Source organism: Cynocephalus volans, chromosome 4, assembly GCF_027409185.1.
Source record: "Cynocephalus volans isolate mCynVol1 chromosome 4, mCynVol1.pri, whole genome shotgun sequence".
NCBI classification, from domain to species: domain Eukaryota; kingdom Metazoa; phylum Chordata; class Mammalia; order Dermoptera; family Cynocephalidae; genus Cynocephalus; species Cynocephalus volans.
Genome location: NC_084463.1, coordinates 78,033,654 through 78,322,011, shown reverse-complemented (window position 1 = coordinate 78,322,011; position 288,358 = coordinate 78,033,654). Strand labels below are relative to the sequence as shown.

Sequence of the window (288,358 nt, the reverse complement as noted above, 5' to 3'; positions counted from 1 at the left end):
AAGAGACAAAGACTCGAATAAATAAAATCAGAATTTAAAGAGGAGATATCACAACTGATACCAAGGAAATTTAAGAAATATATGAGATTATTATGAACAATTATACATCAACAAATTGGACAACTTAGATGAAATGAATAAATTCCTGGAAATATACAAGCCACCAAAGACTGAATCAAAACTAAATTGAAAGCTTGACAATCCCAATAACAATCAAGTAGATAGAATTAGCTATCAAAAATTTTCCAACAAAGAAGATCTATGATGAGATGACTTCACAGGTGAATTCTACCAAGCATTATAGAATTAATAGCAATCCTTTTTAAACTCTTGCAAAAACTGAAAAGAGAGAACATTGCCAAACTTAATTTATGAATCTAGCATCACTTTGATATTAAGGCCACAAGAAAAATACAGGTCAATATCCTGATGAACACAGATGCAAAAATTTTTGACAAAATATTGGCAAATCAAATTCAACAGTACATTAAAAGAATCACACAACATGATCAAGTAGGACTTATTCCTGGGATGCAAGGATGGTTCAACATATCCAAATCAATTAATGTGACACACAACATTAATAGAATGAGGAATAAAAATCATACAGTCATCTCAACAGATTTTTTTTAAAAAACAGCATTTTACAAAATTCAACATTCTTTTATGATAAAAGCCTCAACAAATTAGGTACCAAAGGCACTTATCAAAAATCACAATATAGGCCATAAATGAAAAGCCCACAGCAAACATCATACTCAATGGTGAAATACTAAAAGCTTTTCCTGTGAGATCAGGATCAAGGGAAGAATTTTCATTCATGCCAATTCTATTTAGAGTAGTACTGGAAATCCTATGTGGAGCAAGTAGGCAAGAAAAAAATATAAAAGCCATCCAAAGAAGAAAAAGAGAAGTAAAATTATCTTATTTGCAGATGACATTATCTTATATGTAGAAAACCCTAAAGACTCCACACTGAAAAGAAAAAAAAAAAGAACTATTAACACTAATAAACCGATTAAGTATAGTTGCAGGATGCAAAATCAATATAGAAAATCCAGTTACATTTTTATATAGTCAAAAGTATCTGAAAAGGAAATCAAGAAAACAATTATATAAAATATAAATTCTAGAAAATAATTATATAATAATTACATATAATAAATATATATAAATAAATAATAATAAATAATAAATATATATAATACTATCAAAAAGAAAAAAATACCTAGGAATAAACTAAACTGAGGAGATGAAAGACTTGTACACTGAAATTTTAAAACATTGTTTAAAAAAAATTGAAAAAGACATAAATAAATTAAAAGGATTAAATAAATGTTCATGGATTAAAAGAATTAATATTGTCAAAATATCTATATTACCCAAAGTAATCTACACATTAAATGCAATATCTATCAAAATCCTAATGGCTTTTTTTACAGAAATGGAAAAACCAATTCTAAAATTCATATGAAACTGCAAGAAACTTTGAATAGCCTATGCAATTTTGAGCAAGAAGAATAAAGCAGGAGGCATCATACTTCCTAATATCTAAATACATTACAGAGCTACAGTAATCAAAACAGTGTGGTACTTGCATAAAAACAAACATATCAACAAATGTAAAATAAAGAGTCCAGAAATAAACTCACACATTTACAATAAAGTCATCATCAACGAGAAGGGTAAGAATACACAGTGCAGAAAGATAGTCTATTTAATAAACGGTTTTGAGAAAACTGCATATCCACATGCAAAAGAATAAAATTGGACTAATATCTTACATCATACACACAAATCAACTCAAAATGGGTTAAAGACTTAAACATAAGATCTGAAACTGTAAAACTATTACAAGAAAATATAGGGGAAAACCTCCCTGACCTGGCTGTGGCAATGATTTTTAGATATGATATCAAAAGCATATGAAACAAAAGCAAAAATAGACAAACAGATTATATTAAGTTAAAAAGCTTCTGTACATGCAAGAAAAAAACCAGCAATGAAAACAGAACATAAGAAATGGGAGAAAATATTTGTAAATCATATATCTGATAAAGGGTTAGCATCCAAAATATATAAGGGCATCTACAACTTAACAGCAAAAAAAGAAAAAAATTTCAATTAAAAATTGGCAAAAGACTTGAGTAGACATTTAGAGAAATGTCTAAAGAAGACATTCAAATGGTCAGCAAGGTATATTAAAAAATACATAATATCACTAATCATTAGGGAAATGCAAATCATAACCACAAAGAGATATTAGCTTACACTGGTTAGGATGGCTATTATATTGTTTTTAAGAAGATGTGTTGGTGTGAAGGTGGAAAAAAAGAGAATCACTGTATTCTATGGGAATCTAAATTGGTAGTCATTATGGAAAACAGTATGGAGGTTCCTCAAAAAATTAAGAATAGAACTACTGTATGATCCAGCATTTACACTTCTGGGTATAACCCAAAAGAATTGAAATCAGGGTCTTGAAGAGATATCTGCACTACCATAATCACTGAAGCATTCTTCACAATAGGAAAGACATGGAAACAACCTAAATGGCCATCAATGGATGAGTGAAGAAAGAAAATTATATATACATGTAATGGAATATTATTTAGAAAAAAAAAAAAGACATCCTTCCATCTGTTCCAACATGGATGAACTTAGAGGACATTATGTTTGTGAAATAAGTTAGTCACAGAAAGACAAATATCGCATGATTCCACTTATATGAGGTATCTAAAATGGTAAAACTCTTTGAAGCAGAGTATAATGTTGATTAGCAGGCATGGGGGTGGGGAATTGAGGAGATCTTAGTCAAAGCGTATATTGTCTCAGTTATGCAAGATGAGTAAGTCCTAGAGATCTACTGTACAGTATAGTGCATATAGTTAATAATACTGTATTGTATACCTATAAATTTGTTGAGTGTAGACCTTATGTTAAATAATCTTATCACAAAAAAAAGAGGGAGAGAGGGAAGTTTTTGAGGTCATGGTTATCTTTACAGCATTGTTTATAGTGACAGTTTTACAGGTATATATTTATCTTCAAACTCATCTACATGTGTGCATTAAATATGTACAGCAGTTTTGTATGTCAGTTATAACTCAATAAAAAAATTATAAAACAAACTATTATTAATCATTTATAAAATACCACAATATTTTCTTTTCTTTGCATAAGCATGAAAACTTCCTACATCTCACTTACTCAACTCTGAAATATAAGAGAGAAAGAATAAAGAAAAAACTGTCACCATCCGTCCCCAAGCTGGGGCCCAGAGGCCTCCTTATCCTTGTCTAGCCATGCTTATTATGCTCCAAGACCTGTTGACTCTCTTATAAAAGTTATACAGCTTATTCCCTCATCTCCACTCCAACGTTTATGTTCAAATTCTCATCAAGTTAGCCTGGGGCCACACTCTCCTGATTGCTCCCTTTGTATGATACCATATTACTGCTCCCAAAATTATTTGGAGAAAACCTAAAGATGATTATAACCCCAAAAAAGTGTTTTGTTTAATGTCCCCATACTTGTGAAGTTTCCTGTTTTCCTACTGTTATTGATTTCTGATTATGTTATTCATTCTGACTGTAGTCAGAAAAGATATTTTGTGTGATTTCAGTCTTTTTAAATTATCAAGGTTTGGTTTGGGGTTAACATATGGGTCTAACCCAGGGAGTGTTCCAGGGTAAGAAAAATGTGTATTCTTTTGTTGAGAAAGGTATTCTGTATGTGCCTGTTAGGTCTAATGGCTGTGATTCAAGTCCCCTATTTCTTTATTTGTATCTAGACACTTGTAGGGAAAATAGAATAATTTAGTCAGGCTCCCTCGGCATTTCTTGTAAACAAATTGTGTGTGGGTGGAGTTAGTGCACATGTGTGCCAATGTATCTTTTTAGTTTTGTAGCTATTATGTGTTCTGCAGTTTGTGAAGCAGGCTGGTGGCAGAGAGCTCACGTCTAACAATAGCACCCTGCTGGCAGCTGTTCAGTTTCAGTTTTTCTTTGGACTTTGCCAGTAGCAGTTGAGTTTCTGAGTTTCTCTGTGGACTGCTTAGCTCTAAGACATGTGTGTGCTGAATAAAGATTATTCCTACTTCAACCAAGGCTCCAAGGACCTTTTTGCCAGTTACCTACCTCATAGACCTGCATGTGAAGGGTTTGTGAACGGGCTCGAGGGGTCTGTGAGCTTCAAACCCTAACCCTAGCTCTACAATTGGGATCATCGCTACAACACTCTATCCATTATTAAAAGTGACGTATTGAGGTCTCTAGCCATTAATATATAATTCTATGTTTCCCTTCAATTCTGTCAGTATTGCTTCATATTTTTAAGTCTCTGTTCTTGGTGCATATATGTTGACAACTGTTATATCTTCTTGATCAATTAGTCCTTAAATATGTGATGACCTTTTTCATCTCTTGTAACAACTTTTGACTTAAATTCTATTTTGTTGGATACTAGTATAGACACTCCAGCTGTCTTTTGGTTACTATTTGAATGGGAATCGTTTTCCATTCTTTCACTTCCAACCTATTTTAGATCAAAAGTTAGTCTCTTGTAGACAGCACATACTTGAATCATTTTTTATTCATTCTGCCTGTCTCTTCCTTTTAATTGTGAGCTTACCTGTTTTTTAATTAGTCCAAAAACTCATTTCAAGCACCAAAGCTTTCTTCGATCATTTATTAATTTATTATTAACAAACACATATTAAGATCTTATTAAGTTCTAGGTTCCATCTTAGATGCTGTGGAGAACACAAAGTTGGAAAAATCTTAGACCTTAACACGGAAGAATTCACAATCTGAAAAGTGAGAAAGATATATAAGTAAATAATTATAACACAATGACATGCTCAAAATGTGCTGGAGGGAACCAGATATGGAGAAATCTAGAAAAATTACTCAGGGAAAGTCACATACAAACATACAACTAAGAGTTTTTCAGACCAAGAAGCAGGGAGCTACACTCCAGCCTGAAGGAAGGTCATGTGTAAAGGCACAGTGGTATGAAAGTGCATGGTTTTCTTGGGCATAAGAAAGTGATGTGACTTAAAATAGTGTGTGAGTAGAAATGGACGCTGGAAATCTAGACTGGAGTCAGATACTGACAGACTTTATTTATCTTTATTGGGGCCTTCAATTTGACCTTATATGGATTGGGAGTCAAGAATTTTCTTGCTTTTTCTTTCTTATCTTTATTTCTGTTTCTTGGCTGTATTCTTTTCAGTTTTTCACTGCTCAGTTTCAGTCTTCCTTGATAAGGAATCAAGGAACTGGAATATTTAAGATTTATATTTAGAATGATCACTGGTGTCAGTTGGGTGACAGATCAAATGGGAAGATTAAAAAACTCTGAGACACTAGCTGAAATTCGAACAGAACAGAAAAATTCCCATGTAACATCTATCTAAGCTGTGGATGGGCATGGCACCCAAACCAGACCAATCAGAATCCTTTGCCTGAATTTTTCAGATTGTTGCTTGAAAAGGGAAACCTCTTTTTGCTTCTAGAGATAATGTTTAGGGATTATTTACCTGGTTAAAAGACAATAAACATAAGCTTGAAACTGTGCAGTCAAGTACATAAAAGAATACAGCCAAGAAACAGAGATTAAAAACAATAAAGACAAAGCAAGGAAGTTCTGAAAGCATTTGAGTTCTAGTCTGAGACACCCCCAAAGTCAGCTTGACTCCAGCTGCAAAAGACAGTTTGATTTTGTGAGCTGCTATATTCTCTTTTTCTGCTGAACACCATTCAAGTTGAGTTATTGCCACTTGCATCCAAAAGTATTTATTGAAACAGAAGTTCTGTGTTGTAAATATGCAAAAAGAGAGGAGCAAGGATTTGCACGCACTTACGAGGATAAGTAACCAGAGAAGATTCTGAAGTCAGCATTTTCACACCTACTCCTGTAATAAAGACAAACTACAAAAAGGCAGCTCTTCCATGACTAAAAGATTATGTGAACCAAAGATGGTCTAGATTTCATTAATTCAATGATCGTATGTTCAAGTCTTTTGAGTTTTTCTAATTATCACCATTAAGGAAGTTTTTGTTGAAGAAATGTTATGACAATAAAGAAATAGCTTATTGAAGATCTAGTCCTATTTTGCCAGTTGTTTTTGTTTTTGTTGTTGTTGTTGTTGTTGTTGTTATTGTTGTTTAAATCAGCATTAAACATCCAGAGGAAAGAGTTCCTTGCCATGTCTTGGAAGTGCATACTCTGCTCTTCCCATACCCCTCTAGCTCCACCCCTTAAAAACTAGGTAACCGGTCTAAAATCATGTGAGAAAAAGGGAATGACAAGCAAAATAATTCTTGGGAATTCCCATGAGAAAGAGAGAAGAGAAGAAACAATTCTACTACCCTGTCTTGGTTTGAGTTCTGTACGAGCCATTCAGCAGTGCTGAAATCCCTGTTCCCTGGGCATCTTTCCTATGAGATGAGGTCATCTCAACTGGTTTCAGTTTCTACACCATTCAATATTGACGCTGGTTTTAATAGAACAATTCCCTCAGTGGTGACATAACAGAGACCAGAGAATCAAATTTACCTGCCCAAAATTATGTAATTATTACCAGCAAGCCAGGAATAGAATCCAGACCTTCTAACTCCTCTATCCGTGCTTTATTTTACTACATAGTTCTGTCTCTATCCTGCAGCAAGAGGAAGTCAAAGGACAGGAAAACTCTCAATTGGGGAGTGTTGGTAAAAAGTAAGGAAAACCTTAAACTAGATATACCTTTCATGTCATTATTCTTCAAAAGTTACTGCCAAGGGTCAAGAGATGACAGCAAGGATTAAACAGAATTTTTTGCAGTCTCGTGAATTTTTCACTGGAAGGCCCTGATGGACCCCAGCTCTTTCATCTTCTGGGTATGTTGGCTTTTCTTTTTTTTTTTTTTTTCTTCTCTGCTCAATGTTTATTGTACAACTGCAATGAACAAGGGGATCTTGTATTCAGCTACCTCAATGGCTTCACTGGAGTGAAATAATACTTTCTAATTATAAATAGGGTGCATGTGGGTGATATTCTCTGTTGGCAGAAACCTGTAGCTAAAAGGACTAGACCATAAGGAAGCATTCTCAAACAAGTTTTCCCTCCTCCTCTTTTTTTTTTCACTGCAGAAAGCAGGACTGCTAACCCACCGAGGGGCATGGTCTATGAAATGCTGCTGCCAGGGAGGCACTTGTCCCCTTGAATAAAGCATAGAAAAAGCAGAGGCTTAAAAGTCAGAAATATGAGTTTGAACTCCAGGTATGCTAGAGACAAGGTATTTGACCTGGGAAAAGTCACTCAAATGCCACAAGATTCACTTTTCTCACCTGTAAAAGGGAAATGACAACACATATCATATAACACTTTTGTGAAAATAAGATGATGTACTGTAAGAAAAATATCTATCATTTACTATGCCTGGAATATAGTAGAGATGATCTTCATCTTGCAATGGTGCCACTTAAGAGTATTCAGCTTTACCATGGTGTGAAGACAATATGCCTTAAGTAGAAACCATACTTCGAGTACCTATATGACCATTCTATTTTTCACTTTTAGTACAGTATTCAATAAATTACATGACATATGCAATACTTCATTATAAAAAAAGTTTGTGTTAGATGATTTCGCCCAACTGTAGGCTAATGTAAGTGTTCCAAGTACATTTAAAGTAAGCTATAATGTTTGGTAGGTTAGGTGTATTCAATGCATTTTTGACTTATGATATTTTCAACTGATGATAGGTTTATTGTTGTGTAACCTCACTGTAAGTCAAGAGGTACCTGTATTTACTCAATAAATGGTACTTTTGCTTTCACCTCCTTTAGTTTCAGACCCAGCCCTCCTGACAGACCTGAGTAGGGAACACACCTGAGCTCTAAGCATGTGATATGGAGGATTAACATGGCATGGCCTATGAAGGGCACTCTCCCACTCTTGAGGCCTGGGTTGTTTGAACTGCAGAAGAGAAGCCCCCTCCCCAGCATGGCCTGAGTCCTGAGACAGCTACTTCCTGTTTCTCAGGTGCTGTGACCCACCATGGAAACTCTTTCCTAACCAGACAACCCTTCTCCTGCCCAGGCTCACTTTGTTCAAAGTCCCATTGGACTTGTGAACTGTCTTTGACTCCATTGGAATAGAAGAAATTTTCTTTTGCCAGCTAAATGAAAATTTTCCAATAATAGGGTTGGTAGAGTTTCCCTAATGTCATTGTACACTTTAGTATTTAACTCTAGATTTTCTATTACTCTGTATCTTAACTTTAGGATCTTCAATTCATCTCCTTAATCAGACTGCAAGCTGCTCAGAAGGAAGAAGTGTTTTACATTTTAGTATTCTCACACTGCGCCTAGCATTGTGTATTCAAAAAACATTTTCTGAAGAAATACAAATGGCCAACAGGCATATGAAAAAATGCTCAACATCTCTAATCACCAGAGAAATGCAAATCAAAACCACAGTGAGATATCATCTCACCCCAGTTAGAATGGCTGTTACCAAAAAGACAGAAAATAACAAATGTTGGCGATGATGCAGAGAAAAGGGAACTCTTATACATTGTTGGTGGGACTGTAAATTGGTACAGCCACTATGGAAAACAGTATGGAGACTTTTTCAAACAACTACAAATAGAATTACCATGCAACCCAGCAATCCCACTACTGGGTATATATCCAAAGGAATGGAAATCAACAAGTTGAAGGGACACCTGCACTCCCATGTTTATCACATCTCTATTCACAATAGCCAAGATATGGAACCAACCTAAATGTTCTTCCATGGATAATTGGATAAAGAAAATGTGGTATATATACATGATGGAGTACTAATCAGCCATAAAAAAGGATGAAATTTTGCCATTTGCAGCAATGTGCATGAGCTTGGAGAAAATTATATTAAGTGAAATAAGCCATACACAGAGAGAGAAATACCACGTGTCCTCACTCATGCGGAAACTAAAAAAATACTTGATAACATAGAAATAGAGAGTAAAATAGTGGTTTCTAGAGACTGGTTGGGGAAAGGGGCGGGGAGGATGGGAAGAGGGTGGTCAGTCAATACAAAATATTAGACAGATATGAAGAACGGGGTCTATGGTTTTACAGTAATATAGGGAGACTACAGTTAACTACAAAGTAATGTGTATCTTTGAATAGCTAGTCAGGATGACAGTTGAATGTTCCTAACACAAAAAAGTGACAAATGTTTGAGGTGATGTATGTACTAAGTACTCTGATATGATCATTGCACACAGTATGAATATAGACAAAGATCACATTGTACTCTATAAATATATACAATTATCATGGGTCAATTAAGAAAAATAAATTAAAAAGAGAAATAGTGAGTAGAATAGTGGTTACAAGAGGCAAGGAAAGGGAGGGGGGCTGGGGCAGGTGGTCGACTGATGCAAAGTTATAAAGTTACAAAGTTACAAAGTTACAGTTAGATAGGAAGAATAAGTTCTGGTGCCCTAGGGTGACAATAGCTGATAATATTGTGTTGTATACTTCAAGATAGCCAGAAAAGAGGGTCTTGAATGTTATAAACACAAAGAAATGATAAATGTTTAGGTAATAGATATGCTAAGTATTCTGGTTAGATCATAGTACAATATATGCATGTATTGAAACAATAAACTGTACCCCATAAACATGTACAACAGAAAATAAATAATTTTTTTTTAAAAAGAAAAGAAAAAATAAAACTTCAAATGATATTTTTGAAGAGCTGAAAGAATAAGACAACAACAACAACAACAAAATACTTTCTTACTTCTCTGATAGCCAATTTGGGTAGAGATTACATTCAATCCAAACTAAAAGAATTTATCATATAGTGGGAAAGAATTGGAGATGAAGTTACAAAAATAGGTTTGGCCCAAACAGGTAAGATTGGGTGGACTTTTAACTTATAGGTAATACAGTTGACGTTAAGTTAAATGAGGAGAAACAGGAGCTGATCTTTGCCAATATCTTGGCAGCCTACGTGACTCCCCTCCACAGAAAGCACTTCCTGTCAATGGCCCTGATTTGGTATGAACTGGCCACTGGGCTAGTTACCACTTTATACATGCGCATCTCACCCTTCAGCTCTCTGAGATCAGAACCATGTTCTTTTGATCTTTGTAACCTGAATGTCTAGCACAGTGCTGGCTACATGTTACATGCTCAAAAAATGTTGTAGTTGATGCTGAGTCAGGTATTCAATGTTGAGCTTGAGGTGACATCAAGATGCCCAACAGAGCTTGGAAATAAGACTAGTAAATCAGTTCTAAATGGATATGATCTGTTATCTCCAGAAAACACTTTATAAAACATTATGTTCTGCAAACAAAGATCAGGGACAGGAAAACAAATGACTTAACTCATGGGGAAAAAAATGAGCCCAGTCAATGTCATTATCTTAACTTATTTTTAAAAGAGTATAAATGTGCAGACACAAAGAAATGTGGTTTGACAAAAAGGGTATAATCTAATACTGATAGAGTGAGTGGGGAAACCAAGCAAGACCTGTTCAGTTTCCTCTTGGTCTCTCTGTGCAGCATTCTTTCCTCCCAGCTATGTGGCATAACTTCTAAAATGGGGGTCTTATGATGTACAATCAGACGAGGTCAGTCAGAGAATTTCCCTATGACCAGCTTCAAGACAGAAAGACGGGGGAAGATCATATTTTTAGTTTCTATGGGCTGTCTTTAGGAGAAAAAGGAGCAGGTGAAAGGGGACCAGGACCAGAAGTTGTTCAGAGAGAGACATTCTGTTTTCTGAGGCCTGCTTCTGAGGCCCAAAGCACCCCAACATTATAACAAAAGACTGTTTTTCACTGTTATTACTCTAAAGCTGTTTCAAAGCTTCTTCAGGAACCAAGGACAAAAGCCAAAAGACTTTTAAAAAGTAGACAATGCTTATTGTTTTAGTTACTTAAGAAATAACAAGGATTATGGGAGTTATAAGCCAGAAACCATAGACAAAAACCAAGATATATATAATATCACATACAGTAACTCAGCTTCCTAGGTACTTTAATAGCAAAAACAGGGGGCATGGATGATAATCTTATAAAATTCAGACACTAAAAAGAAATAACCACTTTACAAATGAATAATTCAAATTCTGATTTTCATATTCATCTCCCGTGAGTTCTGCTATCTTGATTAAGCCCCTGAGAGCTGGTCAATTCAGAGGTAATGAGCACATTGAGTTCCTAGTGACACATACTCTTTCCCTCCCCACCAACCAGTGAAGCCTCTCTGGGCAATGAGGCTTCCTCCTCTCTTATTCACATCTGAGTTTCAGCCTTCTCTAACCAAAGTATGGTAATTTTGAGTTTGGCCTAAAACTCTTCTATTATAAGTAGGCAAAGTGACAGGTATTTCCCAGGACCACCACTCTGGTGTACAAGGGGGTCAGAAAATTGGAAGCAGTACTACATAATAATTTTTTTGAGTCAGAATCTGCTCAATGAACATTCAAACCATGTCCTCCCACTCAAAATAAACTATCTCCAGATATCCTACTATCTGTTACCTTCTTCTATGTTCCCACCTGGCTGCTGATGCCAGGTCACCAAGGTTATATCCCCAATGGCACCTGTGATGTCTGGGTGCCAATGCTGTCATACAGAGTATCCATGTCACCTTCACTATGCAATGCTTCCTGCATGTCCATTTTAGACCACGGGGTAATAGTACTTTGCATCCATCTAGCTTCGTACTAAAACTCCCAGCGACAAAGCTTTTATTTCTCTCACTCTTGTATGTTGAATCCCTCAGACTCATCCAAAAATTTCAGTGCTGGGAGCCTGATTGTGTCTTAATCCTCTGGAATCTCTCTGTTTTAGTTAGGATGTAGGCTGAGCTGCTCTTACAAAAAGACCAAATGATGATGATCTAAATAAGATAAAATTTTATTTCTGTCATGAGATAGTCCAGAAGCAAGCAGTTCTGCTATCCCAAACCCCTGGGGTCATATCTGGGTCCCAGGTGGCTGCTCCAGTTTGTACCATTTCTTCATGACTGGGATGGAGGAAAGAGACTGTGTGGTCCCTTTCCTCCTTCCCCTGCAAAGCTTATGCATCCTGACTCAGTATCCAGTCAGGTGGGTTCCTTCCCTAGTAAAATACCACAATAGTTAAAACCCAGCTATTATTTTCTACAGGATGAGAATTCGTCTAGCCTTGGCAGACTCTGGCTGCCTCCACAGTGTATAGTCACTACCTTCTATCCCATCAATTTCTCTTTCCTTAAGCAAGGAGATGCCTGGAAGACCCACCTACTTAAAAGTGCTCAGACTAATCTGAATTAGGCAAATATCCACAGCAACCCCTTAAAAATAAGAACTGGAGAAGGAATATGTAATAAAATATACACTAGGAAATAAAGTTGTTTAATTTATCATTTATTTACACATATAAATATGAATATATGCGAATAAATAAATAATAAATAAAGAGTGCTCTGTGCTCAGCACTGGGGATAAAGGTGAATTAGGCAGGCATGGTGCCTGTGCTAGACATCTTCCATGTCCACTCTCTACCTTTCTCACCCTCCTCTCTGCCAGACGACATCAGTGGGCATCCTTGTCCTCAGGTTCCCAGCAGAAATTGGGAGGGAGAAAGGAGAATGACATAGGGGTACCTGTGACCCTGGCTCCCTTCCTGTGGAGTCAGCCTGGCTGTCTGTGTCCCTCAGTCAAAGGGGACTTCTCCATTCAGGAGGTTCCTCTCTCCAGGTCCAGTGACTGCTCTCTTCTCCCACCCCTTCAGGCCTAGGGTGGCAATGGCCCCACCCTTACTAGCTCTGGGGCACTGAACTACCCCTTATGGTATTTCCATATCCTGCTCCTACCAGTGTAACTGTCCCCAACATTAAGCCCTGCTCAAAGTATCCTTTGATAGTGTGCCATCTTTTCCCTGCCTAATGGAATCTCTGTCCTCAGGGAGCTTACTATCTAATGGGAACAGACAGACAACAAACAAACATATAATTACAAATCGTTTTAAGATCCATGAAGGAAACAAAATGGATAATGTAGAAGAAAATAACAAGTTAAAATCTAATTTAGATAGGATGAAGATGGCATTTAACCCAAGCCATGGAAAATGAGAAGAAGCCAGAAGGAGTGGATTCTGGGCAATAAGGGAAGCACGCACAGAGACCCTGAGATGGGAGAGAGTTGAGTGGGCTCAAGAAGTTAAGGATTTTCAACAAAGGTGCCAAGAACACACATTGCAGAAAGGACCGTCTCGTCAATATATGGTTCTGGGAAAACTGGATATTCACATGCAGAAAAACTAAATTAAACCCTCATCTCATACCATATACAAAAATCAACTCAAAATGGATTAAAGACTTAAATGTGAAACCTGAAACTGTAAAAATACTGGAAGAAAATATAGAGTGAATACCCCATGACCTTGATCTGGGCAAAGAGTTTTTGGATATGACCCCAAAAGCACAGGCAGCAAAAGTAAAAATAGACAAATGGGATTGTACCAAACTAAAAAGCTTTTGCACAGCAAAGGAAGCAATCAATAGGGTGCAGAGATAACCTACTGAATGGAAGAATATATTTGCAACCCATTCATCTGATAAGGGGTGTATTAGTCCATTTCTGTTGCTTATAACAGAAATACCTGAAACTGGCTAATTTTGTAAAGAAACAATATTTTTTGCTTACAGTTTCTGAGGCTGGGAAGTCCAAAGCCCATGGTACACATCTGGTGAGGGCTTTGCTGGTGGCAAATCTACACAGCAATGCAGTGTCTCACGTGATGGATGGCACAGCTAGAGAGAGACTAACCACCTCACTGGCTCTCCTTTTAAAACCATCAGAACCATGCCCATGACCACCATTAAACCATCAGCTCATTACTCAGTGAATGGATCAATCCATTCACTAGGCATGGTCCTCACAATCCAATAACCTCCTAAAGGCCCTGCCTTTCGATTACTGTAATAGGATTTCCCCACCCTATTAACACTGTCACAGTGGAGATTAAGTCTCAACGAGCTTTGGGGGGACATCCAATCCACAGCAAGGGGTTAAATTCAAAACATATAGGGAATGATTTATCCTAAGGTTCAATAGTAAGAAAAAAAATAACCCAATTAAAAAACAGGCAAAGCGGGGCTGGCCAGTTAGTTCAGTTGGGTAGAGTGCAGCCTTGCAACACCAAGGTCAAGGGTTCAGTTCCCAATACATGCCAGCCATCTCCCGCCACCTCACCCCCCCCCAAAAAAAAGGCAAAGCAGTCAGTTCCCCCCCCCAAAAAAAAAATGGGCAAAAGGACCCAAATAGACATTTCTCAAAAGAAAACATACAAATGGCCAATAGGCATATGAAGAAATGCTCAACATCACTACTCATCAAGGAAATGCACATTAAAACCACAGAGATATCACCTCGCACATGTTATAATGGCTATTATAAAAAAGACAAAAGATAAGAAGTGTTGAAAAGGATGTGGAGAAAAGGAACCAACCCTTGCACACTGTTGGTGGGAATGTAAATTAGCACAGCCATTATGGAAAACAGTATGAAGACTCCTCAAAAAGTTAAAAATAGAACTACCATATGATCCAGCAATCCTACTCTGGATATATATTCGAAGGACATAAAATCAATGTATTGAAGTGCTGTCTGCACTCCCATGTTCATTTTCATTGCAGCATTATTCACAATAGCCAAGATATGGAATCAACCTAAGTATCCATCAATGGATGAATGGAATACTCTATTAGTCTGTTTTTCGTTGGTCATAACAGAATACCTGAAACTGGGTAATTTAAAAAGAAACAGTATTTATTTCTTACGGTGTTAAAGGCCGAAAAGTCCAAGGTCCAGGGGGTGCATCTGGTGAGGGCCTCTTCTTGTTGGGAACTCTCTGCAGAGTCCTGAGGCAGCACAGAGAATCACATGGTGAGAGAGCTGAGCAAGAGTGTGTTAATGTGCTTACTTGCTCTCCTTATAAAGCCACCAGTGCCCCTCCTGTGACAACCCACTCATCCATTAACCCATTAATTCATTAATCCATGAATGGATTAATCTATTCAACAGGGCATAGCCTTCATGATTCAATCACCTCCCAAAGGCCCTACCTTTCAGCACTACCACACTGGGGATCAAGTTTCCACATGAGCTTTGGAGGCAACAAACATCCACATCACAGCAAATAGTATTCAGCTTTTAAAAAGAAGAAAATCCTGTCATTTGTGACAACACGGATAAACCTGAAGAACATTATGTTAAATAAAATAAGCCACACACAGAAAGACAAAAACACTACATGATCTCACTTACATGTGAGATCCCAAAAAGTCACTCTCACAGAAACACAGAAAATGGTGATTACCAGAGGCTGGGGGATGCATGGATTGGGGATATATTGGTCAAAGGACACAAAATTTCAGCTAGACAGGAGAAGAAGTTAAAGAGATTGTATGTTATGACTATAGTTACCAACATTATATTATATACTTACTAAAAAATTGCTGAGAGTAGATTTTAAGTGTTCTCACCACAAAAAAAGATAAGTATATGATGTAATGCATATGAAAAATAGCTTGATTTTACTATTTCACACTGTACACATATATCAGAAGGTCATGTTGTTCATCATACATAATACAATTTTAACTTGTCAATTTTTTTAAAAAGCCATGAATAGGAAATTCAAAAGAAATAAAGAGAAATAGTCAATAAACATACGAAAATAAAAGAAAAAAGACCAGTTTGCCAAGTGGTATGAAATAGAGTTGAAGAATTCAGCAGACTTAGAGACAGACTCAAAAACACTTGCTTATAGTGAGTTTTAAAAGGATTTTCTCAGCTCTAAAGATTATATATATGGGTTTTTGTTATCCTTTCCTAATTCCCCAACTATTAACATCTCAGTTTAGTTAATATTTAAGGGCATTTTAAATTGCCATGTGAATCATTATTCTGGTAAAGTAAATAGACATTTAGGGAAATCTTATTTCAGCCTGCACCCAAAATACAGCTTATCCAAACCCCCTGCCCCTCACTACTTTTCCATCTAAAGACATTGTTATTAATTCACATATTCAATTAGCTAAAACCCTCTAATGGCTCTCCTTCCATGGAGATCTGCCTGACTGGAATACATTGTCAGTTAAGTGCCCAGCTCCAGAATGTCATTTAAGAGCCCCACGGAATTTGATATTTTATAAACAACATTTTAAAACTGGTGGCTTTGGATGAGGACTCAGAGGAACTGACTTCTTTCAGTCTTTTCTTAGGAGAAGGCCCTTAGTTTGGGCCTCAATCCCTTCACCCCACATCTGTCTGTTGAAGTGATCGAACTAGACCCCATAGGACCCACCGCAGCTCTGATGGTCTTTGAGGCTGGGCAGTCAATTTCTGTCCTATTGGGAAAGTTTTGATATCCTTAAGATAAGACATTTCATTCTAGACCACTCTGACCCAAGCTTTCAGAATGGTAAGTGTTTTAGTCAGTTTTGTGTTGCTATAACAGAATTACCTGAGACTGGGTAATTTATAAAGGAAAGAGGTTTATTTGGCTTATGATTCTGGGACAGCTGCATCTGCCATGGGCCTCAGACTGCTTCTACTCATGGCAGAAAGTGTCAGGCAGCTGGCAGGTACAAGCAGATCACATGGCAAGAGGAAGCAAGAAAGAGAAAGCAAGAGAGAGAGAAGGTGCCAGGGTCTTTTTAAGCAACAACCTCTCACGGGAATAACAGAGCGAGAACTCACTCATTAATCCCCTCTACCCCAGGGAGAGCATTAATCCATTCATAAGGGATCCGCCCGCATGACCGCAACAGTTTCCAACACTGCCACATTGGAGATCAAATTTCCACATGAGTTTTGGAGGGGACAACATATCCAAACTCCATCAGTAAGCCTCACTCTATCCAATTCACAGTCTGCATTATTTCTTCACCTCTTCTGGTTCCTCACTGGGCAACAGCATAGAGGACTCCTACCCTCAGAAGATACATCTATCACTCGGTCTAGTTTGAGAGTGTTGTGTCATTCATGAATATCAGTTGCTAGCTGTGATGGTTAATTTAACATGTAAACTTGGCTAGGTACACAGTGATATTTGGTCAAACACCAGTCTAAATGTTGTTGTTATGATATTTTTAGGTGAGATTTTAGTTCATTAAGGATTTAAATCAATAAACTTTGAGTAAGACATTACACTTCATAATGTGGTGGGCCTCATCTAATCAGTTGATGGCCTTAAGAATAACAGAGTTCCCCCGAGGAAGAGGGAATTCTGCCTCCAGACTGCCTTTGGACTCAAGCTACAACATCAACTCTTCCTTGGGTCTCCATCTGCCAGTTCACCCTGTGGATTCTGTATTTTCTAGCCTCTACAATGGGGTTAGCTAATTCATTAGGAAGTTGAATTTGAAAACTCTTTTATGAACCGTTCTCTAGGTGTTCAAATCAATTCATCCAAATCAGTAGTGAGGAGACTCATCTTCTCCCAGAGCTGCCACAACTTGGTCATTAGCGCAAGTTGCTTAATCCTCCCAAGCTCCAGACTCCCATTTGTAAAATGAATGTAAAGTGACTATTCTGCTGGTTTTGGAAGATTGGCACAAAGATCATGAAAAAAACAAACATACAAAAGTATTGCATAAATGGTATGATTAAGCGATGGCACTAAGGTAAGCCTTATTACATTTATTGTAACTTGCACACATGTATAATTAGGAAATATTCCACCCACAAAAACACACCCTGTTTCTTAGATTGAGTTAAAGCATACCAATATCTGACTGGAGTAAATGTTTCTCCAGCTAACTGATCGAATATAGAGCACACTGCATTGTGCATTGAGAGAAGAGAAAATCATAAATAGTGATTTTTTAAATAAACTAAGAGCTGGAGTTCACTTTAATAAAATAAGATAAGTAGATATTGTAGATCATTGTTTATCTCCCTCACTTTGGTTCTTTGAAAAATGAATTATGTAAGCTGCCCCAACCCCTGCTGGGAATTTTGTGGACAAATAATTAAAAAGAAGGAAAGAGAAATAAAGGGAGAAAATGAAAGAAATGGTGAAGGGAGGGAAGGAACGAGTTCTCTAACGAGTGATACATGCAACTGCTGATAGGCCTTAAGTGAAAACAAGAAATAGGTTTCTATGGTTAAATAAGTTTGGTAAATAATGAGTTAATAAAATTAAACAAGTTTCTTCAGTACAGAATTTCTCAGAAACTTTAAGATGTTAATATGCACAGTGAAGTGGAAGATGCAACCGTTTGCATTTTCTGAGATTTTCCCATTTTCTCAAAATTCTTTGAAAATGGAATCTCCCTCCACCCCACCATCATCTCACAGGAAGAGCAAAACAGCCTGAAAAGCCTTGGTGTGCTGAGAAAGGTCTTAGACTAGACATCAGGAGTTCTAAGTTCTGGCCCCCTGGCCTATGCTGTTGGCAGATTGCTTTCAATTCTTTTAGCCTCCAAGTTCTGATATATAAATAAGGTGATTGCATCATCTAAGATCTCTAAAGATTCCTTCCAGCTCAAATACCTGTCAGCTCAAATATTCTACAATTCTATAAAAGAAAGTGAACAGAAATATATGACATTTCCTGAGAAGTAACAAAGCACATTTTGGTAAAACAAAAGAGCCCATATTTGTACAACCTGTACAGTCTTTGAAGGCATTTTTACTCAAATCACACAGCCCTGAAAGGCAGCAACATTTATTATGCCCCCTTTACAGCTGAGGAATGCTTCTAACAGGCTTCCCCAACTCAGATAATGCTCCCTTCAAATCCACCCTCCACATGGTGTCAGAGTTTTAGTTTCTAACACTAAAGACTGCCCATATCTATCCCTTTCTCAAAACCCTTCCATGGCTCCCCACTGCTTACCTAATAAAGCCCAAGCACCTTATTGCAGTAGGCAGGACCCTACTGCCTCCCCAGCCTCCTTACCCACTGCCCCTTTCCTCTACTCTATTTTCCAGCAACCCCAGCCCATTTGTGACACATGTGCACCCTCTCTCTGTCTCTCTGTCTCTGTCTCTCTGTCTCTGTCTCTGTCTCTGTCTCTGTCTCTCTCTCTCTTTCTCTCTCTCTCTCTGATGGAAGAGGAAACAGGGGAGAGAGAGAAGTGTCACTGGAAACAGACGCAAAAAGAATTGCAGATTGGGGGAGCTGCTCAGCAGAGTCAGTGAGGCCATGAGGTCCAGAAAGACACGGACTAAAATGCTGTGATAGTTAGGGACACCATTGGCCTCAGGAAGGACAGCTCTGCAGGAATAATGGTGGCAGGAGCTAGAATTCAGCACATGGAGGAATGAAACAGAAGTGAGGGTGGGAACAGCTCGACAGAAAACTCTGTCAAGGAACATGATCTTTAGAGGAAAAGGAACAGTACGGAGGTAGCTTTAAGAAGGAGCCAAGGCAAAAAAAGAGGGTTTTTAGAGTGGGAGGATATAAATTTGGGATCATAGGTTGGTAGGAAAAGACAATAGAGAGGGACACACTGAAGACACAGGCAAGAGAAAAGGTGTCTTGATGAGCAAGCTTATGTACGTCAGCAAGTGTTCTTTGAGCAACCCTACCACACACCCAGACTGGGTGAGGGGCGCGGTCCTGCTCTCCCACAGCACACGGTGCACACCCATCTACAATACTGATTTTTTTTCATCCCACACACTGTAAGCCACTTGGATGAGCTCCCCGTTGCTGCTGTCACGAATTACTACAAACTTAGTGGCTTAAAACCACAAAAACGTATTATCTTACCATTCTGGAGGGCAGAAGTCTAAAATGGGTCTAATGTCTAAAATCAAGGTGTTGGCGAGGCTGTGTTCCTTCTGGAGGCTCTAGAGGAGAATCCATTTCCCTGCCATTTCCAGATTCCTTGCCTTATGGTCCCTTCCTGACATCACTCCGACCTCTGCCTCCACTGCCACATCTCATTCTCTCTGACTCTAACTCTCCTGCTCCCTCTTTCCCTTATAAGGACCCTTATGATTAGTTGGAGCCCACCCAGATAATCTTCCCATCTCAACAGTCCAATTTAACTACATCTGCAAAGTCCATTTTGCTGTGTAAGATGACATATTTACAGGTTTGGTGATCAAAACATGCACATTTTGGGGGCCCAGTCTGTCTAGCACACCCCTCAAGGGCAGGACCACGTCTTGCTCATCCCATATGCTAAATGCCTGGATCATAGTCCATGCTCACTGAATGTCAGCCCCCTTCTCTCTACCCTTTACACAGTGCTTTCATGTATTCTTCATATAGTTTTCACAGCTGTCCTGTTGAGGGTGAAACATTGTTATTCAGGGGAAAGGGCACTAGATTAAAAACAAAAGATCTAGATTCCCAGTCCCAGATTTCCCCATTTTCCAAATGGGAAAACTGAGGCTCAGGCAGGTAAACGACTATGTCATATCCAAGCGGTGAAGCTGGGGTCTGAAGCGCACTCTCTTCCATTTTAGTACACTAATTCGTCAGCCTAAAAACGGGTTGTTTTACTATATTACGGAGGTAGGACAAGAGCCTGATCAGCACCTTCTACTCATGTCAGTTAAGAGGGAGGGATGGATATTTGTAATAGTCTTAGCTTCTCCAAAGGTTATATACATAGATTTACTTCACGAAGAACCCTAAAACAGTTATGCTTTGTTCTCACCGAGTAACTTTCCTTTTACCTCATTTGATTTCACTGTTTATTTCCTAAGGAAAGAATAATCCATGAACTTTGGGACCCTAGAATGCCAAACATAGGCCACACTTCCCTGTATTGTGCTGTTTGTGTAATTCTTGACATTGGCACAAGCCTCGGTCCAGATGAGGCTGTTTTATGTCCTCTCTGGAAATTTCCTCTGGTGCTCAGGCTGCCTGAGGTTTGCTGCATTGGATGACAGATAGTAATTCTGGCTGAAGTTACCATCGCTCTTTCCAGCTCTTTATGGCTTTGAAGACATATGTTCCCAGACCAAACTCCTGCCTCTGCTCCTTTATTCTTTCTTGCAAAATCCCCTTCCACTCACTGCAGATCTACTTTGAAGGTTGAGACTGCCAGGAAATCCACTCAGTGCTATTCCAAGCCAAAAAGTAGGTGAAATTTAAAGCAGGTACTTGAGACAATTTAGTTTTTTATCAATACACATTACTCTAGTCCTCAAATCATTTCCACTTTTGTTTGCCATACTTTTAATAGTACATCCTACTATTAACTCTATTCTACACTGCCTAAAAACTTCAAATATGAAGGTACTCCAAAAAGTTCATGGAAAAATAGAATTAAAAGATATTACAAATCTTTCTATGAACTTTTTGAAGTACCTTCATACTCAGGATAAACTTCAAATATTTTATCGTTGTGATTATCATTTTTATTTTACATTCTCCCCACAAATTTGTCTTTTTTTCTCCTGTATTTCTTGTATCATTTTTCCACTTTTCACTACTTTCTTTCCAATGTTGAAAAAATTTAATTATTTTCTTCATCCCCGTAGTGAATGTCAGTTGTTTTATCTGCCTAACATATCTTTTCTATTTTTCAGGTAACTACTTCTACAGCTCTCAAAAATGAACATGACTCTGGGGAAACCACTAATTACAGTGCCACCTACACACGGCACACACATGACACGCACACACATGCACACACACACACCACTGCCGCCACCACCAACACCATCTGCTACAGGGCTGGGAGAGCGGCCAGGATCAAGCCAGGTACAGCCTGGATATAGCCATGTGATAGGCTACAACCTTAGTTGAGCCAGTCAGAATCTTTCACTGTGATTAATATGCATTGAAGCATGGGGGCGGGGGCGGAAATCCACTCATTCCTCAATGGTCACTAATCTGGCCAAGGCTCTGGAACAATGAATAAATTGTATGAGCTACATTGGCCGTGTTGCATGGAGAAAATCTACCTGCTGTAGGAGAGGAGAGCTGCATCAGGCAAAGAGCAGCAGAGGGAAGAGACGGGCAGAGAGAGAATCCCAGTACCCAGCAGACCCACCCCATTCTTTCTAGTTGCATGAACCAATGAATCCCCTGTTTTCTTCAGTCAATTTTAGTTGGATTTTTGTCACCTGAAATCAAAGAATTCCCATCTGGGAAATGCAAATCAAAACCACATTGAGATACCATCTAACCCCAGTTAGGATGGCTAAAATCCAAAAGACTCTGAACGATAAATGCTGGCGAGGCTGCGGAGAAAAAGGAACTCTCATACATTGTTGGTGGGACTGCAAAATGGTGCAGCCTCTATGGAAAATGGTATGGAGGTTCCTTAAACAATTGCAAATAGATCTACCATACGACCCAGCCATCCCACTGTTGGGAATATACCCAGAGGAATGGAAATCATCAAGTCGAAGGTATACCTGTTCCCCAATGTTCATCGCAGCACTCTTTACAATAGCCAAGAGTTGGAACCAGCCCAAATGCCCATCATCAGATGAGTGGATACGGAAAATGTGGTACATCTACACAATGGAATACTACTCAGCTATAAAAACGAATGAAATACTGCCATTTGCAACAACATGGATGGACCTTGAGAGAATTATATTAAGTGAAACAAGTCAGGCACAGAAAGAGAAATACCACATGTTCTCACTTATTGGAGGGAGCTAAAAATTAATATATAAATTCACACACACACATACACACACACACACAAACCGGGGGGGGGGGGGGAAGAAGATATAACAACCACAATTATTTGAAGTTGATACAACAAGCAAACAGAAAGGACATTGTCGGGGGGGAGGGGGGGAGGGAGAAGGGAGGGAGGTTTTGGTGATGGGAAGCAATAATCAGCTACAATGTATATCGACAAAATAAAATTTAAAAAAAAAAATAAATAAAATAAAATTTTTTTACTCTGAAAAAAAAATAAAAAAAAAAAAAAAAAGAATTCCCATCTAATACCATCCTTTCTCCCAATCCTTCTACTTTTCTCCTGTTATGCCCAGAATGTCTCATATAACTTTACTTTTTTTGTTTACAACTAATTTTAAATTGTAAATCATTTTTAACCACTCAGGATGCCCCAAAATCTATAATGGATATAATAAAACTGCATTTTTCTGGAGCATTAAAAACCCAAAGACATACTCTTTCCCAGGATTGAGTTGGGTCTTCCTGGAAAAATACAGCCTCTAATTCACATCTGTACATTCTGGTGCATAGCATATGTTGAATTCTAAGCACCATTATAATGACTGATGTACAGAAAAGCCCTGGCTGTCCTAACTGGAGCCCCCTGGAGCCATTAGGCTTCTGGAACAGCTCCAGGTTCAAAAATGACTGAAAAGCTTGAACAAAAAAAAAGCAAAAATGTCTCAGTAGTAGAGAAGCAATTTCTGAGAATTCCCAACATCAATGGAGTCACAAATGCTGAGAACCTAAATTCATCCCATGGCTGTGAAATGGAAGAAAAACATTCATTGGATGGCATTACCTATACATCTCATTATCCAAGAAACATGAGTGAAATGACAGGAAATAGAATTTAGAAAGACAGAAAGTAGGAAAAAAAAGGAAGACAGTGAGAAATGCGAATACATGTGGAGACAGAGGTAAAGACGGAGTTGAGCTGTGGTTCCAACACAGTGAGCAGCAGATACTTTGCTACTGTGTAAGAGACTTACCAGGACAAGATAGCTAAGAAGTGTGACTAAGGCGAAGGGAGCCCGAGGAGGGTGCCAGCAGGACAGAGTAGATTTTTACCCACATGTGGTGTGAAAAGAGAAGCCAACAGTCCCCTGTCCTCTAACCCATACTCTTTGAAACATCCATGGACTTCGTCAAAGGCATGGCACCTTGTACATAGTTTAGCAGTCTGTGGGGGTGTTTCTTGTTCACTGCATCAAGGCAAAACTAAGCCTTAACAGTAACTTTGCTAGCACCATATTGTAAACAAAAGTTTCGCGTGTCAGTGAAGCCACTCCTTGATTTAAATTGGTTTTTAAAATTTTTTTATTTATTTTTTTAGATTTGTGCAAAGTGCAAAAATATATATTTTTTAAATAGAATATAAAACATTTGAAACAAAATATATTTGATAATCTTAAAGGAGAAAATGGATTCCATGTACCCAGTTGCTCTAACAAGAACTGCACCTTGTGTGTGTTTGCTTGTTTGGTTGTCTGCACAGCAGCTAGGGGAGGGGAGTATAGCAAAGGTGCTATCGTGGGAAAAAAGTAACTCCCAAAGGTCTGCTGGGAAAGCTAGGCAAGAGGGGCTTTCCCCTCTGGTAGGCTAGGGGCTCCAGGAGCAGCAGTATATAGCAAACACGCTTAAGCTTTTCCTCTGTCCCTTACCTTTGTATTTCCCAAGTCATTGGTCACCTTTGTTAATCACTGAAGCCCATCTGCACTGATGCTTTGTGGAATTAAGGGAGGAGCCCGTGTCCACACTGGGACTAATCAGTTTACAGAAAGCTACAGACACTATGAGAAGTTGGTTACGGGACACCAAGAGGTGCCCAGACCCAGGGAAGTCATCTGGAACAAAATGACCAGCTGAGAAGAGAAGCCACAACCAAGATAGATTTGTGGGACACGTAAGCATTCCTTGGGGCTTCTCAGGAGTATCTGGGGAGGGGTTATAAAAAGATATTGCATTTTCTGTGCATATGGAAAGGATGCTTACGTCATCATTATTGTTATTACTGTTACTATTATTCAGAGTAAGCGTGGTCTTAAAGTCCGGAGAACTTGAGGATGTAAGTTTACATTAAAAGCAAGGGGAACACTGAAAAACGCAGGTAGATCAGGACAATATTATTTATGTACCCTGTGATATTGATGCTCAGAAGAGGCGACAACAACAATTAATCTAAGCATGCAGACGTATATTAAAGATGCATTTTCCACAAATCAAAAAACTGACACTACTTTCTCTATATTTTCAGCCATACAACATCAGAGTTATCCTATTTCTGGTTCAAAGCTCAATGAAAAATCATAATGTTTTATGAATAATTGAAGCTGACTGAATCATGTACATTTTTCTAAAGGCTAATTTTGATGTTTCAAACCAAGGTACAGCATCAGAAGGCTAAATATAGTTGGGGAAAAGAACTATTAAATCATCTCATAAGAAAACCTGCAAGTGGAAGAAGAATATTTTGAAGATGTTTTCACTGTCAATAATGCAGATATTAGAGAAAAAAATAAATTGTATTCACATGAGAAAACATCTCGTACCCCATTAAAGTACATAAAAATTTTCTATCATTAAATGCTGTTATTGTATTAAAATAAGTTATTGCAGGACCATTAGACCTGTGAAAGTGACTGATCACACCTGAAGTGTATGAAGTCATTTTCAAAGTCAGTTGTATGAGTAACAGGCAAGTCCGGAAATATGAAATCCAGAACAAATCTGGGGGCTCTTTTGGAACATGGGGGTGGCAGACACTTTACCTTTTCTTCCAACTATTACAGAACCCACTGATTTCGGCTGAGCTTCTGAGTTCCTGGAATGAAGGTTACAATTCCCACTCACCTTTGTGGTTAGGTACAACCATATGACCAAGTCCTGACCAACAGCATGTAAATGGAAGTGTTGTGCTCAGCTTTGAAAAGTGTCCGAAAAGGGAGAAGGCATGGTTTTCTCCTTTCTTTTCTCCTTTCTGTTGGCTGATGTGGGCAATAACTGAAGATTCAGCAAACATCTTGGACCACACACAATGCCCCTAAGGGACGGCAGAGAAGAAACCTGGAGGAAGCCTGGGTTCCTGACGAATTTATACCACCCCTGGGTGCTGACCTCCAGTTTTTACATAAGATAATGAAATGTTCTAGTTTAAAACATCATACTTGGGTTTTCTACCACAAGACACTGAACCCAATCCTAAAAAAAATAAAAGGAAAAGAAAATCACTGCATCTCTTTCCTGGCTTGGGCTTCGGAGGATGTAGATTTCTAGCAAAGAGATTTTTGGGTGACATATTTAAAAACTGATAATCAACTCATGAAGATAAGCCAGGAACTAGAAAGTTAAAGATCCAGCTCAGTCATTTCTCTATCTTTGGGGCACATGTGGAATGGGAAGATTCTGTAAAACTCTGCAGCAATTATACCTAGTAGACCACACGATTTAGATTCTGCCTAGTTTGGGTTCTTCCACCTCTCCATACTTATTTTCCTATTTTTCTCCTTCAGCAGTTAGCAAAGTTTTGTTTTTGTTTTTGTTTTATTTTGGTTTTGTTTGGGACAAAATTAAAAGAACAAGGACCTCCTGACACTTGCACACCTGTGTAGAGGTGACAGTAGAAATAAGTAAGAAACCCCTAAATGAGTACTTCCGACCCCTACACCTTTCCAGCACAAATATTTTGTAATCCTCTCTTTGCTATCCTAAAATAAAATTGAGCACTAATATATCCTATCTGCACCTATAAATAAAGAAATCAATATAATCTCCAAAAATATTATAAAAGGAAATAAGTTGATAATAATGTTTTTTCCTATGTAAATGCTCAAGTATGATCACACTAGGAAATAAAAATGCCCCCACATTTTCAAAATGTTCCCCAGGAAACTGCTACCCTAAAAGGTGACAAAACTTCAAGATCAGAATAGTGTCTCTTCCTTCTCTACAGGAGCTTCTCCTTCCAGGGACAATTCTGAACTTCTTGATTTTCTTAAGAAATGTAGCATTTTCTTACAGCAATGTTATTTCAAATGTGTTCTACGGTAAGCAAATGTCCTGTTAATAGGTGCTATGATAAAAGAAAATTTATAGTCTAATTGTTTAAGAAACATCAGTTTAACCAATATTGAGTTTTTTTTTTTTTTCTATGACATTTCAGTCTCAAAGATGTCACTGTGCACTGTGAAACTAATTGCCAAGCATTTTTCATCACAGAACCCTTTTTCACTGGAACATGTCTTGGGTCCAGGTTTCCCAGAAGAAAATTAGAAAACACTGCCTTACATCCTTTCAAAGAGCACATTGACATGAAGAAGAGAGGCTTTTTGGAGGATCAGAAAGCCACTGGTGGAAGAGAAACCTTTAATTGATTAATTCATTTTGCAGGTAAGTGCCACATTAGGCTGCCCTGAAAGGTCATGAATTTAGCCGTATTTCACTTGGCTTTCATGAGAGGAAGCCAAATGTGTAAAAACCATCTGACAGCAGAGACTTTTTCAGGAAAGCCCAATTTTAATGCTGCTGGTGGTATTGACACATATTTGAGCTCATATTTCACACCATATGCATCTATAGCCATCTTAACAAGACATCACGGGAATTATCTGTTCATAACGTTGACAACGAAGCATTAGAAAAGGGTATATGCTGTTCAATACCTTTCAAGAGTATGTTTTTCTAGAAGTATTCATAATATTTATTACTTCTGAAGTTCTTATTTTGTATAACGACATTTTTACAATCACTGTTTCCTTTCATCCATACTACCTGCCTATAAGCTATCATTAGTTCCATCTTAAGATAAAGAACCTGCAACTCGGTATAGTTAAATGTCAACATCACAGAAATTTTTAGTTGCAGAACTTGGACACAACCCAGGTCCATTCTGCTGTAAACTCCATGTTTTTTCCACTGCCTCCCTTAAATGAGGGAAAAATTTTAGAACGTTTTCCATTAAAAAAAAAAAATCAGTTACAGCAATTAAAAGTTAACCATTAGCTATCAGGAAAACAGCCATCCACAAATACCCACAGTCACTCATTCCTTGAGGGGGCCATCATCATGGGTTAGTGCACACAGTTTAACTGACAAACCTACTCTGAACTGCTGAAAAGTTTACAAGATCTAAAATATCATCATGTTTTTCTTCCTCCCTCATTGTCACCTGGTTTCAACTTCAAGGTGTGTTCTTTGAAAACCACTTGTTTCCAGTGACTCATTTTGAAATCACTGATCTCATCTTCCTGGTTCTTTGCAAAGCCAGGAAGGGAGATCAACATCACATTGTTTTCACCTTCAAACACACTTGCCCTATAACCGGAAGAATCCAGAACTGTTATTGTTAATTCATTGAATAACATGTTCTTGTTTCATCTTTTCATAAGAGCAAACATCCATTTTGAGAATAGGGCTCCCTGCTTGCCATCTGCTTAATCCACCAGCAATTTTCAACCAACATGTTTGGAAAGGATTCACCTATTCAATCAACACATGTTTAGTGAGCATCTACTTTGTACCAGATACCGTTCTATATTTTGGAAATACAGCAGTTAAAACAGATGAGAGCTTTGTCCTTTGGAGTTTGTACTCTAATGGGAGGAGTAAGATGATAAACATATAAATAAAAATGATCATTCCAGACAATGAAAAGATCTATGAAGGAGCATAAAAGAGGACGGCACAGCAGAGAGACTGGGGTGAAAGATGTCTATAGATTGGGGGCTCAGGGACAGCCTTCCTGAGAAGTAAACATTTGAGCTGAGATCAGAATGGCAATAAGGAGACAGCAATGACATGACTTGGAGGCAGATAATGCCAGGTGGAAAGAAGAGCATTAAGATGAGAACAAAACTGAGGGATTTGAGGAATACAAAGGAGGCAGATACAGCTGGAAAGTGGTAAGGGAAGAGGAAAAGAGTAGATGAGGTCAGAGAGGTTATCAAGGCCCAGAGCCTGTGGCAGAGAATTTGGATTTCATCCCAAGTGCAGTGAAAAAACATTGAAGGATTCTGAGGCTGCTGTTTGGAGAGTTGAATATAGGCTGTCAAAAATGGACCAGAAAGAACAGTTAGGGGTGATTACTGCCGTAGTTTGGGGAAGAAATAACAATGTTTAGACTGGGTAGTTTAGTGAAAATGGGAGTAAGTGAATGTCTTTCAAGACAGAATTGCCAGAATTTGCTGATAAACTGCATGGGAGAAATGAGAATGACTTCCAGAATTTTGCCTAAACAACCGGATTGATACTGGTGACATTTTCTGAACTGGGAAGACTAGGAGAGGCATACATTTGGGGGAGGGAAATCCAGTGAGGTGTTGGACATGTTAACCTTGAGATTCCTTTTAGCCATCCAAATAGAGATGTCAGGTAGGCAGCTGAGTACACAAGAGGTCAGAGGAGGGTATCACAGCCAGAGATATATACAGTATCCATAAGGATACCCCTGAGGGCTGCACTCCTTGTAAAGTGCTACTCCAGCTTTCAAACATAGCCATTTCCATTCCCCATGTATAACTGATCTACTCTTAGAATTAATTCTCCCTGAAAGTATCTAGTTTTCATCCGGTTTCTCTCTAACTGGGGCCTTTCTCAGCTCTCTTCCTTTGTCATCAGTGTCTTCTTGAAATGCAAACAGAACTAATACCCACCGAGGCCAAACTGAATGAACTTGCAAATCTTAAGTAAGGTTACAACTTGCATTCCAAGACAATCTAGATGACTTTTGTAGGATTCTTAAAAAGCATGGCTTCTGACCACCAGTCTGATCTATGGATTCTTTCACCAATCTTCGCCTCTTCACCCCTCCTGACACTCTTTATTTTCCTCTTCCAGGAAAGTTTTCCTTTCTCTTTCCTATAAGGTCTAGATTTCAGACAACAGCCAGCTAATCAACCTCAGATATTTAAAAGATAAGTCATCTCCAGGTATATTTGCTTTTTACCTTGGAGCTTGAAAGAACAAAATAAACTGAAGATCAAATAAATGGCTCCTAGATGCTAGGATTTCAAGTAGAACCTCTCCAGTCTCAATACATGGGCTGGTTTCTTTCCTGTGGCCTGCTCTGTCCATTGTTTTTTCATCTTTTCCATCTTAGATATTCCCTTCCGCAGGAAATTCCGACACATACTACAACATGGATGAACCCGGAGGACATTATGTTAAGTGAAATAAAAACACAAATAGTGTATGATTCCACTTATTCGAGGTATCTAGACTAGTCAAACTCTTAGAAACAGAAAGTAGAATGGTGGTTGCCAGGGCTGGGGAAGGAGGAAATAGAGAATTGTTGTTTAAAGGGTATAGAGTTCCAGTTTTGAAACGTGAGAAAGTTCTGCAGATTGGTTGCACAACAACGTAAATATATTTAACACTACTAAACCGTACATTTAAAAATGAGTAAGATGGTAAATTTTATATTATGTTAAGCCACAATTAAAAATTTTAAATGTTTTAAAGCTAAAAGAGCAAGTCGGAGAGATTTGAAGGACAAAAAGGATTCAACACACTGTGGCTTTGAAGATGGCGGGGTCCACATGATGAGGAATTCAGGTGGCCTCCAGAGGATGGGCTCAGCCAGAAATCAGGACACTAAGTCCCATAAACATAAAGAACTATAAGGAACTTAATTATGCCAATAACCTGAAAGAACTTGGAAATGCATTCTTTCCCAAATCCTCCATGTAAGGGCCAGCCTGACACCTTGATTTTAGCTTTGGGAGACCCCAAGCAAAGAACCCACTTGTGTAAGTTGTCCAAGCTGTCCTTGGAGCAGCAGAGCAACAAAGGGTGCAGAAAGTGTCAGCAAAGACGGGTGGTCAGGAGCACCTTACTCTCCCTTGGCACTTACATGATGTGGAAGGAATCCAGAAGTTCCTGGATGCCTAGTGGAATGTGGACTATAAAGTGCTGGCTGGTGAACGTCCTGAAGGCAAACACAGGCAAAGCCACAGGAATGGAGTTGCTGGGAATCTGAAGCACCAAGGGCCTGATCAACTGGAGACAATGGCTGAGCTCTTCGGGACCCATCATCATGCATCACCCATCCTGAAAGATCATAACCTGAGTTACAACAGCCAGATGCTCAGTAGCAGCTTTAATGTGAATAGAGGCTGGTATCCAAAGACCAGCTAAGACAAGCTTAACTAGAGCACCAAATGCAAGCAAAGGAGGATGATGTGTGTCATTCACCTGTTGACTGCTTCCTGGACACCATTAGTTCATGCAAACCTTCCCCTGCTCCCAGACTACATCCACGCCCTTTGAGAAGGGAGTTAGAACATTCGAAGTGATTGATTTTTTATCCAAAAGAGACAGAGTTACCCTGAAATTGGAAATTTTATGGTTTTCCAACATTGCCAGAAATTCCAGAGCAAGGTTAAATCAGTAACCAAAAAAATGAAAAGTGTATACTTTGGCCCATGTGCATTGTAGGTTATCAAATCTGACCCCTCTGCATTATAACTGAGTATGCATACTGCTATGGGGACTAAGTAGGTCAGTTTTGTTAGGACTGTGGAGTCAGAAAAGGCTTCCCAGATGAGTAACATTTGAGGTGAATTTTGAAGGGCAAACAGGAATTATCCAGCTATGAGGGAGCAAAATTAGATCTCAGGAAATCCAAAAAACATGCATCAAGGGGACAGTGGTAAAATTAAGTATAGCATGTTCAGAGAAAGCAAAATTGTCTGAGAGCAGGACCGAATTTAGGTGCAAAGAGAAATCAGGATGAACAGGTAGATTGCAGGACACCACCTAGGACTGTGACGGTTGTGTCCTGCATGGTCCCCTGAGTAGCTGAGGGCTGTATAAAGCCTGTGCCCTGCTCTCAAAGGGCATGTGCACCCTGCAGCAAAGGAGGATATATCTTGAGGACGTGACCACCCTTCATAATTCCCACAAAAGCTTGGTTCACTTGCTAAACCTTAAATCACCGGGCTTCCTATGCCCCAAGGGGTGCGGGGTGGGGGCGGCCTTCTCAATTTTGCACAAAAACATCACGTGAATTAGCAGGGATCCTTTAAATATGGTCAGATTATGGAAGACCATGCAAGTTACTTTAAAGAATTTGGACTTTAACTAAGAACAATGAGGAACCACTGAAGGTTTCTGAGCAGGAGTGTGACGTGATAAAAGAAATTATTCCAGCAGCAGCTGTAGGCAAGGTAGATAGATTGGAGCCAGGAGATTCAGGAAGTTACTGCAGTTGTCCAGGCATGAAGCAAAAGGGAGATTTGATGGTATCCATGGTAACTGAAAGGGAAAGATATGAAAATTATTTTGATGGCAGAAACAACAAGACTTGATTACTGATTGGATCTGAGTGTATGGAAGAGGCAGCAGTAATAAATGACTCAGGGGTTTTGAGCTTAGGAAGCTATGAGAATAAATCTGAAACGGGGATATTAATCAGGAGGGTTGCTTTGAGAGAGAAAATAGAGAGTTTGGTTTAAGGCATGTTGAATTTCACCTAATGATGGAATGTTTCAGTGGAAATGCTCTCTATACATTAAAGGATAAGACTAGGGCATTCTTTTTTTCTTTTCTTTTTCTTTTTTTTTTTTTTTTTACTATTTTTGTTCTCCATGATTCTGAATGCATCTGAGGCTCTTTTTTTTGAGGATTTTCTTTTTTGGGAATAAATTTACCACTTTCCTTACTTATAGTAATCTGAAAATATGGTCATCATTATCATCATTAACCTTGTCTTCAAGTTAACACAAAGTATTATTCAACACCTATTTGTGTTTGCCACTTTTGTAGACACAGACAGTAACAGATTCCAAGCCCTTGAGAGATTTCCACTCTGAGATAGCCAACATTTACAGGATCAATATAACAAAAACTTAAAGTAGAATAATAATCCTTGAACAATACCTACATAAGATTAAAAGTAGTATTCGCACTCTACACGAGGAAACAAGGTAAGAGGAAAGACACTGTGCTAGATAAGACCAGCGGCAGCAGGATACTAGAAGTTGGAGATAAAAGAAAATTAGCTAGAATTTCTTTTTTTGGACAGGGCTAATTTAAGTCATCATCTCCTTAGGAAAGGAAAATGAATTTGGGATGCTTCTTATATAATAATAATTGTTATTTTCATTGAACACTTTATACCCATAATGTTATCCTCTCCATGGATTCTAGGACTTACACAAGACCGTGTAGCTATTCTGCAGAAAAGCTGGTCCTCCAAGTCAAATTTCAGGTACACCAGATTGAATCACGTGAATAATTATGAGAAAGACCACAGAGGTTCATGAGGAAATTCAGCTACTTTTTTAAAAGATCAGAGTCAGAGTATAAGAACCTAAAAGCATTGTCGTTGAGGGCAGCTTCTTCAGCAGGCCTTCCTTCCTTCCCTGCCTAACACAGAGGCTTTTCTGTACATAAGATCCCAGGAGTATGCTGCTCATCTCTGCCCGAAGAGCACATCACTTCATTCATACATTTCCGTTTGCCTCAGCCACTATGTTCCAGGATTTCACAGGGAGGGAGTTGTTCCTTGCATAGAGCAGTTCTGTGAATCGGTGTGAAAACAGCTACCTGCCATATCATCTCCAGTACACGAAGAGCAAGGTCAACTTTGAGCAATGAGAGAGATAAATGGTGTGTTTTCTGTCTTGCTTTTCCACATTATTAGTTTCCATGATAATTTAACCCTGTGGATCTAAATCTGGGCTTGAAGTTAGGTGGTCTGGTTCATGCTTCTGGCACACTGATGGGTGAGCTGTTTGACTTTTATAACAGGGGTAGCTGCGCTGTTAGAGAGATTTAGTAAAGCCTTGTATGGATGTTGAGATGATTAAAAAGCTCAGCCAAGGTGCTAACAGGCACCTCTCATAGTCAAAGTGCAGTGCTACTGGTAGAGTCCCCATTCACACCTATGGAAAAGTCTGGATTAATTTCAGTGTCTCTGGAAGTTGTAGACATCAAACATTCACTTTTTACTTACATAACATGTTTTCTTCAAGTTTTCTTTAAATTGTTCACTATGCTAAATAGAGGGACTTTTTTTAAAAAAGGATCTTTATCTTTTGCAGCTAGTTCAATGTATGAAAGCTTGATTTCTTTGCTACCCACACAGTTTTCTCTGGGGCCTTAGCCTTACCAGTATTCTATGACTCATTGCTTTACTTCTCATAAATAGATGCTAAATACTGTCTCTGATTCTACTGGAAATGGCAGATAAAAATGTTCAAGAAAAAATCTAACGCAGTTAGATTTGAACAAGGCAATTAACTTCCCACCTTTTTTCTCTCCTTCTCTTTTTTCTTTTGTTTTCTACTCATCACCCTGCTTGTCATAAATAGTGGTTGTCAACCTCTGCCAGATAACTCTGTTCTCTTCATTTCTCACTCCCCACAATATATAGTCTTTTTCTTGGGAGAGGGAAGAGTAGTCTTTGATCCTCCTCTCCCTTTCTCTATTATATTTTATTTGCCCAATTCTCACCCACACTGTATTTTTTCTCTCCTATCTATTCTCTCCGCCCCCTGACTCGGTCAATCAGATGACACTATTGGCCCCCCAAAAAGTTACCTCGTCCTGCCAGAGACCTACTTGAGTTGTCATCTTTCTTGATTGCAAAGATCCCTGAAAATCCTCCAGGGTCAGACTCAAAGAAAATAAAGATAAGCAGGGTAACTCCAAGCCAGGTTTGAGAGCAGAAACTGGAGGCAACAAGAACTACTACATTTCAGTTGGGAAGGTAGCCTAAAGACAGCAGGGGAAAGGAGACAGAGAGCATGCACTAGGCATAGATACCACACTCTTTCCAGAGCTCTGTGTTGGAAGACAGTTTCTCCATGGGACTCTCACTTTCTGCATATCTAGCAAGTAGAGGCACTGATTTCCCACGTTCTGGACTACCTTTTCAAGGGTGTTTGTATAGAATTAGCCTTGGAAGATACAGTATTACCTCAAAGGGCAGGCATGCTTATTGTTCATTGTAATGGATTGGGGTCTCCTAATTTCAGAGTTCCTCTCCTGTCATGAAATCCACTATATGTGCAGGTGTCACCTGGTCTTCTTCACATCCCCCTGTGGAAATTGGGGCTCAGGAAACGGCCACAAGAAAATTCTGATACTTTGCCTATTGGTATTACTCTGAGTAATAAAGTTCTTTGTCTCTGAACCTGGAGTTTTCTGCCAGCATCCGTGAAACTGTAGCAAGCTAATGTGTTTGCTTACAAGTAGGGTAAAATCTCAACCCTTCATAGTTCTTAACAATTTCCAGATATTATTATTTTTTTAGGCTGTCGGTAGGAATATCAGGCAGATAAAAACTTAAGGACAAAACTTTCTTTTCTATCAACATTTTGAAATAAATATGCCTGTACACCTCCCCCCTCCCCTTCAGCTCCTACTGCCATTTAGTCTAATGTACCTTCTTAACCTCAATAATGATGAGCCCTAATGGCCCATTTATTCAGTAGAGTGGATTTCTAAAACCCATTTCCAGATTGCAGTTTGTGTGCCAGGATTACATTTGTTTTTATTAATAGAGAAAGGAGTAGAGCAGCTGACTTTTCAATCACTTAATCAACAAATGCATCCTGAATACCTTCCCACCACTGCATTAAGTGCTGCATAAAGCAGCCTCTGTTCTCCAAGCATTTCAACTTTCTTCACTCCAATACAGCAAAACTTCCATACACACACACACACACACACACACACACACACACACACACACACAACCCTAAACGTTCAAGCCACTCATTCAGGCAGTAACCAGGAGAAGCACTCTTAGAAGAAGACTTAAAAAGTATTCTCTCTAGTCTACCCCTCTTTCAAACAGAAAGGCAACCTCAGAACCCAGACTCAATACTCTTCTGGTTTTTAAAAATCTCTGACCTTCAGGAAACCCAAAGACTAAAGAGTCCAGACCGACCAAGCCAACATCCTTCTGCTACTACTAATTTATAGTAATAATAAAACAAAACATTGCTATCTGTCATTTCCAGTTAATTGAACTCATAATGGTGATTATTTATTGGGGGAAAGAAAGCAATGAGTCACAGTGAAGCTCTAAGATCTGGGAAAGGAGCCATGGAAATACACACACACACATTCACATTAACTTGAATCATGGCATTTTCTAAACAATGGTGCTCAAATGATAAATGCATTTTACAGCTCAACAAAATCGTAGTCTATCACCTGTCTTCAATCCTTCTGAGTCTCTGGGTTCCACAATGTAGTCCAGAATTAATCTCCAAACCAACACAGTACTGACCACTTCAACATTAACCACAGCCTTCAGAAAGAGATTTAGGAAAACTGGTGAAGCCTGGTTACTGGGTAGGGGGAGGATAAGTGTGAAAACTCATTGGGTTCTACTCCCAAGGTACCCAGCAACCAACCATTAAGGTGGTGAAGAGTTTGTAAGAGATAGGATAGCTCCAGGATTTGCATTCTTTCAGTGGGGTTGGGGGAGTCCCAAAAGCTGTTTTGTTTCTTGTGACCTACCCCACCATTCAAGACATTGTTTTTAGAGCGAGGCCTATTTTCTTTGGGCTGCCCTTTAGAAGAAGGGCTACAATCATTCAGCAGAGAGAGAGTATGCCACAGGCCACACTGCTCACTGTCCTGGCCTTGCTCCCACCCTCAGATGAGAAAAGACCCTGTCTAGGTTTACATAACTGTATGGCAAAAAATGGTTAAAGACTTCTATGCACAGCAAAGAGATAGAGAATGAAGCCTAAAGACATTTTTTATAATGGTAAGATTTTTAGGTAGTTATTGATTCAGAAATTGTTCTCAATTAAAAGTCATATTTATGTAATAACTCACACTGACACCAATGAATGCGAGAGTGAAAAAAAGGAAGTGAGGCACAGGAGAAATTTAAGTCATTCCCAGGTGGCCAGTGCCGTGAGATGACTGAAAAAAAGAAAATCTCCAGAAATTTCAACCTGACACAGATCCCAGCATTAGTACTTAGGAAGAGGAGTAATTAGAACTAGAGATACAGCTGATAGAAATGCAGCTTAAGACATGTACTGGAAGCAACTGCAGGCAGAAAGCCTGAGAGTTCTCAAGTAGTTTAAGAGCTCTGAGTCAAGAAGTAACCATTCCAGTACAGACCTTGGGGGGACATGGAACAACATGTCACATAGAAAACAATAAAATCACATCTAAGAATTAGATGGAAGAGGGGAGGGGAGATGAAGACCTATGCATGGACCAGGAAGATATCATTTCCTTTAGGCATTCCTGGATAAATCTTTTACCAGTTCTCTAATAAGTTAAGATAGGAAATACTGAGATTGCGTGATTATATAATATTTGCAGTTGTACATCTTTGTGTGTGGTACAGGGATCGGGGGGTGTATATTTGCTTGTTGACTATTTAGCTGAACCTAGTGCATTCCTTGGTATGGGTTTAATTATTCACAGTTAATCCTTTTTGTTTTATTTATAACATCCAATTTGAACCCCCCCCCCCAAGCAAATAACATGATGAATAATTATCTAGACTGGATCTGCACAATGGAAAATCAAAACCAAGATTCTGATGATCAGAGTAAGCAAACAACATTAGCAATAGCCTTTCCAGAATGTTACTTCAGCAGGATTATTCCTATCTAGACATGCCACACTACATACTGGCATGCACAGGGCTGCAGAAGAGCCCCCAAGAAATCTTGTTGTGGTATATAACTCTCTTCACAGAGAGTGTGATTTGATAGGACTAAATCACCTGCCTACCCCTCCCCCAATCATTTCCTTCATCAGACTGCCTTGTGCCTGAAATTCTTCTCTCCCTTTGTTAAAACAAGCATTGTGTTTAAACAGCAATTAGAGGGAAAGGGGTGGTTAATACTTTTAGCCTTTAGCTTCTACTCAAACACTGATAAGGTCATTTCTTCAGATTAGCTAGCAAGGGATCTTGAATAGAGTGAACATATTTTACAAATCTAAAACTGGGTCAAGTGATCGACCAATTAACAATGTAATTATGAACTTTAAAAAATGTTTAAATCACAACAGTATCAGAAGAGTTGAGATACTAAGTTCCCATAGGCATGAAACAGGGTTGTTTTAATAGAGGAAGAAGAGATCAGGGAAGTAAATCCAGGAGGGATGGAGAGTGTGGGGCCCTCACTGCAGAGAGCATCATGGAATTCACATGAGAATGGGAAGATAGGAAAGGAAAGGGAATCGGCTGTTTCTGAAAAATGAAATGTCACAGGGCTGCCCTAGGTGGCCTTAATGTTCCTACTTAGTCCTCAGGATTTTTGCTGCAATCTTCAGGGGGGAATAAGGCAAAGGAAAAGTGGACAAATATCTTGCTTTCTTGAACATAGAATCTGGAAAGTGTCAGTGTTCAATGCAACATTTCCTGAGTCCCTACTCTGTGCCAACCCCTGAGCCAGGTGCTCTGTCTCCACTGGGCTGTAAGATACAGGTTACCATAGCAACAGGCCAGCAAGAACACCTCATGCCCTACTTATACTGAGCCTTCAATTCTAAACATTTCCAAGGTTCCTCCCAAACAGAAATAGACTTTTATTCACACTTCTGAGAAAGGGCTATAATTACTTATTTATTGCCATAAAGTTTAGCAATATTATGCAAAAACTAAGCACTAGGAAAGAAGGAAACTAGACCTTCCATGGGCATGCAAAGTGTTTTTATCTAAAAGACTACCATCTACGTGACATGTGGGCAGAATATCAAGAGCTCTTAATTCAACTCTCAATTCCTTCTACCTCATGAGCTTTAATAATGTCCTCAGGAAACCGGTTAGAGTGCAGTCCTGTAACACCAAGTTCATAAGTTTAGATCCCCATACTGGCCAGCTACCAAAAAAAAAAAGTCTTTAGGAAATACATTTCCCAGGCCCACCCCTCAAAACATCATGAAAGAGCTAAACAGTCAAAATAAGCAGTAAGTGATACACTCACCAAGGTATGGTAATTCCTTTAACAGTTGGGATGCTTCTAACTTCAGATTTAAGGAAGGGTAGAGTCGTGGTCTGACCTTGGGTAGTCAGGCATTGCTGGCTGTTCCTGCCCTGGTAGAAGAGCGCCACCTACTGTACCTCCCCTACTACTCTTCACACACAGCTTCAAGCATCCCAAATGCCAATGGCCAACTCTAATATTTATAAGCACCAATTGGACAAATGTGTCTTGAACTGTAGGACAAAGGGAGAGGAAGGAAGGGCCAGCTTCAGAGATGGAAAAAGAGGAGCTATTGGAGATTTGGAAGGAGGATTTCAGATTTCTCCTCCCCCCGCAGACTCCTGGTCATAAGGATGCCTTAGGGAAGATCAGACATGGCTTGATTTAAGAGCAGAAGAAACTGACACCAGAACTTCTTTTACCCCCGACCACACATAGAAGTAAGAACAAGAAACAATCAGAAGGAAGGACAGAACAAGCCAGAGAGACAGTGCAAAGAAGATACCAAATAAAAAAATTAAAAAGGTGGGGGAAAAAGCAGAGAAAGCAGAGAAGGAACAAGGCAAAAAACAACAGAATAGACTTTGTTTCCTTTTTACTCCCCCCTCCTTTTAAAACAAAGCTTCCTAATTACTACCTAGTTTTATTACACCACCCAGGCACAACAGTTCACCTTTGGAAATTTCTGACCGGACCTGTTTACTTGTGCTACAATTTTCAGAGCTTAACAGTTTTATGGGTTAGGTGTCCTGGAAGCTGTGGTTCACCGTCAGTGTTCATTTCTGCTAGTGATTTTCTACTGCTTTTGCACATGTCGTCATTTATTAGTTTGTGTTGTTATTTGTTTGCTCCATTGGCTAGTGTTTTGTTACTGGCCAGCTCTGCAGCTGTATGTCCTCTGCTTCCTGATCCACTTCACTGCTCACACTGCCTCATCGATGTCTTTCAGAGTCTACATATCGGGAGACAGATCTAAACAGATCCCTCCCCCCCTGGAGAAGCACCATGGGACAGTGGGGTCTGGCCCCTCCAAATGATTCTTGACGGGGTCAGATAACTAAACTTGTCAAGGATGATGAGGAACAGAATCATCGTAGGTTATCTCATTTAATATTCCTGATAAAATATGGAGTTCAGAGAGGTTAAAGCATTGTCCAAGGTCAAAGAGCAAGTAACAGAATGTGAACCTGTGGATCCCAAAGCCCATTCTCTTTCCCTGTGTTACACTGCATCTAGCATTGCCAATCTAGGCTAACGGCAGGAGAAAAGCTCCCAACTTGTAAGAATTGACAAAACTGCCCACACTACTGAAATTGTTGCATCTCTAGATTTTCTTTTTTGTAAGCAGGTATACTTAAAATTGCATAAGGTAAATGTACTTGTAAACATGGTATAACTACCATGTAAGTATAACTCCCATGTAAGGGCTATGAGATTCTTCACAAACCACCCTATGAAAATCCTGAGACCATCTGAAAACAGACATTTTTTTCTTCTCCTGGGAAGCAGATGGCATCCTCTTTTTTATGCAAAATACACTAAGGCCATGGGGTGCTGCTAAGTACTTAACAACTAGCTCTCTGGTGGGGAAAAGCCCTGACTTGCAGTGTTTGCTGATTTCTGTGGTGTACTTTAAGCTACCAATATGACATCACTGAATGCAGAATTTGGAAAAATTGCACATAATCAGATACTGCGAGCCCAAGCAAGCTGGCTCCACCACACCACAGCACTGAGGTCTGTGCACCCATTACTGAAGTTAGACTACACATGCACATCGAGGAAGAGAGCCTGTAGCAATGTCAGGCAGGATAAGAGTTAACAGAGTCAGTTCTGGAGCCAGAGTGCATGTGTTGCACAGCCTAGCTTTACCATTACTAACTAGGAATTTGGGCACATTATTTAAATATTTTGTGTCTTGATGCAGTCATCTGTAGAATGGGGATAGTAATAACATTGCTTACCATATAAGGTTTTCACAAGAATTAGATGAACTAATATATAAACAGTGTCTATAACCATGCCTGGCACAGAGTGTTTAATAAACATTGTCTGTTATTAAATTTTGCGTGTTTAGTAGTATTATGCTCTCCTAAAGGTCATCTTTGCAATGTCTCAAATAAAGCATAGGAAGAGTTAGAATAACTATCACTATGGGCTCACAATTTCAGTGCTGAGCAAGCTGATAGGCTCAGAGACTCAGCTACCCTACGAGCAACCTCTCTTGTCACCTCCCACTGTTGCAGAGACAGCCATTCCAGCTCTGCAATCAGGAGAATCTAGAAAGGAGAAAAGTTTCACCTTCAGGTAGAGAGCAGAGAACTGTATATTAGCTGGATATACTAGGTCCCAAATTTCATTTGAAATAAAGAGGGAGTGAAACACTTTATGAATATGTGTCCTTCAGCATCCCAGAAAAGTGAGGCCTCCCTAATTTTGGCAGGCACTAAGTTGTGAAGTCCTAGTCAAAGAGAAGGAAAGCAATGAATTAACTAGACACATGACAGGATTAATCAATCTTTCTTTCATTTTCCATCTCTACTTTTTGAAAACACACATGATTATCTTTTCCATTCTGGCTCTATTCCCAATAAATTACTTTTAAGATTTTATTACCTCATGCTTGGAACATTATAATAGCCATCAAAAATAATGTCCCAGATTCCAGTTTTGTTTGTCGGTTCTTTTAAACTTTTCTTTTTCTAACCCAGGCCAGGCACTACTTAAGTCGTGAGGGTCCGGTGGTAAACAATTGGATATAATCCCTGCCCTCAAGGAACTCATGATGCATTGAAAGAGAGATGCAATAAACAAGTCAGCAAATAAATAAACATGATAACTTTGGCTTGTAGTCATTTCTATGGAGGACATAAAGAGGGTGATATGGTAGAAAAGAGAGATCACAGAAAGGCTCTTGGGTAAGGTCTTATTTGAGCTGTGAAAAGGAACCAGTCATTTGAAAATCAGGCAGAAGCATAGTCGAGGCAGAGAACTGAGAGAAGAAAACTCATAGGTAGGAAAGAGCTCAGCGTGTGGCTGGTGCATATTCCCCCTCTTCCAAGCCCCCCTTCAATAACCATTACCCACTCCCCTCTTCGTCTTCCTAAAATGTCCTTTAAAAGTATCTTTTCTTAAGAAGCTGCAATGGCACCACATTTCCTAGCAACTCAACTCCTTGCCATGACTTTTGAAGCCCTGCAAACTCTACTCCAGCCCACATTCCCAGCCTTGTCTGCCACCAGTCCTCTATACCAAGTCTGCGCCAAATTGGATTTCTCACCATCTCCTACCAGGTTTCTCATGGTTTTGCTTGTTCCATTCCCATCACCTTGGCCTCACCACTCAACCAAAACTTATGCATCTTTCAAGGACTAGTTAAGAATGTTTTTCTCTCTTCATGCTTGCTTTCCTTCTGGTCTTTACAGTTCTTCATACCACACATGGTCAAAACCAACCACTTATCATTTAAACAGCCTAGTGATTTGTCTTGTAAGTATTATTATTTAACTCGGGCCTGGTTCCCTAAATAGTCACTTGCTTTGGAGTAGCATCCCCAGCAGATTTTTAAGCTCCTGCAGGACAGCGATGACAGCTGATATTTATTTGTATCATACCACAGCAAGAACAAGGCCTTGGACCTAATAGGCACTTTCTCTTGATCTGATCACTTCTTCTCCATGACTTCTTTAATTGCATTTTGCATAATTCCTCAGAGGAGCTCATCTTTGTGGGAGAACTCTGAATTTAGTTGATAATCACATACCCTGTATTCTCTTAGCCTCACAGCATAGTGGATGGCAGGGTGGGGTGATTATAGCCAAATGTGGGAAGAACTATTGACAAAGCTGAAGTATGAGTTATGTTTTTCTCTGCTTCTAGAGGTTTCTCAACACCCAATAAGCTTGAGCTTAATTTCAATTACTAAGCTGTATTATGGAAATTCTTCAATTTCTTATTTTCATTAATATTCATCAACATGTTAATAGAGGTAGCCAGCTATAAAGCACATATAAAGTTTAAGATTGTATTTCTTTTTATTTTTTATTGAAACATGATTGATTGTATGTATCTGTGGGGTACAGCATTGAATATCAATACTTGTGTGCAATACGTGATCCTTAAATCAGGATAATCACTATATTCATCATTACACAATGTAATAATTTTTCTGTAAAAAATAACAAATAAATAAATGTAAGATTGTACATTTTAGAGAAAAAGAGAACTGAGTTCAATTCCCAACTCCATTACTTATATCCAATGTAAATTTGGGCGTTTCCTGACCTTATCGAATTTTATCCCTCATCTATAAAATAAAGATAACAGTCACCTAATGGGATTCTTTGTCAGGATTTGGTGAATAATTTATGTAAAGCACTTATGAAAGTGCCTAGCAGTAAGGGTTATTGGTGGTAGTATTTATATTCACAAGGCCTAGCAGAGGGCCTGGCCCACAGGAAGTACTCAGTATAAGTTAAAGATAGAATATGTTAAAAATAGAATAGACAAGAATAGGTTCCTGCCATTCCAGACCCTAAAACGGATCTAGCCTGACAAGCAATGGGCATTAGGAATATGTAAAAGGCTTTAGGCCCCAATTCTCAATGAGCAACATTTGTTCAGTTCATGTATGACAACCTGCTCTTCCATCTATCATCTTCTCTTATTTTCTGAACTCTTCTCCCAATTTCCACTTCTGGCTCCTTTTACTTTGATGACCCAGTAGGACATCTCCCTCTAGTCTGACCCTTCTGCTCTTAGACAGCCAGTCATATTCTGGGTCTACACTCTCTCTACTCTGAGTAAAGGTTGTTTCTGCTTTCCATCCTGTCCAGGGAAGCCCTTCTGATCTCACTAATGATGGGAGATAGGTCACAGTTATCCAAATGAGTAACTAGATAACAAAAGCAAAAATATCAGTCATCTACTTAAGAGGTGAATGCACATTTAATTTTGTAATCATATTTTTACTAGTTGCTGGAAAATCAAGCATTCTGCATTTTAACATTGTACATTAGCCTGTCTGCTGTTAGATACTAATGTTCATTATTGTTACTTCAAAAACACAACCTATAATATACATCCTATAAAAGTGATGTGCCAAAAACCCTTGCAATGGAATGATTATTACACTTATATGGAGGATCAAAAAAGTGTGAACTTGTCAAGTTTGTCTTTGGTTTCTTTTAGCACCATCCCCTGGCAAACTGTTTTTGAGATTTACTGCTTTCCCTATTATTTTACTTTCAGCTACTTGTCAATGAATATGCCTCAGGTGTGGACTGACATTGCTTTAAGGTGCTTTAAATGCAAAAAAAATAAGGCTTAAAATCCAATATCTCTCAATGGTATTTGCACTCTTAAAGAAGCCCCAATAAAATGAATCTCTGAGAGTAAGATTTAAGGTGTCTTGACAGAGGTTGAAAACAATTCTCTTCTTGAAATGACATCATTTGTGGGCTCATCTACTCCATCCTCCATGAATGTTAGAGCCCAGACAGAGCAGACAGTAAGCAATAGAAGATGGCACTGAGTATGTAAAATATGTAGCTCTCTTCTTTCACACGACCTCTGAGGTTAGAAGCAGACTTACCAGCTCCCAGCTTTTCCAAGAAGAGTTTTAGAGCAATCAAGAGCAGCTGTGAAAAATCCTCTCATGGTTTGTCTCCTGACACACAGCAGCTTTTCTGTGAAAAGTAACAGCTCCTTTCCCTCAGATAAATCCTGAAAAAGCCATACTGTCCATGAAACCAAAATTGGCCAGTGATTTTTTGAAAGAATATTATTTTGATGCTGACACACTGCACACAGAAAGCAGAAATGTCCCTTTTGGTAGCAGTATGACACATTAAGTCTGGACATAAAGCTATATAATTCAGCCTACTTGATATTATTTCCAGAGGACTAAGGGCACTTAAATCCAGTGAGCTCCGTGTACCTAATAGTCTAATATTATATTTTCCCTATGCCGAGTTCAATACCACAAAACTCACTAACGCATTTTGTCAATGAGCAAAACCAGTTATGGCTTAGAGAAGACTGTGAAGGATAAACAAAGCAAACAGTAAAAAAGACAACAGAATTTTTTTTGTTTTCTTGGGGTTTTTTTTTGAGATATAAAAGTACAATATTGATGACAAAACTAGAAAATTAATGCTTATAATTTTATCTCTCAACTGCATTCCACGTGTACACATATGTATTTTTGCTTTCTAATAGGATAACTATAATGATACTGTACTAAATAATAACAGCTGTTTATCTTTGCACTTTTCGTATGTGCCAAGTCATATTTTGCTGTGAATTTTTTTGCTGGTCATATTTTAATGTGATAATAATGAATAATGAATGTTTTAAATCAGTAACACAATTACAATTGGAAATGTAGGACTTCCTTATTTTTTTGACAGGTTTTTTATTAAAACATAACTGATTATTCATATTCATGGGTAGATATTTGAATATCAATACCTATGTATAATATGTGGTGCTCAAATTAGGATAACTAGTATACTCGTGTTTACAAAATGTAATCAATCTTTATGACTCTTAACCAATTTCTCAATAACCCCATTCTCCCTCCCCGTTTCCCACCTCTAATAACCACAGTTCTGTTCTATTTTTTTTGAAAGATCAGCATATTATTGTGATTGTTGTTTGTTTCTTCCTTTCTTTCTTTTATTCTTTATTTTTTTAGTTCCCACTTATGAGTGAGGACATGTGGTATTTCTCTTTCTGTGCCTGGCTTATTTCACTTAACATAAATTTTCTCTAAATTTATCCATGTTGCTACAAATTGTAGAATCTCATTCTTTTTTGTGGCCAAGTAGTATGGATGTAACTTGACCAAAACAGGAAAGTATCACAAAGAAGGGAAGGGAGTTGTGTTGGATGCTGAGAGCAAGACCTGGGGGGAGACCCTCGTGGAAGGCTAGAGATGACTGTGGCCAGAAAAGAAAGGGACCTGTGTGGAATAATGCAGAAAAAGTCAATCCAGGTATCCGGGGGGGGGGGGGGATTCGAATTATCTTGGGCATCTTTTCCAAACTACATATACCCACCCCACATAGATTTCTGATGGGCCCCCAACGGAAAACGCCCAACTTCTCACCCCACAGAGGCACACTGCTATTGATGGACACAAATTATCAGGTGCATGGAGTGGGGAAAAGGTTGAGAGCCATCAGCAATATGAAAAAAACCACTGGCCTACAAGCAGATGGAAGAAGAATTGAATTTGGGTTCTCACCCACACTAGCTATTTGTTTTGCACAGTTATTTATTTAACTTCTCTCTGCCTCCATTTCCTTGTCTTCCAAAAAAGGGGGAAATAGTAAGGGTTAATTTACAAGTTTAATCTAAACCTGTAATAAGATGTATGTGATTATGGTATTAAATAAATGTTAGAGGAAGCTGAATTACATTGTGCCATTCGTAACTATCTATGGTATTTTAGCAAATAAATATGTCAGACTCCACCCACTGTTTTCATTTTACCTTATTTTCATTTATATCAAATTCCCTTGGATTGTACTAAAAGGATTTCCTGGACTGTATATTTTTAATCAGTTTGTGGAAAGAAGTTTCTCAAAGGAAAGACTCTTTGTTCTTTATCCAAGGGATGATGGGCATAGGGTTTAAGAAGTTAAGAAGAAATACCTTTCTTACAATTTGATTCAACATAAAATTCTCCTTTAGAATTTAACTTCTTTTGTTGGTGTCACTGGCTCAAAGTAAAACTGCTGAATATAAAGATATGATTCCAGTATTAATAGAGCAAAACTATGAAACTGTACCAACATGAATTTTATTCTCGTTGGTACTATCAATGAACTTGAAGTTGGACAAATAATTTTCCCACAGTACAATTTCGACTACTCAAAAACCTAAGAAATGCCACCTGCTCATCAAAAATAAATAATAAATATGACATAATTCCACTGTAGAATAACTACCATATAGCTAGGCTTCTGTAAGTCTGCATACACATTTAGAGATATAGTCTTATTTGGCTCTTTCTTTTTTTTTTTTTTTTTTTTTGTCCTTTTCGTGACCGGCACTCAGCCAGTGAGTGCACCGGCCAGTCCTATATAGGATCTGAACCCGCGGCGGGAGCATGGCTGCGCTCCCAGCACCACACTCTCCCGAGTGCACCACGGGCTCAGCCCTTTGGCTCTTTCAATTTGTATATTCTGACTGAGGTATCATAGTTCACATCACTATATTGACTCCATAAGATTTGTTGTTTGGTGGATCAGATGAGAAGATTGTGATAATATTGACACACTCCTTTCTCTACCTAATGGCTTATCCACCTAACTGAAATTTACTGTTTCCTTTGGGAATCCAAAGTGGCCATTGGTGAAACTGACAAAATAATTCATTTTCTTGGAATTTTGTGACATAATTAATACTCATGTTGGGACCTTCACTACCCCAGAGAAAAGTGAGGTACAGAAAGAAACTGCAAAGAGTACTTAAGACTCACAAGAGATTTTCTCCATTCTCCCCATCACATACATCTTTGCCTTGACTCACTTAAATTCTGAGAAAAGAAGTCAACAGAGCCAGTGAATAAAAGTGCGGGTTCATCACTGATCCTTTAAGTAGAATCGTACCCAGGCTTTCCAAGCTGCATTTCTTCAGCTCTTATGCTGTCATAAGCTGCACTTTCATTTAGCTGAGGCTGAGAATATTAGGCAGAGTTAAGGTGAACATTAGCAAAGACCTCTGGAAACACTCCAGAGAGAATGCTGAAGACATTAGTCACCACAATAACAAACAAAACAGAATTGTTCTAGAGTGTGGATCTTTCACCTCCTTTCCCACTTGTACTTTCACTATGGTAACCAGTATTCAATTTTGGTCCTACGCCATCCATGAAATAATACCAAAGGGAACAGGAACTCAACATTTCCTCCCTTTCATCTTGAAGCTAATCAAGAAAATATGACAAAGTTTCTAATATCCTCTCCTTAAAGATGGTTTAAAATGTAGCTAAATAAAATATCTGAGCATGTTTAAAAATCAGATTATTAATAATAAATAATTAATTTTTAGACCCAGAAAATTTTCCTAAAGAACTTCCTTCTCTGAGATTCTAAAAGAGCAAAATAAATACTCATCATAAATATTCAAGTGCAAAGGGTCATTTATAAAACAGCCATTTTACAGATAAAGAAACTAAGATTCAGGAAGCATAAATGATTTGCCCTGAGATGAAGCTAGTTAACAGAAGAGCAAGTTGTTCCCTACTCTTTATACACAATTCTTGAGTACCCATCATGTCCACTGTACTATCTAAGGGCTGTGAAGGATACAAATCCAAAAACGTCAAGGTTTCTGCTCCCAAGAATATTATTATTAAATAGTTTATACAGAGCAGTCATGATAATCACTATTTATCAAATATTCATTTTATGGGAGAAATTGGATCAATGTCACAGTCACAGACATTATACTCTTTATATGAGTGTTATTTTCCTTAGTTTACAGGTGAGAAAACTAGGTTACAAAATAGTCATGTAATTGTCTCAAATCACACAATTTATTAGAAGCAGAGATCAGATTTGAACCCAGATCTGCCTGATTCTGAGATCTTAGCTCTTAACTACATCATAGGCTATGCTAAAACTGAACTTAACATTTAGCTCCAAAGGCAATGGAAGACACTTCAGCTAAATGTAAATGGAATTTCTGAAAACAAGGTTTATTAACTCTGAAATAATTTACCATAAGAACCTACAAAATTTCATCCCTGTAGGTGGCTTAAAAATGAAAGGATACTGAATTAGAGATTTTATTAAGAGTGAGCCTACCTAATTGCCTAGTAGGAAGTGAAACCAAATGACATCTCAGGCTTTCTTCCATCCTATGAGTTCAAGGGTAAACAGAAACAACCAAAAAATATCACCACCTACAACAGTCTCCTTCTGTGCTTTCCCTTGGATTCAAGCTGGCTGAAAAGTGATAAATACATTGCAAATAAAATAGCTATACAGCGCCCTCGGGAAAATATGCATGAACTAGGAAGCTTTAAGGTGGCTCCAAGGCAATATTGCAGAGTCTTTCACTGTAAAACCTAGTACTGAAGTTTGGGCAAAGGTGTGTGTTTGTGTGCAGTGACTCAGCTTGTGTGGGTGGGAGGCAACCACTGCAGATGGCTGAGAAATATGCTAATGTTGGAGGACCCATGTGATGGTTGGCAACCTGAAAGGGAGGCAGATATTTCCTCAAAAGAAGAATTTTAGAACAAGCTGCTTACTGACCTACTCAGGCTTGGTTCTTTAGCTGTACCTTAGGGTCACACACACGTCAGAACCACTGAGACAACCATGTTCCCCACTCTGTATCCCAAGAAAGAGACAGAACACCAGGAAAGAGCCACCTTGTGATTCATCACAAGGCCCTAGCTAATAAGACATTTCATTTGAAATACACTTTTTTTAGTTTTTAACATGTTTTCGTCTTACAAGTACAAAACTATGCTATCTACCCTAAGTGAATTATTGTGCAGTATATGCATGTATTGAAACAACACACTGTACCCCACAAAAATAAAAATAGATAAAATTTTTTTTTAAAGTAGGAATACAACTACATAGAGGAAAGATGTACTCTGTGCTGCTTCATTTCAGTGAAATAAATTATATTCTGAATTGGCCACACACAAAAAAGATGTTTTCTAGTTCTAAAACACTTACTTCAGGAATGCTGCCTTTGTTCACACGCTGACACTCCTGCAGTGCTCACATCGCTCCTTGTACTTTCTTTTTCATAGAAACCATCCCTTTTATATTTATTTTTTAAATCACTCTTTCCTACTGAAGTACATGCTCGTTTCCTGACAGGGAGCATGACTGCCTTGATAACCACAAAATCCCAAAGGCCCAACACAATGCCAGATCCATAGTAGGCTCTCAGAAACATTTTTTTTTTTCTCAGCACTCCTGAGAATATCTATTAGATATGGTGTTTTTGGTTATTATTTACCCTTCAAGTCATATGATGGAAGAAAGCCTAAGAATATCTATTAGCTACTCTGGAGAGGCAGGGTCTGGATGACTCTTTCACTAGGCTGCTTGAACAAGATTATTCATTCATTCTATTCAACAAACATTTTTTAGTTCATACTATGTGTCTGTCAGGCAGTGCTCTAAGTGATCGGTATACTACAATGAAAAGAACAAGATAGATATCCCCATTCTTGAGGAGCTTGCATGTTATCATAACTACATTTAAAAAGGAAACTGAAGAGTTTCAAGATGGCGGCGGCTGCGGCGGCTGGCGCGGAGTAGCTGAGGTGGAAAAGGTGGCCACTGGGCCTCAGGCAGCCGGGAAACTTGTGGACCTTCCTCTGGCCATCTCTTAAGGGAGGACTGCTGCTGCTGGCCGTTCGTGGGGGCTCAACGCCACTTTGCCCCCGGCAGGAGAGGCTGCCTCATTTACAGGCAACAGCTTTGAAGTGTGGAGCAGGAAAAGAACTGATTCTTAGCTGCAAAAGCGAGTCTCGAAACAGGGAACACGGCGCCAGGGCTGCTGTGGATGCAGCCAGGATCCCGGAGGCTGGGGCCGCACTGAAGGCGGCCAGCTGCCCTATTCAGGATTCGAGGTTTCAGGCCGGCATTAAAGAAGATTCCTGGGAGCGCCCGAGCGGCGCCGCGACTGAACAGCCCGAGGCGGCAGCGCCGAGAACACGGAAGGCAACAAACCAGAGACAGAGCGAGCGCCCGACCTGGCACAGCACTGTGAGTGATCCCTGGCACAGCTCTGTTCGGGGGGTGGATGCCCACGCGGCTCTCGCCTGCACCACCAGGCCACTCATTGCCCCGGTGCTGCCTCCATTTTCCCAGGTGCGGGCAGCTCCGCCCTGCTCGGCCATCACTGAGCCCATTTGCTTGGCCTGGCGCGGGGCTTTCCGGACCCTGCAGCCGGCCTCCTCTCCCACTCCCTCCGCGGTTCTCTGGCGGGGCTGGGGGTGTGGGGCGTCCCGACCAGTGTTGGGAGGGCTAGCAAGTACGGGTGGGCCGACTGTCACTCCACCACACCCTGGACTCCGGCCCCGCTAAACTTCCTGTTACTGGGAGGCAGATACCATCTCTGCGACCACCAGTTTGGAAAAAAGCCTAACGAATTTCTGGTTGGGAATAGTGTGGTAGGAGAGTTCCCAGGTCCGCTTGAACCTGCCGGAGAGCAGGCTGCAGGCGGGCACTAGACTCGGTTTATACCGGGGGGATACAAAGGTGAACAAGACCCGAGAAAGATCTACACAGTGCTACAAAGGCACCCAGAGAGACCGGTCGTCTGTGCCTAGCAGAAACCTGGTAGACTTCCTGGGCAAGGCGGTGCTGAGCAGGGTCTTGAAGGCCCAGCTGATAGACAAGGGGTGCAGAAGACACACCCCAGCCCAGCACAGTGTGCACAGAGGGGGGAGACGTGCGGCCAGGGAGGCGGAGACTCGACAGAAACCATACACCCGGTGGGGTCGCCACTGCACGATCTAACAGCCTGGGCCAGAACACACGGAACGGGGAGAAGTCCTGTACAGAAAGTGAAAGCTCAACAGAGATCACACACCCTGTGGTACGTGATCCACCAGCCCAGCAGAGTACAAGCTGACCAGAAAGGTGGATCCCCGGAGAAGCCCAAGACCCAAGGCAACCACACACACAAGACACTAGAGGCCAACTGAGCAGTCACGGCGGGAGCCATACCAAATTGGCAAACACAGCAACATCCTAGTTAGTTATTAGTCTCAAACCGGTGGACTGTGAAACCCCCTGCCACAATGAATAAACACCAAAAAAAAGACACCAGAAATACAAAAAATCAAGAAAGTACACCACCAAAAGTTAATAAATCTCATACTCTAGATCCTATAGAACAAGAAGCCCTTGAAATAACTGACAAGGAATTTCGAGTGATAATTCTAAGGAAACTGAATGAGATACAAGAAAACTCAGCTAGACATCATGATGAAATGAGGAAAAGTATACAGGATCTGAAAGAGGAAATATACAAGGAAATCAATGTCCTGAAAAAAAATGTAGCAGAACTTGCTGAACTGAAGAAGTTATTCAGCGAAATAAAAAACACAACGGAGAGTTTAACCAGCAGGCTTGTCGAAGTTGAAGAGAGAACCTCTGAACTTGAAGATGGGCTGTTTGAAATAACACAAGCAGACAAAAAGAAAGAAAAAAGAATCAAGGACATGGAAGAAAATCTGAGAGAGATATCAGACAACCTCAAGCGCTCAAATATCCGAGTCATGGGTATTCCAGAAGGGGAGGAAAATGGAGATTCCATTGAAAACATATTCAACAAAATAGTGGCAGAAAACTTCCCAGGTATAGGAAAAATCACAGATCTTCACATCCAGGAAGCTCAACGATCTCCAAACGTATTCAACCCAAAAAGGCCTTCTCCAAGACATGTCATAGTCAAATTGGCAAAACTCAGAGACAAAGAGAGAATCTTAAAAGCTGCAAGAGAGAAGCGTCAAATCACCTATAAGGGAGCCCCAATCAGGTTAACATCAGACTTTTCATCACAAACCCTAAAAGCCAGAAAGGAATGGGATGATATTTTCAAAATACTAAAAGACAAAGATTGCCAGCCAAGAATACTCTACCCTGCAAGGCTATCCTTCCGAAATGAGGGGCAAATAGTATATTTCTCAGACAAACAAAAACTGCGGGAGTTCACTACCACAAGACCACCCTTACAAGAAATCCTCAAGGGAGTACTGGGTTTGGTTCCTGAAAAATAACTACCACTGCCATAAAAACCTAAGAAAAATCTACACCCGCTAGTACAATAAAAATGGCATTCATGAAGAGAAAACAAGCTAACAAAAACACTATCTACAACCTAAGGAACCAACAAACAAAGAAACCAAACAGTAAATCAGAAAGCAAGGAACAAAAGACACCTAAGACAACCAAACAACCAATAAAATGCTAGGAATAAATCAACACCTTTCAATAACAACTCTTAATGTTAAAGGCTTAAATTCCCCAATTAAAAGACACAGACTGGCTGACTGGATCAAAAAGCAGGACCCAACTATATGCTGCCTACAAGAGACCCACCTCACCCATAAAGATTCACACAGACTAAGAGTGAAAGGATGGAAAAAGATTTACCATGCAAACAGAAAAGAAAAACGAGCTGGAGTGGCTATTCTTATATCTGACAAAATAGACTTTAAACTAAAAACCATAAAAAGAGACAATGAGGGACACTACTTAATGATAAAAGGACTGATCCATCAAGAAGACATAACAATCATAAATATGTACGCACCCAATGTTGGAGCAGCCAGATTTATAAAACAAACTCTATTAGACCTAAAGAAGGAAATAGACACTAATACCATAATAGCAGGGGACCTGAACACTCCACTGTCAATATTAGACAGATCATCTAGGCAAAGAATCAGTAGAGAAACACAAGATCTAAACAAGACTCTAGACCAATTGGAATTGGCAGATATCTACAGAACATTCCACCCAACAACCTCAGAATATTCATTCTTCTCATCAGCACATGGATCATTCTCCAGGATAGATCACATATTAGGTCACAAATCAAGTCTCAATAAATTCAAAAAAATTGGAATTATCCCATGTATCTTCTCAGACCACAATGGATTAAAACTAGAAATTAATAACAAACGAAACTCTGGAAACTATACAAACACATGGAAATTAAACAGCATTCTACTTAATGACATATGGGTCCAAGAAGAAATCAAGCAGGAAATCAAAAAGTTTATTGAAACTAATGAAAACAATGATACATCATACCAAAACCTGTGGGATACTGCAAAAGCAGTATTGAGGGGAAAATTTATTGCATTAAATGCTCACTTCAGAAGAATGGAAAGATGGCAAGTAAACAACCTAACACTTCACCTTAAAGAACTAGAAAATCAAGAACAATCCAATCCTAAAGTTAGCAGACGGAAAGAAATCATTAAGATCAGAGCAGAACTGAATGAAATTGAAAACCAAAAAACAATTCAAAAGATCAACGAATCAAAAAGTTGGTTTTTTGAAAAGATAAATAAAATTGACAAACCATTAGCATGGCTAACAAAAAAAAGAAGAGAGAAGACTCAAATAACAAAAATTAGAAATGAAAAAGGCGATATTACAACTGATTCATCTGAAATACAAGGAATCATTCGAGACTACTATAAACAACTATACGCCAACAAATTTGAAAATCTGGAGGAAATGGATAAATTTCTGGACACACACAAGCTCCCAAAACTGAACCGTGAAGACGTAGAAAATTTGAACAGACCAATAACAATAAAGGAGATTGAAGCTGTTATCAGAAGGCTCCCAACAAAGAAAAGCCCAGGACCAGATGGATTCACAGCAGAATTTTACCAAACATTCAAAGAGGAATTGACACCGATTCTTTACAAACTATTCCAAAAGATTGAAACGGACGCAAATCTACCAAACTCATTCTATGAAGCAAACATCATCCTGATACCAAAACCAGGTAAAGATATAACCAAAAAAGAAAACTACAGGCCGATATCCTTGATGAATATAGATGCAAAAATCCTCACTAAAATACTAGCAAACAGAATACAGCAACACATACGAAAAATTATTCATCACGATCAAGTGGGATTCATCCCAGGGATGCAAGGTTGGTTCAACATACGCAAATCAATAAATGTGATACACCATATTAATAAACTCAAACACAAGGACCATATGATCATCTCTATAGATGCTGAAAAAGCATTTGATAAAGTTCAGCACTCATTCATGACAAAGACCCTCTATAAGTTAGGTATAGAGGGAAAGTATCTCAACATAATTAAAGCCATATATGCCAAACCCACTGCCAGTATCATCCTGAATGGGGAAAAGCTGAAAGCTTTTCCTTTAAGAATAGGCACTAGACAAGGATGCCCACTCTCACCACTCCTATTCAACATAGTGTTGGAAGTACTAGCCAGAGCAATCAGAGAAGAGAAGGAAATAAAGGGCATCCAGATTGGAAAAGATGAAGTCAAACTGTCCCTGTTTGCAGATGACATGATCCTATATATCGAACAGCCTAAAACCTCTGCAAAAAAACTGTTGGAATTGATAAATGATTTCAGCACAGTAGCAGGATACAAAATCAACACACAAAAATCAGTAGCATTTCTTTTCTCCAATAGTGAACATGCAGAAGGAGAAATCAAGAAAGCCTGCCCATTTACAATAGCCACCAAAAAAATAAAATACTTAGGAATTGAGTTAACCAAGGAGGTGAAAAATCTCTATAATGAGAACTACAAACCACTGCTGAGAGAAATTAGAGAGGATACAAGAAGATGGAAAGATATTCCATGCTCTTGGATTGGAAGAATCAACATAGTGAAAATGTCCATACTACCCAAAGTGATATACAAATTCAATGCAATCCCCATCAAAATTCCAAAGACATTTTTCTCAGAAATGGAAAAAACTATTCAGACATTTATATGGAACAATAAAAGACCACGAATAGCCAAAGCAATGCTCAGCAAAAAAAATAAAGCTGGAGGCATAACACTACCTGACTTTAAGCTATACTACAAAGCTATAATAACCAAAACAGTATGGTACTGGCATAAAAACAGACACACTGACCAATGGAATAGAATAGAGAATCCAGAAATCAACCCACACACTTACTGCCATCTGATCTTTGACAAAGGCACCAAGCCTATTCACTGGGGAAGGGACTGCCTCTTCAGCAAGTGGTGCTGGGATAACTGGATATTGATATGCAGGAGAATGAAACTAGATCCATACCTCTCACCGTATACTAAAATCAACTCAAAATGGATTAAGGATTTAAATATACACCCTGAGACAATAAAACTTCTTAAAGAAAACATAGGAGAAACACTTCAGGAAATAGGACTGGGCACAGACTTCATGAATACGACCCCAAAAGCACGGGCAACCAAAGGAAAAATAAACAAATGGGATTATATCAAACTAAAAAGCTTCTGCACAGCAAAAGAAACAATTAAAAGAGTTAAAAGACAACCAACAGAGTGGGAGAAAATATTTGCAAAATATACATCTGACAAAGGATTAATATCCAGAATATATAAGGAACTCAAACAACTTTACAAGAAGAAAACAAGCAACCCAATTAAAAAATGGGCAAAAGAGCTAAGTAGGCATTTCTCTAAGGAAGATATCCAAATGGCCAACAGACATATGAAAAAATGCTCAACATCACTCAGCATCCGGGAAATGCAAATCAAAACCACATTGAGATACCATCTAACCCCAGTTAGGATGGCTAAAATCCAAAAGACTATGAATGATAAATGCTGGCGAGGCTGCGGAGAAAAAGGAACTCTCATACATTGTTGGTGGGACTGCAAAATGGTGCAGCCTCTATGGAAAATGGTATGGAGGTTCCTTAAACAATTGCAAATAAATCTACCATACGACCCAGCCATCCCACTGTTGGGAATATACCCAGAGGAATGGAAATCATCAAGTCGAAGGTATACCTGTTCCCCAATGTTCATCGCAGCACTCTTTACAATAGCCAAGAGTTGGAACCAGCCCAAATGCCCATCATCAGATGAGTGGATACGGAAAATGTGGTACATCTACACAATGGAATACTACTCAGCTATAAAAACGAATGAAATACTGCCATTTGCAACAACATGGATGGACCTTGAGAGAATTATATTAAGTGAAACAAGTCAGGCACAGAAAGAGAAATACCACATGTTCTCACTTATTGGAGGGAGCTAAAAATTAATATATAAATTCACACACACACATACACACACACACACACAAACCGGGGGAGGGGGGAAGAAGATATAACAACCACAATTATTTGAAGTTGATACAACAAGCAAACAGAAAGGACATTGTTGGGGGGAGGGGGGGAGGGAGAAGGGAGGGAGGTTTTGGTGATGGGGAGCAATAATCAGCTACAATGTATATCGACAAAATAAAATTAAAAAAAAAAAAAAAAAAAAAAAGGAAACTGAAAAAAAGAAACAGTTATCTGAGTAAAAAAGTCTTTTTTTTTTTTTTTTTTTTTTTTTTGCAGTTTACATAACAGTGCTAAGAATCTCACAAGTTTTCTATCTTAATCATGTAGGGATTATCTCCATAAAACCAGCTTTAACCTGAGTTAAACATAACTTAGTTTTAACCTGAGAAATATAACTTAAAGATGCAGAAATCTATTATGGTAGATGTTGGGCCAGATCACAAACCCCTCTGCCCCGTCCTGTGCAGGTCCTGAATCAGGTAAGCAAAAGAAAAACCGAACAGCCACTGGCAAAGTGGACATGCTTTATTCTTCAGACGCGACGCTCCGCCAACCAGCTGTTCAGAGCTGCTGCCTTCCATACCAAAGAGCACACAACTATGGAGGCAACAAGCCAAGGGGTGCACGGGCACGCACGGGCACTAACACTACTCCTACATCACTTGTTTACAATGGATGTGCTGAATCATACCCAGCTGGACAGGAGGCGAGGGGCCTGAGCAAACCAACTCCACTTTTCTCACAGTAGATATCAAAGCTTACTGTGTACTACTCCACATTCATCTCTGCCTCTCCGTGTGTGATGCTAGAAGCTTCCCAAAAGCTTTAGTGTAAATGCATGTGTCCTATGGTTTCTTGACACCTATCAGGGTTCTGAGTAATGGGCACTAGGTTCTGTTAGGAATAGAAACATCCGGGGCGTGGGAGTGTTCATCTGAAGAAGGGACATGAAACTGATGTCGGAGGTAGGATCTGGAGGCCCAATACTCAGCCTCAACCCACTCCGTCCTTTTACCAGGTTCTTAATTCTGCCACAGAAGAGAATTCAATGGCAGAGTCACAGTAGAAAGTGAGAACAAGTTTAATACAGCAGATAAGAAGTACAGGTTCCACAGAGAGAGTGCAGCATAGCTCCAGATTGAGCAGAGCCCACACCAAGTCCAACACAAAAGTAAGTTTAGTACAGACATCAAGTCTAACACAAAAGCAAGAAAAATACATTTAAAGTTCAGTACAAAGTGCAGGCTGGCTCAAGAGAGTGAGCAGCTTTGCTGAACCTAAGTTAGATACAAAGTAAAGTATACACACCTCAGCCAGCAATGTGCAGTACAATTTGCCTCCAGGAAAGTAAGCAATAACCCCACCTTGGACTGGGATTTGGCTTTTATAGTTTCTCTGTCTAATGAATATTCAATTAAGGGCATGGTTCCTAGTTATATGTACCAGGTATATTCAAGAATATTCTGTGCTTTCTATTGAGCATGCCCGGCCACTGGATTTGCATAAGCTAGTCCCTCATGGTCTCTTGGTGCTAAAAACAGGTTTAACTGGCAACAGTAACTTTCCTCCAGGGCAGAGCTCAGAGGAGGGGGCCTGAGACCTCAGGGTGTGGCTGGAAACCCAGAGGCAGGTCCTAAAACCTAAACCCAGGGAAACTGAGTACTTCCTGTGTCAAAACTAACATGCACTGATCTGTTTGCATGTACTAAGTAATGATTGGCATTTTCACATACATTATTTTATTTAATCTTTACAAAACAAACAATAGACTAAATTGTATGCCCTCCCCCTTTTATTTTCTACCAAATGAGGAAATAAAGAGGTACAGATATACCTTTACATACTTTACATACCAATAGAAAAATGATAGCTTTTTCAATGGTCAGAGATCTTAATCACTAATTAACTTCCAACTAGCAAACTTATGAACTGACCTAAGTGAGTAAATGAATGGTCTCACTAGGGACTAAGAAAATTTGCTGTTCGTAATCTTGTGCCAAAAAAGAAATGGGAATCGTCAGACCAAGGAGAATGGTCATCTACTTTCTATTCAGCCAGGGAAGGTTTTGTAGAAAAGATGGGAACTGGCTACAGTTGACACTATTTAAAGAAATCCTGAGTTTTAAAATTTTCCACTAGCTTTCTTAATGGCATTTTTTTTTTCTGTCCTTAAAGTCACAAACTTTTCTCCAGCTGAAAATACAGCTGTCTCATAGAAACATTACCTAAGAAAATTAATAACAATAAAAACCCCAGAGAAATCAGGGAAGTGGTGATAAGGCTGCTTTATACTTTCCCTTTACCCAGCCGGGAGCTTCCTTCGGGCCTCATTGCTGAGTGCTAAGAGGGCAGAGGAGAGTTTCTAGGGCACATAAGAGAGAGACAGGAAGGTAGAAAGGAGCATACAGAAGAGGGAGCAAAGGGAACTTTAAAAAGGAGAAAGGTCTCCAGCTGGGGCTGGACCAACGAAAAACCAAAGGTCAGTAGAGGGACTTTACCACAATCCCCTCCCATCTCTCCCTGTTCTATACAGAGTTTGCACCACCTGCAGTTCCTATCCCCTTGCCAGCTGCTCTGACTCCCACCCTCCCACCACCTGAAACAACACATGCTCCAAATCGGGAGTTTCTGTGGTATATATAAAGGAGCCTCATTTTACACTGTACTTCATTGATGATTTGAGGGCTTTTAAGCAAAATTTTGTCTCTACAAAATTTTCATCTAGTTTGACTTTTGAACATGCCCAGTTGCAAAAAGTCATCTCTGTTATATAAACACTTTTCTGGGGAGATCTATATCTTTTGAAATACTCTCTAAGGAATCCATAACCACCAAAGGTAAGAACCACTCCTCTTCCCACACCAAAACTCATCTGTCTCATATCTTATTCCCCCAGGAATTTCATGTTCCCTTACTAAATTACTGTGGTTTAACTGATAGATTAATCTGAATTAAATTTTCCATGGCTCCTGCACCACAACAGCACCTATACTTTACACAAGACTTTAGTGCCTAACCCCAAGGGATTAAATAACAGAGAAATTCCAAGCACTTCGGCAGAATCAGGAAGGAAATGCTTGGGTTAGGAATTCAACAGGGTTTTTGGTCTAGGTAAGTGTGTCCTCCTCCTCCAGGAGTGTTCTTGGCACTCTCTTCTAACCCTACTTCCAGCTCTCATGCCACCGCTGGTGAGTGGCAACGTCAGTGGGATATTTTCCTGGCTCTGAGGAATCTTTAGGGGAATACAATAGAAAGGGAAGCTGAAGAGAAGAGACCTGAGAACCTTGAAGCAGAGAAAGGTCTTTGGAGGAGACCTCCCTTGAGACTGCTACCACCCACTCATTTGTTGGAAATAAAATAGAATAAAATCAGAAAATCCTGTATTCCAGCTTTTGAGATTTATTCCGAGTACACAGACCATTGCACGGAAATTACAGATCCCAAAGAGATTCAGCAGGGATTCAAAGTGATTCATACTTTGCCATTAGAAAGTGCCCTTATGAGGAGGCTGGGACCCAGGGCCACCTTCAGCAATTCTGAGTAGGAAGAAATGACACTGGGAGCACCCATTCCAACTGTCACACCAGGAAATCACAAATGTCTAGATGATCAATCTACAGAATCCACTAATTCTGTGCCTTTGGGGAACGTTTTCATTCCATTTTCTGTTGCTTATAACAGAATACCTGAAACTGGGTAATTTATTTCTTACAGTTTGGAGGCTAAGAAGTCCAAGGTCCAGGGGACTCATTGGGTGAGGGCCTTCTTCTTGGTGGGAACTCTCTACAAAGTCCTATGGCAAAGCAGGCAATCACATGACAGGAACAGCCAAAGCACTTTCATGTGCTTTCCTTATAAAGCCACCCCTCCACACCCATGATAACCCATTAACCCATTAATGTATGAATGGATTAATCTATTCATGAGAGCGTAGTCCTCACTACCTAATCACCTCCTAAAGGCCCCATCTTTCAACACTGCCACGTTGGGAATCAAACTTCCACACAAGCTTTGAAGGGGACAGACATTTAGACCATAGCATATATCCAGTTGGGCAACAGGTCTCTTCCCTCCACAAAGCAAAAATCCATGCTCTTCCTATCACTGCAGCATAGATCAGAGCATGCATGGTGCACAGAGATACAGAAAGCTAAATCCAGTATTTTGCAGAGCTTTCATTGTAGCTGAACAATTATAGAAACAGATGGCTAGAGATAAACATCTTTGCACTCAAAACATTGCATCTGAACTTTGGACAATTGCAAGAAGAAATACAGATAATTCTATGTGATTAGATACAAAACCCATGAAAAAAGTAGTCTATCTGCACAGAGAGTCTGGGACATAAATAGTGTGAGGTACAGCAGCATAGACAAATCAGGCCCTGGATAAAGAAGCAAAACAAACATTTTCTTTGGTCACATCTGGCAGAGGGTTTTACCAGTACCTTTGGATGGAGGAATCAGAATTACTACCAGAATAACAGGATTTTTAGTTTGTTAAGTATTAGTATTATTATTGCTATTTTACTTATGCTAACCATAAAGTTCATATAATTTTCATTTATAATATAGATTTGCTAACCATCTATTAATTCTTTTATTTTCTTAATAAAATCCAAGTTAAAGTATTTCTCTAAGTATTGTTATAAAAAAGCATTTCTGGACTGGAATGAAACCTCACTGAAGTTTGCAGTCATGATTCTGGTATCTAGACAAAAAGTCTAGGTAAAGAGCAGATGTTCTTATCTCATCTCTGTGTTTTACAAACAACAAATATAATAGATAAGAGGTATATATCCCCCTCCAGTGTTCCATGGATTTTTTCTATCCTTGTAGGTATTTAAAAAGATATAATCTCACCATCAGGAAATAGAGTTGCCCTTAGCACAAAGCCACCAGGGCTGGGCATAGAATGATTTCCACCTCAGCCTCATAAATGTGACCCCATATCGTGTGGGCTCATGGCTCCCACAATGCCTGGCCTCCCAAAGATCTGCTCATGACCAAAGTACCTGCCTTCGGTTCTAAAATCTCATAACTTTCTTAAAAACACTTCTTGCCAGAGTGAGTTCTTCAAATTCTACCCAGTAAAGTCAGCTCTAATACTGTAAAAGAACAATGGTAAGGGAAAAAAAGGAACAATTGTCACACTGAAGGCCTCAGTGTGATTTCTTGTTCCATCAAACTTCATTGTGACTTTGTCAAGTTACTTTTCTTTCCTGTTCCTCAATTTACTGACTTGGAAAACAAGGTTTTGGTTCAGAAGATGATCAGTAAGTTGTACATTTCCAAGAAGCATGAGTCAGTGGTACCATTTTCTGTGAAAACTTCATTCATTTAAGAGCAGAGAAATACCACTACACACATATTAGAATGGCTAAAATCCAAAACACCAGCCATAGTAACTGCTGGCAAGGATGCAGAGCAACAGAAACTTTCATTCATTGATAGCGGGAATGCAAAATAGCCACCTTAGAAGGAAGTTTGGCAGTTTCTTACAAAACTAATATGGTCTTAAAAGCAATCATACTCTTGGGTTTTTACTCCACTGATTTCAAAACTTATGTCCACCCAAAAGCCTATATCTGAATGTTTATAGAAGCTCTATTCATAATTCCCAAAAACTGGAAGCAATCAAGTGAATGTATAAACAAACCTTGCTACATCCATAAGATGGAATATTATTCAGTGATTAAAAAGGAATAAGCTATCAAGCCACAAAGACATGGATGACTCTTAAATGCATATTGCTAATTGAAAACAGCCAGCCAAAAAAAGCTGCATAATGTGTAATCCCCATTATATGACATTCTGGAAAAGGCAAAACTCCAGAGATGGTAAATAGATAAATGGTTGCCATGTATTCATTTGGGGTGGTGGGGTGAGCAGGGTTAAGCAGGTGAAATGCATGTGGTTTTTGGAGTGATGAAACTATTTTGCATGGTACTGTAATGGTGTGTACAGGACGCTATGCATTTGTCAAAGCCTATAAAACATTACACCACAAAATGTGAATGTAATGTATGCAAATGTTTAAAAAATAATTTATGAGATCAGCAGATCTCAGGATTGAATGCAGATGTAACCAAGGGGTCTAAATGTGTTATAAATATGGGTCATCAAATGGAGTGGGGGATTAGGGTGCTGACCTAAATAACCTTGGAAACAATTAGTCTATGTTCCTGACTAGTCTCCACTGAGTGGTTCTGTGCTGATTGGGGGGCAGATTAGGTGTCCATGCTGTGCCCCAATTTCCCCCCGGTGGCCCATCTCCCCCACCGCCTGCATTCCAAATACTTCTCATGGGATGGGCCCTGTGCCAGTCCCTTGGGATGACTCACTGGCCTCTGAGTGGCTCTTTTTTTTCAGTTGTCTGTGGTCCTTAAGTCTAAAGACAAAAGAGACTCTGTAAGTACTCCAGTTGATAAACTTATTTCCCACAAGGGTATGGGTTAACAATTCTGAAACGAGGCTTCCGGTCAAGATGGCAGAATAGATGGTCCCTAGGGACACTCTCTCCCACAAATCAATCAATTTACAACTATTAAAAAGCAACAACAGCCAAGCTGGGGCAGCTAGAGCTTAGGGGAAGAGGAAGAGAGACCTATGGAGTGCATGAAGGCAGGAGAAGCCACAATAAGAGAAAGGATCACTCCAACCATTTCAAGCCCCGGTCGCTTCCAGGCTAGAGCTGGTGAGCATGCGGAGCAAGTGCTGGCAGAAGCCTCAGCTGTGCCCTTCATATGGAGTTGCTTGGAGGTGGCAGGGGAGAAGAGGGCCTTGGTGGCCCCAGGACACCAAGACCACTAACAGGGTTCCCGTGGACCCACATAGGAGCAAGAAGCCACAGACAACTGAAAAAGAAGAGCCACTCAGAGACCAGTGAGTCATCCTAAGGGACTGGCACAGGGCCCATCCCATGAGAAGTATTTGGAATGCAAGGGGTGGGGGAGATGGGCCACCGGGGGAAAATTGGGGCACACATGGACACCTGATCTGCCCCCCAATCAGCAAAGACCCACTCAGTGTAGACTGGTCAGGAATGTAGAACAGCAGGGGGTGCAGTTTGCTGAAAAAACTCAGGCCCAGACCAGAGTTTCTACACAAACCAGCTGTACCAGACCTCACAAGACTTGGAAGTGCTTACTAAGTCAACATTAAAACCTGAGCTGCACAAAAAATCTTCCCCAGGGAATCAGCAGAAAAGCAGCAATTTAGCTCAATCACATGGGTCAAGTGCTTGTTCCTACAGGAAATCCCCCCATTTTAGAAGTAACCAAAAGACAACAAATTAGTTCCAGTGCAGAGTTTAAGTGGCGGAAACAGCAAATAATCCAACACAGAACTGAAAGAAAAAACAAAATACCCACAGATCAGAGAAAAAGTTTGATATTAACCAGTAAATGTCTCATGCCATCAAAGAGCTCCTATAAAACCTAGAAGGACCAGAAGCCCCCTGGACTCTCAAGCTGGGGAGGGAGAAGAGCTGTGGGCCTCAGCCATGCCACCCCAATGACCGCACCAAGGCCAGTGACGACCACTAGGCCATCGTCAGATGTGCCTAGGCTCCCGAGCCTTGGTGGTGGGGGACCCAGGGCCTTGGCCATGCCCCGCCAACACCCACAACCAGCCCAGTGACCACCACTGAGCCACTACCAGAAACACCCCAGGCTCCCGAGGCCAGGGTGGGGCGGGCCAAGGGCTTCAGGCCACACACCCCCGATATGTGTTTCCAGCCCAGCAATGACTGAGCTGCCGCTGGAAACCCCCTGGTCTCCCCTACTGAAATGAGGGGAGTGCCACAGGCCTCGACCATAGCTCTCCTCCGTCCTCCTCCACTCCCCCATTTAATTCCACCTTTCCTTTTCCCCTTCTCCCCCCAACTGCTGTGCAACAACATCTTAGAATGTAAAAAAATAATAATGATAATAAGTAAATAAATAAATGTAATTTAAAAAATTCTGAAACCACTATACCTGGATACTGGAATTGAACAAATAAGTAAATGGATAGTGGGTGCCAGGTTTCTCACTGTTGGAGTGGGAGGTTACAGATAAGCAAGGGGAGGAGTCTAGAATGATCCCTGTGTAATAGGTTAGAGTTGGAAACATGAGTAGAAACTCATGTTTAGCTTAATATAGGTACAGATGGTTAATACAGAAATATTCATAGGTATGTGCATATATGCCATTAAGTATACATATCTATATCTCCTCGCTCTGTCATCTGAGACAGCCCAGAAGCAATGACACCCCAGTTGCAATGAGCACATCTAGTGCCCAGATCTTGGTTTCTAGTAACATTTTCCAATAAAAAAAAATACAAAAAAACTGGAGCTACTTGGGTAAATGGCTGATTCTAGGACTCGGGCAGAAAATATAAAAAATGAGCCTGGAATACCTTGCAGTTACAGAAAGTAAGAAAGTGCTCAATACAAAACAAAACAAAACCCCACACTGGTGGAGGTATGTCAACAGGAGACAGGAAGCAACCAAAAGAGCTCCCAAAGGCCAAAGCTGGAATAATTTGAGCAACAAAATAATAAAGTAGCATTGGATTCTAACTCAAAGTATAAAATAAATATCCACGAGTACTCACTGATAGAAATAATTGACTAAATAAATGTGGGAGAAGAAGCAAATCTCCTATGCAGAAAAATTCCAAATAATTTGTGGATACTCCACCCTAAAGGAAGGGAAGTACAATGCACCACTACTTAAATGTGGGCTGCACAGTGACTTTCTTCCAGAAGTACAATATGGAAAGGAGGAAAAAAGAGTAAATTCACAGTAGAGAAACCTGAAAAACACTACCTTAAGTCAGGAGATCAAAGTTAACATCAACAGTGATAAGTCATACTGATAGTATGTACCCTTCATATGAGGTAATGGGAGTGGTGTTTTACCTCTGGGGCCATCCTCTCCAAAACACATTACCCAGTCTAACTATGAGGAAAAAAATCAGATGAATCCCAATTGAGGGATAGTCTACAAGATACATGTCTTAGTCCGTTTTTGCTGCTATAACAGAACACCTGAGACGGGGTAATGTATAATAAACAGAAATTTATTGCTCACAGTTCTGGAGCTGGGAAGTTCAAGATCCAGGGTCAGCATATGGTGACAGTTTTCTTGCTGGGTCATCCCATGTGGAAGGCAAGAGGGGGCCAAACTCATACTTTTATAATGGCACCCATCCCTCCCATAAGGGTGGAACCCTCATGGACTCATTACTTGTTAAAGGTTCCACCTTTTAATACCGTTACAATGGCAATTAAATTTCAACGTGAGCTTTGGAGGGGACAAACATTCAAACCATAGCAATGCCTGAATAGTGCTCCTCAATACTCTCATGACCCTCAAAATGGAAAATCTGAGAAATTGTCACAGCTAAGAGGAGACATGACTAGTAAATGCAGTGTGGACAGTAAGTTAAAAAAAAAAAAACTAAGGAAATTTGAATGAAGCATGGAGTTTAGTGAATAATATAATATAGAATTGGTTTGTTAATTGTGAAAAATGTACCACACTAATGTAAGATATTAATAATAAAGGAAACTGAGTGTGGGGTATAGGGAAAAACTGAACTATCCTCACAATAATTCTATAAATCTAGAACTGTTATAAAATAAAAATTTTATTTAAGAAATTATCCTTCTACATTGAATGATATTGCTAGGCTTTTGCCTTGTGCTGGACTATACTTAGTGTAAAGCAATGAGTAAAACAAACCTGGTCCATGCCCTCAGGGAGGTTATAGTCTAATTCTAAGCAATGACATTCAGCAAAAAAAAAAAAAAAAAAAAAAAAAATGCATAAGTACACGCTGAGGAGTTTATAAAGTCTAATGGCTGCAGAGGCTGAAGCAGTCTTCTGAGACTGATCCCAAAGGAGTAAGCAGCATGTCCTCAACTCTGAGCCTCACAGCCACAAGCTGCCTTTTAACCTAGCCAGCAAGCACTTTCTGTTGATGACATAGGGGACTCTATGGAAAGTAGAAGTGGGTAGGACGTAAATGGATCGATTAGAATCAGAAGCCCCAAGATCAAATTCCATGTTCTGTCTCATATTAGTCATATTAATTCTCTGAGTAAAATTTAGATAATAACACTTTTCAGAAAATAGAATAATTTAATCAGGCCCCCTCACCTGCCTGTATGGCTGGCAGTGGTGCAGTGCATTCTTTGTAAGCCAATTGTGTGTGTGTGTGTGTGTGTGTGTGTGTGTGTGTGTGTGTGTGTGTGTGTGTGTGTGTGTGTGTGTGTGTGTGTGTGGCTGAAGTTAGTGCCCATGCACAGTGCCGCAACTTGGCTGGCGTCTGCCTCGGGTGTCCAGCCACGTGGCCATTCTCTCCAACCTATGGCTTGCAAGGACCTGTTTGCTGGCTACCTGGCTCATAGACCTAAGTGTAAGGGGTGTGGTGACCCAGCCTGGCGTGTTAAGGTTTTGTGAACCAGTCTGGACAACGGGCTTGAGGCATCTGTGAGCTCCAGACCCAGCTCGAGCATGACAAACACCTACCCTGCAAAGTTGGCATGAAGGTTAAATGTGCTTGTATAAACTGCCAAGCACATTTAATGTCCACTTCCAGTAGCTTAGCTGCAACCTCACACCAGTCCATTCACTTATTCCAGATCATGCTCTACTCCAACATGCTGTATTCCCTTTTCTCAGGGAAATTCCGGAAAATAAGCCTGCTGAGTATGGTTTCCCCTCTCCCCCTAAATATGCCTCTCTCTCCTTAACTCTTGTCTTTCCACACCTGACTTCCTTATCTATAAAAGCCTGGTGTGCAATGATGCTGTAACTCAACAGTTTCCCAAGACAGAAAAAAAATTATGTTCCTAGTTGCTTTGTTGTTGTTTTTTTTATTGTTTATGAATATACATGAGATATAAAGCTGATTGTCACCCCTCGTGCCCAAGATGTGAAGGTCAGATCCATACTGGCAGCATGCCCATTATCACAAGCTGCGATTATGAAACTGTGGTATATATACACCATGGAATACTACTCTGCATAGTTGTTTTGCTTTCACACAAGGAAACTCAATTTATCTTGTAGAGGGTGAAAGGAAGCATCATCCAATTTATTTCCAGAAGCAGGGAATATGCTGTGGAGAAGGAGAAAAAAAATAGAGAATATATTTGAATTTAAATACTAGAAGGTGCTATTTCATTAATTTGTATACAACTAATTCAGAATTTTTGACAATTCAGACAAAATTCATGCAGTTCTATTGAATAGAAATAAAAGCTAGTGGCTCCAGTGCAATATTTTTAGTGGTATATTTTATTTACATTAATTGAATTGGTAGAAACACATCCAGGTTAAATTACAACAAATGTATAAGAGCACACTTTTCACAGTTGTTTTATGTATTGGTAATTTAGTCACAATTATTCTGGATATATGATGCTGTATTATATTAGTATTACCAAGCCTGCTGTAACTGAACCCAAGCGGACAAGCAAACACCTTTGTGTAAAATAATGCTAAATGATTAAAACAATGTCATTAGGATAGGAATTAAAGGAGAAAGCAACACTTAGAACTTCAAGTAAAAGGATGTCCTTGGGTGAACAGTCATCAGCAAGTCATAAAAATATATTTAAATCTCAAATTCAAATGCTGCCTAATAGTCAGGAAGCTAACGTTGCCTGATTAATCTTAATTTTAATCTAATTCAGGTGATGTCTACCACTTATTGAAGAAATGGGTATCTTAACATTTTCACCAGACCTTTAGCTAAGACATGATTTAACATACCCCTGTCTTCCCTCTCTTCATCCTAAAATCTGGCTGAGTTAACAACTATTTAGCTAGGTTCAATATTGATAAATTTGGATATTTATCCATTATATGAGCCTAGAAATCAACTTGGTATAATGGTAGTATATCTAGAGAAGAAGATACCACCTGTATCAAACACTAAAAAGAACTACAGAGAAGATTCTGATGGAAATACAAGTTTTTAATCTCATTTATAAATTTATAACTATGTATTTTATTCTACCCAAAATTTTTATTCATTCAAACACATTATTTTTATTTCTCTGCCAGTTTTAGCTTGAAATTTTTTCTTATATTACTTCCAAAATTATTACAAAAAATGTTCAAATAAGAAAATATCACAAGCCTATATTCTATAGAGAAACTGAAACAAAACTCTTAATGTCCTTTTGTTTACTATTTTTGTTATTAACACTCAACATTTTATAGACTTCATATGTTTCAGTGCCTTTTCATAAAACTGTGTCATTGGTCTGTTTTACAGGTGACGAAATAATTCCAGAGATACTAAAGTTCTGATTAAGTCATAGAGCAAAAAGTGATGAACCCCAAATCAAATCACAGGTCTCCTGGCTGAAAGTCCATGCTATCTACATCACATCAGTACAGTTGCAATGATGTTTTTCAATTTAAGTGTTTATAAAATAGAAATAAATTCATGAGATTGATCACATTAAACTTTGCACTATCAGAGGAAAACAAAGTTACCAAATTACTAAAGCTGAGAACAAATCACATCAGAGAAACAAGTTGAGCCATCAACATACACCAATCTGAGAGAGTTCACTGTGTAGGAAATAACACAGTGATGGGTATTTGGGGACAATCTTGGGAACTCTGAAGAACTGAAATGATTCAGATCATAAAAAGTAACTACATTCAGAGACAAAAAGACCACCTCTTCCTGCCACACTTGAATCTGTTGAGATTCTTTTTGCTGGAAGTCACTGACACTAACTAAAGTCTGCTTAAGCAAAACATGAAAATTTAGTAGGACACCATGCTGCCTCAGAATTCAGGATTGTGTCTAGGGCTCGAAATACTAATGACCCCATTTTAAAGCATTCTTTGTGTGGAAGCTTCCTAAGGCAAAGGAAAGAGTCTGGAGTAAAGAAGAGAGAGGTGGAAGGAGGACTCAAGAGCTAGAAAATCTGAACATGCATGTTTCTGAGTGCACAGAGATGGCCTCTAAAGATTCACACACTTAAGTAGGGAGACTTAGGCAAGAATGAGGGTTGGTACATCACTGCAGTTTTATAAATGAGGGCAAAGGAGCCAGTAAATTCTGGGCATTAGGCTAATGTGACTTCATTTCTACCAACAGACTGGTGAGGCCTGAGGACATGAGTTACACATATTCTAGAAGTGTGATACAAAAGAGACAGAGACAGATTCTCCGCACACTAGTGGAGAACACAGCATGAGATTTCTGCATCAACGCTGCCTGCATTAGTGGCTTTGGCACAACAAAATAGCTTCAGCGCTGGGAAAAGCAGGGGGCCGGAGGTAGGAAGCAGCCAAGGCAAGAGCCCTGGGCAGCAGCATCTGCTTCTTTGGCATTGGGAAATTTGGCAGCAAAGCTGGGGCTGGGGAGAAGTAAAATGATGGCTTTTCATTGTGTGTGTTCTGGTGAAATACTCTGAGGATAACTCAGAAGTAAGCAGTATAGACTGTAAAGGAGTCTGGGATGAATGAGGTAGGGCCGAAGGAATAATATATTTGTGATGCTATCCTGATCCTGCTATTTTTATCTCTTTCCTCATGTGGCTTGGGAAACATGCCCTATCTACATCACTAAAATATGTGAATATATCCCTCTGTCTACCTCTGTGAAGTTCTCTGAGTATAGCCTCTTTACCATACTATTTCATGGTACTCAATGGTAGGGAATTTGCTCTGGACATTTGTCTGCCATTGCCTCAATGCCTCCTGACACAATGTAGGAATTAATAAACGTTTGCTGTTTTTGATGGTCCTGATGCCTCATGTGATCCTTTCTGTGTCATTTCTATTCTCAGTAAAGGATTCTACCCATGATATTAGTCAAGATGTCAGGAAGTAATACATATGGAATAAAGCAACAAAGATCATTTGAAGACCAGAACACATGTATGGCACTCATTTTAAAGGACATTTCTCTTGTTACATAATACTTCCTTCCCTGAAAAGCAGATACATTGCAATGAATTGTATATAAAGGCAGATGGTATTTAAACATTGACACTGATCATTTTTAAATTCTAGAATGAATTCATTTGTAAAGTAAATAATCACGTCTCATTAATTTTCTTTGTAGATTTGTGTTATCTCTTTAGTATGTCTGCAGAAAGGAAATAGCACAGAAAAGTGAAAAGAACATGTGTTTAAAGTCAAATAGACTAAGAATCAATATTTATGTGCAATTTACTAGCTGTGTGACCTTTAACAATTTTCTTAGATTTGTTGAACCTGTTTTCTCATTTTAAAGAAGGCCCATTACTGATCTCACAACTCACTGTGAGGAACCATATAAAGAGCTTGTACATAGTAGGTATAGATAAGATATAGACATAAATATAGACATAGATAGAGATATAGATATGACATGTTTTATACTTCTTTCTCTCTATATATACACATACATATATATGTATGAACATATATATATACACCTACATCTATATTATATATAGAGATATGGCACCCATATTTCTTTGTTACCAAAGAAAATAGCATTTTTAAAATGCTAGAATTTTTATTTATTTATTTATTTATTGTTGGTTATGAATATTCATTGGGTACAGAGCAAATTGTCACTACTCATGCGTAAGATGTGATGGCCAGATCCATACTGGCAGCATGCCCATTACCACAAATTGTGATTATACTCCCTGTCCCCCATCCAATTATTTTCAAATGCTAGAATTTTTAAAGTATATATACAGAAATAAAAGTAAAAAAAAAAACCACTATGTAACACAGTCAAGAAAACCATTAGAAACTCTAATATTCTATTCTAAATAAGAACTTCTAATACTTTTTAACCAGTTTTTAATTTTACTGAAATTAGCATCTTAGCCTACTATTTTATTACTGCTTAAATAAAGTTGACAGCTTTGCCTCACTTCTGAATGAAAATATAAATGGATGAGATTCACCTTTTCTATATTCGATCTTTTCATCTCTATGAAAATTCAATCAACTGATCAGTCAGTACCTACCAAGGGCACAGAACTGTACTGAGCATATCAAGTAAGATCTTATTGAGTGCTTTTGTTTTTTCCATTGCAATGATAAACTCTACTTTCAAAAAAAAATTTTTTTTTGATAATTTTATTAGTCCACTAAATTTTAGAAAACAAGTTTGCTCAGGCTAGCAATAAATTCCCAGAATCAATTTCAGATGGCTTTTCTTCTTTCAGAACATACATAGTCACACAGATGCTGTGACCATTAGTTGCTGTTTGATTCAATATTTATATATTTGCATTTAGACCTCATATCGGCTCTAAATCAAAGCATTTCAATTGCAAGGTTTTTCCCAAGAGGAAAATCAAGATAAATTTCATATGATAGAATTACTGATTTGCATTCTGCAGCCTTAGCTGATTTCTACACTAATGTGGAAGAATTACAGGAAGTCATTTCTGGAACACATCTCTCATTAAGTTTTCTAAGAAATAGCTGTTTGACGGCCTAAAGAGTCCCACACATGAATTGGAAGGGTATGTTCTTCCATGTTGGGAACTCCCTGTGTCAAACAAACCTGTCAGAGTGTTTATCTCCACATAGGACATTAGTTCTTATTTTTAGATTCTCATTAAAGCAGGTGTCTGCGTAAACTGAAATTTCATTGATATTCTTGCTCTGCATACAGATAGAAATTATACTGCTCCTTATTATTGGTAGTGCTTGCCTTACAAGCAGAATCTTAAATGCATTTTAATAACTGGATTTAAAATTCTTTTTAATTTCACTGCAATGTAGATGGTCAAATCCTGTCCTCCCAAATGTAGTTTCAAAGAAAAACAATCACTCTTTGACAAAATGTTGGCTTAACACCAGTCAGCGTACTACCACTGATTTCGAGTGCTTCAAACCAAATGAAAAAAATTGAGATTAGGAAATGATCTTGTAGACTATCATATTGCCCAACCTGCGTATTTTAAGGTGAGCAAATTAAAGCCCAGAGCTCTCTGTCTCATCATCCCATAGGGTCAGATACTGACGTGTTCAGTTTTGTGAGCAGTCTCAATTCACGGGGACATAAACAGTGAGAGTTTGGGGTTTTCCCCAATAATTAACACCACTGTGCTCTGTTGAACACCGCCTACTGTTTTCTAGCCCATCCCATTTGCCAGGCTGGGTAGAAGGCTCCCTCAAAGTATCATTCTGGCTTCATAACTTTGTTGCCACTTTCAGTTGTTAAAACAGCCACATTTTGGATCTTTAAAACTGACTGCTGTTCATTTAGCTTCAGTCTCAGATTTGATCCAAAGCCCTCTTCGCTTTGCCCTAGCAGAGGCTAAACTCACGACTCCGAAACTTGAGAGTCTGGGCGGTCGTCTTCTCTCCTCCTCGCCCCTCCTGATCCTGCTTCCTCTCCTCCTCTGATGCTGAGGCAGAAAGAAGAGAACGGAAGAAGAGACTGTGTCTCCTCTTCTGTACTTGCCCGTGCTGAGGTTTCCATCCCTTTCCTATTGGTGGCCTCTCCTTTCCTACCTAAAATGGGCAGTAAACTTCCCTTCTATGGGGCTGATACCCAATTATCCTTTGACTGCTCCTTTTTTCTACTCACACTCGATTCATGGTGATCTCACCCAGTCTGGTGGGTTTTAATAATGTCTATACATTAAAAACTCCCAATATCCAACTGCCTAATTGTCATCTCTACTTGGATGTCCAGTAGGCATCTCCAACTTAACGTGTCCACAAAGTCTTCTCCACCTTCAGTCTTCCCCATATCAGCCAATGGCAATTCCATCTTTCTAGTTGCTCAAACCAAAATTGGGAGTCACTTTTTATTCTCTTCTTCCTCTCTTACCCCACATCCAATCCTTCCAGCATCTCTATCTTCAAACTCATGTCTAGAATCCAAACTCTTACCATCTCTACCACTACCACCCTCATCACAGCCATCGTTGGCTCTATCCCAAGTTATTCCAATGTTCTTCTGATGAATCTTCCCACAGTCTTTCCCACAGTCTTTCTCAACACAGCAACTAGAATGATCCTGTTGAAACATTTCACATCTCTGCTTGAAATCCTGCAAATGGTCCCTGTTTCACCCAGAATGAAAACCAGAGGCCTTACGATAGGCTTGCGTGGCTTTTGTGATCCATTCATTCCCTGTGATATATTTGGCCTCATCTCATTCTACATTTCTCCACATTAAATACGCTGATTCCCTGCTCCTCCTCAACAAACACTCCAGGAACACATTTTTTTTTTAATTGAGGTATAATTTACATACAATAAAATGTTCAGATATTAACTGTTCAGTTCATAGGGTTTTGACAGTTATATGCAATCATGTAACTACTACCCAAATCAAAATGTAGGCTATGTCTGCCTCTTCAGAACGTTTCCTCAGGTATTTTTTCAGTCGATTCCCAAGTACTCCACAGGCAACCACTGCTTTCATTTCTGTCACCATAGTTAGTTTTGCTTGTTCTTAGACAACATAAATGGAATCAGTATATGTTCTCTTGTGTCTGGCTTCTCTGACTTACCTTGTGGTTTTGAGATTCATTCATTCTGTAGCATCTAGTCATAGCTCTTTCTTTTTCATTGATGAGTAGTATTCCATTGCATGAACATACCACAGTTTATTTGTCCATTCTCCTCTTGATGGATTTTAGGGATGTTTTCCATTTGGTGCTAATATGAACCAAGCTGCCATGAATATTAGTGTACAAGTCTTTGTGTGGACATATGTTTTCATTTCTCTTCAGTAAATACCTACGAGTGGGATTACTGGGTCATAGACTAAATATATGTTTAACTTTATAAGGTAACTCTGACTTTTGCCTTTTGCTCTTGCTGTTCCCTTTACCTGGGATACTCTTTATCTAGTTATCTCATGGCTTATTCCTCTGCACATCCCCCACCTGCAACACACACCACCTAAGTGTCAGGGGAATCTCATGCCTCCTTCCCTCTCCCATAAGGAGCACACAAACCCCAGCCCCACTCCTCTGTTTTTCTCAGACCCCAAAGGCACTCATATGCTCCATTTCCAGAATTGTAACTGCTGAATAAATTCATGGCTTGTGTTTCTCTTCAAAGCATTCATTACACAAAAGTAGCTATTATTTACTACATTACCTGGCAGAAAATTCTAGAAAGCTACCTTTTTCCCCCCTCTCAATACAAGCCCTCACAAATAGAACACTAGAACTATGATTGCTATTTATTTATAAATACCCTTCTTTTGAAAAAAAATCAAAAAGAAGTCATGGGTGTGCATGAGGACAGGGGATATTTGGGAACTCTGTTTTGCTGTGAACCTAAAACCACTCTTAAAATAAAGTTTATTAATTTTAAAAAAGAAATGATGGCTCTGCATTACAAATAACAGTGAATTCATGTATAAATCACTGCCCATTCATTTTCCTACTGGTTCACTAAAGTGAATATGAATCCATCCAGAATTCCCTCATCAAGTGAATCAATGTTTATTCCTATTTCAGTTTAACAGAGCTGCTTGTCTCAGCAGTTTAAAGTGATTATCGGTGTTTGTTTTAGACAGGGTATAACCAGGAAAATGCAATTCATTTAAAGTGTCTACAACAGAGGGTACATATTGCAGAAAGTCAGTTCCACCAAACGGAATGGTGAGAGGAAATCCTCAAGAACATCAGGAAACCACAACTATCCCTAGGCTGGAAAGATAAAGAGAAGGAGGCAAAATTACCATAACCCAGTTGCCACGGTTACTCAGCAGAAAACAGTTTCATGGCAAGCACTTCAGACAGGACCTAGTGCTATGGAAAATATATCACCTTGCCAGAGATAACCTGAGAAAGATATAAGCAAAGAGAAATACCCTGGTACCTCCATTTCTGTCTCTCTCTCACAGACACACACACACACACACACACACACACACACACACACTCCATCTCATGCAGGGCTTCCCATTGGCCACACCCATCCAGAAGCCAGCTGACACATTAACCTGGCAAACAGCCTCTGGTTTCAGTCCTTCAAGCAGGAGAACAGCAAGGAATAGGTGTGAAGGCAGCAATCAGTTCTGTGCCACAGCTAGAATAAATACATATAGCGGAATTTGGAAAACGTTAAAAAATTTCTATCAGAGCAGTTGACTCTCTCTATGATGCTATTTCAGAACATTTCAAAGGACATTTATTAGCATAGGAAAGGTAAATAGCTTATGCTTTCTTTGTTTCAGAAAAAAAGGAAAGACTGCTTAATGTTAAAACATTATTAGAATAGATCAATACTCAAGCAAAGCTTGGAAAAGTGACTCAATGGATTCCATCCCACAATAATAATCCTGTTCTCTTGGCCTCTTATGGCATAGAGATTGGTCAGAGTGAAGTGAAGAAAGGAGGTTAGAAGTTTCCGTGTGATTTCTGGCTACTCCAGTTGCAGCATAGAAAAAAAAAGATCAACAGTAATAATTCAGATCTTATCATGATACTAATCTTGATGGCTTGTGTATTTTTAGAGAAATTAAACTAGTAAATAAAATTGGAAGGTAAAATTTCATTAAGTCATTTCAACAAAAACAGATTTAGTGTGACAAAAGTTTGTGCTCCTGGAGCTCAAGAGTTCATATGTTCTTTAAGTCTATAATTTACTAGGCCGAATGTTATGACAAGACCAACAATTAAACCTTTGTTGCATAAGGGCTATGATAACTTATGGGCAGTACAGAATGCCCAGGATTTCAGTTCCAAGACATGGGTCTGAGTACCACCTGAAGCACCTCCCTAGCTGTGTATTTTTCTACTAACAAGTTGCCAACTCTTCTCAAGCCATTTGGAATAAAATAGTTACAGTCATGGTACCACTCCAAGGGGTCATTGTGATGATTTAATGTAATAAGGTTCAGTGATCATTACTACATAAATGTTGTCTACTGTTGTTTTCCTTTTTATTTCAGGGACCCAAAAATAAGCCTCCCTTTTATTCAAAGAAAAAATACTAAACACAAACATTGTATACCCAGAAACAACCCTAAAATAGCTACTATATAATTAACCCAGTCTTCAGAAGAAAAAACAATTACAGGATTAGAGAAGGAAAAACACAGATGATTTTCAATGCTTTCTCAATTGCAGCAGCTGAACGGAGACCTGTCAAACTCACTTATGGCACCCAGCTGCATTACTGAATCTTCACAGCCCTAGAAATTCCAGCCAGATGTGTAGGTTTCACCTGGGTCTGGTAAGCATTAAATGAACTAACCAATGATTTTCTACAAAACAGTGAACTAAATAATCAGAAAAAAGAAATAAAAATGAACACCTGTTCATTTCTGACTTAAAATAACTGATAAAAGGGGTGAGGAAAGATTTGTTTGGTAAGTAAGTTTCTTGCAGTAGTTTTTAATTTAAATACCTCCCTGGAAGCAGTTTTTCTCACACAAATCACCAAGTTCTGGTTTTAGCTCCATTACATTGTCTTTCTCTCTAACTCAGACCGTGAGAATGATCTATTTCAAACCCACTCACTCTTTTCCAAAGGAACCCTTTTTTCATAACTTTTTTTTTAATGATATTACCTCCATGTTAGTCCCTTGGATTGATTTGGCAAATAATTCATCATGCAACCAATATTTGTTTATCTACAGTATGCCATGCACTCTTTTAGATACCTGGGATACATTAAGAAGCAAACAATGATCCCTGTCCTCATGGAGTTTATATTTTACTGGATAAAACAGACAATAATCAAGAAACATTAAAAAAAAAAAAGTTAAAAAAGCAAATGCTATAGTGTATTAGAAAGTGATAAGTGTTATGGCTTAAAACAATGCACCATAGAGCAGGACCAGGGATCCTAAGTTGGGGCTGGGGAGGAGGTAGAAAATTCTTCCCACGGGCTGGCCAATTAGCTCACTTGGTTAGATTGTTGTGCTGATAACGCCAAAGTCAAGGGTTTGGATCCCCTTACTGGCCAGCCACCAAAAAAAAAAGTCTCCCTTCTCTTCGCAACAGTCAGCATTCCAAAGAGTGAGCCCTCCCCTGAAACAAGGCTTCATACTGGCAAGTAATGGCTTTGTTCCCTTCTCATTCAAACAAGTAATGGAATTTTACATACTTATTTTTACTCTTTTAATTTCCAGATCTGATTCTGTGGAACCACATATTAGAATACCCTGGTTTCAATATGCGTTACGTTTCATTAGAGCTAATTTTGCTTCTCTACCTCCAAATCCTCAATCTTTCCATCTTCCCTTCACAGATCGAATTACCAGTTTACGTCCTTTGATGTCGGAAGAGTCCAACCACTCTCAGTGTGTTACCCATTCAATTCTTAGACTTTCATTTGATTCCCTAGACTTCACTTAAACTTCCGTGAGTACAATCCTGTCTTAATAAAAGACACTCTGTTTCTGGGCAAAATTGTGAAGCAAGTGAAGACTGGATGGAAGTCTCTCCACAATTCATTTACGAGGCTCTTAACCCATTTGTTAGAGAACTTTTCTTTCCTTCTTCACCTCCTTTCCAATTTGTAGTGCTCTGTTGGGGCTCCTGACCTGCACTACATATCTCCCCTAATCAAAGTTTACACCCTGTGTGGCATTATCTTGAGGTCCTTCCACATAACCAGTAGACCAATGTTTCATACACAGTTAATTAATCCAACTAAAGAAAATATATTTTTTAAAAGAGGAGTTCTGGCTTCCTCTTAGCCAGCTTTGTATCTCCAGGACTCAATACATGTTAATATTCACATATGCTTGAACGATGAATGAATGACTGAGTGAATGGACGGATGAATGACTGAATGAATGAAAAATATTCGTTCATGAAAATGTAATCCAGACAGAGGGAAGGAAACAATGTGAATTTTGTATTTAAGTGGTTGAAAATAGTATCGGGACCTGTAGTGGATTGAGTTATGTCCCTCCAAAACTCATTGAAGCTTGAATTGTCTCCCAAGTTTTATGTTTTAGAAACTTAGCCCCCACTGTGACTGTTAAGAGGGTGGGAAATCCCATCATGGTAATTGAAAGGTGGAGCCTTGAAGAAGTGATTGGATTGCAGGACCATGCTGTAGTGGATGGATTAAAAATGGTGGTCGGGGCGTGGTTCTGAGGGCTTCAAAAGAAGAGGAGAGTTAGTCTGGCTCTCTCTCTCTGCTCTCTCCACTTCCACCATCTTGCAATGTGAGACCCCTGGGTCACTGTCGCCACCACCAGATGGACTTTGGACTTCCCACCCTCAGAAACTGTAAGTAATAAATTTCATTTTCTTTATAAATTACCCAGTCTCAGGTATTCTGTTATAGCAATACAAAATGGACTAAGACAGGACCCTATCTCTCCTATAAACCTTCTGCTTCATCCCCTCCTCGTGCATACTTTTATTTTATAATGTTTTGTCTACTTATCTGCCTGTCTCTTCCACTGAGCTCCTTGAGAGGCCGTATACATTTAGCTGTTTTATCTCCTGTCACTATTATTCAGTATGGGAAAACACTTGTTTCCCTACTACTTATTTCCAGCTACAGAACAGCAGGGATTTCTATTCCCTTCTTCAGAAGAGAAAAGCATGGGAGGAACTTATAATGTCTAAGCTCTCTCACTCCACTTCAAGTGGCTTGCTTCATGGGAAAATGTGGGAGAAGAGATCAAACGTGCTCCACTCGTTCCCATACACCTCTCCTTTGGGACCCAGACTGCCCTCAGGATGCCCATATTCTCTGCCACCGTCATGGGGTAAGGGATAGGGTAGGCTCGAAGGTGAGGGGGTTGTGCTGTTCTTCCAAGGCCTGAGTGGGTTGGTAAGTCTGCCTAATTCAGGAGTAAAGTCTTAGGTGGCCCATTGGAGAAGCCATTCCTAAGCCACATTCTCTAATCAGCCTTACCAATAAAAGCCAGTTTTATACCTCTGTCAGACTCCTGTATCTACTCCTGAATCTGCTCTGAATACAAAAACTAGCACAGGGCCCAGCTCATAACATGCACTCAAAAATGGGTGAGTTTAATGAAATGATATTGTCAGAGTCTGTGATGCTTGAATGGAAAAATGAGCAATGAGCTGGACAGGCACACAGTCATGTCAATGCTCAGAAAAATGTGGAGTTACCTCTTAATCCGAAAGTCTAGGACTCAACTTATTTGGTACTTTAGAGAATACAATCAGGCTAGGGTGAGTTGAAAATGTCTGATGTGGCTCTATGTTTTTTTGTCCCTACTAAATCATTACCCTGAGCTGGGGTACATCCCAGCAATACCTAATATTTTTATCCTAGGAATCCTATTCTCAAAGCATAATCTGTGGGTCTCTGCTCAAGAAAGATCATCTTTGGAAAAACAAATAATAAAAAAGGAAGACATAGAGTATTGTGGTCAAGAGTAAAAGTTCTGCAGCCAAACTGCTTAGGTTCAAATCCCAGCAAAGCCACTTGCTCATTATGACCTTGGCAAAGTTATTTAAGCACTCCAGGCCCCAGTGCCACCATTCTAAAAATTTAAAGATATGTCACAAAATAGTTATATGGATTACATAACCTATGTAAATCACTTGATATAATAAATAATACATAGGTGCTTAATAAGTGCTGGTTTTCTTATATAAGTCTAATAATTTTATTACCTTTCTCTCTTAGACAGTCCCAATGCATGTAAGTTATCAGGGCTCTGAAAAACCTGGCACTAAAGAAATGCTTTTAATTTTCTTCAATATAGCATTTCCTAAATGTATTTCACCAAGAGCTTTTTTTTTTTAATGGGTTCTTAAACTATTCTGAACATCCATGTAAAAACTTCAGGCAACACTGCCACTGGATTGAGAATTTAGCTGAGGGTCACACCACTAGTGGCCATCAAACCCTAAAAGAAGGAGATGCAGTTCAGAAATATACCCCCATTTAGCTGGTGGGTCACTTCTGAAATCTAACAGTCTAGCTTCCCTTCACCATCTGCCTTTTCATGGCCAGTACTAAGCACAGGGCTTAGTTGATTGAACATGCAAAGTGGCACCCACAGGCAGTAATCTCTGTATATATTCTGACTGATCATCCAAAGAACTCAGAGATGAAAGTAACATCTAATGGCTGAGAATACAAAAATAGCCATTTCTATTCGCTTTCAATTACCTTGCAGAGGAATCTGGTCACAGATGAGCTCAGTAAATTCACAACATGTTATCCTCAATAGCCAAGCTAAGCAAAATCACCCAATTTGTAAGAACATTAGTCCTCTAAAAGTATGCCAACACTAATCATTTTATGGCTTCACATTGCTTAATGGTAAAGATAAGAAGACCCCCAGGGATGCTCAGGTGTGACCTTCAGTGAGGCAAGCGCGCAGATAGTCCCTGATAGCATGGATGCACATTGTACTGCCTCAATACCCAGTTTACACTTGTGTGGCTGGTTTTCTGAACTCTCATTTGCAATATAGCCCATTCACCAAGTTATCTTGAGGAATTTCCTGTCCTGAAATAGGAATTATATCTTACTTATTTCTGAATCCCCAGTGATTGGCATAATATTAGACACATGGAATTCACTCAACAAATATTTGTTAAGTGAAAAATCAAATAAGTGATAGTAGACAGTCTCAGCAAATACAAACCTACATAAAGGATAGGGGTTTTTGTTTGTTTGTTTGTTTACATTTCTCAATCTGAAGGAGGAGGTGAAGGCTCCTACAATTACTTGTATTACAATTACTATTGAATTACTATTACTGTTGAAAAAGTAGAGCACTAAAAAGTTTATGGACCGTTGCTCCCACGTGTAAATTCCCCTCTCTTAATGCTTTGTTCCCTTTTTTCTCTTTTTTAATGTTAATTTTTATTTTTTATTGAAACATACTGATTGTACGTATTTATGGGGTACAGAGTTATATTTCAATACATATATACAATGTATGATGATCAAATCAGGGTAATTAGTATATTCTTCATTATAAAACTTAATCACTTCTTTGTGATATGGACATTGGATCCCCTCTATTCTAGCCATTTGATAACTTGTAGTAAATTTCTATCTCTTAGAACTGACCTCTCACAAGACTCATGCAGTGTGAGGGGCCAAAAGCCTGGCAAGGAATAGTGTATATTTGTCTGGCCTTGCTCTCTGCTCAGATCTCTCTGGGACCTGGTAGAAGTGCTGTCTGGCTAAGGATATCATTTACCACATAGCAGACTTGTGCCCTTTGCTTTACCTTTTCTTTATCCTGTGGATATCTTACTCACATCTCCCGTCACCCAGAGCTCATGATAAATTCTAGCCGTGCATAGCCCTAAAGGAGCTATATCCGCATCCTAGCTCAGTTGTTGAGTCAGTGTGACATGATTTTATATAACTGGTAAGATGACTGCTGCTGGCTGACCAGTGGTCATCTCAGGGAGTCATGCATCAAAGTGCTTTTTCTTTTTCCTAGTTAAAAAAAATGACTTTTTAAAGATCAACTTTAATTGATTTATAAATTATATAAAATAAAGCACACCCATTTTTAAGTGCACAGTTTAATGAAATTTGACAAATGTATATACCTGTACAACTACCACCATCATCAATATATTTCACCACTCCTAAAAGTCCTCTCGGGCCCCTTGGTAGCAAATTATCTCCACTCTAGTCTCCAGGCAGCCATTTATCTGCCACTATAGATGAGTCTTGCCTTTGCTAGAATTTCATATAAATTCACTTTTGTATAGTTCCTTTTACTCAGCATGTTTTTGAGAGTCATTCATGTTGTTACAGGTTTCAGTACTCAGCTCTTTTTTTGCCAAGTATTCTAGTGTATTAATGTACTGAAATTTTACCTTGATAAAAGCATGATTTTTTTGTTGGTAGAATTTGTCAGGTTGATTTTACCAAAAAAAACCCAGAAAACATGCTATTATCGAGGTAAAATTCTACATCAAGTCAGAGAGAACTGATATCTTAACAATACGGAGTCATTTTCTAATCCATGAGCATGGTATCTCTCACCATTTATTTAGGCATTCTTTCATTTCTCTAAGAAAGATTTTGTAGTTTTAAGGTCTTACAATGTGTAGTCCTAATACCTTTTGCTAAATTTATCCCTAATTATTTTATAGTCTTTTAAACCATTTTAAATGGAATCACTTTTTTATTGCAATTTCCAGTGGTTCACTGCTAGTATATAAAAATACAATTTTTTGGTCTACTACCTTGTATCCTGCAACCTTGATAAATACACTTGTTAACTCTAGTAACTTTCTTGTAGATTTCTTAGGGTTTTATACATACTTGATAATGTCATATGTGAATAAAGATAGCTTTACTTCTTCCTTTCTAATTTGTATATATTTTTTCTTTGCCTTGCTTTATTGCATGAACTATGACCACAAACTAGGACCAGTGTAATATTGGATAGAAGTACTAAAAACAAACATTTCTTGTTATATTCTCAATATACGTTCATGTATACTTTCACCATTAAGTATGATGTTAGCTGCTGTGACTTTTTTTTTTTTTTTTTTGTAGATGCCCTTTGTCAGGCTGAAAAGTTTCCCTTCTATTCCTAGTTTGATGAGATATTTTACCATGAATATGTGTTAAATAACTTTTGCAGTGTTCTTCTGAATCTAATGATGCTCTATAGTTTTTATTTTGTATTCTATTGATTTGGTGAATGACAATATAGTAGTTGATTTCTGAATGTAAACTAACTTTGCATTCCTGGGATAAATCTTACTCATTCATTTTGTATTATTTCTTTAACGTATTACTGGATTCCATTTGCTTATAATTTGTAAAGTAGTTTTGTGTCAGTCTTCTTGAGGAACATGGATAATGTGTGGAAAATCATTTGTTGAAAAGTCTGGGTGCAAAGACAATTCAACAGACAGCACACCGGTGCGCATACACACATACACATATGCAAACACACATATTGGTCTGGTTTTGTTATCACAGTAAGATGCCATGGTTTAAATGTTTTTGTCCCCTCCAAAATTCACATTGAAATTTAATATCCAATGTAACAGTAATGGGAGGTGAGGCCTTTGTCAGGTGATTGAGTCATGAGGGCTTCATCCTTATGAATGGAATTAAGTGCCCTTATAAGACTTGACAGAGTGAGTTCACTCATTTCTTTGCCCTTCTGCTTCCTTCCATGTGAGGACATAGCCATTTTCCCCTTCAGAGGATGAAGTGCTCAAGGTGCCATCTTGGAAGCAGAGACCAGACTTTCACCAGACAACGAATCTGTCAACAGACACCTTGATCTTGGACTTCCCAGCCTTCAGAACAGTGAGAAAAAATTTGTCCTTTATAAATTACCCAGTCTCAGGTATTCTGTTATTGCTGCACAAAACAGACTAAGACAGCTGGTCTCATAAAGCAAGTTAAAAAATATTTCCTCTTCTGCTGTTTTCCAATTAAGTTTGTGTAGGATTTGTACTCATTATTACTTCAATGTTTGATAGAATTCATCAATGAAGCAATCTAGCAAATATAGAAAATCTGTAATTTTCTTTGTGAGAAATCTTTTAATTTTGAATGCAATCTCTTTAATGGATAAAAAGATTCTATCTTTAACTATGTTCTGTTTTTAACTATGTTAATTTTGGTAATTTGTACCATTTAAGGAATGTTTACTTCATCTAAGTTGTCAATTTTTGGCATAAAGCTGTTTATAATACTCCCTATTTTCCTTTTAATGCTGCAGGATCTCTAGTGATGAATTCTTTTTTATTCCTGGTATTGATCATTTGTATCTCTCTCTTTTTTTTTCTGAGCTGCCTGGCTAGAGACATCAATTCTATTGATCTTCTCAAAGAATCAGCATGTAGTTTTATTGATTTTCTCTGTTTGTTCACTTTCTATTTAATTATTTTCTGTTCTTATTTTTATTATTCCCTTCCTTCTGTTTACTTTGGGCTGTATTTGCTCATTAGTGCATCTTCTACAATATGCACCTTCTTAAAATGGAAGCTTACATCATAATGTTCTTTTTTATTCTGATAATATTCTTTGTTCTGAGTCTACTTTAATATTAATACAGCCACTCTGTCTTTCTTCTGATTAGATTTTTCTGGGTATTGTATTTTTATTCTATATTTCCAACCTAGGTTTTGATTTTTTTAAATTTTTTGTTTTATTTTATTTTTTCTTAAAAAGATGACCGGTAAGGGGATCTTAACCCTTGACTTGGTGTTTTCAGCACGACGCTCTCCCAGTGAACAACCGGACATCCCTATATGGGATCTGAACCTGCGGCCTTGGTGTTATCAGCACCACACTCTCCCAAGTGAGCCACGAGGTGATTTTTTTCTTAATTTATAAACAAATTAAATTTATTTCTTACAGTTTTGGAGGCTGGGAAGTTCAAGGTGCAGGGGCATATCTGGTGAGGGTCTTCTTTGTGGTTCTTTACAGGTTTCCATGGCAACTGTGTATCATATGGCAAGAATGGCAAGAGCTCTGGTTTTGATATTTAAAGTACGTTTCTTGCAGGTATTACAGAATTGAGTATTGCTTTTTAAAAATCTACTCTGACAATCTTTGACTTTTATTTAGGGACTTAGACTATTTACATTTTATGAATCATTCATGTGGCTGGGTTTAAATCCATGATTTTGCTATGTGCTATTTATGTTTTTATGAATAAGTCTATACCTCCATTTTTGAAGGATATTTTTGCTTACTATAGAATTCTGTTACCACGTCCTTTTATTCTCCTTTCATCACTTTAAATCTATTGTCCTATTATGTATTGGCTTGTATTGTTTCTGACAAGTAGTCTACTGTCATTCTTTTCTTTTGTTCCCTTTTACATAATATGATTTTCTCTCTTCCTTATTGATTTTCAGAAATTTGATTAATATATGCCCTAGTGGGGCTTTTTTGTTTTTCTGTTTGTTTGTATTATTGTTTGTTAATTTTATAATCTTATGGGCTTTTATCAAATTTGGAAGTTGTTTTACTTTATTTGATCAAATACTTTTTCTACCCACTTCTTTTTTTTATATATTTCAGTTACATGTGTGTACAGTACTTGAAATTTTTCAAAAGATCAATGAGGTTCTATTCATTTATTTTAGACTCTTTTTTTCTTTCCTTTGATTTGGATAATTTCTATTGCTACATATTCAATTTCTAAGCTATCTAATTTTTTACATCTATCCTCTAATATTTTTACTTTAGATGTTGATTTTTTTAATCCCTGGAAATTCCATGAGCTTTTATATTTTTACATTTTTTTCTTCTCTTCTCACTATGTTTTTTCCTAAATCCTTGAGCATATCTGTTATAGCAATTTTAAAGCCATTATATATTAATTCCATCTTTGTCAGGTTTGTTCCTATTGGCTTATTTTTTTCCTGGTTATGGGTCAATTTTTCCTGCTTCTTTATATGTCTAGAAATTTTTGCTGGATGCTGAGCATTGTGATTGTTATACTGTTAAGTGTCTAAATTTTGTTTTCTTTTATTACATAAGTGTGCTGAAGTTTCTTTTGGCAGGCAGTCAAATTACTTGTGGATCAATTTGATCTTTTTGAGGCTTGTTTTTAAGTTTTTAGGAATGTCTAGAATAACTTTTACTCTGTGGTTAGTCTAGCCCTGCTACGAAGGTGTGAATTTTCTGGGGTTTCTATTTAATGTTTTATGAGGTCTCACCACTTTGGCTAGTTGGAACTCAAATGACTTTCAGTCAAGTACGATCTTTGGAAATTGCTTATTTTACAACTCCCTAGTGGTTTCCTGCTTGGTCTTGAAGAGTTTTCATACTCTGCATCATAGCTTAGTATTCAGCACAGACTCAAGTGGACCTCTGTGCAAATGTCTATGGTTCTTTCTCTGCAAGGCATTCTACTCTCCAGTTCCCTGCCCTACAAACTCCAGCTACCTCAGCCTCTCCAACCTCTGATTTCTTCATCCTCAACACAACAAAACCACTGAGTTATTCTAGAGTTCTTCCTCTACGTGCTACCATCCATAAGGTACAGAAAGCTGGGGTCATTGCAGGGCCCATGCTGCTTGTTTACCTTCTCTCAAGGATCCTAGTCCTGTATTATGTTGTCCAAAGCCTGAAGACAGTTTAATATATTTTTGTCTAATTTTCTAGTGTTTTGGCAGGAGGGCAAGTCCAATCTCAGTTACTTTGTCATACATGAAAGTAGAAGTCAACACTGTGGTCTGATTGCTATTATACTTTATGCAAAATGGTTTTCTAATCTAAGTAAAATTTACAATAATCTACAAAAGATTTAACCTTCCTCTTCAAAGACCATACTAATCCATTTGTCAATGACCAGACTTTGAGCAAGAGCAAAGAATAAATGGTTAAAGACGCCCTAAGGTAGAGGTAGTTGTGTTGGCAGGATTTCCACGAAAAAATGTTCTGTACCCTTTTCATTTAACAGGTATCCCTTCCCTAACCATCCTCTCTCACCTGCATCCATGGTTCTGGATTCCCCACATAGTACATGGTGCTGCGACTTTTTTCAAAATTTCTCTCAACAGAATTTTCTGCCTAATTATCTATCTGTTCAGAGTCAAACTCCTCATTCAGGGACTATACAGATGGGCTACACTCCAGTGGTGGTAGGGAGACTAACTCAGAGTTTATTGCTTTTTACCAAGATAACACCTGTTTTTCTCAGCAAACATCTTCTGGAGACAACAGTTCTGCCGTTGTTGTTTAAACCAAAAGAAAACATCTAACCAATCCAGGTAGAGGATCAGTTGATCTTCTTGGCCAGTCACTGGGAGTGAATATTTTAATTAAATCAAGTCTTAAATAAGTCTCCAAGAAGGTAGTTAATAAAACTGGAGAACTTTTGATAACATTTAAATAAAATATATTTCTCTCCTTCTAGTCTACAAAAGAGCAATAGGAGGAAGCAAAAACAATTCCTATTTAATTGGCCTCTAAGGAATGATACAGTTATAACTGGCAAGTATTCACAAGTTGTTTTTTATTTTACTATTCTAAGTAATTTATTAAATGGTATGTTTGGAATCATTTATTTATAATTCAAGAAATGTTCATTTCATTCTTACGATGTGGCATGCCCTGTGCTAGCCATTCCCTAGTGATGAATTGATCTGGTTCCTTTCCCCAAGGAGTTCACAGTCTCTTGAAGGAGCAAGAAATATAACTGGGTCATTATAAAATAATGTGACCTTATTTGATAGAGACATGCTCAGAGAGCTGCAAGAGCACAGAACAGGGACTAATTCTCCATCCATGGGGAAAGCTTCCCAGAGCAGTTACTATTTTATTAATATAATATGAATAATAGTACCAGATTTCTCAGAATTGAGATAGTTTTGAGCTAGAGACATAGAGATAGAAGGAGCAGTAAATTAGCCATTAAAAAATGAAATGGACATCCATGGAGCCTGTAAGGAACTGCTGATTTAACACTAAGTGAGGTTACTTACCCTCATGCTCAGTGCTCAGATCATTAGCAGAGAAAAAGCAAGAGAGCAGATCTGATGTAGTTAATTGGACAAGGGAGTAAGCCAGAGCTCTGTTAGAAGACTGAAAAATGATAGACAATAAAGGAGAAATAGAATTGACTAACAAGCCTATTTTTCAGAGAGCAGTAATGTCTAACATGAGGTCCATGAATGGGCTTCAGATGTATTGGGGGAAATGAACCTCCCCACATCTGAAATCATCTTCATATTTTTGGATTAGTACACATACACATTTTTCTGGGAAGAGGTTTCATAGCTTTAATCAGGTCATCAAAGTGTCACACCACCCCTAAATATTAAGAACCACTGCTGCATAATAATACCATGTAATGGCAACAAGTTACAAAGCCAAAAGACTCATTTGACACTTGGGTCCTCCATGTACTGGCTATGTGGTCTTGAATGTGTTCTCTTTTCTCTCTCTGTGCCTAAATCTGTCATCTGCCTACCCTGTAGAACTACTGTGAAAGTCAGAGGGCTTCATAAAATCTAAAGTGCTATAATGTTGTTATCTACAAAAATAACAATTAACTTAAGTAAATGCAAAAATAATTTATTAGAAATTCCTCACTGGTCTTTTAAATATGGCAAATCCACTGTAAAGGTTAATTCCTATCTGTCGGCACATGAGTGTGTAATGTGTGTGTGTATGTGTGTGTGTAAACTTAAAAAATTTTTTCAGTGTGAAAGTTTTCAAAGATACACAAAAGGAGAGAAAAGTAATATAAAGACTCTCATGTACCCATCACTAGTTTCCATAATTATCAACATGTAGCCACTCTTGTTTCACCTATACCCCTGTCTCTTCCTCCTCCTCCCAAATCCAAGACATATCATTTTATCTGGACATACCTTAGTATGTTTCTTAAAAAACAAACAAAATGAAATTATCATTTTTAATACAACAGCTGTAACATGATCTTACCCAAATATTACAGTAAATCCTCTATATCATCAGTGTTCAAATTTCCCTGGGTCCAAACGAGGTCCACACAGAACCTTTGGTTGCTCGGGCTCCAGAGGTTCACTCAATCCCAACTTTTCAAGATTCCCCCATCTGGGGCCCTAAATCCCCTTACCCTGCAGCTTCTTAAGGAGGGCATGAAAGGCCAGAGGACATAGCAGCGGCCTCAGCCCCCTGCAGGTGGATCCAGAAATTACTTTTGTTGCTATAGCCCTTATCAACTAGGGCTCAGCCTGATTTTCCTTTTGGCTTCTGCCTTGATTTCTCTCGTGAGCTCCTGACTATATGACTGTTGCTCCCGTGATTATCTGTGGTGGTTTTAAAACCTGGCTACAATTCTTTGACATTCCTCCCATTGAGAACTGGTGTCTATGCCGCACTTGAATCTGGATGGGTTTGACTGCTCTTGCTCTGACCAATAGTGTACAACAGAAGCGATACAATGACTTACAGAGCTAGGTCATCGATGACTGGGAAGCTTCTTTTTCTTTCTTTTTTCCTGGAGAAATCCACCATGCTGTGAGGAATCCCAGACTACATGGAGAGGCCACATGTGGACATTCCAGTTGACAGTCCCAGCAGAGCCCCCTCTTCATGCCATCCCACCAGTCACCATACCTGTGGTTGAAGAAGTTTCCAGATGATTCCAGTCTCTAGCCATTTGAGTTTACTCCAATGTGTTTCAGTATTCACAATTGAGACCCCACGTGTTATAAAGCAGAGAAAAGCCATCCCCACTGAACTTTTATCACAGAGTTCCCTGTCTGAAATCCTAGCCTATAGAATCCATAGGTAGAATAAAATGATTTGTGTTATTTATGCCACTAAATTCTGTGGTGGTTTATTATGCAACATCAATAACCACCCTAGCTGTTGCCACGCTCATTTCCTTGGAAGGCTAAGTCCCCAAACTCCTGCATCCGTACACTGCACTGAGTGTCCATGACTCGGGAGTCCAGCTAGTGAAATGGACTGAGAGATCTTACCATTCATTATGCGAATTTAATATAATCCCCATTTGTAGTAAAGTGACTCACTCTGGCCCTAGGCTGTCTGTCATCACTAAGTCCAGAGTGTCCTCGTTCAACTTCTCTGGAGAATAAACCTCTAGATGCCTGACTTTATGGGGGTGGGCAGAAAAGTTGAAATAGTCAAAGTTTCTATCAGTCTTCCTTCATTCAGCCCATCCTCACCCCTGCCTCCAGCTCCTCCGTCTTTCATGGGTCATGCAAAGTAAACTGGCTGCCTTGTCATTGGCAGCCCCCTACAGGCACTTACATTTCAGCTACTTTCACTCTGCTAGGTTAGAACCACCCAATCACCACTCACCAGATTTCCATCTTCTAAGATATTTGTCGGCATCTCCTATGTGCTGTGCTCACTTACTCCCTTTTTTCTATCCTTGTGTATTAGTACCTTGTTTTATTTATTCTCAGGCTTCTGGCCTTCTGGAAGCAGGACAAGGAAAGTGAAAGGAGGGCCAGGCTTGCTTTCTGTATATGGATTTTCATTCAGTCCATGCTTTCTGGCCTGCCTCTCATCTTAGCCATCTGTGATGGCTGCTATTGCTGAGTTCAAACTTTGCTTTGTTTTTTGTAGACTTTCTAACAGCCTTCTTATTTTCAGTCCTGTGCCTCATTCTTACCCTCCACGATACCTGATACCTCCAAGTTCTGAGCCTTGCAAGGTTTTTATAGGGATGGACCAGCTCACTGCTGGTCAGTTTCCCTTCTGCAGACTCTTCATAAAATGTTCTCATCTACTCTGCTAAGTAACTTATCACTTCTCCAACCACGTCGAGTCTTCCAAAAATGTATCAAACCCCTGCGTGCACTGATAGTCTCATTTTTTCCCTGGGTCTATATCTTTAATTTTTTTTTTCAATTTTAATGAGGTCTTAAAAAAAAAAGAGGATATGAACTTATATGGTCAATATACCAAGCTTAATAAAAATTGCCAATATTTACTTGTAAAGTTACCAATGAACAATGAAGGTTTTACTTAGATAAAATTCAGGATTGATAGAAATCATAGATAGTGGTTTCTGTATTGTCTCACCCTCAGTCTCTAATTTACTTTTCTATTTTTGTTGAGTTGCAGAGTATTAAGAAACTCCTAATTCACAGGAGAAAGTAGTTGCAAACAGTTATTTTTTAATAGATTGCTTAGCAGGTACTCTTCAACATAACTGATCCAAAAGCTTGAAAGAGGAACTATAAGAAACTGTTTTTATTCAAAGTTGACTCACTAACAATATCTAACATTCTTCACATTTTGCCATTGGTAAGTATTTAGTTTGGAGTGAGTTGATGGTACAATTTCTTAAGTAGTACATAACTGGGATCATTATGAGATATTCAATAATGTCTTTTAAAATCTCAGAGAGAGGGAGGAAAAGGAAGAATTGGTAAAGAGACACAAAAATCAACTACAATCTATATTGATAAATTAAAATTTTAAAAAAGGAAATGCAAAAAAAAAAGAATTAATGAATTTTTTAAAAATCTCAGAAACATTACTGTTCAAGACGGTAAATGGAGGACACACTTCCGTCCCTTCCTCCTGAAGACCCATTGAAAGAACAGCAAGCAAAAAAGGGGGAGAAATTCATATAAGAACTGAGAATGGAAGGGGTACATCAATGTACAAAAGTCATTGGTAAATTTCCATACGATAGAAACTAGATGATGTGATGCTAGTAAGTGAGCAAGAATATAGAGAGCTCTAGCTCTGAGCATGTCCTGAAGAGCCTGAGACAAGGGGGTGGTTGACTTTAATAGTTATACCCACGAGGGTAAGGAGTGGATAATTGTCATAACAGTTTCATGGAGCACCTATTACATGCCAAACAATGTTCTACCGTACTAGGTGTAGATTACCGTTTAATCCTCACAGCCACCTAATAAAACTGATATTATCTCTAATTCATAGCTGAAGAAACCGAGGCACAGGAAAATATCCCCAAGGTTTCACAGCTAGTAAGTGGTGAAACGTGGAACTCAAGAGATTTAAATCCAGAATCTTGTAATTGCTTTGCCATACTGAGGCTGTTTTCAAATGGTTATATTTATTTTGTTTTGCATGTGGATTTTAAACTTTAAGGTTCACTTTTATTCTTGACATTTTATCTGCATGTACAAGCTAGAAATATTGAAAAACTGCATTGCAGAATTGAGCTTGTTCAGCTTATTAAAAGTCAGACAGCACCACAAACTCAAAAATGCTAAAGCTATCTGTAATATAATTGGATCACAACATGTTATCCATTCATATATTTCTTAAAACTGGCTATTTCTCCATGAAAATACTATACACCCAGTAGAAGCATCTGGGTGTTATCTGACACTTAATTGAGCACAGCATTCATGGGTTGCTATAATGCACTTGCTACTACAACTTTATGAGAGGACACATGCACCAATCAGAATTCAAAAAACACTGGGGCAGAGGTACAAACCTATATGACACATTTATTTTTTAAAAAAAGTACAAATATAAAAGCTGTCAGAAAATTTTAATTTCAAATTTTGCTCAAAATCAAGTTAAATTAGGTATCAAAAGTCAACACATAACTCATGATCCCTATAGTGGACATCTCGGGGATGTCCCACTGCCAGCTCACACAGATCCCTTTCCCCAAGGGCATAGGATCTGGGCTGCCATGTTTATACCTCATGATTCCATGCCCTTGATTACAGTTGGTTGAATCTGCAGTTGATACTTGGCTCAAGTTAGCCACTTGGATAACTTCTAAGCATTTGGAATTGGGATTGAAAGTTAAGACAGTCTCTGCAGATATATAAACCCACAGGTTGTGTCATGGCCATATTTTTGGCCACGAGGCCTGAGGAACATAGAAAATAAGTCATCAGAGAAAAGAATAAAGAGACATACAATGTTGAGAAATAGAGAGTCCTACTGATTTGTGGTACTTGGTTTCAGTTCCTTCCTGGGACTGGGCTGCATTCCAGTCCTTGGTCTAGGACAAAGTCCTGAGTCCTTCAAATAAAATTCTTCACTTTTGCTTTATATATTAAAGGTTGGTTTTTATTATTTGAAATTATAATCCTAAATTATAGAACCTGTCATATGTTAAAATTTGTTCTAAGCACATTGCTCTGCTTCTCACATTCATTTTTGAAGAATTCAAAATATTTTAAATTAATTTTTATTATATTTGCAGACTCTTAAAGCTTCTGTGGAGCACAAAATGAAAACCTCTAGTCTAAAGCTACTGAAGAACCTGCAGCAGAAATGAAGAATTTGACCAGTTTTAATCACAAACCTCACCTCATTGGCAAGGTGTAAAAAACAAGCTCCACTTGGTCAGGTTAGCATGAAATCTTGTCTTTCTGGAGATGTTTTCTGTATCTGTTAGATTGTATCTTGTTGCTTTGGGCTGAGTAGAACTCAAACAGGAGCCCTTGAGACTGCAAAGCTCTCCCTGCTGCCCTGCAGGCTGTAGCCTCTGGATTTATGGTTACTGTTGCCCCTACCTCTGCGGTGAAAAAGTTAACAGTGTTTGTTTTCATTGGTTTCTCTTCACCTATCAGTCTTGTTGCTGATTCTGCTCATTCCTACTCCGTGGGCTGCTCCAGGCCTCCCCACTCTTCAAAGACCATGTCAATTCACTCAGAGTCCAGGAAAGGAGACATAGCCTTTCCACCTCCTAGAACTTGGTCCACCCACCACTTATCCCTCCAGGTGATTATCAGTGGAAACAAAATCCTTTCCCCTCTACAAAGTGCCATGGGGTCCCATGACCTCAACAAAACAATGACAAAATAATTTGGTTCATGGTAGGTTTTTTCAAATCTAGATTTTTCAGTCATGTCCATGATTATCTTGTCATATTTATTGAGATGAATTTACTTGCTGGTTGGTTGAGACATTAAAAATGCAAAAAGCACTTTCATTGGTCTCTGATGGCCAGGAAAGTCAAGCTATCTGTAAGCACAACAAATTTTAAAAAATAAAAAAGGCAAATGCATGAAAGGAAAAATAACAAAAAATAACAAAACAAAACAAAAAGTACTAGGGAGAAAGAACAAGAAAGGGACAAAAAGGAAAGAGCAAAAAGGAATGGTCAGAGAGTAGCAAATACTGGAGACAAAAGAAAGCAGAATTGGTGGTAGAGATTGGAGGCAGGGCTGACTTTGATACTGACCCTGGGGCAGCAAACAGCAGGAGGCTGTAAGTGATTGGAGTATCTGCTGCTGTAGAGCACCAGAAGGACTCTGTGATGTAAGGGCAGCCCTTTCAGATACCTCTGCATCTTTTTTTTTTTTTTTTAAGTTTTATTTTGTCAATATACATTGTGGCTGATTATTGCTCCCCATCACCAAAACCTCCCTCCCTTCTCCCTCCCCCCCTCCCCCCAACAATGTCCTTTCTGTTTGCGTGTCTTATCAACTTCAAGTAGTTGTGGTTGTTATATCTTCTCCCCCCCCCCAGTTTGTGTGTGTGTGTGTGTGTGTGTGTGTGTGTGTGTGTGTGTGTGTGTGTGAATTTATATATTAATTTTTAGCTCCCACCAATAAGTGAGAACATGTGGTATTTCTCTTTCTGTGCCTGAGTTGTTTCACTTAATATAATTCTCTCAAGGTCAATCCATGTTGTTGCAAATGGCAGTATTTCATTCCTTTTTATAGCTGAGTAGTATTCCATTGTGTAGATGTACCACATTTTCCATATCCACTCATCTGATGATGGACATTTGGGCTGGTTCCAACTCTTGGCTATTGTAAAGAGTGCTGCGGTGAACACTGGGGAACAGGTATACCTTCGACTTGATGATTTCCATTCCTCTGGGTATATTCCCAACAGTGGGATAGCTGGGTCGTATGGTAGATCTATCTGCAATTGTTTGAGGAACCTCCATACCATTTTCCATAGAGGCTGCACCATTTTGCAGTCCCACCAACAATGTATGAGAGTTCCTTTTTCTCTGCAACCTCGCCAGCTTTTATCATTCAGAGTCTTTTGGATTTTAGCCATCCTAACTGGGGTTAGATGGTATCTCAGTGTGGTTTTGATTTGCATTTCCCGGATGCTGAGTGATGTTGAGCATTTTTTCATATGTCTGTTGGCCATTTGTATATCTTCCTTAGAGAAATGCCTACTTAGCTCTTTTGCCCATTTTTTAATTGGGTTGCTTGTTTTCTTCTTGTAAAGTTGTTTGAGTTCCTTATATATTCTGGATATTAATCCTTTGTCAGATGTATATTTTGCAAATATTTTCTCCCACTCTGTTGGTTGTCTTTTAACTCTGTTAATTGTTTCTTTTGCTGTGCAGAAGCTTTTTAGTTTGATATAATCCCTTTACAAACTATTCCAAAAGATTGAAAAGGACGCAAATCTCCCAAACTCATTCTATGAAGCAAACATCATCCTGATACCAAAACCAGGTAAAGATATAACCAAAAAAGAAAACTACAGGCCGATTTCCTTGATGAATATAGATGCAAAAATCCTCACTAAAATACTAGCAAACAGAATACAGCAACACATACGAAAAATTATTCATCACGATCAAGTGGGATTCATCCCAGGGATGCAAGGTTGGTTCAACATATGCAAATCAATAAATGTGATACACCATATTAATAAACTCAAACACAAGCACCATATGATCATCTCTATAGATGCTGAAAAAGCATTTGATAAAGTTCAGCACTCATTCATGACAAAGACCCTCTATAAGTTAGGTATAGAGGGAAAGTATCTCAACATAATTAAAGCCATATATGCCAAACCCACTGCCAATATCATCCTGAATGGGGAAAAGCTGAAAGCTTTTCCTTTAAGAACAGGCACTAGACAAGGATGACCACTCTCACCACTCCTATTCAACATAGTGTTGGAAGTACTAGCCAGAGCAATCAGAGAAGAGAAGGAAATAAAGGGCATCCAGATTGGAAAAAATGAAGTCAAACTGTCCCTGTTTGCAGATGACATGATCCTATATATCGAACAGCCTAAAACCTTTACAAAAAAACTCTTGGAATTGATAAATGATTTCAGCACAGTAGCAGGATACAAAATCAACACACAAAAATCAGTAGCATTTCTTTTCTCCAATAGTGAACATGCAGAACAAGAAATCAAGAAAGCCTGCCCATTTACAATAGCCACCAAAAAAATAAAATACTTAGGAATTGAGTTAACCAAGGAGGTGAAAAATCTCTATAATGAGAACTACAAACCACTGCTGAGAGAAATTAGAGAGGATACAGGAAGATGGAAAGATATCCCATGCTCTTGGATTGGAAGAATCAACATAGTGAAAATGTCCATACTACCCAAAGTGATATACAAATTCAATGCAATCCCCATCAAAATTCCAATGACATTTTTCTCAGAAATGGAAAAAACTATCCAGACATTTATATGGAACAATAAAAGACCACGCATAGCCAAAGCAATGCTGAGCAAAAAAAATAAAGCTGGAGGCATAACACTACCTGACTTTAAGCTATACTACAAAGCTATAATAACCAAAACAGTATGGCACTGGCATAAAAACAGACACACTGACCAATGGAATAGAATAGAGAATCCAGAAATCAACCCACACACTTACTGCCATCTGATCTTTGACAAAGGCACCAAGCCTATTCACTGGCGAAGGGACTGCCTCTTCAGCAAATGGTGTTGGGATAACTGGATATCCATATGCAGGAGAATGAAACTAGATCCATACCTCTCACCGTATACTAAAATCAACTCAAAATGGATTAAGGATTTAAATATACACCCTGAAACAATAAAACTTCTTAAAGAAAACATAGGAGAAACACTTCAGGAAATAGGACTGGGCACAGACTTCATGAATACGACCCCAAAAGCATGGGCAACCAAAGGAAAAAAAGATACCTCTGCATCTTACTGAGCACCTGTGGTCTAGAGGGACAGTCACTAAAAGGGCATGCTAACTTGTCGACTTCAGTAGCTCTAGAGAGCATGGCAGAAGTCATAACTGTGCTATGTTAAAGGTACCCTAATGGGCTCACTTTAGTTCAGATGCCAAGAAAGCATTTCTGCATGGTCTGTAATAATTGCAATGTTTTATGGCAATTTATGCTGTATATGGAATTTTCACAATTATGATTTTATTGTATACTCACAGCCCTGGGGGTTCATAGTTACAGCAGTATTATTATGACACTTTAAAAGTGAGGAAACTAAAATGCAAAAATAAATAAATAAGTAAAAGTTATTTTCAAGGTGTTCTGACTCTACATCTTACATTTATTTCCATCCACCACAACAGACTTTGATTTAATGATTAGTGGAAGTTCAACACTAGAAATCATGCAGCTGCATAGATATCCCTTCTCTTTATTTGAAAGAGACAATTTAAAATTTTTTGAGACCTGGAGCAAATTCCAGTGTCCTATCCTATTCGGTCCTACATTTGACTTTATAGGAAATAACAATAGCCCATTCACTGAGCACTTACCATGTGCCAGGCAGTGGGATCAGCATTTTACATGTCTTATTTAAACTTGACAATAACCATCTGATTTACCTCTATTTAGTGATGAGGAAACTGAGGCTCAGAGAGGTTAAGTAACTAACCCAGTGTTACACACCAGGTGGTGGCACAGTCTTAATTTGAACAAGGATCTAACCTGAAGCCTCAGTTCTTAACCATCACACTTGTGGCCTCTGTACACAACACTGTCCAAAGTCTGATGTCAGATGTTTGTCCTTGAGTTAAGGAAAAGTTAACTGCTTTCCAGCAACCATCACCTAAAAATGCCAGTAAGTGTCTTTTTTTTTTTTTTTCTTTTTTTTGGAAATTTTTCATCAAAAACTAGTTTACATTTTTTTTACTTTTAATTAAACTTTAGTAATTAGGAAAAATTACTTTCCTGAATTACCCTTTTCTCTGCCACTTAGGATGCATAAGTTGTTATTCTACTTTTACTTGTGTATCTGCTAAAGTTTATCTTTATTGTTATTATTATTTTAAATGTGCAATTATCTTTTAAGGCAGAGAGGTTTTTCCCTAAAAATAAAGAGCTCTTGAGCAGCAGTTCATTTTCAAAAATCCATACCCATCTAATATTTATATATGTATATATGTGATTATATGTGTGTGTGTGTATATGTATATAATTACTTTGCATGTCAGAACTCCTGCATCTATTTTGCAAAATAAAATTATCATCTTTTCTTATCATGTCTGCTTTGCATTTGGGATATATCTCTTATTATTATTCCAGGTCACTAATCTGATCTCAGCAATGACTATCCTCTCCATTTAACGAAATGTTTGGAGAGAAATCATCTTTTTTAGGTATCGAAAGTCTCTTTCCCACCATATGCTTGCAGTTTTTCAAGTGCTTTTTATTATTTCCTGTTCTAATTTTTGTTTTTCTCCATCCGCATCTTTAGATCATTGTGCATGTGTTATTTGTTCAGGCTAATCTTCCTCTGTCTAAATGCTGGACCCAGTTAATTGGGTGCATGTTCTTTGTCAGCTCATTGGAGCTCAGTTTGATTATTGGAGGACCCTAATTAATGGCTGTCCTACAAGCTTTTCTCAGAATCTACTGCTTTGAGATTCTTATCCCTGAAGTATGGAGTGTAGGAGGGGAAATGGAAGAAGTATAGAGATGAAAAAGGTTTAAATGACATAATAAATGCAATGTGTGTATCTTATATAGATCCTAATTTTAACAAACTAAAAAATGATCTATTAGGAAAATTTGAACACTGATAATTGATCATATTAAGAAATGATAACTTTTAAATGAGATAATGGAATTAAGGTTATGGTTTAGAAGAAATCTTTTTGTTTAGAGACATATACTAAAGTGTTTATGAATAAAATTACATAATGATCAGAATTTGCTTGAAGATAACTGGGAAAGATGAGTGTGGGTATAGACGAAATAAGATCAGCCTTAAATGAGTAGGACAGCTGGTCTCCTTTCTCTCTCCATGTAGTCCCAGAGTTTCCTCTCCATGTGGTCTTTTTAGTGGCATAGCTGGGCTTCTTATATGAAGGGCTCCCCAGCACACAAAATTAGAAGCTTCCACACCTTCCTAAGGTTTAGGCCCAGAACAGGCACAGCCATCACTTCCTTAGCATTATATTAGTTATAGGGAGACCCAGTGCCATCCCAGATTCAACACACAATGGCGTGAATACTGAAAGGCCAAGTTTTGGAGACAGCTATTGCTGTGGTTTGAATGTCCCCTCAACCTCATATTGGAACTTAACCCCCAGTATGTTAGGAGAAGGTGAGTCCCTTAAGAAGTGAATGGATTGGTCCATTCATGGAGAAATGAGTCAGTGGTTTAATGGATTGTCATGAGTGTGGTTCTGATGGCTTTATAAGGAGAGTGAGGGAGAAGGTTAGCTCTCTCTAGCTCTGGCCATTCTCACCATGTGATGCCCTGGTCGTCATGGGACTCTGCAGAGAGTTTCCACCAAGAAGGCCCTTACCAGATGTGGTGCCCTAAACTGTGGACTTCCCAGCCTCCAAAACTATAAGAAATAAATTTCATTTCTTTATACATTACCCAGTTTCAGGTATTCCATTATAAGTCACAGAAAACTAATACAGCTACCATACCTAAGTATGAATTTAAACTTTAAGTTTCCAGGTTAAGATGTCTTCTCTTCTCCAACAGAGGACTGCTGCACACCAGCTGTTTATGGTGGTGGGTGGAGACCCTGGTCCTTCTCTTCCCCCACTTAGCATCTGTCCTCTTCCCCCAGCTTGCCAGCACTTCTGGCCCAGCTAGTACCAAAGCAGGGGGAGGCCAGAGCAGTAAGAGGAGTAGGAGATTTTATGTTAATGCTATTGTCATAAGGTGCCTTCATTTTGGTTTTGGCCAATGTTTGGAGCTGATTCCTTCTCTTGTGATGGGGACAGGGGGCTGTGGCAAGGTTGGCACTTTTGTTAAGTTCTTTTGAGATCTTCCTCCAGATCACTGGGAACTTTTTATTGCACTTTCCACAACATGGGTAAGATATTTTTCTGTGGCTCACTACTCCCCTAAAAGCTCAGGATTTTTTGTTTTGTTTTGTTTTTGACTATTCAAAAAAGACTTTCAGTTGGAATCCCCTCACTGCTCATCTCCAACCCACCCAATGCAATCTTCTTGGGGAAAATGTAGAACAACTCCAAGCCAGCTCTATCACATTTCCCACAATTGGAAACACTGCTTGCACATCCTTGACCCTATAATCTCTGAGAATGGAAGTTGATCTCAGTGCGGTAGCATTTCCTTTATTAGAACCATCGGAGAAGCTAGTCAGCCATATCTGCCAGATTTTAGGTTTTTCAGGGAGCAGTTGGACACCAGTCTATTTTGTCCCCCTAATAGCAGGGAGCATATCCAGTTCTTCAAGTGAATTCATTGAAGATCTTCTCTTTTGATGGGGGAACTCCACAAACCTATCTCCTTGGATGGAGAGAAAGGATTTACAGCTCAGATCTCTACAAATAAATCTTCTCCTAGATAGCACTCTCAACCTTTTTAGACCCTCAGTGTTGGTTAGGAGTTTAAGAACTGTGTCCTGAGTTTTCAGGACACCTCTTCAAATGCTCCCTAAGGTTTTCTTACACTAGTGCTTTGAGATAGATGAATTGAGAACACAGCTATTTTATGAACACACAAAAGTGCACTTTATGTTCTAAAAATAATTTATATCACAAAATCCTCTATTTCTTTACCCAGAGGAAAAACTAAATACTGACATATGCCTTTTTCCTCTTTCACTCTGCACAGCTACACAGATATTTATAGTCTAGGAAATGGGCCACTCCACTGAAACAGATGATTAAGAATTGTAGGCCCATCTTGGTAACCAGAGGAGCAGGCAGCCGATGACACCAGAAGCCTGCGTTGTGGCTTCTGTTTGCTCAGCGCTACTATGTTGAAGGAAATCACAAGGTGATATAAAGAAAATATTGTTTTAAATGTCTTTTATTCCTTTTGAGAAGTACAGTTTAGAAATGATTTCTAAAAGAAGTATCTAAATTCCTGCAGCCATTTTAAAATCTTTAATTGTATTAATAAAATGTATATCACAGAATGACTTAAGACAATTTGAAAATAATGTAAAGTAATAAAGGTGCAGATTTAATTATATATGTGTGTATATAAATGTATATGTGTGTTTTTATGTATATATATGTATTAGTTTCAACTATTAGTTTTACTACAAAAGCACCCAGCTGAAGGATGGTTATGCTATGACCCCAGACTAGTCAGACTTGTACAGTCATTTTAATATAAATGAAAGTTGGATGCAGTGACTATGCTGGCTTTTGGTGTTTATTTATACTTAAATTCCACTCTTCCCAATGCCCCACCTTCCTTTCAGCTCCCATCTAGGTTCTTCAGCTTACCTCCTCATACCTGTTCCACCCCATCATTATTTCCAGTTTCACTCATTACATTTCAGGAATCTTCTAAAGTGTAGATTGAATAAGTTGCAACATGCCAGGTTTATTATTCAGAATGCTAATGCTAATATTTGGCCTGCTGCCTCAATAATGTTGGCCGTTCACTCAAGAAAAAAAAACGTTAGCAATTTTACCCAACAAAGAAAAGTTACAAACCTTATCCTAGCTAGAAGTAGTTCGGTTGGCTGTCACACTGGCAAGGGAGAAATGATTTTTCTAGATGCATTAAAAATTAAGAATATAAATAGAGGGTCTCACAACAGAAGCTAAGTGGCCCAGCCCATAAGTTCCTGATGTCCCAGTAGACACTGTCCCATTAATAATGAATGCGGAAGGCCTAATAACCCTCTCAAAGAAAAATTTATGTCACATGAAATGTGCAAAAATGAGCAAAATCTACAAAAAAAATTGTTTAGGAGCCATCCAATACATGCAATTGCTTAATTCAAAGCACGCCATTTCTAGCTCATGGGCTCTCTAAGCCTCAGGCCATCACTTGAGGCTGCACAGGCCGTGCAGTGTACAATTCCAGGCCTCCAGGGGTGCATCGACATAGAAAGTTCAATAATGCAGTGTCCATGTCAAGACAGTGGCTTAGTCGGCAATGGTGGGCTTCTGACTTAGGGCTGCTGATTCCCTAACCTATTATGTTGCCCCAAGTGTTCTGGGTGCAGGAACTGCCTCAAAGATAGATGAAGGAGGGACCAAATAAATGTTGTACCTAGTGCATCAGTAGGACTGGCTTTAGAGGGGGAAAAATGTGTGCAAAACTCCAATACAAAAATCTTTAAAGCAACTTTTTAAAAATAATACTTCTGAATGCAAAAACAATCTGTCCAAAGACAAAACTATATTTTAAAACTCACTTTTATTGAGCTAATCGGTTGATTTAATGAAAAAAAAAATGTACATTGAAATTGTGCAAAACCAATTGCTTCTGAAAACAGATTACCATATGTAACAAAACGTTCTGTTACAAAGAGTATGAGAATGCTTGCTCTTATTACAGTGATTCCTATGGCTGCACAGCAAATGAAAAAACTGTATAGTATTATTTAGTAGTGAAGTGCTCCCCCTAGTGGACATAAGCAGGGATTTTTAACAAAAAGGGTAAAATCTTTTACGTACTTGTTATTTCCTCTTAATATCTACATCATTAAAGAAGAAAGTGGGGGAAGGATAGCTGCTTCACTGATGGGCCATGTAAGCTGTAGTGTGGTATGAAGACTTGCCTTAAAGTCAAGGCTTTTTAGGCCATTGTAAGGACTGAGTTGTAAAACCATTTTAGGGTTTTGAGTAGAGCAGGGGGTATGGTCTGAATGTTTGCATCCCCCCAAAATTCATATGTTGGATCCTAACCCCCAAGGTGATGGTATTAGAAAGTGGGGTCTTTGGGAGGTGATTAGGTTGTCAGGGATCTGCCCTCATGAATGGGTTTAGTGCCCTTGTACAACAGGCCCCCAAAAGCTGCCTTTCCCCTTCCACCACATGAGGATACAGTGAGAAGGTGCTGTTGGTGAGGAATGGGCCCCTCACACACACAGAATCTGCCAGTGTCTTGATATTGAACTTCCCAGCCTCTGGAACTGAGAGAAATAAATTTCTGTTGTTTCTAAGCTACCCAACCTAAAGTGTTTTGTTATAGCACACCAAATGGACTAAGACAGCAGGGGTTCTCAACCTCATCACGATTGACATTATGGGCTGAACAATTCTTAATTGTGTAGGGCTGTTCCAAGCATTGTAGGCTGTTTAGCAGCACCCCTGTCCTCTACCCACTTGATGCCAATAGCAACCCCTCCCCAGCTCCACCAGTCATGATCATCAAAAATGTCTCCAGACATTGCCAAATGTCCCTGTGGGGGCAAAATCACCCTCAGATGAGAACCGCTGAAGAAGAGGGTTAACAATATATGACATCTCTTAATAGGATTACTCTCTGCTTCTCCATTGAGAATAGACTGGAGGCAACAGAGATACCACTTAGGAGTGGAAATGGAGAAAGGCAGTCAAATAGTGGATATATTTTGAGGTTAGAGCTGAGAGAAATTTTGAAAGGACAGCCACAGGATGAGAGAAAGAGTCAAGGATAACATCACAGATTTTGTCCTAAACAACTGGAACTGAGTTGCTGTTAACTGAGATGGGGCTGACACGGAAGTCTCTTGGACTGAGAGGTGAAGAGAAGGAGCACACAGTTAAGGACATGGTAAATTGGAGAGGCTTTTTGAGACACCCAATGGAGATGTCAAGTTGCATTGAATACACAGTCGGGAAATTAGGGGAAAGGTCTAGGCCGTTACTGTAAGTTTGGGAGTCATTAGGTTTATAGATAATATTTAATGAGCTTACCTAGGAAGTGAATATAGGTTGAAAATTTTAAAAGAAGAGAAACAAGGACTGATCCCCAAGCAATTCCAACATTCATTGTAAGGGATATGAGAAAGAACCAACAAAGGAAACTGAGAAGCAGCAAGAAAGGGAGGAGGAAAATGGGCAAGTGTGATGTTCTGGAAGTCATGAACATTTGCACATAGTTTTTTTCTTTTTCTTTTTTTATTTTATTTTATTATATTTTGTCAATATACAACATAGTTGATTTTCATGGCCCATCACCAAAACCTCCCTCCTCCTCCCTCTCCCCACTCCCTCCCAACAATGTCCTTTCTGTTTGCTTGTTGTATCAACTTCAAGGAATTGTAATTGCTCTGTCTTCTTCCCCACCCCCCCGGGTTATTTGTGTATTTATTTATTTATTTTTAGCTCCCACAAATAAGTGAGAACATGTGATATTTCTCTTTCTGTGCCTGACTCGTTTCACTTAATATAATTCTCTCTAGGTCCATCCATGTTGTTGCAAATGATAGTATTTCATTCTTTTTTATAGCAGAATAGTATCCCACTGTGTACATATACCACATTTTCCGTATCCACTCATCTGATGATGGACATTTGGGCTGGTTCCAACTCTTGGCTATTGTAAAGAGTGCTGCGATGAACATTGGGGAACAGGTATACCTTAGACTTGATGATTTCCATTCCTCTGGGTATATTCCCAGCAGTGGATAGCTGGGTCGTATGGTAGATCTATCTGCAATTGTTTGAGGAACCTCCACAAGATATTCCATAGAGGCTGCACCATTTTGCAGTCCCACCGACAATGTATGAGAGGTCCTTTTTCTCTGCAGCCTCACCAGCATTTATCGTTCACAGTCTTTTGGATTTTAGCCATCCTAACTGGGGTGAGATGGTACCTCAGTGTGGTATTGATTTGCATTTCCTGGATACTGAGAGATGTTGAGCATTTTCTCATGTGTCTGTTGGCCATTCGTATATCTTCCTCTGAGAAATGCCTATTTAGCTCTTTTGCCCATTTTTTAATCAGGTTACTTGTTTTTTTGTTGTAAAGTTGTTTGAGTTCCTTGTATATTCTGGATATTAATCCTTTGTCAGATATATATTTGGCAAATATTTTCTCCCACTCTGTTGGTTGTCTTTTAACTCTGTTAATTGTTTCTTTTGCTGTGCAGAAGCTTTTTAGTTTGATATAATCCCATTTATTTATTTTTCCTTTAGTTGCCCATGCTTTTGGGGTCATATTCATGAAGTTTGTGTCCAGTCCTACTTCCTGAAGTGTTTCTCCTATGTTTTCTTTAAGAAGTTTTATTGTTTCAGGGTGTATATTTAATTGTTTCATCCATTTTGAGTTGATTTTAGTATACGGTGAGAGGTATGGGTCTAGTTTCATTCTCCTGCATATGGATATCCAGTTATCCCAGCACCATTTGCTGAAGAGGCAGTTTCTTCCCCAGTATATAGGCGCGGTGCCTTTGTCAAAGATCACATGGCTGTAGGTGTGTGGGTTGATTTCTGGATTCTCTATTCTATTCCATTGATCAGTGTGCCTGTTTTTATGCCACTACCATGCTATTTTGGTTATTATAGCTTTGTAGTATAGTTTAAAGTCAGGTAGTGTTATGCCTCCAGCTTTGCTTTTTTTTTTTGCTCAGAATTGCTTTGGCTATGCGTGGTTTGTTGTTATTCCATATAAATGTCTGGAAAGTTTTTCCCACTTCTGAGAAAAATGTCATTGGAATTTTGATGGAGATTGCATTGAATTTGTAGATCACTTTGGGTAGTATGGACATTTTCACAATGTTGATTCTTCCAATCCAAGAGCATGGGATATCTTTCCATTTTCTTGTATCCTCTTTAATTTCTCTCAACCGTGGTTTGTAGTTCTCATTATAGAGATTTTTCACATCCTTGGTTACCTCTATTCCTAAGTGGTTTATTTTTTATGGTGGCTATTGTAAATGGGCAAGCTTTCTTGATTTCTCTTTCTGCATGTTCACTATGGGAGAATAGAAATGCTGCTGATTTTTGTGTGTTGATTTTGTATCCTGCTACTTTGCTGAAATCATTTATCAACTCCAAGATTTTATTCATAGAGGTTTTAGGCTGTTTGATATATAGGATCATGTCATCTGCAAACAGGGACAGTTTGACGTCATCTTTTCCAATCTGGATGTCCTTTATTTCCTATTCTTCTCTGATTGCTCTGGCTAGTACTTCCAACACTATGTTGAATAGGAGTGGTGAGAGTAAGCATCCTTGTCTAGTTCCCACTTAGGATGATATTGGCAGTGGGTTTATTGTACATGGCTTTAGTTATGTTGAGATACTTTCCCTCTATACCTAACTTGTAGAGAGTCTTTATCATGAACAAGTGTTGAATTTTATCAAATGCTTTTTCAGCATCTATAGAGATGATCATATGGTCCTTGTGTTTGATTTTATTGATATGGTGTATCACATTTATTGATTTGCATATGTTGAACCAACCTTGCATCCCTGGGATGAATCACACTTGATCATGGTGTATAATTTTGCATATGTGTTGCTGTACTCTGTTAGCTAGTATTTTATTGGGGATTTTTGCGTCTGTATTCATCAAGGATATTGGCCTGTAGTTTTCTTTTTTAGTTGTATCTTTACCTGGTTTTGGTATCACGGTGATGTTTGCTTCATAGAATGAGTTTGGGAGAATCTCCTCTGTTTCAATCTTTTGGAATAGTTTGTAGAGAACTGGTGTCAATTCCTCTTTGAATGTTTGGTAGAATTCTGCTGTGAATCCATCTGGTCTTGGGCTTTTCTTTGTTGGGAGCCTTCTGATAACAGCTTCAATCTCTTTTATTGTTATTGGTCTGTTCAGATTTTCTACATCTTCTTGGCTCAGTTTTGGTAGTTTGTGTGTGTCCAGAAATTTATCCATTTCCTCCAGACTTTCAAATTTGTTGGCATATAGTTGTTTATAGTAGTCTCTAATGATTCCTTGTATTTCAGCTGTATCAGTTGTAATATCACCTTTTTCTTTCTAAATGTTGTTATTTGGGTCTTCTCTCTTCTTTTTTTAATTAGCCGTGCTAATGGTTTGTCAATTTTATTTATCTTTTCAAAAAACCAACTTTTTGATTCATCGATCTTTTGTATTGTTTTTTGGGTTTCAATTTCATTAAGTTCTGCTCTGATCTTAATGATTTTTTTCCACCTGCTAACTTTGGGTTTGTATTGTTCTTGTTTTTCTAGTTCTTTAAGGTGAAGTATTAGGTTGTTCACTTGCCATCTTTCCATTTTTTGAAGTAAGCATTTAATGTGATAAATTTCCCCCTTAGTACTGCTTTTGCAGTATCCCACAGGTTTTGGTATGATGTATCATTGTTTTCATTAGTTTCAATAAATTTTTTGATTTCCTGTTTGATTTCTTCTTGGACCCATATGTCATTAAGTAGAATGCTGTTTAATTTCCATGTGTTTGTATTGGGGGGAGCTAAAAATTAATATATAAATTCACACACACACACACACTAAAACCGGGGGGTGGGGAGAAGATATAACAGCCACAATTACTTGAAGTTGATATGACAAGCAAACAGAGGGGACATTGGTGGGGGGAAGGGGGGAGGGAGGGAGGTTTTGGTTATGGGCAACAATAATCAGCCACAATGTATATTGACAAAATAAAATTAAAAAATTAAAAAAAAATAATTTCCATGTGTTTGTATAGTTTCCAGAATTTCATTTGTTATTGATTTCTAATTTTAATCCATTTTGGTCTGAAAAAATACATGGGATAATTCCAATTTTTTTAAATTTGTTGAGACTTGAGTTGTAACCTAACATGTGATCTATCCTGGAGAATGATCCATGTGCTGATGAGAAGAATGAATATTCTAAGGGTGTTGGATGGAATGTTCTGTAGATACCTGCCAAGTCCAATTGGTCTAGAATATTATTTAGACATTGTGTTTCTTTGCTGATTCTTTGCCTAGATGATCGGTCTAGTATTGATAGTGAGGTGTTCAGGTCCCCTGCTATTATGGTATTAGTGTCTGTTTCCTTCTTTAGGTCTAATAGAGTTTGTTTTATAAATCTGGCTGCTCCGACATTGGGTGTGTATATATTTATGATGGTTATGTCTTCTTGATGGATCAATCCTTTTCTCATTATGTAGTGGCCCTCATCTCTTTTTATGGTTTTTAGTTTAGAGTCTATTTTATCAGATATAAGAATAGCTACTCCAGCTCGTTTTTCATTTCTGTTTGCATGGTAAATCTTTTTCCATCCTTTCACTCTTAGTCTATGTGAGTCTTTATAGGCGACGTGGATCTCTTGAAGGCAGCATATAGTTAGGTCCTCCTTTTTAATCCAGTCAGTCAGTGTGTGTCTTTTGATTGGAGATTTTAATCCTTGTACATTAAGAGTTGCTATTGAAAAGTGTTGATTTACCCCTAGCATTTTATTATTTTTTGTTTGGATGTCTTTTGTTCCTTTCTTTCTGATTTGCTGTTTGTCTTCTGTATTTGTTGGTTTCTTGAGTTGTAGATAAACTTTTTTTTTTCTCTTCATTGTTAGCATTTTTATTTTACTAGTAGGTTTTGATTTTTCTTGAGATTTTATGACAGTGGTAGTTGTTTTTCAGGTACCAAACCCAGTACTCCCTTGAGAATTTCTTGTAAGGGTGGTTGGTGGTAGTGAACTCCTGTAGTTTTTGTTTGTCTGAGAAATATACTATTTACCCTTCATTTCAGAAGGATAGCCTTGCAGGGTAAAGTATTCTTGGCTGGCAATCTCTGTCTCTTAGTATTTTGAGTATATCATCCCATTCCTTTCTGGCTTTTAGGGTTTGTGATGAAAAGTGTGATGTTAGTCTGATTGGGGCTCCCTTATAGGTGATTTGACGCTTCTCTCTTGTAGTTTTTAAGATTCTCTCTTTGTCTTTGAGTTTTGCCAATTTGACTATAACATGTCTTGGAAAAGACCTTTTTGGGTTCAGTACAGTTGGGGATCTTTGAGCTTCCTGAATCTGAAGAGCTGTGTCTTTTTCTATACCTGGGAAGTTTTCTGCCACTATTTTGTGAACATGTTTTCAATGCAATCTCCTTTTTCCTCCCCTTCTGGAATACCCATGACTCGGATATTTGAGCACTTAAGGTTGTCCGATATCTCTTAGATTTTCTTCAATGTTTTTAATTCTTTTTTCTTTTCTTTCTTTTTTTTTTTTGTCTGCCTGTGTTATTTCAAACAGCCCATCTTCAAGGTCAGAATTCTCTCTTCTGCTTCTGCAAGCCTGCTGGTTAAACTCTCTGTTGTGTTTTTTATTTCATTGAATGAATTCTTCAGTTTGGCAAGCTCTGCTACATTCTTTTTCAGGGCATTGATTTCCTTGTACATTTCTTCTTTCAGGTCCTTTATACTTTTCCTTGTTTCATCCTGTTGTCTAGCTGAGTTTTATTGTATCTCATTTAGTTTCCTTAGAATTATCACTTGAAATTCCTTGTCAGACATTTCAAGGGCTTCTTGTTTTATAGGATCTAGATCTTGAGTGTTATTACCCTTTGGTGGTGTACTTTCTTGATTTTTTATATTTCTGTTATCTTTCCTTTCTATTTAGTCATTGTGGCAGGGGATTTCACAATCCATTGGTTTGACACTATTGTCTGGCTAGGATGCTGCTGGGGCTGCCAATTTCGTATTGCTGCCTCAGTGTCTGCTCAGTTGCCCACTATTGCCTTGGGTGTGTGGTTGCCTCAGATCTTGAGCCTCCCAGAGGAGTCATCTCTCTGGTCAGCATGCACTCGGCTGGGCTGGGGATAGAGTCCGGCAGTGGTGGCAAGGCCTACCTGTTGGGTTGTGCGCTGGGACCGCAGGGCGGGTAGTCTCCGAGGATCATGGGCCTCCCTGGCTGGGCACCTCTCTGATCAGCACGCACTCGGCAGGGCTGGGGGTGGAGTCGGGTGGCGGCGGTGAGGCCTACCTGCTGGGTCACCCGCTGGCACCTCAGGGCTCATGTTCTCTGCAGATCTTGGGCTTCTCCAGCTGGGCACCTCTCTGATCAGCGTGCACTCAGTGGGGCTGGGGATGGAGTCGGGCAGCGGCGGTGAGGTCTACCTACTGTGTCATGCGCTGGCACCTGGCACCGCAGGGTGCATGTTCCCCACAGATCTTGGTGCCTCTCTGATCGGCATGCACTCAGCGGGGCTGGGGATGGAGTCAGGCCGTGGCATAGAGGTTTACTTGCTGGGTCATGCGCTGGCACCGCAGGACTGGTAGTCTCCGAGGATCATGGGCCACCTTTACAGATTTTTAATTGATTAAATAAATTTTAAAAATTACCTAATCATATTGTAAATCTCCTGTGTAGCAGAGATTATGTGCATTGTATATTGATACTTTTTCTTATTAAATGCTCATTAACAGCTTTATAAATTAATGAGGAAACAAACTCGTAGTCTATGAAGAGATATACACCCAAGACCTCTAGGTAGCAAATGACAGAGCTGGATTGGAAGCCAGATTTGATTCGAAAAATAATGGTCTTAAATAATAGGCTCTTCTGCCTCACACGTATGGCTATGAAATGACAACAAATAGGCTTTGGGGGATTTTGTTTTTTGGTTTTTGTTTAGGGATTTGGTTAATGTAGGGATTACTTTTGTTATGGAGCTATGGGGGAGAAGGAAATGATGAAAACAGGAATCCAGGTTATCTTGTGGCATCATCATAACCATTACTCACAGATTATGTTGGATGAAAACATACAAAACAGAAACATGAATTTACTGAGGTAGTTAAATTGTGAGTGATCTTTTCCTCTTTATTTCTACTTTCTTGTACTGTTCATACTTTCAGTGAGCATGTACTAAGGTGTGAATAACTGGGTGGTGGTGTTACTTTTTATTATGAAAAATCTTAAACTTACACTAAAGTTGAACAGTATAGTATAATGAACTGCCATACACTGTACATATCACCCAGTTCCAAAAATTAGCAACTCACAATTTCGTTTCATTTATATTTTCCTTATCTCCCTTCTTATATTATTTTGAAGCAAATGCCAAACATCATGCTATTTCATTCTAAATATTTTAGTAGGTGTCTCTAGAAGTACTTTTTAAACATAGCTGCCATACCATTATCACACCTGAAAAGTTAACAGTAATTTCTTATTATTACATAACGAGTCAGTGTTCAAATTGCCATTTTCTTTATAAATGTTAAAGCATTTTTTTAATTTTTAAGTTTGATTCAAGATCCAGAGAGCAGGTCCAGACACTGTGATTAGTTGATGGTTTGTAAGTACCTCTTGCAGTATAGGCTCTCCCACCATTGCTTTTTTCCCCTTGCAACTTATTGAAGAAACAATTGTGCCAATTGCATCCTTCTGGTGTCATTCAACACGATCTCTGTCTTCTCTATTTCCCATTAATTGGTAGATGATTAATCAGATTTAGATTTGATTCTTTTTGGCAAAGGTAGCAGTGTCTTCCTCCATCAGAAAGTACCAGATGTGAGAATGTGTTTCTTTGTGTAATTTTAGTAGCTGTTGATGTCCAATGCTTTTCTCCATTAGAAGCTACAAAATGATTGTAATTCCATCAATCCTTTTTCATTCATTTAATGAAATGGTTTTTCAAAGAGAAACTACCCTTCATCTGCTACTTACGTACCCAATGGTATAGTTTGTATAGAAAATGCAGGAAATATTAAGTTCTTTTGTGTTTGTTTCCTAGTTTTCAAAATAATGAATTAGTTCACTAGCATCTTCCAATGGTGATCAATTAGTGCTTTGGGTTTTTTTTATGGTTTGTCTCTTTATTTAGTATCATCTTGAATTCATGTACTTAAGCATATTCAATGTTTCAATCCATTGCAGTTACTTTCTATACTGATGTTCAAATTGTGCTATTTTCAGATTGGCTCGCCATTCATTTTGAGAGCATTCTAAATAGTCCTTGATATCTTTCTTGCTATTTGGTATGACAAGATGCTGCAGATTCATCTCATACATTTCCTGCTGAACATGTTTTATTTTTTCTTAGATAAACTATTTTGAGTTTACATTGATAGTTCTAATTAAAAATAGGTGTACACAGATTTTACTCAACTTTCTCTCTAGTCAAGAATCCCAGGCCTAAGCAATTAATGGAATTAGAATATCACATAATTATTCACTTGACTTATCCCACAATATTTTACCCCACACAACAATCTTAGAACAACAATACTAACACTGCCACCAACAATAAGATTATTGTCAAAAGTTTAAAATGAATTTTTGCAATTTGTTTATTCCTTAGGGCATATTCCACTAGGGATGTACAAATTATTGCATTTTATACCACTTAGACTAGTTCTCTATCTGGTTATGGCACCAACTGGATACACACTTAGGTACATTTGTTTACCATTTTTTTTAGAGATTGCTTTTATAATTTTGTAAAAATATTTAAATGACTCCAGAGTTAAATGATCGAAACATGGTGTATTAAAAGAAGTCTAGCTTCTAACTTTGTCCTCTCAAATACATTTCCTCCCATCTCCCCCCTTATTAGTAACTATTTTTTAAAAATTATGGTTAAGCCTTCAATTTTTAAAAACATAGGCAGATAAGTGTGTGTGTGTGTGTGTGTGTGTGTGTGTGTGTGTGTGTGTGTAGCCCTACCCTTCTTAGACAGTAACATGCTATAACACACTTCTGAAGTTTGCTTTTCTCAATTAACAATGTATCATAGATTAGCGGCTGAGTCATTTTGACCACCACATAGTATCCATTGTGTGGATATACCATAGTTTTTAACCAAGCCCATACTGATTTCTAGTGTTTTCTGATTTTTGTTGTTGCGAATAATTTTGTAATAGATTTGTGCATGTCTTTTAATTTTGAAAGTTTATGTTTGGAATAGATTCCCCAAAATTGAATTGTTTGCAATGACCATCAACAGTGTATGAGAATGTCTGTTTCCCCACAACCTTGTCAACAGAGTATGTTGTCAGACTTGGGATTTTGCTAGTCTATGGGTGAGAAATAGTAACTCCACATTTTCATTTTTCTTATCATTAGTAAGGTTGAGCATCTTTTCATATGGCTAAGAACCACTTGCATTTTCCCTATGAACTGTCTCTTCATTTTTCTGGCCCAGTTTTCTATAGGGTTGTTGATCTTTTCTTCCCCGTTTCAGAATCGGTCAATCTTTTCAGTCAAAATTTAGTCTCTAATCCTTTCTAATCATCTAACTTCTCAGATTATATTTTTGAGAAGTGGTGACTAGTGCTACATATTCGAACTGCAGTCATAGCAGCATTAAATATGAGAGAAAAAAAATTGGTCTTTTATCTATCAGCTTGTCAATTAAAAAAAAATTCTGCACCTTATGTCAGGGTATTGTTTAGAAATGATTTTTCTCTGCCCATAAGCTTGTCATATCCAATCTACTTCTTAGCTATGTCTGATATGACTGTACATATACCTTCTTAAAAGTGATTATCATTTGTGTGGCAAAGCAGCTAGATGCAGTCACTTCGATCAAGCTACCTCAAATTCCGTTTGGAAAATGGCAGGCCATTAGTAAAAGACAATATGTAAGTCATTTACCCTTCCTTGGCTATAAAGTAAAGGAGTTGGGAAAAAATGATTGCTATACTCTTCTTTAAGTATAAAATTATCCGGCCTTGCATCACTTCATTTTCAAAAATCTAGTAGTGTCTCTGCCAAAACTCCAATAACCTTTCACTCCCCAATTCTTCCCCAAATGCCTTCCATTCATTATTCCTTAAACTACTACTTTTTTCTCCTCATGCCTTTTCTTATAGAACTGGTTCTGAAGTGTGGGCCCTGGGCCAGAAACATCGGCATTACCTGAGAAGTCAGAAATGCAAATCTTGGGCCCCGTCCCAGAGCTACTGAATCAGAAACTGGGGTTGAGGCCCAGCAACATGCTTAACAAGACTTCCAAGTAACTGATGCATACTAAAGTTTGAGAAACCAACAAATTAGACTATCCCTTTCCCACAATTCTTGGAATGCCCTTAGTAAAAGCTTTTAGCTTTTTATTGCATTTTACAGTGCCAAAGTTCAAATTTTTTTCTTTCATTATATTCTCTTCCCAACTAGCCTATAAAGAATTATTTCTTCATCTTTTATCCTACCAAATAATCTAGCATAGTACTAGTCATGTTCCAAAGTTTTTAAGAACTCAGCTACATAGTTTGATTTCCTTTATTGTTGCTTTGAAGTAACAGCTCAATTAAAAATTATAGCCCTTTTTTTTTTGCCCCCTAGGAAAATAACTGTTGCACTAAAGTGGGCTGAATGAACAAATAGGAAAATAGTTTCTAATGTCTGGCCTGAGTGACTTCTCTCCCGTTTTTTTAGAACTTCATACTGGGAAAATGGGGGAAATGCTTATGGTAGGCTCAGTAATCATACCCCAATACGTCCATGCCCTAATCCTTGGAAGCTGTGAAGGTTACCTTTTATGGCAGTATGAACTTTGCAGATCTAAGTTAAGAACCTGAGTTGGGGAGATTATCCTGTTCATCCTGGTGGACCCAACGATGTCTTCACAAGGTCCTTATAAGAGGGAACAAAGGGAGATAATAATGACCAAAGAGAGAAGGCCATATTATGGAAAAAGCATAGAGATTTGAAGATGCTACACTTTTGGCTTTGAAGATGAAGGGTTAGTGAGCTCACATAAAGCTAGAAATACAGCTCTAGATGCTGGGAAAGGCAAGGAAACAGATTCTCCCCTAGAGCCTCTAGAAGAACCAAGCCCTTCCAACACCCTGACTTTAGACCAGTGAAACTGATTTTGGACTTCTGGCCTCCAAACTGTAAGAGAATTAATTCTTGTTGTTTTAAGTCACTAAGTTAGTGGTAATTTGTTACAGCAACAATAGGAAACTAATAAGATTTTGACAAATTTTATTGTGAAATATTGGATTTAGAAAAAAGTACAAAATGTCAACAGTCAGATGTGTACAAGTACAGTATTTCAATAGTCTATACATGTGAACAGCTTAACAGGTTCACTGGAGAATGCATATTTAGACCAATACAATCTAAAAAGGACTGAAATATTCACAGGCTATTAATACATAAATAACTTGAGCCCAAACAACCCTCACTGGTAAATGCTAATTAACAGTGGAAAGCAGGCTAAAAAGCACAATACAGCACAGCATAGTATCTCTTTACAGGTCCACATATAAAGAGTATCAGCTCATTATATCAATATACTACAGATTCAGGACTGGGACTCAATTACTAGTTTATACAACTGAAAAAAAAATGTAAGTTATAAAATCAGGTCACGGAATAAAGACAGGGTATTTAATTAGGACTAAACACTGTGAAGCCCCTAAAAGGTTTTAGCCTTGGAATTTACAAAGCTTAGTTATTTAGACCAATTTTCAATTTTCAATTTTAATGTTAGCTAAAATGGTGTGGGGGCAACTTTTTTTTGCAGCACCTCCCACAAGGTATACGAACTATTACATGGTTTACTTTAAAATGCATAACGATCACCGCAGACTAATGGCTATGAAACCAGAATAGAAAACATTACAAATTTTAAAGAAAGGTAATGACTATTTTATGAATTCAGAAAATTCTGCAAACATTAAAATCCATGTTAAGGCATTAGCTATCATGGTTGAGAGTACTAAATGTAAGAAGATTATTATATGAAGATCTCATAAAAATTAGTTTAATTTTTCTAAGTCTGACTGATTCAATCTTTTACTATCACTCGAAAATTACACTAGATTATGTTTCCAAATTGGACAAAGAATTATTTGATAATCACTTCATAGTCAACAAGTATAGGAACAGTCTACTGAAAAATGTCATGTTAAAAAAGAACTGTTACAATCAACATGTGTTTTTAAGAAAGCTGATCTTTGATATGACATTCATAATCAATATTTATCTAAAAACAAAAACTTTCAAAACTGGAAAATTTATTAACTGTTTACTTGAAACAACTTTATCTTTGCCCGAAAATTACTAAGAGAAGGAACTCTTTACTCTCTATACAGTGTATTTAGCAATGCCTGATGCTTTAAAATTGAACTAAAAGTCTGTCTGACCAGAGATAATAAGTAGGAGATCAATTCCATTACAGGCTGAAAACCACTGGATCAGAATACAATTAATCGATAACTTCACATAACTTACCTTCACCCACCCTACTTTTACTTTTCATAGACAATTTTAGACTTTGAGACAATTTACTTATAAACAGTACCTGAATCTTATAGTACATTCCAATTTATTCAAAGAAAATCACTGATTGGATTAAAAAGTTATTTAATTTCTTCCAGAGTTGCTTTAAATTTACAAATTAAGTATGTGTACATAAATATTAACTTAGATAAACACACATTATAGGATAAGCAGATATATGGACCATTGTAGAAATATCATAAATCTTATTTAAAAAAAATAGAGTAAAACATGTAACTCACAAGATATGAAAATGAAACCATATGACATAAAAAATAACATTACTCTATCAGAAATGATTTAAAATTATATCTTTGGGGAAGTATTTTGCCAGAATTAAATGAATTCAATGACCAACAGCTTCCCTTTCCACACATAAAACAACCACAAAATGTTCTAAAATCTATATGCATTATCAGTTAGTTCTTAATGTAACCTCAAATGCAACTTTGATTTCCTTTTGAAATAGGATTCTGTACATATGCATTATATACAAACACTTATTAAACATGATTTTAAAACAAACTATGTACAAGAGATCAGCATTCCTATAAATAAAAACATTAGGTGGCAAAAAGGCACTTGTAAGTAAAAATCTACAGTAGTTTTTACAAAACAAAAACACATTTTACCTTGAATACTGTACAATAAACATTAATTCCTATAGCAACAATGAAAATGCTAGGTTACTAATGCTAATGACATAACTTTTAAAAACGTATTTACATATACTCTGAAGTTCATTTAACAAAAGCACCATTTAATTCTCTCCTAAATTCTTGTTGATGCAAAGTAAAAACACAATTCCCTCCCAAAACCAGTGTTTACCATTTTCCTTGTTAAAAAGTTTTTGTATTTCTAAGTTGAAAACTGTTTATCTGAAATTAGTATAGTGTAAAACATAAACCAAAACAAAAAACCCTGCTGCTTTGACTTCTTGAGATCATACCTATTCTATTATTATTGCATGTTGCATTTTATAAAGAGCACTACTCATGCACTCCTTTACAACTGTTTAATACTATTGCTGGCAAAAAAGTTCCTGGATACAAATAATTAAAAAGTTACTTCAAACCAGTTGAAGTTTATTTCAATGTTCCACAACTTAAAAAATGCTGTGTATCATTACAAAAGTGAACAGGAGACACGCCAATTTGTTAGGCGTGCAAAAATATTTTTTCCACTACACAGAATTTAAGAAAGGGCTTCACAGAATTTTTTTTCCCCAAAATTTACATTGGAAGCAGAAACACTAAACAAGTAACTACTTTCTCAAGGAGATGTTAAGATGCTTCCACTTCTGTCGAACTTTTTACCCTTTGACAATGCCGCAACCTGTTTGAGCAGTTCTCTGTTTTTGGCCTGTAGGAAACAAAAACATTTGAGATTAAAAATGTTTAAAATACTATTAAGAGTCAGGCTGAAGAATACTACTCATTTAGTGCTATTCTTTTCATTTATATAACAAAAGATTTCATTGAAACGCTAATAGATTAAATGAAAGAGTTGGCATATTTAGGTTCATCTCTTTAAGGCTGGACAGGTAGAAGGAAATTTCTAAATTGGTTTATCAGCCCTCCTTATAAATATCAATATAAACATAACTGTTCAAAGATATAATTGGTTACAAAAAAGGCAACAAAATGAATCCATTTAAAAGAAGGTCCAAATTTTAAATAGGGAAAAAATGTTTGCCCCTTTATCCTAAAAACATGAAAACTATGAAAATAAGATGTATTTTATAATTAATAAGATCAAAGAATGAATCAAGTGTTGATTTGGGAGGAATATTTCTTGGCAAGCTGTCTGAAGTCTTTCATTTGATGTTTATTAGCTTTTTGTAGAACAAGCATAAAAAGTTGTTTTTGCAAAAGCATTAAGAATTGCCAAAGGCACTCTCTTAACTATTCACTTTCTTAAGCACCCATCAGAACCACCCTTTCTGATCTTATTTTTGTTCCTTTAATTGCCATTTAATTATTTGGCACTGGCTTTGGTGTGATTTGAGCAGTTCCACATCATCACTGTTTTCAATTTCATGAAAACCTAAATTTTTTTTTTAAACAAAGATTGAAAATTTCACTTTGACAAAGTTCTGAACTGAATTGCACTCATTAGCAAATGTCTCATCCATCAGTGACAAAGACAATTATCCTGGAGCCAAGGTGCTATGACTATCATTACCATTTAGTGAGGAGGAATGGATAAGTAGAGATCTGCAGTAAATACTTCCGTATTTTGACTGCCTTTGACACCCTATGCAGTCTCTCAACTGTGGAAACTTATAGTAATAATATAATGTATATATATGGATCCCCCATTTATACAAATCAAGCACTTTTGAAGTTTCTGAGCCAAAACTGGGAGAATGATAACAGGTTTCAAGATTTTTTTATTACCTAGACAGACTTTTTTAGCCTCGTGCTTCAATTTCTACTCTAATTTTAGCTTTTGTATGGTCAGATAACACCCTGCCTTCTCTGTTTGCCACCTTAAAGTGGTTTCTTGAACACAAACCTTTGCTAGACTTTGTATTTCCATTTCCCCACCCTTCTCCAATCAAATTTTTCCTAATTATCCTATGACCTCCAAAATGCCAGTATTCTCAATACTGTCTTATATGTGCAAATGAAATCATTTTTTATGCTTGGTTGCATGATTACAGGGTTTCCCTATTCAAGTGTTACTAAATAAGATGGTAATGAAGAATTTTAATTCGAAATACAATACCAATTGCAAATTTAGAAAGCCATCAAGAATTAAAGAGAATTTTCCCTTTAAATCTAAACAGTTTGAGAAGATGGGAGGACAAATAAAATGAGTTTATACGCCTGTCAGGGAGAATCAAGTAGCACACTCAATCAATTGATTTATTGCTCAGCTACCCAGTTCTAGTCAATGTGGTAGTTTAAAATTTTTCTTTAATTGTTACCTATATATTATTTAATTATGAAAAACCCCTGGCTAGAAATAGGAAATTTTAAAAAAAGAAATTTTAAAATACAAATAAGGGCATAAAAATCTATGTCTATAAATTTGCCTCAGAGACTTCCACCAGATCTGAAATTTATATTTATATAAAAAAAATGTTTATGCGGGCATATCAAATGATTAAAAAGTAAACTCCTAAATAAAACCAATCAATTTATAATTTTCATATTCTATGTACAAAACCCAAGAACTCAAACATAAGGTCTTAAAAGCAGTTTTTCCATTTAACGCTTTAGTAGCTAATTTTCAATCTGCATTTATATATTTAGTTTCCTAACCACATCACTAATGTATTTATTTGTTGATGAATTATGTAAGAAAATAAACAGCATATCAGTTGTTAAATGGACACATCTTACTCTAATTTAAGTATATTAGAATATGTCTTATTCTAATTTAAGCACATTAAAAATAAATTTTATAATGCCATATTTAAATATATTCACACTTAAATTTTTTATCCTAAAATTACTTATTATGCACCCTGCAAAAATCAATCAAATCATTTAAAAACTCTTAAGCAGGTTTAGAAATGTTGGCCTAAAGAATATCTTTATTAAGAATTACACAGATCCTGCTTTATATCCTGGCTTTGCCACTTACCTGCTATGTAACCTAAAGTATATTTTTTCATTTGTAAAACAGAAACTCCACCACCCCACTCAAAATGAGTTGAAAGATCAATATTTAATCAAATATATAAAACACTTAGCCTAACACAGTGACTGGTACATAGCAGGCAATCAAATGTTAGTACTCTTTTCCCTTTTAGCCTCTTGCCTAACTAAACAAACGGCAGAATTTTTATTTGGTATTCTTAGTATTTTAGATGATTTGGAGGGTCTTGGGGGAGTGTTTTAGACTTTTTTTTTTTTTTTGCAATGTATAGTGCTTATTCCTCAGTTTGATAGTTAAAAAGTTTTAAGAGCTGTTAGAGCCAGATAAATTTTGTGTTAAAGGGTTCAACTCCTTATCACAAAGATAAGAAAAATAGTTAACTATGTTTACTCACCTCAGTAGAGAATCCTACTAGTACACTGGCTGCTAAAGGGAGTGGGGTAAAAAAATGGCACTTAACTGTGACAGAATGTCTCCAGCAATAACACAAAAGATACAGGAAAGTGCTCTGATAACAAGGATGAAATGGAAAGCTTGAGTAACCTGAGGTGGTGGGAGCCAGTGCAGAACAGGGGAAAGTGCAATTAAACCTAAGTCAGAAGATGTAGGTTTCTGTGTCACTATTCACTAATTGTTTGACCACAGTTTCATCTATAAAATGGGCATACCACATAACTCAGAGTAATTTTAAGGAGCAAATAAGACAGCATATATAAAATCGTGTTGAAAATGTCCTACTTCTCTATAAATATCAGTTACTTTTGTATTATATGAAACTTCAGCTACCACCCAAGAAGAGGTGGGCTTAAGATACTAATCAGGCTAAACTGAAGTCAGGTCCTCCACGCTTGCAGCTAAGATTAAAAAAAAAACAACACAAAACAGAAAATAAACTACTGTTTTGAACAGTGGGAAGTCCTAAGTTAAATCATATTTAAGTACCACTCACAGTTATTCTGTTGATTCACTCTGGATCTATTCCAGAGTTTTGATTATATCACATTACATCGGAAACCATCAGGCGGAAGATTTTGTTACAGGTAATCATTCAGCATTAATAACTGAATAAGAAAAATAAGAATATCAAACTAAAAATAATACTTGCTGGTGGATGAAAAACAGTAATTAATGTACAAGCCTGACATGATATGAGCAATCTCTCAGGACAGAGAGCATACAGGTATTTCCATAAATCACCTCTCTCTCAACAAATTATTTGAATGCCTACAATGTCCCAAGTTCTACGTGAGGTTCTCTTCAAAATTCTTTGTAACAGTAAGATCAAAGTTAAAACCAGGCAAACCGTACCCTGAATTTCAGTAAGTTCCTAAATCCTACTCAATTTAAGCTACTTGCAAAAAAAGTGTGAATAATACAAAACCAAAAGATAGGAATAGCAAATATCCCTTGATGTTACAATGTTAAAAAAAAGGGGGGGGGGCAGTATTAATTCCATTCTTCTGAAGCTGTATTCTCCCATCAAGTCTGAAGTCTGAATGCTGGCATAATCTATGCTTTTAAGACTTAAAACTTCTTAACCTTAAAAACCCTCATTCAAAGATTAATTCTACAAATGTCAGAATGTATAAATTGGAGAGAATGCATAATTAATTTAGTGTGGTCTGATTTCCAAATTTATGAAACGTAGGTGCTAAGAACAAGCTTTAATAAGGGAATAATCTGTATCCTTGTTGGATGTTCACCATCTCTGCATGCCAGACATCAGGTACCATCTTCTTTGTTACTATGTGACTCTTGACTTCGCCATCCATTGTTCTGTATATTTAAACCCTGCTTAATACACTTTGCAATGGATCACTAGCTACTGGCATTTAGCAGAACTCTATCTGGCACTTTCCAAATCACAGTACACAGGTTAAGTAAGCTCTCTTGCCTGCATCATTGAAGGCAGCATAAATCATCTCCACTCAAGGTCCCTGATAATTGGTTTTATTTATTTTTCGATGACTGCCAATGGGGGGATCCTTGACCTTAAATCAGCACCATGCTCTAACCAAGTGGGCTAACCGGCCAGTCCCTGACAATTGGTTTTATACACCCACCTTCCTTCTTATTATCTAGAGGGAAATAGGAAGAATGATTGCCATTAAAGACCTTATTTTCACCTTAGTTTCACGAATCTGTTGTTTTAAATTTTTGCTTTTGGTCAACTGAACATACTCCAATGATCTCCTCCTCTGAAAACTCCATTTGAAGTTTAGGCAAAAGTATTTAGGATTAATACACCAAGTCATCTTTCGAGTGATTTCAAATAAAAACTTTTTCAAATAACTTTTAATGGGATCAGGGTTAAAAACTATTACAAAGTCACAGTCACAACTTAAAATGCACCTAATATGCACAGAACAGGCACACCAATTTAAGTCAAAAGATGCTTTTAACCAAGTTTAGCCCTCCTTGCCTAACATGTTATATAAATAATGTCATTCACCTGAAGTTGTTCCACTGTTTCTTTGTGAGCTTTTTCCATACTGTTCATTTTTGTTCTCAAATTTGACTCTTGGTACTGAAAGTCTGCCTTTAGTTCAGTTAACTGAAAGATTAAAAAAAAATTATACATAGTATATTTTATATATGTTCACATACACAAACACAGATCATTTTAAATATTCTTCACAATAAACCCACACTTCATTATAAAAGTGGAAGATGTTAATAGCAGTTTCCTGAGTTTTACAACTTACCTAGAATTTGTTATGTAAAATGATGAATTCTATTTGCTTTACTGTAGTGTAATTTAATGTTAAGATGATATCTGACCATCAGTAAAACTTTTGAGATGTTGCCTTATTGGGTTTTTTTAAGGGTGACTTTACTGGACACAGAATTTGGCAACTGGTATGCCAACAGGAAAGTTTAATGGCTAATACCTTGGGAAATGCTTCAATGCAAATGTACTTCACATTAATATAAAAGTAAATATTTAAACTGATTTCAGGTTAAAATAATATTTCAATAATAAAAAGAAAAAAATTTCACACTGGGCAAATATCAGGGCACTTCAAAAAGTTCATGCGAAGATTCATATTACCTTTTAATTCTATTTTTTCACAAACTTTCTCAAGTACCCTTATATTAAGAGGAATGCCTTATCAATCAAGAGCTGTACTGCTTTTATTTTTAAGTTTATGTCCAGGATTATGTACACGCCACCACCTAACACTTGAGGTAAAAAATGAGGACAAAGCACAGAAATATAACTAACATAGGATGAAATGGGAAAGGTGGTTACTATAAAACCTGGGCTAAATAAGACAAATATAAGAAAAAAAATCAGTGGTTTTAGGAAGCAAAGAAGGCTATGTGACGTTTTTTTCATAAATATAAACAACACGCACAAAAGTACAATATCTCATGACTTCAAACTAAAAAATAAGTTATTATGTGATTTCATTAATCAGAACCATGCAGAAGCAGCTTCAGGTTATTGTTAAATCTTTTTTCTTATGTCAGCTTTATAGGTATGCACATTCTTTTTGTAATTACTCAGTAGCTAGTAAATTGAAAGACATACAGAAAAAGAGAAAGGAAGGCATGATGTCATACATTCTTATCTTTCTGAATAAAAGCTTTTACTTTGTCAAATGCAAAGATTAACTAAATTCTCTCTCTCCATCTTCTATATTACAAATGAATTCCTGTTCTGAAATGCCAATTCAAACCAGATCAGCTAACATAATTATTCTATTCACTACACCGTGTGTTGCCTCCAGACTATGAACCTCTCAAAGATAAGTCTCATTTATACGTCTTTCTATTCTCATGATCCAGTACAATGTCTGGTTCTCGAAGACACTGAATAACCGTTTGTGAAATAAATTCAGAGAAATCACTTGGTTGTCTTAGACTTACAAGGAAAAGGTGAAAACGTGTTGCTATTTTAGGCTTATAATTATTATTTTCCTTAGAACACTGCTAATTTCAATGCCCGTTTTTTTGTTTTTTTTTTTAAAAAGGGACACTAACAAAAGCAAAAAACAACTAAATGCACTAACAAAGAACAGTCATGCTAGAAAGAAAAAAAAAATCTAAAAAATAATCAATATTCCACAGCTTATTACTACTTGGTTTTGGAATCACTGATATTTTGCAGTAAACTTAGCATTTTATTCACTGTTTCTCAAAGTTAATGCAGATACACCTGGCTTTGTGCGATAGAACTGTCTCTGAAATTCTGTGCATGGAAAAAATTTCCATAAAAGCTTATAAATTTAAAAAATGCTGTTAATCAAAAACAACCATAAGAAAAAGATACCCACAACTATCCTATTTTTTATCTTTTATGTCAATCCTAATTTTCATATCCTGAATTTGCTCAAAGGAACAAATGTATTAAAATAATTTAAGTCCACCATCAAGGTGTGGGAAAACGTATCAAAAGTAGAATGCCAGAAGTACAGCCAGCTCAGACTCAAACCTACTATGGATACTCAGAGATCCATATGGATATACATATTTATAATCATGTCTTGTTCATAATTTTAAAAGAATTGTTTTTAATGTTTTTCTCTTGCATACTGTTTTGATATAGGTCAAACTACATTGTTGGGGACAATAAAGCAAGTACAAATTTAGGTTCTACCCTCAAAGATAAACATAAGTAACAGCACCTATGAGCACTTAAACATACATGCCAGGAGCTGCAGTAAATACTTTCCATTTTAATTTAATCATCATAATCATCCTATGAGATAGTATTAACGCTCCCATTTTCAAAATGAGAAAATTGAGGCCTGCCAAAGTGAAAGCACTCTGCACAATGTCACACAGAATGTATTACAAATGGGATTTTAACCCCGCTATGGCTAAATACTTCAAAACTCGTGTTTCTTGCTCCATGCCTGACCATTTTTAGGCTATACTGATTTCATAGCGTAAGAAAACCTTAAATCTGGCTATAATTGTTAACATTCCTCTGTTCAATAAATGGATAACATATTTGATATTCCTCTTAACTAATAAACAAAGTTACAATAAGTACACTTACTTCCTACAAAGTGATCTTAGACATCTGTTGCTAATCATTAACTACTACACAGGAAATTCCCAAACCATTACTTTTCATCAGTTATTTGATCTGGATTGATACAAATTCATGATCAAAGGCTATATTCAAGTACTTTCTCAAATCACAAGAATTTACACAACATTCTATTTATATCTCATTTTTAAATTATTAAGATACTAGATAATTTGTAATTATCAAGCAAGAGTCAAGATGTAAATCTTACCAGGGTCACTGAACCATGTTCTTACCTTTTTATCTTTTTCTAAAATGGTCTGGTCTCTTTGCTGTAAGAGACGCTTAAGTGACATCACTTCTTCTTTCAGTTGACTTATAAGGACAAAATTGTCTGTTCCCCCACTATCTGCTGACTGATTTATAGAGCTACTAAAAAAGAAAAAAGCAAAGCACAGTTAAATGAAGTAGAAGGAAAATTAGCAGGTGTTCAAATTGCATAAATTAGACAATTCCACAAACATCCTTAAGGCTAATGCAAAAAAATATGTACCTGACAGAAATGGATGCAACTGGCAAATTACCTTACTAATGGCACACATTACATACACCTGCAGAAATATAATTCAGTATTAGCTTTTAGGGGGTCAATACTTCTAGTGTAAAGCAATAGGCAGCCAATTTGTACAGTAACATCAGCAAACTTTTGGCTAATGAACTAAAACAAAGTCACACATAATATTTTAAATCTAAAAACATTTTCTAAGCAGGTCAATTTAAAATATCACAATTAGATTTGTGTTTCTTTGAAGATTAAGATAAAGAAAATGTTCTCTACTCAGATTTTTTTTTCAAAACCCAAATTTACTCCCCAAATAGAACAACATACTTCAGTGCCACTTTCTTATTGCCAAAATTAAGTTAAATTTTTAAAAACTGATTATGTTTACTCTTCTATGTGACTCGAAGTCATCAATGTAGAAGATACGTTTCTATTTATCTAATAATACCTAGCAACCAACCATAACTATTCAACTAAGTTGAATTTTTACAACACTAAAGGAATTCATTTTTACCTATCTCCATTAGATGGCTTAGATTCCAATTTGGGCTTTTTCTTTGGAGTCTCATTCTGAATTGCTGAAGAGGATTTATGGCTGAAACCAAACATTAATAATAATTAGAGGAAAAAGGGCAGACATACTAATTGATAAGTTATTCTTCTTCCCTCAAAATATTACTAAACATGATTGATTTTTTTAAAGCCTAAGTAACAAAATAGAAGGGATATCGCATTTATAAAAATACCTTTCAAAATATTTCAGAAAACATGTTAATGTATTTACCTCTGTTTCCACAGTCCCTGCTCTTGTTCTGGACTTAGATTGCTGATTCTGAAAAATATATAAATGACATCCAATAACAACATTTATTTAATACATATACATTTACCAGTATTCTTTCTCAAAAGAATCAAATCGTTTATAATCTTTTGTTCAGAAAAGCGCAAATTTATTGAAGTTTTCAGACTAAGCTAATATATATTGAATAAATCACATTCCAATGATATATATTCTAATCAAGTCACTACTAGCCAACTTAAGTTCTTTAAGAAAGGTATGATAATAGAAAATAAATTTTCTTTTTTATCAGGATCTCCTTAATTCAATTTAATATCATACTGAGGGCTGGTGTATATAAGCATGAAAACTACTACAGGGTTCTATAATTATAAAGTCATTATACTTCGGCTACCCTTACCATTTCAGCAGAAAATCTGTGTCTTTAAAGTTAACGGTTTCCTAATAATACTAAATAGAGACTTCTTTACGAGTAGCTAAATTTGCTCACAATAGTGTGTCAAGTTGAACAAGGAAGTATCTTAATTTCTTTGATTTCTTCCTAGCTTTCCTAATAATACTCTCTAAAGTCAGAGCTCTCTTTAGTCAGTAGTCTGGAGAAGTCATGCTGAAAATACCGGGAAATTCCACAGTAAACAAATGATTTTACTCTTACTTATAATTAATACTACAAGATGATTTCTTTTCCATTTTGCCTTAACACTAATAACCATTTTATAATTCACTATGAATCCTACATTTTTTTCTCCTATATTTGCACATCAGTCAATCCTTCACTAACGCTTAGTTTATTCACTCAACATGTGTAGAGCATCTCCTATGAACCAGATACCACATATTTGTACAATTTAAGAGATGTCAGACCTGGGCTGTGTGATCTTGGGCAAGTTACTTAAAATCCCTGAGCATCAGTTCCCTCATCTGTAAAATGGGTATAATACATATCTTATAGGGATATGAGCATTAAATGAGTTATATATGCAAAAGCACTTAGTACCATCCCAGTATTTATGAGTATATTTTTAAAAGTTCATGGAAAAATTTGTATTATCTTTTAATTCTATTTTCCCACAAACTTTCTGAAGTATCCTCATTCAAAATAGATATATGTAGATATATTTGTCTGTGTGTGTGCAAAATTTACCATTGTTTTAGCTGTAGAAGCTTTTTAAGCAAAAATAGGAAACAAATCATGTCCTTAAGAATCAGCTATAGATAAATATCAAGCTGGGGAAACAGTAGCTGTAATCCTATCAACCTGAGTTATTCTTTACTTGTGACAATGAATGGCAACCCTATTGAGGAATTCAGTTACCCTTTTGTTTCTTTAATAAATTTCATTATAAGCATTAACAAGCCATATAATCACACATGAATTAAAAGCACTAACCAGACCTAAAAGGGAGAACAATCATATTAATAATCATTTATCAAAAACCCTTGAAATTCCTATCTTAGACTTCTGAGGGTTGTCCATTCCGGGATCCAGATTAACCCTAGTACCACTCTTTGCCACCACCATCCCTGCCAATCATCATCTACCAAAATATGCATGCTCCTCATATTAGTTCTAATATACTGAACTGAAGACAGATTCTACAACCTACAAACTGGTTGCCTGTTCATCAAAAACAAACTAATATTTGTATTTCTTAAGTAATCAAAAGGGGAAAAAAAATTGAAAATCACTGATAAACTCTTCCCTTTACTTCTGAAAAAGGGAAACATTACATTCTTTCAAAAAATTAGGTCACATAATTTGATGTTTACAAATATACTCTGATTTTGTCTTTCCACATCATGTTAAGGTAAATTTATCAGTAAAGGACAGGGGAAGGAGACATTTTGGCAGTCTTAAGAATAGGTCTGACATATGTTACTATGGTATACAGTTATTTTGTTATATTTTTTCGTAAAGCAAGAAGCAAAAACAAGGAAGATTTATGTGTTCTTTGCTCCCTGGGTACTGTGATATAAAAACCACAAGATTTCTTCAAAATAGCCAGATTAGAAGTCAATGCATTGCAGTCTCCCACTATCATACCTAGAAAGCACAACGTGTTAAAAATGAACATCAGAGCCACAACAAAACCTCATAATCTACTAGGTGCCTATATACAGTTTAGAATTAAACCTTACTAATTAGATAGAACTATATTATTTTCCAAAAATACCGTTATGTGTTCCAAAACGTGGTAGGCATCAGTTTTCTGTAAATGGAATTATGTTTTATTAACTACCTGTAACTTTAAAGACTCATAGAGAAATTTAGGAAAAAATAATAAATCATTCTGAAAATGGGTATATGTATTATGTCCCTATTTTTTCCATTTTAATTTGTGTGCTTATAGGAATTTATGTTTTAATGTTCTTGATTTTTCCATGAAGATTAAAATCACATTTAAAAAACGTTTTATACTGCACACATAAAGGGTTAACTCCACCCCCCACCAAGCCACTTAAAGAATCAAGGAGTTTGGTATATTTGAATAGGGTTCTTGCCTATGTGTTTTAACAAACAGTAAAGTACCACTAGTTAAAGATAATGTTTCTCACACTTGGGAACCTCCAAGATTAAGAATGTTTCTATCACGTCACAAATGACAGTGTTACAATCTGCTCTCCAAACAGAGTAAATGTACATTTCCAGTCACTGGTTTAAATTTGGTTTTACTAAAACAGATTAATGACAACTAAGGTAAACACGATTTTTATAAGTAAAATCCTAACAATCATTTAAACAAGAAAAATATTGTCGCCTTTGTTAACTTAAATCATTGAAGTATTAATTCTGATGTACCTGTATTTTGACTTCATGATATGATCATAACTTTATAGATTTCCTAAATGTCCTATCTTTTACTATGGTAAACACCTAAACACATTCCATATGTGTAATTTTATACACTGAATAAACTGGGGACATAACCTTAGACACTAAAGAAGTTTACCATTTACAATGGAAACTAGACCAGCACAAGCAACATTTGTAAGAAATAAATAACAATATATGGCATTAAGATGAAAGAGAGGATTTTAGAACACAATTTCAAAGTGCTTACTTGTGATGGCTACTGCTGTGACGATGGTGATGGTGATGATGGTGGTGATGATGTTTTGAATGATGCTGGTCTTTCTCAGTAAGAGATGAAGATGATGAATTTGAATGTGAAGATCCCAGGTTCTTCCTTTGTTCTTTTGTCTTCTGTAAAACTCTCTTGTATGATAAAGTACAGAGCCAGCATAACAATTTCCCATCAACCTTTTAAGAAAATATTTGTATTAGATTAAATGCACCCATACACTGGCTGTAAGTGAAACCAGTTAAGATAAACTGCCCAACTTCCAGCTGTATTTCACACATTCATACGCACATGCACGCAGCCATGCATTCACAGATCTGCAAAATGGAAAATAAAATCAGACTTTTAGGAAATTTGTGAAAATGCTTATTTGGAGGAGTATAAAACTGGTGAAGATGATGTATGGACTCCCATTAGGTTTGAGCCATTTTTAATTTGGAGAGAGAGAGACATGTTACCCTTTTTCTTATTCCTGGAAAGTAAGTATAAATTGATGACATACTTCCAAGAAATCTAGTCTGAATTCTTAAATCACTGTGTAATTACTAAAATGATAAAAGTACTTCCCACTACAGTAAATATTATGAATTTATAGGAAAGCAGGACTGCCTAAATGACCTTTACAATCGATTCTCATTATTTGCAGATTTTGTATTTGCAAATTTGCCTATTAAAATTTATCTGTAACCCCAAAATTAATATAGCGCCGCTTTTGTGGTTATTTGCAAACATGCACAGAGCAGCAATAAATTTGTGTCACCCAATAGCATGATCCCAGCTGAGGTGGAACAAAGTGATGCTCTGCCTTCCTGTTTTTAGCTCTCATACTGTAAACAAGTATCCTTTTCATGGTCTATTTAATGCCATGTTTTTCAAGTTTTTGTGTTTTTCGTTGGTGATTTCAATGTTTAAAATAGTCCCAAATACAAGTGCTTAAGTACTGTATAGTATTCCTATGCTCAAGAAGGCTGTGATGTGCCTTAATGAAAAAATAACACGTGTTAGGTAAGCTTCATTCTGGCATCGTTAGTGCTGTTGGCCATGATTTCAATTAATCAATATATACTAAGTATGTTGTCTTTAAACAGAAATACACCCAAAATAAGGTTATGTATTGATCAACTGACCAACATATTTTGACTAGAGGCAGGAACCTAATCCCCTATTTCCCTTAGAGGCAACAATTCAGTATTTACTAATTCAGAGCTTGTGGCAACTTTATAGAACATAACTACCACAAATAATGAAAACCAACTGTACGTCAAGGAGGAGGAAAAGCAACTTCTTTCCAAAATTCAGATTAAATGTATAAAAAATTAAACCAAGTTTCTGTCTTCTGTTTGTTCACACAAAAATTGTTGGAGGGACATGTCTTACAACTAGGGTACATAACTGCTGTGTGGGGACCTGGGGGAGCCCCTCAAAGACAGTCATCCTCCAAATCAACTGATACTGATAGACAACAGGAGGCCTGTGTGAATCCTGATCAGCAGAGGAATGCCACATGCACACACATACTTATTAAGTCACTGTAGGTAAAGAAAAACAACGGTTTCAAATATGAGACCATATCAAAAGGCACAAGACTAATTTTGAATTTTAAGTGATAATGTGCCATCAGGTATTTTTTCACACCAGCAACTTCAAGTAACCAGGAAAATGGTTAAGTAGGTGAAAGGACTTATTAAACAGCAATTAGTAAGTCTCCCAAACTAAATAGGGGATAACCAAATAGTACAAAATAGCCATCACAAAATATTTTTTTAAATTATAGTAATCCTAATTGATCAACATGGATCTACATACGATGCAAACAAGGAGAAAACTATTGCTGAACTTTCATCTTACTACTTGCTTTCAGAGACCCAAAGAATGGGTCTCAGCAGTGTATTAATTATAATAATTTCCAACTTGTTTGGCAGTCTCTTTAATTTCCAGAGATGTCATAACATAAATAAAACACACCTTTCTCCTTCCTTCCTCCTTCCGATCAAAAGCACATTGTTGTTTGCACTGTTCACAGGTCTGAGGTGGTCCATACTTTTTTTCTGAATTTGTGCAACGCTGACACTTGGTACCAATAAATGCTGCGATTATGTTACAGTACTGACAAGGCTTGGGCTGAAAAACAGGTATACGTTTTCTTTAACGGACATTTTAAAATATTAAATATTAAATATTTGCTGCATAAAATATACCCAATGTTACATACACATTTCTGGGATTAAGTAAGAGAATTAATGGATAAAAAATTAGTTTTCTATCAAGTATGTCATCCTGTCACATTCCATAACATTTACCATTTTTCTATTCATTCAACTAATATTTATTTCTACAGTTAGGAAACTCACTGTTACTGTATTAAAATATTTACACAGTAAAAACATGAGAAATATATTTACGACTTGCATAGTTTGTTATGTAATATATAAGCTACACATGAAAAAGACCTCAAAGAATAAAAATAAAGGTACACATATATAGAAAAGTCTCATGTATACAGATTTGGGGGAATGAACTAACTTAATATCCTGGTTAGCTTAATTACTGTAACATTTGTTCAAAAAACATTAAGTTTTCATCATACATAAATGTACAGATGATGCAAAAATATATACTACAGTTGAGTTTTCAATGTTAAAAAAATTGGCACAAGCATACTGAACATAAACTATACAAACATACCTTGATTTTCTTTGATATTCCAAAGGAAATTCGGGGTCATATAGAGCTTTAAAGTCAACACTTTGACCAATAATACATAATATCAGTATAATATAACAATAATTACTGTAATATACTCACACATGTAAGACAACCTGTACTAAGGTAATGTCATGACATCTGTAAATAAATACTTGAATTGTGCTGCTGTTTAAAAATAGCTTGAGGTTCTGAAGGGGGGAAAGTTTGATTACACAAACTTTATGGATGAGTAGGTTCTCCATAACCAGTCGTTTGCTATATTTGAGTCTTTAAAGAACAGCTTCACAAATTTCATGTTGAAATTTAATACATATAAAATATGCACATAATCTGTTTTAAATGTTGCCACCTTCCCAGACTGTCTACAGAAAATTTCTTTCATGGAATATTTTAGTATGTTGAAATATTTAAGAACACTGAAATACATGTTTGTTAAAGGCTCATCTCTGTGACCAACACTAACAGACCAGTAACAATCACATGAAGATATAAGAAATACTTACCGTCCCAAATTGCTTCACATTTTGAGCACACTTCTTACAAATTGTGTTAGTTTTGCTGAAAAGGAAATTATATACAGATGATCACATTTACATAGCTTTCTGAGATAATAAACTCAATGCTGAAGTAAATGAACTTGCAGTACTTAAAACTTACTCTCTAATACAAAGAATTTTTTAAAAATATATAAATATAAGGATATTTTTAGGGTTGTTTTACCTGAATTTATTTCTCATCTATTAACTTAAGACAAACGTTTTTATACATTTTTATAGTACTTTTTTTTTTTTTTTTAAGGAAACAAAACAAAAAATCCTAATGTTTCCTATCTAGGTCCCAAACCTTCACACTTGCCACTATTAATGCACAGCATTACACATCAGTGCCTACCTAACCTGTCACTTGGTCATTCTCCATTATCACGCACACACCTACTAATAAAAATGTTTGTTCTTATCTTAGGCTACTTTCTTGAGGGTGCCCTCAAAGTGGAATCAAGAGCTAAAAAAAAAAAAGCATGCGTTCTTCCACTGGTAAGAAGTTACTAGATTCCATCCTTGGAAAGCAATTGGTAACAGTATAGATCTTTCCTCGGGTCCGTTAATGTTTTACCAGGTTTTTATAGCTTAACACTAATTATACAAGGATCCCTCAAAAAGTTCATGGAAACATTCGTATTATCTTTTAATTCTAACCTTTTCCACGAACTTTATGAAGTACCCTCATATTTGCACTTTCATTAGTAAGGCTGTACATTTTCCAAGCAATAATTTATTCTTTACTTCCTCATGTGTAAACTCAAGTCTAGTTGTAAAATAACCACTGTTCTTTTGTCAACATTTTCTCTCCCACCATATACGTATAAAAAGCTTACAACTTAAAACTCAAAAGACTAAACCATTTTTTAAAAATCCTTTATTACAAATATGGGATTACAACCCCCAACTATTCCTTACAGACAACACTTCATCTTTAACAATCAAAAACTGTTCAGTATACAAACCTCTCTTGTTGAAATTCTGATCTGCAGTAAGTACACTTTACAATAGGATGAGCAATCCGACATTCCTGTAATAAGACAACACATTAGTCAGTATCTATCTCAAAGTCCCAAATCTCACTTTTCTGGTAGGAAATGATTACCCAACCTAGTTAAACGTCTAAAACATCAATAAAATCTGGCCCACAACGTAAACAATTGGGTGATTTATCATATTAAGTAGCCGATCACATATAATTTCTTAGGAAAGGAATAGGTGTCTTTGTCTCAGATGTGGTAATTTATTAATTACAGATAAATGAAGAAAGCTGTCAGGGCCGAGTTCAAGGATTGGTTAAATGTGAAACTACTTATTATTTTACACCGTTGCTCACAGACAGCATCCCGGCTTTAATGGGATGGGAGGAGCTCCAAATCATAGAGCATTCTGTTCCCAAACCAGTCGCTTCGCTTTCCTGGACAGGGAAGGAGGATGCCATCAGCTTTGCGGCTTCAGGTTCCTAGCAAGAAAGTGCAAAAACCGTCCCCTGCCTCCTGGTGGAAGGAGAGGACAGACCAGGCAGAAAACCGAGATGAAAACATCTCCACCCCAGCCTCTCTGCGACACAGACAGGTGGCTGCTTCAGCCCCACCCGTGAGACCCCCGGACGCTACTGGGGCCCGGCCCCCTCCTGGGCCGCCTGGAGGAGGGCAGGATGCTGTCTCCTTCTCAGGGCCTTTCTCAGTTAATGCCCAGGCCTTCAGAAAAAGGGGTCCCCGGATGGGGAGATTGGGGCTCCGGACTCCCCAGCCCCCGAGGCACCGGCGAAGAGAGCGGGGCTGCAGTGCGGCGGACACCCAGCCCCCTTGGGCTACAGCAAAGGAAACCCCGCCCGCCCGGAGCCCACGGACCTTGCAAAGCTGCTGGCCCTGGGAGAGCTCCTCGAAGGGATAGCGCTGGGTACACTTGGTGCAGGCGTACAGGGCCGAGGCCGCCATCCTGCTCAGTCTCCTCCTCCGCCGCCGCCGCCCGCTCCGAGGCGGAGCCCTACAGGCAACTCGGGCGTCGCCGTCACCGCCGCCCGGGCCGCGGGCTCCTCCTCCTCCTCCCCCTCCCCCGACCTCGCGCCCACCAGGGCCTCGCCGCGAGAGCCCAAGGCCCCGCGGAGGCCACCGCCGTCTCCCTCCGCCTCCACTTCCGCCCCAGCCCACCCAGTGACGCCGTCCTAGCCGCTCCCGCTTAGGCCCCGATAACGGCGGAGGGAGACGAAGCGGACAGTTCGATGCGGTTTAGCTGCGCGGTCGCGGATCCGCTTCCTTCTCGGCCTCCCTTCTCCACCCCTGATTGGCTACGGCGGATACTACGTCACTCGGCCGCTCCTCCCAACTCTTAACCCCGGCTACGCAAGGAGTTCCCACAAAGGGAGGAAGTCACTGGCCAATAACAGCCCAATGCTCTCAGCGCGCGAAATCCCTTTTAAACCCGCCCCGCCCAAAGGTCCTGGTCGCGGCTATTTCTAGCAGCCGGTCTCAGTGACAGTGCCCTAATCCAATTGGGCAAATGTCGGCGAAAGATTTGCTCTCTACCGCTACTTTCTCCCTAGGTTTCTATTGGACCAAAGCTTTAAGCCCCTCCTAACCCTGTTTGTTATTGGCCAAGAGGTAAGTACTTCGTACGGATAGGCGTCCCCAAGTCTAACGCTGTCTTCAGCGTATAACCCAAGGAAACCGATGAAGTGTTTAAATCTCGCATTCGCTTTTATTCTATTCCAGAAATTCCATTCAGTTGCCGCTGGCGACAACAACCCCTTGCCCACTTTTCCTCCTCGAGTAGGCCCTCCCTTTCGTAGCAGCCCCTCAGAGCCTCCTGGTAGTCCGCGGCGTTACCTGCCACCGGCGGTTTCAGCTACGCGCTACCTTGTGACGTCACCGAGGGAAGAGGCGGATTCTCTCCGACACCAGGAAGACGTCCGCTTTTTTGATTGGCTATTGAAGACGTCCGTTAGGACGTGTTGCCCTTTCCGTGTGCGCTGTGAGCGTGGGCGTCCCGGTGGGGGTGTGTGGCAGGGTCTTCTAGGGGCGGCACCAGCACCTCCGCCCTGTCCATCAGGGGTTCAGCTTTGGGTCGCCCCTGGTGGGCGGCTCTCGAATCTTGAAGAAGAGCACAAGAACCCGGATCTCTCAGAGCTGTGGAGACTTGCTGGGCAGGCAGGAAGATGGCGGCAGCGTCGGTCTCTGCGGCTTCTGTTTCTCAGTTCTCGGTAAGAAGCGGTTGGCGTTCGAAAGGGTTCCAGGTCGTTCCTTGCGCCTTTTCGCATTTCCTCACGCTCCCGGGCGCTCTCGGTCCAGCTTCTTCTGACCTCATTCTGAAAGACGGCGGCGGGCGCTTAGTGCGCCCCGCGCTGCCCAGGTTTCCACTGCTCCTCCGTCGAGGCTGCACCCTCTGGCTTCTAGTGAAACGGGCCTGGCACGTTTCTATTCCCCATCCTTCGTTCACTTTTCGGCCTAGCAGCCCAGGTTGCCGGACACTGCTAGAGCTTGGCTGGGACGACTGAGCCCACTCCGTGGCCTGCGAAAACATACCTTCTTTGGTCACGTGGGTCTAACGGCCCCTCTTGGAAACTCGCCGAGACCAGGTAGGTGCGCCAGTCTAATAGACAGCTGTTAAGTAGTCCGCAGTCTCTTAAGCTCATTCCAGTCGTTGCTTATGCTATTTCTTTTGCCTGCAGTTCCTCTTCTCCCATTCTCTCATTGACTGTGTTGGTTGATTCTCCTAGCCACAGCGCGCGCTTCCCGCGTCCCACCGTGTTACCAGGACTGCAACGTGGAAATGCCGTTTTGAAGAGGTGGCAGGAGGAACTGATGTTAAATATTATTTTTGCCTTTACAAGGGTCGCCAGATAGTTATTGGTATTATTCGACTTGGAGTGTCGAACGCTTAGTGTTTTGGGAACCTCCGCATTGGAAAGTGATTGGAAATGTGACAAAGCTGAAATTGGACCCGTTTTGTGTCCAGTTAGCAAATGCTCAGTGGCTGGCCTAGTGTTCAGCTTTAAAATTTACTCAGTTGAGTAGAATAAAAACCCTGCTCTGAAGGAGAAAAGCACTGAAGAGAAACTACGTGTAATTGGATGATGATTGCACAGTATGGTTTGATAAGTGCCCAATGCTGAAATAATCTAGGGAAGAGTGATTAGCAATCTTACTAGAAGGGAAGATGGATCTAGCTGCTGGTTGAAGGACTGGTAATTGCTTGTCACAAGAATAGGATAGGAAGGGGAAAAAGTCACCGTCGGCATTTTGGGATATGTGCTAAGACGATGGGTACTTTCTAGAATTTTGAGATAATGTAGAATGAGCAGAGGTAATACAGACGTGGAGTTAGGCGAGATGAATTGGAAAAGTAAGTGAAAACATTAAAGAGAGGAATAGTGTGGGAAGACATCAGGAGAATATCATGGTAATTTCATTGAAGCTAAGGGGGAAAGATTTTAGGGAATGCCAAGAGCTGAGTTACCTTGGGGAAGTCACACTTTTCCACAGTTTCAGGTTTCTATGGCTATTAGAATTTGATAATGAGGCCAGAATTATCATGTGGTTTCAGCAGAGTAGGAGTAACATGTTTGTAGAGAGGTCTGGAGAGATTAAGGAAAAATAACGAATGAAGAGTTTGCAGTTTATTCAGGAATTAGGTCAGTAAAAGGTAAGGTAAAAGAGGAACTATTAGAAGTGTCAATATGTGGATGAGATTATACGGAAGATATAATTAAACTTGGGAGATGAGGGCTTTTCAGTGCTCTCAAAACTTAGCTCTTGGACGCTGAACAAAAAATATTCTTACAAGTGTTGAATTGAGCTATGCCATGGCCACCTAGTTAACCTTTAGGCCTTGTGATATAGCCTTGACAGAAATCCCAAAGAATGTTCAATAGGAAAACATTTTTTTATGTGCTAAACTCAGATTTAAATGGATACTAAATATCAAGAGTACACTAAGAATATCTAGGATCATTTACAGATCAAAGTATAACAACTTTCTTAATGCTACATCAAAATGTCTAATTCAGAAGCTACTATCTCAAAACAAAAATGACTAAATTTTGTTGGTTTCTAGGTGCATAAGCAACGACCTTGCTTAAATGACCTATCAGAAATAGGGTTGCCATTTCTAACAGAATTAAAGAAGCATTTAGGTTAACAAACAGCTGATCATAACATAACATAAAAAGACTTTAAAACTACAACACAAACTCAGAAGGCTACTCATTCAGATTTCAGTGTTGTGAACATCAACAACTCATATGTAGTCAACACTGATAAATCCAGCATGGGTCTAGTTATGTATATGGAGGCTCTTTTACCATGCATGGATTTTTTTTTTTCTTTTTTCACATGCATCTGTGGTTCTGAAGAGGTAAGGATTTTTAACAAGTAGATTCACAAATTACATAGTCTGTAGGAAACATCTGCGATGTACATTTCAAATATGAACAACATGGACATAGGCCATATGTTTCAGTTGGTCTTTTTAAGTATTCTTTCACTGCACAGCCCCAAGAAGTGTAGCAACAGCAGGTAACATTTGTTTATTGAGTGATTGCTATGTATCAACTCAATAGTGGAGAGAGCAGAAAAACAACTATGATTGGGCATCGTGAAATTAATAATGAAAGTACAGGCAGCATAGTGTTGAAACAAAAGAATGTCTTTCATGTTAGCCTTTTAATATTTTCCCAGTAACAGTGGTGAACACCCTTATGTCACTTTGGACTTAAGTTAATAAACTAATCTCCTAATTCATCTCTCTAACATTTACCCAGGCCTTTCAACCAGGCTGCACAGTAGTAGGTCCATATTAATTTCCCTTAAGAATTTTTATGAATATATCGTAGTTTTTATAACATTAAATACGTGTAAGATATATTTTTGAGGATAATAAAATGAATACCTTCATGCTTCTTTCTGCATCTTATTCCTGCTTCCCTCCTCGACCTCCCACACCCACTCATTACCATACTTTAAGATTATAAATAGTATATAATACTTACGTAGTACTAAATGGCAGGCATTTTTTGAGGTGCTTTTTATATATTAACTCATTTAAACTTCAGAATAACCTTATGAGGCTGGTGTTAGTATTTCCATTTTCAAATGAGCAAAACAAGGCACAGAGAGGTTAAGTCAGGTTAAGCTAGCTAGTAAATGGCAGAGCGTCATTTATACTTCCATAAAGTATAGTGTCTTGATGAGTTTTGGGGGTTTTGTTGTTCATTTGTTTGCCAGATACTGTAAACAATCCTGTTGTGATCATCATTATATGCTCTGCATGGCAAAACTTCCTCCAGAATGTAGTTTTTTAAGTGTGGTCTAAAGACCTTTGGGGGGGGGGATCTCAGACCCTCAAGGAGTCTACAGGATCCTTCTGTATCCAACCACATGTTTGTGGGAGACTAGATTGTCATCATAAACGTTAGCCAAAACAACATAACAAAGAGTGAATTCAAAGACGGATAGGAGAATCTAGCGTCCTTTTTTCAAGCCAAATATTAAAGAGATTTGCAAAAATGTAAAACAGTGCTATTCTTTTTACTAAATTCTTGTTTGTAAAGGGGTTCAGAGACAAAAAGTTTTGAGAGGAGCAACTCTGGAGCAGTGATTTTTCAAACTGCAGAATGAGGTGTGGGTTACAACTCAGTAGTGGGTTGTGGGACATGTGTAGAGACTCAGGCCATATCATTTTTTAAAGGGAAGAAAGAAAACAGTTCAGCATATATACCTGAGTGAAATTGCTTTATGATAGAGTATGTGCATTTTCAGCTTTTCTTGATAATGCTAAGTTGTTTGCCAAAGTACAGAGTACCAATGTGCATTCCCACCAACAGTCTTCTTTATTCTGTATCCCCTTTAATGGATAATATTGTCCCACTTGTAAATTTTTGCTAAGGGATGGTATATGAAATGGTATCATGTTCTTTTTCTGATTAGTGCTCCCCTGATCATTGATGGGGTGCTTAATTTTTTTTCATACCTTTACTAGTCTTTTGTGTGTTTTGTTTCTTCTGTGAAATGCCTGTTTGTGTCTTTTGCCTGTTTTTCAGTTGAGTTGTCTTTTTCTATTTGTATGCACAATTTTATTTATTCTGAATGTTAATCCTTAGTCTGTTAGGCCTATTACAGATATATACCTCAGCTTGTCTTTGATATCTTTTGGTTAATAGGAATTCTTAATTTTAATATAGCAACATTTGTTAGTCTTTCCTTTTTATGATTAGTGATTTTTAAGTAATTCTTCATTTGCTTCAAGGCCTTGATTATATTCTTCTATATTTTTCTCTACAAATTTTAAAGTTGGAGCCTTTTAAATCCTTAACTTACTTGAAATTAATTTGTATGCTGTGAGGTAGGGATTCAATTTGATGTTTTTACTAACATTATACAACTGTCCCAGCACTCCTTGAAAACTCATCCTTTCTCCAAGAGTTTGCAATTCTAGTTCTATCAATATATTGATTTCTGTATGTCTACTGGTGTGTAACTGAGTTCTTTGTTTCATTGTTGTATTTGTCTCTCTGTACTTAGATTCTGTGTTAGTGATTCTCCTCTTTAGTGGTTGGGTGAGAATGACAGTTATCTTCCTTGTTCCTCAAGAGAGCTGTTAGCTATTCTTGGTTCCTTGCTTTTCTTAAATAGAAATTCTAGAATCTGCTATTGGAATTTCAACTGAAATTTCACTGAATTTCTAGTTTAATTTAGGAATAACTGATATTTAGGATATTGAACCTTCTATCAGTGAACATTATGTTACTCAATTTATTTAGAACTCTAACTTTTTTCTGTAGTTTTATAATTTCAGGTCTTGTATATTGTGCATTAAATTTATTTCTACTTAATTTTTATTGTGTGATGTTTTCATAAATTGCATTATCTACTGTGTAGAATTATTGATTCTTGCGTATAGATTTTACCCTGCAACCTTGCCCAAACTCCAGTTAATTCTAATAATTGAGGATTATTTGGTGTTTTCTATTTACAGTTATGTTTAAATTTGTTTATGAGGAAATAATGGCCTATAATTTTTCTTTATTATATGTTTACTGGTTTTGTGATCAAGGTTGCCTCATAAAATAAATGGGTTCTCTTTTCTGTTTTCTTACAGTGTTTGTGTAAAGGTTGAATTATCTGTTGCTTGAAAGTTTCATGAAACTCGAAATGATTCTGTAAAACTAGTGCATTGATTGTGCAGAACTGCTCAGAGCTCTAAGAAAAGTTCCTCCACCATTGGACCTTGACTTAGTTCTCTAATTTTATTTCCTTCAATCCGATTTGTACACAGACCCTTTTTCAGCTAAACTAATGTATTGATTAACCTGGAAACATTTGCTTTACATAACCGCTTTTAGTTTACTAATCAGAATACAGATCAATCTACCAGACCCGGTATCAATTTCAGCACTAGCAGAAACCTTTCTTTACCACACTAATCTGAAGCAATGTTCTATTGAATGCATCTGAATTTAATTTGCACTTAGTCTCTGTTACATCCAATTTAGTAGTTTCTACTATTTGTATTTAAATTTTTATCTACCTAATCTCTTCCAGCCATATTTGAATTGTAAGTGTCCTAATTAGGATATTTGCCCTAACAATTAAAGCCACCAGGAACAATAGTGGTCAAGTTAAACATTTGCCATTAATCCTGAAAGTTTCTCCTAGAAACATATCAATTTAGTTAGAAAAGTATTTATTGAATAGGGCTGTGAAAAGAATCCTGGATTGGGAGTTAGAAGATTTGGGCTACTTTCTACACAGCCCTCCTGTGGCATTTGTGGTATTTGTTGCTATTTGATATAAAGGAAACCAGAAGCTAATAATTGTCTCTCAAAGAATTGTAGTAACTGTTGAAAAGGCTCATCTTTTATAAATAACGTGCAGTTTTTCTGTTTTGCATAGGAATTGCATAATTAATTTATTTAACAGATTTATTAAACAGATATATGAGTATCTTTATTGAAACTTAAACTGTAGTGGGAATGACTACATTTTTCCAGCAATTCTGCACCAACTGCGTGTCTTACAATTAATTCAATTGTGGCGGTACCCGGATGTGGCTCAGACACCCCCCCCACACACACACACACACATTAAAAGGGACTCAGTCTCACAAGACTGCCCCTTCAGGCACCTGCATTTCTAACCCAGTTTACTACAAGTTAAGGGGTTCCCACAACCCTCTGGTTCGTTCAATAATTTGCTAGAGTGACTCACAGTACTCAAAACACTACATTTAAACAGTTACAGTTTTATTTTAAGACACAGTTCAGGAACAGCCAGATGGAAGAGACATGTAGGGCACAGTGTGAAGGGGCTTCCATACCTGGTCGGGTCTTGGGTCTTTCTCAGCCCATCAGTGTGTTCACCAATCCAGAATCTCCTCAAACCTCATTATTCAAGAGTTTTTACCAAAGTTTCATTATATAGGCATAATTGATTAAATTATTGCCCGTTGGTGATTGGACTCAATCTCAGCCCCTCCTCTTTCCTGAGGTCAGAGTGTAGGGCTGACATTTGTAACTCTTTAATCAAGTGGTTGGTTTTTCTGGCGACCAGCCTGTAGAAGATATGGTTGCTTCAAACCTGAAGCTGTCTAGGGGTCCCACCTTGAGTGCCCCCATTAGCATAACAAAGACATCCCTATCATTTAAGAAATTCTAAGAGTTTTTGAATCTCTGTGTCTTGAACCAGAGACAAAAGATCAAATATATTTTTAATTACGCCATAAAGCATACCGATATTAAAAATACGTAGTGTTAAGTGTTTCCATAAAAAAGGTAAGGAGATAGAGTGACAGAAGGGTGCTATTTTAGTTAGGGTGGTCAAGCCTCCCTGATAGACTTTTAAGCCGACACCTGAATGAAGTGAGGAAGGGAGCTTTCCAGGCATAGTAAACATAGCAAATGAAAATGGAGTGTGTTGTTCATGCTAGAAATTTGAAAGGTGGTCGGTATGACTGGAAATTGAGGGCAGGGGTGATATGGAAAGAGAATGTAGGGAATGAGGTCAGGGTGAGCCTAGGGTCAGATTCTGTGGGGCATTATAAGCCATGGTAAGAATTTTGGATTTTATTCTGTGATGGAAAGTCATTGGAGGATTTTGATTAAATATTACTTGAATTGATTTACTTTTTTAAAGGATCAGTGGCTATTGAACAATGTGAGGAACCAACTAAGAAAATGTGTACAAGAGTGGTTAAGAGGCTGTTACGGTAGTCTAGACATGACAATGGCATTATCCAGGGTAGTAGTAGTGGAACTGATGAGAAGTTGGAGAGTTTCTGGATATATTTTGAAGATAGAGCTCCCAAAAGATTTACTGAAAGATTGGATGTGGGATGTATGAAAAATGACTTTATCCAAGGGTTTTGGCTTGAGCAGCTGGGTAAATGGTGGTACCATTTATTTTGGTGTGCTAGGAGAGAAGCAGGTTTGGGGACAAGAATTTGGTTATAGACGTGTTAAATTTGAGGTGCCCATTAGACATTCACTGGAGTTAATGAGTAGGCAGGTCGATATGAGTATAGAGTTTAAGAGGGAGTGCTCCGAATTCCACAATTATACTTGAAAGTTGTCAACCAGTACAGGCTTTTTAAAGCCCTGAAAGTGGATGAGATCATCAAGGGAATCTTTGTAGATAGAAAAGAGAAGAAGCTCAAGTTGACTAAGCCTTGGGAAGCTCTAGCATTTAGGAAGAGGATGAAGAGAGAGCCAAGGAGATTCTCAGGGAGAAGCCTGGGAAATAAGAGAACCAGGGAGTATGGTGTTCCATCCACTAAAGAAAGTGTTGAGATGAAGTGATTACTTGCTTCTGGGAGGTCACTGAATTCAGCAGTGTAGAAATCATTGGTGAGCTTGAAGAGCTGTTTCTTTGGAGTGGGTGTGAGGTGTTTAAGAGGTAGCAGCAATTACAATTTTTTTTAAATTATAAATGCTAAGAAATGAGGTTGGAGCTAGAGCGGAGTTCTGAAGTTTAGGAAAGTTTTTTGTCTTTGTCTTTAATGGCAATGTGAAAGATCTAGATGGCACCAAGAGAGAAGTTAATTATAGGATGCAAGACTTTAAGTTGGTGAAATGGAGACATCCATTACACAATCTGATTGCTTGCTTGTTTCAGGAGAGGGAAGGCAGAGTGTGTTGTATGAGAACAGATGTGGGTAAGTTGGTGGGTTTTGAATGTTAAATGATAGGATTCTGGTAGGTTGTAGATAACCAGAGAACACCTAAGGGTCTCTGAAGAATCATATTTAAAATCAAGCTATGTGGTAATTCATGATGCTTTGCAAGAACTTTGACCATCTTATGTATTTTTAGAACTGAAAACTCATCCTGTTGTCTGTCCAGTTACCTCCAAAGCTTGATGTCAGTTTGCCATTAAGTTTGAAAAATGATAGATATTAGTCCTTTGTTGCATATGAACCATATAAACACACTTAGTACAGTGGACTTGGTATTTAATTATTTGAGTAATAAATGCCTACCCTTCCTGAGATCTTTGCTCCCTTCCTTTAGTTTTCATAACCATAGTGTGTGTTTTATATTTGCTCCCTTAAATCAACTGAAAATTTGCATGGTTTTTAACATAGAAGTAGAATCTTCAATTTTTTTTTTTTAGAATCTTCAATTTTTAATAAGATACAAATTGTAGGTGTTTGGTTAGCCTTTGTTTATTCCAGCAGGTTATTTACTGTTGTTGTAAATATGTTTGTTATTCATTGTTCCTTTGTACTTTTCTGAACACAGATTATCCTGGTACTTTGTATAGTTTTCTAAAGGTTAGAATTGAAAAACCTAGTTTGTTGTGGACATTTGAAGAAGAGATATGGATGTCTGAAAATTTTGAACAGTTGGCAGTCATATATTCTATTTTAGCCCTCAGCTTCTGCATTACTTCCCTTACACTGGGTAACTCTACCAACAGGAAGTCACCTACAACAAACAGAACTCCACAACTAGCATCCCTTTCGTTGAAAATTATCATGTGGAACATAATCCCAAATTTGACAGAATCTCATTCATAACAGAATGGTGTGTGTCTATGGAAGTAAAGTTTTATATTTGAATGTTTGATAAACCTTAATATTTTCTAATTGTTTCTTCCTTTATTCCTAACTAAATACAGATTGTTTGAGGCAAGACAATGTCTTATTTTCTTTCTGGAGTTTTGTACACTGTAAATGTTCAAGAAGAATTTTATTGATTGGGGGTTGAGTAATTCAGTCATTTGTAGTAGTTTCTAATCTGTAAAAAGACAGTGTTTACTTTCCTGGATGTATATTTCACAGGACATGTTTCTGCATGGCATTTGTATTCAAACTGTGTGAACATTATGTCCTTTTTATAGAATTTCGGATATGCCTACATTTAGACAAATATGAGACATTTTAAAATTTATATTTCTTTAAAATAAATACTAGTTGAGTTCTATTGTGTATAGTTAATGGACTCCTTTTTTCTGTTTTTTTCCATTAGTGGAACATAATAGACAATCCAGTTCTCAGTCATGAATGTTTGTGGTTTAAGTTCTTGAAAGGTAATTTTTATATTTTTATTTTTCAGAACACCTTACCTGAACCATCAAGGTCTAATGGAAGTTTGGCTCGCCATTCTTCATCTCCATATGTAGTATATCCGCCTGATAAGCCTTTCCTTAATAGTGACCTGCGACGTTCCCCAAATAAGCCTACATTTGCTTATCCAGAAAGCAACAGCAGAGGTAATAGAGCCTAACAAAATAGATGGTATTTGTATTTACTCACTGCCTTAAAATTCTTAGTTTTGTCCTCCACTATTTTGAAATTAGAGAAGACTGTACTTCCCCCTTTACTTCCTGTTTCTGGCCTCCTCAAAATACAGTGCTTTTCTTGTGTTCCTTATGCTGATTGAACATCATCATCTACCAGATCACCAGAGTTAAAATACTTCAAGTCATCTGTCATCTCCAACATCAGTCAGGAACCAAGACTTCATTTTAGCTTCAAGATACCCCACAAATCTTATTGCTTCTGTTTCTTTTTATTTTCACTGCTTTGGTTCATGTTCTCATCATCTGTTGCCTAGATGTTCATAATATACTCCTAACTAATCTCCCTCCTCATTGTCTCCTTAGCCTCAGTTTACAACATTCTTGCCATTTGTCATTATCCGTTATCTCTCTCCTCATTGTCTCCTTAGCCTCAGTTTACAACATTCTTGCCATTTGTCATTATCCGTTATCTCTCCCGCTTTAACAAGAAAGTTTCAGCACTTCTCCATGGCTTACATAATAGTCTTAGATTTTTCATAACGTAGACCCAGTCTGCCTTACCAACTTCATCCCTAGCCTTACCTTATACATCCTTTGCTGTGGCTCCTTTGAAATATATTTTCTTGGAAATTGCCATCTGTAGTAGTTTTCTTGCTGCCTTGACAAATTGCCACAAACTTGGCAGCTCTAAATATCCCAATTTTATAATCTCACAGTTTTCTGTAGGTCAGAAATCTTGGTGGGCTCATTTGGGTCCTTTGCTTTAGGGTCTTACAAGGCTAAAATCAGGGTGTTGGCTGGGGCTTTGTTCTTTTCTAGAAGTTCTGGGGAAGATCTGCTTCCACACTCATTCAGATTCTTAGCCAAATTCAGTTCCTTGTAGTTGCAGGACTGAAGTTCCATTGCTCTGCTGACTGTTAGTCATAGCCAGTCTTATTTGTTCCTAGAGATGGTCCTCATTCATTCTTATGCTTTCTTTATGGTTCTGTACAGCCACAGTGGGTCAAGTTTCTCTTATGCTTCACATCTCAGACTTCTGCCCTACATTACTCTAATGATGGCCGTAGAAAATTTTCTGCTCATGTGATTAGTTAAATTGGGCCCACTCAGGTAGTCAGGAATAGTATCACTATCTTAAGGTCTATAAACTTTTTTTTTTTCCCCACCCTCTTAAGGTCTATAACCTTAGTAACACCTCCAAAGTGTATTTTTGCCATGTAACTTAAGGTATTCAGAGGCTCCAGTGATTAGGGCATGGACATTAGCCATTTCATTTATAAGCCTTTCACATGCTGTACCTTCTCTTGTAGAATTGTACCCATTCTTTAAAGCCCAGATTTTATGTTATTTCCTCTGAGAAGTCTTCCTTTTCCTGTAGCTTCTCCAATATATACCTCTTCTTTCCCTCCCTCAGTGTCTTTTCTGAACTCTCTTGTTTCTTTGTTTATAACTCTTAGCATTTACTTTTTTATGGGTGGGAAGGGGATGGTGGTTTGTGTGTCTTTTCGTCCCATTTTTAAAGTAGGTATTGTTGGATTGATACAAAAAACACAGTATAATGATTATCCTGAGGCACTTATTAAACACTGCACACCACCATTCTCCGAAGGCATAAAAGAAGCTTGTTTACTGTCTTCCTTGTTATTTCTTCTCTTGTTTATTTTTACTCTTTATGTCCTTTTTTCCCCTTCTCTTATAGTCCTTAAAACACCTAGTGAGTGGGCCACTCAGGCAGAATTTAGCTTTATTACTGACATTCTGGGCTAAACATTTGTTGACTCTGCTCTGTAAGTAAGTCTACCCATTTAATTTTTTTTTTATTCTTTAGTTATTTGCCTTTCTTGAACTTTTAAGTTTCTTTTCATGGATGTAAAGATCAGGACCGGGTATCATATTGTAATGAAAGGATTAATATCTGATTCTTAAATCTTGTGTTCCTGTTAAAACTCTGTTGCATAGTTATTTTATTTTGTGCTTATTTTTCAATAAGAAATTATTACTGAAACTTAAACGTTTTCTTTATCTTCATTATCAAGAGACAGTATCTTATAAAGAAAGAGGTTTCTTATTATAGTGAACACTGAGTATTGAAATACTTAAAACACACCAGACTACTCATTAAATTTATTTCAGCCAACAGTTTTGAGCCCCCTTTACGGGCTAAGTTTTACATGGTTACTATACTTGGATATTTTTATCTGCTGGTATTTTTCTAAACAGTTGGCCTATAGTTCACAAAAAAGTTTTATCTTGAGATTAATTTTTAAGATACTTACAATGGATTTCCCAGTTGAAACAAAAAAGTTCCCAAACTAATTTACAAATGCCTATTTAGCCTATGATGTAGCTAAAATGTAACACTTCTTTTATGTAGAGAATCATTAACACATATAATTGCTGCAGTATTAGTGATTAAACCCAACTTAAACAAAAGAAAGAAACATAGCAGCATTCCAAATAAAGCAAATACATTTCATCTAATTATTACCTCCCAAAAATGTATAAGGTGGGTATATTTAAAATTTACAAATGACAAAACATGTAAAAGATAGTCTAACATATTCAGTATCAAAACCATCTCTTCTCCCCGCTTTGTCCCCAGATTGTTCAGTGGACCCTCAAATTTGTATTGAATGAGTGATGTCTTATTTTGAATAGACACTTTTTATGATACACTTTTTATTTTATACATAGTAAATGCTTTTTTCTCACTGATACCTTAGGAGAGGAAAGACTTGTTACTTTTCTGTAGTTTAGTTATAATTTAATATGTTTTCATTGCTATATTACAATTTCACTTTAGCTACCTGAAATCACCTTGAAAGTATAATTTGCCTAAGGCCGTGGAAGGAGATGATTAAACTGTTTCTTGTAATTTGCATTCTCATATTCATTTTGAACTTTAACTGTAAAGGGATAAGCAAGAAATTTGAAATTATTATTGTCGCCTTCAAAAATTGTGTTAATGTCTTTAGTGTCCTTTAAAAAAATGGTGCTGAATGACATTCCAAAGACTATTAGTATAACTCATTGCTTATGTTACTTGTTCATTACATTTCAAATGGCAGTAATATGGAGAATGGCTTGGACGTTGAAGTAACGTAAATAGCTATAAAGTAGTTGGAATATTCTCCTAGACCAGTGCTTTTCAACTTTTCGCATATTATAATACGTGTGGAAAATGATATGGTAATGTATGTTACAACACACTGAGATAACTTGGTGGGATTGGTGGCAACTAGTCTAGGGGCTCTTACTGTCCCTAGGGGCTGAGAGGGAAAAAAGTCTCAGTATGTCTGTGACAAATTTGTGGCACACCCTTTGGAAAGCTGAACGTTATTGTAACTAGTGGGAGAAAAGGGGGTTAAATTTTAGCTGTTGTGTTAGGTATCTGTAGCAATTTACTGCCCATCTGTTCCTCTGATTTGGTTCTATTTTCCAAATTAAAAACTTAGTACAAAGAGTGGCATTGTTTTATCTGCAAATCTCTTATTTCTGGCTTTATAGAAGATAGCTGAATTCTCATATCTACTTTCACATTCCATTTGTAGTGATAAGTTGTTTTGATTGAAGTACTCATGTGAAAAAAATGGCTTTACATAGAGGTATAGTTGGAGAGGAGTAGTATTTTAATAGCCTTTACAATTTGTGGATATTCTTCTTTGGTATTATACCAAACTAGACAACTGTTGTTTCTTAAAACTTAGTTGCAGAATATCAGTGAATTTCTCATACTCTGTTTCAGGGTCCTCATGTCCACCCACATGATTGAAGATTAACTAAAAGGACTCACAGGACTCAAAACCAGTTGTAATTATGGCTATGGTTTATTAAAATGAAAGGATACAAAGAAATATCAGCAAGGGGAATCAATGCATCAGGTGGAATCTGGAGAAGTCCAGGTGTGGGCTTCCAAAGTTGTTGTTCTTGGGGATCACACAGAACACACCACTTCTTCTTCCAGCTATGAGCTGCAAAACATGTGTGAAGTGTTTCTCCCCAAGAAAAAGCCCACTTAAGATTCAGAGACGAGGGCTTTCACTGGGGAGTTGGTCATACAGGCACTTTGTTCCTGCGCAACCAACCATGATTGCCAAAATTCCAGCCTCCCAGAAGGAAAACAGATTCACCCATAAATCATATATTCACAAACAATCTAGGCAGACATTGTAACAGGGTTGGGTGCCGTAGGCATACAAAGCAACCTTATCAATTAGTAACATAAAGGACATTCCTTATTATTATTACTATTATTTTTTTTTTTTTTTCTTTAACAAATATTTAGTTAAGCCAAGGGTCAGGTCTGCTGTGTTAACTTTTCCCACATATTATGACATTGAAATCCATTCGTCTGGTTTTTTTTAAATTTTGGTCGGGGGGGGGGGAGGGAGAGGGAAGCTGCCCATGTTTTGAACTTTGAATGGCTATTACCCATGCATAATTTTTATACTGATACACTGACTTATACGAACTTTCCAAATACTGACATATTTCATTATATAATATGAAAAAGATTATATTTTTTAATATCACTGATCTCAATGGAAGAAAAGTCTTTATTCTGGGAAGTTATAAAGCCCACAGCACAAATCCAGTTTTTCAGAGTTCTAATTTTAACTGGAATTTTTATCATTGGCAATAAATACTGTCAGGTCAGTATTTAAAGTGACAGTCTCAACTTCATTTTTAAGAAAATGACTCTCAAGACATCTAAGTCTTAATACCCATAGTCTTTTGAAAGTTCTTTCAAATAAAGTGGTGTTCTGTGAAAGAAATGGTTTTAATTCAGCTCACCATTCAATCATCTGTACAAGTCCTTTTCATCAAGTCCATTGTCCTTTGGTACATATGTTATGCATGTGTACATCTTATTTTGTTACACAATTTTAAAAAGATATGTACTCAGGATTTAGGATTTAATGATTTTTACTTCTTCCTCAGTAACATAGTGCCTTTGTTTTTCCTTGCTGGGAGTGTGTGGCAGTGAAGAGTACAATACCTAAAGTTATAGTTTAGTGCCACTGCCTTGATTTGAGCTAAAATTAGCAGTTTCACCCAGTATTGCTTTTGCATCATCATTGCAAATGTCAACCCAGTGAGAAGAGCAAATTAAGTCTTACTAGTATTATGAAATTAGTGTTGACTTCACAGACCATGGAAAAGGTCTTAAGAAACCTGTCCTTTATGGACCCATACGCCACACTTTAAGAACCACTGAAATAAAGGATATGGGTACATCCAGAGTGATGTTTTGTTCATGTAAATATTTTTATCAGGTATGAGAAGAATGTAGATAGCAGCATCTGTTCTAGAATCTAGACAATAGCTCCTTGAAGGCAGATACTGTCTTAATTATATATTATCTCCTTCACCTTGCAAGTGCCTTATACATCATATGTGATCTATAAATGTTTGTTGAACTGAAGTTTATATCAGAAATAGGTCTAAACTGAAGCAATGGCAGTTGGGACAGAGAATGGGAAACTGATTAAAGACAGATTTATGCATATTGATGTGGGAAGTGAGGATGATGGAGAAATCTTTGAGTCTCAGGTTTCTGGTGTGGATGATTAATGGTATAATTAAGATAGATCACAGGAAAAATACAGTATTTCAAGGAATGATCGTATAATTTTGGCTGTATCAAATTTGACATGCCTGTGAGTTAGATGGAGATGAATAGTAAGCAAATGAAAATAAAAGTCTGAAGTAAAATAGAAAATGCTGCACTCATGAACTCAGGCATCATCAGGGACATAGTAGTGGATGAAGCCTGTGAGTGTGGAGGGGTTTCTTCCAGAGAAAAAGTAGGAGAATAGAGCTCTGGAAAGTACCACCATTTAAACAATGAGCTAAAAAGTAGGAATAGTCAGAAAGGTAGAGAACTACCAAGACAGCAGTATGTTGGCCCTCCATATTTGCAGGTTCTGTATCCTTGGATTCGAAAATATTTGGGGGATGGGGGATAACAACACAACAATTTACATTATATTGGGTTTTATAAGTAATTTAGAGGTGATTTAAAGTATACAGGAGAATGTGCATAGATTATATGCAAATACTATGCCATTTTATATAAGGGACTTGAACATCAGTGGATCTTGGTCTCTGGCAGGGGATGGGAGGGAGCGTGTTGGAGGTTCCTGGAATCAATTCCCTGTAGATACTGAAGGATGACTTATTGTGGAAATCAAAATATTCTTTTTCTCCTTTAGCCTATAACAAATCTGTGCTGATATGTCAATGTTAAAAATATTCCCAGCAACAAATAGACCCAACTTTGTTATTAACGAGATAAAATTGAGATCTGCTAGGCTTAATGTCTCCAGGGGATTGTAGTCTCTGAATGAATGACAAACTGGGCTTGAGAAGTAGGTAAAAAGTCTTCCATTCTTTTAGTGTTTCTTGAAGTCACTTGAAGTAATGTCTAAATTTTGCACATTAGAATCACCTTGGGATCTTCTTGCATCCCTGGCTTTCATTTAAAATATTTTTTTAGATATCTTTGGGATATTTTTCTTTTTGTATGGGGTATGTCCTGAGCATTGGGATTTTTGAAAGCTCCCAAGGTAGTTCAGAAATACAATAAAGTTAGGCAGCTACTATTTTAGTCTAAGAATGAATTAGGTGTGGTTAAGTTTTGCTAGGTAAAGAGGGACAAAGAGATTGCTGCCAATTGTCTTCTAATTAATATTTTAAATTTACAATTATGGAGACTTCTCAATATGTTTATTCAAAATCTGAGTGCCAGCTATGTGCCACATATAGTGCATAGCATTGCAGTTTCAGTTATGAATAAGAGATCGTCTCTTCCCCCCAAGGATTTATATTTCAGAGATGATTAAGTAAAGTTTAAGGAAAACTAAATCAATCTCTTCATGTCTGTAATTTTCTAGAGGCATTTTACACTTCCATATATAACCAAAATGTTTTTAATTTTGAACATGTATGTTCAGAAATATTGTAATTTGGAAGATAAAAAATCTTAAATCTAGTGTTTTCTATGAAGAGTCTATTTGTGAAAAGAAAACAGATACGTGTAATGTTGCAGAATGTCACTTTTTCCCCCTTTCCACAAATACTTATGAATTTGCTTCTTGTTTTAGAAATATATTCTCCACTGTCTCTCTTCCGCATATATGAAGTTAAAAATCTCTCTAAATTGTCCATTGTTCAATTCCACATAGAGTATTTTTCATTCAAGGGTCTTTCCAGGTAATGTGGTAACTTGAACATAAATGGCACGGTGGCTTGTGACCTCAAAGATGGGAGGGCAATAGAAAAGAAGAAAAAAGTAGAGCTCACTCTTATACCTTTCTAAGGAAAAAAAAAAAAAGCTTCATATTCATCACTTGGTCACCTAAAAGGTGTTTTAACTCAAGAAAGCAGATATGTTTAGAAGAAAGAAGTAAATATAAAACTGAAAATGTATGTCAAATATAACTCTTAAAATGTAGATATGAGATGTAAATAATCACCTGGATCCAAAAATCCCTAAAGAAACTAAGGGGATGAAGTAAAAGTTTGCCATATTTCTTAAATTACCTTTCTTTTACATAAAATTTCACTGTTGACATAGAAAAAATGTGTTCAAGGGCATGTGTGTGTGCATGTGTATGTGTTTATGTATTTTTAAATATACAGTTAAACAACATGGGGATTGTGGACGCCAACCCACACAGTTAAAAATTCATGTATAACTTCTTACTCCTGAAAAACTTAACTACTAATAGCCTGTTGTTGGCTGGAAGTCTTACTAGTAATATAAGCAGTCAATTGACACATACTTTATATGTTATATGTATCATGAGGGTACTTTTGAAGAGCTCTCCTATACTGTATTGTTACAATATAGTGAGCTACAGAAAAGAAAATGTTAAAGAAATCATAAGAGAAAATACATTTGTAGTACTGTACTTATTGAAAGAAATCTGTGTATAAGTGAACTTGCACAGTTCAAACCTGTGTTCAAGGTCAACTGTATAGGTAGTCACTAGCAGGATAAAGTCATTTTTCTGATACTAGATTTTTAACAAGGGTTTAGAAAACAAAGTGCAGTTAAAAAAAAAACAGTTATAAATGATAGAAACTCCCAGACTGTAACAACTTTGGTAAAGAGGAACTTTTTTGGTTTACAAACATACAAGGGAGAATTGAACAACTAAAAACAGGAAGGGTAAGTATACAGGTGGACTTTAAGAACATGAGGAACCATGGACTCAAATGTGGCCAGTACTTTCTCTTCATCTTTTTTTTCCTGCTGCTCCCTACCTTCATTCTCCAGCTACAGACTAGCTTTTCCCATATAGCAGGAAACATGGCTACTAACAGTTTTTGAGTTTTAAGTTGAACCAATTCAGACTTCAGCTTTTTGGGCAAAGGTACAAAAGTTTTAAAATGTTGGGATTATGGGTGGAATTTTTTTCTTTTTTGTTAACTTTTTTTCTAAATTCTCCTTTATGTGCATTTATTTGTTCAGTTATTTTTTGTAAAAGAAAACAGTGAAACATTATACATTTAAACTTATGGACTATAGTACTTGGAAGGAAATTAATCTTAAATATTTTAATTATTGAACAAGAAAAGAATAAAAGTAATTAAGAGTAAACTCAAGTTTATTAAAAAACCGAAGGGGAGTAAAGAAAGTGGGAGAGAGAACTAATGTTCCACCTTGTGTTTTGTTTTTGTTTTTGTTTCCTTGAACTAAAAATGCTGAAGACTCTAAGGAATTTCTATGAAAGATTCTTCACAAAATTAGAAGTGAGAATATGAGGGTACTTCAAAAAATTCATGGGAAAATAGAATTAAAAGATAATATGAATCTTTCCATTAACTTTTTTTTTTTTTTTTTTTTTTGTCATTTTTGTGACCGGCTGCACCGTGCTCAGCCAGTAAGCACACCGGCCATCCTTATATAGGATCCGAACCCGCGGCGGGAGCACTGCTGCGCTCCCAGCGCCGCATTCTCCCTGGTACACCACAGGGTCAGCCCTCCATTAACTTTTTGAAGTACCCTTCTGTAGTAGATTAGTAACTATTATATGTTCAGTTCTCTCTTAATAAATTAGAATAACTTTTAAAAAAATTTTAACATAGAAAAGGAAAAAAAACGATTAGAAAATAATTTTTTTTTAAGTTGTCAAATCCTCAGTAAGGCTCTAACCCCAACTAGTTTTAGGTAATAAATTTTTGAAAAATGTTTGCAAAACAAGTTATCCTCAACATATATAAGCCATTACAGAATACAGAAAAGGAAAACACACCCCCCGCCCTGAGTCTTTTTGTTAATCTAGCATATTCCTCTGGTACCACAGTTGCTGACATAAAACAAAAAATGATGTGTTCCAGCCAATTTCAGTAATAAATATAGAAGTAAAAATACTAGCAAAATTATGTACTGTTAGGTATAATTTAATGAAGGAATGCAAGAAATGTTTGGTATTACAGACTACTATTTTATTAAATATGCCCCAGTTGTCCAAAAGAGGTTAAAAAGCTCAGTATTAAAGAACATCTGTTAATTTCCTCTCTCATTTTATCTAATTATTGCATGTAGGTAAGATAATTTTTCCTTTTAATGTTAATCTTATCCCAGGTCCTTCAAAAAGTTTGTGGGAAAAATAGAATTAAAAGATAATACAAATCTTTCTGTAAACTTTTTGAAGTACCCTTGTGTATTAGACCATTTTCTATTGCTGATAACAAAATACTTAAAACTGGATAATTTACAAAGAAACAATTTATTTCTTACAGTTTTGGGGGCTGGGAAGTCCAAGGTCTATGGGGTGCCTCTGGTGAGGGCCTTCTTTTTGGTGGGGGCTCTTAGCAGAGTCCTTAGGTGATGCAGGGTATCACATGGCAAGGATGGCAAGAACGTTTTCTTGTGCTCTCCTTGTAAAGTCACCACTCCACACCTACAATAACCCGTTAATCCATTAACACATTAAACAGATTAATGGATTAATGCATTCACGAGGGCCAGGCCCTCACAATCCAATCACCTCCTAAAGGCTCCACCCTTCAACACTTACCACATTGGGGATGAGTCTTCCGCATGAGCTTTGGAGGGGACCAACATTTAACCCATATCACCTCGTATCTAGGCTCCTTTCTTATCAGTTCTCAGTCTTTCAGTTGATTTTTTTCAGCATGTGTGTATTTGTGTTTCATGTGTGTGTTCTTTCTAGTTAGATTGTAGTTTCATTGCATCTCACCCAGCAAGAAATAAGCTGGCTGTATCGTAAAATGTATCATTCTCCCGTTTGGGGCATGTCACATCCTAGGCACTGAAAAATTTGGTGAATGAGTGAATTACATTAATAAGTGGAAAGGTGGTGTGTCTTGTTTTGAATGAGAGAACTCAATTCTTTAAAGAGACAGCTCTCCCTGCCTATTGTGTAGTTTACATAAAATTTTGTTTAAATCATTGGTTAGATGAAATGATTCTGAATAATTGGTAAGAACAATTTTAAAATGATTTAAAGATTTATATAATATGGGAGACTGGCAGTATTGATGTTTATAAAGTTTTATCCAGCAAATATTTGAGTGTCTAAACAATAAAAGTATAAAGTTCTAATATTAGAATTTACTGGCCTACTGTTAGTAAAACAAGAATAAAAGAGTTCTGAAACTGTGTTGGGGATGTCTGTGTAAGTAATAATTATATCTATATGTAGGCATATGTGTGTAGTTAGTTATGATAAATTTGGCATTTAAAGTTGTTACTTCAGTACAAAAATCTGATTTAAAGAATTATATGTAAAAACATGAAACTATAAGTGTAGTAAAAGGAAATATAAAGATTATTTAATACTAAGGTGGGAAGAACTTTCTAAGTATATAAACAACGAAAACCTTATGGGATAGAATATTACATATAATTATGAAAAATCAAAACTAAGAACACCAAAACTAGAATTAAAGGTAGATAATAAAATGCAGGGAGGGAAACTTTTTCCCATAGGAAAATAGACAAAAGAAATTTAGGGAAAAGAGACAATTGGCCAATAATGTATACAAAAATATTTAAGCTTTAATAGAAATGATTACCGTAAGTAGCATGTTTTTCTTATCAGAATGGCAAAGTTTTTGAATTAGTAATAGTCTGTGTTGACAAAGACATATACTTCTGACGAACGTATAAAGTGATGCAATACCTTTTGAAGGTACTGTTTCAGAAGCCTTTAAAATATGAATACTCTTTGACCCAGTAACTTCATTTTTAAATTATTGATCATAAAGAAATTGTCTTTTAAGATCATAAAGAAATGTCTGATTACATGAGGCAGTGCCCACTGTTTAACAGTGCTAAAGTGAAAAACAAAACTTAGATATATTTTGGTCTCAATTTATTTTACACAGACAGAAAAAAGTTGAAAGAATCAGAAATGACTGTCGTTATCTCTGGGCTGTAGGATTACTGGTTATTCTTATTGTATTTTTCTGTGTCTTCTACGTTTTCTACAGTGAATGTGTATTACTTTCATAATCAGAACCTTTTGGTGGGAGTTCAGAGTGCTTAGGTTTTTTCCTAAATAATGAAAAGATGAAGATTAAAAATATGTTCTTTTTGTGCTTGACTGTTTTTAACCATACAATTGGATTCTACATGTGTTCCGGTTAATAGAACAAAAATATTAAGACAGTTAATGTATTTTGGAACAATTATGTACATTTTGTATGACTAAGTGTTTTGGGTTTTTTTTTTTTTTAACTATTTTATAAAATCTTTAAAGTGTTAACTATAGTGATGGGTTTTTTATCTGAGTAACTAGACCATTTCTGAGATTCAAAAGAATGTCTTTAAATGGATTTTTTACAAAACAAATATGAGAAAATAACATTTTATTGTTCCCAAAGAGTGATCCTCCACTGGACCCACCCATCAATTTTATTTTATTTTTTTTTTAGATAACTTTATTCTTTTTTTGGTGTGCTTTCTCTATGTATGTTATAGTAGTCATGTTTGTATTTGGCAGCCATATTTTCTGCTCTGAAGAATCTTCAAGATAAGATTCGACGCTTGGAACTTGAAAGGATTCAGGCAGAAGAAAGTGTGAAAACCTTGTCTAGAGAAACAATTGAATATAAAAAAGTACTGGATGAACAGATACAAGAAAGGGAGAATTCAAAGAATGAGGAATCAAAGCACAATCAAGGTTTGTTTAATTATGATGGAAATTAAATTCTATCAAGATATGTATTGTAAAATTATTCTAAAAGCAATTCCACATTAGTATTTTCTAGTGGTCAGTATCTTTGGGCATTACAAAATTACATTATACTTGGATGCTTTTTGAGGAGCTTACTGAATGCAAAGCAGATTCGACTAGCAGAGACTGATTTAGGTAATCTGAAAAGTCTTCTAGAGTTACTGAAAAGTATATTATATATACGGTAGATTCAATTCCTGTTAACAGCTTGTTAAAACTATTGTATGGATGAGCTGATTTCGGCTTTTCTTATGTATTCTTTTTAGAACTGACTTCTCAGTTGTTAGCTGCAGAAAATAAATGTAATCTTTTAGAAAAACAATTGGAATATATGCGAAATATGATAAAGCATGCAGAAATGGAGAGGACATCTGTCTTGGAGAAACAGGTATGATACCTTATAGATTGATCCCCAAGAACAGTTAAGGAGAAAATTAATTGAAATAAAGACCTTTATTCTCAATGAGGACTAGTGGTGCTGTTATAATAGCCCAAGACTGAAATTTCTTGGGATCAGTTATGGTATCTGTATGTTTGATTGCCCTTTTCTGCTATTATTTTTGGTAGAGTTGTAATTAAATTGGAAAAATACTATACACATAGTTGTGGAGTACTTTAAAGTCATGTTAACGTCTTTGAGTTTACATTATAAAAAGTGTAAATAATCATATACCTCCGAACATCTTAAATTTCTTTATAGACCCGAGTGAGATAGCATATTTGAAGGTTCTTTATACTTCATAAAGCTCTTTACAATTGTTATTTTAACAAAGTATTTTTCTGCTTTGTTACACCAGAGGTCTTGTATTTAAGTTACCTGCACATTTGTGAGAGGACATCCGCAAAATCAGTCTCAAGTATATTTTTTAAAGCATTCCTTTTTCTGTTATGAATCTAGAATTTAAATGTATCATGAAACCACGATTTCTGAATATCTTAACTTTATTATGCAAAGTTTAAATGTTCGTATCCTTAACACTATTCTAGATAATTTGTAGTAAAAGAGAAATACTATCTATGCTTTCTACCTTCAGTCAGATTTCAGTCTTTGTTGGAGAGATTAGACTTAAAAGAAATATTTGAACAATCATGTGACAATATTTGAGAGGATGTCCAAGTAATTAATTTTCATATATATTATAGGTCTCTACACTATGCCATTGAGTTTCTTTGTGACCATATTTTTTTTGCTTCCAGTTGGGTCTTTTTCCATCCACTTATTTTTGTTATTTTAATATACCGTTATCACTCTATGGCTTTTATTTCTTCCTTTTATCTCTTTGAACACGAAACAGTGTTTTTAAAAAATTATTTGATGTTTTCAAAGTGTCAGTCCTGTCATTTGTTTCATCTACTAGTTCTCTCTTACGGTGTTTTGTTTCTTTATTGGAACTTCTTTTTGTGTAGTGAACTTATATTCTTTAGAGTTATTTATCTTGGAAATTCCACACTTCCTAAATTGTGTGGGCAGCCATGGATTTGCTTTTGCTGAGGCTTGATTGGGTTTCACTGATTCTGGTACAGATTTATGTTAACATATTGGCTTGGTATTCTTGCATCTTTGTGGATTATACATTGCCTGAGGTTTTATATAGTGCTCCTTCACATCTTATATACAAAGGCTTTGGTACTGCCTTATTGGATATTTGACTTTAGCATCCCTTCATTTGCTTTTGAGTTCCTTTCTTTTTTTTGCATCTAGAGATTTTGCTTTCTTGCTTTCAAACTTGCAAATAGTAAGGACCAGATTAATTGAAAGTATTTGTGTCTGTGTGTAGTTTATATGTCCAATAAATTGCTGTTATCCCAGGGCTTATAGATGGTCTCACTATATAAAACCATGTGTTATGTATAGTATATAGTAAGAACAGTATGCCACTTAAATCAGTCATTTATTGATGCTCTTGTGATTTCATCTTAATGTTTTCCTAGAACTCCTTTGCATATCTAAGTATGAAAGGCCAGACAAATAGTATACAGTGTATTCTAAGATGCACTCAGTTTTAGTTTTTTAGTTTTTGATTGTTAAATTATCATAATATATTTAATATTGTTTCTTAGGTTTCCTTAGAAAGAGAACGACAACATGACCACACACATGTTCAGAGCCAACTTGAAAAACTGGATCTTCTTGAACAGGAGTATAACAAGCTTACCACAATGCAGGCACTTGCAGAAGTCAGTGAATGTATCTTTTACTCATTAGTGCATAATGTCAGGTGTTTTCTTAAAAAATTATTTTATATCACCAAGTGTTTATAGCAATAAAGGTGATTTATAGCAAATAAATATATAGGAGTTTTAAAAAGAAAAAATGTAAATTTGGGGAGAATTCACATTTTACAATCTCAGTGGACATGCGGGAGAGCTTTTTGAAAATGTTGAATAATTGATTTTGAGTATCCTCAAGGCTTGTGTCACACAGTTTAAGTTGTTCTCTGAACTAATTTTAGTTTTAATTGTTTTACATGGAGGCATTTAATACTCCTGAGAGTAAAGTTCCACATTCAGCCTCCATGTAGCCTATTTACTTTCATACAGAGCTCTGTTCTTTGGCCATAGATTTTACCCATAATTCTAAGTACCTCACAGCTGCCTCATAAATGGCTAATAATTAATCACAAAGGCAATTGTCATGATGCTGTCAAGCCTGAATTCAATATAAGCTCAAAAGCTTATATTGACTGTTAAAATTTACAACATGTTTTTATGTTGCTGTATTAAAATTTTACAAATAGACACTTAAGACATTTTACTATTATCCTTTTTAATATTTTTATCACTAGAAAAAAATGCAAGAGTTGGAAGCAAAACTCCATGAAGAAGAAGAAGAAAGGAAACGTATGCAAGCTAAGGCAGCCAAGGTAAGTTGAAATGTGAGCAAGTGGGCTCCTCATATTTCTTAACACTCTTTGTATATAAATAAATGATTACATTTGGGCATCTTAGGTTATTTATATTTTAGAGTAATAGTCCAATATATAAATTCTCAGATATAGCTTAATGTGGAAAATTATGAACATGTATTTTTACAGACAAAGTAAAATTTGAGCACTTCTTCAGACTAACATTTCAAATTGTGGAGTCTCAGTCAGCATTTAAAAAAATAATAGACTAAAAAATATCAGATTATACACATAATAAGTAATGTTTGAAAGCCATTATTCAGTATCCTACCTATAGGTACTACTTATCTTTGGTGGAACATCAGGATGGAAGTTGAGGAAATGGGTGCTCCAATAGCTAGTGACCCAAACCAGTTCACAGAAGTTACTACATTAGGAGGAATGAGCTGTACTCTGTCCTAGTTTTGTATTTTATCGCATGCAGTGGCCCACCAGGTAGAATAGGTGAGGCAGTGTGGATTCATAAAAACAGTTTATATATACCAACCAGAACTGCATTTCTAGAAGATACAGCTAGACTGCTGAAGTAAGTCCACCTGTAGACTCAATAAAATAAAATTTTGTGTTTTTAATTGAAGACTCTTTCCATCTCGCTCAAATATCTCCCAGATATTCCCCTTCCCATTCCGAGGTCTTTAGGTTTTATGACATTTGTGTGTATCTTTTCTTACATCAACACAAGAAGCAAGTTCAGTCTGTGGCCAGATGCCTACAGTGTCGTGGGCTTACCTCATATTTGTAATCACAGGAATATAAACATTCTGTTATCTCATTTTTGTTATCTTGTTTAGCTTCTCTGAATTCATTGACTTAATGTATTCTCTTTCTGTTACGCCTGATCTATTTTTTTATCAGGTATGTGCTTCTTGATATATAGATTTATATTGTTTTCCCTCAGTGTGCTTTCTGAGTTATATAGCCACATGGCTTTATTTTTGACAACCAACAAATTTTCTCTGCCAGTTTCCACTTTAGGGTTGGCTGCTTTACTGTTTCTCCATTTCCTCACTTGTAATGTACAAACTGGGTTGTGCTTTATATACATTGTGGTGTTTGTGTATGAAATACACAATTTAACAAGTTCATTACTTTATATATTTTTAAAATCAATTTATGGTATATTTGCTTTTCATTTCATTTAGCAGGCAGCAAGTATGGACCACATCAGTTGTTTTGAGTTCTGATGGTGAACATTATTGTAGTGGAACAACTCCCAGGGATATATTGTTCAAAGTCTAGCTAACTCTAATTTGTGTACCCTTGGGCAAGTTATTTAACCACTCAGAGCCTGGCTTTTACCATTGATAAAGTGGTCTTCATTTTATATTGTCTTAGTATTGGGGAGATCAAATGAGATAAAAGATTAAAAAAAAGTTAATGTTTAAAATGTTAAAATTGGCACACAGAAGACAACTGCTGGAAATAACTAAACAAGCTGGAAGTTAAAATGTTGAAAAAATTGTTCTCTTGTATACTGCTTATACTCAATGACATCATAAATCTTCCAGGTTAGTTATTTCTTGTTCATTGAATTATATCTAGTCAATTTACTATGTGTAAAGGATGGGTAGGTATGTGAGCGTGTGTAGATGCTCCTTAGGGTAGAGATCCCTGTGTTCCGTTGTCACTAAATAGATTCTGTCCCCAAAGAGTGCAGTCATTGTGGGAAGTATTAATAATGATCTCAGGGTTTTTTTTGGTTTTTTGTTTTGTTTTGTTTTGTTTTCACTTAATCCATTGGTTCTGAGTGTTTCTTACAGGTCCATCATAATTATCTGGGTTACTTTAGAAATGCTTTTAAGATATAAATTTCTCCAACCTGGGAAATTCAAAATCATGAGGTCTGGAGAGGAGCTTGGCAATCTGAATTGTTCTCATAAACTCCAGACAATTTTGATAGGTAGGTTTGAAACAACCTCTAGGTGGGTTGTTTGTTTTTATGTTTTTTTTTTAAGGTAAGTTAAAAGTTGTTTTAGGGAAAGCAGCAGTCTTTTTTGAAATCCTTAGTAATTGCTTGTGGAATTTCTACCACAAAGATAGGATATTATTGTTAAATAATGTAGTTACTAAGCTTATAAAGAAAGGGCTTTATGACATTTGCTGAAATACCTTCCAGTTCTTTTGGACATAAATTTCCAATTTCTATGAGTTTTTCAAAGAAGAAAAAATGTATTTTGCTTTCTAGCTGCTTGTGTCTGGCACTGTGGTAGGTGCCATTTTTGAAAAGAGGAAATATTGAAGTATCAGTATGGAGTTACATACATTGCATTTAACTTATTAGATAGACTTTGTGGAGCAACTAGAAACAGTGGAACTAAAGTGTTCCAGGCTGAAGAAAAGACAAAATTATAACACGGCAGTTCAAAGTAAAACGGGACTGGTACTAATTTAAAATATTTGATGAATGTTGACAGATTGGTTCAAGACATAGTTAAGCAGCTGTGATGTATTTTTTCAGTCAGATACTACCATTGGTTTTTATAGACTTCTATATAACAGATCCCAAATTTGAATCATAGCTTTTATTTCTACAATGTTAACTTTAGGCTTATATTTTTCCTAGTTGCAAACCGGTCTAGAAACAAATAGACTTATCTTTGAAAATAAAGCAACTCCACGTGTTCCCAGTACAAGAAGAATTAAAAAAAAGAAGTCAAAACCACCAGAAAAGGTATGAAAACCGAACCAGTCAGGCAAAAAGCTGATTACTTGGTGTAATTTATGTGCAAACACTCATAAACCATATGGTACTATGACCTAGGGAAAGTAAATCTCTTTTATTTTCAGTTTCTTCATTTGGAAGGTGGGGACAAGTAATATCTACTACAAAATTTTTACCCTGATAATGAGATAATGTATATGAAAGCATTTTGGAACTACAGAACTCTGTACAAATATCAATACTATTATTCAGTATTGCATTAATTACCTCTTGCTCTTAAAATGTTTTATGTGTTTGTATACTGTTTCTCTACTGAGAATATAACTGCTGCTTTGTCGGGTGCTTTTTCCCCCCTAATCTTTCCTAGGCCTAAGATACATGTTGACAAGTATTAGGAGCCCACTCCAGACCATAATGCCAGTATACATAAGGCAAGTGGTAGCCCAGTAGTAAGCCGAAGTTTCAGGTTAGTCATGTTTAGTCAGCTTTTATCATCACGTGAATAAAATAAAATTGTTTTTCTTTTCTATCCATTCAGAAAGGTCCTAGGAACTATTTTGGTGCACAGCCACATTATAGATTATGTTTGGGTGACATGCCATTTGTAGCTGGAAAGGTGAGTTGGTTGAACTCTAGATTTTTTTGTACAACTTAATATCTTTGAATTAAATCCATGCATCTGCCTATATGCTTATAAATGGTGGAAACATTTTTCTGTGCCGTTTACCAGTGTGGATCATAGTGTAAGAATGAAATGAGATGAGGACACCTTAATGCAGATAAATTACATATGGAAGGGAAGTGATAAAAGTAGAGACCCTTGTTTGAAGAAGGTGTTATTGTAGATAGAGGTTAGGGAAATAAGAAATAGTGTGTTGGTAGGATTGGATTTTTAATTTCAACCCTATTGATTTGCATTTAGATAGAGATAGATTTTTAAATAAATAGAAATCTCATCCTATTTGTACTCACATCTAGATTATTTCTGGGACTAATTCTCCAAGAAACAGTCCTACACAGACTTGAATCTTATGTTCCTTTAGCACTTCACTATAAAGAAGAAGTGCGCAACCATGTGTTTATACTACTACTCTTTCATGAACTGTTTGTATTGATGGTCATTTCAAATCTAGATGCCTTGAATACCTAACTAGATTATAAATTTTAGTGACTTGGGAAGTAAATTTTTTTAAAATTTTTAATTTATTAATTTATATTTATTTATGTATTTATTTTGTAAACCACAGTAAGCCCTCAGCGAAAGCTTGGGGAATGAACTATTTCGTAGCTTTTCTGCTTGCACTTTGTAGATGTGTGGAGCACAAATCATCTACAGAAGTTATTCCATTGCTTTCTTTTGCCATAAACTTAATCTGTTATTGGATTACAGGCCATCTTTTGATATGTTACTTCCTTTATCTTTTGCTCCTACCGAGCTTTTTCTTTTGCTTCACCATAGAATCTTTGAGTTTCTCACGGGCTGGCTAGCTGCATCAGAGTCACTGAGCATGTATTTTGGAAAAGCTGATTATAAAGCCCCACTACAGTTCTATTGAATCAGAATTCTCTGGGTGTGGGGCCCAAGAATTATTTTTAATCTTTTCCCTAGTTCCAGTCTGATATTCAGTTAAATTTGGGACCCACTTAGTGTTTTCATTCTGTAAACATCAAGACCAGTGGTTATCTACTTTGTATTTGAATATTTCTACTGATGAGACCTTATGATATCTTAGACACCCATCACATTTGTAGACATCATCCTTTTTTTTCTTTTTTTGGTGGCTGGCCAGAATAAGGATCAGACCCCAGACCTTGGTGTTATTAGCATCACACTCTAACCATAGTCATTTTTATTTGAAAGCTCTTCCTTAAAGTAAGTTGAATTCTACTCATTGACCTTTATTCTGCTCTCTGGGAGTCACAGAACAAATGAACCCTTGACTACAGGAAATTAAAAAAATTTTGAAGATCGCTTTTTCTTTTCACCTCCTTATTCTGTTCTAGGTTATAAATAAATACTTCCTTTTTCTTCAGCTATTCATAGATGTGGTTTTTGAGGTTTTTTTTTTAACCACCTCATCACTCCCTTCCTTCCTAAATTGAATATGCAAACATGATGTGACTAGCACAGAATAGGTTCTTTGTCATGTCTGTTAATTCAGCCTAGCATCACATTTTTATGGGTAAAGCACATCATCCCTTTCACACAGATTCTATTTTCAAGAAGTAACAGGTCTTTTCCAAAATCTTTGCATCAGACTCTATAGGTCTTATACTTGTGTAGTTGATTTTTTATACAAAATATTTAATCAAATGAAGCTCTATAGGAATAGATTCACCCTATCCCACGTTAGGCCCTAGTTCATTCTTCCGTTACCCCAACATTTGATTGCCTATCTTTGGTAGTTCTTGCAGTCATTAATAATAAAGTTTGAACAGGACAGATTCAAAGACAGGGTTGCTTTTCAATGTGAGCTCTCCTTTTGAAGTTAATTATACTCTTTATGAAGTATTATTTAAATAGCTGAGAATGCGCAGTCACCTAGCTGAATGTTTCTCAGTCTGTCCTGAAGGACCGGCTTTTATTGTTAATTACACTTTGTAATAGACCATTTGAGTGAGAGGGAAAAACACTGTCTTTCCTATACTCTTTCTGAGTAACAGTCATCAGCACATGTGGCTATTTCTCCTCACTACCAAGCAAGCAGTTCAGCAGTGGACACCCGCTGGGTGCCCTCCAATTCAGTTCCAACACAGATCCCACAGATTGAGATGAGAGCTCAGTCCCCAAGACTCCTCCTCCCCACATTGGATGCCAGTGGCAAGCCACAGGTTGTTTTTACCTCTTCTGACCAACTGGCTATAAATTGGAGGTTCCTACAGTCCCCTCCTTGGGTTCGATTAATTTGCTAAGCAGTTCACAGAATTCAGGGAAACACTTATGCTGATCTGTTTATTATAAAAAATATTACAAAGAGTACAGATGAAAAGATGAATAGGGCTAGGTAGGAAGAAAGGGTTGTGGAACTTCCATGCCCTCCCTGGGTGCACCACCCTCCGGGAACCTCCACGTGTTCACCTGTCTGGAAGGTATCTGAACCCTGGTACCTTGGATTTTTATGGAAGCTTCATTACAATTACATAGGCATGATTGATTAAATCACTGGCCATTGGTGATCAATTTGACTCCAGTTCTTCCCCCCACAAACTCCCCACTCCTGAGGCTGGGGGATAGGACTGAAAGTCCTGTCTTTCCTGTAACCAGCCCTCATCCTGAAGCTACCTCGTAGCTGTCAGCCATCAGTCAGTTCATTAGCATACAGACAGACAGTACTTTGGAGATGATCAGAATAATATTTCAGGATAGCTGATAGCACTATGGAGTTACAGACAGAAGAGACTAGGAGAAGGAAGAACAATTGGGATGTAATGAGTATATAAAGACTAGGGTGTAGAATACAGGGTGGATTGGAGATATTTTGGAGGTTGAGTCTATGGGACTTATATCATAGGCTTGGGGGGTGGGAGGGTCTTTTTACCCAGGTTAATAAAAAGAAAACAGGTGTAGAAGATGTACCTTATTTGTTTTATCATTTTTCTTTAGTCCACCAGTCCTAGCCATGCTGTGGTAGCCAACGTTCAGCATGTCTTACATCTAATGAAGCAACACAGTAAAGCTTTGTGCAATGATCGAGTAATCAACAGTGTTCCTTTGGCAAAGCAAGTGTCTTCACAAGGTGATAAAAGTAAGAAGTTGTCAGCAACAACTCCCTCCTCAAGTAGTATTAATGAAGAGTTGTCAGAAGTCTTACAGACCTTACAGGATGAATTTGGGCAAATGAGCTTGTGAGTTATAGTTTTTGTTCTTTTAATTACATTTAGCCCTAAAACCTCAGTGTTTTTAACTTCTTGGTGACTTTAATAATCCTACTTTTGTTTGTTCGGCAAATATTATTGAACACAGGTCTTGCACCAACCAGCTTACTGGGACTTTAACACACATAATTATTCTGTGTAAAATCTTTCCCTTTCCTAATGCTGTTAAATGTTTTGAAGACCACGGTTTACATCTAAGTTTTATTTCCTTGTTTGAGAGCTTGATATACACTAAGTTTAGCTATACTTAACTGACAGGTTAGCCTATGAGTGTTTGAAGAACAAGATCCTTTTTTGTTGTTTTCTAGGTATGTAATACTCTTGTGGGGGAAATAGATATATAAAGAAATAACTCTTTGAAATTAAGAACTCTTTTGCATTTGCCTCCAGTGCTCTCTCGAACTTTTAAACTATCACTGATAATTCAAAAATTTGTTGCTCTATTCAAGAAATTGAGTCATTTTCTAAAAAATGCACAGAGTATTGACCCCATGGTGAGTGATATATAATAGACCTACCCATGAAATGTAGGAAACGTAACCAATTCCTACTTTTGCTTTGTATATAGTGATCACCAGCAGCTTGCAAAACTTATCCAGGAGTCACCAACTGTTGAACTGAAAGAGAACTTAGAGTGTGAACTGGAGGCATTAGTTGGAAGGATGGAAGCAAAGGCCAACCAAATAACTAAAGTTCGAAAATACCAAGCCCAGGTAACTCAGTTTTCCTTCACTCGAGTTCCTGCTGATTAAAAGAACAAAACCAAACACTTTTAAGTGTATTAAATAGTGACACTAATATCATAGATAAAGAGCTACAGTAGATATATCTTTACTGAAGACACTTATTGAATTCATTAATTACTAAGAATTAGTGTTGAGTTAGGACAGATGACAGTGTCTGTTAAACACTTAGAGTAGATTTCATCTAAGATACATCTTTCAAATATTGAATATATTTAATATTCTTATCTTTATGAATAAACTAACTTACATGATGAATTTAAATAGTTCTGAGTATCCAAGTACGTCTTTTTTTTAAAAAGAACCTAGAAATTCTCAATTGTAACAAAGGAATAAGTCAGATATAAATATGCAAAACAAATCTCTAGTTATATATATGTTACTAATTATATTAAATAAACCAGCCATTTATTTAGTATCTACTAAGTCCAGCAGTGAAGTCACATTCAGGGGTTTTCAACCAGACAGAAACACAGTGATTCATGTATTTAAGAGATTATTGTGACTGCTGGGGGTAGGGGAATATATAGGGTCAAAGCAGAGAGGCTGAGAGACCAGCTGGCTCTTCAGCTTATCAGAGGTGATAGTCACTGGGCCAAGACAGTAATTGGAATTGGAAAGAGGTGGACAGATTTTGGAAGTAGAAATATTAGGGTTACTTGCTGCTGGATGTAATGCGGAGAGAGAGGAATTATTATGAAGGATGGTGGTACACTGACTGAAAGGGAGAAGACTGGGAACAGAACAGGTTTGGCTGCCATTTGATTAGTAGCCATATGATAGACACAGTGCCACATACTCTGAGTATGTCATCTCATTTAATTTTCACAAAGAGCTTGTGAAGTGGGCAACTATTAAGCATTCTCATTTTATAGATGAGAAAATGGCCAGTTTTCTGGGAAGTATGCATATATTCTCAAGTGAAATTAAATAACTTGCCCGAGGACATAGCTCACTAGTAAAGTAAATGGCTGAGCTGGATGCAAACTTGGGTCTTTTCAACTCCAAAACCTGGGCTTGTAGCACTTTTTCCAAAGTTCATGTTAAAAAAAGAAGCATAAGCAAATGATCTCTGTAAGAGTAACAGTCTAATTTGTTTCTTGTACATTAGATTTAACTTTATTCTCTCTAACGGAAAACCAACGTGCAAGCAACAGTTTAGGTAGTTAAAATAAAGCTCCCCTATTTTAAATTAAATTACTCTAAAAAAAAATAAAATGAGAATAAAATTAAAAATCCTTCTCACAGTATTTTTGCATTACCACTGCATCTCTTCATCCATCTAGAACTTGCTTCTTTGCCTGCTCATACTAGTGTCTAGAATGCCTTTCTCCTCTCCGTTAAAATCCTTTCCATCCTTCATTTCCCTGTGTCCAATTTTTTTGCCTGCTTCACGAGTCCTTTTTCCATCACCCCTTGCTTCTCACTCACTCTAAATCTGCACTTTGGCGATACTGCCTTATGATAGAGCACCAGTATTGATGTTTCCTCTTGTTTACTTGTTTGTATATTGTTACATATTTTAAGCACTGAATGATAAATGACTGGTGCAATAGATTTTTGAAGACTTCAAAAAAATCAACTTAGAATGTATTTTTTCAGTTTTAGTTAGTATGAGAATTTTTTATTTTTTAAAGTACTGGTAGTCAGAAGAGAATGTTTTCATTAAATTCTCTTTTTCCTACCTTGGTTATTTGGTATAGCTGGAGAAACAGAAGATAGAGAAGCAGAAGAAGGAATTAAGAGCTACCAAAAAGACTCCTGATGAAGAAGGAAACAGCAGCAGCCGTTCTTCCGGAATCTCAGGGACCACAAATAAGAAGGATTTTGCCAGACTGAGACCTGGAGAAAAAAGCAGGAAAAATCTTCAGTTATTGAAGGACATGCAAACCATACAGAACTCATTACAGAACAATAGTTTGTGTTGGGACTACTGACTCGTACCAGGTCATAAATATTATTCAGATAATTTGTACCTCATCAGTCATATGTTGACAGTTTATTTTCCAGGTCTCATATTCGCTTATGTTGGATTTAATTAACAGCAGGTATTAAGGGGAACAAGCTTCATTAGACAGGCTTCTTGCGTTGTGCAGCATGACTAATGTTAAACCATTTAGATGGAAACCGGGGGAGTTTTAAAGCCTGAGAAAGCCATAAATACTCTGTTTCTTTGAGATGAATTTGCTGTATTGATATATTGTACTTTGTAAACAAATTACAATTTTTTACTTCTGGGTGTGGTTTTTTATAATAGTTCTTTATATATCTATAAAAATAAAATCAGGCTTAAATTTTCAAAATACGAGGCTGTCCCATAAGCAGTTTTTGCTTGGAAAGTCTCATTTTTAAATCTTCCTGGCACGAATCACCCACTTCCCCTTTCCAGTACAACCATTAAATATACTTGGTTTTGAATCTTGATGGAGGTTTTCTATGTTTAAATATTTATGTATATTTAAGAGGGTTTTTTCTTTTTGTCATTTCAAACACTGATCAGTATTAAGTGTACTTGTATTGCTTTTTAATCCATTGTTAAAAATTTTTTAAAGACCCAAGCAATCATTTTAAGTCAATTAACTAAAATTTATAAAGCATTTTTAAAAGTGTAAACAAACTGTTAATGAAATAAATGAGATTTGGGAATGAAGTGAGAATGGGAGAAAGGGGGAGATGTGAAGATATACATTTGCAGTTTTAAAATAATACCTGTTTGTAATCATGCTATTCAGTCAAGGCATTGTGGTTTTTTTTAATCTTGAAACTTAGAGAAACATTTGAATATTTGCTTTTGTTGGTGTACAGTATGAGTGCAATATGAACTGTACACATACATATGTCACAATAATGTAAATCGTAATTTTGAACAGATCGACATGTTAACTTTTTATAAATTTGCCACTGTAGTCAATAAAGCAGCTTTTTAAGGAAACACTGAAGCTTTCCTTAACAGCCTGTTAATAAAGGCTTTCTTGGTTGTAAACTCTCAAAAAATGCATTTCTAAATAGAAATATCAACATATTAATTATAAGAAAATAAGAATATGTAGTATTTAGTACTTATTTGCCATTCTTATTCTTACATAGAAAATAAGCCCAACAAAGATTGAATTACCTCATAGTATATAATAAGATACTCTTGAGTGCTAATGAACACAATAGTCACATACTAAGGATATGCCTCCCATAAAACTTATTGAGATGGAGTTCTAGGATTATATCTAAACAGCTAGCATGAATTGTTATAGCTACCTAGGCACTAGGCTTATGAAGCCTCCTGTTGAATTAATTTTCTACAGTTAAAGTTCTTAATTTAGGGTCCTTAAATAGATTCTGGGGTATATGTAAATCTCCTGAAAATAGTATGTAAACTTTTGCTTGTGTGTTCAATTTTCTGATGAGCAGGTTTATAGCTTCATTGAATTCACAACAGTAAGTCCACAGACCCCAGGAAGGTGAGAATCACTGCTCTGCTGACATGGTAAATATTTCTTGTGTCTCAATCACCATTTCAACTATTAAGCTTTTGTTTTCTCCTTGTTTGAATTTCAGGTCATTAAATTGTATGATTGTCATTTGAATTGTAGTGGCTCTGAGTCCTAATTAGAAGAGTGATTGAATGATGCTAAATCCCACCGCATCCCTCAGCAGGGATTCAAATAACTACAACAGCTTTTGATACTCTCAGGTGAGAATTGAAAACGACAAAATAGTGCTTCAGTTTTCTTATCTGAGAGTTTATAGTAAAGGAATATGTTGTCATCCATCCACTTATGTTGTAGTATATTGCAGTGCATTCAAATGTAAGTATCTTCTACGCATAAGATGTCAACATGGATACCAAGCTTAATAAGAAAGCAGTGTTTATAGGCTGATCGTAGACATCTGAATTGTGCGTTTCAACACAGTTGTGGTGAATGCAATGGTAATGGCCATGTACACAGTGCTATGGGGGCAAAGAGGAAGGTGGGGGGTGGCAGTGAGGGGAGTGATGAGTCGGGAATAACTTCCCAGAGGAAGAAATGATGCCTAAACTCTAACAGGGATTAGTCACAAGGAAGAACAGTTGTTCCAGGTTGACAGGACAGAATGAACAAAAGCAGGGAGGCAGGAGTCTGCAGTTTACATGGGGGAATTGTGAATAGCAGAGTAGACTGGTACATAAATGCTGATGAGAACAAAGGTAGAAACTAGGTCACAGGAAGCTGAGGAGCTTCAGCCTGATCATAGTGGCCTCTAATTTTGTGTCCTTGGTCATAAAGGAAAAAGAATACTTGCACAACCAACATTCAGAGACATGGAAAGGTATGCAAACTGTCAACTCAAATATTAAAAAGTTTTGTGTAGATAAATATACATAAGTGCTAGTACTCCTCCCCTTCCACACATAATACCAGTGGTTTATCTTAAATGCTCACGTACAATGCAGAGGGTGAGAGAAGCCACTGGAAGTTTTTTTTTTAGTTGTTTTTGGGTGGCTGGTTGGTACAGGGATCCAAGCCCTTGACCTCTGTTATGAACACCAAGTTCTAACCAACTGAGCTTAACCAGCCAGCCCCCTCACTGGACGGTTTTGAACAGAGATGTGATATGTTTGCACTTATATCTGGCTTTTGGGTGGAATATGAATTGGATGCGAACATATTACGACTAGAAACTTTACATTCTTGATCTCTTCAAGCCATCTACATTCTTTTATATGGTACCAGACCAACATGATAAAGGCTTAAATGGAGAAAATGGTAGAATGAAGAGGAGAGAATGGATTTATGAAATACCTGGAGTAGAAAACTTAGCTTTGATACCGATTGGCCACTTAAATACCTTGTTAAAATTTTTCTTAACAGATTTCATACAGTGACCAAATAATTTTGGTACCAATTTTGCTAATATTGGGTGCACTTAATAGAAACTATATTTCTGCATTTTAAGACCAAGAGCAGGGCTAAGGTTTAGATTATAGTGAATTAGTGAGTGGAAAAATACTGTATTTTTGATTATTGTTTGATTTGGGTGTTAGAGGAAAAATGGGTTTAAATTGAACATTTCTGTTTAGAGTGAGTACTCCAAAAATTTTCCAAATAACATTTCTGCAAAAAACCAAAAATAAAACAAAACAAAAAAATTAAACTGAAGCCAAACAATTCTGTACAACAACAAAGTTTAAAAGTCAGTTGAAATTTCTTTTAATTAAAAGACCAAGGGACAAGAAGCTCCTCTGTTACAGTACATTACATATGGCTCTTATATAGAGTAAAATACACATCAGGAAATCAAATGTTTATACCAGCACCAAAATCTTACTTGTAGCAGGTGAAACAGTGAAGCAACATTTCTTTTACTGGCAGTGAGATTGTAATACATAGTAACATGCAACATGTTCTTTGGTAAATTTACTCATTCAGTGGAATTATAGAATTTGCAAAGGAAGAAGGTAGTAAAATATTTCTTGCAAAATTTGAGCATAATACTTCTCACCATAAGCTATTTATATAATAGACCTCAGGAAAAAAGCCAACCCTAGTAAGATTTTAAAATACTGCCTAAAAACTTGCCCATTAGCTTCAGTATGTTCAGACCAAAAAAAAAAGTGAGCTAAGTGAGTTTTTAAAATATCTTCCATAATGTTTCTGGTAACTAGACAAATGGAAGCTAATGTGAAGTGTGTGGGATTCTTTGAACTCCTGCATGTCTACCTCTTTCTCCCTTTCATCCTTCCCCAAGCACATCTATAAGGCATTTTGAAATAGCTAAAACAAATTAAATAAGTATATAAATAATGATAGCAATAATGGTCAACTACTACTACACCATAATATCCTCAAGACTTTGCCTTTCACTATACAAAGAATGTGAAGGTAGAAAGGTAATGAAGGTAAATCAGTTACTACAAAAAAGAAAATCCCATAATGGAGAAAGGGATATCAAATGATTTTGATCTGTGATGATATCAAGGCCCAATATACATATATGATACCACAGAATTTCAGCACTTGGCTTGAAAACTGATGATCCTCTGGGCAATGAGCTCTCTCCCATCAGGAGGTTTATTTCTAAAGTGGTTTGTGTTTTGATTTTACCAGATGCCACAATTTATAAGACAGCATTTTTCTTTTAATATTAGAAACTTATTCCCACCATGGATCCAGTACTGAAGTATTTTAATATTCTTTGGGTGACTTATGATTAGTGTCATAGTCATGGGATTACATATGGAGTTATTTCATTTAAGTCACCTGAACTGCTACAGTTCTAAACTCACTCCAGAGAGATTTAAAATAAAGCGCCTGATCTTTCTCTCATAGATGGGTTCTAACTTCGGAAGATTTGCTACTTATAAAGGTGCCACTGTAGTCAAGAGTTCATAGCAATGATGCCCCCAATCTAATAGTCTTTCATACAACAGTTTGGACAGGAGTGACACACTGTGCAGGAGAGCTGGCTCTCTCTGAGGAGGAGGTTGATCGGTTGGTAATCTCTCTCTGTAGTTCCTCTACTTTTTTCTGAAGCTCTGCTCGTTTAGCAAGAAGTTCTTTATATCTGTTGTGAATAGGTTCCTACAAGAGCAAAACATAAAATTATTCAACTAGACAATCCTAACCAAACCCAAGATCAGATCTTTTCCTAAATATTACAATATATGATTTCTTAACTGTTGGGGCACATCCCACCTTTCCAACCCATCAATGGAAATCAAACCCAAGGACTACTGAAACCACTAGCTTTCCCAGTGCCTGCAAGTATTTCCAGAGAATAACTGCTGTGGACGTGCTCCTAAAACTCGTACTTTTCCAAATACAACAAATAATGAAGACAAAAGCCAGTACTCAAAAGATTCTCTACCATTTAGTATTAGTTTCAGTCATGAACAGTTCTCAGTAGCAAATACTCTATAACATATTCACAATGGACCACAATTTTGTTAGGCTTTTAACCTTCCTCAAGCCATTTTCTTCAGCTTATTAGAACAAAACCCTTAGAAGTTACCCAGACAGAGGGAAGAAGAGACAAAACAAAGAAGTGATTTGTCTGAAGTTTTACAAGAAAAGTCAGGATAAGAACCAAGTGTACTGATTACCCCAGTGTAGTGCTTTTTCTACTATACAATTATGACTATTAATGGGTAGAGGGGGAAGTTTTAACTATGCACAGATCATTTTTCCACTTGCTTTAAAGGGGACAAATCTAATAAAGTTGCATTGCATGGATGTTAACTCATTGTAGAGTGTATACCTGTGGTTTCATCCGTGGATTCCACCTTATGTAATATCCCACCCAGAGCTCTAGGTGGCGCATGCTGGCTACTGGATAAAGGACATGATTGGAATAGCTCCCATAGAGAGGATTAGTGAAGTCTTCCAGCTGGCTATTTATGTAAGACCACAGTGACACGGTCCTTTTAGGAAGATTCTGTAAGAAGGAAAAATAGGTAATGATTCTCTACCACATAAGCTATTTACACTTTATATGAAATTTGTAAAGAGGTCTTTTGTGGTCATTAAATTGGAGTAGAACTGGATACCTCAGTTATAGACCCACTTACATTAAAATCAGAGGGTATTAGAAAAGAGTCTGCAATTCCTCAAAGAGTTAAACACAGTTACCATATGACCCAACAATTCCACTCCTACGTATATACCCAACAGAACTGAAAACACATCTATACAAAAACTTCATGGATGTTCAAAGCAGTATTATTCATAATAGCCAAAAAGTGGAAACAACCCAAAAGTCCGTCAAGTGATGAATGCATAAATATAATACATCCACACAATGGAATGTTATTCAGCCATAAGAAGAAATACATGTCACAAAATGGATGAAAAATTATACTGAGTAAAATGAGCCAGACACAAGGATAACATATTGAAAGACTCTATTTACATGTAATGTCCAGACTAGATAAGTCGACAGACACAGAAAGTAGATTAGTGTTTGCCAGGGGCTGGGAGGAGAGGAGAATGGGAGATGACTACTAACAGGTATGGGGCTTCTTTTGGGATGATGAAAATGTTCTGAAATTAAATAGTGGTGATGGTTGCACAATTCGGTAAATATACTAGAAACCACTAGCCTACACTTTAAAAGTGGATTTTATGTAAATTATATTTCAGGACAAAAAAATTTTTTTTAACCAAGATAGAGTGAATCCTACCAAGGCTCTCAAAAGATGAAAGTATCTTTTAGAACTTAGCTGTGCCATTCTTAATTATCTAACATAACAAATTACTGAGTGCCTACTATGCATGGGAATACTTATTGCATGCTAGACACTAAAGATATAAATGGTGAATTCAACAATTTAATACCTGTCTTCCTTATAGTCTAGGAAGCACCTACTACATAGCAGTTTTTGTGGTATTTTTTTTTGGTTTATTTAATCTTCACAGTAGTATTTATTATTATCTGTATTTTACAGAAGCAGAAATTAACTTGCCCAAGGTTAACAGTAAATGACAGATCCAAGATTTGAACCCAGCATCCAGGCTTCAGTGCATGCACTCTTTCCCATTATGCTTTGTAAAATTATAAGAATAAACTTTATAACCACATTTTTTAGAATGAAATTTGATGCAGGAGACACCAATCAATCAAGATGATTAAGATGTTCATACATAGATGTATTTTGAGAAAGAAGTGAAACTTAAAATATAATCCTTACCATTTATTCTTAATAATACCAACTTAACAGTGATATCTCTGGGGGAGTGGGATAATGAAAACCTTTAACTATATATGTAAAATCTCAGTGTTTGAATTTTTTACAGTATTGCTTTACAATTAAAAAAACCTCAAAACTTAACCTAAAACGTCTCGTTTACATGCAGAATATATTTGGGGATTTGAGCTGCCCATTCATTCAAATACATGCTTTCTGCTAATTATATTTTTCTCCACCTGTACAGAATAATAAGTACACTTGTGCTCCTTAGATTCCATATGTGTCATTTCTCTTTAGCAGATACTACTTCCCACCCATGAACTCGCCTTACAGCTAGCCAGCACCTTCAGCCTTGTCACAGAAGTACTTCAAAACAGATCAGGTCCAGATGTATGGAAGGAAGTAATCATAGTACAGTGTATACAGTATGACCAAAAAATCACCCAAAAGAATGACTATTCAGTTAAAATCTATCACAGAGTCCATTCTTGTAGGGAAAAGTACAAAGTGGTGATAGAGCAGGAGGTCATGGCTCATATTGTACCTCTTTTCCTCTCTGCTGTTCGCTGTTGCAGAGGAATGTTCCGAATAAACAGCTGTACAGGTGGTCCAAAATGGTAATGAGAAAATATTCATTGAATTCAAATGCGGTAGGAAACTGCAAATTGAATGCCACAAACACAAAATTAAGATTTTTTTCCAAATGCATTTATCCCTGTTGTTGGTAGATCCTTTTAATAGTATTTAAAATTAACACTCAAAACTATATGTTACTAAGCCATTATGGCATTAACCTGCTTGGTTGTCCAAAAATCACTATCATTTTTCTGAGGTAATTTCTCCCAGAGTTTCCTTTTCTTGTGTATCAAGAGTTTGAATGGTCTGACCGTGATATTTCTGTATCCTCTCTGTTAACCCTAAGCTTGAAGGCTGCTGAATTTTGACTTGTGCAATTTTGGCAACTCTAGTCTTTCTCTGCCAAAAATTACCATAAACAACATAGTAAGATTTTTCTTTTACGTGTTTAACAACATAGTTTTCAGGAATTACACAAAAAATAGCAACAATGTCTCCAGAAAATGTCAGCAGTACACAAAAATATCCAAGGCAGATGTGCAGATAATTTACAAGTCAGCCTGCTTTTCTTTTCAAGGAACATCCCGTTGAACCAGAGTCTCTTGTAATCTACTACTTTAACAGCATCTTTCCAACAAAAAGAAAATTCACCCTCTCTAGCCCAGGCCAGTGGCTTGACTGGATGTATTCATTTTATACAAACAGTACAAATTTGGGTGACTAAATCAAAGGAAGAATTACAGATCCCAGAAAGGTAAAGGATACCTAGTTTAATCCATTTTATCAACCTAATATTTCAAAATTATTTGGAAGCTTCTATGTAAGATTTTACCAGTTATAGGGCTGTGAAAAGTAATTCCATGAATATTTGGATTGCAGATGGAGAAATATATATTGTTTACAAGTTTTTATTTCTAAGCAAGATCCCTACCCAAATAGCAGAAGAAAACAGTAATAACTGCATGCAAAACGGATAGGGATGAAAATAACTTTGCCTTGAAGTTTCCTAAATTTCAGGGTACTACAGGCAAGGTCACATGGCAGATTTCTCAAAACAATAAACAATAAAGGCCAACTACCAGGCCTTGACTAATTTTTGTGGCTGTGAAGCTGAATGATCAAGTATATGCCAACAACAAAAAGTTACCTGTAAGAAATTTTGTTAAATCCCATTTATTCATTTATTAAAAAAAAAAAAAAATCCCATCTCGTATTTATCACACACTCTTAACAGCCTTATTTATTAGCCAAATATGAATGCATCCTAAGTCATTAAATAGCAATCCCAAGGAGCTAAGCCTGCAATTGATTTTTTTATCTTCTTGGCAAAACTACTAGCTCAGTTATGAGAAGACGGCTTAATCATTGGGCATTTACTCACAATGAAACTAAAATAGTAGAGTATGAACTGCTGCTATTGCTTTTAAAATTCTAAGCAAAAAAGGAGTACTTTGTTTTCTTTACATGTTTAAAATCTCAAGGGCCCTTCAACAACTGCTTCCTGATCCCAGGAGTGAGGGATGGGGATGAGGATAGTAGTAGGAGGAGAGGTGCAGAAGCAACATAATTGGTCCTATTTTGACAAATGTGTTATTTTAATGTCTGCACTAGTATTCAATTATTTATAAAACTGATGACTGCTAATAAACATTATGACTAGCTAACACACTTTATGTTCAGGAAGAAAATATATCATACAGAAAACATAACTAGATGTCTAAAGACCACTATTTTAAGTTCTATCAAAGAAACATTTAAATTGATTTTTTATTATTTATTATCAGGCTCAAAATTAGGGTTAAACTGCTTTTAGATATAGAGCATATTTACTAAGGAAGAGATGTATTATGTACTTTTCTTTGCAAGAGATTGGTAAATGTGAGTAATTGATTTTTCTAACATATCAGAACTAATATATTCAAACACACTGCCCCCTTCAAGGTACTCACCTTGGACCGCAGTACATTTAACCATCAAGGATGTCATGTTTTCAAAGAGCTTTCCTACTCCTTTGATGGCATCCTTAATTTCTGCCAATAGTCAAAGGTTATTTAAAACTGAATATGGTAATGGTCAAAAATGGGTCCTATTGCTTTTGGTCAAATACCCAAAAAAGGATTGGTAGGGATTTGTATAGCCAATATGCTACCCTCAAAGGCAGTTACAAAGGAAAAATTCAAACTTACTCCAAGAAGTAGTAAACATTGTTAAACTAAGTAAGCAGCATCTCTCCTTCCTCCCACTCCCCCTCCCCCGCACCACACCAAGGGCCTAATTTATAAAACAAAACTGAATTCTACACACATTTCCAGTATATATGTTAAAATATCAGCCTCGTTGTCCAGCAGGTTTCAAAACAATCCACCCAAGTTTAAATGCTTATGGGGGAAAAAACTATTAAATAATATATTTCAACTATGATCACCATTCATTTTCTTTCAATGAAATAAATAGTCTCCTATTTTAATGAAGCTAAAATATGATCCTAAAATGAAGCACAGCCAGGAATTGCCCTACTTTATATTCGTGTGGCAGTCTTAACTAAAAACCCAGATGTCCGGGGTCTAATAAACCCTTGGATAAGTAATTACACACCAATGAGCTGCATTCAACTTTTGCATTTTGAAATGATTTTTCTTGAGTTAGAGTTTAATGGCATTTTTAAGACAATTACCCCTTGCCTCATTAGTGAAGTGATCCCATAATAAACAAGGTGTTTTTCAGTCTCAGGTATCTTTCCAAAAGATTAAATCCATTTACATTAATATTTCAAATAAACCCATTTGTTAGAAAATTGTTAGAACATAATAGCTTTCTAAAACATAATAGCTTTCTCCATGCCTAAAAACAAAATTACTTAAATAGGACTTTATTTTACCTGAGTTACCTAGCTTATTTCTTCACATCCCTTAGAAATGTATAGATGAGCTTTTCTGGATAAGCATGCTATTATTTAACACTGTTCAAAACAAAGGAGGAAATCTCTCAGGGGTTATTATCAATACCACTCATTGAAATGCTAATGGAATCAAACTGTCAAGTGTTTAATACTCACAAATAAAAACCTTTAACTTAATTCATAATGTGACAATAAATAATAGCTCTATCACCTGGAAACCTAACAAGAATTTTCATTTTACATGAACTATAGGATAATCAGTGACCAAATCTCCCAACTCTGACTAGACAGTTTGAAGGAGACATGTAAGAATAGATATCCCAGATAAGTTACCTGTCTTGTCATTTGCCAGACACAGTCAATAAACTGAAGAAAAACAGGAGATCTGTCTGCATCTGCATGATTCTTATCTCCGTGGCCCACTCTCTGAAACAGAGAGAAATATGAGCTTTCTAGGATTTTTCATTTTTTAATGGAAATAATTTTATTTTCCAATAAAAGTAGTATTTGGTCAGTATTTTAAAAATTTTTAGAAAATCTTTTTAAAGAGCACTGCAAATAAAGTAATCCCACCAAGCAGAAATCTTTATTAACATTTTTTTTTTTTTTTTTTTTTTTTGCCTTTTTCGTGACCAGCACTCAGCCAGTGAGTGCACTGGCCATTCCTATATAGGATCCGAACCCGCGGAGGGAGCATTGCTGCACTCCCAGCGCCGCACTCTCCCGAGTGCACCACGGGCTCGGCCCTTTATTAACATTTTGATGTACAAAGTGCCAGACTTTTTTCTGATATGATATGCTTGTAATAGGAATTACCACTTTGTTTAATAAATGAAACCCAGATTCTAAAAGGCTGATAATGTTAGATAAGAGCATTCAGAGCCTAGATTTTTGTCCTAGAGATTTAATTTCTCTCTGATAAGAAACAGTTACTTGTACAATGGCCTCAGAAAACACCCTTGCCTTTTAATACCTTGGCCAGTGAATGGAGGGGTACCACACCCCATTTGTCTTTATCAGGAGAAACCACACTAGCACAAATCCTTGAAAACCTTTCAAAAATGCTTGACATCCACCCTCCAAATGTGCAGTTACCCACCCAATTTCTCAGTTCTTCTCTAAGGACCTTTGACCCATATGATTGAAACAGAACCCTTCTTTTCCTTAGTCCAAAGCAGGGATTCTAAAAGTGTGGTCCACAGACTTACAGGGGCTGTAAGGCCCAAACTACTTTCATAATAATACTAAGACATTATTTGCCTCTTTCAGTGTGTTGGCATTCGCACTAATAGTACATAGTGAGGAAGGAAAAAACTTCTGGTGCCTTATCAGGAGTCAATCAAGGCAATAGTATCAAACTGCACTAGTAGGTATTGTATACCGCCCTGCCAGATACTCACAGTAAGACAAAAGAAAAAAAGAAAAAACGTCAATTTTTCCTAAGCCAGTGTTCTTGATGAAGTAATAAAAATTATAATTTATAATTTATAATCACCCCTTGAATACACATTTTTTTAAAAATATCCTATGTGATAAAATGGGAAATAAGCACTATGGTAGGAAATACCAGTTTGTCATAGAACATCATCTTTACTTGAAAGAACAGGTGAATTATGGTTTGTAAGATCTGAATATTTCGTTGATTTTTTTTTATGTGCAAGGTGAATGTGTCTCTTTAAGGAAAGTGAATGACAGTATTTTTAAAATTGAAGCTGTCAAGTGAAAATTAGATTTTTAGAAAACTTTTATCCACCACAATGATCTTGACAATACTTAAACACGTTTCTGATAAAATCAGTGGTGATGTTAACAAACATGATTTTATGATATTGAATAATGAAATGCATTAACATTTGGAAGATATATATAACTCAGTAAGCCAGTATTTTCCAAATAACCAATACATGACGTTACAAAATCATGCATGGGTGAAAGATCTACTCAAAGTGAAAGAAACCAATGGACTGCAGTGGAACAAACTACAAAAAAACTGATTTAGTTTTGAATTCCACATTACAGTTAATCTCTAAGAAACTACCATTTGGCAAGTTTTGGAACAGTATCAAAGAAGAATATCCACAATTCCCTGAAAAAGCTATTAAAACAACTCTACTTTCCACCTACATATGTGTGTGTGTGATTGGATTTTCCTCATACATACTTTAACGAACAGAACATATCAGAACAGATTGTAAAAGTAGATACAAAATTCAACTGTCATCTATTAAGCCAGATTCATTAAGGAAATTTGCAAAAGTCTTCTCATTAAACTTTTTTTGTTTGTTTTGGAAAATATAATTATTTTTTCATTAAAATTTTATTTATGTTAATGTACGATAGATTATTAATAAATTTTTAAAATTTGATTTCTAATATGGAAAATACTGATAGATATAACCCACATAAACAAAGTTCTTGAGGGTCATCAATAATTGAAACCAAGAAGTTTGAGAATTGTTACCCTATATTAACCCTGTGAGCATACGATTAGATGTCCTTTAATTGCCAAAATTCTGCTTTCAGAATATAATTAGGGGGAAAAATGGAGTAGGTAACCGGAGTTAGAAATTTAGGAATCCACAGAAACTTCAAACAGCCTAAAATGTTTATGATTTTGAAGACATTTATTTTAACATGTACAGCTTTGGCTGCCTAAAACTTCATTCTTTGAAGTAAGAGTTTGTTTTAAATGGTCTTTTCATGATATGTATATTGTATAGAGAACTGAAAAATGTGAGCCAAGTGAATAGACACCCCAGATGCCCAATTGTATTTAAAAGTTCAAGTTCAAAAGAACAGACTAACTTTAAACGTCTATTCCTTTCAAGGACTGATTCATAACCACTGCTAGTATACCCTGGTAACTACTGGATACTAAAGGTTAACATTAGAGACAGCTTTCAGGCAAACACCTTTCAGAAAGTCAACTGATCTAGGACAATGCCTGCCCAGAAACAAAGCTCAGTGGCTTCGAGGCCTTTCAGAATCTGGCTCCCCTCTAATCCACTCCCTCAACCCTCTTCCTGCCACACTCATCATTCATTGCTCGTTCCCATCCAGACGTTTGTTCACCCTGCTTCTCCATCCTGGGAAAATATCCCTCCTCCTCATTCTCTAAATTATATGATTACAACTAACATATACAGACAACACATGAGAAGACTGGGACCCACAAGGTTACTGTTCCCAAGTTTTCTGACTCCAAATTTAGTATTTAACAGAAGCACAGTTGAAAACCACTTGAATGTTTAATTAAAAACTCCGTAAATCCAAAGTATGATATAACAAAAAAGCAAAGGCAAAAAAGTACAGTCTCTCTTATAAGGGACATAACCACCCCATTCCTCTACTTAAGGAGCTGTGATTAGTTTGGGGTACCCACTTGCAGAAAGCCATGAGGAAAGTGCAGAGGACAAGTGTGATGGCGAGGGGATTACAATGAGAAGAGACTGAAGAAAAAGTACGTTCAGCCTGAAGAAATGAAGATTGAGGGTGACTTGGGCAGATAGCTACTTCCAAATATCCGAAGGACTATCTGATTTGGATACGGAGTCATATTTGTTCTTTATGTCTCCAAAGGGGAATGTAGGACAATGGGAAACAAATTTTTAGCAGGTAGACTTTCTAAAGTGAGACTGGTTAGCCTCAGCAAAGGATGTGCTGATTATCTCTGGAGGTGTTAAGAAACTAATCATTTATTTGATAGGGACTGCACAGAAGACATTCATTAACAATGAATGCTTAGACTCTGAGGTCCTTCCAATTCTGAAATTTGATAACATCAGAATAAATTCTGAACCACAGAGAATGACAAAAATTTGCCATTTCCATAAAATTATAACATTTTCTATACATATATGTTCATTATAGTTTTAGTACCTTAAGAAGCATAATAGAAAAGCTAAGTTTTATTCCAACTCTGAGTTATTTTTATTTCTACTCCATTATTTCTTTTACTCCTAGCCTAATATCTGAGACCAAGATCCTATGTGATCAACTGTACTCTATATAGCTAACTTAAGAATAATAAGTAAGCCATTCTCATCTTTTTGTAAGTCTACAGTAAAAACTATAAGTGCCTTGCAATTCCATAACCATTCATACTAATCTTAAACTGTTATTTGGAGGTGGAAACACGCGTAGATATCACCGAATGACATCTGATGTTTACTGGTAGAGATCACAGAAGAGTCTGGGTCAGACGTCTGACAAATAACTAAGCCCTGGCTCCAGACTGTGGAGTCACATTAGGATATCCTCATGCTTTCCAAAACAAAAAGTTCATGTGAAGTTTACCCCTTAGATAAATGATCAATTTTAGATGGATTTCTTAAGAATAAAAGGCATTATTTTCACATGCTTTGTGTGAGATGCACGTGATATATCAAGAGTCAACGTTCTTTACTCACTAGTTGAAATCGATGTCCAAAGCTTAGCCATTCTTTCTCCACGAGGACTTCAAATCCTCGGATGGTTCGATAGTAGCCATCCAACATGAGCATGGCAAGGGAAGTTAGCTGAGCTGTGCGATCCCAACCATCACTACAGTGTACTACCACAGATGTCTTCCCTGACTCTACTTTGTCAGCAATCCTAAGAGCCCCTGCAAGAATAAGCTGGAAAACATTTTTTTTTAAAATAAAAAATTTTTTAAATTAAATACTTCCTTCTTTACAATTTACTAATAGTTTTGTTAGGGATGATTGTCTAAATAACATGGAGAAGAAAAAAAACATCTATCACCTAAAAATTTTTATAAATGGTAGAGAACATACAAATTTTGCTATTAAAACTAGAAAAATCTCATAAATGGACACTCCATTAATTGCGCAATGAAATATCCAAATGAAAGGTACCTTTGGGTACTGAATAAATCAACAATATGAGTAAGATTTCTCATGAGAATTAAGTTCTAAAGAGATCTGTTTCTAAGAATCATCAAATATTCCAACATCATCTATTTAAATAAAAACAATTGATATGCCAACTGAAGCCTTATCTTCCTATTATTTGAAACAATGATTACTTAACCAAACTAGAATACTTAAAAGCAATAAAATTGGATCTCTTTTAAAATATTCTATAGCATTTATTTTTTTGACTAAAGATTTTTATAAGTCACATAGAACACACTAAGCACAGTATAAACTTTAGAGTAAGCTACTTTTCTGTAACAGTATGAATAGAAATTCTCATCAGATTAATATTATCCTCATGTCAATTTAACTGGTACCTAAAATAACTTCAGCTCTTATTTTTTAAATATGCAGAAACCCTTTGCAAAATAACTTACCTTTTCTGAAAATGATCTGAACAGAATTAGACATAACCAAAAAAGAAACATAGTAGTATCTTTAGAAATGGACAACATAGTCCCATCCTTCTCTGCAATGACAATGTCATAATATCATACTTAAAAAAACATATGGTACCATACACATAAATCAGAATGAAAGAAAATAGATTTACTAGGCTTGGAAATCTTCTGATAACCTCCCTTTGATCGTAATTGTAAGCATATTCTGAAAATGGGATATTCTGAAGCAATCTCAATCTTAACTACACATCAGAGTCATTTGTGAGCATTAAAAAAAACAGCACTTGGACCTCCTTCTCCAATGATCCTAATTCACTATTATAGTTCCACCTATATTTCAAATGCATATACAGACTTATGAATAATGACTTAAGAATTAAGGCTTTAGTTAAGACTGACCAGGAAGAGTTATCCAAAGTGGTAATTTTCATTCATTCATTCATAAACATTTATGTAGTCCTTTGCTACGTAGCAGGTACTGCTCTAGGTGCTGGAGATAGAGCAGTGAATAGAACAAAGTACCTGTTTAATGAAGTTTACATTGTACTTGGGGGAGGCCAGCCAGACACAAATAAATAAGGAAATATACAGCATGTCTGATAGCAATAAGTAAAGCTCCATACAAGGTGTAGAGAGTGATGGTCAAACTGTTATTTTGTATGGAGTGGTTGAGAAAGGCCTCTCTGAGAAGGTGATATTTCAGCAGAGATCTGAAGAAAGTGGGTAAGCCTTCTGGATGTGAGGACTGGGGGAGGAGAAAGCCAAATTGTTTATCTTATATACCTCTAGGGAAACTTGTTCTTGTTATAGCCAAAAATGTTTAGAGAGAATGTTGTACCCACCAGTGAAATGACCTGGAATTTTCAAAGCAAACCCAGCAATTCATGTTAGTCCCAAATCAAGTCTCATGGTTTTATATTTGCACACCATACAATTTAATAGATGGGCCACATGAACATGCTCTCTGAGCAGTGTTTATATTTTGCTATACTCAAGCTTCTTTGCTTCTAGAAGAGAAACAATAATCACGATAGTCTATAATTATAATTCTCATTATTAGATCAGTTTGGCCTTCTCTTCAATTTTGTCTGAATTTTAGAGATTTTGACATGAGTACAGGTCTGCTCCTCAACATGTCAAATCACATTTCCCATTATTTTGTAATATATATGTTGTTATATAAGACTCTATTTTGGAATGTTATATTACTGAAATTCAGAGTGTATCTGAAAACATACATAACTGTATTAGTTGAAATAATAGTCTGGTGCTTCAAACATTAAATTAGCATGTGCTGTAGACTGAATGCCCCCTCCCCCCACCTCATTGAAGCTTAAATCCCCACTGTTAACTGTTGAGGGTGGAAAATCCTATTATAGTAATTGAAAGGTGGGGCTTGAGATGATTAGATTGCAGGACCATGCTGCAGTGAATGGATTAAAAATGGTGGTCAGGGGCATGGTTCTGAGGGCTACAATAGGAGAGTGCATGAGGAACTATCTCTCTGCTCAATCATTTTCTGCCATATGAGACCCCTGGGTCACTGTTGCCACCACTAATGCCTTCACCAAATGTTCCCTGGACTTTGGACTTCCCAGCTTCCAAAACTGTAAGCAATAAATTTCATTTTCTTACAAATTACCCAGTTCCATGTATTTTGTTATAAGCAACTGAAACAGACTAATACAGCATGTTAGGTAAATTACTGTTCACATGGTGTTCTCCAAATGATTTAGCACTCAAATGATATCCATTCAATTTCCCTGATCAGTTTTTAATTTCACAAATCATGCAACAATATTAGGTACTTATTCACAGATAGTGCTGCCCTAATTCCTGAGGGGACAAAAAAGAAATATGAATATCCAGTCCATGAGTTAGCTATATATGTTGGTTGAAACACAAAAACAAATAAATGAAGTACAGCGTAGCACCTGATTAAATGGAAAGAAAAGGCATAGTGAAGAGTTTAGAGAAAATGAAAATCGACATGACCTGAAAAGACTTTATGAAAGAAATGAAATATTAACTGAGATCTGAAGGAGAGATAGAATTCAGATAGAATGGGAAAGAGAGAGAGATAAGTACAACAGCACCAAATGCACAATACAGGAAACTAATTCATTCAAACAACAGAAGTAGTTCTAATTATCAAAGCAGTTATCAATTTTTCACTGTTCAGAAAGGTAGCTTGATGTTGATTTCAATTATAAGAAAACAGCCAATATAGACAAAGGATAGAGAAAGTCTGTGTTTGGGAAATAGTAACATATACTCACCTTAATATGTTCTAGCCAGTGAGTAGATTCCAAGTTAGACAACCAGTGAGTTTCTTCAATGTTGGGATATACAATCTCCTTAAGTTTTCGTAATGATTCTCTCATAACATGAATATTGTGGATATCCAAAAAAACTAGTTCTGCATTTTGATAGGCATCTTCACTTTCATAACCTCCACCCTTTGCCTGGAAAAAAGGACACATCACAGGAAATCATAAATGAATGCACATCCACTGTATGTGGACATCCATGAAAAAGTGCCATAAATTATCCAATAGTGGGGTCAAGGAAAACTCCATGGAAAAATGTGGATGATGGCTCAAGGAAACCGAGCACAACCACTTTCTACCTCATGCTTTTCTTCAGAAAACAGGAATACATACTCACCCTGATTCCTTATGTGGCTATTAAAAAATTAAATGTGAAACATGATATGAAGGTATTTAAACATTTTACATCATTAAGTTTTCCTTGCCCATATTTCAAATTCCACTTCAACAATTTCTTACAGAAGACTTCCCTGAATACTTACTGAAATCACCAGATTACAAGTTCCATGTGCAGGGACCACACGTCTGGTTCACCCATGCTTCTTCACCTCCCTGCTTCTTCATCTCATTTTAATCTTAATATTTTCAAAATAAATTATTTGAAATGATAATAACTTGCTTCTATTTTAACCACATAATTCTTTACAAGTAAGACAGAACAAGTATAAAAGCACAGAATGCTATTGTCATCACTGTCCTAAAAGACTTAACTTTGCATCTACAGAACAGAATGAGAAAATACTTGGTGTTCAAACTCAGCTATAGCTGGAAAGGAGAATCTAATTTTTCTGGACTTTTTATATTTTATGAATAAAATATTCTCCTATATCCTACCTAACTCATGCATAAAATCACACTTCTTAGAGCCCTAATAGAAGCAAATTAGGAAAACACTGGAGCAGCCACTGTAAAGTTAAATAAAATTAAGTGATCATATGACTCACACCTTTGAAAACAACAAAAGTCACCAGTTCATAATCAACAATAAATTACCAAAAGAAGAGAAGTTCAGGCTTCCTTTCTGACACTGATAGTCTGGGAAATAGTGTGGATTCAGTACTATCACAGTTACACAATTAACAGTGTTTCAGTGGGTACCTGTTAACAAGGATTACTTCTAAATAATGGGAACAGGACAGGTCAGGGGTGGAGGGACTTTCAATTCAAATTTGTTGGAACAAATTCTAGAAAGATGTCAATAGTAACAACTATACAGGACCCATCACAAAAACACATATAATGAAAATGCTCTGGAATTGGATAGTGGTGATAGTTGTACAACTTTGTGACTATACTAAAAACACTGAAACGTACACTTTAAAAGAATACATTTCATGATAAGTGAATTATATCTCCATTAAGCTGGTATTTTAAAAAAAAGAGCAATTAGTAAAACCAACAATGCACAAAAATCATTTAAAACAGAACTAGGTGACAAAATATTTCACTGAATTCCAAAATACCAACAGGTGGGGCAAAACTACCAACAGCCACAAGATCTGGCCACTATCAGTGAATGAAAGGAAGCAGAAGAAATGGACACAGGAGAACCTCGAGAGCATCGTATAATATTTATTATTTGTTCTGCTTTGTTGTTTTGGCTTTCTTCTTCTAGAACTACAGAAAAGCACAACAGATCAACCTAAGAAATGCAGCTGAAACTGGGAGGGGTTCTGTGCATTCTAACAGCTGATGAGTATAAAGGGCCTACAGTAGATGTAAAGGGGCCAACATAGTCTAACACTTATAAACTGCCCTAACTGACTGGCCAGGGATCCCTCCTGCTAAAAGTATAATGAAAATTGAGCAGGACAGAGGTAGCAGAGACAGTGGAAGAGAAGGTCTAGAAAAAAGAATGTGTGTGGGTAGAGTGTAAGGGAGAGGTTAGGTTAGGGTAGGTGTAAGTGTGGGTGTGGGTACAGGGTAGGAGAGAGTATAGAGCCAGGAAATATCAGAAAGTAAGTGATGGAGTTTGGACGTGTAGTCCCCTCTGAAATAGGGTTACCCCCACTTTCATTATGTACGAAATTTGCTTCTGTAAAACTGCTTGCTGTATGACAAGTTAGATTGATTAAGTTTAAATAGTGTTTGAATTACTTAGAAAATGTTGTTGTTTGAAAATACCCCTCAGCTCTTCAGCCCCCGAAGTTAAAAGCTAATATTAGCCTGCACTTAGAGAAGTTTAAATTTTGCTTGCTATTTCCCACCCAAGCTGCTCCTGAGTGATTAACTAGCTTGTTTCAGCTTCTGTTATCAGCTTGCACTAGGCCTCCCCAAGCCCCCTCCTCATACCAGGAGGGTATGTGTGTATGTGTGTAACTATATGATAACTATAAGTGTGTGACTATTTGATAATTTTAACTGTGTGACTAATGTAAAAATGTGCCTTTTAAAAAACCCTCTAAACTTCAAGTCAGGGCTGCTCTCTTCCCAGACCTTCTTGGAGGGACAGTTGCTGGCCAGTCAATAAAGACCCCCTTTTAAATTCTCAATTGGGTGTTCTGGTTTCTTTTCTGTGTGGCAGCCTCACAACACCTCCAAAACTCATGTGGAAATTTGATCCCTAATGTGGCAGTATTGGAAACTGATTGAGTCATGGGGACGGATCCCTCATGATTGGATTAATGCTCTCCCTGGGGGAGGGTAGTGAGTGAGATCTTACTCTATTAGTTCCCGAGAGAGCTGGTTGTTTAAAAGATCCTGGCACATCCTCTCTCTCTCTTGCTTCTTCTTAACATGTGATCTGCTTGTATCCATCGGCTACTTGCTACTTTCTGCCATGAGCAGAAGCAGCCTGAGGCCCATGCCAGACACAGCTGTCCCAGAATCGTAAGCAAATAAACCTGTGTTCTTTATAAATTACCTAGTCTCCAGTATTTCTGTTACAGCAACACAAATGGTCTAATACAGAAAATTGGTACTGAAGAGTGGGGTGCTGCTATACAGATTCACGAAAATGTGGAATCAGCTTTGGAACTGGGTGTTAGGCAAATGCTGGAGGAGTTTGGAGGACTTAGAAGAAAACAAAAAGATGAGAGAACGTTTGGAACATTTTAGAGTTAAATTGTTAAATCATTGTGATCAGAATCTTAAAGAAATGTGGACAGTAAAGACCATGCAGATGATGAGGTCTCAGATAGAAATGAAGAACTTATTGGGAACTGGACAAAAGATCACCCTTGCAACACCATAGCAAGGAACCTGGCTGCAATGTGTCCATGCCCTAGGACTTTGTGGAAGGTGGGACTTACGAATTTGTGAATCAGAATGTTTGGTGGAAGAAATTTCTAAGCAGCAGAGCACTAAGGAAGCTGCATGGTTATTTCTAACAGCCTACTCTGAGTTATGGCAACAAAGGCATGATGTAAAGCCAGAATTTAAAAGGGAAGCAGAGCATAAAGATTTGGAAAATTTGCAGCCAGGCCATGTGGTAGAGAAGCAGAGAGTAGGAGAAAAATGCAAGGGTGAAGCAAATAAACTGGTTACTAAAGACATTAGATGAAGCAGCCAGATGCTAATAGCCAAGACAATGACAGAAAAGCCCTGAAGGCATTTCAGAAGTCTGAAAGGGTTCCCCTCCCATCACAGACCCTGAGGGCTAGAAGGACTGAGTTATCCTGGAGGACAGACCTGGGGCACTACTGCACTCAGGAACCAGCTCCCAGCATCCCAACTGCTCTGGCTAAAGCAGCCCTGCCTCAAACAGTACCAAGTGTGGCTGGTACAGCAGCTCTGGAGAGTTGAAGCCTGAAGCCTTGGTGGCATCCAAATCATGTTAAGTCTGCAGGCTGGCAGGACACGAGAGCAGTGGAGGCATGGAAGTCTCCACCCAGATTTCAGAGGATGTATGGAAAAGCCTGGGAGTCAGGCAGAGACCTGCCGCAGGGGTGGAGCCAGGGCAGATGCCATCTACTAGAGCAACATTGAGCAGGAAAGTGGGGTCAGAGCTTCTACAGAGAGCCCCCACCAGGGAAATGTCTAGTAGAGCCAAAGCAGCCAGGCAGCCGCCAGGACCCTAAAACTGTAGGGTCACTGGTAACAGGCAATGCAGGTCTGGAAAAGCCAGAGGCACCAGCGCTGCCCAGTGGACTACCCCTGGCAGAGCTATGGAAGGGAGGCTTTGGGGGCCCAGATGCCCCATTGTGCCCAGGGTACAGGACTTGGAATCAAAGATTATTTTGGAGTTTTAAGACTTAATGTCTGTCATGTTGGGTTTCGGACTTGTTTGGGGCCTGTTTCTCCTTTCTTCTGTCCTATTCCTCCCTTTTGGAATGGGAATGTGTACCCAATGTCTGATCCACCATTGTATCTTGGAAGTAGATAAATTTGTTTTTGATTTTTACACATTCACAGCTGGAAGGACCTTTGCTTTTGGTCTCAGATGAGACTTTGGACTTTGAAGTTGGTGCTGGAACAAGCTAAGACTTTTGTGACTGTTGGGATGAAATAATTGTATTTTGTGTGTGAAAGGGACATGAGTTTTGGGGGGCCAGGGGTGGAATGATGGAGTTTGGATGTGTTGTCCCCTCCAAAACTCATGTTGAAATTTGATCACCAATGTGGCAGTGTTGGAAATTGGTTGAGTCATGGGGGTGGATCCCTCGTGAATGGATTAATGCTCTCTGTAGGTGGGGGGATTAATGAGTGAGTTCTTGCTCTATTAGTTTCCGAAAGAGCTGGTTGTTTAAAAGACCTTGGCACCTCCTCTCTCTCTCTTGCTTCCTCTCACCATGTGATCTGCTTGTACCCACCAGCTACCTGCCACTTTCTGCCATGAACAGAAGCAGCCTGAGGCCACACCAAATGCAGCTGTCCCAGAATCATAAGCAAATAAACCTGTGTCCTTTATAAATTACCCAGTGTCAGGTATTTCTGTTATAGCAACACAAACGGACTAAGACAGTAAGCCCTTATTTTTAATGCTACATGTAAAGGGGAAAACTCAGTGAAGATGGCTCTTCTAACTTCTGGGTATGCCTAATTTTTGTGTCATACCTTCTAACTAAATCATGCATCCTTCTAGAAGTTCAGGAAACTAATTTCACCTAAAAATGAGTAACAGAAAATCATCTATGTTAAATCCCATACAAACTCTCTTAAAATAGAATAAGCAGCATTTGTAACATCCCTACAGACAATGTCCCATAAAACTCAAACCTTTTATCTTCAAGCAAGATAAAGACATTTAAAAAAATGACACCAGGTATGAAAAACAATATACATTAGAATTAGAAAAACTCAGAAATGAAGTGATAGAATTTGGGAACAAATTATAAATAAAATAAAAATAAAACACTCAAGAAATAAAGATAAATTAGATGGAACGTAAGAGCAAATAAATACAACAGATATTAAATTCAAAAAAGTAGACAGTGAAAAGGAAAGTCTTAAAAACCAAAAAGACGTTAGCAAGACAAAGAAAGGAATCGAGAGAAAGAAATGATGAAGACAGATAAAGAAGAGCCAACATATAAATAACAGTAATCCCTGAAGAAGAAAGCTAAAACAAGGAAATAGAACAAATACTAAAAACTATAATTAAAAAAAAAAAAAAGTTCACGAGTGCTGGCAGGTTAGCTCACTTGGTTAGAGTGTGGTGCTGATAACACCAAGGTCCAGGGTGCAATCCGTGTACTGGCCAGCCACCAAAAACAAAAATAAATTCATGAAATTTTTTTAAAAACTGAAAATTACAAATTAAAATTTGCACCTGAGAATATAGACCCAGAACATCTAACATAAAGACATGGATTGAGAAAAAGAAAATCCTTTGGACGTTAAGGCAAAAAAAGTCTGTGACTTAGAAGAAAAAGATAATTAGTTTGTCATCAGATTTTTTGAAGCTTTATGCCAAAAGAAATGAAGCTATATGTTTAAAATATATAAGAGAATCAAATGTGAACCAAGGAACTTCACATCCAGCAAAACTGACTTTCAGATATAAAGGACACAAGCTGCTATCAGCATGTAAGTACTCAGAGAATGTTGCCCCCATGAACTCTTGCTGAAATATTTACTAGAAAACAACTTCAGACGAGAAAAAAAAAAAAAAAAACTGACTAGAAAGACAACCATGTAGGAATCTGGCTGCATTGGTTGTGAGCACAAAATATATAGCTACTTATTGAAGTAATAGGTAGAAGGGAGAACATGTGTATAAAAGGGAAAATATGTAAAGGATATATGCTTTGACAATGTAGATATAATAAAAAGTGTCTTAAAAATAGGAAAGAATGGGGAGAACAAATGCAAAAACAAAATTTAACTTTTCAGTAATTGTACTGGTGATGGCAGTATTAACATTGTTATTCCGAGACTGTGGTGGGATAAAGCAAATGGGTAACTATGGGACACACTAATTTTATCACTTCCTGTGTCCTTAAGAACCACAATGCTTGGTGTGGAAAAATGGAGATACCGATAGAGTAATATCAAAGATGGTATGTAAAAACTTGTTAATACTGACCGTAAATTGAAAGCATCAGTATGAACTCATGGGGTACTTTTATATTTAAAAATATATAAATATTTCCTAATTCTGTCCACTGAAAAGATCTAGAAATAGAACCAACCAAGTAGCAAATGAGCACCGTTAGCACCCAGATAAGGGTTTGAAATACTTTTTCCTACTAATAGAAACTAGAACTTCCTGGAGAAAAGGCTACTCCAGTCTAGGGCAGGAAATGCACTAGATTTACTGATGAATCTAGTACTTCCTGTCACAGGAGACAGCAAAGATTACTATGGTAGTGTCAAAAAACCTCAGGAGATAACCTGAAAAGATTCCCTCTGACCAAAGATAAGACAATTTTTTACTTCAGAAAAATAATACTTGTAATGGATTAGAAAATGTCAGAAACATCAAAATACATGAGTTCATAATGATACTTAAAAAATTAGTTACCTTTAGGGGATGAGAGGGAGTAAATTCATTACTGGGAAAACTGGTAAATAAGAAGAATCGAGGAACTTTTTTTTTTTTTTTTTTTGGCAGCTGGTCTGAATTCTCAACCTTGGTGTTACAACACCATGCTCTAACCAACTGAAATAACCAGCCAGCCAAGAATCAAGCATTTATCCTGTCTTTCTTATATGAACTGAACTGCTGTTTATCCAAAATACAGATAGGAGAAAGTATCTCTTCATAAAAAGAATTCAACTAATAGCCAAAAAAGAAATCACAAAATGAGAATACGACCATTTTGTTACCCACTAATGAATTAATGTTCCTGGGCACTGAGCATCAACCGCTGCAAACATCTCAAAAAGGAGAATCGACCACAAATTACGTGCTTCCCGATGTACCACGCATAGCCTTACTAAAGGGACTGAACCTAAATCTGAATAAACTTCTGGATTCATTTGAAGGAAATTCAGAGGACAGAAGAAAGTTGAACCCACACCATGATACAATCAGCAAAATCCAGACTATGAGAGCTCTACAGATAAAATTTAAAAAAGAAACATATATACATATAAAAGGGAAAGGGGAGGACTATAGATGAAGAGAGATTTAAAGGACATATCAAGTACAGTATTTTAAAAGGTAAGACTATTACAGAGTCTAAGTACGTATACTTTGGTAATAAAAGTATAAAGAAATACAAAGCAATTATTACTATGAAACGATAGTGGTTACTTTTGACAGGGGTAGAAGGTGAAATTGACTGGGGTGGTGTGCACATGTGAAGGACTTAGTGGCTGGCAGTTAGACTTCTTGACATGGGTCAAGACTGTAAGAGCCTTTGTCATGTAATAATTCATTACGCTATAAAAAATGTTTTTACTATGCAGGTAAAAAACATTTCCTGCAATAAAGATGTATACTTTTGCAAATTAAAAAAGAAGGGATTCTTAGAATGAGGTATGTGCGGGAATGATTAGAAAAAATAAGGTGAGGAATCTTATATTTTACCCCACCACCTTTCTGCATTACATTCCTCTCTCCCTTTCCTCTTATCCTGGAAAACAATCCTAAGTCTCATTCCTGCTAATTCATGGTATAAAGCTTAGGGAGAGGAACAAGCAATTACTGGAAGAATACATGCCAGTCCCTGGGCTAAGGCTTCACACACAAATTATCTCATTTCATCTTTATGCCCTGTAACGAAAGTATTAACTGATAATGGTTTAGGATGCCATGCCCCTCCCTTGTCTCCTTTAAGGAGAATTATTTAGAGCTTAATAGAGAATGCTTGGAAATCACAATAACGCCAAAAAGCTAAGCAACATGGAAATAATTGGGTATATCCTCCACAGTTTAAATAAAAGGCTGTTCATCCAAACATCGCTTATAATAGCAAAAAATTTAAAAAAAGAAATAAGCTGAATATTCAACAGCAGTTGATTATTCCACCATTCAAATGATGTTACAGATGAATGTTTATTGGCATAGAAATACAGTGTCAATCTAAAAAAAAGGAAGTTACAATTATCCCATTTCATTTCAAATATGTGTGCACACATATACACACAGGTCTGGAAGTATAACCGAGGCTTAACAGTATTTTCTTTTAGTTACAGGGTTCTAGGTGTTTTAAAATGTTTTCTTCTTTTTGCTTATCTGCATTAACTAATTCTTTTATAATACATATACATTAATTATCAAAGTAAAAAAATAGGTAATTTTTTAAAAGTTAAATTGTACCTCCTCTCTCTACTTCCTTCCTCTATGGTAGATTTTGTCAACCGAACTAGAATTTCTATTTCCACAATGCTAATATTTATACTACAAGAGAAATGAGGAATCACGCTACAGCTAACTGCAAGTTCTTCAGAGTCCGAATAACTTGTTCAGGTGGAGGGCAGTCAGAAGAGGGCACTGCTGGTCACTGAGAACACTGGCTCACTATTCCAATGGCAGCACTGCACAGGGACCTCACTCAGTCATAAGCTCAGTTAGCTATCAAATTTGGAGAAGGGAGAAAGAAACAGAATTACTGAACACCTATTTATCATGTAAGCAGCACAAGGTTAAGCACTATTTTTTATTAGAGGATTTTTGCTCCTAAAACAATTGTTAGCTATCATATTTTCACTTTACAAATGAGCTAATTGAGGTCTAAAAAGATTAAATAACTCACTTAAAATCACACCAGCAAGTAAAAGAGCCAAGATTAGAACCTACATCTTTACGACTGTACAGCATGAGCCCTTTTTACTACACTGTGGCCTCTGCCAAACTCAGCTGGTTCATGAAACTGTAATTATAATCTTAATTACTGAAAGACAATCTCACCTTATTGGCAACAGCATTAACACTTGGCCGGGCATCAAAGAGAAAGATTTTGTGAGACTGGGCATTGGAATCCATGATGGCTTGAAGGTATTTTTCATCTTCTTTGCTTCGCTTTCCACTCACTCCTACCATGGGCTGGCTGCATCGAGTGATTGTGGCTTGACTTTCAGGATGAATCCATGATAAAACCTTAATGAGGGGAAAAAAATGGTAAAACGTCCATTATATGCTTCTCTGTGTATAGTTCTTCTATAAAACTATACTCTAAAAAGCTCTGCCTTCTAATTGGATCCAAAGCCTGGTTGAAGCTGCTAGGAAAAATCATTACCCTTCTTTCAAACCAACTCTGACATGTAGAAAATGTGGTCTAATTCTTTAGTCAAATACTGATCTATGAAAATCATTGATTATTGGGAAATGTTGTCTCTAGAAAGAAATGCATTAAAACAGGGATACTGGCCATCTCAAAAAAAAAAAAAAAAAAAACCCAACAAAACACACACACAAAAAAACCCAGGGCTAAATAAATCCCACTTTTAAAGTGTTATTACTGTATTAGTAAAACTGCCCAAATCTAGTCTTCATATTCTGTGAATTTTGTACCCCAAAGTATTTGAGTTGATCTTTCTAGGATCCAGTTGTTCATCATCAATTTGTAAATTTTTGTTATTTCTAGGACTTAAAGGAAGAGAACATTTATCACCATGACCAAAGAATGTATAATAAGATAAAAAAAAATATGAATAATGCACAGAGCAAACTTTGTTTCCTAGTTAAGAACCATGCAATTCTGTGCAGTTATCTAATACATGCCAAGATTATCCAGAAATCTCTTTAAGTCTTCCCTCCAGTTCTAATCTTACTAAATAACTCAATCTCCAATGTCCCCAAAAAAGACTTGCTGCTGTTGCTATTTCTATCCTGTATCCATCCTCCCATTCATTACTCTCAGCGTTAGGTAAGTGTAAAAGCATTTGCGAAGTCTCATCAAAGCTTCGGACTTACTGGGATACGGCCCCTTGATCTGAAGGATGCCACTCTCTTTAATTCTTCATCAGGAATATTTGCTGGCACAACCAAGAGGGCAGGGTATGTATCACAAAGTTCATATCGTTCATTTATCTTTGTGATTCTCCAGCTTTCATTTGGAATTCCCTACATGTGAAATAAAACAAAAGAAAAATTGTTACCTAACTAAAATATTAAGACACCAAGACAGAGCCATCCTATTCAACCTCTCTTATGTCTACTATCCATCTCTTCAACTACTGGAATATCTGCTTGTGGTGACCAGGCTTTCAGGATGAGGCATTCAAATGTAGGGACCCGTAGTCATTTTGCCACCCAATTTTATGTTCATAGATTTGTCAATTCATTAAATATTAATTGAGTTCAGGTCTGTGCTAAGCCTATACAGGGGGAAGGAAGGAAACAGAAAGACTGCACATATTCCGTCTTAAAAGAGAACACAGTCTCATTCAGTTTGATTGAATGATTGATCTTGCTGCCATTCATCTATACAAAGAAATTTCAGAGGGCAGGCACCAGTGTCCACCCGCATGCTTTATACACAGTTATCACTTACATACCTAAAGTGAATTTTCACTCCTGTATTGTAGTACTAATGGAATGTTGCTAATCTAAAAGATTCTAATTAGAAAAGCATGGGAGTATTGGAGGGCCAAGTAAAGACAGACAACAAGCAAAAGAAATACTTAAATAACTTTTAAAAACATACCAATTATTAAGCTCTCATGTGGTCCTTCAATACCTGCCATTTTATAGTGTACTACTTCACATATAGTATTACTTAATAAGACATTTGAAAATTTCCAATGGAGGACAGAAAGTCATTATATTAAATGGTTAGAATTAAGAAAATCTAAATATTTTAAATTTTATGTTCCTTGAAAACTCATATCATGAAACAGGAAAACACAAACAAATTACAATAAAAAATACATTTATTGAGCATCTACTATGTATAGGCACTATGCCAGCCTCTTTACACACACACACACATACACACACACATTATTGTATTCAGTTTTCATTAACTTAATTTTATAGATGAAGAAACTGTGCACAGTTTGTAATTTGACCAAAGCTATACATTAGGAAGTTGTAGAGAATTCCATGTACATTCCAAATTTATCATTTTATAGCACTGTGACATAAACAACTCATTCAAGAGCATATACCTAAGGGTGAGGGTAAGAACTACAGCTAAAATTCAAACCTAAGTCTTTTAAATGTGTGAAGATAACTGCAAAACCTTGTGAATATGCCAAAAGCCAGTGGACTGTATACTTCAAAATAGTGAATTTTATGGTATGTGAGTTATATCTCAAGTTTTTAAAAAATAGGAATGTCTGTATGTTCTGAGATGGTACAATCTTCAAAATATATTAAATGAAAAAAGAAAGGTATAGAATAGTGTGCATGGAGGGTTGGCCCGTGGCTCACTTGGGAGAGTGTGGTGCTGACAACACCAAGGCCACAGGTTCAGATCCCTATATAGGGATGGCTGGTTAGCTCACCTGGGAGGGCGTGGTGCTGACAACACCAAGTCAAGGGTTAAGATCCTCCCCTTACTGGTCATCTTTAAAAAAAAAAAAAAAAAATAGTGTGCATAGTATGCTACCATGTTCTTAAAAAAATAATGTACACACATACGCAAGCTTTGTACACATATAATTTTTGAAAGGATATATAGGAAACCAGGAATATTGTTTCCTAAAGGGAGGAGAACTGGGATGGCTAGGAGGGAAACCTATCTTTCAATATACACTTCTGGACCTTTTCAATTTTGACCAGAGTGCAAGTATTACCACTTCCAATTTTTTTTTAATATAAAGGGGAAAAAAAATGCTCCAATTCTTTATTTTTAGTCTTAAATTTTAAGAGATCTTCATTTTCTTCTGTAATAAACTTAAAAGATATCCAAAAAAAGAAAAAAACTAAGTCTTCTAACTAAAAATATAGTGTCCTCTCCATGACATTTTAGCTTAGATGATTCAAAGACAAAATTCCTAATTCGGCAGAAACAAAAAAAGCCAACAAATTCACCCAGTAAGCCAAAGACCATAAAGCACCCATATCATTTAATGTAGAGTTCAATGCTCTATTCTGACGGCCACATTTCCTAATTTCATAATTCTCTTTCTGTATGGGTATAATTGTTCTTTCACTCTTTATTTTTTCCTTTTACAAATAATTTACTTCTCTTCTCTGGACACAGTTACCTCACTTGGTTTCCAAAGTTCTGTATTGAATTCTGCTAGAACAGACAGCAAATTCTGCATGGATTCCCAAAGAATATTCCTCTTTTTTACAGTTCTAAAGACACTTGTTGACTTCTGGTCAAGATGGTGGAATAGATGGTCCCCAGCATCACCCTCTCCCACAATCAACCAATGTACAACTATTAAAAAGCAACAACTACCAAGCTGGGACCGCTAGAGCTGAGGGAAAGAGGAAGAGAGACCTATGGAGTGTATGAAGGAGGAAGAAGCTGTGACAAGAGAAAGAAAGGACCACTTTGGGGGTTTCGAACTCCAGCCACTTCAAGCCTGGCCCTGGTGAGCACATGGAGCAAGAGCTGGTAAAAGCCACTGCTGTGCCCTTTGTATGTAGTTACTTGGAGGCTGCAGGGGAGAAGAGGGCCTTGTTGGCTCCCAGGCCAGCTAGACCACTAACAAGTTTCCTGTGGACACACACAAGAGTGAGGGACCATAGACGAATAAAAAAAGGAGCCATGCAGAGGCTGGTGAGTCATTGCAAGGAACCCGGTCCATGGCCCACCCCATGAGAAGATATTGGAGTGAGGGAGACAGGCCCACTGGGGGAACATTGGGGATGGACACCATGTACAGCTGACCTGTCCCCCAGTCAGCACAGATTCACTTAGTGGACACTGGTCAGGAATACAGAACTGCAGGGGATGCAGTTTGCTGAAAAAACTCAGGCCCAGACCAAAGTTTCCACACAACCCAGGTAAACCAGACCTCACAAGACCCAAGAGGTCAACAGTTAAAACCTGAGCTGCACAAAAAGCCTTCCCCAGAGAATCAGCAGTAAAGCAGCAATTTAGCTCAACTATAGAGCTCAAGTGCTGGTCCCCACAGGAAATTCCCCCTTTTTAGAAGTAAGCAAAGGACAACAAATTAGTTCCAGTGCAGAGTTTAAGTAGTGGGGGTAGCTAATAATCCAACACAGAACTGAAGGAAAAAACAAAACACTCACAGATCAGAGACAAAATTTTGATATTAACCAGTAAAGGTCTATATCACCATCAAAGAACACCTATAAAACCTAGAAGGACTGGAAGCCCCTCAGCCTCCCAAGCCAGGGTGGAGGGACCAAGTGCCTCAGCCAGGCCCCCAAAGTCCACATCCAGCTCAGCAATGACCAATGAGCCTCTGCAGGAAGCACCCCCGGGACTCCCAAGCTGGCAGAGGGGGTGGCTGAGGGCCTCAGCGATGCCCACCCCCAATATCCACATCCAGCCCACCAGCCCGGCAACAACCATCAGGCTGCCACTGGAAGCGCTCCAAACTCCTGAGCTGGAGTGGTAGGATGCCAAGGGCATTTTTTTTTTTTTTTTTTTAAAAAGACACTTGTCAGATTTTCTGATTGCTTAACTGCCTTATTCTGATATTGGTTTTTATGATTAGCATAAATCTTGTAATGTTACTTGCAGACTCTTGTTTTTTTAGCTGATTCCCATTTATTTTGTATTTTGTTTCATATTTTATCAATTGATCAATTGATGGGATAACTGAATGAAGAATTTAAAATTTCACTTGTCACATAAGATAGTACTAACAAACTCAGCTTCAAACCATCTTGATATGTTTAGCTCTCTAGTGGTGGATGTTTACTCTTCCTGGCTTAGTGAAACAAACCTAAGTAAACTTGAAGCTTTATAATTAAAATGCAATGTTTGGAATCTAAATACAAAAGACACACCTTAAAGATGTTCATATTTGAATTCTAGAATAATTTGGCTATCAAATCTAATGATTACCAAGAAAACAACATGTCTGAACTTAAATTATCAAGAAAGCATAATGGACATGAGGAGTTAAAAAATTTTTTTAAAAAGACTATTTTAGGTAGAGTTTTTAAGTAATGCAGTATAAGGACTCTCTGTGGAGTGGTATACTGAGGAAGAAAATTCTATAACACAGATTTCAAGACTGAATTCTGCTTTAACCTCTTAAGACAGTGAATCACATTTATAAGTTTTCTAACAGACCAAACCTCCTCAGTCATGATGTGGCCCTTTGCTAAAGAGATGAGTATTTAAAAAAAGGGAATACAAGGGAAGGCATTTCAGAGATCTTGGAGGCTGCGTCTTCCATTACAGACCCAGAGGCCTAGGGAGACAGAATGGTCTCAGGGGATAGGCCCAAGGCACCCTCCACGGCTTGCTGCCCAGAGCCACCTCGGGATGCTGTTCCCCACAGCCACACCCTAGCTGCTTTGGCTGCTTCAGCTGTAGCTAAATTGGCCCCAGGTGTGGCTGGACCTGTGGCTTTGGAAGCTACAAGTCAAAAACCTTGGTGACATCTCTGCTGTTAAATTTGCAGGCTTGCAGAATGCCAGAGGCATGGAGACTTGGGAGCCTCCACCCCAATTTCAAAGGATATATGGAAAAGCCTGCCCCCCCCCCCCCGAAGAGATCTGCCACAGGCAGATTCACCACAGAGTGTTCAATGAAGTGATGCCTAGAGGAAATGTGGGGCTGAAGTTGCAGCAGAAAAATCCTATCAGTGCCATGCGTAGTGGAGATGTGGGAGCGGGACCACAATGGACACCCCAGAATTGTGGAGCTATCAGCGTGCAATGCCAGCCTGCAAGAGCTGAAGCATGGCCTAAGACCAGGAAAGCCTTAGGAATGGAGATGCCTGACAACTTGGGGACCCAACCCCCACACCAGTATGCAGAGGACGTGGAACATGAAGTCAAGTTACATGATTCACCAGCTGTAAGATTTGATGCCTGCGCTGCTGGGTTTTGGACTTGTTTGGGATCTGTTACGCCTTTCTTTTAGCCTATTTCTCCCTTTGTGAATGGGAATACACACCCTACGTTCGTCCTACCGTTGTATCTTGGAAGTTGATAACTTGTTTTGAATTCACAGATGGGACTCTGAAACTTTGCACTCTTGAGTTGAAACAAGTTAAGACTTTGGGGATGAAATGAAGATATTTGCATATGAAAAGGACTTGAGTTTTGGGGTGCCAAGAGTAGAATGCCTTGGGTTGAATGTCCCCCTGAAACTTAATCCTCACTACAACTGTTGGGAGGGTAGGAAATCCTATTATGGTAATTGAAAAGTGGGGCCTTGAAGAGGTGATTAGATTGTAGGACCATGCCTTAGTGAATGCATTTTAAATGGTGGTCATGGATGTGGTTTGGAGGAATTTAAAAGGAGAATGAAAGAGGAAGTTAGTCTCTCTCTGCTCCACCATTTTTGCAATGTGATACTCTGCCATCACTGTCACCACCACCAAGGCTCTCACCAGATGTGAGAGTTTGGACTTCTGGACTTTGGACTTCTAAGCCTCATAAACTGTAAGCAATAAATTTTGTTTTCTTTAAAAATCACCCAGTTCCATGTATTTGGTTATAAGCAACAGAAATGGACTAATGCAGTTTGCTAGACTCACGTGCTAAGTTTATTTATTTATTTACTTTTACTGTTTTGTGAAAGATTTACATATGATTTGAATTATTTCTTCCTTAAATGTTTGGTAGAACTTGTCCCTGAAACCTGGGCATGGAGTCTTTTCTGGGTAAGATTTTTGATCACAGATTCAATTTATGAAGTGGACATAGGATTACATAGGTTTTCCATTTTTTTCTTGAATCAGTTCGGGCAAGTTAAATTTTTCTAAGCAATTGTTCATTTCACCAAAATTTTTAAGTTTACTGACACAGGTGTTCATAATACCTTGATATCATTTTTAACATCTGCATAATCTATATAGGGATGTCCTTCTTTCCACTTGTTATATTGTTTACTTGGGAGTTCTCATTTTTTGTTTTCTTGTTAAACCTTTCTAAGGTTTTGATAATTTTATTGATCTTGTCAGAGAAACTACAGTTGTCTCTGTTGATTCTTATTGCACTGTATAATGATTTTCTATTTCTTTAATATCTGTTCTTATCTTTATTATTTCCTTCCTTCTACTTTCTTTAGGTTTATTTCACTATACTTTTTCTAACTTTTTAAAATAGATTACAGCTCTTTAACTTTCAGCCTTTCTTTTCTATCACATGCATTTAGAACAATACATTATAACATACAACCCTATGAAAATTTAGTAATAATAAATCTTTCCTTATCTTCCAGACAATACAAGAAGCTTTAAACATTGTAACTGTTTATTCCTCTTCTAAATTATGTGCTATTGATGCCAAGTATTCTAATTTCATATACAGTACACTCCAGAAAATTATTATTGTTTTATATCGTCAATGTTCATTTAGATTTACCATACCTTACCATTTGGTTTTTGATCTCTGATCTTCTTATATAGGGTTACCTTCCTTCTACTAGATGTATATACTTTAGAATTTTTTCTGATAGTTAACACTCTTTGGTCTTGTATAAAAATGTTTTTATTTCACCTTCATTTCTAAAGGATATATTCACTGGGTATAGAATTCTAAACTGGCAGATATTTTATTTTCAACACACTCAAGATAAAATTACACTATCTTCTATCTTCCATTGTTGCTTTTGAAAATAACCTGTCAGTCTTTTGTTTTGAAGATAATCTATTTTTTCTAGCTGTTTTTTAAATGTTCTCTGTTTTTGATCTTCTATAGTTCCCCTGTGATGTGTCTAGACTTGAACTTCTTTACACTAATCTTGCTTGAGATTAACTGAGCTTGTTGATTCTGTAAATTGGTATCTTTCATCGGTTTGGAAATATTTCCAGCTTACCTCTTCAAAAATAATTTCTGACCCTCCCACCCTTTTTCTCTCTTCTTGAGTTTAACAGAAAATTCAAGTTACACAAATCTAGGCTTCATGTCTAGTCGAGATCTTATTTAATTCCAGTTCACTCTTACTCTGAATAACCAGCACTTTGGGACCTGTCTTTAAAATATGTAATTGATCATCAGACACCCTACCCAGGAGAACCTAGGCTTTTATTTTTAATCCCTCTTGCTCTATGAAGTCACAAATATAATTTATTATCAATTAGTTCACTTTCTCTAAGACTCATTAGATTCCAAACTACCCAGTAGCATATATATACATGAAATGTAAACATGATTTTTTGGATGCTCTTCTTAGTTACAATTATAGCCGAATTTTAAGTTACATTCATTCAATTATCTGATTAATATAAATATATATATTTCTCAATTATAGCTGAAATCTTTATTATAGCTACAATGGACAATTTTTTTCCATAAAGAGTGTTAGTCTCTCAGCAAGAGGAGCCCAATTTCTTTTTTAAAAAATATTTTGTTATTAGGGGGAAAGTCTACAGTATATTGGTAAAGAGCAGAGTTCCAAAACCAGATTTCTTGCATTCAAATCATGGTTCTCATACTTAGTAGCTGTGTTACATTAGGCAGATTACTCAATGCTCCTCTGCCTCAGTTTACTCATATGCTATGCAGATAATATTAATACCTACCTCACAGAATTATTATAAAGATCAAATGAATTAATATTTATGAAATCTGAGAAAAAGCTAGGCATATGTATGTGCCACTTACATGGTTAAGTGAATAAAACCAATATATGCCGGAGACTTGTTAGCTGACAAATATTTACAGAGCATATACTAGGAGCAGAATACTCTCCTCCTAAGTTTCATTCATGCATTCACTCATTCAACAGATATTTACTATCTACTACATGCCGGGGCACTGTGCTACCTTCTGAGGATATAGCAGTGAGAAAACAGTTGCAACAACTTCCCACTTGGAGCATAAAAAAAAACAAAGAAATAAGAGAGATGATCCCTCCACAAGCTGGTAACACTGGGAAAGAATTACAAAGCAAACTGTCTCAGCAGAATAAAGTGAACGAATAAAGGGATAAGAAGGTATTAGTAAAAATTTATTAAATTAAATTGAATCAAAGTAGGGTAGAAAATACCTGAGAAGGTTATAGTAGTAAAGTTTTGATCTGCATATAAAATACGTGATGAATTCAAAATGTAGAGGGGTTATTCCCATTATGGTTACTGACGAAGGTAAATCAATGCTGTCATTAGCAGGACATGATAGGAAGCACAGTGTCCTCTGTGAAGCTTCAAAACTTTCAAAATTTTATGTAGAGCTAGGTTATAAACAGTAGAATTATTAAGGCATTTTTTCAGAATTAAATTATCAGATACCCAAAAAAGAAATATCTGTGTGAATAATATTGAATGGCATATAAGAATATCAAAACTTATATGTACCTATCATCTTATTTTCAACTTCAAAATTATTCTCCTTTTTTGGGAAAACAGAATAGTTTAATCAGGGCCCCTCGCCTCAGGTCCAGTTGGGGGTGGTGCGATGCATTCTTTGTAAATTAAAGTTGTGTGTGGGTGGAGTTAGCAAGCATGGGCATCCACCCTGCACAGCCATGCCTTCGAACCTATGGCTCCAAGGACCTTTTGGCCAGTTACCTAGCTCACAGACCTGCGTGTGAGGGGTCTGGTGACCCAGCCTGGCATGTGAAGGGTTTGTGACCCAGTCTGTGAACAGGCTTGAGGGATCTGTGAACTTCAGACCCAGCCCTAGCTCAACAATTGGCCCAGTTGGCAGGATTACAGGCAGGTAAAAGAGCATGACAATTGGAGGTGCTGGCAGGATGCCAACATTAGCTGTAGCGCTACACCCTTTTTCAAAATAAATTGATATAAATTCCTAGATAAGATTCACAAAAGATCATTGGTGTGTTCTAAAAATTAATTAATTTTAAATGAATTAGTCTTCATTTAAAAACCAAAAACATAAAAAACAACCCTACATAAAGCTGCTTACTTCTACCCATGGAGTTTTCTTTGTAATGAAAAGAATATAGAATACTGAAATTGAAAGAAAAGAAGTACATACCTGCCTTCGGTACTCTAAAAGAGGGTCATATAGCTTCCACCCATTTTCAGGGAAAACTTCCTTGTATTCAAAAGCAAAAAGAGGCTACAAAAATGTAAACAGAGTTATTTGTTTAAAAAGACATTTAAGAAGGCAATGAATCAGAAATGCATCCTTATCATACCCAAAATTTTCATTTACTTATCTGCAAGAATATTTTGTATGGGAACCCTTTTTCTACATTGTTGCTTTAGTTTTTATTCTATAATTTTGAAAATTTATTGTTTTTACATATTTTTCAAACATATAGCAAAGCACAGAGACCCAGCAAAATTTATCAAATGCTACTGTATCATTGCATTTCCTTCACATATCTTTTGTAGGTTTTGTAGATTTACTTCTAAATATTGAAAGAAAATACATTTTAAAATGGTATCTTCTGATATAATAGACTAGTCTGACATCACAGATAACAACAGTTAAGCAGCTATGAAGTTTATGCTAAATTTTCTAAAATACACTAAGCTTTTTATTTTTTGGCATGCAACAAAAAAATGAAACTTATCATTTTTATAGACAAAATGGCAGAAACTATTATGTAAAATAAGAAATTTCAAACTGCAGTCAGATGACCAGTGTTGACTCGAAATTCTATTCCCTACTAGCCATGCTCTTGAGTCAACTGTTTGCTGATCCTGGTTTCATCTCCAGAATAGGAATAAATAATCTCTACTACCACAGGGCTACTGTGAAGCTGAAGTGATATAACATAAATCAAGGAGCCTATCACTGTTGATAACACACAGTAGGAACTCAGTATTTTCCCACCTTTCCCTCCTAAATTACTAGTTTTTAACTGTCAGCTTTCAATTAAAAAGGAGATTTCAGTCGCAATGAAGACTACATATAGCTTTTCATCATGGAAACAGCATGGATAGAAAGATGATATAATTATAGAATACTAGCTCTGGAATGGACCTCAGAAATCAGCTAGTCTAGCTTCCTCAATTCATACCTAAAGAAATTAGCCTAAAAGATTAGATTAAACCTAAACTATACATCTGGTTAAATGTCAAAGCAGGGACATAAATGTCAAGATTCTAGACAGCCTACACAAGTTTCTTTACACTACATCAATAATTATAATACATATTTTTCAAAGATTTACCAGGCTATTAGAGACAGGAAATGCATATTTCATTAGATTCTCAAATATAGATCTTCTTGTTCGTCCCTCAGGTTTATGAGCAAATCGTAAATTCCTAATATCCTAGAAAAGATTTAGAATCCACGTTAATCATTGTTTGCTGACTTTTTATTTAATCAGTAAATAAGGTTACTTGCAACTATCTTGTAAAATGTTAAAATCTATGAATGTGGGATGCAAAAATAAATCAGACAACAGTTCCTGGAGGCAGGGGAATTATAATGGTTTATTAGGAGAAATAAAAAGAAACACAAGGTCCTCTAATACAAGGCAGAATTTGGAGGGCAGAAAATTTACCTATGCTTATGGACTCAAGATAGGGCAGTGTAAGAGGCAGCATTTGACATAAGCATTGGAGATTAGAGATATTATATCTGAAGCTTAATATCATGACTGATACATTCAATTAGCATATGCCCTTCCCCTGTGAAAACCTATTTTCTTTCATGAATTTCCCTATTAAAAACCTGATTAGCTGTTGTTATACTTCATATGTGTCTTCATATCCTTTGTGTCTGGTGACTACTTTCCTACTTACTCCTTCCCAGGACGCATTTCCATTGGATCTTCTCTTTGCAAATCCCCTACTGCTATAATGATACAAACTGCCTAAAGGTGTTCCTACACTCCATATCCAAGTTCTTCCACTTTTACTGGCAAGTAAACTGAATAATTTGGTTGATGTTTCCAGGTTCTACAGTCAGGTCTAAAAACCAAGGTTTCCTTCCACTATTTGCCTTCAAGCAATTTTCTATGCTCAGGCTGAACGCAGATATTAATTTTCTGGTTTACTGATATCTTAACAGCACTAAGAAAAATATTTGGGATTAAAAATAATTTCAAGACTATTTTATTTAAATGTTTTAATCTAGGCAGAATTCAAACTAGCATTATTATACCTTATTTTGTAAAACCAAACACAGGGACAATACACTACAGTGTACCTACAATTCACAAACAAGTAAAACACTGTATTACAAAACTGATCCAATACCAGAATGCTAGCTGATATCTTGTTTTCCCTTGTAAATATCTTTATTACTAGTAGAGATACTCAGAATTACTCTGTTAACCACAGAGCTCTCTGAAAATACCATAGCAGAGGCCCTACAAATGTTTGGGTGAATTGATAATGGTCTTATTTAATGGAAAGAATTATATTTAAAATGATCACATCATCTTATATTCTATGGTCTATCTGCTATTAGACTACAGAAAAATGCAGAGGAGACAGTGCGCTTGACATAAAGTTGACAGCTATTACACTCACAGAGCTGTTCTGAATATAATGGAAAAACATAAACTTACTAAGTCATTAGCTTTACTACCAGATTCACAAAACTTCTAAGATTAGCTTAAGAAAGTATCTTGAATTATACAAATACTGTTTCTTTTAATTTTGGCACTGGCAGAACAGCAAAAGAAAGGAGCAATGGGATCTAGAATTGACATGTGCACTGATTTTATTTAGGCCATAATAAGGAGAACAGTGACCTGGAGAAGTGGTACATAGTATTAAATACCTATGACTTAATGGTAAAAATGTAATCAAAGTTTCAATCAATTATCAATGCATTTAGAGAATGCCATTGGACATGAAACTGGGGAAGGTATACAACATCAACTTTTTTCCCACCATTGTTTCAGAAACAAATATTATGAGAACTAGAAACAGAAAACATAGGTGATAACGAATATATTATATCCAACTCTTCTACTACACGGTACTATGCTTTACAGGAGCCAAGGGCAATCCCCTCTGCCCGGAAGCAGTGAAGAGAGCACACCAAAAACAACACTTCCATGTGGGTGGCTAACCACAGCCACAACCACAGCCATGGCTGCTGCAAAAACAGTGCAACACCACAGCAGTAGCCTTAGCCACCATGCAGGTGGCCCACCAGACACTCAACTGCAGTGACACAAGGAGACTCAGCACCAGAGACCAGAAAAAGAAGAGAAAGTCACTCTCCTCAAAGCCCATTCCAGAGTAACAGAAGAAGCAACTGCTCTACCAAATGACCAGACATCAACCTAGAGAAACTAGAAATACAAAAACCCAAGAAACTATGACACCATCAAAGGAATACAGTAATTCTCAAAGATTAGACTCTATAGAACAGGAAACTCTTGAAATGACTGAAAAGGAATTTTGAGGAAAAACCTGAAGGAAACACAATGAGATACAAAAAGACTCAGACAACATACTGAAACAAGAAAAAAAAATCAGGATATAAAAGAGGAAATTTACAAAGGGATTAGTACCTTAAAAAAGAATGTAGCAGAACTCATTGAATTGATTCAATCAACAAAATAAAAAACACAACCAATAGCTTAAGCAGCAGGCTAGAACAAAGCTTAAGCAGACAAAAGAATTTCTGATCTTCAAGATAGGCTTTTCAAAATAACCCAGAAACCAAAAAAAAAAAAAAAAAGGAAAAAAGAATTTCTGAAAAGACAGAAAATCTCCAGGCCAGGGGAGTGCACGCCGACCAGATACATGCCCCTGGAGAAGCCTGAGACCCACAGCAACCACATGCCCCAAGGCAAAAGCATGACCAAGCAGGTAGGTGCTGCTGCCACCGGACCCCACCAGCCCGGCAAGTGTGCACCGACCAGAGAGGCCCCGCTGGAGAGGCCCGAGAGCCATGGAAACCACATGACCTGAGGCACCAGCATGAGAACAGGTAGGCACCACTGCTGTACTCCCAGCCCAGCTGAATCCCCACAGCCCAAAGAGGCCCGAACCTTCCGCCCCCAGGCACTGAGGCAGCCATGCCAAACTGGCAGTCCTGGCAGGATCCTAGCTGGACAATAGTGCCAAATGAGTAGACCGTGAAATCCCTTACCACAATGACTAAGCACCAAAGGAAAGATACCAGAAATATGAAAAATCAAGAAAGTACACCACCAAAGGGTAATAACTCTCCAGCTCTAGATCCCACAGAACAAGAAGCCCTTGAGATGACTGATAAGGAATTTCAAGCAATAATTCTATGGAAATTATATTGTATCTAAATGAGATACAAGAAATCTCAGGAAGACAACACGAAAAAGAAGCCCTTGAGATGACTGATAAGGAATTTCAAGCAATAATTCTACGGAAATTATATTGTATCTAAATGAGATACAAGAAAACTCAGGAAGACAACATGATGAAACAAGGAAAAGTATACAAGACCTGAAAGAAGAAATGTACAAGGAAATCAATACCCTGAAAAAGAATGTAGCAGAGCTTGACGAGCTGAAGAATTCATTCAAGGAAATAAAAAACACAACAAAGAGTTCAACCAGCAGGCTTGCAGAAGCAGAAGAGAGAACTTCTGACCTTGAAGATGTGCTGTTTGAAATAACAGAGGCAGACAAAAAGAAAAAAGAATTAAAAACATTGAAGAAAATCTAAAAGAGATATCAGACGTTAAGCGCTCAAATATCTGAGTCATAGGCATTCCAGAAGGGGAGGAAAAAGGAGATTGCATCAAAAACATATTCAACAAAATAGTGGCAGAAAACATCCCAGGTATAGGAAAAGACATAGCTCTTCAGATTCAGGAAGCTCAAAGATCCCCAACTGTACTCAACACAAAAAGGGCTTCACCAAGACATGTTAGAGTCAAACTGGCAAAAATCAAAGACATAGTGAGAATCTTAAAAGCTGCAAGAAGAGAAGCATCAAATTGCCTATAAGGGAGCCCCAATCAGACTAACATCTGACTTTTCATCACACACCCTAAAAGTCAGAAAAAAATGGGATTATATATCCAAAATACTAAAAGACAGAGATTGCCAGCCAAGAATACTTTACTCCACAAGGCTATCCATCTGAAATGAAGGGCAAATAGTATATTTCTCAGACAAACAAAAACTGCAGGAGTTCACTACCACATGACCAGCCTTACAAGAAATTCTCAAGGGAGTACTTGGTTTGGTACCTGAAAAATAACTACCACTGCCATAAAAACTCAACAAAAATCAAAACACACTAGTAAAATAAAAATGCTAACAATGAAGAGAGAGAAAAAAAAAAAAAAGCTTATCTACCACCAAAGAAACCAACAAATGAAGTCAAACTGTCCCTGTTTGCAGATGACATGATCCTATATATCAAACAGCCCAAAGCCCCTACAAATAAACTCTTGGAGTTGATAAATGATTTCAGCAAAGTAGGGGGATACAAAATCAACACACAAAAATCAGCAGCATTTCTATTCTCCAATAGTGAACATGCAGAAAGAGAAATCAAGAAGGCTTGCCCATTTACAATAGCCACCAAAAAAATAAAATACTTAGGAATAGAGGTAACCAAGGATGTGAAAAATCTCTATAATGAGAACTATGAATCACTGCTGAGAGAAATTAGAGAGGACACAAGAAGATGGAAAGATATCCCATGCTCTTGGATTGGAAGAATCAACATTGTGAAAATGTCCATACTACCCAAAGTGATCTACAAATTCAATGCAATCCCCATCAAAATTCCAATGACATTTTTCTCAGAAATGGAAAAAACTATCCAGACATTTATATGGAATAACAAAAGACCACGCACAGCCAAAACAATTCTGAGCAATAAAATAAAGCTGGAGGCATAACACTACCTGACTTTAAACTATACTACAAAGCCACAATAACCAAAACAGCATGGTAGTGGCATAAAAACAGACACACTGATCAATGGAATAGAGTAGAGAATACAGAAATCAACCCACACACCTACAGCCATCTGATCTTTGACAAAGGCACCAAGCCTATACACTGGGGAGAAACTGCCTCTTCAGCAAATGGTGCTGGGATAATTGGATATGCATATGCAGTAGAATGAAACTAGACCCATACTTCTCACCAGATACCAAAAACAACTCAAAATGGATTAAAGAATTAAATATATGTCTTGATACAATAAAACTGCTTAAGACATAGGAGAAACACTCCAGGAAGTGGGACTCAGCACAGACTTCATGAATAGAACCCCAAAAGTACAGGCAACCAAAGGAAAAAAAAACAATGGGATTATATCAAACTAAAAAGCTTCTGCACAGCAAAAGAAACAATTAACAGAGTTAAAAGACAACCAATAGAGTGGGAGAAAATATTTGCAAATTATACATCTGACAAAGGATTAATATCCAGAATATACAAGGAACTCAAGCAACTTTACAACAAAAAAACAAGTAACCCAATTAAAAAATGGGCAAAAGAGCTAAATAGGTATTTCTCAAAGGAAGATATATGAATGACCAACAGACACATGAAAAAATGCTCAACGTCACTCAGCATTCGGGAAATGCAAATCAAAACCACACTGAGATACCATCTCACCCCATTTAGGATGGCTAATATCCAAAGGACTGTGAATGATAAATGCTGGCAAGGTTGCAGAGAAAAAGGAAATCTCATACACTGTTGGTGGATTGCAAAATGGTGCAGCCTTTATGGAAAATGGAATGGAGGTTCTTCAAACATTGCAGATAGATCTACCATACGACCCAGCTATCAGAGTACTGGGAATATACCTAGAGAAATGGAAATCATCAAGTCAAAGGTATACCTGTACTCCAATGTTCACTGCAGCACTCTTTACAATAGCTAAGAGCTGGAACCAGCCCAAATGTCCATCATCAGATGAGTGGATAAGGAAAATGTGGTATATGTACACAATGGAATACTACTCGGCTATAAAAAAGAATGAAATACTGCCATTTGCAACAACGTGGATGGACCTAGAGAAAATTATATTAAGTGAAACGAGACAGGCACAAAAAGAGAAATACCACATGTTCTCACTTATTTGTAGGAGGTAAAAATAAATAAATAAACACACAATTAAACTGAGGGGGCGGGGAAGAAGACAGAACAATCACAATTCCTTGAAGTTGCAACAACAAGTGAACAGATATGAGGTTGTTGGGAGGAATAAGGGAGAGTGAGGGGGGAGGGAGGTTTTGTTAATGGGCCATAATAATTAACCAAACTGTATATTGATAAAATTAAGTTAAATTTTAAAAAATGTTAAAACTTCAGAATAAATATGCTAAGCAATTTACTCCACTTGTCACAGAGAAACAGTGATGCTTTTTTCTACCAACCTTGTTTTTAACCAGTAATGGTTTTAAAAGCATTATATATACACACAACAAATTTTAACAATGGTGCCCACCAGAATAAAGGCCTGGACAGAAATATGTGTTAGGAACAGAATCAATAACTGCCAATGTATGTAAAAAAAAAAAAATTAAACACACACACACACACACACACACACACACACACACACACACACACACACACACACACGTAGATAGACACACACACACACACACACACACACACACACACACACACACACACACACACACACACACACACACACACACGTAGATAGATTCCGAAAATCTAAGAGAGCTAACAGACAACCTTAAGCACACAAACATTTGAATCATGCGTGTTCCACAAGGGGAGGAGAAAGAAAAAGGCATGAAAAAACTACTCAATGAAATAATAGCAGAAAACTTCCCAGGTATAGGGAGAGACACAGACCTTTAGATCCAGGAGGCTCAGAGATCCCCAAACAGATTCAACCTAAAAAGATCCTCTCCGAGACACATTATATTCAAACTGGCAAAGCTCAAAGACAAAGAGAGAATCTTAAAAGAAGCAAGAAAAAAGCATCAAGTTACCTATAAGGGAGCCCCTATCAGACTAACAGCAGTATTCTCAACAGAAACTCCACAGTCCTGAAGAAAATAAGATGATATATTCAAAATACTAAAAGAAAAAACTGCCAGCCAAAAATAATATACCAAGCAAGGCTATCCTTTAGAAACAAGGAAAAAATAGTATATTTTCCAGACAGACAAAATCTGTGGAGTTCACCACCATACAACCAGCCCTAAAAGAAATCCTCAAGGAAGTCCTACATCTGAAATCTGAAAAATGATAATCACCACCATGAACAGACAAGAAAGAACAAAACCCACTGGTAGAACAAAAATGCAAATAAGAAAAAAAAAGAAATTTAGTCTTGCCACCACAAAAAACCATAATGACAATGTAATGCCCCCGCTTTATTTCCAATATTAGTAATTTCAGTCTTCTCTTTTTTTCTTGGTCAGTCTAGGTAAAGGTTTGCAAATTTTGTTGATCTTTTTAAAGAATCAACTTATGGTTTTGTTGATCTTTTTAAAGAATCAACTTCTGCCTTTGTTCTTTATTTCCCTTTTTCACATATTTCTGCATTGTTATTTCCTTCCCTACCTATATCTGCTTTTGGTTTAGTTTGCTCTTCTTTTTCTTTCTATTTTCTTAAGGCATAAGTCTATATTACTGATGGAGATTTTTCTTATTTTTAATATAGGAGTTTACAAGTATAAATTTTCCTCTATGCACTGCAGGAGCCTGGCATCCGATAAATTTTGGTATGTTAAAAAAAAAACCTTATTTGACCATGATATACACATATCAGAACTTTTACAATTAGAAAATATAAAAATCACAAAGAAGAAAATAGAAATCACACACACAAATATCAATGTAATCTTTTCATATATCCCTTTAGATTCTTAAGTGATTGTGTGTATGTGCAGGAATGGATTTGGAACTTCTTTTTCTACTTAACAATCATTATGTATACCTTTTTCTGTCAATAACATATTGCTATTTTTCAAAGCTGCATAATATCCAACAGAAAAGAAATTGTAAATAAATTTAAGTCTAATAGTATGGATCTTATTCTTTTTAATATGTCAATCTTACAAGAGAAAAATTGTATCTCATTTAATTGCTTTTCTGGGATAACTAGTGAAACTGAACGTTCAAAACAAAAGTATTATCCCTTAAATGCTCAATGTTAATGTTTCTAATTTGTAAATTAAAGGTAATAATGTCTATTGTGCTTAACTCACAGAATTTTTATGAGGCTAACAGTGAAATAATAAATGTCAAAGTACTTTATATGCCGTAGAATACTATGCACATTAAAGAAGGTCATTATAAAAATAAGTTGCTATGAATTTGTGAGCATATTGAAATACGTAGACTAAATTAGGCCAAGATAATTAAGTGTAATTCATGAATCATCTTTTCTCTTATGGCTGAATTTTGTTTTCTTCTACTAGAATGACATTTCTAGAATGAAATCCATCTGATATTTTGGAAACCGGTTTCTAAACAGAGGGTCTGTTGAATAGAAAGTTTTTCAAACTAAACAAAATCACATACAAATTATAACATTTACCTTGCACACAGTTTCTAGTCCATAAGAATTTTCACCTCGACTTGAAGCACCACCAATTTTTTCTACTCTACTTATCACACCAAGAGAAGCATCTAAAACAAATGGGGGGTCCTAAGGGAAGGAAAGAAAAAACAAAATTGATACTGTATAATTATAGCTCACAAAAACCTTAATCAGAAATCATTTAATTAGAAATGATCAAAAATGAACAAAACTGGATATGAACAACACACACATACATATAAAAATCAAATTCAACAAGTCTTACCCGTTCCATGCTTTTGAAATATAACCTGTAATTCGTGACTGTCAAAGTTCCTCGTACAGCACCAGTGAATGGACATATATAAGTTACATCTTTGGCTGAAAAGGTAAAAAGTCCATATTTTACCATACATTATGTGCTATTAAATACTACTTTCTTATCTTATAAAATTGTTCTGATTGCTAGTCTAATTTATGTTCAGAAATCACAGAATCAATGAGTCCAAGACACCTTAGAAGCCTAATCCACGCTTCCAACCCTGCACTATGCATTATAGAAAGGAAGGACTGAAGAGGTTGAGAGACTTTTCTTCCCCTGAAACAGAACAGAAGGAAACAAAGATGGCTATTATCCCCTTGGATAAAATAGGCATGGTGGTTGGAGTAGTGGGGTGAAGGAGTGCTGGTAATGGTGGTAAGTAAATGTGTCAAAGCGCAGTCACTGTTCATCTCATCACAGTTCCTCGACCACCTCAGTAATCTCCTGGCAACAGTCCATTTTGGCGACATTCCTCTAAAAATACAATACCTAAAACATATATAATACCAGAAACTCCTAATCTGATTATACTCCTGGGAAAAATATTGTACTTAAAATGAAATGTATACAAAATATAATTAGTTATACAAATATATTCAAATGCATACAAAATATAATTTGTATACAAAATATCAGTATTATAAAAGGATATTATATTCCTGACCAAGCAACTGATACACAACTTTGTAGAGAAATAATCACAGAAACATTTTATTAAATGATAAATGATGAATCTACACAGCATTAATGCTTTTTAAGTCCATACTACCCAAAGTGATCTACAGATTCAACGCAATCCCCATCAAAATTCCATGACATTTTTCTCAGAATTGGAAAAACAATCCTAACATTCATATGGAAGAACAAAGACCACGAATAGCCAAAGCAATCCTGAGCAAAAAACATAAAACTAGAGGCATAACACTACCTGACTTTAAACTATACTACAAAGCTATGGGAAACAAAACAGCACGGTACTATCATTAAAACAGACACATGGACCAATGGAACAGAATAGAGAATCCAGAAATCAGCCCATGGACCTACAACTATCTGATCTTTGACAAAGGAACCAAGACTACACACTGGGGAAGAGAATACATCTTCAGTAAATGGTGCTGGGAAAACTGGACATTCATATGTAGGAGAATGAAATTAGACCCATACCTCTTACCATATACCAAAATCAACTCAAAATGGATTAAAGAATTAAATATATGTCTTGAAACAATAAAACTCCTTAAAGAAAACATAGGGGAAACACTTCAAGAAGTAGGATTAGGTACAGACTTTATGAATATGACCCCAACAGCACAAGCAACCAAAGGAAAAATAAACAAATGGGATTATATCAAACTAAAAAGCTTCTGCCCAGCAAAAGAAACAATTAATAGAGCAAACAACTGAGAGAGTGGGAGAAAATATTTGCAAAATATACATCTAACGAAGGATTAATAACCAGAATATACAAGGAACTCAAACAACTTAACAGCAAAAGAAAAAAGTAACCCAATTAAAAAACGGGCAAAGGTGCTAAATAGGCATTTCTCAAAGGAAGATATACGAAATAGGCATTTCTCAAAGGAAGATATATGAATGGCCAACAGACACATGAAAAAATGCTCACCATCACCTAGCATTCAGGAAATGCAAATCAAAACCACTCTGACATACTATCTTAGTCCAGTTAGGATGGTTAATATCCAAAAGACTGAAAATGACAAATGGTGACAAGAATGCGGAGAAAAAGGAACCCTCCTACACTGCTGGTAGGTCTGCAAAATGGTGCAGCCTCTACGGATAATGGTATGGAGGTTCTTCAAACAATTACAGATAGATCTACCATATGACCCAGCTATTCCACTGCTGGGTATATACCCAGAGGAATGTAAATCATCATGTGGAAGGGATACTTGTACTCCCATGTTTATTACAGCACTATTTACAATAGCCATGAGCTGGAACCAGCCTAAATGCCCATCATTGTATGAATGGATAAGGAAACTGTGGTATATCTACACAATGGAATACTATGCTATTAAAAAAAAAATGAAATACTACCATTCATAGCAACGTGGATGGACTTAGAGAAAATTATATTAAGCGTAATAAACCAGGCGCAAAAAGAGAAATACTGCATTTTCTCGCTTATTTGTGGGAGCTAATAAAAATAAATAAGTAAATATACGAATGAAGTGGGGGAGGGGAATAAGCAAAACAATCACAACAATTCCTTGAACTTGTTAAGACAAGTGAACAGATATGATGTTGATGGGGGGGGGAGGGAAGAAAAGGAGGAATTGGCAAAGGGACACAAAAATCAACTATATTGTATATTGATAAAATAATTAAAAAAAATAAAAATGTACTCCACTTTAAAATAATTCATTAATTGATCAGGCAGGATAACTCAGCAATCACAAGCTCAAAATTTTATTTAAAACGGCAGAGTTTATAATGCCAAATATGCTTTTATATCTTAAAATATTCATAAATTCACACTATGACATTACTGCAGCAAATCAGCAGATAAAGGAATATCTTCATTGTTCCAAGGAAGTAAGGCACAATTCTGTGGAGCAACAACTTTCTAAAAACCTTTCATGAGGCTTCTGAGAAAATTTAAGGCCATGAAATATGTTTAATAAGGTATTACAACTTCCTGACTTTGCTGCTTATCCATCACTTTGAAGGACTGACTGCTTTGTACGGAATTTGAAAGGAGACTGATCTTTTAACAATTATCTCTAACCTTCAAAATAGTTCCCTTAGGAATGCTCAAGTATGAGCTGTGTTTTTAAATCACTGCTTCCAATGCATGTTTCATTTAGAGGGAAGTTTTAAATAAACCCATCATTATAGAAAGATACACAAACTTGCTTTGCACGCTTTTTTTTTCCCTTATGAATTTTTACCTCAACTAGAAAATCTTTATTCAATGTTACTAAAAATATTTCTGGATTCCCTCTAGAGCCAGTCTTCTTATGCAAGAAAAATCAGTCTTATTACTCTATATCCCACCACATGGTATGTCCCTCTTGGTTCAATGCTTTTCTTGTCACACCTTCCCCTTTATTCTAAAATAATGAGATAATATACATGAAAGTACTTCTAAAATTGAAAGTAGTATATAAATACAAGAGTTTATACCTATATTATTATTGTCATTAGTCTCTGTTTTGTTCTGTTCCCTTTTTTTTTTTTTTTTTTTGTCATTTTTGTGACTGGCCGCACCGCGCTCAGCCAGTGAGCACATCGGCCATCCTTACATAGGATCCGAACCCGCGGTGGGAGCACTGCTGTACTCCCAGTGCCGCACTCTCCCGAGTGCGCCACGGGGTCGGCCCTTGTTCTGTTCCGTTCTATCGTTCCTCCTCAGGCTAAATCACTCTATGCTCAGCAGAAGGGAAACTGTGAGTGACTAGGAAACTTACCAGAGCAAATGACAATAACAACCAGCATTGGTGACCTAGCACTTTAGAGTTTAAAAAGCAATTTTTAGCAGAGTAACTCATTTAACTTTTTTAACAACCCCTAAATAAAAGAATACAATTATCCATAACTTTTAGATGAGTGTACCTGGGCTCAGAAAAGTGAAATAAATTACCTATTGCTTCACAACCAGTAAGTGCTATGATTAAAACTTTAATCCAATTCCTCTGACTAAAAACTCAGACCTCTTTCCACCACATCATGCTTCCTTCTCTCCTATCGCAAAGCTAAGCTACTAACTTAGCACAGTCTAACATCTGCCTCATGCATTAAAGGCTGAATTACTGCCATCTGCCAGTACCTCTACTCCTGAGGTAGCCAGGCCATAATGCTCTGTTACTTTCCTAAAGCATTCTGTTGATGCTTGTGACACTGCTTTAACGTTTTTTTAAAAAAATCTAAACCTTTATATAAAGCCAACTAAAACTCCAAGGTCTTTTTTACATGAAAAAATATATGGAAGTTTACCCTAACTTTAGACATTTTCCCTATTAAATTTAATTTTTTTGCACAATAATCAAGTCTGTGTAGATGATTTTAAATTAGGATATTTTAAAAATTATATTTCCTGTAAGTTTTTCCATAATAACCCTATCTAGTGGTACCAAAAGATTCTTAGATCTACTAATCCTCTCAAATTCTCACTGAGATCAGAAAAAGAATTCATAATAGTTTCTGTAAGGTATACCAAAATTACCTTGAGAATACATATCTATGAGGAGGATAATAAAAATATACAAATAAATGTAACAAATGACAGCATGCAACATGTATAGAAAGAGAGACAGAAAAACATACTCAGTATACAGAGTAGGGAAAGGCTATTCAGCCATGGGGTCAGAGGAGTGTTCAAGGAGCATAAGCATCGGAGTTGCTCCCCATGGCAGCTATCCTTTAGATAGGGAGAGATGGTGACAAAGCACCTAAGGCAAAAGAAGAACTTAATCCAAGATACAGAAGTGGGGAAGTAAAGTGAATATTCCTGACAAAGGTAAGTGCCTAGACTGGCTCTCTCCAATTTGTCTTGTACACACTCTCTTCCCTCCTCAGTTTCCCTCCCTTGTTCCTCTTCTCCCATATAACTATAAAATATTAGTGTTTATAAAAGCTATGTTAATGTCCCTCTTCTCATTCTATTTACTCTCTTGAGTTATTTTCCTCCTGTCATCTTCAATTAATGATCCCCAAATATGGACCTCAAACCTAGATCTCTCTTCTAAGCTCCCACTTCTGTTTATTGGATATTTCCATTTGAAGTTTCTCATAAGTTCCTGAAATCCAACACACAAAAATATTATAACAAGTGTTCATGAAAATGGAGAGAATATAAATTCAAGAAATTCTCAGAGTGGACTCCTCCAGATCTGGTAACTGACTGTATGTTAAGAGTTCAGAGATGTTTGAGGTAATGGGAAAAAAAAAAATTGGTGCTTGCCAGGGTTTCGGGGAAGGAAGGAGGGACAAATAAGTGGAGTGCAGAGAACTTTTAGGGCAGTGAAATTATTCTGTATGATACTTTAATGATGAATACATGACTTGTGCATTTGGCAAAACCACAGAACTGTACAACATAAAAAGGAAAATGTAAAACTGAGTTAATATTAATACAAGAGGTCTTTGAAAAGTTCATGAAATGACTGTATTATCTTTAATCCAATTTTTCCACAAACTTTTTAAAGTGCTCTTGTATATCACTATTGGTTCACAATTGTAACAAACGTACCACACTAATGTAACAAGTTAACCATAGGAGAAAATATACATGTAGGGGGTGGGGGAGCAGTGGGACCTATCTGTACCTTCTGCTCAATTTCTTTGTAAACCTAAAATTGCTATAAAAATAAAATCTATTTCTTAGTGGAAAAAAGGAACTCAGAAAAAAGGAACAGTCTAAAATGACAACCAGATTTCTGACTTGAGTGAATGGACAACTAGTATTGATGTCAACAGAGAGAGAATGCAAGAAAAAAGTAAGCTGGGGTTAAAGGTGATGATTTCAGTTTTGGAGATGTTGGGTATTAGGTTCCTATGGGATATGGAAGGGCACGTGTCAAAGACAGAAGCATTTGTTTACATGCATTAGGACAGAGGTGCAGACTGAAAATACAAATTTTGGAGTCAGCAGCCAATATATGGTAGGTAAAGTTACTAAATTAGATATGATCAACTGTAAAGAGTATATACAAGGAAAAAGGTAAACGGGTCATGGATGAAGTCCTAGGAAGTGTTGATATTAAAAAAAGAGAAGGACCAAGTGGTAACTTGATAGTCTTTTATAAGACCATATATCATAGTGGAAGCAGCATGGACAATAGGTTCAATGTAAGAAAAAAGAAATTCTCACAGTGCTAGATATAGCTTTATTAGCTGAGTAATCTCCCTATGCCTTAGTTTCCTCACCTACAAAATGGATTAATATGTTTCTCAGAATATTACTCTAAGAATGATTAACTATGACAGTAAGCACTCAATAATCATAACTATTGTCAGTATATAATATCCATTGCTGATAATACATATCTAACTCTATAAGTAGTTGAGTAGATAGAGAGTTTAGTATATACATAGGCTGAGTAGGAAAAAATACTGGGGAGGTTTTTAAAGAAGAGTCAATAGCAAGGGACAAATATCACACTAAGTGCTAAGAAACTAAATTTTGGCTGGCTGGTTATTTAGCTCAGTTGGTTAGAGTATGGTCTTGATAATACCAAGGTCAAGGGTTCAGGTCCCAGTAATGGCCAGCTGCCAAAAAAAATAAAGGAGCAGCTAAATTTAGTTGGTAATAACAAGCCATTTAAAGAATAGTTTCCCCCCTTTGGCTTGCTAGAAATGACACCTAGCCAGAGAAAATTAAGCATTTCTTAAATTCTTTTTAAAAATTCTGATTGATAATAAAATGAAAGATGGTATACACTTGGGCTAAAAAATAATTTACTTCATTCTCTTAACATATTATTTATCAAAATCTATTAGTATTTTGTAGACTATCAATCACACAGATGAAACAAAGCAAAAGCAGGAGGACAAAAACACAGCTTATATGCTCATTTTCAGTTTTCAGTCCACATTATAAGTATTAGTCTAGACAGAGAAAGGCATCTATGTACAAAAATGATTTGCTTTGCAAAGGACATGAAATACTTTCATCCAAAAAAAATTGCCTGAGTTTATTCAGAGAAGAAAAACATAGTGGAGGCAAACAAGACAGAATGTGTTTTAGAAAAATTACTTACATGAAGTGACAATTCCATGTTTTTATCTAGGCAACCCAGTATCTGAATGCAGTAAGTCAAAAAATGAAATTTTCCTTAACAGAATTCAGCAACAGTTTAAAAAATAAAAAGTCACCTACTTTCAAAGAAATAAAACAAACGAGAGTAAAATATAATTTAATTTGCATGCTTCCCAGTAGTCCAAACTTGAACACTACCAACAGGTCCAGGCCTAGCTTGCAGAATACACTAAGATGTTGGGAAGGGTGCAGGTAAAGAAGGCTGCTGGACAGGAGGTGTCTCTGACAGCCAGTGTTTTCTCTGTATGCTGACGGTACTAAGAAGCCTCCACAGTCAGAAGGGAGAAGGAAATTAAACAAAAAATACCATTACAGACCCATGTCTTTAATATTTTCTCCTGGAAGCAAGGGTGGTTCTTCCATTTCTGCTAATTTGTTTGACTCCCTCAGGACCTGGAAGGGGAGGAGGGGCAGCAAGAAAAGAAACATTTTTTTTTTTTTTTATTCAAAGGTTAATTTTTCACTCAAATTTCAACTAAATGTTTCTCTTATTTAAAATATAACACCATATCACATATACTACTTTAAATCAAATTATAAAAACTGCAATATTGGCATTTATAACATATAAACTTATTCTACTATGAAGCATTTACTGAGTGCCAAATTCATATCAAAACACTACATTCATATACAAAAAAACAACACGTTTTCGCACTGAACCTACAAGACTAACAATAAAGGAAGAGTTATAGCCTAACTTCCCAGATGAGAAAGAAGAGGCCAAAAGTGGTATTAACTTGTTCAAGATCGCATAGCTAAAGTGCCAGAGGTTGGATCTGAATTATAGTTATAAAAGACTCCAAAGCCCATTCTCTTTTCATTAAGCCATACCAAAGGGTCATAGTGCATTTAAGCCAGGATAAAATTAAGCCCTTATGTAGATTTAATGTTTAGAGAATTTGGAAATAATGTTGATAAAGAATCTTGTTTAAAAAGAGATATTAATTAAAATTAAAACCATGATCAACAAATACTATTGGGTAGTTATCTTGTGAGGGATGCAGCACTGTACTCCAAAAATGCAGATATAGAAACAGTTTTCTTAAGGAGTTACAACCCAGAGAAGACACAGACACACACAAATACACACATACCAAGTTGTCCTATTTTAAATACATCTATCAAGGGCTACCAAAAATGTTCCCTCCTCCCACTGCCTCCTTCCCTGCCAAACAGTAAGTCTCTGATTCCAATTCTTCACCTCTCATGAATTCTTCAGCCTTCTGCAATCTAGCTTTGCCACCTAACTCAAACCCTCCCAGGGAACCTGTTTTCACCCCATTATTAAAGACAATGGACATTTCTCAGTCTCTATTTTTATCTCTTAGCCACATTTCACAGTCTATGCTTACTGCTTCTTGGAAGCACACAATAAACTCCTGATAGCACACAACAAACTCCTCGCTTTCTGGCCATTTTTGCCAGTGGCCTTTATGTTCCTTTTCCTTACCCTTCCTGTTTCTCATGGATTTGTCATTAACTTATTTCTCACTTTACTCAATTCCTGAGGATCTCATATCTACCTATTACTTAAACTTCAATCTGTATTGCCAGTTGAGATTTTTTCTAGGCTCTAGTTCCATAATTAAACTACTTAATGTTAATCACCATCTGGATGTATACCACAGGTATCTTGAACTTAACAGACCTAACACTGATTTGTGTCCCATACTTCACAAATGGCACTACCATCCATTTGGTTGTCTAAGCTAGTGTTTGGGGAGAGAGGACAAAGAGAAGTGGCTTCTGTAAGCAAATTCAGGCCTTCTTTAACTTTGATTTGTTTCATTAGACTGATTACCCAATACCACTAAAAAAAAAAGACTTTCAAAAAAATTTTTAATTAGTTTGTGACTTTTATTTTCTTCTAAACAAAAAGCAGACAGAGACCTCAAAAGAGGGTAAAACAGAAGAAAAAACAAGACACTAATGTTGCCTTAAAGATCACCTTTTGCAGGCCTTCAAAACTGGTTTAGATGTCTCCTGTACATGATATTCCTCTCTCTCACTCACCACACCACTCTAATTGCCTGTCAGTCCTGTTCCCTACCAGATGCCTAGAAGAGATATCCTATCTTACACACTTTTGAATAACCAACAGAAATATAACATGAGCCACATATGTAACCTACATATGTAAGTTTTAATTAACAGTAGTCACATTTTTAAAAGTATGAAGAAACAGGCAAAACTGATTTTAATCATGTTTTCTTTAATCCAATATATCCAAACTATTATCAACATGTAAAAAAATACTAAGAAAGTGTTAATGAGTTATTTTACATTCTTTTTCATACTAAGCCTTCAATAACCAGGGTGTATTTTATACTGTAGAGCACATCTCAGTCCGTACCAGCCACATTTCAAGTGCTCAGTAGCCACATGTCTAGTGGACCCTGTACTGGGCAGTACAAATCTCTTGAATCTAATCGTGATGATTAAGTCATTCCATAGTTTAAGATAGGGGCTTAGGGAGGATTGGATAAAAGGGCTGGACATTATTGTCCAGTGCTCACCTAAGGCCAACAACTAAGAACTACAAAGAACAAATTAACTTCTGTTCAATAAATTTGCAATATAAACAAGTTCATTCTTCTGAAAGTTGAACAATTTGTTTCATACAGGAACTTATTTAAAATACCTAAAGAACTACTATATATACCACACATATGTATTTAGAGGCCATATTCTAAAGCTCAAAAAAGCTTCAGAATGCTAAAAATGCATCTTTTTAGAATGCTATCTAGTTGCCAGTCCCTGTCTTTAATGTCATCATTGAAGAAGGTAAAAAAGGAAGGAAAAGAGGGAGGAAGGAAAGGAGAACCGGCCTATGGAGATAGAAAAAAAAAATTATGAAAACCTGCAATATGCAAAAATACAGACTTCCTGGGTTCAAATCCTGACTGCACCAAAAACTATCTAGGTACTCTTAGGCGAGATGTTCAATTTATGCCTCATTTTCTCCATCTATAAAATGGCAATAATTATAGTACCCCTCAACAGAGTTGTTATAAAAATTAAATGAGTTAATTTAAAGCATTTATATCAGTGTTGGCACATAAGATGTACTTAATAAGTATTGTCTATTAAAAATAATCATAAAAAATTCAGACTAACGAATGATTGCCAGAACCTACTATGAATTTCTACTAATTATGAAAAAAAACAGAATTAGATCAAAAGATAGAATAACATATAGTATACTGAAAAAAATCAAACCACGCTGCACATGTGAAAGACCATAGAAAGAAAGATACTTTATTCATCTCCCAGTCTACAACCTCACTCAGAAATACAAAGATGGTATGTATCACTTATAAAGCTGGGCAGTAGTTCCCATGTTGCACAGGTATACCTTCCTGTGGCTGCAACAGTACTGTTCCCAAGACTTCCTTTCTTTCTATATTTCTTCATTCAAAAGGAAACTGCCACCCCCAGAAAACATGTATGTCACATATAAGAGAAATGAGAAGGGTAGTTCTGGCAAAGGCACATGGTAACACGGGAGGTATAACCTTCACAGGTAAAGCTTTATAATGTGAGAAAAGAGATAGGAGAACCCATGCAAGTAGTATGTATTGAGAACCACAGGTTTCCTTATTATTTTTCTGACCAAAATGTCAAAGAGCAAGTCAATGAAGAGAAGCAATACAAGATCCCATGTTTGCCCAGCAGAGCTGCACTAGATGACAGACTTTTAACAACAGGCATACACTAGGCATTATATATAAACAACTCATTCTACTGCTGGAGATATGAAAAAAAAAACAAAACTCAGATTAGCTCCCAATTGAACAGAGTAGGGACAAGGGCAATCCAGACCCTTTATTTGTTGAAAAACACCATTTCTGGACAAATCTATCTTAATCAAATAGAAAAAATAGGGCCTAGAAAAAAGATTATTTGACAATGAAAATAGAATATCAGCCTCAAGCTTTTTTTTTAAAAAAAAAGCAGCAGTCTTTGAAAATAATTCCTGGCTGGCCAATTAGCTCAGTTGGTGCTGATAACACCAAGGTCAAGGGTTCGGATCCCCATATGGACCAGCCACCAAAATAATCATCATCATCATAATAATAATTCCCTATAAGCATTAGTAGAAATATTTATAAGTTATTTGGCATACTCGGAAGGAAATTAGTCATATTTTCTAAGAAATAGGAACAGAAAGCTATAAGGAAGGAGACTCACTGAGTTAAGAGAAATGGATAAAATAAGGTATGATCACAAGAAAATGTAAAAATGTAATAGTAGAAATAAAATCTGTAAGGAATTGGTAAAGAACTGATTACTCAAAGAACAGCATTAATGTTGAGGGCAAACTCAAAAGGTGCTCTGAGAATTTGAAGAAAAAGAACAAAGGTAAAAGTCATGAGGGAAAATGATAAAACTTGAAAAAAAACTATTTTTTTAAAATAAGAGCAAAAATCCAATATATAATTGAAAAAAGTGCTTTTGAACTGAATAAAGATTTTCTAAGATTTACTGAAATAATTTCCCATGTTCCACACAAAATCAATGAACAGAGACATATCTAGATGTGTCTTGACAAACTTATTTGAACTACAAGAATTAAAAGACAAACTATATGAATATAGGCAGAAAAAAAATAAGAAAAATTATCTTCAAAGGAAGCAAGATCAGGTTAGCTTCAGATTTATCTATATTACCATATTCTAGAAGACAATAACAAAATGTCATCAGAGCTGTGAAGAAAAATCCTTCTGTAATGTGTTTAATGGCAACAGGAAGTCATTCTCAGATATGTCAGGTCTCAGAAAATATAACCCATAAGTCCCTTTTTGGAAAAAAGAAAACAAAAATTAACTGAAGCTGTAGTTCAATCGAAAAGAAGAAATCAAAATGAAAATACGGACAAAGAACTTGGGCTTTAGGGCAAAACTTAGGTTTCATATATGAAGTACCTCCCCCTCAAAAAAAAAAAAAAAAAAAAAAACCAACATTCACTACCACCATACTAACCTCTGAGTCCTAGTTTCACCATTTATATTAAGATAATATTAACACCCACTTTAGATGTTTGCAACTACAAAATAATTGCATCATAAAGGGATTTGGAAAATATTGTAAAAATGTAAGAAATACTTATTATTCATTATTCACCTTCTTTTCTCACAATGGCCCATTTACATGGTGCTTTGTTTCCTCTGCTTTAAAATACACAAGGGATTACTATTTGAGATAACATGTTACATAGGGAACCATAAATCTCTCTTTCTGACTCTTGAATTACTAAATTCCAGATTTAGCTATAAAATAGCAAGCATATGACTATTCTAAAGAAAGCAACAAATCTTTTCCCTTTCAATATTTCTGTGGGTTGAGGAGATGGCAGGAATATTCCAAGTGGCTGGTACAACTTAGGAAAATTAATAGAATAACTTTAATGTTTGCCTGAGAAAATAAAGGAGATGGCTTAAGAAATAAAAATGGCATAATAGTTTAGGGATACATATCCTAGTGCAGGGCTTCCAAAAAAACATTTTGCAACAGTATACTTCAGCAAACAGTCTGTACTGTGTAAGTCCATTTATATGAAATTCTACAACAGAAAAAACTTATCTATGGTAGAAAAAAATGTAGAGCAGTGCTTGCTCTGGGGCTGAGAGTGGAAGTGTGGACTGAGAAGGGACACGAAGGAAGTATCTGGGGTAATGGCAAGTTCTACATCTTGACAGGGATTTGGGTTACACCGTGTAGGCATTTTTCTGAAATCATAGAATGGCCACTTAAGATTTTTACATTTCATTATTTTACCAAGAGGAAAACTATATATAATATTTATCTCTAGTTAGTGATTTGCATGATGAAGTATTTTGCTGAAAGTGTCCTTATGTCTTCAATTTACTTTGAAATGCATCAAAAAGTAAGCTGGATAGCTGGATAAGTGGATGGATAGAGGGATGGACAGATGGTGGTTACGGAATAAAAATAAAGAGTAACACGTTAATAGCAGAATTCAGATGGTAGATATAGTGGGGTTCCTTGTAAACTTTGCTGCATGTTCGGAAATTTTTATAATGAAATATTGGGGGGGAAGTAAGGATTTTAAACTTGACCAGTCAAAGAGGTATGATTGCAGGCTTCTGATGGAGGCAGATGGCATGGTCAAAGAGGTGCACAGTATTGAATATGATAAAGATGAAATGATAATAATCTAGGAGAGAAACAACAAAATCATGGATTAGTCTGTGGTAGCAGAAATAAAGAGGAATATGATACATTAGAAAGTCATCAAATTTGACCCTGGACTTACAAAACAAACAAAATCAATTACATGAATAATACTCAATGATTTTTATTTGAGAGAAATTGCATCTCAGATATGAGAGTATTTCAAAAAGTTCATGGAAAGGTTCATATTATTTTTCAACTCTATTTTTCCACGAACTTTTTGAAGTACCCTCGGACAGAAGAAGAGACAAATGCAGATTCAGTGAAGAAATGAAATGAGGTGAAAACAGGAGGGATGACTCAAAAACACCAGGGGCCTGCCTTCTGAAAATGAGGTCTGGGAAACTAAGAGAGCAAAGCCAGACTGACCCACTAGATTTTTCTGCATTCTCATGGAAATATCTTTAGTAGAGGAAAAGTAACAACCTACACTGAACAGAAGAGGAGAGACATCTACTCCTGGGGAAATCTCCTGGAATACATAAAACACTCTCTTATGGGCCAAAATAATGTTACTAACTGGCTATCCAACCTGTTTTCTATCAAATGCATTAGATCCCTGCCTGTCTCCAGAGCTCTGGCTGGCTACATCAATAGAAGATTACACTAGACCTGCTTTTTAATAGCATTTAATACAGTATTTAGTCCTTTTCTTCTTGTCAAGAAAAGGTTATTAATCTTATTAAAATCATACTGGTGAAAACAAAAGCCACAAGATTCAAATTTATAATTATTTTTTTCTTTTATTCATAATACATAATCAATTTGGTTTTGCTCTCTCCCTAACCCTGACTTTCCTCCAAGCCCTCTTCACCAAATTATTTTCAAACTGCTCAGGAATTTTCCATATGACTTTAATCCCCCTCCCTCTTTCTTGCTCTCTCTCTCTCTCTCTCTCCCCCCCCTTTCCCCTCCCTCCCTCCATCTCTCTCTGTCTCACACACACACACACACACACACACACACACACACACACTCTCTCTCTCTCTCTCAGGAAATTAGTATAAAAGAAATTCAGAAGCCTTGATGTGTAAGTTGACAAATTTATGAGTCAGTTGTCACATGGAATGGTTACATCATAGAAAAACAGGAAAGAATTTTTCTGAAATCTGCAAAACACTAAATAATAATCATCTAAAAGGGAAAAAGGAGTCCGTAAAAGTTACAAACTATTCTCTACAGTTTCCTATGTACTAAAACCCAGAAGAAAAAATAATGCGCTTATTTTTCATTAGGTAATTTAGATAATTCTACTAAAAAAATTGTTTAAACCAATTTTATTTTATTCTATTTTTTTATACAACTTGACTGACAAACCACAAAGTGGTCAAATGAACCATACAAACAAAAAACCTAACAGGGTAGAGCCATAGACTGGCATCTGGGGTGGATCTTTCTGGTTACACATTTGAAACTACATCCAAATTTGAGCACAGGGAAGCCCTTTGTTTTTATAACACAGTCAAGGACAATTTGGTTTGCAGCTGAAACCACAATTAGCAAGAGCAGGAGGACAACATTACATCACCATCCACGATTCGACAACAACAAAAACAAGGATGAGTATCTGAAGAATAACAGTCTGGAAAGCACCACTTCATGCTACCAGTTGCACTGTGCCCTCCAGCAAAGATATGTTGGAGTCCTATGGGCCAGTACCTCAGACCGCCATCTTATTTAGAAATAGGATCATTGCAGATATAATTAGTTAAGTTAAGATGAGGTAATATAGGAGAAGGGTGGGCCCCTAATTCAATATTACTGGTGTCCTCACAAGAAGACAGCCATGTGAAGACACAGGGAGAATGCCATGTCAAGAGGGAAGCAGACAGTACACTGACGGACGTACAGATCAAGGAATGCCAAGGGTTGTTGGCCTTCACCAGCCGCTAGGAGAGAGGCATGGAATAGATTCTCCCTTAAAGCCCTCCTGGTTGGCAAGAACCAACCCTGCCAACACCTTGATTTCAGATTTCTAGCCTCCAGAACTGTGGAAGAATAAATTTCTATTGCTTTAAACCACCCAGTCTGCGATACTCTTACAGCATCCCTAGGAAACTAATACACTTAATATCAAGAAAAACTTCCAAATTTTAATCTTAAAATGCAAGCTGTCATCATCTGCCAACACTTGGAAGCAATCAAAATGTCCTTCAGTAGGTGAATGAATAAACAAACTGTGGTATATCCAGACAAAGGAACATTGTTCAGTGATAAAAGAAATGAGCTGTCAAGCCATGAAAAGATATGGAGGAATCTTAAAACCATATTGATAAGAGAAAAGGTCAATCTGAAAAGGCTGCATACTGGACAATTCCAACTAAATGACATTCTGGAAAAATCAAAAGCATAGAGACAAAAAAGATCAATGATTGCCAGGAGTTCGGGGGAGGGAGGGAGAGATGAATAGGTGGGGCCAAGGGGATTTTTAGGACATTAAAACTATTCTGAATGATACAGTAATGGTGGATACATGTCATCATACTTTTGTCAAAACCCACAGAATGTACAGCACAAAGCATAAACCCTAATGCAAACTACGGACTTTAGTTAATAACAATGTATCAGTATTGGTTCATCAATTGTTACAAAGGCACCACAGTAATCAAGATGTAAATAACAGGGGAAACTGGTGGGGAGTGGCAGTAGTACTGTGGGAACTCTCTGTATTTTCCTATAAATTTTTCGTAAACCTAAAACTAAAAGAATAAAGTCTATTAATTAAAAAAAAAGAAAAAAGAAAAAAAGCTATTCCTAAAACACATAGGTAGTATGTTGAGTATCTAACAGTTGCTGGTACAAGATGCCAGCTTCTTCCCTTTTCTGCAAAAGCCTCTACAAAAAATTCTGTTATCTATACAGGATAACACATTATTCTATCCATCAGCCAAGTCATATTTTACTGCTTCCTTGGCACTCTTATTCAATTTATTTTCAACTCCTGTTGTGTCTCTTTCTTTCACTACCCACTCACATACCCCGTAATACAGCACCACTTTTCCATCATTATTGCTTAGGACACAAGCCCCAGTAGGCTAGGCTCTGATCAAATAGTTTCTCCTGAGAGCAGGCCATGTTAAGAAGAAAAGAATGATCTGGTTATTTCAAAGTCAAAATGGCTGCTTTTTTCCCTCTCCCTGCTAGAAACAGGAAGAGATTTTTCTCAATCTCCACCATGAGAACTTGGTAGAACTCCCAAAGGTAAATCTCACAAAAGTATGAGGGACCCCTAAAACTGGGACCCCTGAAGTTTTTAACTCAGACTTCTCTATGCACTAGTCCCACACCTTCTGATGGTATACTTCAGTGATCCTCAAACTTGTGAATTTCAACACAAGTAAAAATGCAAATAAGAGTTTGGGATTGATATAAGGCTGCAGATTTTTTAAATTTTTTATTACTGAGAACATAAAAATAACCACAAAGCAACTACCATCTACTATTGTCATCATTTCATAAAAGAAATATTTTTAAAACTAAAATGATGGAAGGATATAATCTTGTAATTAAAGGATGGTCCTTCCCAGGGCCGACCCCGTGGCGCACTCCGGAGAGTGCGGCGCTGGGAGCGCAGCGACGCTCCCACCCCAGGTTCGGATCCTATATAGGAATGGCCGGTGCGCTCACTGGCTGAGTACTGGTCACGAAAAAGACAAAAAAAAAAAAAAAAAAGGATAGTCCTTCCCAATAAAAGATGGTTCATAATAGATTATCTGCCCAAAACACATTCAGAGCTTTTACTCTCATGCCTTAACGGGGTTAATAATATCTGCAATAATATCTGAAAATCGCATAGAAATAATTACAAACCAAATATAAGCATGCTATAGACTACAGAAGAGCATAGGAGGTAAGACCCCACTTGCTTAGAACCTAGCTAACTGCTGACATTATATAAGTCTGTAGAGAGTAGAATTGAGGAGCTTTTATTCTGATACCCAGCTTTGCACCTGTAAAAGTTCAAAGTTGAAATTTCTAAGGAAAAGAATTTCTGTGTACCAAATACTAAAAGTAATTATTCCTAGGTAGTAGAAGTTCTGGTGATTTTTATTTTTTCCATAATCTTATTTCTATTTCCCACAAATTTTTATGGTATTGCATTACTTTTATAATAAAAATTTCTAAATGTTATTATAAAAGATACACAATTTTACAAAGGAGAGTTAATGGTAACTTTGGAGAGAAAAGTTACAATCAAATGGAAGTTTTAAGAGTTTGGATTGAAGTCATTTCCCTATTAAAGATGGAAATGAGATAACTATAAATATTTTTAAATGGATTTTGGTAATTCTTTATTGAAGGACATGAATTAGTGACTGCCTTCTTTCTAGTTGTCTTCCAAACTTTCCTCATATAATATCTTTAAAAAATTTTTCAACATTCTTATCTCTCTGATTTTATCTAAATATCTTCTATCAGAAAAAAAAAAAAAAAATCACAATGGGCCAGAAGGGTCAGAGAAGGGGCTGGTTGTATAATAAACAAGCTAACCATGATTCATTTCACTTGAGAAACATAATAAAGTATATTCCAGACGCATGAGCCACATAAATGGAAGTAGGAATGAGCACATTTTATATAAGAGACTATAAGAAGAATCCCTGTCTTCAAGGGGTGAGTTATGCTTGGAAAGTGTTGGAGAGTGTGTGACGGCTGTGATAGGACTAAAAGTGATGAACCCTGAACATAAGGCATAAATATCTGCACATTGTACTCAAAGAAATGGATCTCCCTGAAGAATTTTTAAACAGGGGTATGACATTATGAAAATGATGTCAGAGCAAGATTAGCCTTATAGCAGCACATTAGCCAAATTAGAGAAAGGAGAGCCTATCAGACATAGAATTAGAAGACTATAAAGAATGGAGAGGAAAGGGGAAAATGAGCATGTTTAAGAGATACATTTTAATAAAGGGGGAAATAACTTGGTATTTCTCATTCTCTTCTACTGATTCAGTCAACAGACTTGTCCTGAGTACCTTCTATATTCCAAATACAGAGCTCTAAGCATACTACTACTGTAGGGAACAAGACAGACATGTCTGCCTTGAAGGGGCTTACAGTAATATTCTTTCCTCTAAATTCTTCTTTTTGAATTGTGCAGCCTTTATGGAAAATGGTATGGAGGTTCCTCAAACAATTACAGATAGATCTACCATATGACCCAGCTATTCCACTGCTGGGAATATACCCAGAGGAATGGAAATCATCAAGTCAAAGGTATACCTATCCTCCCATGTTTACTGTAGCACTATTTATAATAGCCAAGAGTTGGAACCAGCCCAAATGTCCATCATCAGATGAGTGGATAAGGAAACTGTGGTATATCTACACAGTGGAATACTACTCTGCTATAAAAAATGAAATACTACCATTCACAACAACATAGATGGACTTAGAGAAAATTATATTAAGTGAAACAAGTCAGGCACAGAAACAGAAATACCACATGTTCTCACTTATTTGTGGGAGATAAAAATAAATAAATAAATAAATATACAAACAAATAAAAGGTGGGGAGGAAGAAGACACAACAATCACAATTCCTTGAACTTGTTAAGAAAAGTGAACAGATATGATGTAGTGGGGGGGAGAGAGGAATGGGTAAAGGGACATGATAATCAACTACAATGTATATTGAGAAGTTAAAATAAAAAGAAAAATAAAAAAAAAATTTTTTAAAAACCACCTAAAAAAAAAAATTTGTTTTTGTAAATTGCTCCCAAACACTTTTTATAAGTATTTTAAAATATAGTAGCATTTTATTAACCTATGTTGTAGACTGCTTCAGAATGTCCTGCCCTCTCTGTTTCCTAGCTATACATAGTATCTATCATGCAGTACTCATTGATTTGCTTACCTCCTTTCCCACTGTGTCACTCCAAGCTTCATGCTGGCAGAGACCATGTCTTACTGGATGCTTTTTCCCCAGGACACTCAGGAAATTTCAAAAGAGTGCAGTGAGTTAGTGAATACATGCACGTATTTTATCTGGAACTATGAATAAAACAGAGAATCTGTTCCTTTAGTTTCCCAGATGTAGCTGACAGATAGTTTCATGTTTTACCCAATTAGGAGTGCTTCTCAAACTTTTCCACCAATTACTATAGCAAATGGGAGGATATAATACTCCCAGTGCCCCTTGGAGTTTGAGAATGCAACCAACTACGCACACGTATAAAACAGCCTTGAAGTCACACTCACTCAGGCACTATGCTACGCCCTAGGGATATAGCCAAGATTCCTGCCCTTGAAGAGCTCACTTTGAGAGAGGAAAGATGAACAATAATCAAATAAACAAGAAAATATCCCTGTTATTTTGCACGGGGTGGGAATGTAGGGGTAGCAACAGGTGGTATATCAGGAGGCACATAATTTTATAAATAACAGAATAATGTTATGAGGGAAATAAATCACAGTACTATATCAGAGTTTTTAGGAGGCTATTTTAAAGGTCAAGAAAAGCCTCAATTAGAAGACAATTTTTGAGCAGAAACCTGAATAATTTTTAAATAGCTAGTTTTGTGAAGAGTGCTTAAACAGAGGAAAAACCAAGCACAAAGAATTTTAGGCAAAAATGGTCTTGATAGGGTTAAGGAATAGAAAGAAGATTCCATCAACATGGTGACGTAAACATTTTAAAAAGATTTGTCATTCACATTATATATCCAGGGCAGGGCAGCAGGGGACAAGCTCATGAGAATAGTCACTCCGAGACCCAGGCTAACAGAGGCTCCGTTTCAACACGTGCTTCTACGATCAACTCATCAGTGGGAGCAATCAGTGGTTAGTTATACATTGGCTTTTAAGAAGTGATGTCCCATTTCCTTGACCAAAACAAGTCACATGTCCATGCCTGAGTTTAAATGAATGGGGAAGTACAATCTACACAAGGACTATTTTAAAAAGTCATGTGCTAGGACTTGGTGAGCAAAGAGTATGTTGTAAGAGATGAAGTTGGTAATCTCTCTTTCCTTCATATGCTAAAAATTCAGGAGAATTTTGCCCTCTGTTTCAAAACCTTGTTTTAATTTCAAAATTAAGTTTTCTCCCAACTTTTTGGTATTATTGACGCCACACAACTATGTATCTCATGACACAAGACTGTATATTCTTGGAGGTGCCAGCTTCCTGAGTTCAAGTTCAGCTAACTCATAGCTTAACATTATGACTGATATTTTCCTAGAATGTTCCTGTGAGGCAAACTACCAAGATATCAAAGCAGTTTGGAAATTATTTAAAAATCAGCCTACTATTTAATTATATTAGAAACATCTTAAAATGTTTTTCTCGTTCTCTTTCCCAGCCACATCCCTCACTCCCCTCTTGGGGGCGGGACTGACGGATTAGAAGCATATTATATCAAACAAGAAAAAAAGCACACAAAAAAGATTTTAACCCCATATATATATCTATAATCAAAATATAGTATGTTTTGTGTCTTAAAATTTACACAGATAACTAGATAGATACCATTCTGCTGGAGAATATACCACAATTTATTAATCCATTACAGACTGATGGACATTCATCATGCACACAAATAATGTGCAATGAAGATCTTCATTCAAGTCTCTTTGAATAAATGTGCGATTTTCTACATAAGTAAAACTGGAACTGTTATGGAGAGTAAGCTTTTGTAGATAGTGTTGTACTTTTCTCTACCGCAGCTGTTTCAGTACTGTATGAAAGTCTCCTTTGCTTCACTTTTAGTTTATCTTTCAATCACCACCACTGAGGAACATACTTTAATTAAAGCCCAGTGCTATGCAAATTACAACTCATAAATAAGTAAAGCTGTGCATTTGAATTTTAAAATCCTATATTTTATGGAATTTATTCTTCAGTGAGCAAATAAACAAACCATACGCAAGTTCCCTAGGTTCTTAATTCTCCTAGGTGGCAAACTTTAGAAATATGTTCTAAGTAAAGAAAGCCTAATTTTAAAGACTGCAAATTTATTTTTTAAATTTACATTATGGAACACTGTGTATAAATGAAATCTATTTAAGTTTTTAAAGTGAAGTTAAATAGGCTTTACTACCAAGTGAAGAGCAAATGAGGCAAAGAGAAAACACTCCACAATTATGTCATGGAGAAAAGCACGACTCAATTTACAAAATCTGAATTTGTTCTCAATTTTTCAAAAATACACCTACTGGATTATATCTGTATAAGACTTTTTTTCTATAACAAACAAGGCTAACAAGATAAAAAGTAACAGAAGTAGAATTCCACTTGCATAAATAAAAATTCAAGATATCTACACTAGTTGTACCCTCCCCACTCCAGCCAATTTTCCATTCTGCTCTATTGATGCAGAGACAACAAATCTTGTTTGAATACAAAATCCTTAATAGAAAAAGCTTTCACATTTACCCATTAATCTACTAAAATACCATCCTTTCAGGAAAGTGCCATTGTACAGTACCTATAGGAGAACCCTATACAATTTGATTTAATGTTTTTAATGAAATTGGATTAGCTTTTCAATGCACTGTATTGTTTACACGTCTATTTAAAGGCTGTTACTGAAGGAGCTTATAAAATTTGGTGGTTCAGTGCAGGGAAAAACAATGAGGCTATGTGGAGAACTCAAAGCCTAGAGGTTAACCAACTTCAAATCATCTATGGATGATGATTTTCAAAACTACTGTACCAAACCCCTCATCCCACACACAGAGCCAAACCATGGTCAGTCAAAAAGCAACACACAGCTGTCTGCAGTTAGTTTGATCTATAATTAACTAAAACACTACCATTATATGGTTGCCAAAGGTATACACACAAAAAGCAAAACATGACCAATTAACAAAATTGTGACAGGAAATCAAATTTTATTACATAACCCCTCTTTTTCTAATCATCTAGAAAAGCAATTCTCATTTATTAAGAAAGTAATACTGAAACCCACTATTTCCATCCCCCCAAAATGTATAAAAGACATTCCTTATTAGTTAAGAGTTTCACTTAACATTTGAAAAGGCTCAGCAGCAAAATCATGGGATGATAGTCTCTCTCAGTAATGTGCTGTACAGGAGTATGAATGATCTGAGACAAAATAAGGGCCACACCTAGCTGTGTGCCTTTAAGCACATGATTTAATTCCATCCCTTCTGAACATCAGGTTTCTTATTTGCCAAATGCAAATAACTGTCTCACAAGATTGTTGCGAAAGCTAAAAGAGATGAGGCATGTAAAATGTCTATCATAGTAGCAGCTAGATATTTTCTAATTCTTAGAAGCACATCCCTCCCCCCACCCCTATCTCCCTGAAAAAAAATCCACACATACATTTGAAAATCAGTCTGCAGTTTTTAAATATATTAACATTTAATATAATGTTACTCATTCATCTCCTTCCCATAACTGAAAAAAAAGACTATAACTCAAGTAAAGATATAGGAGGGTACTTCAAAAAGTACATGGAAAGATTCCTATTATTTTTAATTCCATTTTTCCATGAACTTCTTGAAGTACCTTCGCAGCTAACAATTAAAGTCATATTTAAAAATGAGGGAAATAGGGTAACAACCTAAACATATTAGTTTTCTTTTTTCTCTCTGACACGTTAGGCACTCCACTATGGAAAGGACAGTTAAACTTTGTTGCCCAAAACTATTTTCTCCTTTATTTAACATTTAACAGCTGTCTGCTCATTCATCTAATAAAAATTGGCTGAAGATCCTGCTAAGTTACAAAAGATGCTGAATTAATAAGGCACTAACACGGATACATGGGAACAATTCCTGCAGGATCAAGTTGATGTATAAATTCAACTGCTTCCTTTTGTAACTTAGAACTAAGGTAGTCATATAATTTAGAACACTTTTGTGTCTAATGTTAAACCTGCTAGGACAGCAGGCATTAAAGAGGTCTATTCCAGACAAACTTACATGTATGAGATTACCCACCCATATATTATCTCCGTATAGGACACAGGAGATATGATCTTTTGCTTCAGAAGGAAAATAAAAGTACTTTGCTATTTTTTTCTTTGTTTTAAAAAAAAAAAAAAAAAAAAAGCACACCTCCAGGTCTTGATTTCTAGTAACACTCCTCCAAAAAAGGAACCAAGGCTCCTTGGAAAAATGGATGATGTTCTAGAATTGAGACGGGAAATATACATGATAAGCCTGGAGCATAGTGTGGTGCCAGAAAATAAGGAAGTGCTCAAAGAAACACTCCAATTAAGGGAGTATGTCAAAGGGACACAAGATCTGACTGAAAGAACTCCCAACTTGGAGATGGAACAATCTGAGCTATAAAGTAGTTCTGCACTGTAACAAAAAGTATAAAACAGATATCCACAAATCCATAATGAAATAAATAAATTATTAAATAAACCAATAAGTGGGAGTGAAGAAACAAATTTCCTGTGCAGAAGAATTCTGAAAAATGTATGTAGATTTTCCACCCTCGAGGAGGTAGAACATAAATCCCCTCTCCTAAAAGGTAAGCTGTGCATAGCAACTTCTTTCCAAAAAGTACAGTATAGAAAGAAAGGGGTGGGGGGAAGTAGGAAGAGTATTTACAATGAAAAAAACTAACACTGCCTCAACCAAGTAATCAAGGTTAACATCAACGGTGATAACCATGTTGACAATAGAAGGGGTCTTCAAAAAGTTCATGAAAATTCGGATCCTATATAGGAATGGTCGGTGCACTCACTGGCTGAGTGCCGGTCACGAAAAAGACAAAAAAAAAAAAGAAAAGAAAAGAAAACTAGAGAATAAACGTATTGTTTTTAAAAAAGTTCATGAAAAGACTAATATTATCTTTCAATTCTATTTTTCCACAAGCTTTACGATATATCCTGGTATGTACCATTGGTATACACACACATTGGTATGTGATGAAAATGGCACTTTACTTCTATGTTCTTCCTCCTAAAACACATAACCCCAGTTTAACTATGAGTAAAACATCAGACATTCTACAAAATACCTGACCAGAGCTCTTCAAAACTGAGAAAGTGGGTCACCAAAAACAAGGAAAGTCTCAGAAACTGTCACAGCCAAGAGAAGCCTGAGAGACATAACTACTAAATGTAATGTGGTATTCTGGATGAGACCCTGGAACATTAGGGAAAAACTACAGATATCTGAATAAAGTATGGACTTTAGTTAATAAAAATGTGTTGATATTGGTTCATTACATGTAAGAAATATACCATATTAATGTAAGACGTTAATAATAGAAGAAACTGGATGTGAAATATATAAGAGCTCTGTATTTTGCAATTTTTCTGTAAATCTACAACTGTTCTAAAATTAAAAGTTTATCTAATAAAAATTAAATAAATTATATATATATATATATATATATATATTTTTTTTAAGATGACCAGTAAAGGGATCTTACCCCTTGACTTGGCGTTGTCAGCACCACACTCTCCAAGTGAGCTAACCAGCCATCCCTATATAGGGATCCAAACCCATGGCCTTGGTGTTATCAGCACCACCTCTCCCAAGTGAGCCACGGGCCGGCCCTAATAAATTATACTTTATATACAGATTAACATTATGGCCATTATGTCTAAACATGAGCTCATAATTTATGACATAAATGGCTTCCTGAGAAAATGAAGGGGATATACAAGCAGAGAAGTTGACAGTGGAGGCCTCCTTAATCCATCTACTTTCAGCATCCTGTGATATACTGCAATTCACATGAGTGTCAGTTAAGTAGTTTAAACTAACCCTCACAAGAATACACAAATGGTTTACAATATCTCAGACAACAGCAGATAGAATAATAGTAATAATGTAAGCATAGGCAAGTAGCAAAAGTGACATGTCTTCATTCCTACTACAAGTTCTTTATCAGTCACAATATGTGGTTAGAAACAATGATGTTTTTAACAAATAAAATCTGACCAGCAGTAGGACACAACAGTTCAAAATTATCAAGAAGTCTATAAACTCCTCGCAGATTTTTATTAATGTAATGAATAAGCAAAAGTTAGACACATATGTAAAATATATATATTTAAATAATAACAAGTTAAGGAGAAGGAACAATGGATTTATATCCACTATTGTTAACAATGAACCCTGCCCTAAATGTATGTTATGCTTCAAGATAATCGCTAATGATATTATGAAGCCTTCAGAATTAGCATTATATTCAGATTATGAAAATAAGCCTTCAGAATTTTTTAGTGATGTTTAAAATCATGCTATACCCAATCTAACATTTTATAAAAGTTCACAAAAGGTAATGACAAATATGCAGAAGCCTTTATAGACTGTTTCTAACCTGTCTTCTTATATTTGTTGGATTCTATCTTAAAAATGAAATAGATGAAAAAGATATATTCTCTCAATATATGCTCAACACCAAATGACTTCATTAATGAAAACAATGTTTTCATTAAAATTGTGTAAGCAGACACTTGACTGGAATAAAAAGTTTCTGAGCCATACTAGCCAGCTGCCAAAAAAAAAAAGATTCTGAGGTGCTCTTTAACTATGTGAGGACATAAAGAAAGGCATCTGCAAACCAAGCAGCATACTCTCACCAGACACCAGATCTGCTCTTGGACTTTCCATCATTCACAGGCAAGTGGTTGTAGAAAAGCTAATGAATCCAGAAACGTACAATGTGCTACAGGACATGGCTTCTGTGGTTAATGTCATAGAAACAAGACCTTTAATAAATAAAGGAATACTTACACACTATAATGAGATGTATAGGAACTATCACACAACATTTAAGTGACATAACTCCAGAATTAGACTGCATGGGCTGGAACACTGGCAACAGAATGTGTTAGCTATGAGACCTTGGACATGTTACTTAAATTAATCTCCATGACTTATTATCATCTGTAGAATGGCCGCAAGAATTGGTGGGAGTATTACAAGAAATAATTCATGTACAGCACTTAGAACAATGCTTTACTGAGTACACAGTTATTACTCAATAAATGTTAGCTATTATTGGCCATTATTATGGGAGTAATCATAAAAACCTTTATACCACAAATAAATCCACTAATTATATTTTGGCAAAGAACTCAAAAGCGATTAACCTTAGAAATGAATTACACATTTTTCTTTTACAAATAAGTAAGCATTCCACATATGCTGGCCTGCTTATAGACTGAGGTCTTTGAGAATACTCCATCAAAATTTCCTGCTTAGTTAGTTAAAGGTTATATTGATAGTGTAGGACCACAAACACCTAACATGAAGTACTTCATCGGAACTTTAAAATAGTATACATACCCTTAAGTCAGGAGAAAAGTTGTCTGTAGAAGTTGAAATGGAATCTGACGATACAACAGAAGCTGATTTTGTATGCACTGAATTCTCTGAATGAGAAGTGGAGGCACTACAAAAAACAAAAGCACAGTATGTTTGAAAAATGGGGGCTTTAAAAACCAATTTCAGACATTTTATCTATTCTAACTCCGCTATTTATTAAAACTTCCATTGCCAACTAGTCCTCCTTTGCCTATTCAATCTTATCCCAAAATACTGATAAATTATAAACTCCCTTCAGGGTTAAGTATTCTTACCACCCAAACTCCCTCTGGACAGACTTTCCCAGTGCTTGAGAATATACTCCAGGCTAATTCCTTCTTAATCTATCTATCCATTGATTCATTCAAAGAACATTCACTGAGTGATCCAATGTGCAAAACCAGTACACCAAGCACTGTGATTTGGGAGTAATTATGACACGGTCCTGATGATGATGAAGTTCACAAGCTTGTGGAAGAGACAGACAAGTAAATAAATGGTACAATACACACACGAGAGAGAGAGAGAGAGAGAGAGAGAGAACGAACTATGGGAGAAAAGAGAAGGAAGCAGCTAACTTTGGCCAAGAAGTTCAGGGATGAACTGAGTCTTGAAAGATGGGAAATTGGCAGGCTGGCAAGTAAGGGAATTCCACAAACAAACAAAAAGCACTACAAAGGTATGGGAGTATCAAAGCACAGAGAACATTTGAGATACTACAAACGGTTAAACAAGGATGCATGTGCAGAAGAGCAGAAAATGAGGATGAAAACGCCGGCCTGTCTTTGTACCTTGTACCACTCTACAGTTACTATTATTTTCTTAAATTCCTATAGAACTTTCAATACTTGCTCACATACTGCCTTTCATTGCTTATTGATTTCAAGCATGTACATTTTGTCTCATCAACTAAATTTTAAGTGCCCCGAGAGCAAGGATTATATCTTTACTTTTTTTATTTTCCACAAAACCTACTTCAGTGCCTGTACTGTTAACACGTATTATGTTTATTAAATTAAAAACACAGTGTCAATATGTTGCAAACTAAATAATTGATATAATTTCTTTTTATCAGTAAAAGAAAGTTAAAATTATTTAAGGTAAGAAAAATCAATGGTGGAAAAACCTCAAATGCTTTGAATTGAGGCTTAAAGTTCAGATTAAAAAATATATGTTTCTAAAGCTTCATTCCCAACATTAGAAGTCTTCCTTACACCAAGTCAAATTTTTCTTCATTAGATTTTGATGAAATACTTCATTCTTGAGGTTGTGATAATATTTAAGAACCGTGTTTTGTTTAAAAACTCATTCATTATAAATCTGTCTATAACAATAACTAAATTATTTATACAATATGAAAATAAACTCTCCCCAAAAGAAATTGTCACTTCATTTAAACGGATGAAAAATGGTATTCCAGTGAGAATACTTCATAATATTTTTTTTCAAATGCGAACATCCCTTTATTTTATTTACTATTTCAAAGAATAATGTGGTTATTTGTTTATATCCAACAACCTGTAATATATACAAAAGAGCAGTCATAAGAAATCATATTATTTAGTTTTATAATGTAAGGAAAGAAAAATTGATAGGCTGAGAATGTTTTCTTTTTTTCCTTTTTTTTTTTTTTTTGTAGCTAACTTCTGATAAATCAAATGCCGTCTGCATTAGAATAACAGGTAAAATAATTAAACTTTAGGCACAGCACTTTGACAGATATTAACTTCCTACTCCACATAGATTCCCCTTTCCTCCCTGATCAGGATAGTCTATGCCCAGCCCAAGATGACAGTTTGCTTTTGGATCCTTGTGGGTAAGAAAGCCATGTGACACAATTTTGGTCAATGAGATTTAATGAGAAGTCTGCTAGTGGTTATAGAAACCTTTTATTTTCTTAATAAAGGGGAACAGAAACAGCAGATCAGTACTTATCCTTCCCCACTTTCTCTCTCCTGGAATCAGAATGTAAAGCTTGGAAATACAGTGGATATCTTGTGAACATAAGCAACATGCAGGCCTGCTAAGGACAGGGAGTCAAAAAACAGGGTGAGCACAGTTCTTGCTCAGATCACTGAGCTTCCACATCCATACCAACAACTCTCTACCTCTGGAATTACTGATACGTAAAATAAATGAACTTCAATTTTTAAAATCACTGTAATAGAGTTTTCTATTCTATATAGCCAAACACAATTCTGATACAGCAGTCAACACCTCATAAAGTCTATTTTGGGCAAGTTCAAATGTATTATACTACTTTATATGCATATGACCTGGAAGAATAAAAAAAAATTCTTAAAGGAAATAAAACACAATCTGGAATTATGGGCAGTGAATTATCTAGAAAAATAAAACTGGCAGAGAGAATATTGTAACATGTAGCCCAAGAAACCAAATGGCTCTTTAGAGCCAAAGTATTATGTAAATAAATCTAAGAGAAATAAAATAACAAACAAAGCCAGGTATTGAAACTAATACTTCGCATTCTCAGTCAAAGTATCAACTCTTTCAAGCAAAAGTGTGGTAAATGGCCTTTAATTATTAACTTCTCTTTTCAGACATGTGTAAATATGGGTAGAAATGGTGATCCATAATGTTATATTTGAATAAGCACTAAGGCATACTTCAATATATCCAGTCTGTCAAAGTTTTTAAACTCCAGGCAAACATGAGGAGCTGGAGATAAAGGGGTGGTTATTATACAATTGTATTATTCCATTTCTGTTGCTTATAACAAAATATGTGAAACTGGGTGATTTATAAAGAAAAATGAAATTTACTGTTTACAGTTTCTGAGGCTGGAAAGTCCAAAGACCATCTGATGGTGGCAAAAGTGACCCAGGGGTCTCTCTCACATTGCAAGATTGTGGAAGCAGAGAGAGCAAGAGACAGACTCTCCTCTTTTTTTAAAGCCCTTAGAACCATGCTCCTGACCACCATTTTTAATCTATTCACTACTGCCTGGTCCTGCAATCTAATCACCTCTTCAAGGCCCCACCTTTCAATTACGATAATAGGATTTCCTACCCTCTTAACAGTCACAGTGGGGGCTAAGTTCCTAATACATAAAACTTGAGGGGCACAATTCAAGCTTCAATGAGTTCTGTGGGGACGTAATTCAATCCACTACAACCATAGTACTGTTCTTGTGACTATGGCAGAAACACACACATACAGACACCAGCAGAACTGTTAAAAACTGTCCTGGTATAAACACAAAGTGCTGCCCTTATTGACCACTCAGACCAAAGGTGGCCATAGGCATACTAGAATGCAGGGCTCTATTTTCTGTAGTTATTTTTTTCTTCTATTATACTGGCTCTATGCATGCTTCTCACTGCCATGGCTACTGATATAACACACTCTAACTTCCACTGCTTTTTTCCATTTCTCCCTTGCTCATCTTGAGGTTGAGCTTTGTATGTTTACCTTCTCTGAACAGCTCCACAAACAAGCCCTGTGTTTCCCAAAATTCATACACTTGCTCTTGTAATCCAAAATAGAATGCTCCTTTAGCCCAATCTATTTATTAATATTCTACCTATCCTTTAAGACCCAGTTAAAAAGTTAGCTTTTCCAAGAAGTCTTCCCCAGATCTTCCAGCTGGAACTAAACTCTTAGTCTTCTATACTTTCATAGACTTTTGTCTATTATTGCATTTACCCTTTTTCACATTAGATTACAGAACTTTAGTTACATGGCCACCTCCTTTTTAAATTATAAACTGCTAGAGAATAAGAATTGGGCAATTGGCAAGGCATTTGAACTTGGAGCCAAGGCTGCAGTTTGCTAACCTCATTAAGTAACCAATACTATTTCAGTCCTCAGATTTCCTAGGCCCACGAACTTCACTACAATCAATCCAAACATTCCTGTTATCCTTGTCATCCTGAACCTCTCTTCAAAATGCCAGACCTCGGGGGAGAGAGAGGAGGGAGGGAGGTTTCGGTAATGGGCCACAATAATCAACCACATTGTATATCGACAAAATAAAATTTAAAAAAAAAAAAAATGCCAGACCTCTGAGTCAACTTTGTCATGTATGTTCATTACCATATTACTATGTGTTTCTTCCACCCACTTTTTCTGTCCAAGTCTTCCTTCAACTACTAACTCTCTTTCTAACCTTTCTACTGAAATCCTTATTTCACAATGAATAAATCCCCGTACATTGTCAACAGAATTCTCCTCTCCATCTTTTTGCCTCAACTGACATCTCTCAGGAATCCACTTCCTTGCAGCCTTTAATAGAGGAGACTCTTTTCTTTTCCCACATCTAACAAAGCCAAAAGATGAAACCAGCATTTTCCAAGCTTAAGTCTCAAGCTTCTACAGGAGGATCTCTTGTCCATCTTCATATACAAAAGCCTTTTTCCTCTCGGGTTCATGGCTTTCAGTGTATAACCTCCTTGTTCCTATCATCCACCCATTTTTAGTCATTCCCCCTCACACTCACCAAGGGTTTTTAAAAAAAATTGGCTCAGTTTCTTCTACAATATTTCTTTCTACTCCAAAGCTGCCATCATCATGGGAATTTTACTGTCCATAAGGATAAATTATCAACAACCTAGCTCAAAATCCCTCAATTCCTACATCTCTCATCTACATTCCCACTTCAGCAACGTGCATCTGTAGTCACACCCTGGACTTTTATCATTTCTGGGAACCACTCTGCCTCTATAATCTTAAACTCAGGGAAATCAGTCTCTGAACACAGAGGCTTATCCTTTCCCAAAATCTCACTTTCTTTTCTTTCCCGCCACCTAATCTTCAACCTAATGAAGTTAGCCAGTCCCTCAACCCCTCCATTTTTCATTGTCCTTCATGATACACTGCTCTTCCTTGCCCACTTCACTTCTCTTCCTGTCCACCCTAGAATGTAGAGTTATACTCCGTCTTGGCAAACCCTCAGTGTCCTTATATCCCTATCCATTGGCCACAACTGCCCTGTTAATCTCTAAACAGTATTTGCAGCAATATAACCATCTACTTTCTTCAGCCCTAAGACTTGGCTACTAGTGAAGGAAATCTTCAAATTGGGGTCACTTAATAAGATTCATGATTAGAAACATCAGCTAGGTGCAAGGTAGTGCTCAGTGGCACTCCCACTTGCCAAGTGTTTCTTTTTAAACTGTAAACATCTTTTCCCAAAACCCATCATCACATCCAATCAACTCAAAGTCCTGTAGAGTCTACTTCCCTACCACCTCTTAGATTCATTCCCTCTCCATCCTAATTTTTACCATTTTAACTCAACACCTCTTCTCTGAACTGCTGCCAATCACTTGTCTCCTTTCTCCTACTCATCCAATATAACATCCCATACCAATACCACAGTGATATTTAGAAACATAAATCTGATCATAATACTCCCTTGCTTAAATCTTCACTGATTCCTAGTTGCCTACAAAATCAAGCCCAAACTCTTTAGCATAACAAAGTTTTCCATGATCTGGCCTTTATTCTACATATTTAGCTATAGTTTTTATTCATCTGGTGCCACTGAAAATGGCTTACACATTCTCTATGTTCTCTAGCCATTTCATGCCTCTTTACCTTTGATAACTCTGCTGTCTCTACCTGTAAAGCCCTTCATACTCTCTATGCCCTTTTTGCTCCATCTGTCTTGTAGACATGACTATTTCTTCCTTTACTGCACACTGTACTATAACGTTTTATTGCATTTACTTATCTACAAACTCCTCTCCTCACATACTATAGTTATTATTTACTACTCCAAGATTCTTTACCACAAAAGATTGTTTCCCAACCTCTCACAAAACATATGAAGTGTTCAAAAAAGAATATCTGGCACATAACAGCTATTAATATTTATGACAACTGAGTGTTACTGTACACATTTTACACCCACAAGCCAGATTAGTTTCATAAAAAAAATAAGAAGAATGGCAAAAGTTAGGAGTCAAGTACTATAATTAAGAACCTAATGCTTACAAAATAAGTATGTCTCTTAGACAGTATTGTTAGAAGTACTAGAAAAATGAATATTATTCCCACAATGGAAGCATGTGTCTTGGCACTGTGAATGCAGTTTAAAAATGAATCTGTCATAGAAGATGAAAGTTATCAAAAGAGTTTCTCTTGAAATTCTGAAGCGACAGATCTTCAATTTGAAATGATGGCTTAAAATTATTTTCGTTCTATGCAAAGAAAGCTCTAAAGTTCTAAAAAGCACTAAAAAGGACAAGACAATCCCAATGGAAGAGGAGACATGATTATATCAGCAATAATAACCTTTCTGAGAAAACATCAGTAGAAACTGAATGTTTATTTTGCCAATTACTGTTTTCTACAGAACTACATTCCCCAAACCTGTTTACCCCAACTTGGCAGGCACTACAATTGCACAAGATAATTTCCACGAAGAAAGAGTTTGCATCTTCTTTTCTTTCTCATTTCTTTTCTTTTACACTGAATGTGATTTTTCTTTCCCATTTTCATATCTAATTCTTCCCTTTCTAGCCCAATAAGCTTTAGCTGAGTACAGCCAATGTCAGTTCATACCTGGATTCAGTCAAGGATGTCAGTCTCAGCTCTTCCTTGTACATTACATTCAAATCCACAATAGGGTTTTTCAAGCATCACTCCAAAAATTCCTTAGCATTTGTATTCATTATGATAAAGATGCTGGTTTCCAACTGCCTCTGAATCAAATTAAATCTCATAATCATAGCTTTCAGAGCATCAAGTATATCCGCTAATGATCCACCATATACCTAATTCTAGTGCAAGCTTACATTTCACTCCAGCTAGGTAAAATTGTCCCTTACCACACTGGCCCTGAGAATCCACTCACTTTCTACTTTGAATGTCTTTAACTTTAGTCTCCAAATGTTCTTCCCTTCTGACCAACTGTGGGTTTTGCCATCTAAAACTTGTTGAAGGTTCATTTTCCATAAGAAACCAGTCCTAAGCTATTCTTACTGATTCTTTCCAATGAATCTATTCATTTCAAAAACTCTGCATTTCAGTTAAACTTATGTTTATACTGAGTCATTATGTTTACATTGATTCATCACATAGTGCACATATTCATTCAAAAATTTTTTAATAATGGCTAAGCTCTTTGTACATATAGAACATTGGGTATGGAAAAGTCTCTGCCCTTGAGATTTCTGCCCAATAAGAGAAATTATACAAACAAGGGCTAGGAGAAAAAAACCAAAAGGAAATGGTAGTAGCTATAACTAGAGGAAACCAAGAAATGTATTAAGTTGAAACATTTAAAATTGCAAATTTTATAGGTCAATTGGTCAAATATCAACTATTCAATATCAGCTATTGATGGCTAAATGTGATAAAATGAAGGAAACTGAGTTTGGGCCTATAAGGAATGCAAAGCTCAGACCAAGACTTTGCAAAACACAAGCACACACACAAAAAGGGAAAAAATAAATAAAAACAAAAAGCTTGAGAAAGTATAGGGTACACTTTGTAAATAATAATTCATTCAAACTAAACAGATAAAAGGCTGAAAAAGTAATTTGGTGAATCTTAAATGCCAGGCTTAAAATCCTGGCTAGTAAAAGACAAGGGGCACACAATGAGATACCACTTCACACCCACTATAGCAGCTATAATAAAAAAAAGAACAGAAAATAGCAAGTGTTGGCAAAAATATGGAGTAACTGGAACACTCATCACTGCTGGTGGGAATGTAAAATGGCACGGCCACTTTGGAAAACAGTACAGCAGTTCCTTAAAAGGTGAAACATGGGTACTATATGACCCAGCAATTTCACTCCTAAATATATACCTAACAGAAATAAAAACATATGTCCACACAAAAAACACATGACTATACATGAATGTTCACAGCAGTATTATTCATAAGAGCTAAAATGTGGAAAGAACTCATGTCATTCCCTTGCTTAAAATCTTTCACTGGCTCCACACTGCTCTTAGGATAAAGATCAATATCTTACCATACCCCAAAGTCGCTACATGATCTGATTCCTGCCTCCTCCTCCAGCTTCCCCTTGGGCATCTCTCTCTCTCCCCTTGTCTGTCCCAATCCAACTACACTGGACTTCTTTGAGATTCTTAAGTTAGTTGGCCCTCTACAATGAGCATGGTTCTGCCATACTCCTTCACAACTTTAGTTCTCAAATGAAACATCACCTCCTCAGGAGAATCCAATCAGATGCCCCAGACAAAACCAGGGTCCTAGCAGCCACACACACAGCAATTCATGCTTTTCTTTCTTTCCACTTACTACGATCCTTTCTTACATACCTTTGCAAATGTTTGATTAATATCTAAGACCCTTAAGACTTCAAACTTCAAGAAGGAAGGGACCATGTCAGTTTTGCTCAACATTCTATTCTTAGGACCTAGCAGGGCACCTGGCATAGAGTAGACACTCATGTTTGTTGAATAAATTAATGAATGAAAGGATGAATAAAAATGATCAAAAGATTGGATTATTCTAATCAAACTCATAAGAGCCCATGACTAAAACATACAAGATAAAATGAAAAAGAATGTTGGTAATGGAGGAGAGGGAGGGGTGAAACAAGGGTAGGGGAAGATAAACAGAAAGTCTAGTTTTCCCTCTGGAGTGTGTGCATATTACTTTATATAACATATATAGTGCCCCAGTCCCATTAAAAGACTTCCTAAAATATTGAGCCAAACATTTCTTTATAGAAGCTATGTCTTAAGAGAATGACAAACTTTAAATAACTGATGGGAAATAACTTTGACTATGTTATATCCACTGTGATGATTAAAGGAGTAATAGTTGGGAAGTGAGAAACCAGAACTTTAGTCCTGTCTAGCAAATGGCAGTATCCTTGACCTAGTCACTTAATTCCCTCTCCCTATTACTGTTTCAGTCTCTGTGAAAAATATCAATTAGACTATGTTAGTGGTTCTTAACTTTTTAGTGGTCATATACCTCTTTGAAAATCTCATGAAAGCTATTCCCTGAATTGCTTACAATGTCAGAAACTTTAAGGTTAAGAACCTTGGCCTAGATGAGCCCTTTCAGTTCTAATGTAGTCCAGGGCTTCTGAAATGAGTATTCTACCTTTTATAATATCTACACAATATCTAGATGAATACTGAAAAATTAAATTAAAAAGTTTCCACATAATAACAAGTGCATGCACTAAAATAGATTTATATTTGAAATATTTTCCTTTTAAATATTTAAATTATGTAATCACAGCCTTAGTCTTGAATATCAAGATACACAGACTAAAGACAATTACTCCAACATGTGTTTCTTACAACAAAGTCTTTCAGAGAATATTTATATATAATAGAGTCAAAAGGAAACTAAATCCAATACCTACATTTATTTCAGGAGCTCTGGGCTATTATTGGGTAAATTCAACACTCTTGTTTATAGATAAATAGAAATGACATCCTATCAAGAAATATAAGCCACAATTTCTTTAAATATTTTCATTGTTTACCTTAAATAATCTTACTGACATCTATACTCGTCTTTTAAAATACATTGGAAAAATATTTTAATTTAATAGTGATTCTTCTTCAAATGTCATATTTCAAAATATACCTGCAATAATTCAGGGGTGAAAGACTCCCTAATAATACATATACAGTTGACTTAGTAACTTCTCTCTCTAAACAAATAATTTAATCAGACTAAATGGGAACAGAGGAATATAAACTCGACTCCAAGACATCACCTTTGCCAGTGCCCAACAGGATTATATTTACAAGGCTTCTTATTCCGTGATTCGCACACTTATTCTAACTTTGTGACCTCAGCACACTGGGGGCTGGTTATTAAGCTTCAGTGGTCTGACTCATTTGAAGTACTTTTCTGCCAAGATTAAAAATGGAAACACATGACTCGGAGTAATTTTGGTACTTGCATTTCTGACACCACACTCATTTTTCTTTCAAACACCACATATGGTTTTCTTTCACAAGTCTCTTCCCAAATCTGCAGACCATATTCCACTTAGAGTTCGGCCACCTTCTACATCTCAGCAAACTGTCTATCCTCACTGCCTCCATTTTCTCAGCACCCGCTCACTACTTAATCCCTTGCAATCTGGCATCTGCCTCTATCAATTGATCCCTAAAACAGCTCTTTCTCTAATTACTAATGACCTGACTGTTAAAAAAAAAAAAAAGGTCTTTTCTCAATTCTGATTCTATAAATTCTTACCTCCCTTCATTAGCGTATTATTTTGGTTATCCCATCTCAGTCTAATTTAATTTAACTTAGATTATCTCATCCCACTTTAACCAATATAATTTTGAGTACCTACAATATGCAAAATACTACTGTTGCAGGAACTCTTAGAGATATAAAGATAAATATGACAGGGTTGCTGCCTTTATTGAGCTTTCATTCCAGCATACTTAACACAAGTACACACAAAACACAACGCAAAACAGAATATGATAAAAGACAGAGAGAGAGAGAGAAACAAGCACTGGAAGTTTGGAGATTGAAAAGCTCATATACAGCTTTAACTTAGAGGCTCAAGAAAGGTTTTTAAGAAAGAAGTGGCATTTGAGGTTAGTGAAAGATAGAAAATGTTCAACACCTCAACAATTTCATTAAACGATGGAACAGCATGGAAAATAAAAGTGGAAAATTCTAGGCATGTTTAAGCTATTAGAAGAGGTAACCACACTTTGTTTGGAGCACAAAGTACTTATAAGGCACAGAGATAAGCCTGAAAAGTGCTAAATAATAAATTGATATTTAGTTCTGTAAACAATAAGAAGCCCCTAAAGTTTAGGAAGACTGTTTTAACAATAGGTCAAAGAACAGATTATAAGAGCAGGAAAATCTGTTAGGGGACTATTAGGAGACCTTCTCAAGTCAGTGGTACTGAGAGTCTAAACTAGCAGTAAAAATGAAATAGGAGTGGAAGCAAGGGACACCATGGAAACATGATCAACAGAATCTGACAACTGACTTGACATGATGAACAAGGGAAAGGAAGAGTCAAAAGAGGATACCAAGTCTTGCTGACTGAGAAACCAGTGTGTCAAATTAGGGAGTAAAGAAGAAATGTAGGTCGTTTGTGAAGACACTGATTGCTGTCTTGGAATTTTTAGGACTGAGGTGGTAGCAAGGCATCCATAAGGAAATGTGTACCATGTGTACTAGTAGGCCAAGGAATTTTAGATTTTACCTGATCATGTACTTGTTCATTCATTCATTCAGGCAATGTCGATTTACTGCTTACTCTGTGTTGGATAAGTGCATGTCAAGATACATGTGATACTACAGTGCTAGATGTGCTCCCAAATTAAGCCTCATGGGAGAGGCAGGTTCCTATTTAACTATCTGTCTATGAATCTGATTGCGATGAATGCTATAAGAGTGGTTTTAAAAAAACATACTAGAGAAGCATAGAGGAGGAAAGGATTAAATGTCACTGAGAAAGGTTAAGGCAGGCTTGAAACATGTGTCATTGTTGCTGGACATTGACCTGATCATGAGATTTGATGGTAAGGTGGAACAGTAAAAACATTCCAGCTAGAGAATGGCATAAGGGACAATCTGAGGAAACCAATGTGACTTGGCCTTGTAAATCATGGCAGGGGTGGTGGCAAGAAAGGTTGAGGTTATGTTCTGTGAAGAAACCTGGATACCATGCTAAGAGTTCACATTATATTCTGTAGACAATGGAAAGTCATCAAACATATCTGAGCAAAAGTGTTAAATAATTAGTTCTCATCCACAGAGAGAGATTCTGCCCAGATTATGAAGCATCGACTGGGGGAAAAATTCTAGAGAAATTTAGATTACTGTACCAATTAGATTACTATGTTAGTCAGTTTTCTGTTGCTTATAACTGAAACTGGGTAATTTATAAAGAAATGAAAATTATTTCTTATGGATTTGGAGGCTGGGAAGTCTAAGGTCCAGGGGGCACATCTAGTGAGAGCCTTCTTCTTGGTGAGAACTTCCTGCAGAGACCCAATGTGGCACAGGGTACGACGTGGCAAGGAGTGCAGGAGAGCATTTTCCACATGCTTTCTTCCTCTCTGTATAAAGTCCCAGTCTACTCCCTGATAACCCATTAAACCATTAACTCATTAATCCAGGAATGAATTAATCCATTCATGAGGGCACAGTCCTCAAGATCTAATCACCTCTTAAAGGCCCCATCTTTCAAATACCATATTTGAGCTTTGAGGAGACAAACATTCAACCTGTAGCAATTAGGGTTAGTAATAATAACCCTAATTAATAGGTTATAATTAATAAGTTATTGTATTAGGCAGTTAGATCACTTAATAGACAACTGGAATAAGCCCCATAATGACAAAGACAGGAAAGAAAAGAAGAAAGAGCAGGGTTGAGTAAGACGTGGTATGTGGAAATAATGCAAAAGATTTTGATGTTACTGAATTTAAGATTCTTGCAAAACATCTAAGTGGATATATTCATTAAGCAAGTACAAATACAAGTTTTGACTTCCCTGGAGAGGTTACAGCTAAGTGACAGCTAAATCAAATCCATAACATTGCATTATGTAGCCCAGGAACAGGATATAAAGTAAGAAAAGGTTTGAGATTTAGTGAATGGAACTATATCCATTTGCATGTAGACTGGAAGTAAAAGTGTTGGGGAAAAAATAGAGATGGAAAAATCAAGAGAGAAGACTATTACAAGTTTGTAGCCTATTCCAATTGTTGATTAAGTGATCTAATTGCCTAATACAATAACATTAACTAATTTAACCTCCTCCAGAATTTTTCCCCCAGTTGATGCTCCATAACCTGAGCAGAATATCTCTCTGCACATAGAAATAATTATTTGCTCAGAAATGTTTCATGGCTTCCCATTGTCTACAGAATAGGAAAGTCAAAAAGAGTGTTTCAAAATAAGTAGTTAACAGTATCTACTACTACAGAGCAGTCAATAAAAATAAGAGAAAAAGCCATTGGATTTATCAATAAAATATGTTAAATCAATTACTATGTCAACACAGTCTCTATACAGTTTTAGAAACACTAAGCTGGTATGCATGAAAAAATTGAGGAAATGAGGCATGGACTGCTTCAACTTCTTTCCCCTTCCTCAGTAAACTTGTCTAACATCCCAATCCATTCTTCCTATTTTCTCAGGTTCAAGGCTAGTTTGCTCTTCATTCTGTCCCATTCAGTCTCCTTCAGAGGCAGGCAGGGCGAGGGTGTACATGTGTTTGTGTTTTCACACAATGCACACACGCACATGCATAAACATTATAAATCACACATTTACTAGAAACTCAATAGTAATTACCTGAATATATGTGAGAATCATTAACAGTCAAATTGAATTCTATCCTCAACTAATCTATTGACACTGCTTTCTGGATGTTATTAATGACCTCAGGAACAAATCCAAGGGTCTTGTTTCTCTCAGTTCCATCCTCCTACACCTCTCTGCAAAATTCACTGCCTACCTCTTGGAATTCTTTTCTCTTTACGCTTCCACTGTCATTAAAATTTACTGGCTTTCTCTTTACTCTCTCCTCTAGGTTCTTTTCTTCCAGTTGTCCCCTAAATACAGATTCTCTTGAAAGTTCTGACATTGGCGCTGTTCTCTGTACCCAATTTTTCTCTAAAATATCATGGATTCCCATGGCTTCAGTTATCACCTCTGTGAAAATGATTTTCATACTTATATCTTTAGACTTCTTAGTCCCACATTCACAAATACCCATTATTAGTCCAAGCATTCTACCATCTGGTCCCACCCTCTCTCTCCAGACTCATTTCTCACTCTGATCCTGCTTGGCTACTGCTCACACCTCACAGTGACACTAAGCTATACACTACCTAGAATTACACCAAATAATATCTTTTAAAATTGTTCCTTTCAAATGCAAGTATAGTCATCAGCTAACTACTCTGATAGTCAGTGAATTATAGAATATTGAAACTGTAAAGGACCACTGAGATCATTCTAGTGAAGCCCCCCTTATTTACAGATAAAGTGCAGCCCAGAGAAATGAAGTAATGAAGTGAATGGTTTGAAATATGATATCAAATTAGTAGCAGAGCCACACACACACACACACACACACACACACAAAAAAAAAAAAAAAACCAGATAGAGAATCAGGTCTCCTTTTGTATAGAACTAAACTACAGAACTAAAAGGAGAACTTTAGTACTGAACTAAAGGGGAAATGCCGTCAGTGTGCTTATTATCTAACTGAAGAGATATAACATACACATGTACACCCCAATATTATATAAACTCACTGTATGAAGGTGAAGTTCAGTTCAGACCAATCAGAGAATATTTCCTGGAGAAGATAAAGCTGAATTGGATTTAGAAATGTGTTGAGTAGTCACTACCTTTAGGCTCATACCCCATAACATTTTTTTTCAAGTTTTTAGACAACAAAAGCAAAGAATGTATTCCCCATGAGAAGACTGGATTGGCCATTTAATCCCCCATAAAGAATATGAATCCAAGTGATGTTGTAAGATCTGAAAGTAAATGAAGATAAAGATCCAATGACAATCTGATCTTATCTCACAGAATTGTACTACTTCTCGACTTCTCATCTACATTACTCTTTAAGACTGCTTCATTTTGTTTTACCCCACTACTCAGTAACCATGTGACCATGGGCAGGATGATCTATCTCTCTAAGTCACAGTTTCTTTATGTGTAAAATGGAGAGGATAACATCTATCTCACATAGTGGATTATTTATTCAGCTCCTTGTGCTCCAGACAAGAACACCCATTTCCTCAGCCCCCAGCCTCCATCAGCAGGAGTTAAGAAAGGGCATCAGAGGACTGGCCCATGGCTCACTTGGGAGAGTGTGGTGCTGACAACACCAAGTCAAGGGTTAGGATTCCCTTATTGGTCATTTAAGAAAAAGAAAAAGAAAAAAAAAAGGGCATCAGAAATCCAAGTGCTCTGGGGAAGTAAGACTGCCCCTCCATCTCGCCCTTGGCCTCCCTGACACCAGTAGCAAGAATGAAGTGGAGGCCTCAGACTGTGAGTGTTCCTTGTAGGACCTTACCCTTCCCTCCCCCTCAACACTCAGTCTCACTACAATCCATGTTAAAAACTATAAAGACTTAACTTCATTATACCCTTATCTCTGTTTTTAACAGTTCTCACAAAAAGTCAGAACTATCAGACTCTATTCCCCTCTTCTGTCCCTATCTCCCATTCACCCCAATTCCTGTGCTTCTGGATCTCAAAGTCAGTCATCAGCAAAATGTTCTTTATTTTCCAGTTCTCCTTTTTTTCTTTTTAGTTAAAACATAATTGATTATACATATTTGCAGGATACCAAGTTGATTATCGATACTTATGTACAATATGAGATGATCAAATCAGGATAATTAGCATATTCATCATTACAAAACTTAATATCTTTTGTGTCCATTAACCAATTTCTTGCTAGCCCCTCTCCCCATTTCCCACCTCTAGTAACCACAGTTCTGTTCTCTCCTTCTGAAAGTTCAATGTATTATTGTGATTCATTACTCCATTCCTTCCTCTCTACCTCCCTCCCTCCCTCCCTTCTTTTTTTTTAGCCCCAACTTATGAGTGAGGACTTGTGGTATTTCTCTTTCTGTGCCTTAACATAATTTTCTTAAATGTTCTATTTACCTTTTATGTTTATTAAAGCCTGTTTTTTCCCTGAGGATACTGTTCCCAACAGCCCTTTCAAATGGAAACATAAGCCCTCTTATTTTCTCTCCTAAACTCCTCTCCCACCACTGGACCTGGAAATTGGACCTTGTTCCTCATGGCCACTTTCGGATTATTCCTTCACTCTCTCTCTAAAAACCCCAAATATTCAATCTCACATCATCAGATTGTACCATGCACTACCCCTCCTTGTTAAAGTCATCTACCAGTCTCTAAATCACTCTTCCTCGTTCCTTGAAGATTTAGCTTCAGACTCACCGTCACTCTTTCCAATACTTCGAATTGCCATAAAAATTCTTACTGATTTAATATCCATATAAAAATAAGCATTCCAACACCCTAGCTCCTCAGTTTCTTGACCTCCTGTCCTGCAGTGATCTTGCCCTCCACTCTACCACACCCATTCCATCCCATGATCATACCCTAAACACTGGCATTACCAATTATCTGTAATCGCTCCTTCATTTAAATTTCAAACATTCTACTGACCACCAACGCATTCTCTCTAGTACCCCAGCCAACACCTCCAATTGTTCAATCCCACCAGGACCTCCACTGTTCCTAATACCTTTCATTGTCTCTCACTATTTCATGTCCTCACTTCTCTTTCCCCAGCTTATTAAATTCCATGGCCTGTTATTGTAATCACTTCCTTGTCCTTGCTTGCATCATAGTACTCATGGCAACACCCAAAGCTAGTTAAAGCTAACTCTCTGCCTAGTCCAAACCTGCACCCACCCAGTTGAGTAAGTCTATGAAAAAACACACAGCCATACGGCCTGGACTCACTCTGAACTCATGACCACTTACCCCAACTAAGCCTTTAATACTGCCCAACAATCACACTACATTTCCCTGCTTCACACACTCCCATTCTTCTAAACAATTATTTCATATCTTTTCTTTCTTCATCCTCTATCATCTTCTTCAAAATTATGAATTTTCATTGATAATTTAACTTCCTATTTCACTGAAAAATACACAAGTAATTCAAGAAGACTTTCCACAAATTCCCCAACTACAACCTATGCGCATCTGTACACGTATACTCTGCCTGGCTTTCTCTTACTATGGAGAAATCATACATACTATCATCTAAAGCCCCTCCCCTAGTCATAGAAAAGACTATACAAGTTTTTCTTGCATAGAAGACTCCATCTCATCTTTTCTATGCAAGAAACTCTCTCTACCAATTCTTCGTTCTGGTTCCTGAATCAAAAATTTCCCTCTCTAATTCTAACCAACATAGAAATATACTCAGTAATTCTAACCAGCATAGATGTGTATATTCACTACTTCCAATTCCTCACCTCTCATTCTCTCGTAAATCCACTTCAGTCAGGCCTTTACCTCCACCACACCAACAAAAATGCTCATGTCAAGGTCATCAATAACTTTCACTCTGCTAAACCCAATTGATAATACTTCCTCTTCATCTATCAGCAGCATTTAACATATCTGATCACTCCTTCCTCTTTGAAACACTTTCTACACTTGGATTCCAGAACATTATACTCTTATGGTTTTTCTCCTACCTCATTAGCCACTCCTCTCAGGTCTCCTGTAATGGTTCCTTCTACCTCTTTAATCTCTTAACACTGCAGTGCCTCTGAACTCTCAGTCCTTGAACTCTTTTTTTTTTTTTTAATGTTTATCTCAGCTTTATTCATAATTGCCAAAACTTGGAAGCAACCAAGATGTCCTTCAATAGGTGAACGGATTAACAAACTGTGGTATCTCCACAATCACTGAATGGATTATTATTCAATAATTTATAAAAATAGAACTATCAAGCCATGAAAAGACATGGAGGAATCTTATATGCATATTGCTAAGTGCAAGAATCCAATCTAAAAAGACTGTATACTGTATGATTCCAACTATTTTACATTCTGGAAAAGGCTATAGAGACAGCAAAAAAGATCAGTGGTTGCCATGGTTGAGAGAAGGTAACGTACCAACAGGTAGAATAAAGGGATTTTTTAGAGCAATGAAACTATTCTGATACTGTCATAATGGATACATGACATTATGCATTTTCAAAATCAATACACCTAGATTAAATTAAATCAATTATTAATAAGTAAATTAACAATTTATTTGTCTTTTGCCTTCTACATTTTTTTAATAACTAAAATAATGATATACTATAGGGTTTACAACATACATAAGTAAAGTAAAATACACTACAACAATAGCATAAAGGCTGAGAGAAGTAATAGAACAAATTTTCAGAGTTTTATACTATTCATGAATTGGTATACTGTCACTTAAAAGTAGACTGTGGAAAGTTAAAGTTTTATGCTATAGATCCCAAAGCAACAACTAACGGAACAAAGCAACCACTAAAATTAAAAAAGAAAAAGAAAAAAGTCAACAAAAGGTGAAATTGAATAATAAAAATACTCCAAAGAAGGCAAAGAAAGAGCACGTAACAAAGCACAGATAGAACAAATAACAGGAAGACAGACTTAAACCTTATAACAATCTTTTTTTTTTTAAAGACAGATTTTGTTTAAATTTTTCCTTTTTTTTTTTTAAAGACTAAGATCATAGAAAATATGTTCTCTGACCACAATAACAGAAGAAAATTTAGAAAACTCATGAATGTGTGGAAATAAAACAACACTATCCTAAATAAACAATAGGCAAAAAAAAAAAAAAAATCATAGGGAAATTAAGGAGTACTTTGAGATAAAGATCAAAGCGCAACATATCAAAATTTATAGGATGCAGGGCTCATAGGTGCTTAGAGGAAAATTTATACTTGTAAACACCTATATTAAAAATAAGAAAAATCTCAAATCAGTAATGCAAACTTCTACCTTAAGAAAATAGAAAAAGAAGAGCAAACTAAACCAAAAGCAAATATTATGTGGGAATAACAATGATTACAACAGAAAAATGTGAAATAGGGAATTAAAAAATAGAAAATCAATAAAACCAAAAGTTGATTCTTTAAAAAGATCAACAAAATTTGCAAACCTTTATCTAACTGACCAAGAAAAAAGAGAAAAAAACAAAATTACCAAAAACAGAAATAAAGTAGGGGCTATTACATTGTCACTATTGCTTTTAGTGTTGGTAAGATTTAGTATCTTTCTCTTTCTTGCTGCATTTTTGTTCTACCAGTGGGTTTTGTTATTTCTTGTGTATTCATGGTAGTGATTATCGTTTTTCAGATTCCAGATGCAGGACTTCCTTGAGGATTTCTTGTAGGACTGTTCATGTGGTGGTGAACTCCCACAGCTTTTGTTTGTCTGGAAAATACACAATTACTCCCTCATTTCTAAAGGACAGCCTTGCTGGGTACAGTCTCTTGGCTGGCAATTTTTTTCTTTCAGTATTTTGAATATATCATCCCATTTTCTTCTGGACTGCAGAGTTTCTGTTGAGAAGTCTGATGTTAGTCTGATAGGGGCTTCCTTATAGGTGACATGACACTTTTCTCGTGCTTCCTTTAAGACTGATTCTCTTTGTCTTTGAGCTTTGCCAGTTTGGCTATAATGTGTCTTAGAGAGGACCTTTTTGGGTTGAATCTGTTTGGGGATCTTTGAACCTCCTGGATCTGAAAATCTATGTCTCTCCATACACCTGAGAAGTTTTCTGTTAATGTTTCATTGAATAGATTTCCAATGCCTTTTCTTTTCTCCACCCCTTTTGGAACACCCATGACTCCAATGTCTGTGCACTTACAGTTGTCTGCTAGCTCTCTTAGATTTTCTAATTTCTTAAAAGTCCTTTCTTTTTTTTTTTGGTCCACCCAGGTTATTTCAAAAAGACTATCTTCAAGATTAGAAATTCTTTTTTCTGCTTGTTCTAGTCTGCTGCTTAAGCTATTTGTTGTGTTTTTTATTTCACTGAATGAACCTTTCAGTTTGATGAGTACTGCTACATTCTTTTTTAAGGTATTAATCTCTTTGTGAATTTCCTCCTTCATATCCTGGATTTTTTTTTTTTTTCCTCATTTCATTATGTTGTCTAACTAAGTCTTCTTGTGAGATACAAGTGAGTTTTCTTAAGATTGTTGCTCGGAATTCCTTTTCATTCATTTCAAGGGTTTCCTGCTCTATAGACTCTGGTATTTGAGAGTATCACATTTTCTTGGGTTTTCATATTTCTAGTACCTCTACACTGATGTCTGGTCATGTGGTAAAGCAGTTGCTTCTTCTATTACTCTGGAGTAATAGAAGCTGGAGGAAAAAGTCTGCTTTTTCTATTACTATTGCTTCTTCTACGACTCTGGTGTAATAGAAGCTGGAGGAAAAAGTCTTTGAGGAGAGAGATGTCCTCTTTCCAGTCTCTGCTGGTGACTCTCCTTGGGTCAATGCAGTCAACTGTCCAACGGACCACCTGCTGTGGCTACTGCTGTGGCATTGAGCCACTTTTTCAGCATCTTTATTTGTGATGGTGGTTGTAGTGGGCCACCCCCGCAGAAGTGGTGCTTTCAGCATGCTCTTACCTGCTTTTGGGTGGGTGGTACAGCCCTTGGCTTCTTGCCTAGGACCCCGGGCATTCTCTCTTGCTTGCTTCCAGGCAGAGGGGGCTACAGCCCTCAGCTCCTTGCCAAGGATCCCTGGGCATGCTCTCTTGCCTGCTTCCAGGCAGAGGGGGCTGTGGCCCTCAGCTCCTTGCCTAGGACCCCGGGCATGCTCTCTTGCTTGCTTCCAGGCAGAGGAGGCTACAGCCCTCAGCTCCTTGCCAAGGATCCCTGGGCATGCTCTCTTGCCTGCTTCCAGGCAGAGAGTCTGCGGCCCTCAGCTCCTTGCCTAGGAACCCCAGGTATGCTCTCTTTGTCCTTGAACTTCTTATCTTTCCTATGTATGCTCCCCTCCTTAATAATCTCATCTAGTCTCACAGCTTTAACCTCTCTAAGTTCATGAACCCAAATTTATAGCATTATCCAGACTTCTCTCTAGAATTCCAGATTCCAATTATTTACTTATTTAACAACTCCAGGTGAACATCTAATATACCCAAAACCAAACTCCTGCTTTCCCCCCTTAAAACCCAGTTCCAACAGTCTTCCATCTTAGTAAATGGTAATTCTATCCCTCTGCTTTCTTGAGCCAAAAACTTTGAAGTCATTTTTGACTTTTTCCTTCACTACACTCTATATTCAATCAATCAGGAAGTTCTGTTGGCTGCACCTTCAAAACATGTCCATTATCCAATCACTTCTATCCAACTTTTCTGCTATCATATCATCTCCCTCCTGGATGATTCCAATTTCCTATAAACCAGTTTCCTTGTTTGTGCACCCCATTCTGTTCTTAACACAGCAGCCAGCTGATTCTTTTGAAACATCTGATTATGATCAGCCCTCTGCTCAAAACCTTCCAATGCCTTCCCATCTCACTCTGAATAAAAGTCAGTCCTTAAAATGGCCTATGAGGCTTTTTACAATCTGCCCCTACCCTTACCTCCTGAGTTCATCTTCTACCATTCTCTCTTTTGCTCCCCTGCACTATAGCTACATGAACCTCATCATTGTTCTCAAACATACCAGGCAAGTTCCCACTTCAAGACCTTTATACTTTTGATCATCTCTATAGTAATGCTCCCAAATATTACCACTTTTCCCTTCATCTACTTTAGCATTTTTTTCTCAAATATTGCCTTTTTAGTGGAGACTTTCCCTGGCCATTTTATTTGAAAATGTAAACCACTACAAACTCACCCACTCATTCTATATCTTCTTCATTGCTTTATTTTTCCCCGAGTACACATTACCATCTGACATATTTTTGTTGTACTCATTTATTTTCTGTCTCCCACCTTCTCTCCCATCCTATCCCTCTTAGAATGTAAGCTACTAGAGGATTTGAAGTTTTGTCAATTTTTTTCACTACTCTATTCCTGGTGTCTGAACTGTGCATTAACAATGGAAGAAACACTACCCCCAAGGGGTCAAGATAATGGTTCTTTGGGGGTAAGGGGAAAAAAATCTTACTCTTTTTATGTATAAATCATAGATACTAGTTCCTCATATGCACAGTACATAAAATGACACATAGTATATCTCTGTTGTTATATTTTCATGGGTAGAGAGGACAACTGGGGGAAAAATGTCTAAAAATGCTCCTCAGAAGGGCAATAATAAAGAAGTGTTGAGAAACACTAGTCTAGCTCTAGACTAATTCCTGGTACATAATAAAAGCTCAAAAGTTGAATTTTACTGAAATTTATTAAATGAATTAGTTAATACTTACTGAGTGCTTACCATATGCTAGAAACTGTTCACATACTTACAAAGATGAAGTAACATAAGGTATACAAAGAGTTATCTAACAAATGGAAACACCAAAATAATGCAAGCTATTATTTTCATCTAATGGAAGCTGAAACAGGACACCTGCTACTGCCATCGGAGAACTCTAGCTTAGCAGAATGGGGTTAAACACAGGATTGAGGGATTAAAGAGAATGAGACACTAACAATTTGGTCCTTAAAGAAGCAAGGAGTTAAATTATCCATAATCAGTCTCTGTCAGAGAAAAATTAAGACAATTTATATAAACAAAAACAATCTCTAGAAAAGGTTATTTTATATTTCCCTTCTAGCAACCAGTTTCAATTATTAATTCATTGTTGGAAACAGATCCTTTCTATTTTCATCCCAAATGTTGTGTACGCTTTTATTTCATGAAATAAAAGAATGTCTACATTTAAGTGTTGAATAGTGGACTATTATATGTAACCACACTGAAAAAAACATCTTCACAATAAGCAGTAGAGGACACTTGGGCAAATGCTGACACATAAACTATTCTCCCACTCCATCCATGATGTGCAATTTTAAGCTATGAGAAGAGAAAGAAAAATTAGGTCTTATATATACTATGGAAAGTCATTTACCCTTTCAGAACCTCAATTCCATATTGCAAAGTAGGGATTAAAAACACCTGCTCTATTTATCTCACTGAGTAACTATAAAGACCAAGTGAAAATGATGTGAAAATGCTGTCTAAATGTAATATTCTTTTATATATATACACCATTGCTTAAAAAATTTAAAAATGCAGATTGAGGCCAGGGAGCCAGCATCCTGCAACTGACAATGGTGATAAAATGTGTAAAATGAAGTTACTGTTAAAATGCTTAAGACTTAAGTTTATATCAAAAAACAAATATGGATGGGGCCATGAAACGAAAGTTATCTTCAAGACCTTCTAGATTAATGCCATTCCTCCTGGATATATGTCCCCCTCAGCACATTTATCTTTAACTCATACCTATCTCTAACTGGTTCTTTGCTAATGTTTTCAGGCAAGTTTATGTTTTCTAGTTTAGTAAAATGTACAAACTCAACAAATGCTTGTTTACCAAGAAAACTTTCTAAATTAAAATCAGAACTCTTTTAGAGATTAGCATTTACAACAACATATTGCATTAAAATGACAGCAATAAAATAATGGGCCAGATCTATTCATGCTAAAATAGATAATTGATTTATAGGGGAAAAAATATTAAAGAAATATTTGAGAAGATCAAATCTATCATTACAAAGAATAAAAGACATGGAAAATTCACATAATGTCAAAAAAAAATCACATCATGTCATTTTTGACAAAAGCCTAATTAGATAGAATTTGGGCAGACAAATGAAAATATGATATATAAAGATGCATGGTTCATGGTCCAAATAAAATTTTAGTGACCCTTAATTTCACAACTATTTCACAAATAGTTTCAAACAGTCAAGATTAAAAGAATTATGATGTTACTATTAAAATTATAGTCCTCCATAGAATCTGCTTAAATCACTAAATACTGCCTCCCCTCCTGCCAAAAAAAAAAAACAGATTTTCTCAATGTATGCTTTACTGAGAAACAGCTATGTCTGCACACTAAGCAATCATTCTCCATTATCCATTTTCTACTTAACTGGTAAGCTAATAAATGTTCCATTTCCTATATCCTACAAGGCCTCTTACCATCATGACACTGGTCTCCAAAATGGAGCAGGAAGTGTTGAGGAAATAAGGGTATGTCAGTGAGGACATTCAAAGGCCATAAGGAAGACTTGAGGGGTGGAGTAACCCCTCAATTACAATACAAAAATTACAAAATATATACAAAAACATACAAGATGGTCTAGAAATTCAAACCTAAAATTCCATGATTCAGAGCACAGACACAAAATTCTTGTACCACAGATGAGTTGAAGAGTTACAGTTCCAAATATTGTAAATATTTGCTAAACTAGATTTTACCATTCTTAATATCCCTTCATCTCTTGGTAACCAAAATGCTCCCAACCCAAGCTTCCCCCACACATACACGCATATAAACATATGTAGGGGTTAAAGGAAGACATCCCCTTCAGCCGCCTGAAGGTTCTCTGAAAAATCATCTGATAAACACAGACTGATGTAAAGAAAAGGTATAACAAATTTTATTATATCATATTATATCATATTTTTATGTGACACAGGACCATTTAGAATGAAGACCCAAAAATAAACAGAAAAATGTCTATATTTATGCTTAGGGTCTACAAAAAAGCACAGCCATGTAGATATATGATTAGAAAAGTATGATCTAATGCTAATAGACTGAGTGGGGAAACCCAGCAAGACCTGTCCAGATTCTTCTTGGCCTCTCTATGTAGCATTCATTCCTCCAGGCTATGGGGCAGAACCCTTTCTGGAATGCGGGTCTTATGACCTGCAATCAGACAAGGTAGGTCAGAGAATTTCTCTATGGCCAGCTCAAACACAGAAAGGCAAGAGGAAGGTAAGAGTGTATCTAGTTTCTATTAGTGAATCTAGTTTCTATGGCTTGCCTCAGGAGAGAATAAGGCTGAGAGACAGGAGGGCAAGAGAAGGTCAGAGAAAAACTTTGCTTTCGAGGTTGCTCCTGAGGCCTTCACTTCGGGATATTGCTTTCTGGGTCCCAACACATACAAATAAACAACTGTCCCATTCAAAAATGTGACTCAAAGACTAGTCTTTAAACATCATTTCTTAATTACACTGTATAAACTTTCCCCATTAGAAAGGCCTCTTTACACAGCTGCAGCACCATAAAAATTTGCTCCTCATTCCCAATTACTGTGGGCATTTCTTCTGTCCAAATCATTAATCAGAGTTGTTAAGAAATAAAATTAAATTATAGGAATGATTCTCTTTCTGCTCCTATAAATCCTTTAATGGAGGTACAAAAAACAACTGAAAAGGCTCAGATATCTAATCCATAAATAAACAGAAAATTCCCAAGCCCCAGATAACCTGCAAGTAATTAATAAGGTTCAGAATAATGGAGAATTAAGTACTTTGTAACCAAAAACAATCATAATACCTCAAGGGTAGGCAAAACATAATTCCTGCCTTCCAGAGCATTAACATCTTTATTGAGCTAAGTCAAGAATGCTACATCAAAAAAAAAAAATTATAAACAAAGCACACATCTTAGAAATTAATTAAGCTGTTATAGAGAGTATATTTTCTCAAAAACAACAAAACTGATCAGAGTATAACCAGCACTCTGGAATACTCTTGTTAATAATACCAACTACTCTTTATATTTATTCATATATAGATTCCTTGTACCAAGAGGCTGAAAATACCTCTTATAATAATACTGCAATTATATTCTAATGTACTAAATTCTGATTCATTAGCAACCCTCAGGGACATCAGTTAAAGATTATATGAACATGCAAACAATTTACATTCACAAATGCATTTATCCAAATTTACAGAGCCAGGGCCCTTAAATGCGAAGTCATTCTCCCTAAGATTCCCCTCTTTTTAATCCACTCATTCTATCCTAAATTATAGTATTCTCAATACCTAAACAAAAAGAATGTCAATATTATTTAAATGTTAACTTCCGGTTCCACAAAATAACTAAATGAATATCACATACACACATACATGACAGGTTTATAGTAAGAAAGGCATTATATTGTACTGCCCTAGTCATCCTCTGTTTTCTAGCTGTTCACTATCTCAGCCAGAGTGACAGTTTTCTACCCACCACAAGATCAAAACAGAAATCCCATCATCTGACATTAGTCATTCCCACACTTTACTACTGGTCTGACGTTATTATAACAGAATGTCTTTTTCCTTTGTTACACTATTCCTAAGAGCAATGCTCCACCCTTCTGGTCTCAAAGTTCTATTCCAAAGTGTAGCATTTAGGTGAACAGATTTATACAAACTAATTATTGGAAGGAGGATAAGAATTACTACTTTCTCTATACTTTTCAAAATAATATCAATATATAAACTAAAGCACTGTTTGCTTTTCTATATTTTTAATTTTTGTTTGAGATCTTTTTTTTTTTTTTAGTTACACATATTCCTGAGAATCAATCAGGACAAAAGCTCGCCAACTAAGAAACTTACATCAAAACAAATGAATTTTGGTACCTACTATAGAAGTACTTTTTGACTAAGTACTACTGGACTTAACAAGCATCCCTGTTTACCCTGCAAAGGCAGAGAACTCTGACTCCTGATAGCAAGGGTTCACTTATCACCTCCAAATATTTCCATGCCTCAAAGCACCACCTCAGCTTCCTTGAAAGGATGGAGACTGAAGACTTCCACCTCCAACTACAAGCCTCAGCCATCATCCTTCCTGTCCTCCCCACCCTTCCCCTCCATTTGGGAGCAGGAACTGCTTAAATATCCTTTCTTTTTCTTACCCTCTCCTCCCTTTCACAAACATTTACTGATATCACCCATGTACTATGTACTAGGAATAGAGTTGAAAACAGATTCATTGCCTTCAAGAGACTTACAGTTTAATGAAAGTGCCAGGTATGGAAGTATCTCATAATAGTTCACTGTGGGAATGAAGGGATTTAAAGGACACAACGGAAATACAGAAAGGAACACAGAATACAGACACAGAAGTGTTTAGTGGCTGAAAATATGAACTTTAGAGTCACACAGACTTGGTTTCACCACTTAGCAAAAAAGATTCAGTCAAGTTACTTAATCTAAATTATTTCTTTATGTATAAAATAATGATACCTTTCAAGATTGTAATAAGGATAAAAAACATGATCTATAGAAAGTATTTAGTGCTAAATACTAAACTGGTAGAAAGTGTTTAACGAACAGCCTTGTGGAAATACAAGAACACCTCTTCAGAAGGGAAAAAAGGATGAAATCAGAAATAAGGGTCTCCTTAGAAGAAGAAATCACTAATTAAATTAAAATGAAGCAAAGCACTTTAGCCCTGAAAGTACTTTTCACTTAGATCTATACTGCAGAATGTCTTCATGTGCACTAGGAAAACTGAATATACAAAGTTTTAAACTTAAAAGTTTCAGTTAACTGATGAATTGCATAATATAAAGCACAAATACTGGGGCAAAAATTTACACACACATACACATATCCTATATAGCTTTCAATATATTCAAGCAGAAGACTTACCCAAAGCTTCAATCACAAAACCAATCCCACCACCAGTATTTTTCAATGTAACCGTCAGCAACGTATTCACCCTCTCTGGCTCAAGTGGTTTTCTGGACTGTTAATGGAGTTATTACTTTATTGTCAACTATACCAACAGTTGGAGGTACTTCACAATAGTGAACAGAAAATGCCATAAATATATTTATATTCCTCATACTTCTCATCTAATATTACAAAATTCAATAAAAACATTTCATGCAAAAGTGAAAAAATATTTCTGAAAGTTAGATGCAGATAAACATATGAGCATTATACACTCATAATTCAAAACAACGTGAAAACTTGGAAATAAGTTACCTATCTTTTTATATATCCTGGTAAACTAATGCCTCTAGAAGATTTAGGAGGTTACGTTTCTTTTACTTCCAGTCACCAGTGACCACAATCATTATGATAAGATCTAAACCACTTGCCTTATTTAAATCGCTTCACTCTTACTGCCAATTCAATTCTTCTTCAGTATGCCGTGCAAAGAAAAGATTCTTTTTAAAAAGTATTTTCTTCTAAGTAATGTCCTGAGCACATACACGGCATGTTTGCTCAAGAACATTAAAGAAGGCCTTCTATATTCTCATTGTGGACAGCTTTTCTAGGAATGCAAATTTTGCTTTCAGTACTTACACAATGGACTATAGTGTCATAAGCACTGTTCATGCTCTATTAGTCATTCTGTTGAAAATTTTATTTACAAAAATAATAAAAGGCCTGCAGTGTGTATAAAGCATTTGGGACACAAAAGACTTATTGTCAGAATATTTGCAGGATCCCCAAAACAGAAAAACAACTCCCCCAAAACAAAAGTTTACAGCTTTTAATTATTTTTTTAGAAGCTATACCAGAATCCTGCATTTTTTAACTTAACCAATCTATAGGATAAAAGAGGTGGCATAAGCAATTTGTCATCATCATGGCATCTGATTGACAGAAACGAGACTACATTCTATATTCTTCAGAGAAACAAATGGGATTTGAACTCTGGGACAGCCTTCCAAATGGTACATATTGGCACTTAGTTTAGAAAATCCCAAAGTGCTAAAGTACACATGACCCTGGATACAGTTAAATTTGTATAATTTTATTTCCAGTTCTATCAATTATATCTCCCAAAATAAAAATAAGGGCATATTATTTGACAATGTAGCAGCAAGTCTGAACAACCAGTTTGTACAGAAAATAGCTTACACATCTTTTTTTTTCTCCAGAGTACTGTTTCTTCAAAGATCTTATCTGGAAATATAAATAAATAAAACAGGTAAAAGCCAAAGTACTCTACTCAAATTGAGAGTGTCCATAGGAGATGGGGGTGAGCACTGGAAAGCAGGAGGGGCATTTCAGTCCCAGCACCTATCCCAATAACCACAGCAGACCCTTAAGAAAGCTTCTAAGAAGCCCGTCAAAAATCTGATTCAAATTCAAACAATAGCTTAAGTTAAAACATATGAATTCGTAAGTAACCTAAAGGAAAAAGTTCTTTATATATCAGTTAACTGAGAGAAGTGCCATACTAAATTGAAAATTGGTTAGATTATTAGAGCTCAAAGCACAACACTCTGAAACAAATACTTCCATCCCAAATTGAAGTAAAAGGGCAAAAACACTATAAGAGGGGAGCTAATCTATTTGATAAACACCCACTGAACAAACACTTTCAACTGGACAAGTACAGAAAACACATGGGAATTTATGACTTGATGAGTGACCTCTCATGTAATGTTCCCACCCCACCACGCAAATCTAAATGCATAATTAAAATCAGAAAGTCATATATCCATTCTTTAGGCTATTTAGATATTTTTTGTTTTTCCAAGACAAGCGAAACTGATTACTATTAATTGGTCACTAACCTTACCTACAATGTAATGAGATATAACTTTTCTGCACAAACTTCAAATTCACATGTGTTAGCTTCAGTCATAAAGTTAAAACATTCAGAAGGAAAAGAAGAGCATTCTTTCTCTTTCTAGCCTGGAAAAGTCGAATTAAAAAATCTAAGCATGGGAATCACTCGGTGATTCATGCCAGCCAAGGGCATCCCTCCATAATTTGAATACTATTCCCCATTTATCAGATCAGTTGGTTGTTAGAAATCATAAATCATAAAAGACATTGCTTTTTCTTGCTTGCTTTTGTCATTCTTCTCTATCTGTATAATATGGATGAGGAAAACGTCTTTTCAAATATTTTTTGAAAGTAATAATACTTTACATTATCATAGCTCTTCACAATCGTCAAAGTGCTCTCATACACATTTATCCTCCATACATACTGCCAATTCTGGGGCTAGATTGCCCAGTATTGAATTCTGGGTCTACCACCTTGTGTGATCTTGAATTCTGGTTCTACCACCTTGTGTGAGGAAGTTGCTGAACTTCTCTGTGTTTTAGTTCCCTTATCTATAAAGTGGGGATAATGATAATTCTTATACTTTGCGGGACTGCTATGAGAATTAATGAAATAATATGTGAAATACTTAAAACAGTGCCTAGAACATGCTGCACCCATGATCCTGTAAAGGTAGGATAGCAAGTTACCATTAGGCCTTTTTTCCAGATACAGAATCAAGTCTCAGAGAAATCAAGTGACTCATCCAGAGTCATAGTTAAAAAGCAGAATCAGAACTAAAGAATCCAGGACTAAGAAAGGATCAGGACTTTTCACTACCTTGTGCTATATCATATCACACAGTACATTTTTCATGTTGATATAGTTCAAAATGCTTCTAAAGACCATAATCACTACTCTTTTAAACACTTAAATACTCAAATAATCTTAGGCAGCAAACGCTGGTAGCCATGCTGAGAATGAATTTTTTATCCAGGATACCTGCATTTCTTTTAAGTATTTTAGGAGCAGAAGTGAGTCAGACTTCTAAAAGAGAAGTATGCACTGAATAATTAGGCTGGCTGGACAAGGTGAACCTGTCATTAATTTCCAAATATTTAGAATTTCTTCTAAAAAGCAAAATGAATACCCCATGAAGCTTTACCACTTGTGTTATGATTTATGTTGGGCAGTATAAACAGTCTGGCATTTAGAGTCAAAATTCAAGTTCCAGTTCCATCTCTTCAAAGCAGGGACACTAGACAATCATATCATTTCTGTAGGCCTCAGTTACTTAAATCTCAAATGAAGACCTACCTCACAGGGTTGTTCTGAGAAACAACTTAGGTTACATAGGTGACACAGTTTTGTCACTATAAAAACTACACAAAATGTACTAACTTTACTATTAGCTACTTAGATTACACTGAAGAATAATACTGAATATTCATTCATTTATTCACTCGCTAACCATTTTCTTTCACAGAACACTGCTGACACACGTCTTCCAATGCAGAAGTATCATCCAGAGTATTTTGTGTAATTATTTAAAGTGAAAATCTGGATTAAGAGAAACTAATTAAGAGAAATTTAGATAATCTGCATAGTATCTATTCTAGTACCATATACATAAAGGAGACAATAAAATCTGAGAACAAGAAATAAGAGAACAGACCAAGTGACAAGCACATTCATTTTTCTTTCTTATTTTAAATTAAAAAATAGTAAAGATTTTCGATTACATCACAAGGAATTCAGTGAACATATTATCATCATAGCAGTAATCATGACAATATATGTGTGTGACACTAAACAGTTTTCAAAGCATTTCACACATATCATCATAGAAACGGATAAATGTCATTCTGTGTGCTCACAAGATTATTTTAACATGCATAAAACTTCCACTCTTGGGCAAGTCCCTTAACTTTAGTGTCCTAATATAAAAAATGAAGTTAGATTACATAATAGATAAGGTTCCTTTGTAGAGCTATTACAGTTATAATTTTGATTCTATGGTTTAAAAAAAGAGCAAAAAAATTTTTAATGGAAAGAACATTTATAATTATAAAATATAATAAGCTTATTAGAAATGAATATTTTAAAATGACATTTTTTTTTAAAATCATATAATTAAAACTGGCCCCAAAATATCTAGAAAAAGTGAGTAATGACATTCTATGGTTAAACTTCTTAGTAATTCAAGAATCATAGAATACTTCAAAAAAAATTAGGATGACTACATTTACTAATGTAAGATTACAATTCAGTAACTATCAATATACTATACACAATACAATACAAAATATACACAGTACTAAGATTAATTTAAACTTTTATAGTTCAAAAAATGCTTTAGAAAATTTTAGTCCCTCTGAGATATTGTGAATATCAACTAGAAAAATATAGTGTTATAAATATAAAATAATTTCAATTATTTAAGATCTCTGGTTTGGTATATAAGGTATCAGATTCTGTACAAAGCAAATAAAAGCACTCCTCATAGTGTACTTCACAGAATCCAAAGGAAAAAGACAAAGTGTTAACAGTAAACTGTTATCGTACAGTTCACCAAGCATCTACTGTTTGCGAAGCACTATGACATTTGTGCCTACTATTTCATTTAAAAATGAAATCAGATCCTCCTTTTCAAAAGTATGAAACTTAAAGTTCAGGTAGTAATAATGTCATGGACACACCAAGTCTATCACCCCATGATTTCAAAATCAGAATTAGTCACATACCTGACTAAAGATGAAAAAACAATACATGTTCTTCATGTATATAACCCATATGTGCTTTTGGTTATTTTTTTTCAGGAACAATGATGAATTGATTATGATCTTATATATGGTATAAGTGGAAGGTTCTGAAGACCATTCAACACAGTGAAGCTGTCTGGCCCAACAAAAATCACAACATGACTTGGTAAAGTCTAGAACTAAGAGACAGGAGATCACATCTGAAACTAAACAGCTCTGTGACCTTGGCAGAAAACCCACCAACCTTTCCTGGTCTTCTAACATTTATTGTGCCTTTGGGTAAACTGCTAAACTTCTCTAGGTCTAGTCCCCATCTGCAAACTTATGGAACATCTGGATCACTGGTTCTCGAACTTTTAAGTACAGATCCTTGGGACCACTCCCAATGATTCAGAACGGCTGGGCTGGAACCTAGAAAGCTAAATGTTCACCAAGCACCACAGGTGACTGAAATATACATGTGGTCCTCATCCACACTTGAGAAACACTAAGTGGATGATCTCTAATGCCCCTAACAATATAAAAAGATGATATAACCCATCTCAGCACCAAGATCTTAGGATCTACCATAGTGTGCAGGACATAGTAGATGCTAAACACTGAAGAATAATACTATTTAATATTTATTTAATAATAATAATAGAGGGAAAGAGAGAAAGGGAAGGATGGAAGGGAGCAGGTAAAGAAAGGACAGAAGGAGAGGACAAGGCCAGTTAACTAACTGGTCGTAATTTTTACTAAGAAACATACAAAACAGTAGCAAAATTAAACTTGAGTAAAATATACAACATACATCAGCAGATGGAAAGAGAAAACCTCAGTCTCTATACAAATACAATTTTTAAACTTTGTCATCTTCTTCTCAAGTCAAACTGCAAAATACTAAGAAGGAAAAGGAAGAAAACAGTACATGGAAACCCAAAGAATTCTAATGGAAAATTACTGGATGACTAAAACTAAGTGACTGTTTTCCCCAGGTAGAAGAGAACACAGAATTTTAAGGACCGGGACTTAGAATTAAGACTGAAGTTTAAAGTTACTGGTTACTGATGTGCAAAAATTTCATTTGGGATAATACGGATTCCAGAAATATTGATGGCAACATTAACTTTTGTCCATTTTTTTATCTGCATTTTCCCATTCACTTACATTATAATTTTTGAGATGTTTTATCTTCACTTCTGATGATCTTCAAATGTCAATGGCTCTTAACACATTAACTGTAAACAAACACAAAGGAACTTAGGGGAATTCAGATATTTAAGGAACCCTGAAGTAAAGTATTCTAAATTACTGTGTAAAGCCTATGAGGGAGGGAGGGATGAGGTGGTGGCTTTAGCATTGTGTTTACTTACTTCACAACTTATCTGATCTTCAAAATGTAAAACTGAATGTTGAAAATTTTGAAGATTAAGAGGATAGTAAGATTTTCATTCATTCTTTCCAAATATGGCCACTCTCAACTCACTAACGTATTGTGTAATTTTATCCTTCTTCAGCAAGGCAGTAGGTCCAGGAAACTCATGTCTTGGTCATTATCACCCCCATCAACCTGCACTGGGACTGCCCTCTAACTACAAGGCTTTGGCCTGAACCTGAGCACCACATCTAAGTGAAACTTGGATTCAAATAACAAACTGCTCTCTCTAATCTTCAGTTTTCTTATGTGTAAAATGGAAACATTAATATTGTCTACTTTATAGCGTTATGAATATTATAGGAGAAAATGCATAGAAGGGGTTTAACACCAAGTCCTACACGTAGTAAACACACAATAAATGTTAAGTATGATTATTTATATTATTGTGTTTATTAATATTAATAGCAGTAATTTATTACAACAACTGTCTACCACTTGGAAAGCAAAGCTCATCTCGGGTGTTTCTATTTTGATATACTAACTTTGGTTATAATGAAAGAATTTTATCCAATATCAGTAAGAGTGGACATCCGTACTACGCAAAATTTTATTTTTGACCTCTGCTGGGCATATTGTCTCACCTCAAGAAAATTATGGCTTATAATCACTAGCCCCTCATAAGCAAATAATTTTCCCTTTTGCTAATACACAACCCCTGACAATGCCCTCCTTGAACAACTTCTCATTTTCTGCTATCAGTAAAAGCAATTCTACTGAGAAGGGAGATGAATGTATTTTGTGACTTATGCCTAGTAACCTTCAAGCCTCATGAATAAACGTTTTATCAATCCAGAGGAGACTTATCTACTCTCCTCTACTCCCTGCCAAATGATTAAACTCCTTATATTTGAAATTACATGCTTAAAATATTAATATTTAAGTTAGGTGACACAAGAATGCATAAAACTGATTTCACTAGATTTTCAATAAAGTTTTTGGGTCAAGAACATAAAAACAAACACAAAATATTGGCAAAAGCATTCATAAACTAGCATGGCCTAAAGTGGCCAGCTGTGTTTCCCTCATGGAGACCAGATCCTTAGAACTGAACTGATAGAAAATACCTACATAGAACCTGATGCAATATTCTAGGAGGAGATAAAACATGGCTTAGAAATGGATGCCAAAATAGAGAGGAGTAAGCAGAGTAGGCCATCAATCTCATCACCACCACTGCTTTATCATGCAATTCCTTGAGTTCCTCAAATGAAATAAAAAATAAAATAGTACAGTTGATCATTCTTCATTTGATTTCTATTTCCCCACGACTTAGTGATCTAGCAATTATTAAATGTATCACTTTCATTATATAGTCCTAGATTAGGATTATAAAAATCTGGCCCAAAATAATACATTAAAAAAAAAATAGAAAATTAAACTCAGAGTTCAGAGGGTTCCAAAATAAAGTTCTCTTTTTTGGTCTGCTACAACGTATCACCTCTCTCTTTCAGTGTATTTTCTATTTTAGTCACTGCATTTGCAAATCGAAGAGTCTCTCTGGCATAAGTGAAGTGTTTATTGTAGACTTTACAAAATTTCTTGCTTTTAAATGTTTCATTTCTGTACCATGGGAGAAGTTGCTGATTGTCTCCAATATCCATTCTCTCCTATTCCTTTGTGACAGAACCTCCAATTCTTAGCTCAGCAAAAGACCTCCCTGATGAGAGTACATATCCTAGCCTGTCTTGTGGCTAGGTATGGCCATGGGACATGTTCTGGCCAACTGGATGTAAGCTAAAAAACTCCATGTGACTGCCCAAAAAATGCTTTTTAAAGAAAGGGAATATGCCCTTCTTCTTCCCTTCCTACAGCTCCAACAGTAATTGTGGTTCACGAGGTAACCTTCGAATGTTACACATAAGGAATCTGGGTTCTTCATACTTCAGATCCACCACATCAGATCTGTATGGACTTTTACGTGAAATAAATAAATAAAAATATCTCTTGTTTTAAGCCACTGTTAGTTTAGATTTTCTGTTATACTCTGCTAAATCTAAACACTAACTTTAAAAAAAAAAAGAATTTTCCAAATATCAGTATTTAGATTTTTGAAGTATATATATTAAACATATTTTAAAAGTTAGTTTTTATTATATTTAAAGCATAGAATCTGCTCTTATTTAATCTAGACTAAAAAGTATTTGAAGAGTTTACTCATATCAAGTAAAAGCTATCTATATCAAGTAAAAGTCTTTGAAAGAACGAAAATTATCAGCGATTACTACCATGGGTCTTATGTACTAGGGCAAGGGAAGAATTATGAAGCTTGCTCATTAATGGTCTACAGTGATCACACACATACACACACACACACACACACACACACACACACACACACACACACACACAATTAGGAGAGATAAGCACAATTAGTTCTATGTAATAAAGCTACAAAAAAGGTAACTGAAGTTATTATTTTCATTAAGAGAATGTATTCCATAGTCCCTTTTATTTTAATAACCTTGTACCAATCCTACTTTTTAAGAATTCCATTTTTAACCTGACTGCCTGTGGAAAGCAGGCTTATAAAATCACTCCCTATCCTTGACTAACACCTCTCTAATAGTTTTTAATACTATGCACTGATTTAACAAAATCATATAGTAGACACAAAGATAGCAAGGGCTTTACATATGCAAAACCATTGTCCTCAATAAGGGAAAATATTCCACACTAAAATCTAGAGAATTTCCACTACTCAAATCTTGAATCACATGCAATCTTTGGCGCTGGTAATTTTGAATACAATAGCATTAATTTACTGCTTTCTGAACATCTGTTATCCAGGTCATTTCTTTCCCTTGGCATAATCCAGGCTTTACTGGTTCAGGTGATGGTCTCCACGAATTACTTTTTTATGACACATGTTTTAAATGCTTGTTACCACTAATGTATCTCACTATTATCTATTTTTAACAAAAAGCCGAAAATGTACTCAATCCGTGTTACTCATGGCTGAGAAAGAAAAGATCTCAGGATCTTTCCTGAAAATCAGACATAAAAAATAAAATTGGAAGAGATGACTTTACCTTCCACTACTTCAGTCAACATTTTTATAAAAATGCTTTGAATAGGCTTACAGTACCTCTAACAGAGACCTTAACTTAGTCCCTTTCAAATAACTATTAACGGAGTTAATGATAGGCACCAATTAGCAAAAGATCCAAAGCAGTGGTCTCAAACTGCAGCATGCATCAAGATTACCTGAAGGCCTTGCTAAAACACAAACTGGTTTTTTATTTGGTTAGGTCTAAAACAGAGCCCAAGAATTTGCATTTTTAACAAATTCCCAAGGGATGGTGACACTACTGCAGTAGGGACCACACTTTGGAACTACTGATCTACACTAACAGAAAACTATTGATCATAGCATAAGGAGGAAAAAAGAAAAAGTATACAGGCACAATCTCAGCTTCAGATTAATTTGCATACTTTTGGTTACTAATTAATTTCTTTAAATGTCCTTTTTGAAAAATCTGGACAATAATTACTGATTATAAAGCAACAATCACAATCACAGTTCCTAAGAGAACATTAAAGTTTTTTTAGGGTCCTGGAATAATAAAATCCAAAATAAGTAATTTTTAGTCCACCAATATGTTCAATGTCTAACGCAAGGTGCTAAAATAATGCCAAGGTTGTAGGTTCAACCCGGTAGCTTCATTTTGTTCTGCAGCTATAGTTTCTACCACTAATCCTGGGCAGCCGCCTCAGAAGACATGCCAAGAGTCGCAAGGGAAATGGGTAAGATGTGTGATTATACACAAATCCATTACCACTAATGGAAAAACTATCCAAAGCACATTTCCTACCAACATAACACTCTGAAATGACCTCGAGGCTAAAACTAAAGATGAGACAGACCTTTCGACAAAATGTGTTTCAGAAATCTTGGAAACTCTTCCACCTCTTCAGGCTATAATCAAAATTCATGGAAACAGAAATCCTGGATTTGTTGTTTTCAAATAATGATAATTTTAAAGAAGAAATGCAATGCAAAATGCAATTAATCAGGGACTACTTTATTTGAGTATAATATGTGTATTTCCCCTTTGATTTTTTTAATGTAAGTTAAATGTAAATATGGGATGCTCATCAATGCTAATGAATTTATGGGCTAGAAATCAATGAAACCACATAACCTGGACAAACAGTGGTGCCAAGAATAACTAGTGCATGAGGATATATGAAGGATGAAAGAAATACACATTAAATAAAACAACTAACAAGATAAGTTAGGGGAAAAGGGGCCAAAGTAACCAAGAGTAGCAGGCAGTAAAACAGGTAGGTGAATGGATCATAATAACCTCAGTAAATACAGGATGAGGCACAGAAAAGATAATGCAGCCAGTAAAATCAGCTCAGGATGTCAAGAGGCTTCACATAAAAATAACTTCAGCTTGAACTTGAGGTTGTAACTGTCCAGGCCAAATTCAAAAGAAAAAAACACTTTTTAATCCTTTGAATGGGAACAGATAAGATGACTGATGAAAATTCAGTCAACGTTCCTTTACTCAGATATTCACTAAGCACCTATTTGGCATAAGATATCTTACGATTTGTTCCTGTGTAGTAAAAAGTAATCAATGTCGTTGTCAAAGAAACAATGGGCAACCACACACCTGTGTCTATGTGGCATCCTGCGCTCTGGGAACAGGCAGTCCAATGCAGTGAGGGTGCCACCCTCAGGACATAGAGGGTTGGCGCACACACGTTACAAAGTCAGAAAACTGCCTAATTCAGGTGCCTAGCCACTGCTGGCAACCCCACCTTTTTTGGTGAGGTAGCCTTGCAATTCATGCAGCCACAAAGAGGTAGTGGAGGACTCATACACCTATCTCGGGCACATAACACGTCTGCAGAACCAGTGAGCCCACTCAGGACTGCCTGCTCCAGCAAAAGGGCTTCAGAGAGATCTAGCATCTCTCTTTGGGGCACAGCAGCCCACCCACAGCCCCAGCAACCTCCTGCAGGAAAGCCCACCCAAGCTGAGGAGATCAAGAGTGTTCCAGTAACATTCTTAGGGTTACAAGGGACTGTCCTCAACCACAGCAGCCTCAGCCAGAGTGGCTACTCCAAGTGAACACCTATAGAGGGCCCCAACATTCCTCTTGGGGGTGAAGAATCCCACCTAAAACTGCTAATAGCTTGTCCAGAGTACCCCACTTCAGCAGTGATGCTGCCATCCCAATGTCCCTCCTGAGAGTATAGGGCCACACACACAAATCCAGTGACACCACTCACTGTCGTCCACTTCTATAACAAAGCTACAGAGTACCTTGCTGCCTCCCTTGGGGATACAGGGCTCTGCCCAGAGCCTCAGTGACACCACTGGGTAACCCATTCTAGCTGAGGGGCTTTTGAGCACCTCAGTATCCCTCTTAAAGCCTAAGGTTCTAATCCCAACCCCCAGGAACCTCACCCAGGGTCATACATTTAAGCTAAGGACCTTCAGATCACTACAAAATATCTACCAGGGTCTCAGGACACTAGCTAGATGCCAGTGAGGACACTCAGGGTCACCCACTCTGCCAAGGAACAAGAGGGCAGCCAGGCACTTCTCCCAAGAATCCAAGATCTTGTCCATGAACTTGACAACCTAACCCAATGTCCTCCACTTCAGCAAGGAAATATCCAACCCCAAAATCAGGAGATGGAAAGAAAGAATTACAATCAGAGCAGAATTAAATGGAATAGAGACCAAAGGAATAGTAGAAGAGATCAACAAAACAAAAAGTCGGTTCTTTGAGAAGGTAAACAGAATAGATAAACATTAGCTAAACTAACAAAAAAAGAGAAGACCCAAATAAGAAAAATCAGAAATGGAAATGGAGACATTACAACCAATACCACAAAAATACAAGGAACCATTAGAGATTATTATGAACAACTATACACCAACAAATTTGAAAACCTGGAGGAAATGGATAAATGTCTGGAGCATACAAACTACTAAGATTGAACCAAGAAGAAATAGAAAACCCGAACAGACCAAAAATGAAAAACGAGACTGAAGTAGTAGAAGTAGTAATCAGCAGTCGCCCAACCATAAAAAAGCTCAGGACCAGATAACATCACTGCTGAATTCTACCAAACCATTAAAGAATTAATGCCAATCCTTTTCAAACTATTCCAAAAAATTGAAACAGAGGGCATTCTCCCAAACTCATTCCATGAGGCTAGCATCAGCCTGATACCAAAACCAGACAAAGATACAACAAAAAAGAAAACTACAGGCCAATATCCTTGATGAACACAGACACAAACATCCTCAACATATTATCAAACAGAATACAGTGGCACATCAAAAAGATTACACATCATGATCAAATGGGATTCATCCCAGGGATGCAAGGATGGTTCACCATAGGAAGTCAATAAATGTGATACACCACATCAACAAAATTAAGGACAAAAACCATATGATCATCTCAACAGACGCGGAAAAGGCATTTGACAAAAACTGACATCCCTTCATGATAAAAACTCTCAACAAATTAGGTATAAAAGTATCTCAACGCAGTAAAAGACATATATGACAAACCCACCACCAATATCATCCTGAAAGGAAAGCTTTCAGCTTTTCCTTTAAGAACAAGAACAAGACAAGGATGCCTAATCTCATCACTCCTATTTAGCATAGTATTGGAAGTACTAGCCAGAGCAATCAGGCAAGAGAAAGAAATAAAGGGCATCCAAACTGGAAAAAACAAAGTCAAATTGTCCCTGTTTGCAGATGACATGATCCTATATATAGAAAAACCTAGAGACTCTACCAAAAAACTTAGAGCTGAAAAACAAATTCAGTAGAGCTGATAAACAAATTCAGTAAAGTTGCAGGATACAAAATCAACATACAAAAATCAGTAGCATTTTTATACTACAATAATGAATTAGCCGGAAGGAAAAAAAAAAAAACCAAGAAAGTAAGCCCATTTACAATAGCTACCAAAAAAATAAAATACCTAGGAATCAATTTAACCAAGATGGTGAAAGATCTCTACAATAAAAACTACAAATCACTGCTGAAAGAAATTTACAAAGGATGCAAAAAGATGAAAAGACATTCCATGTTCATGAATTGGAAGAATTAATGTTGTGAAAATGTCCATACTACACAAAGCAATCTACAGATTCAAAGCTATCCCCGTTAAAATACCAATGACATTCTTCACAGAAACAGAAAAAAATAACACTACCATTCATATGGAACAACAAACAAAAGACCCCAAATAGCCAAAGCAATCCTGAGGGGGGGGGGGAAGCCAGAAGCATTACATTACCTGACTTCAGATTATCCTACAAACCTATAGTAATCAAAACAGCATGGTACTGGTATAAAAACAGATACACAGAAAAGAAACAGAGAATCCAGATATCAATCCGTGTAATCATAGCCAAACAATCTTCAACAAAGGCACTAAGAACATACTTTAGGGAAAGGACAGCTCTTCAATAAATGTTGCTGGGAAAACTGGATATCCACATGTAGAAAAATAAAACTAGACGTGTACCTCTTGCTATATACCAAAATCAACTCAAAATGGATTAAACAAGAATACCACAGATGTAAAAAAAAAAAAAAATGGATTAAAAAACTTAAAAAATATAAGACCTGAAACTATAAACTCTAGAAGAAAACAAAGAAAACAAAGTCCTTCAGGATGAAGGACTCAGCAAAGACTTTATGAATAAGATCCCAAAAGCACAGGCAACAGAAGAAAAATAAATGAGATTATATCAAACTGAAAAGCTTCTGCACAGCAAAGGAAATAATCAACGGAGTGAAAAGACAAACTGCAGAATGGGAGCAAATATCTGCAAACTACACATCGAACAAAGGATTAATATCCAGAACATACAAGAAAGTCAACAATAAAAAATAATAATAATCTGATTAAAAAACAAGCAAAGGAGCTGAATAGACTTTTCTCAAAAGAAGATATACAAACGGCCAACAGGTACATGAAAAAATACTCAACATCACTAACCATCAGAAAATGTAAATCAAAACAGCTGAGATATAGTCTCATCCCAGTTAGATTGGCTATTATCAAAAAGACAGAAATTAACAAATGCTGGCAAGGATGTGGAGAAAGGGGAGCCCTCCTACACTGTTGGTTGGATTGTAAATTAGCACAGCTATCATGGAAAACAGTACAGAGTTTCCTCCAACAACTACAGATATAATTACCATACAATCCAGCAATCTCATTACTGGGTATATACCCAAAGGAATGGAAATTGTCATGTTGAAGGTATTCTTGCACTCCCATATTTATCACAGCTCTACTTACGATACCCAATTATGGAATCAACTTAAATGTCCATGGTTGACTGGAAAAGGAAAATGTGGTATATATATACACAATGGAATACTACTCAGCCATAAAAAAGAATGAAATTCTGCCATTCACAGCAATATGGATGAGTTTAGAGAAAATTACATTAAATGGAATAAGCCAAGCCCAGAAAGAGAAAAACTGTATGTTCTTATTCATAAGTGGGAGCAAGGGAAGAAGGGAGGAAGGGAGGAAACAAATAACAATCACAACAATACTTGAACTTTCAGAAGGAGAGAAGAGAACTGGTCAGCAGAGGTGGGAAAGGTGGAGGGGGAGATTGGTTAGCAAGAAATTGGTTAATGAACACAAAGAATGAATACGTTTTGTAATGATGAATATGCTAATTATCCTGATTTGATCATCACATACTTCACACAGTTCCAATAGTCAACTCTGTACCCTACAAACATGCATAATCAATTGTTTCAATAAAAACAAAAATTTGTTAAAAAAAATTTTAATGGACAACCAGATTTGGTGTGTTATTTTTCAGAATCACATTCTTCCTACTACCCAGAAGGGCTTAAGACATCTTATCAATTAATACATTTAAACATAACACATACTATTTGTTTTAGTACGTTTGTGTTACTATAACAGAAATACCTGAGACTGGGTAATTTATAAGGAAAAGAGGTTTATTTGGCTTACGATTCTGGGACAGTTGCATCTGGCATGGGCCTCAGGCTGCTTCTACTCATGGTGGAAAGTGGCAGGCAGCTGGTGGGTACAAGCAGATCACATGGCGAGAGGAAGCAAGAGAGAGAGAGAGAAGGTGCCAGGGTCTTTTTAAGCAACAAGCTCTCGCGGGAACTAATAGAGTGAGAACTCACTCATTTATCCCCCCACGCCCAGGAGGAGCATTAATCTATTCATGAGGGATCCACCCCCATGACTCAATCAGTTTCCAACACTGCCACATTGGAGATCAAATTTCCACATGAGTTTTGGAGGGGACAACAAATCCAAACTCCATCACTATTTAAATTGAATTCATCTAATAGCAGAAGTACTTGAAACTAGAGATGAGTACATTATGAACTGCAGTTATAAATTGGACTAAATTTTTTGCTAAACTGGAGAGACTGATTCACTCACATAGTTTCCACTTTCTAACAAAAAGGAAGGCATACATAATTTTTTTCATGAACAATTTTCCTTATAGCTAAATTCAGCAGAAATTTATGTCAATCTATTGTGTAAAACACATTCTGTGACACATTAAACGTTATTATTAACTATTATTTTGCAGGAGATATCAAAACAAATTCACAAGACAATTTCCTAATTGAGCCTCTATATAAAAACAGAAAGCATAAAAATAAGCTACAACTTAAAGGCAACATTTCTTCAAAAGGCTGAGATAATATAGTCCAAATATCGATATTTTGCTTTGCCACAAGCTAACAAAAGTAAAATCTTAAACAATCTAGAAAGACACTTAGCTATTAGAACCACAATAATCCACCCTAGCTGTGTATTAGAATCACCTGTGATGGAGTGTTAGCCTAGATTAAGTTCAAAATTAAGCTTTCTAACAAGTGTTTATAATGCAGCTATTATGTACGTTCATTAAAGAGAGTGCCACAAACAGGTATGATGATTAGTGAAATCAAAGGTATGAAAGCATTTAGAAGGGTATCTTCTAATTTGCCAGGATAGACATTTAATAAAAATTATTTTTATACCTTCCAAAGGACAGGAATGAAAGCTGGCATTCTCTTGTGGAAATCAGGGGGTCTTACTTACTTTTTATCCAGAGAGGATGAGGCTAATCTACTATACTCAAAACTCTTTGGAGGAGACCTTAATTTTCTCAAATTCATATGTCAGGAATAACTTTTTATTAAGATATTAAAATACATAAACTTTAAACTCACTGGATTTTCTCTTATTTTTTAAGGAAATGAATGTGTATAAATAGCACAGTTAGGTACATCAGTTTGTAATAATAACAGACAATACTTATTTAGTGTAATTTCAAAAATCCAAAACAAAGATTATTTGTAAAGGGAATATCTTAGTAATTGAAAAGAATGCATTCATCTTAGTAAGTATTGTCATTAACACAAAAACAATAGAATTTTAGAGTTTCAAGGGACCTTATAGATTTTCTAGATCAACCTACTTATTTCAAAAGATGAACTAGCTGAACCAGGGACTTCAGCATGGGGGCCTCCTGACTTCCAGTACTTCTTTCTAACATACTATGCTGCCTCCTGTGGTTCTAACTCCTCTCCCTTGGATGAGAGTACTGGTTGCCTCTTTTGTTTTCTTTATATTCTACTCTGAACCATAGTTGTTATTTGTAACTTCCCATAATATTATAATTTTTCAACCTGTTTTCTGAATGAAGGATTTTACAGCTGAGCATGTAAATCCCCAGCTTTCTAAATTTTTCAGTAATCAATACAGAATTCAAAAAAAATACATAAAATGAATGTACAACATACATAACCAAACACAAAGAAAAATTCTTCTCTCCTAGATAATTCAATCTACAAATTCAAAAAACCATTTATGGAACACCTATGTCATGCAGGGTCTATATTAAGTGCTCGGGATATGAAGATGACTAAGATATGGTCCTTGGCCTCAACTAGCTTATATAGCCTAGTAGAGAAGACAATTAAACCAACAATTACACTGTGCTTGTTAAGGACTCTGAAAAAGGGGTGAGCAGGGAACTCTGAGTGCATATAGGAAAAGAATCGAATTTAGAATGATAGAATCAGTCAGTGGTTCCCTAATGAGGTAATGAATGCCAATATAAAAAAAATGACAGTACCCCTCATATTTAGCAGAGCCCAAAATAAATTAAAAGACAGAGCAACTTCAATTTATTCAAAGAACAAGATGAAAATTCTGCTTTCACACAAACATTTAATCTCTAATAACTCTCCAATAACAATTAGATTATTTTTCAATGGGAAAGAACCTGATTGCACTGTGGCTGTATAACAAATACAGGTCTTCTATTATTTCTTATTAAAATTTTAAATCACTATTTTAAAGCCAAAGAAAAAGACTGCATCCAAAACATGTCTAGTTAATATTCACAACAGCTCTCTCTGCAAAGCTGCATAAACTAAAGTCCTCCTCAAAATTGCAGGATAAAATTCCCATCCATTACAAGAGAAACGACAACCTGAAGAATCCGTAGCCCAAGAAGGAAGAAAGCTATCACTCATTTTGCTTTCTTAAACCAATCACTGGCGATATAGAACTACTCAGATTCCTTGACAACGACTTTCAGCTGGAAGATTTAGTAAAAAGAAGCACAGGGGGCATTTTTATTTACATATTTTAAGCAAAATTGGGGGGCAGGGAGAAAATCAGAGTGTAGGAGAAAGCGTGTAAAAAGATAAGGAAGGGAAGCGACGGAAAAGAGAGGAAAGGGTTGGTCAAGAACCCAACCAAAGACATAAGAAAGGATGGAAGAATAAAGATAGACTGGAGGATGGTTTTGTAAAGAGTGGTAAAGAGAGAAAGGCAGGAAATGGGCAAGAGGGGAAGAGGGGGAAGGGCTGCTCAAAAAAAAAAAAAAAACATTTGAGAGGCAATGAGAGATAAGAGAACTGGGGCTACCTCGACCGGGGAGAAAACGAGGTCGGAATACGAAAGGTAGAGGAACCGACAAAGCAGCAGCGAGTTTTAACCTCCTTTTCCTCGGCCTCTACGCCCCAGAGAGGGAGGAAGAAGTGGTTTCCAAGTCCCAGGGAAGAAATTCCGGCGCAGCCTCAGGAACCAGAATCCGCGAGTGCGGCACGATGCAGCGGGTCCCCGGCCCCTCTCCATCCCCCTCGCACGCTGGGCGGGGCGCTGGGCGTTCTGGTTACCTGGACAGGGAGTCCACGCTGGGCGGCCGAGCCGCCGCCGGCTGAGAGCCGAGACTTTCGCAGCTCGAGCTCTTCTCCATGGCGCGGCGGGGACAGCGGGAGGGAAAGGCTGAACCGACCTCCGCGGCTGCAGTGCGGGAGGAGCGGAGGGCGGAGTGCGCCGGCCAGAGGCCGCGGTCAGGCCAGCGCCGGCCCGGGAGGGAGACCGGAAGCGGCCATGTTCCCCCAGACTGCACCGCGCCCGGGGGCTGCCTGGGAGCAGGACGACCCCGCGGCGCCCCTCAGACGCCGGGCCCGCCGCGCTGCGCTCTCTTCCTCCCCTCCGGGATGGCTTTGGGCTGGGGAAACGGGAGAGTGACGGCTCCCGGAGTGAGAGCGTCGAGTGAGCCGGGAGGGCCGAGGACCCTGGGGAAGAAGGGGGAATTAATTTAAAAACTAAGAGGAATTAAGGGAACACTAGGGACGAGGGTCTCAAGAAAAGAGACAAGGATCGGAGGGCACAGGAATAACTGAGACAGGAATGTGGGGGTCAAGGAAAATGAGAGGATAAGGCAATGGGAGGAACGTGGGAAGGCTGTGGGATGAAGGGGCAGAAGGAAAGTGGGGGTCAGGGAGGGAGACAGAGAAAATTAAAGGATGAGGAAACCAGAGGTGAGACGGTGAAATGTTCACCAGGTCGGGGACTGAAAATAATGATTATGGGGTGAGAATGTATAATGTAAAGGGTGCTGTAGAGCCACGCAGACATGATTCAGTTCTGGCTTTGCCAGTTACCTGCAGCTTCCTTATCTGTAAAAAGTGAAGAAGAGTAACAACCACACAGATCAGATGGGTTACGTGTAAAATGCTTAAAACGCTCTTTGGCATATAATGAGCCCTCCA

General features: G+C 36.8%; 3 protein-coding genes across 7 annotated transcripts; 1 reads left to right on the top strand and 2 right to left on the bottom strand.

Annotated features, from left to right (window-relative positions):
• Positions 1 to 116,853: 116,853 nt before the first annotated feature.
• On the bottom strand, positions 116,854 to 134,029 carry FAM76B (family with sequence similarity 76 member B). The gene is made up of 10 exons (XM_063094275.1): positions 133,864 to 134,029; positions 132,976 to 133,040; positions 131,975 to 132,029; positions 130,731 to 130,886; positions 128,745 to 128,944; positions 125,668 to 125,715; positions 125,398 to 125,478; positions 124,618 to 124,753; positions 121,793 to 121,894; positions 116,854 to 117,093 (listed from the first exon to the last, which is right to left on the bottom strand). The coding sequence occupies exons 1-10, from the start codon at positions 133,948 to 133,950 to the stop codon at positions 117,004 to 117,006; spliced, it is 1,020 nt and encodes a 339-aa protein (XP_062950345.1). The 5' UTR covers positions 133,951 to 134,029; the 3' UTR covers positions 116,854 to 117,003.
• Positions 134,030 to 134,987: 958 nt separating this feature from the next.
• CEP57 (centrosomal protein 57) lies at positions 134,988 to 170,081 on the top strand. Of its 2 annotated transcripts, XM_063093503.1 has the most exons (11): positions 134,988 to 135,212; positions 144,561 to 144,717; positions 156,729 to 156,908; positions 157,229 to 157,350; positions 159,024 to 159,140; positions 159,749 to 159,826; positions 162,432 to 162,539; positions 163,069 to 163,146; positions 166,135 to 166,376; positions 166,975 to 167,119; positions 168,853 to 170,081. In XM_063093503.1, the coding sequence occupies exons 1-11, from the start codon at positions 135,168 to 135,170 to the stop codon at positions 169,084 to 169,086; spliced, it is 1,506 nt and encodes a 501-aa protein (XP_062949573.1). In that variant the 5' UTR covers positions 134,988 to 135,167; the 3' UTR covers positions 169,087 to 170,081. The 2 variants fall into 2 exon arrangements, with proteins under 2 accessions (XP_062949573.1, XP_062949574.1); XM_063093504.1 differs by lacking the exon at positions 163,069 to 163,146.
• Positions 170,082 to 172,319: 2,238 nt separating this feature from the next.
• Positions 172,320 to 287,698, bottom strand: MTMR2 (myotubularin related protein 2). 4 transcript variants are annotated; one of them, XM_063092720.1, is made up of 15 exons: positions 287,477 to 287,698; positions 242,192 to 242,297; positions 223,079 to 223,154; positions 215,942 to 216,036; positions 215,674 to 215,784; positions 207,402 to 207,503; positions 206,255 to 206,338; positions 197,177 to 197,326; positions 196,172 to 196,360; positions 186,883 to 187,068; positions 183,696 to 183,902; positions 179,620 to 179,712; positions 176,356 to 176,469; positions 174,383 to 174,559; positions 172,320 to 173,706 (listed from the first exon to the last, which is right to left on the bottom strand). In XM_063092720.1, the coding sequence occupies exons 1-15, from the start codon at positions 287,554 to 287,556 to the stop codon at positions 173,545 to 173,547; spliced, it is 1,932 nt and encodes a 643-aa protein (XP_062948790.1). In that variant the 5' UTR covers positions 287,557 to 287,698; the 3' UTR covers positions 172,320 to 173,544. The 4 variants fall into 4 exon arrangements, with proteins under 4 accessions (XP_062948790.1, XP_062948791.1, XP_062948792.1 ...); XM_063092721.1 differs by lacking the exon at positions 176,356 to 176,469; XM_063092722.1 differs by lacking the exon at positions 183,696 to 183,902.
• Between the last annotated feature and the right edge of the window lie 660 nt (positions 287,699 to 288,358).

Coding starts and splice junctions, on each gene's coding strand:
- CEP57 (XM_063093503.1), top strand. CDS start 135,168: ATGGCGGCAGCGTCGGTCTCTGCGGCTTCTGTTTCTCAGTTCTCG. Junction 135,213..144,560: donor CTTCTGTTTCTCAGTTCTCG/GTAAGAAGCGGT, acceptor TTTATTTTTCAG/AACACCTTACCTGAACCATC. Junction 157,351..159,023: donor CATCTGTCTTGGAGAAACAG/GTATGATACCTT, acceptor ATTGTTTCTTAG/GTTTCCTTAGAAAGAGAACG.
- MTMR2 (XM_063092720.1), bottom strand. CDS start 287,556: ATGGAGAAGAGCTCGAGCTGCGAAAGTCTCGGCTCTCAGCCGGCGGCG. Junction 179,713..183,695: donor TTGGACATCGATTTCAACTA/GTGAGTAAAGAA, acceptor TCTCTGTTTCAG/AGAGTGGGCCACGGAGATAA. Junction 176,470..179,619: donor TCTGGCAAATGACAAGACAG/GTAACTTATCTG, acceptor TTCAATTTGCAG/TTTCCTACCGCATTTGAATT.
- FAM76B (XM_063094275.1), bottom strand. CDS start 133,950: ATGGCGGCCTCGGCCCTGTACGCCTGCACCAAGTGTACCCAGCGCTAT. Junction 133,041..133,863: donor AGGGCCAGCAGCTTTGCAAG/GTCCGTGGGCTC, acceptor GTCTTATTACAG/GAATGTCGGATTGCTCATCC. Junction 121,895..124,617: donor TTTTAGAAAAAGATAAAAAG/GTAAGAACATGG, acceptor TTAATCTTTCAG/TTAACTGAACTAAAGGCAGA.